Source organism: Rattus norvegicus, chromosome 2 (genome assembly GCF_036323735.1).
Source record: "Rattus norvegicus strain BN/NHsdMcwi chromosome 2, GRCr8, whole genome shotgun sequence".
Taxonomy (NCBI): domain Eukaryota; kingdom Metazoa; phylum Chordata; class Mammalia; order Rodentia; family Muridae; genus Rattus; species Rattus norvegicus.
The window spans coordinates 140442221-140730578 of record NC_086020.1 but is presented as its reverse complement, the minus strand read 5'-3'; the positions used below and the strand labels follow the sequence as shown (position 1 = coordinate 140730578).

At 40.7% G+C, this 288358-nt stretch overlaps 2 protein-coding genes and 1 long non-coding RNA gene across 11 annotated transcripts; 1 reads left to right on the top strand and 2 right to left on the bottom strand.

The window, feature by feature from the left end:
• Positions 1-21274: 21274 nt before the first annotated feature.
• On the bottom strand, positions 21275-52805 carry Postn (periostin). 4 transcript variants are annotated; one of them, XM_006232335.5, is made up of 23 exons: positions 52376-52805; positions 50924-51022; positions 47784-47848; positions 46288-46445; positions 43623-43787; positions 42597-42743; positions 41961-42102; positions 40557-40769; positions 39844-39978; positions 38895-39043; positions 37544-37680; positions 36039-36169; positions 35448-35578; positions 35256-35358; positions 35083-35150; positions 34708-34753; positions 31787-31867; positions 28773-28862; positions 27706-27795; positions 27000-27077; positions 26544-26627; positions 22886-22927; positions 21275-22039 (listed from the first exon to the last, which is right to left on the bottom strand). In XM_006232335.5, the coding sequence occupies exons 1-23, from the start codon at positions 52498-52500 to the stop codon at positions 22002-22004; spliced, it is 2517 nt and encodes an 838-aa protein (XP_006232397.1). In that variant the 5' UTR covers positions 52501-52805; the 3' UTR covers positions 21275-22001. The 4 variants fall into 4 exon arrangements, with proteins under 4 accessions (XP_006232397.1, XP_006232398.1, XP_006232399.1 ...); XM_006232336.5 differs by lacking the exon at positions 31787-31867 and having other exon boundaries at positions 52376-52554; NM_001108550.1 differs by lacking the exon at positions 26544-26627 and having other exon boundaries at positions 21276-22039; positions 52376-52518.
• A 48217-nt stretch (positions 52806-101022) lies between these two features.
• On the bottom strand, positions 101023-272738 carry Trpc4 (transient receptor potential cation channel, subfamily C, member 4). Of its 6 annotated transcripts, none has more exons than XM_039103271.2 (12): positions 272089-272738; positions 228903-229307; positions 197584-198102; positions 153650-153986; positions 140133-140272; positions 128966-129279; positions 121855-122050; positions 118647-118841; positions 106587-106628; positions 106390-106479; positions 104508-104646; positions 101023-104252 (listed from the first exon to the last, which is right to left on the bottom strand). In XM_039103271.2, the coding sequence occupies exons 2-12, from the start codon at positions 229278-229280 to the stop codon at positions 103924-103926; spliced, it is 2679 nt and encodes an 892-aa protein (XP_038959199.1). In that variant the 5' UTR covers positions 229281-229307; positions 272089-272738; the 3' UTR covers positions 101023-103923. The 6 variants fall into 6 exon arrangements, with proteins under 6 accessions (XP_038959199.1, XP_017446632.1, XP_006232418.1 ...); XM_017591143.3 differs by having other exon boundaries at positions 101023-104255; positions 272089-272737; XM_006232356.5 differs by having other exon boundaries at positions 101023-104646; positions 272089-272568.
• On the top strand, positions 185729-191253 carry LOC134485914 (uncharacterized). Its single transcript, XR_010064283.1, has 2 exons — positions 185729-186149; positions 187417-191253. It is a non-coding gene; the product is annotated as an uncharacterized LOC134485914 (long non-coding RNA).
• Positions 272739-288358: the final 15620 nt, after the last annotated feature.

The window sequence follows — 288358 nt, the reverse complement described above, 5'->3', positions numbered from 1 at the left end:
ACAGTTGTCTTTCGCCCAAATTGAAAAGTATCGGTTTTAAATTTAATTTAATACATAATCTATAACTAAATATACGAACATTTATAAATGCGTAGACAGCATAATTTCATAACAGGATTTTGGTATTTTTAGCAAAGGCATTTGCAGAAATCAGGGAACAAAGTCCATGTGCTCCTGTCTGGTGTGCTCATCCCCCCGGCCCTCCCAAGCAGGGAGCGATCTGCCTGTTTCACCACTGTTTGGAATTTCTATAAATAGACTAAAGCTATATAGTCCTTAAAGAACATCTGGTTTCTTCCTTGCAGCATACCATCTTGAGATGTATTTATGGACTTGCATAAATCCCTCAATCATTCCTTTTTATTGCTGACTTGTGCTCCTTGTGCAGATGTGCAGTGTTCCGTCCATCCAGCCACTAAGCTGTGGGCTCAGGTTCTCTGAGACTGTAATTACACTCATGAACTCTCGTGCTCCCTGTCCTCTGATCCTGGGAATCTTCCCATTTCCCCATCGCTTCTTACTTGTGTATTTTTAATTTGTTGCAACTTCAAGTTCAGCAGTCTTTCCCGCTTTTCTTTGTTTATTCCACGCAGGATTTTGCACAGCTGATATTTATTTTGCATTCTTCCATTCTAAGATAACTTACATTTCCTCACGATCGTTGCGTTATCCTTTCGACCGCGCACCTTTGTTTCTGATTCTATTGCTTGTTTTCCCTGCGATGCATTACCTGCCTTTTGGTACATCTGGCAGGTGTTTGATGTGGTGCCATGCTTTGCATGGCAAATGTGATTCCTTCAAAAGTCTTTATTTACCCACGAATTATCCTGGACTTAGATCTGGTGCAAAGATGAGATGGTTATAAAAACTGTGTTGTTCTGAGTCATGCTCTTAAGCTCTGGGAGGCAGATCTGTCGCCTCGTCATGATGACAGCGTACAGCTTTGGTTTTAGAATGTGCCAGGAGATCAGTGAGAATGCCCCTCCCCCAGAAACCCCTTTGGCCTCTGCTTCCTTGGGAAAGTTCTGCATTGTAGCTGTTTCCCGTTCCTTATGGAGTTTATGCGTGTCTTAGCTAGCATTAATGAGGGCTCAGAGAGACACTGCTACCCCCCGAAGCATTTTAATTTCTGGAATTCTGTCTCCCTTTCATAACCCTGCCAGTTCTGTTTGTAAGGTTACTCTACAACTGTTGGGGAATTACATTTACTTTGATTTATAAATTAAAATCACGTTCCTTTATGGTGCACAATGCAGTATTTTGAAACATATATGTGTTAGGCAGTAGAAAAACTGAGGTGATTGACATATATTTTCATTCTGTTTTATAATGCATTTTTCTTTTAAAATTAGAAAGATTGATCAGTGGTATATTACTATTTACGTTTTCAAATCATTTTAATTTTTAAATCTTAAGGGAATAAATTATTCTTTTTCATTTATCCATGTATTTTGTGTAGGCAACTGACCTTACCTTTGCTTATAAAAATAGCATTATGTATTTTTAATCATAATGAATGTATCTTAGTATTACTTATAAAGTAATAAATATATTAGTGATCCCCCACCCGTTTGTTTATCTGGATCTGTCTTCCTTGCTTCCTTTTTGAGAGGTATTTTAGCTTAGAGGATGGTTCTCCTCATCTACAGATTCAGACAACCTTTAAATAAAAGAAATCTAGGGGGAAATGTGTTTGGATATACTTCCAACTTCTGGCCACTCACTCTCTAAGCTATGCATATCAGTGGTGTTTACATGACTTTCACACTGTGCTAGTTACCCAAAGTCACGCAGAGATGACTCCAAGTATGGGGGAGTCTGTGTAGGTTGTACGTAAACACTCCAGCATCTGTATTTAAGGCTTGTATCCATGTGGATCCTGGAGCCAGTCTTCTGCCTCCAAAGGACGGCTGAATAAGAGTCTACGCCAAAGCTTTTATTTTGCTTGACCTTAAAGGAAAAAGATTACTTAATTGTCTCCTGCTGTCCTGATGAGAAATAAATGGTATTTATTCTCTGTATGAAATATGTGCTGATTTTTAAATCTTCTTTTAAGGTTACATATATTTTTTACATTACATCCTATCTTTAAGTGTAATATCCTTTTTAGTATTTTGCAAGGTTTAACTGAAATTCCAATATCTTTGATTAAATTAGAATTAACATTTCTTCTTGTATTTTCCCTTCCTCTCAAAACCCCCAGGTCATTTTTTTTCTTTTTCATCAATCACTGCTCTCTGCTATTTCAATTACTCTGTCTTCATATTTACAAATCATTTCTTCTGTAATAATTAGTCTTTCAAAATATCATCTGACATTTTTTTTACTGCAGAAGTGGCATTTCTAAGTTACAAAGTTTCCTTTTAGTGCCTAAAGCTGTTTTTGTAAGTCTCTAAACTATTTCCGTCTTTCTGTCCAGTGTTTCCACTTCATCTTGAGGCAGAGGATTGCTCTAGGATGGCGCACTTCTGCATCCTTCTATTCTGTGTTGCGAGAGTTGGGGCTGGAGAACACTTGTGAGCGGTAACCCTCTTCTCAGGCACCCAGCACATTGAGATGCACCAGCAAGTCAGATTAGACTGAAAATTCAGGTTCAACACTGGTAAGCCTGCCTCAAAGATGCCACTCGGGTCATTGGTAAAGGCTATGTATTGTGGCCCATTGTGCCCAGGCAGGACAATTACAGAGCTCCTGATGCTACCAAGGGCTAACCTGAGCCCTCAACTGAGCTTCCAACTGAGCACTCAAGGAGTTCCTTGGAGCACGAAGCATGCAGATGGGCACGGAGAGCATCCGTGTCTCCAACCTTGTATCTTCTCTTGCAGAAGAGCAAAGCCTTATGGAGATAGGAATGAGCGTCCCTAGGAAGTTTTACCACTCATTCATGGATTCATCACCTTGTCTTTAATTAGTATTGCATATATATGCATATGTATATGAGTATATCAATGTATATAGATACACGTCCTACTGGGTCTATTTAATGGTGCTTGTATGTGCATGTATTACTGATACTCGGGTTGGGTAACCAATAAGGAGGCTCTTTCCTAAAGACTGACTTTCCCCCTCTTAGAAGCCATGGCTTGCCCATCATTCTTCATCTAGGGGTGGGGCCTTGGGAAAATCTCATCCATACACTTTGGAACGTCTACTGGTGTGATTATTACTCAGGTCTTGTTTAAGTGGCGATAGTGTGAGATTTCATGGATTCAGCTGACATCCTGGGTTTTATTTTTCCTTCCTCTTTCTTGATGTTTCCTGAATGTGTGAGTTGTATAATAAATATCCCTATTGGAGCTGGACATGCCAAGCCACACTGGGTCTAGGCTAATCTGTGCACCTTGAGGTGGCCACGATAATGCCTATTTCATTCATTTCTATAATTTTCATCTTTTCAAACCTTAAGGTTTTATTCTTTGCAATTGTTTTAAAATAGCAGTGAGCTTTGGAGAATGCTTACGTTCAGATCTATGAGACAAGCTCCAGTGATTCGTCAATGTTTGGAAAAGAATGAACTATCCAATTCCTAGGTCCTCATCCAATTCAAAGGCCCCTCACCCAATCCGAAGGTCTCTCATCCAATCCCAAAAGACTCTCATCCAATTGAGAAGACTCTCATCCAATCCCGAGGCCTCTCATCCAATCCCAAGGCCTCACATCTAATCCCATGGTTGATGGTAAATCAGACCGAAACTGGCTTCCAGAGAAGGTAAAAGCAGCCATGTTTTTGATGTAGTTCTGTTGAAATGCCAATAAGGATGCAAAAATCTCAGAGGACAGTGTTAGCTTGCAGACCATTCTGCTAGGCGCCTCCCAGGGACCTAGCAATGGCTTGTGTCATCATACGTCACTTCCAGGTGTGGGTGGCATATGAAAGGACAGCTGTTCCCACAAGTTCCCAGCCTGTCTCTCTTTCCTCCTTTCTATCCTTCTCTGCCCTCCACCTACTCCCATTGCTCTGTTCTGTCTGTCTGCCTCTACCCCTTCTCCAGGCCCTCACTCTCTCCCATTGCCTTATAAAAACCACCTTTAGACCAGATCTGTCACATGGCATGAATTCTCTGGGGAACACTTTGGCATGGGCCTGCCAGGTACTCCCCTCTCCCCCCAATATACTTTACAACAGATGAAATATGTTCCATTTTCCTAGATGAAAAACTATGGGGAATTAATGACTGTTCAAAGAGAGAGAGAGAGAGAGTCAGTCTTTTCCAGAGGTAAGCCCTGTTATAGGTTATCCAAACCCAAGGGCTCAACCCTAAACACGTGTACACACAGAGAAGCACTGTTAAATGGACCCAGTATAGTGTGTGTGGCTTATGAATTTGAGAAAGAATGGAGGGATACAGAAGGATTTGGAGTTAACAAGAGAATAGGGAAATAATGCAATTTTTTTTAAATTAAGAGATTAAAATTTTTCTTCTAATTTTCAGGACATGCGTTACCATTATAATTGTTTTGTACTAAACCTTTTAATTGAAGTACAGTGACTATGTAAGGAAACCACTTGGCCATAAGTTAGTAGCCATTTGTAAACTCAACACAGCAATGAACATTATCCCCAAATTAAAAAAAAACACACACAGGTGTTTCCAACACCCCAAAAGCAACCCCAGCTCCCTGCAGATCACTACTTGATGGTAATTTCTTCAAGGTTTTAATGACAGTCACATGTAGAGGTCATATATGAACAATATGGTGTTATACTAAGTTACCAATCATTGAGTTATCTTTGAGAGTGTTCTCCTGTAGATGAAGTGCTTGAAGTTCCGGAAGTCTAATTGAATAAGTGTTTATAAATGTCCTTTGTAAATTAAAAACATACGTTGTGGAATGCAAGTGTTAGCAATTATTTTGAAATCTCTGACTTGGTGAGTAAGCCTGGTTCCCCCCTACCCTCCCCCTTTAGTCCACTTTCTGAATGCAAAACTAACCAGCACATTCTGTGCACACTCTCTCACAGTGGTGTTCTTGCAGCTCAGGACTCTAACAGACTGTAACTCAGAGTCCGTTGTATGGCGACCGTCCCTGTCCAGCACAGTGACTGGATTTCATCGGGCTTTTGTCCTAAGTGGATGCCCAGCCTGGGAGGTTGATAGTTTGCTTTGGATGCTCTTCCATTACAGAATCTATGCTTGTCTGCTTCCCAAGCTGGTCAAGTCAGAGAGCAAACCCTGCTGAGACAGTGCACATGTGGATGCTATGTGCAGAGGCTCTCACGGCTAATGGATGTGAAAACCACAGCAGACTCTCAGCTTGGGAGCTGCCCTCCACCAGGGATGTCAATTTCAATCCACTGATTGCTTCTCTGCATTTCTCTCCATTCCTCTGAAAGCCAAACATTTTCAGAACTGGAAAACAGCCATACACATTTTGAAATCATGATTCTCAAACTTCCACTTCGTAAAGGACAATCGGTGTAACTGTTCTAACTTTGAAAATATAGTTAATTATTATACTTTTGTGAGTTGAAAGAAAGATGTGATACTGATTACTAACAGCTAGATTTCTCCTTTAAAAGAGAGGCTTGTTTTACTTGGCAAGTCCTGGTCTATGGAGCTGTGTGAAGGAAGATGGCCTACATACGCATAACTAAGGAGGTTTAAAAAGAACATACTCACCTTGTACATACTGAAAGGGAAGACCTTCAAATGCCACAGATTTTAGAAGATCACCATGGGAATTACATTTAATGTGCTGTTTTTGATTGTATATACTAGTTTATGTGTATGAGTGTTTGCCTGTGTGCATACATGTAGTATATGTGTGCATATATGTAGTATATGTGTGCAGTGCCCTCCAGTCCAGAAGGAGGCTCTACCTCCTCTGTAACTGCAGTTGCAGGCGGTTGCAAGGCACCAGCTGGGTGCTGAGAACTAAGTCTTAGTTTTCTGCAAGAGCCGCAAGTCCTTATAACCCCTGTGCCATCTCTGTAGCCCCTTGCATATGTTATTTTTGATGGAAAAGATGGATCGATTGCTTATGCATACACAATGCACACATCCTCCATTTCTATGAATATACATTGTTTACATTTACTGTGTATGGCATACTGGCTTGGTACGTGTGAACGGCATGGGATGATTGGAGCAAAACTGTGAGCATCCGCATAGCCTTAGCCGTGTTTCACTGCTCCACATTGGAGACCCTTCAGACTCTGCTCTTTGAAAGAGGTCATAAACTACTTTAGACCGTGGTGACCCCAACTGTGCTGTGCTCTATAAGATAACGCAGGAATTTGTCTGGATGGGAAGCAGCCCCCTTGTTCTCTTTCTTTTGTGGCAGGGGTATATTCATTGCCACCATTAAAGCATGTTTTGTATGAAGAAGACAAAACACCCTGTTCTGTGTGACTTGGAGCTCTGAGGACAATCCTAAATCCCCTCCAGTGAAGTGTTTTGACACTTCCTGCTTCCTGCTCAGCTTCTCTTCTTTCCTCTTCACCCAGTTGGCTACCCCTTATCATTCACTGTTAGTCATTGCTCCCCCAACTTTTCCTGAATGTAAGTTAATGTCTCTCATGATGCCTTTCCTGCTGTAGGGCTGATAGAATCACGATGTTAGAAATGCAGTGGAGGGCTGGAGAAATGGCTCAGCCATTAAAGGCTAGGCTCACAACCAAAAATAAAAGAAATGCAGTGGAGAGGCCAGTGTTTGAACTCTGGTCTTTGTCTTGTCGCAAATGGTGTCAGAAGCCATGCACCATAGTCAGTGTATCAATCACAAGGTTTATCTTTCTCTATAGATATTCTATTGCACAATGAAATGGGTAGTATTTTTATGTTCCAGGGGCTCTGTTCTAGATTACTCTGGAGTGAATCTTCATTATTTTCGATGGTTGAAATTCTTTTTTTTAAAATAAGAAACAAACCTTCTTTTAGCAAACACTTTGTTTAACAGGTCTGACTTATTTATATATGATGAAGTATTTCCATGAAGGCTCTTTTGCCTGTAGAGTTGCCTCACTGGTTAAGAACACTGACTGCTCTCCAGAAGACCTGTTCAGTTCCCAGTGCCCATGGTGTAGCTCACAGTTCCAGATTTTATGCCTTTTCCTGGTCTTCTTGGCCACTAGAGATACAAGTGGTTACACAGACATGCATGACAGCAAAGCACTCATACATATAAAATAAAAATAAATAAGCCTTACAAAAGATAATTCACTAACCGAAAATGATGACATTATAGTTCACAGCCCCATCCTCTCACATGCGTGATATGGGTCTGAGTTTTCTCTCCTTACGGCCTCTTTTATCTGACTTCTTGCAGCTCTACAGAGCCCGCAATTTCGCTTTTCTAGGGTGATTGATTTTCAGGTTTCCACATTATCTCTTCTTCCTGATATCTTAGTCACTTACATGGAAATGTTAAATCTTGTCCTTCCTCTTGGCTGTCAATGAACTGATAAAAAGTACAGGCACCAGCTTGCTGCCAGTGTAAATAGATGGTCATTTGCAAAGTGTCAAAAACCTGCAGGGCTTTGGGGGACCCTCAAGAAGGGAAGGAGGGCCCAAAATGCTGTACTCCATTGCAGCCCTCATTGTGCGCAAATGGTTTTACAAGGGGTGAGTTAGCATGAACTAATAGTACAGAATAAGAGCTGTACCCGTTCCAATGCCTTCTCTCCTGGCACTCTCTGCCCCAGCTCTCAGAGACTTTTGCTGACTGTGCAGGCAAACTAATGACTGGGCTAAGGACAGACAAAGTTTCTGGGGGCAGAGGAAGCTAAAGTAGCAATTTTAGTGGTTGTGTTGGCCTAGAGCAGCAGATTGGAACCTTTAATCTGTTATTCAGGAGTATTTGCTGACTCTGGGCTTCTGTAGAAGACCAGAGAGTTGGAATTTCCCCTCTAGAAAGGGAGAGTGAAAACTCTGAAAATTTCATGTACTTTGAGAGGCCAACCCTACTAGTGGTAGGACACTATCTGAATTTTATTGATAATCTCCACATCAAGTCATTCGTCAGAATTTATAGCAAGAGAGCCATTCAGTTGGGGAGCTAAGCTGAGAACTATTAATGTCCCAAGCTCTATACACTGTGGTTTTGAATATTCATGAGCTAGAGACCTTTGCATTTTCTTTTTTTAATCTTTATTAACTTGAGTATTTCTTATTTACATTTCGATTTTTATCTTTTTTAACTTGAGTATTTCTTATTTACATTTCGATTGTCATTCCCTTTCCCGGTTTCTAGGCCAACATCCCCCTCCCCCTCCCCCTCTATATTGGTGTTCCCCTCCCCATCCTCCCCCCATTGCCGCCCTCCCCCCAACAGTCTAGTTCACTGGGGGTTCAGTCTTAGCAGGACCCAGGGCTTCCCCTTCCACTGGTGCTCTTACTAGGATATTCATTGCTACCTATGAGGTCAGAGTCCAGGGTCAGTCCATGTATAGTCTTTAGGTAGTGGCTTAGTCCCTGGAAGCTCTGCATTTTCTATCTAAAGCAAAATGGTGTGTCGAGAACAGCTGGAATGGTCTATCCAAACTATATCTCAAGGAGTTCAGAATCAGCTTTTCTTCAGGCTCAACTGATAAGAATGGAACTGAAAAAAATTAATGATACATTTAATAAACTTCCATACAAAGATGAGAAGGGATAGGATGAAATGATGCTGATGAGTTAAATGCCCAAATGCTCAAAGCTCTCAAGTAGGCAGAACGTAATGATAGTTGCACATCAGGGAACTTAATTACTGAACACTAGACTGAGAAAACCTTGAAGCTATCAGAGCAAAGCTAAACACACAGTAAAATCAAAGGAGTGAAAATGGCTAGCCTCATCAGGACTGCTGGGAGTTAGAAGAGAATGGAACAAATCCTTTAGTTTCCGAGAGACATTCCAAGTATTTCATATGATGTCAAGATATCATCGAAAGCTTAAGGCGAAATAAATCTTTTTTTTTTTTTTGGATAAAGACACATTGAAGCAATCCAGCAAATGAGAACATTTCATGATCAAGGCTGAACTAAATAAAATAACTGAAAGCTTTTGTTTATTTCATGTGGGCTGTAGAGAAAAAGGTTTAAAAAAAAGGGCAAGCATGAGAGGGTAGAGAATAAAATGAGAATTAATGTGCTGCAAAGTATAAATAAATAATGATATGAATAGTCACTCTTATTTAGAATTAAAGTATTAAATCTAAATTACATAGAGAATTAAAACTCAATTACAATGTAGAAATGAAATATGGAGAATAGAGGTTAAAGGTTAAAAAATTCATTCTCATTGAGACGTGGGTGGCTTTTTTTGTAATTATTTCTATGGTCCTTCCAAGTCTGTACAGTTAATTTCCATCACTTAGCCCATTGTAAGAGATGAACTTGGTCGGTATTAAAAGTGCTGTAGGTTTTTCACCTCTCGGTTACTCTGCCAAACAACAGACAGGGTGTCTGTTATTCCTCAGAAGTGGAAGAAGGAGGGGGAATTGCTCTCTGTGCTAAAGGCATTTACGAGGTGTCTCCTCAGAGAAACTCCCAGTATTATAGTCAGACCTGTGCATGATTGATGCTGGCACTCTCGGGGCAGCCTCCAGACTCTTTACTTCTTGTTTGTTTTACTTATCTGCATGTTACCACAACAGCAATGGTTGTTGATGTCAACTGTCATACGTTCTCAGGGTCTGGCTCGAGTGGGATGCTTCAGCCTGGGAGTAATTAATATGTGACCCTGCACACATGGCCTCAAATGTTTAGGTTGTTTCCATCCCAAAGGGAACACGTCAAATTTTCTGGTGATGGTTCGTGCAACTTAGTGGGAGTTCAAAAAGAAGATGTTTTGCTTTTTCCAGCTAACAGAAAACCTAGGGTCTAGATATTGCCCTTGAATACTAAAAGACAAATCTCAGTGTGCAGATATTTTACAGAGTCTGTCCTACAGTAATTAGTCATACAAGGCCACTCACAATTACCTCATGAGCTCTTGATTTCGCTTCTATCATCCCTCTTGGACTTTTCTTTTATATTTATTATTATTTTGTTGTGTAGGAGTATGTGTGCATGTGTGTGTTTATGTGTGAGGATGTATGAGTCTGCATACACATGCCATGGACATAGGTGGTGATCAGAACACAATGGGCAGGAGTCAATTTCTCTTTCTAATTCAGGTCATCCGGCTTGGTGGCAACCCTGTGAGCCTCAGGCCCTTCTCTTGTAGTCTTAATCTTAATTATTAAAAATTTAAACTTTTTTTGAGAATTTCATACATGACCACTATATTTTGATTCCTTCCTCTCACCTTCTAACTTATCCCATGTCCCTCCACTCCCTCACTCCCTCTCAAATTATTGACCGTGTCTGTGTGTGTGTGTGTGTGTGTGCTATCTATCTATCTATCTATCTATCTATCTATCTATCTATCTATCTATCTATCATATCTCCCTCTCTCTCTCTCTATATATATATATATATATATCTCATTAATATATATATGTCAATAACAATCATCATGTATATGTCAGAGGACTCATCTCTGGAGAAGACTGATTTTCTCTCAGCAGCCATTGGTTGTCTGTAAACCTTCATGTATGAGATGGGGCCCTCATGGGATTTCCCCACCTACTTTGGCACACTGACTGGTGTTGTTATAGCCCAGGTCATGTTGAGCAGGCCATACTGTTTCAGAGGACCAGGCCAAAATCTCATCTTCGATACAAGACAGGGAAGTTCTAGTACATTCTATAGCACTGAGACAGGGACAGGTCCAATTTGAGTTTGTAATATAATCACTCCAGGAATCAAGTTTGCTTCACTTCATTTATCTAGTGATGGGCTTTAATTTTGATGAGAAAAACAGTATTTATAAGAAATCAGGATGTTTGGATAGCACAGTTTAAAAATTCTATGTTTGAGCCAGGCATGGCCACTCATGCCTGTAATCCCAGGGGATTTAGAGTTCTGATTCTGTTTGGGATATAGAGTGAGATTCCGTCTCAAGCAAATAAAGGAAAAAAGATATTTGTTTGGATTGTCAAATGAGGATCTTGTTTGGCTCAGATGATTCTGAACATAAATAAAAATGATTTTAATTTTATAAACAATATTGCTAAAACAAGAATTACAAAATAATTCCTATATGAACAGAGGAAATGCTATTAGGAAAATCATCTTAATGACTTAACATTCTTATTTTTAATTCTACTCTGATAATAAGAGAACCACTTTCCACACATCTATTTTATCTCTATGAATACAAATTGCATTCTTCACTGATGTTTATAACATACGCATCTCACCGTGGTGCCAGCTGGGTCTATATCTTGGATTTAACAAATGGTACCCAATGCTTTCAGTGTCATCCGTTCTGAGGTCCTTCTCAGTGAGCTGAGTCTGGCTTAACCGTAAGTGGCAGGGCTGAGTTTGTGACCCGAGGTTGGGGAAGATCTAAGAAGGCCTCTCTATCATTCAGAGAGGGAGCAAAGAAGAGAGGTCTGAACAGATGAGTTTGGTGGTCTCAAGGGGGCCCAGTTTCAAATTTATCAAGACATTTTCAAAATAAGAAGTCTGGAAAAAAATCAAAATCCACTGATTTCACTTAGAAATAGTAGCTTCAGGATTATATTGTTAGATTTTTAAGACAGGATCTTACTACCTAGCCAGGGCTGGCTGGGAACTGGTTGGGTTCAAACTCACAGAGATCTGCTCATTTCTGCCTCTAGAATGCTGGGATTAAAGGCCAAGTGTCCTAGATGCCTGTTGGGAACTAGCCATTCCATGACTATATGGCCGTGGTGCATGATTCTAGCAAAGATGAGATTTACAAACTCATGAACAACCAGAAATAGTAGAACAAGAGGTAGCTAGTACCTCTGCTTCTCCTCTGCTTATGTGGCATTTGGGTGAATCTGCACAGGCAGATGTGACTTGTTTGTCTGAAGAAAAGCACAGAAGGTCTAGAGATGAAAATAGCAAAGCACGCTGTTACACCGGGGTTGACAGGTTGTGGGTTCTACCAGGGCTTAATCGATCCAAAAGTAGGCATGTAAGACCATGCCAAAGGAGTTCTGATTTTTATTCTTATTTAATGGAAAGTCTTTTGTCCCTTGTTCCTTTTAGTTTTAGTAAGGAAATCAATCATGAGGGAGCCATATGGAGGTAGCTGTTCTCTTAAAAAAAACAAAAAACAAAAAAAACAACTGCAACTTGTTTTGAAGAAAACATGGTTAGCATTAATGCTAGTTTTTGTCTCCCTCCAATGTTCTATCTGGTTCAAGTAGTGAATATAAATTTTTTTGTTTGGTAAGTTTATTTCAGCTGTGCCAAAACCTGACATCTGCAGTTCTAAGTATATGCTAAGCTAAGAAAAACAAAGTGTTCTTTTAACTAAGGGTGACTTCAGACCTATAAACACAGCAGTGAAGTCAGTTTTCCCATGCGTCCCAGGAATGAATGGATGCTCACTCGAGCCAGTAGTCCACGAGGTAGCCTGTGCTGGCTGCAATCTCCTGGGGACCTTCTATAATTTCTAAATCTCCTTTTCCTCCCCTTGTATTCTGCCTCACCCCCTCCAGATATTTTATGCTAAGCACTCTAGGAAGGCGTGACCCTCTATTCAGATCAATAATGGTCATTAACCTTTTCCTAAAAAAGATCTCCCAGCAATGATATTAAAATAGGTGAGAAGATGGGGAATATGTACGATTAGATTGAGAAAACGAAATACATCGCTAGCTGATGAAAACCTACTGGAGAAAGAGGCTGACACAGAAAAGAGAAGCTAGTCGGGCATACAGGGGGCAGTTCTCCGTAAGGCGTGTTAATAGGGTGGGTGTGAGGTTGGAAACTGTTTAACAGCACTGCCTAAGTGAGTGTTTATTCTAAGCATAATATAGAAAAGCATGGGGCAAAACAGTCGGTAGAGCATTTCATTGTAGCTTGGGACACACCGACCCAATTATTGGAATGGAAAAAAAAAAGTTAAAGAGGTAGGGCTGATGAGGAAGAGCTAAAATAAGAGGTTGGCTTGGAAATTGTGGGGTGACTTTAATAACATAGGAAACTTTTAAAAGATATTGATGACATGGAACAAAAGCCAGAGATATGGGATACATGTAGTAATTCATGTAAGAAATTGGAGTGGAAAAAATATGAGGTAATGAACCACTGATAGAACAAAATATTAAATATGCGTTGATCCTAACTAGTTACCCGGAAGATTTTAGTATGACATTTTGCATGTATGTTTATGCCACTTGCCTCCCAGAACACTTTCACTGACAGCTGGTGACATGAAATACATTGTTTCATGTACTAGGTTCACCCAAGCATCCCAGCAAACAAACTCAGTCCTCACACTCTTCATTTAACCCAGCATCTGTTCTTAGTGTCTGTTCTTTGTGTTCCCACTCCCCTCGACCTCCATGCTGGAGCCCTCAGTGAATGTCCCTCTGCCACCACTGCTATTCCTACCTCAGCAACCAACCTCTCTGCTGCCCTCAAGCACACGCACACCTCACAGCCATCATCTCTAGCTATGGTCTCTCCACCTCTGTCCCATTTCATCCATTTTTAGCCACTCTCCAGCCTCCTAAGTTCACCCTTCATTTGTCTAATTTACCTAAGTTGGTTCATCTTATCATTTTATAAAGTATTCTTGTGTCAATATGCATGTGAAGGACATTTTATTCTCTAATTGAAATACCTTCTTATATCCTCCTGGGTCCAAAGGTAGATCTGACAGGTCTATTCACACGATGATAAATATTCAAGAGTTGGTAATAGCTTGAGTTCTCCTGATGATGACACAGTTCTTACAAGCTAACTGCCTTCTCAGGGTCCTTAATGTTACCCCACTGGAGATTGGGATTATATATGAATTTGGGACAAAAACATTCAAAGAAACAATAGTGTCCTAGGTAGGTATATGCTTGTGTACATTCCAACTTATGACGATATAGGTTTAATAGTTTGGAAAGGTACATTTGGTTGAGAATTAAAACTTTCTAGTGTTGGTGATGTTTTCTTCTTTGTGTTATAGATACATATCACTAGTGAAATACATATGTGTATATCTATAAAACAAAGAAGGAAACATCACCAACAACAGGGAATTTTAATTCTCAATCAAATGTACCTTTCAAAATGAAATACACACACACACACACACACACACACACACACACACGTATTCCATTAGTGCTTTATATTTGAAAAATAAATTAAGATGATAAGGGTGTTTTTACTTCACCTAGGAATAGGTAAAGATCCCTAGAAGTGAAAATCAATCCATAAGATTTTGGTTACTTTTTCATATTTTGTATATATCTTTATATAGTTCAATATCTATGAGACTTGAGTTCTAGGAGATTAAGTTGTTAGAATAAACAGTGTCGTGACTCAGATAAAGATGAGACCCTACCTCGGTCAGGGATATCTGCTTACAATTAAAGAAATGGGAGGATGAAAGAGGGATGGTTATCTAGTGAGTCAGTAGCCGCTTTGTAGAACTGTGGGACTACAGAAGTTCCAGCTGGTTTCTTCTCCTGATTTGAGAAAATGTCTGAATTTTTAACCAAGTGAAGAGCTAGTGACTTTACAACACTATCTATATTGACATAGTATCATTCTAGTGTTAAGCCTGCTTGTGGTTCCTCCAAACCTCCCGACTCCCTGTCTCCATGAAGTGTGGACTGTCTTGGCTAAGCTTCCATATTGCCTTGCTTACTCTCTAAGAGTCCTCAAAAGTTTCAGAGCTACTGCGTAGCAGAAACACTGCTTCAGAAGGTCTGACTCCAAGTCATCTCCCCTCCACACTGTTCTGCCCACAGTGATTGGTTCAAAGAACATACACGTGACTCACAGACAGCAAATTTTTCTCCTAGCGTTCTGTTTCTGGTTTCCTTCTGCTTGGGTTTATAGATTTTCAAGAGTCATCATCCATACTATGTAAACATCCAGAAACATGAATAACAACCTTCCCCTGAATTCCAAAGCAACAATTGCACAACCGATTCAGTTGAAAAGAGCTATTTACTTAGTCCTGAGCCATACACCCCCAAATTTCTGGTTGTGGTTAATTCTTGAAATGTACAAGTTACTTGATATATATGCTAGTATGTAAACAAAATGATTAAATTATTCTTTTCCTCAGCTTAATAAGATTTAGTTTTGTGTTGTTTGCAGGCTAATGGAGTCTGGCTAGTAAACAGGTGAATGGGAAAACGTGGCTAAAAATAATGAGTCACAGTCAATCATTTGATGTGAGCATGGGGCATTTTAAATGAGTGCTTTTTCTATCCTATTCCCAGTTACTCATTAAGTTGGGAGAAATGGCATCCTGAGTAGCATTCTACATTCTGTGTCTGTACCCTGCATGGATCTTGCAAACATTTATTCCTCTGATTAAGGAGAAATGACAGTTGCCATTTTGGGATAATAAAACTCAGCACGTTTATGAGTTACCAGTGGCCTGTCTTTGTAAGTGAAACTGGTTTAGCGAAGTCAGCTACACAATAAGGCAATCCTTTTGCCAAGCACGCTCGTTCCTTCGGAACACGCCACAAAGAGCCAAAGACCCCACTGGAATGACAGAGTGGAGGAAAATCCTGTAGTGATTTCTACTCAACATTCTTGTGGGAGAGAAGGTCAAGTGGAATACTCAGAACCACCCTAGTGGATGTCATTATGGGAGGAAGCAGAGTCTGTATTGTTTACCTTTATTATCTTTTTGTTTTGTTTTGTTTTTTTACCAAAATGCTGGCAAATGCAACTTCCTTCAGGGAGCAAGGATTCAGTGTGGCTAGTTCTTACCCAGTGCCATGGTTGGTCATAGTGGGAGGGTGGGACAACGTAGCTCCATTCCAATGTTGGCGCATGTGGGCATGGCTGTCGCATCCTGGTAGACTCAGAGCCAGGCGTAGCCTCAAAAGTCCCCGACTTTAGTCACATCCTAAAGATTTCATAGCCTTTAAAGTAGCAGCAAACCCAGGGAAAGGATTTTTAAACTTGAGTCTATGGAAGACACTTGGTGTTGAGACCACGGCCGTGCTAGTGTAGCCAGGATCTAAAAATGTTTGGCCAACATGGAGAAACTCTGAGGAAGAACTTAAGCAAAACCTGTTAACTCTCCGGCATTTTCCTGTGACTAAAAACCACCAACAGATGTGTACAGATGAACAGCAGCCTGGGAGGTTTCTCAAGCCATCTTTCTCCCAAACTGTGTTGTTTACAGCTTTATTGTTGGAAATGACTACTGAAGATGGCGAGAAACATTACCGCCAAACAACAGGAAGTGGCTATTTTGATTCTGGGGAAAATATTTCAAGGCTTTTAACAAGCTTTTTGGAGAAACAAATAAACCTGTTTTAACCATCTTTTGTTAAGTACAATTTAGCTGAGATATATTTTGTATGGCTACAGCGTGTTGTGAGATGGCTGCCTCCAAAATACTTTGTCAAATAAGATGAGTGTGAGATAGAAAGTGTAAATGCGAACCATAAGGTAACAGCGGGAGGATAACAGTAGGAAAGAAACATGGTAACCGTCGCCTTGGGGTACATCCAGGAGATCCTGAGTGATTTAGGTTTGTGTCGAATGGATCTCTGGAGACTTAAAGTGAGGTTAGTTTAAAAATCACAAATATCCAAAACACTGCAATTAATGAGAGCGAAGGGCAGCTTCTGAGGAAGGAGATTAAGCAGGCTGCAGGTGTTGGGAAGACAGAGCCAAGCCCGTTTCAGAGGCCCCACTGAAAGTACAAAGGAGCCTAGTTAGTTCTGTGTCCTCCCCTAGGAGCAGATTTAGCAAGGCCAGTCTGGGGCTGAGGCCAAGACTTCAAAGGAATTGAGTTCCTCAGAACTTAGCTTTTCCTCTGTGGAGAGGCTGAGGTTATCAGTCCCAAGGCTGCTGTGTGCTTGGTTGGTAATGCTCTGGACATACCCTGTGTTCCCTTAGTGCAAGATTGCTTAAGTGGCCTACTCTGTCCCACTTCTCCCCTGGACACAGTACATGGGATGCTGTACTTCTTACAAAGTTTGCTTGGCAGAAGACAGCTCACGCAGGACCTCCTGATCCTAAACTTTTCTACCTCCTTACCTTCCTACCCAGTATTCTCTCTCAAGACCTGTCCTTAAAGAATGGCCTGCTTGCCCAAGTCCTGGAGTGTAAGAAGCCTTTGACGTTAATGGCACCCACAAGTTCATCACCATGCCAGACTTGTCAGCCGTGTTTCTCCCAGAAAGAAGTAACATTAGGTAAAACACATTAATAGTGAATGTGTAAGCCAACATTCATCTACCAGAATGAGATGAATTAAAATATATATTTCTTTCTTTCCTATTGTTGTCTCATCAAATGTCTGCATGTGTTACATGGACCATAAAGATCCATGAAAATAGATGTATAGGGTATCATAAAAATCACTAATCAAGACTCGCACTTTAAAATGTTATTTTTTTGTAAGGTCAAACTAAACAGCTGTGATTGGTGTGATGAAATTCTTCAAGAGTGTAACTGAGTGAAACTTTTGGGTTTGCTTTTCTTCTCCACTGCAGTTAATTTATTTCCACATCTTCAGCAGCTGATCTCATTTGCACAGAACAGAGACGAGTTTGAGTTTTACAGAACTGCGTCCTGCTTCCCGATACCCCCAAGACTGTTTCCCATTAGCCAGTCTGCCCTGGCTCACAGGACAATATTTGCATTTGATGTAAGTCGGTGATGCTCCACGGGGCACATCAATGCTGGAGCAAAGTCTCCAATGTATCTGAGAAAGTCACATAAATATGGAAATCTTTGTAATGTGCTTTCATTTTCAAAGTAGCACATGAAGAAATACGTAATCCAGTAGAGTGTCTTTCCTGTCCAGATTCTGTTCTTTCCTAAGCTGTGACCTATCCTCGCCTGTGAGGATACCTCTCCCACCCACCGGATAACTTTGGTTGTCATAATCTGGTCCCCGTTGCTCAAAGCATCAGTTTTCGGTGCTAGCATGTCAATAAAGAGCTCAAACTTTGAAGCCATACTACGGGTATTCAAATTCTGATTCTTTCTCTTTCAAATCTAGAAAAAAATGCCTCCTATAATTTTCTCTTTTCACAAATGCAGATTGAAATTGTGCACACACCTTTAAACTCTGCACACAAGAAGCAAGGGCAGGCAAATCTCTGTGAGTTCATGGCAGCCTGGTCTACACAGCAAATTTCTGGACAGTGCTGCACAGAGAAGCCCTTTCTCAAAAAGACAAACCAAGCCAAGGCAAACAACATGGCCTCTGTCCAATAGTTGTGTTTCTTCAGTGTTGGGACATCTGTCAGTGTTGGGATGTCTGTCTGGGTTGCACCGCAAGTGTGAGATGGATTGAGTGAAGAGGATGGTGTGGGACAAGGAGTCACACAGTCAAACCTTCCAGCAATGTGCCAGGAGGCTGCAGATCCTAGGTGACAAAATAGGAAGACCACAGTGAGTGAATGACCAGAGAAATCAGAAGAATGAAACTGATCTTTCTTTCCTGTGGCAAATAATGTGTAGGGCCTTTGGGACAAGAAATCCAGGAGTTATAGGCAGAGTTGAAGTAGTCCCCTTTCTCAACTTCCAGTGAGCAAAGGCATGGTAGCCTTCTTTTTTATTTTTACTGAAAATAGAGTCTCCTCTCATACAAGGCATCCTGGTCAGCTTCTCCTCCCAGCTCCACCCCTGCCTCTCCTCTCCCTCAAAATTACTCCCCCTACATTTCCTCTTCAGAAAAGAGCAGGCCTCCAAAAATGACAGCCAGACGGGATGAAACAAGATACAACAACACAAGGCAAAGCTCTCAGGTCGAGGCTGGACAAGGCAACCCAACAGGAGAAAAGGAGTTTCTTGAAGTTCTGCTATTTTGGATATTGGACGCTTATTAGATATAGAGCTAGCAAAAATATTTTCCCATCCTGTAGGCTCTGCAGTACAACGTGAAATCAGGGACGGTAATAACTTCAACAGTTGATTTATTGTTCAGTATTGCTTTATCTATCCTGATTTTTGTTTTCCACCATGTGAGTCCTGGCGTGTGGATCCAAGTCCTCAGAGTTGGGGACATGAATGGTTGTTGCGTGTATGGCTATGTACAGTGTGCAAGCCCTTATAATGGAGGCCAGAAGAGGATGTGAAATCTTGAACTAGAGTCACTGGTTGTGGGCGAACATGTGGGTGCTAGGAACTGAACCCAGGCCCTCTTTGAGGGCTCTTAACCATTGAACCATCTCTCCAGTTTTTTTTTAAGTAAAACAAAACAAAACAAAACAAAACAAAACAAATAACAGCTCTAAAAGTTAAAACAATTTAAAATGACACTATTTTCAGGAATAATTAAATCAGAAAGCACTTTCCTGTGAGCTGATCATCAAAATATATACTGGTGATAGATTCTTTGTCCTCTCCAGTACTGGTTTGTTTTGGGTTTTCCTTTTGGGCTATTTTTTTTACTCTCAAGTCTTCTGTGGATGCCCAGACTCTCAGCACCTGAATGTTGTGATGTGGAATCGTCCCCTTTTCATGAAGTTGTGATGTGGAATCGTCCCCTTTTCATGAAGTTGTGATGTGGAATCGTCCCCTTTTCATGAAGTTGTGATGTGGAATCATCCCCTTTTCATGAAGTTGTGATGTGGAATCGTCCCCTTTTCATGAAGTTTCTTGGCTCTTTCAGAAATTTCTGTTTTCACAACTCTGTGACACTTCATAAAAGCATAGGCTATGAGGTAGTTAATTGCTTCATTGTTCAATGTAAAGCCACCTAGCAGCCTGCCTCACATATGGTCTAGTTTTCCAAGTGTTGTTTTTGGAATTTAGGTTGGCAAAAAAAAAAAAATCACCAGACTTTTCTTACCAATCGGAGGCCACCCCACCAATGAAGGTCATTGTGCATTGTACATTGGCTCAGACCTTATAGATGCCCAACAGCAATGGTCCTATTTCTAAGAAAAAGAATAACCCGTTAAGGAGAAATACCGATTTCAGGAGCTTTATTCCAGTATTTATGAAGGAGATGTGCTAAGTCTTCCAATGGTCATACAAGGGTCTGGAGAGGATGAAGGATGGTAGTAAATCCCTCCTTCTTCTTCACCACTTTCTCACATGGGGGAGGGGTCTTGGGTACACACTCTGTAGCACTGACTGTAGGAAGGGTGCTGGGTAGTGTGTGTGTGTGTGTGTGTGTGTGGTGTACACACACACACACACACACACACACGGTTAAAAAATTCAGCATTTTTTTTCAATACTGGTAACAGGTAATGGATGGCAATGGCGCCCCAAATCTGGGGACACAAAAGTGGCATGAACGTGAGACTTCATGTCCCGTCCTGTGTGAGTCTCAGATTGGAGTGCGAGAAGAATCCAGGTGAGATCTAGCAGAAGTGAGTTGGAGCTGAGCATCAAAGGTGACCAAGAAGGCTCAAGTTTGTAGATCAGAGCACCACAGAGGAGAGAACAGTCACAAAGACCGCCAGGATCTGCCACTGGAAAGGGTTAGGCCCTGATACTGTGCAGAGCCTCCCTACCTGCTGTGACTCTCTCTGAAGATTCTGGGCTACTGGGCATTTCCACTCCTATCTGGGAGTCTAAATGAATGGTAGAGGTAACCTTGCCACTCTCCGATGTTCCACAGTGTCTTAGAAACCCAAACCCACTGAGGACTTCTTCAGTAGACAGAAACCTTGATTTTTCTAGCCAGGCTTCCTCAACCCTGTCATTTCTCACGTGAAGAACTATTGCACAAGATACATCCTAGCCCCCACAGTGGTACCTTAGGGCTAAGTTCAGTTTCCTGAGCCACACCGGTCATTTAGAATGAAGTATGGGTCTTCACTCTGTACTCCCTCAGTTTCTCATCTCTCGTGCCCGGTATAGGACAGTGTTTGATTCCAGCACTATTCCCACTTTGTTTCTATTACATTGCTGATTGAACTTGTTTTCTCAGCCAGTCCAACCTGCAGATGATACTCGTTAGTGTCTGAGGGTAAAGGCCAATCTAACAGTCTGGATAAACCAGTCGATTTCTTTTCTTTGACACACAGTAAGGACTCTGGCTACTTTAAGTCTTATTGAAGGGCATCTGTGACTCTCATTACCCTGAGCACAAGAATAGTTAATGAATTGATGTCTTGTGTACTATGACCTGTTTATTTCATGAAGTATGGTACATTATGAATAACTGTCTGGCCTTAGTCTTCCAAGCAGAGTAACTTTCTATATGGATGCCTTAACACAGTTCCATGGTTAAATTAGACACATTATTGATAATTCTGATTATCCCATTATGAAATGATCGTTCATATTACATAATAGTTTGAAAAACTTGAGCAACACTTATGTTATTCAGATTCCTTTATTGAGTACTTGTTAACAATAAAAAAAGGTATGAAGTCCTATTCCAAAGTCTAAACTCACTTTTAACTTAAACCTTGAGTTTTCTGAATTACCAAGTCTGAAGTAATTCTCTTTATACCTGAAGAATGTTTTTATTGAAATGTTTGAGAGAAACATTTGTACTGCAAAAAGCATATGACAATCATCTCGAGGATATAAATCAAGTGTAAAAACAACAAAATTTAGCAGGAAACCCACATTGCACGAGAAATATGTAACACCACTGTTTGTAATTTGGTGGCTTGGCTTGCTTGTTGTATAACTGAACACCGCTTTTGATAGCTTAGCCTCCCATGGAAAGGTAACTGTGTGCTTTGGGTTTTTCCAGCCTCTTCTTGACCATGTTCACTGAGCAAAGACTTAGCTGTGTGGATCCAGTCACAATGATGGTCTTTGGTGGATTCCTAATATAATCAGAACTTCTCTCATTGAGATAAAATCCCTGCATGGTCCTATATTTCCTTCAGTTCCTACCCCACAGGAGACTATCATTTTCCTATGTTTCTCATTCAGAAACAAATTAACTCTGCGTTCAGATTTGCTTGACAATTAGCTTCTGTTTGTTGCCATTTCAGATTCCGAAGTCAATGGGGCTCTTATAATTTCCCTTAAAAATCAGATTGTTGATTTAGGATTATATAAACTCTGTTGTCTGGCCTTTGAATTTTCACTGAGAACGGCCTTCTCTTGATCGCCTTCTAGACCCTGAGGAGAAGGAAGTGAGTGCAGTTAGAAGTGAATAGGACAAAATATCACAGGTAAGAACAGGGCGCCGGTGCACAACATATCTGTCAAAAGTGAATACTATCTTCACTTTAGGGTGAGAAAGACTGATTGCTGTAATTAAAGGTGTATTAAAATGTAAATTTAGATGATTTTGAGTCTCTAGAAATTTGAAGAAGTTTTGTGTGCCCATAAAAATTGCTGATAAATCTTTTAATTAAAAACATATGCAACTGGTCACTTAATGTCAACATTCTACATACCAGGTTAGCTTAAGGCTAGATCTTCATATATAGTATTTGAGAGTCTTTGGAGTTCTTTTCATTATTAGTCTGCAATAACTCAAGAATTAGAAACTTTCAATTCAAGGTTTGTAAGTCCTACAAAGAAACTCTTTGCTCTTTCAATACGTTGATATGTTTACTTACTTAAGATATTAGAAAATTGGCATAAATTTAAGAAATTACATTGTAAATGTCAAGTATGCAATAGAGAATTAAATTAGATAAGTACTTATTTGAATACTAATTGATTTCTGTCTCAATTGTAACCCCAGCATTTGTTTCTGACTTAACTCAGTGGGTGAATAGATGTAACCATTTATACAAGTCTATCTGCCATCCTTTTAAGGCTTGTTCAACTTAAATCAAGTAATAAAGGAGAACATATACAGTTTACTTGACACTTATCAAAGCAAACTTTGCATCAAAGTCACTAAATATTGTCTGTCCAAACCCAAAACTCAACAAACTGCATTAAACACCCCTCTCTGCCACTTACACCATAGAGAATATGTCAAACACGCATCAATGTAGTCGATTCACCTACCTTGAACCCTTTTGTTGGCTTGTATCTTCTTTGCAGGTGTGTCTAAAATTAAAGATGTGTAGTTAGAAATGCTTTGTGATTCCAGGTAAAATCCAGAGGCCATTTCCAAGCACAAAAGTCTAAGTGTATGTAAGCATTGATTCAATGTGTAGCTGTGTGAGTAGTAAACTTACTGGTCCTTAGAATTTCACTTACTGACAGGCCATCTGCTCCCCACACACCATAGTGAATGTTCAACAAAATACTGTGTTTTATTGTGTCTTTTGGAGTCCCTTAATTTGTGCTATTTTTGCATGGAATAAATGGTTATACTGTTGCTGACATTTTGGTAAAATGTGACACTACTTTCCAAGACAGCTACCCATATTTCAGTCATTGTATGTGTTATTTGTGCCTCTGTAAAATTGTAGACCATGAGCAATTTAGAAGTGTGCTTATGTCCATTCCCCTTGATTCCACTGTTTAGCTTATAAAATCAGAGAAATTAACAAGATATATAAATGATAAAACCTTTCACTTTTCTTTACACTTTCTTTTATGTTTAGGGATTTTTATATGCATGTATGTCTGTGCACCACATGTATGCCTAATGTCTGCAGAGCACAGCAGTGTAGATCTGAAGTTACAGACAGATGTGAGCTGCCATGTGGGGGCTTAGACTCAAACTTAGATCCTTTGGAACAGCATTCCGTGCTCTTAACCATTGAGCCATCTCTCCAGCTCCAATGTTCTCCATAGTTTTACAAGGTTCATATGATTTGTGTTTTTATAGTTAGAAAATAATGCTCTCATCCCTTTAATCTAACTCCTGATGTGACCACCTAATAAGCCTAAGATCGTGTTTTATCTTCATTTTGAGGGTGTTTGGGATTAAAAACTGATTGGTTCCTATGGTGGTTTCATTTTTTTGGATTTCCTTCACTTTATTTTCCTTTAAAACTTTACTTGGTTTTTGTGTATCATCAATATTCAACAATAAAACCAATTTTCTTCACTGGTACTTTTTTCGATTTTATACATTTGAAAAATGCTCGCACTAAGCATAGTGCAAGATGAACAAAAGAAAGCAAGTGAAAAAACCCACTCCATTTTAAGGAATTTATGAGCTATGCTCCAGTGTTAACACGTTTCCAACATGTCAATTCTCCCCAAGGCAGGTAACCATTTGCCAAATCATGTTAGGACTATAGTTGGACACAGAACCATAGCAGCCCCCTTGAAATTGGCTAATAAGAGGAAAATGTCCTTGAATTAGAGAATCTAGGTTAAAACATATCAAACAAACATTTTCTTTAACTACAAGTTTATTTGATAATAAAATAATGGGTTATAAAGTTCATCACAATGAGATAGATGATGTAACCTTAAATGTTGAGTAAGGGTGTGGTTTATAGTGAGCTTATTAAATTCTATTTGATTGAAAAAATTGATATCAGGTTCAAAAAGAATCTTCTAGATTCCCCTTTCAAATGGACAACTGCTTTCAGATTTCCTAACATAAATTTGGTAGAGTCTGACAATGAGGTTTTGCCGATTACTCTGCTATGAAAGGATCCAAATTAGAAATGTCCAGTGAAGCTCAGAAGCATCTTGGAATGAAATTCTAATAAAACACGGAGTCCGAGTGTACTCTCCTGGCTCTCAGATATCTCTCAATGAGAGAGTATTAGGAAGTGACTCTCTGGTGGATGTGGGTGAAGAAACATTCAGAAAACTAGAGAAAGCTAACTTGTCTAGCTCATGCCCAGGTGCTAGTAACTACATTGCACACACTGGTACCTATAGTGCATCTTTTAAAAGACTTCTTATTTATTATTTGTGTGTGTGTGTGTGTGTGTGTGTGTGTGTGTGTGTGTGTGTGAGAGAGAGAGAGAGAGAGAGAGAGAGAGAGAGAGAGTTTATATGCATCACATGTGTGCAGTGCCTATAAAGACTAGAAAAGGGTGTCAGAGACCCTGCAACTGGAGTCACAGGCAGTCAAGGCTGCTCTGTGGGAGCTGAGAAACAAAGCCCATTACTCTGAGCGAACAGTGTTCTTAACCTCAGAGCCATCTCTCCAGGACCACATCCTCCTTTTATTTTTCTTTTTTTCGGAGCTGGGGACCGAACCCAGGGCCTTGTGCTCGCTAGGCAAGCGCTCTACCGCTGAGCTAAATCCCCAACCCCACATCCTCCTTTTTAAGAAAAGAAAAATCCTTAGAAATAATTTGCTAAGCCTTCTAAAGTGGCTCTTGGAACCCATTCCTCATAGATCTGTGGACAAGTCACATCCAGAGAAGTAAAGGAAACAGAGAACAACAGAAATAAAAAGAACCCCATTAAGTAGAGAGAAAACACCTTTTTGTGTGTGCTTATTATTATTATTATTATTTTAAATTTCATCTTTTCCTTTTCTTTTTTTCTTTTATTGGCTATTTTTCTTTACATCTTAAATGTTATCCCCCTTTCCTAGTTTCCCCTCCAGGAACCCGCTATCCCATTCCCCTCCCCCTGCTTCTATGAGGGTGCTCCCTCACCCACCCACCCACTCCCTCCCACTGAAAACACCATTTTTAAAAAAATGTACATATATTCTGGGAGGGGGGATCAGTTCTTTAATATTTAAGTGCCATTTCAAGGAAGACTTTCGGAGTCTTATTAATTAAAGGGAAGAGATATACTTACCCATAGTTTAAGCCTATAGGGATGAAACAGTGTAAACAGGGACAAACTCTAATTAATTCTCTAAAAAGCACCGCCATTCCACAAAGCTGCTGACTATGGCAAGGGTTAAAAAGGAAAACCAAGGATTCAAATTAAATTCCGCAATGCATTTGCTCTCCCTTTAAGGTCTGCTATGTTTTTATGACAGGGAGGCGCATACTGGGTTCTTCAGTCTCACTATGGCTGTGGATGTGAAGAACATATTTGCTGTAGATATCTATTTGCTTTGAATAATTTCTAGTCTGATGTTTCATTGTTAGTAAATTGAACGAAATATGTATTTAGTTAGCTGTCAATGATCCAAATGATTTTTTAAAAAAATTCCCATTTTTTGAATAGCTATCACTGCGAGTTTGTATAGTTTGAATCCTTTTTTTCTTTTGAAAGTAAGTCAATTTAATGCCACAGAGAACATTCCAAACTTCATAGGTTAATTTTATATGCTAGGGATTTTGCAATCCCGAGTATAGATTGTCACTCAAACAGTAAGCAGGAATACATAGTCACTTGTCAGAATGTAGTTTTGGAAATGCAAGTTGCTAAAAGCACTTTTCTTTAATGCTTAACTATGCACCTACAAACTCCAAAACATGCCTGTCTTTGTTATGGGGACAGTGAATACGTTTTTTGGAAATAAGGAAAGCTTTCTCAAATTTAAACTTATGTGCCAGGTAGCAAAATCATTTCTCTTTCACATAGTCAAAATATCTGCTCCGTTTTCTGTGTCAAGTCAAAAAAGTATTCACTGGTTCCCAGTTTTACATCATAAAACTTTTTAAAGACTGTTTAAGCAGTAATGGCTTTCTGGACTGACCACTCACACACACCAGTCAATTTGCCGGAGACAGCAGACGGTGCCGTCTTTTTAATCTAAATAAAGGAACAGCCTACACGTCCAGTCTTTAAAAAGCTCCACCACACCTGTTAAGGGGGTTAGTGTTCAATGTGTACTAACCTCCCTGAAGCAGTCTTTTAATCGCCTCATCTTCAAATAAGTGACCATCGCCACCTTCAATGAACTTTGTGACCTTGGAGACCTCTGAGAGGACACACGTTCACAGCAGAAATTGGGTCACACAATAAAAAGGAATTTGACACAGTGCATACTGCCACCTGCTCAGTAAAGAATTCCAGACACTTTGCAGCTCCTCCTAAGTTCTAGTGTTGGTGTCTGGTATCCTGTTTTCATCAGCTGTCAATCAGTATACAGGCAATGTAAGGCAGCTGCCATTACATTACAGCTATGCCAGCCAACAATCTGTACAGGTACCACATCTGGTCTCGTCCCCTTTTTTTGGACGAGCCCTTATGCTGGTGTGGAATGGGAATACTGGAGCACGGTGGCATAAGACATGTACTCAGCCTTCAAGCTGACCTTAGATATAGGACAGGTGGCTCTAGGCATACTGACCTTTTTGCAAGAATTTCTGCAGGGTCTCTTCTGTTTCCCCACCTCCTGTGGAAATCCTAGTGTATTTTATCTCAGGACCTAAAGGAAAGAGGGTTTTAGACTACGTGGGCCACAGGTCTGTGCTGTGACCGTTCAGCTCCTCAGAGTGAGTGCAGCCATAGGCACCATAGCAACGATGGGTACGTCTGTGCCCCACAAAAGCTGACTGCAAAATATGAGGCACAGGCTGTATTTGCGGATTTCTTTAAATAAAATATACAGAATATTGAATTTAGAATTTTAGGGTAATTCATAGATGTAAACCTCATCTAAAGTTTACTAAATTTGTCAGCTGTTTTAGACAGACTCATATATACTTTGCTTTGTAGATGTACAGACTTTAACACTAATAGAACCCCAAAGGAAGTTTCTCTTAGTATTCAGAAACTCAACAGGCTTTAAACTAGAAGCAGAATATCAGAAGGCTTGTGTGTGCACACAGAGTTTCATGGACATGATTACAGACGTGTCTATGGAAAAGTCTTAGAGTAAGACGGGGTGACATTTTGTACATTATCTTCTCTGTAAAAGCAAAACGGGAAAGGGAGCAACTTTAGTACTCGCCGTGACAGAGGCTGGGTTGGTGTAGTGCACATGTCTTAGGGGTGTTATAACTTACAACGTGTGTATAATCTGAGTACCGCTCAGAAACGGAATCAAAAATCACCTGTGATGATGCGTTCTTCCCGGGTCTCTTTTTCAGTTATTTCAACAGGAACCCCGTCTATGATTTTGGTGTACTTTTTAATGACTGGTTCTGAAAGAAGAGAAAGAATACCACACGTGATTCATCCTCTTACAATGTCTATATCTCCAGAGCTGGAGATTTTACTCAAGGATGTGTTTCTCATAGCCCCTTTGTTTAAGAGACAGTCCTAGCCATTGCTGGAATAGACTGAATAAATTCCAGCCAGTCTGAGGAACTCTGTGTCTCAGGTGAGCAGGAGGGTTAACTGGCAAGCTGAGCTGTGATTGGAAAGGAAACCTTCCTAAAAAACCCAACTGGTTTGTTAATACAGTCTCTAAAAGGTTGATTGCAATTTTATTTTACTAAGGTGTGTATGTGTGCGCGTGTGTGTTTGTGTTTGTGTGTATGTATATGTGAGTATGTGTGAGTGTGAATGTGTGTGAATGTATGCATGTTTGTGTGTGTATGTGTATATATGAGTGTGTGCATGTGTGTTCATATGTGTATATGTGTATATGTATATGTATACGTATGTAAATTGTGTCCATGTGTATGTATGTGTGTGTGTGTGTCTGTCTGTCTGTCTGAGCTATGGTGTACCTGTGGAGGTCAGAAGACAACTTAATCCTTTCAGCATTTGTGACCCAGGAATCTAACACAGGCTTGGAAGAAGGTGTTTTTTCTATCTCACTAGCCCGTATTACTAGAGTCTTAAACAAAAAACACCAACCCCTTCTCTTCTGAGAACAGTATGGCTGTGTGTGTTGACATCATTGTGATCATTGTACATCAAGACTGTCACTTTGCATATTCATAAGAACTGATCTAGGAGCTTAATCCTTTATTATTGAACACGCTTAAAGACAAGCTACACTATCTTCCTGATTATAGCAAAACTCATACCTAGTAACCAAAAATCTCTCAACTTGTATAAAATTAAAATCAAGATAAAATTTGCTGTTTAATAATCCTAAATCAACACCATTTTAAAACGTTACAGGGATGCTGCTACCCCGGCATACGCAAAGGCCTAAGGCTTAAAGTACCTCCGTGGATCACTTCTGTCACTGTTTCACCTTCTTTAATCAGCCTGAAGTCAGGCTCGCCTTCAATGTGGATCTTCGTCATTGCAGGTCCTGAGACATCGTGTTAGGAGACAGATTAGTGCACTGAGGCAAACCTTTAATTTTCCCAAACAAGAAATTTACTTCCACGTTTCTTGTTATTCAGACTTCAGTGTTTCAGGTTTTGTGAAACCAGTTTTAAACATTTCCTGCTATTCTTAGGTTAGACGATATTTGGGAACACAAAGGACTCAGTTATGCTGCGTCTTCCCCAACCCCTGCTTTAGCATTTACAGTGATGCTCAAGCCAGTTGTGTTCACCATCACCCCTCGTTAGTGGTTGTGAGGTATGATTACAGACAGTATCTTACGTGGGTTTCTCTGGGAATCAACATTTACAGATTGGAGATGCTCAGTTGGCAAATGGTTCAGTCACACTTTGCCAGAGGACATAACCTGCCAATCTTTGCTCACATATTTTATTTAATGCTTTTTATCATTCATGATCTTACATTCTCTTTGATGAGTATAGCGTTGGACATAAAGAAATCTAATCTACTTACCTTGAAGATGCTATGTCTTAGGCCTTAGAGGAAGATTGACTTACCTGGACTAGTGGGAGGATATAGATAGATATCAGCATCAACTCACTAACAGTTACGCAACCCTTCAAATGCACAGTGGGTTGCACTTGACTTGCAAAGTGATTTTGTTCCCAGAGAAAATCAGTTTGAATGTTAGAAAGCTTACTACTACATTAGTTGATCAGGAATATTTTATGGAGGAGTAAGAATCATTCAGTTCAGTACATTTAACTTGCACTTTTCAATAAGCTGGAGTTATAATGGATTATCTTGAGAGGATTGATTTGTTTATTGAGAAATCATCAAAGTACACCATTACCCAGAGCTAGGAAATAAATAATAAATGACATAAGGCAGAGATCTGTTCTTCAACCGGTAAGTATTTCAGGCCATAATGTTTTCTATGTGGCCCAACAGTGATTGTTCACATAAAGGTCTGAGTAGGTTTTAACATGTGATAGCCCCAAATGCAAGTATGACCAATGACTTAAGACAAGGGAATGAGTTAGCGCTCTGACTAGCTGTTATCTCTTTAGAAAAGTCAAGTCGAAATTCTGGAAGCACCTTTCATTGTCAAATATTATAAAAGAAATTTTACTAAACATTTCATATACATATACATGAAATATATATTCATTTTCTGACTTGTTCTTAATTCTGAATTTTGATTTAGTGTCTTTTTGATAAAAAATTTGTATCTTTTTGACAAAAAATAATTGTAAACTTATGTCTTGGACTCTGACACATTTAGTAAGAACCCAAAGAGCATCAGTGGATTCACAAAGTTCAAACACTGAAAGGGGAATGAGAGTCGTAAGTGGGATCTGTGGGCGGGTACCTCCCTCTTTTGATATGCAACAGCACGGAGGTGATGCTTTCTGCCCTACACTGAAGAATATTTACAGATGAGATGACCCCATCACCCTCCCTCCGAACCATTATGAGGAAGAACCCCAGGTAGACTCAAGGGTGCTCCCAACTGAAGAGTGACATCAGACCCCTGTTGACAGACTGGGAGGACACACACATTGAATGAAGAATCATGGAAGGAGAAAAGACTGAAAATGGGAACAGGGCACTTGTGGATGACTTCAGTTTTGGAAGCTGTGCATCAGGAATAGCAAATTTTATTGACTATAATTTAAAAACATCCAATATTTGTTTGCCTAAAATTGGTTGATCTTTTTTTTTACTAACATAATCAAATATATATTGTCAGCCAACACACTTTTTAAACTTAATTTCTACTTGAAATCCCCAATTTTTATTCATCAATAAATAAAAAACAATAAATGATTGAAATTCTTTTTTAAAGCTAAGCATGGATTTTAAAGGCTAACTCAACTGTAGACTCAAGAATGAACGATATCCACAGCTAGCCAGGCAGGAAATCCACCTTACGTTCTCAGTGAGTTTGCGCTGTGTTGGTCTAAAAGGAAGAGACACATGTATTTTGAATTGGCATCTCATGCCACAGAATGAAAAGCAAATGCAAACCCAGGTACAAGGACAGCTAGAACAGTGCTCCTAGGATTCAATAGAGCACAAGCTGTCCCTCTCTTAAAGGCTGTGCTATAACTGGGACACAGTGTGAATTTAAGAAAATAGAGACAGAAAAAAGAAAGACTGCTTGCATCTATCTCAAGGAAGATGACAACAGATGTGTTCTCTGTGACAAATTATCCCTGCCACAAGCACGAACGTGGGCATTGTTGCTAAAGTTTGATCTTTGAGATAATAAAAATGCATGAAGTCAAGGTAATATCCAAGAGGTTGACATCAGTGAACATAGTAAGTATAGAAAGAAAAGTGGCATTCGCAAGATGAGAAGTCTATACAGTATGTTCAGAGAAGAAATGTAGGACTCAGAGTTTGACCTGCTAAACACCACTATCTTCTGTTTTTTCATCTAAGTTTTAAAGTATTCATTAATTGTAATTTTTAAAGCTTTCATTAATGTATATACTTTCTATATCCTTTTAGAATGCTCACTGGAAAAGATGGCTGTGTATTTTTAAACAACATTCTTTCAGTGGCATAAAGAGAGTATGTGATGGTGATGGGGGGTATGTGTGAAGATAGAGCTACAGAAAGAGTATATTTTCTGAAGGAATCTGCAGCAAAAATGTTCATGATTGATTTGTAAAGTGATCATCTGGGTACCAGTGTTGATACAACCTCAATTAGATTCAAATAAATACAAGCAAATGTACTGAAAATATTAGGGGTACACCATCTACTTTGCCAAAAATATATTTCACTCCACACACTGCAGTTACACAAGCATGCCATTTGTAAAGAAACATTTAGCATGTTAGTTTCAAAAAGAAGGTAGGTGTACTTGGAGAGATGAGTTGATTACATGATATGTTTTTCCAGAATGTAAGGAACCATGGGAAACGTTGGTTTTACCTTCTGTTTTGATAATAGGCTGAAGACTGCCTTGAATGACTTTAATTTTTGGTTCCACGAGTTTGGTTATAATTTTAGTTGCTGAAAGTAGAGAAAGTGGAGCATGAACGAAGTTTAACTAGAAACAACTCAGATGAAGTTGTCCCTTTTGGGCTCTATAGGGTCTGAGTTTACGGTGCTAGGGTCAGGCAGTCACAGGAAATAGTCACAGCAAATTAATGTCTTCTCGTGTCCAGATGCTGAATCCTGCAGGCCAGTGACTTGGCTATGTTCCAGAGGGGAAGAGCTGCTAACCAAATGCCGCATCCCATCTAGAAATCTACCACTCTCTACCAAATCACTAAGGCTCTGACTTCCCTTTGTGCTTCTTGAGAACACTGGCTGCGTAGCAACAGGAGACAAATAAACATGATTAATTTCATGCAGTTCGTAATATCTTAAATTGCTCTGTCAACTTCTTTCAATGTCAACTTTTCAATGAAAAGCAGGATATGGGAAGAAAAAGACCTCTGGAATACTCCCATGCATTTGATACAGAAAAGAATATATGGAAACAAATTCACAGTTGGAGAGGCGGATAAATTTCAGCCAGGAAGTCATGAGCTTTTGGCAATAGATGTGAGGTGGTCAACATTTAATTTTCAGCTTTATAATAACTTTAAGTTAGTTTTCCATGTAAAGGTTTTCTGGTGAATGTATATCACTTCCCAAGTGAGGTTATTGTGGGTTTAGGTTGGGCAGATTTTATTGTTGTTGTTTTGTTGTATTTATTTATTTATTTATTGATTGATTGATTGAAAGAGCCAGGTCTCCAGCTCTACTTAGGCCTCCTTACTCCTAAGTAGAAGCATTAAAAGATGATTCCAGTAGAAGAGGTGTCAACTTCGGTCACACCTGTGACAGTCAGTAGCACACTAGCTTTCTGCCTGTCTCAGCCCCTGCTCTTACAAGCTAAGCTACATCAACCCTTTGAATGGGTGTGGACTACACCTCTGTGGGGACTGCTTTTCAACCACAGGTCATCTCTTGGAAAGTCAGATTATAAAGGTCTAAAATGTGTCAACTCCGCACTTTCAATGCTTGGTCTCACAAGTGCTTCTACCACAGACAACTGTGCCCCCAGAGCAACACAAAGGCCTGTTGCTAATGTTCAAGTGGAATGATTAATCCCTTTAAGGTTTTCCATGCTGGGGGATTTGAACTTCTGGGGGGGTCTTGATTGGCAGTTTTGATTCTGTGAAGGCTTAAGTCATTGGGACAGCTCTAAAGATTTCCTGATCCCTTGTCCTCTATGTAAAATACTTTGTATTTTATAATTTATAACAAAGTGTGCTCCCAATAAAAATTTAAGATGTATGGTATTTTGTAGGGGGGACAAGGAAAATAAGCACCAACAAAACAGAAGAAATGTTAGAGACAATTTAACAAATGATTCTGAAAATGGAACTCTGCTCTATTTGGCCTGCAGCTCTATTTAAAACAGCCAGCATAAGGATGTAAACCCCAGAGCACACTAAGGTCCCTGAGTGGGCTGGCAAGTTACGAGATTTGCATAATTTTGCAAACATAATTTATGAAAAATACTATAATAGTATTTTGGTTCTTTATAAGCAGTGTTGCCATGTACAGCCAATAGTCGAACTGATGTAGATAAAATGAGAAAGATAAATAATATTTTCATAAAGATTATGGCACAGGGGAGAAGGATGGTGTTATACGTTATCTGATGAACGGAGGTCATGAGGACTCCTTTATTTATTGTACGATGTTTTTCCATGGCTGGAATTTAGAAAATGCTAAATCATCATGATTCCAGTGGAATCCCTAAGTCAGCTCTGAAGGCCTGGCCCCCGGATTGCACAGGTTATGTCAAGTAGAGAAGCAGACATTTTGTTTTGCTCCATACATGGACTTTTCTCTTTTTCATGTCCAGAATTAACTTGAAGGAAAATGCTCATAATTAGATAACTGGATGTTCCTGATATTGAAAGGAATAATTTTCTAGTCAGAATAAAAGGGAGTAATGGAATGTTTTAGCATATTGGACTTTTGTGGTAGAGACAAAACAAAATGAGAAGAACTTCAGTTTTAAAAGCTACAGGAAAAGAAGCGAGGTGGGGGGAGAGGTAGGAATGAAAAAACGTAAGGAGGAAGCTATTTGATGATTGACAGCAGCATTTACGATGACAGAGAAATGTTGTTTGCCATGGTTAAGTAGTCGAACTTTGATCTTGATAATCTGGTAACGTGGGGGCTTAAAAGAATCACTTAGCAGATTTGGGGTTCTTTTGCCCAGTTTTGGAAGTGGTAATTTTTGAACCAGCATCTCATAAGAATTAGGAGGGGATGTGCCTAGTCCTGCAGTAGATTAAGGTGTCAGGGTGGGTTGGTTCCCCAGGAGAGATCTCCCAGGTCTCAGAGGTGAAGGGGAGAGGGGCCGCGTGAGGCAGGGACTGGGAGGAGTTGGTGGGCTGCAATGGGGATGTAGAGTAAATAAAGTAATTAATGGAAAAAAAAGAATTAGGACTCTTCTGCCCATCTGACATGCACAGCTCAGATCCAGGGCAGGATGAGTGACAGCCCTCTGCTGTGCTGCTGTCCTGTGCCCACTCATTAACATTTCTAGAAAGCTCTGGGGGGTCTTCTAGTGTCCTGACCTTTTGTATGCCCTGCTATGTGATTTCCACTCACGCTAGTGCATTACTCTCTGATAATGTGTCACTCTTGTTTCCAATGAGAAGAGAAGTGGTTCAGTGGACTTGGAAGGTGTGGCTAAGCCTTCCAGATCTCAGTCCCTGTTTGGAGGACAATGAGCTTCAGAGAATTTGGAATTCTAAATACCAGATTATCAGCAGACTTCTTCAATGCAAAGAGAAGTTACTTGCATCTTTATATCTAGCCAAAACTCTTCATATACTTACTATAGACAGTCATGGGGATTTCTTTGAAGGTGCTGCCACGAACGAACTGAAAATAAATGTTTATGTTTAGTAATGCAAAGGGTATTATACACCAAGAACACTGTAATTCTAACTAAAATAATAATAGTTAAGGTGACTCAATAGAAATGCAGTCAGATCAGGGTTCATAAAAACCACCAGGTCTATTGCTAAGAGTTTTAAGATTATAAAATAATTAACCCACTTTTATGTATATATAATATCCTATATTTTTCCAATTTTCAACATTATACCAATGGTATGCTAGTAATACACTATACTAATTTCTAGTCTTTTATATTAACTGTACAATACCTTCTGGACATACTAGTAGTAAAATCTGATAGCATTTCGTACCTTAATTTGGATGTATTTTATCAGTTTGTTCAGTAATTCCAAGAGCTGATCATTTCCAACCGGAATGTCTATGGAGATAAATATTCAGTGAATATGGTAAGAAAAGGAGTGATTAAAAAAAACAAGCTCATTTTGAGCAGTCTTAGTACATCATGTGTTTAATCGTTACAGACCTGCTGGATAGAGGAGTTTGTCCACAACGTGAATGACGCCGTTTGTTGTCATGATGTCAGATTCTTTGGACTTCAACTCATTCACCAAAAGCGTCTCATTGACCTTTCAAAATAAGGGTGATGGTCAGGAGAGACTGTATGAAGGCCATTTATCAACCATAAGTACTTTATAAATTCCTTCTATCAACTTACTCCTTTCACATAGATTTTGCTTCCCTGTGTGGTCTTCAGGATGTTGGTGACTCCGGGTTCAAATCCCTTTCCAATATAAACCCCTGGGGTCAGGTGGTAAAGAATGATGTTTTGGAGAGCATTTTTATCCCCTGCAGGAAAGACAGATATTGGTTTAATAATACGTTGCTTCTCTGATATTTTGATACAAGATCTAAGGAATAAAACATTACACCACCTCGTTTTCCTCTTCTGCTTTTTCATAAGGTCAACAATTTCTCACCGATGCCAATGCTTTATCAAACAACAGTCATTTCAATCAGTTCAAACTATGCCAATTAGTCTTGAAATTATGACAGTCCCCCTTTTATGCCATACAATTGTGTGTTTTCAATAAGTTAGTATGACCGTGAGCAGTTTGTGAATAAATATTAACGAACGGCTCTCCTCACATCTCAAGTAAGATAAAGGAAACCAGAGCCTGTTAAGGAAACCACTTTGTCATTCACTGTCCCTCACTAATCAGAATCTGCCATTCACTGTCACACACCAATCAGAATCTGCCATTCACTGTCATGCACCAATCAGAATCTGCCATTCACTGTCACTCACCAATCAGAATCTCCCTTTCTTCATTAGTCATTCCCTTGAAGGCATCATTGGTTGGTGCAAACAAGGTCCAATCTCCGGGCTGTGTCAGAAGATCTTTCAGATCTGCAGCTTCGAGGAGGCTGAGGAAGATGCTAAGCACAGAGAATAGGCATTGAGCTGGACATGAGAGTTAGATCTAGATTCACTTAACCACGCACAGAGCAGGGTGGAATCCATGTATTATTGAAACAGTGAGAAATCACCTGACACATTTTTATGTAAGTGCAATTTCCCTGTTAAGAAAGATTTATAATGGGAACGCCTGAAATATATAATTTATAGACTTCTCCACCTTTGTTTTTCTTATAAAAACATCAAAGTCATATTTTTTTTATTAACTTGAGTATTTCTTATATACATTTCAAGTGTTATTCCCTTTCCCGGTTTCCGGACAAACATCACCCTCCCCCCTCCCCTTCCTTATGGGTGTTCCCCTCCCAAACCTCCCCCCATTGCCACCCTCCCCGCATAGTCTAGTTCACTGGGGGTTCAGTCTTAGCAGGACCCAGGGCTTCCCCTTCCACTGGTGCTCTTACTAGGATATTCATTGCTACCTATGGGGACAGAGTCCAGGGTCAGTCCATGTATAGTCTCAAAGTCATATTTTAATGTGACACAAACCCTTTGTTTCATTTTATATTTCAGTGACAAGTCTTTTTTATATTACCATTCACACAATTATAAGAAAATTCTCAAAGAGTAAATCAGATTATTAAGTTCTTTTTCCATCTACCAAATCATACTATAGTACCCCATGAACAAATAACATAATACTGGAAATGTGTTAATTTAAAAATATTTGTATGATTTTTTTCAATTTAATTTTTTAATATTTATTTGGAATTACATTAATAACTACTGTACTTACATAATTTTCAACCCTCCATTACTCCTCTAACTCTTCCTGTGTTGCCATCCCCACTCTTAAAATTCATGACCTCCTGTTCTTTGATTACTGTGAAAGACACACACACACACACACACACACACACACACACACAGCTTGATGAGTGCAATTTGCTGTTGCTGATGTGTGCGTGCGTTTAGGACTGGCATTGACTTAGGTATCCTTTTAGAGGCTCCTCACTGGAGGGATCTGATTCTTCCTCTCTCAACGGCCATTAATTGCCTGTAGTTCCCAATCTAAGAATGCTGCCTTGGGAATTCTTTCTCATTCACACTGACTTGTGGCCCATTGTTATCACTGTGACGGCCTTATTTAGGGGACCACATTGATATGATGAATGTGCTTCCCTATCATATATAGGAGGCATTGTTTCACAGTCAACATCCTGGTCTGCCTCTCACAGTCTTTCCTTCATCCTTCCATAATGTGTCTTAGGCATCAGGGTTGTGTTGTGGGTGTATCATTGGAGTTAGCAGTACTAACTCCTGAATACTTTCCTGGGATAGGATATCTCCCGGTGGTGCTCCTTCTCTTGTGCAGGCACAGGTGGTCGACTTACCTGAAGCGCTTATCTTGGCGCAGTTTTTCGTGCAGGGACTTCTCCGCCGGTTGGATGATCTCTCGGAATATGTGAATGGCACCGTTCCTCCCCTGCTTGCTTCCTCTCACCATGCATGAGTTTTCTATGCAGATAGCCTAGCAGTGGGAGGGAAGACCCATGATGCCCCTTGTATGTTTGATGGGTGGTAGCCCTTCCAGGAGGTCACTAGAGTGATGGGGCCTGAGAAGGCAGCTTCTTTCTTTGTAAAATCGTGTACATTTGACCGTGCATTTCTCATCCGGTCCTGCCACTGGTCTGGCCATGTCATGCATCAGGCTTCTGCATTCTGTCAGCAGACTGCAGGCTTTGCATAGAATTCTAGTTCTGTTTCCCCCTTATCATCCTTTTTCATGCTTAGCTATTCTTCGTGTTAATATTAGCTATAAATATTCCAGAATTCAGTGAATCATGTAATATTCACATTGATTAAACTTTCTTGACGGTAAGACCAGTCTTTTACATGTCAAATCCTTAATTTAATTCTACTTTAAAAATTTATATATGATATGCTTTATTTAATATGTGCACATGAATAATTTAATGGATTCAGATGTATAATAAAATGTGTAATAAACTGCATGTATACATTACTGTATTCATATGTATAATTCAATGTGTGTACATGTGTGGTTTAATATATATGCATGTATAATTTAATGTATGTACATGTGTAACTGAGCGTGAAGCTAACTTTCTGATTTATTTGAAATGTGTGCTGTGCCATCATGGAGCCTTAGTATAGAGCCCCACACGCCACTTCCATTTGTAGGAAATGCTTCCTCCACACGAAACCTTATAGCTGCATGGGAATTAAGACAATGTTTCTAGGAAATTTCCTGTAGGAAATACTTTAGGTTCATTTCACAGGATCCAGAAATCTGTATGGGCCTTCACAAATTTATCTTGAAAATCACTCAAAAGAAATTCCATTGCAGAATGTGAATTCCACAATAAAAAAAAAAATCCCTGCATGTTTGACTCAACATAAAATCTACCCTGTATTCAACTGTATTCTACAAGGCAAATGCTTACATTATGGGGAATCTTCTGGAGTGTAAATGAGTATTTCAAAACATAGTTACTTGTTAACCGGAACAAATGCCAGTTATGTGTGATCCACAGCACATTGGTACCCTCTCCTAAGTCTTTCGCCAAGCTGTCTTTATCTCTGATTATATGGACAGTTAATTTTACAATTGCATTTGCATATGTGTGAGGAACATTCACAGTGACAATTCTTTGGCCATCATATGCCGTGTGACATTCAGGCCAGGTAGATAGGTGCTGGATTCCAGTCTGATTCACCTACCGTCCGATACACGAAGACACGGAGTTGTTTGCCTCCAATGGTCTCCAGAATCTGTCCATTGTAGAGATCACTAAGGCCGACTTTTACTTTCAATATGTGATTTTGCAGAATTAGCTTAAGAAGGCGCTGGTCCATGCTCAGAGTGTCATCTGCGAATAAGTTGATTAGGGGGGAACATTATCGCTTACGAACACAAAAGCCTGGATGTCTCTAAGGCCATTCAAGTGTACCCCTCACTCACATCATAAAAGAGTCAGTTAAATGCCAAGGCCAGCAAGGCCATCTGCCAATTCAAACTGACCTATCACCCCAAGCTATGCCCATGAAGTTCTTATTGGGCAAATAATATCTTCATCTACATAGAGACTTTCGTACTTTCATGATAGTCCTTGGCAAAATCTAAACCTTTATAGTAGAGCAATTTTTTTTTCTGACAATTAGGTGTCCATTAGTCACATGGATGAGTCATTTGTAAGTTCATGCTTACTACTGGTTAAGGGATCAAAGCACACAGACTCCAAGATGTGGCATAGTGCCAGAGTATATGCTCAATATTGTTCTGAAGGAGATACTGTATTTCTAGAAGTTCTAATTTCTCTAATCAACAATTTTATATATTACAACTTCGTATTTAAAAACAGTAAAAAGTTTGAGTTTTGTTCACCAACCTTTTCCAACCTCACCATTTACATATCTTCCTGTGAGATAGGTTTTTAGAGCTAGATCTCAGTATATATATCCTAACTATTGTCAGTGAGGAGATGATACAGACACATTTCATGTCATGATCTGATTGATCCTCTCTTGATTTAATACACTTATGACTTGACACCGATATCTTATGGATTGCCAAATCTAATCAATATTTTCTAAAATATCTATTATGTCTTATTGAGAATGATCACAGGGAAGAAGGGAGAAGGGAGTGGAAACAGGACCCAGCACGTACCAGAGAACGCATTGTTCACAGGCGCTAACAGCGTGTACTCTCCATCCGGCTTCAGAGAAGACGCCAACCCTAACTGGGCTACCAGGTCCGTGAAAGTGGTTTGCTGTTTTCCAGCCAGCTCAATAACTTGTTTAGCTGTAAAATAAATCATTTCCATCTCAACAATGTCCTCATTGTTATGATCCCTATCCCAGGGTTCGAAATCAGTGCCTGTCTCCTATCTACTCTTGTAAGCTCTTTACTTGAGTCAACCCGATAAAACATCCCACCACCCTTCCTTAGTATGAAAGTTCTAGTTTGCACATGAGGGGTTTGATTAGTATAAATCATTTCAGAGGGAATATCTCTCTCTCTCTCTCTCTCTCTCTCTCTCTCTCTCTCTCTCTCTCTCTCTTGTCCTAGTGTAGTTTTCTTGAACATTACTCAACTTTCAGCCTGTTCTACACTATGAGTGACAAACCCTTTCTTTTACTGCATATTGACCATCAGTATGTATCTTTGTGTTGCCAAGTAACACACTAGCACATGAAAACCCTTCATAAGTACCAGATGCCGAACCAAGGGCCTACATGGGCTGTGCACGGGCTTTGGAGTCAACACTCAGTGAGCACACAGCAGTTTGCTGTTTGTTCTTCTTTGTGCTACACATTAGCTGTTCATGGACTTGCTCTCCAGGCACCTTAACTGGTAAGGGAAATGGTGGTGGGGCTCACCAGAATCAGGAATGAGGACTTCATCAATCAGGTGGATGACACCATTCTTCGTCACAATGTCTTTCTTGTTCACCATCTTGATTCCGTTAATGGAGATGCTGTCTCCCTCACACCCTATTTCAATAGTGTTTCCTTCCATGGTCTCAAACACCGCTCCTCCTGTGATAGCCTCAGAGCACTGGAGGGTATTCAGGATGTGGTACTTCATGAGAGCTGAGGAAAGACATGGGTAGGAAATCAAACTTCAGTTCAAGGGAAATCACCTAAATTATGCATTTCACTGTAGAACTAAACTCACCAAGGAACTATGACACAGACGTAAGCATTGAGATATTAAAACCTTAATATACATGATCTAGGAAAGTGGGTGTTTTAAATCAATATTTCAATAGAAACAGTTTAGGTTCGTAGAAAAAAAAGGAAAGAGAATATTAACTCTCCAAATTACTCTTTTTGCAACACCAGGAGAAAAAAAAAGAATGAAAAGAGAAAAAGAAAAAGGCTTTAGGCAGTTTATGAAATTACCTGTTAGCTATGACTGTTATAAAATATTCAAACAGAATGTCCATTAACCACTTCCAAAAGACTGTTCATGATTGGTAATATAGTTCTAGAACCTGAGGGCAAGGCAAGCATTTTCCCCAGACAACTCTTAGAAAATGCAGAGAGTTTCATGAAGCATCTGGGGATCTATCTGACCCTTAATGTTATATCGAGACTTACATCTTCAACGTTTGTCAGCTTAATTAGAGCTGAGGGTATAAAATTTGTTAGCACAAGGAAAAGACTATTTGGCTGTTGAAAGGGAGGCTGGAAAGGATCCAAGTACATTTGAGAATCAAAATGATGTCGTGGCTAAAAGAACCATATAGCTTTCTCCGTTTTCTCTAAATTTAGAGTTGGAAGTATTGTATAATATGCATTCCATAGTGAAATCATTCCTAAAATTACTCTCCCACACTACATATTTATTTATTTTGTTTTATAAGTGTGAGCATTTGCTTGAATTATGCTCATGCACCACATGCATGCCTGGTGCCTACAGAAGCTAGAAGAGGTAATCATATTTCCTGGAATTCTGTGGCGTGCTGGGAATTGATTGCAGGTCCTCTGCAGGAGCAGCCCACACTCTTAACTGCTGAGCCAGCCCTCTGGCTTCTTATCAGTCTTTCCTAACATCTGTTACTTATTTCCTTGGAAACAACACAACTGGCTGCAACCTCACAGCTGTTTTAATTAACAGTGATACTCGCCTATTCCTTCATGAAGTTTTCTAGAGCGTCTCACATTAAATGATTTTGGTCTTTCCTACCACAGCTCTCATCATTGACAATGATTGATCTTTTTCCATTGCCTTCAGTCTAGGTCTCAGAAGAATTCCAGGAGAGGAAGACATTTTCTTACCTTCAGAAGCCACTTTGTCTCCCATGATCCTTTCTAGGACTCCTCGTGGGAGTTTCTCGAAAGCCTCATTGGTGGGAGCAAAGAGTGTGAAGTGACCGTCTCTTCCAAGGGACTCCAAAAGGTCAGAAGTGATGGCAGCCGCCTGAAACACAAAGGACTTTCAGAGGGTGCAATGACAAATCCTGAGGAAACTTGTAACACACTTGGGCTAGTGTGTCGGGAGGGAGTTCACAGCTCCACCAGAGACATCTGTTCATGTTAGATGGTTAAAATAATACTTTTTGGCACAACTAATTCAGTTTTTCCAAATTTTCCTCAAACCATTGGTTTAGAGTGGGAAGTCTGCCGGCATTTACGAGTACAGCAAAATCCAACGTGTACAGTCAGTGAGTCAACATGTTCTAAAGATCCCAATCATAGTATAGTCACACAAAAAGTCTTCCTTTACAAATCATGTTCAAATATGTGTCACTATATATGGGATGGTCTCTTCTTTGTGAAATAGAAATGACCGTTTAATTGAATCTATCCGTGTAGTTTGCCAGATTTGTTGAATAGCATTTTTTGACAGTCTACAAATCTCATCAGGGGAGAGAAGGGTTTCAGTGACTCAGAGTATTCTGCCTAGGTTCTTACTCTGAATGATGAAAGCTCATCTTCTGCTTCAATGAAGTCTTGGATGGAGGTGCCAATTTGTGTCAGGACACGGTCGATGACATGGACAACACCATTTGTGGCAATCTGGTTCCCGTGGATTACTCGAGCACAGTTCACAGTGACAACCTGCAGTCATTTGAAAGAAGTCACATCTAGTCATTGACTGCTAAGGCAGTCAGGTCATTTCCACCTTCCCATTTGTACTATTAGGTATGATGTAAGGCACTACATGCCGAGTGCCTATGCTGGTGATCTACTAGGTATAATGTAAGAAATCTGTGTGCTGAGTGCTGATGCTGTGGATTAAGGCTTGAATATTGTCAAAGAGAAGACAGAACTGTCTAGAAGCCCAGTCAATCCAAAGCATGTCTGGAGATCCAAGGCAAATAACCCTCCTCATTTGAGTTATTTATTTTTACTTTTATTCTTCAATATAAACAGATACAAACTATTTCGGATGTAGATCAGAGTATTGTGTAAAGAATTCAAATTAGCTTTGAAATGAATTCTGAGCGAGGAATAAAAATCACCATTGCAAAACAGTCATGAGGTCTATTGAACAATAAATAGTACTGCCTCCTCTCCGGAAGGCTTTCTCCATCTCTGGAAATTTTAATGTTAAAAAAAAACCCTGAAGCCCTGCTGGCAACTTGCCATAGTCTAACTGATATGACAACTCAAAAGAGTGACTAGAGGGCAGTCATCACCCTCTTGATTGTGCCCTTCACTGTCGATAAGAAACTGCTCGATACACATTGCCTCTAACTGCCAATCAGTGTGCCTTTAAGAGGAATCAGTTGGATTGAAATTTTACATGGCCAGGTTTTTTTTTCCTTCTTAATCATAATACAAGCATTGACATCACACTGACATTTAATCCTTGCTGTGAACATCCTATCAAGGGAACAGATAAAAATTAAAAAAAAACCAAACATGACTTAGAAATACAAGTGTTATAAATGAATGAATGAATAAATAAATAAGTCTTCACTAAATTAAACTTACCCCATTGGGATAATGATTGATAAAAAGCCCCAGATTGTTGTACATTGAAGGAATAACCATGCCGTGTTTCAGGTCCTTGGTTAGCATTCTCTTATTAACCATGTGGCTGTGTAAAGCGTTCAGTAACTCAACATTGACATTGTTCTCTAGTCCTCTGCGGATGTCCTAGGAAGAATTAAACAAAAGTCAATTTGATGTGGTCTTATGCACCCTGTTTGTTCTCTCTCCAACCCTTTGAAAATATCTATTTTCATTTGTGTGTGTGTGTGTGTGTGTGTATGTGTGCATGTGCATGAGCACATGTAAGCGTGTACAGGTCTGTGTGCCCCACGTGTATGAGAGTGCCTGGAGATGTTGGTATCTGTTACAAGTGGTCGTGAGCTGCGGATGTGGGTGCTGGGAACCAAACTTGACTCTTTTGCAAACATTCCTAACTGTGGAGTCATCTCTGCAAACCCATCTCTACCCTTTTGTGACCTTCTTTATCAACATTATCAATTGATCATAGAAAACTGACAGAAATAAGAGAATTATATTATTTCACCTGATTGAGGAATTTTGGAATTCCAAGTTGTTAGTGAAGGGTTCCAAATCTGATAGAATGCTTAGAAACTTTTGGGGCCAAATACATTTTAAATATATTTATGAAGAGACAATCTTTATGTAGGTCCCTAACCAGGCTTGTGACATCATCAGACACACTATGACAAGTAAGTTGTGATGTCAGGTACTCAATATGCTATTATATTTGCATACAACACACGAGAGTTTTTGTGTTTTCTATGCTGGTTTTTCTGGAGGCAGTGTCTCATCGTGTAGCCCAGCCTGGTCTTAAACTCACAGCAATGTTCCTGACTCAGCTTCATGAATGCTAGAATTAATTACCAACACCCTTGGCTAACACTTGAGATTTATCAAGGATTTTATACTTATTCCTAAACTAGTCTAAGCGTTGGTCATCCTATACCTTCCTGGGGGCTGTGTTTCACGTCTTTCTGTACTCGGTGCTACAGTGTATACAAAGACAAACAAGGAGAACGTCACGGTGCTGGCATGCCTCAGTAGATAAAGTCCAGAGAGGAGGAGGACGGAAGGACGTACGCTTTAAAGGGTCCAATGAGGAATGCAGCTATTTTTACTAGAGTGGTTTGGAGGTACATGTAAGGGAGCAGATAAGACTAAAATGGGTAGGACTAGTGTGATGTCGTTCTGGATCCTAATACAGAGTGGCTGGCTGTTGGGTGAGCGACTCATATCCGTTCCATTACTGTGTGTTTTTCTGTTTCTCAGTAATGTATTATGAAAGGTCCAATGCTGTGAAAATGAAGTTAAACCAGCAATAACACTGAAGAGTGTGTGGGGCTGGGACTCTGTGATAGGGCATGGCTTTAGAAAGTTATTTAGAAAATTATTCAGAAATGATAGCACAAGGAGGATTTCCACAGATGAACATGGTAGTAGACTGACTAGCTAATTTTTAAGAAACTGAGATGGGGGAGCCAGGGCCACTCACTGTGTTTAAGTCTGAATGTTGGTATGGATTCTTCCTATTATGGGGGAATGGGTTGAAGGAAAGCAATTATTTATAGATATAAGAAATGCTTTATATTTCCAGTATCCCTCATTTATGTAGCCATATCATATGTGGAAGAAATATTACTGGGAAGATTAGAATCACAGGGCTTTCTCGGGAAATCCCACAGTTTTCAAATCCCACAGATTTCATAGCTGCACACACTAAGGCAAGAGCCAAAGTTGTCAAGGAGTAGGCAAAGGGCAGGCTGCAGTTCAGGGAGGAAACATCTAACTTTTATCACTGGTGTAAGGATGCTCAGGTGTGATCTGAAGGAGCCCCAAGGGGCTGAGATGCAGAAAAGACAGGGGTCTACGAATCAGCATTAACACAGCAGAGCTACAGGACACTGCTTGTGAAGCTGCATTGAGCCACCCTAGAAATTGTGAGTTCATCTCCACATGAGCAGAATGTAGAAACCCACTTCTCTACTAGTTATATAAAACTGGAAATTAAGGAATCTTTTATGACTTAGTCTGTCATGAATTAGACTGTTCATAAAATCAAATATTGTTTATAAACACCTGGTTTAAATATCCATGCACATTTACTATTCTGACAATCTTGGAACAGCAATCTATGTGGCATGCAGTCAGTGCCACATAAATAAGTATAAACTATTTATGACAGCTTCTCATCCGATGCAACTGTAGCTATGCTATTTATAAACAATAATAAAATACAACTATGTAATATAGCTCCTAATAGATTTTTAAATATAGATGGGCACTTTAACTTACCTTTCTAATAGATAGGTTATCTGAAATTGCTTGTGTTTTCTTACATCAAAGAAGAAGACAAGAGGACAGGAATAAAATACACTACTGTTACTATTACTGCTGCTACTACTACTACTAAATATTCTTTCAGCTCATTCACCTTCCCATTAAGGAGATTGGAGATTGTTTCCTGGGAAGTTACACTATGACAAGGTGAAAACATGTCACTGTCCCAATGGCTCATTTTTAAATACTTTGAAGTGTACAATAGAGGATTATTAAATGTTCTTAGGTTATATATAAGTTGGTCAATTAAAATGAAAATGGCAGTGTCACACAGTCAGTATATCAGGAAATGAAAAGGCTGAATTACGGAATCCAGGTTGTCCCAAGCTTCGTTACTCGGCGCGAAGTATGTGTAGGACCCTTTTCCTTCAATCTCTTCCCTGAGCTTCGAGACATCAGAATAGTGTTGAGTGGTCGTGGCTCCCACGATGCCCAGCGTGCCATAAACATGGTCAATGGGCATCACTGAAATAGCCGGAAACAAGCAAGTGCTTAGAGGCTGCACAATCATTCAAACCTTACCTATTCCCCAAAGTATTGAACTGGTCAATTTAAGCTATAAAATCCCAGGAATCACCCGCTTTACACAAATGTGCATTTTGAGCATTAAGTCACGAAGTACCACTCACACCAGGATTTCTTGTGTTCTGATATTAAGAAAGTGAGTTTTAAAATTTCAAACGGAAGTAACATTTACTAAATCCTGCCACATCACTAATGGTTTAGTCAGGACTTTTTGAGAATATAACTATTTAAGGATATTTAAGGAAAATGTATCGACTATTTTTAGAAGATTCTTCTGGAACCTTCTGGTGCCAACCCGAAGAGATAGAGCTAGCACTCGGCAGGCAGCCTGATTTTCTGACCCCGTTGATTTGAAAATTAGTGTCATATGGAAATAGTCATAAAGTAAATGACTAGCTTAGTGAATTCCCTGAGACAACTATTAAACTAAATCATAAAGTCTCCCCCCCCAAAAAAAAACCCAGACCAATAAGGTTAAATTTAATAAGGTTTCATGGCAAAGTCCATGCCTAGATTGAACAAAACACATCCTAGAGCAAACAGAGCTCAACAGTTTCCATGGGAGAAAGCCTGTAAAACATCACCTCATCTCGACAGCATTGACCAAGCATTGGGTCTCAGCAGGTGAGGAACTCGATAGTCTCTCAGCTGTGTAGTGTGCCAGGGACTGTTTATGGTCTGGTGTTCATGATGGTCAGTGCTTTGGAGTTTATGTGCAATTCAAGGCCCGGGGGACCCTTCTATTGAGGAATGGGAGCCTGGGGAAGGGTGCCGATTGACATTTGATACCCAGAGGAATGAAAAGCAACTTCTCATATTGGCACAATTATGGGCAACCACATTTCAGAGTGAGGGCCATTACAAACTCATAGCTGGTCAGCTAGAGATGTTGCCTTTGTAAGTAGATGTCATGCTTCTAAACGAGCTCAAAAAGGGACTTTCAAGGAAGACGATCCGAGCTAATCCCAATTAGCTTCACGTTAGTGTCTAGCACCATTAGCTTCCAGTGCATGAGAAGAGTGGCCTAATGTCACCATGTGATTAACACAAAAACATGGGGAATTTGCTTAGGCTTATAAGTGTTCCAAGAATGTGTGTATGCGCGAACACACACACACACACACACACACACACACACACACACACACACGCACACACCTGTACGCTCATGCACATGCGCACACCCTCACATTCATGCACGCACACACTGTTGGCCTGTGGAATTCGTTCCTCACAGAGGAGAAGCTCCCACGTATAATCCAGAAATGTAGATTTTACCTGCTGGGCAGCCTTTCATCCCTTCCATTCTCATATAGCCGGGGCAGCATTCATATAGCACAGTGCTGCACAGAGAGGGGAAATCTCAGTATTAAAAGAGAGACCTGCAAACAATGTGCTCTTACGTAAAACGAACAGTGTTCATTATTCCTACGATGTGCTAAGACTGTGGAAGCCAGCTTTTGTCTCTGCCCTTCGGATACCAGGTATTTATGCAAGTTTGATTTTTCTCTGTAGCCTCCAGGGAGTGGAGGAAAAGTCCTGGATCTCGATACTGAAGGATGGAGTTCGTTGAACATTTTCTCTGGGCACTAGACATATGCTCTTAAACAAGGTACTTGATATGGCAGAATTCAGTCTTCCAAACAGGGTAATAAGGGAAGAGCTGTGACAATATCAAAATACAAATAGTTGTGAATACTAAAAGAATGTTTTTGGGATAACCATGTTAGCTCTAAGTACCAGCAAAATGCTCATTATTTTGTTAAGGTGTATGCTACCTTGAAACAATAGAAATACATTAACCACCCTACTGTATGAAATCCTATCTCATGTAAGATTGTTAGTATGAATTATACAAGAAAAAAAGATTTCTTCAGCATTTTCATGTGTATACATGTATACTTTGATCAATTTTACTCATTTTTACCCTCTTCTGCTTAATTTCATTTTCCCCCATGAGATAGTGTCTCCTGAGACCAGACTGGCCCTGAGCGCCATATGAAGTTGAGGATGACCTTGAACTTCTGACTCTCTACGCTGAAAGCCAGCATAGTGATTTTGTGTGGTGTTGGGGATCGAACCCAGGGTTTTGTGCAGTTGAGGAAAGAAGTTAACCAGGTAAGCTGCTTTTATAACTAAGATACACAGTTACTTTAAAAAATTACCAGTATTTATTATTGATTTATCAGTTATGACTATCAATTTAATTGTGCTATATGAATTTGAATTTTCCTATCTTATTTTAACTTTGTTTGTAGTTTTAAGAGTTGTCTGAACCTGAAACAAGGGAACTGTATGTGACCCTGATGCAAATCTTGATTTGCCCCCTTGTGACAATTATACTTCTACAGATCTCCACAGGAATAAGTAGACTATGTAGATGTTAATTGAATGTTCTTGTGAATTTGATTTATGCACATCATAAACAAAATGAGATATGTCTATAGTGAGAGGCAGATCGCTGGGATGAAAACAGGACACTGTCATTATGAGGCAAATGTCTAAACCAAACACTGATACAATCTGATAATGAGCTCTGAAGCGGAAAAGTCATACTGCAGAAGAGGAGCTTGTAGAACAGTGGCCTGAAATCTCATCTGCTAAGTGGACAATGTGTTTATCTGTGGAAAGGTTTCAAATACAACAAAACTGTTTTGGTTTTGTTCCCAGAAAGCATGGATGCTACACACAAATCCATTTTCCTATATGGCCAGGAAGTCAAATAGAGCAAGAAGAAGGCAGAATAATTGCTCTGCCTGCTTGGAGAATGGGGAATTTGTCCTCACTATCTGAGTAGTAAAAAATGTCATAGGAAGCCAACTGAAGATGTAACGTGCACCAACAGGGAGCCTGCACACTGCTCTGTGGAAGGTTTTCTACATACCGTAGACAGTACCTTAAAGCTTAAGCCTAGGGATACTAATGCTTTCTTGAGACCTGGCCTGTTTCTAGTAAACACCCAATGTAGAAGCCTATTTGAAAAACTGAATGACACAGAAGACGTTGTTGGCAACTTGGGCAGAAGGGAGTGGAAAGCGAGCCAGGCTTCCTCCCTGTCAGTGCCATTGGTTTCTTTGCTTAGTTGAGATTAGCATTTACACTTGTCTCAGCGAAGAGATGTAAATGTGATCTGACGTGGAAGCCACTGAAGGAAATTTTGCTAAGGGGACATTGTTAAAGTTTTGGTAAAATGTCTGGCTAGAAGCATAACTTTTGTTTAATGGAAGACAAGAGACTCGACTGGTTGTGTGACAACTTTGGCATCTCTAATATAATTATATTGTGAAGACAAGATGTCTTTAACTTCCAGAAAGAACAGGAAAATTCTTTCCTTAAATGCACAACATGGGAAGGTCACTGACTTCCCAAAGTTAAATAGCTCTTTGTTGAGTGTGTGTTCCAATAGCACATGGATTAAAAACTGTCTGTCTGTCTGTCTGTCTGTCTGTCCACCTGCCCACCCACCCGTCTGTCTGTCTATCTATCTATCTATCTATCTATCTATCTATCTATCTATCTATCTATCTATCTATGCATCTATCAATATATCTATGCATTTGTTTAATTTTGTTAGGGTGTTTCACTTTGGAGCTCAAGGTAACCTAGAGAAGTTGGGGCAGTCTCCTTACTTCAGCTTCTTTGGAGGGTACCTGAAGCTCACCATGGTGTATTAAGTGGATATTCAGATTCTTCGGTCCTCAAAGCTACCTTATAGAGGCTACAGTTCAGGTTGAGGGCAGCGAGGGGCCCTTCCATGATTTTCATTGCTGGGATGACATGGGAGCCCTTTCTGATTTACTGAGCTACCCTGTCTTTGAGACAGCCCCCTCATAAAATGATGGATTGGATAAGTCATTCTTAACCTTTATAAATTCAGGGTTTTTAACTTTCCTACCAATAACTATAGTATAATAAATTAATAAAATGTCTACTACATAGGCAATAATGTTTTCCAGCTTTGAGTTGATCAGTGAAATATACAGCAAAGCCATAGGGGTGAAGTGGAGTCTTTATCATGATGTCTAAATGACCAGAGAAGCATTGATTTGGGCCTTTACAAATGAATATTTCAGATCAATTTGTTCTCCTTGATTGTGTGTGTGTGTGTGTGTGTGTGTGTGTGTGTGTGTGTGTGTGTGTGTGTGAGAAGAGGGTCCAGTGAATAGAGACCACATTTTTCACATGGATTCAGGACGTACCACACCAGGCCTGCTTTGGCTTGTCCAGCTTATGGACTTAGAGAGAAATCGACTCTTCTAACTGGTGTTGAGAGGGAGCTTCTCTGCCTGTGTATGAACCTCTCTTTAAAAGCACAGGAGTTTGGACAGTCTCTTCAGACTGGGGCATGTGTCCAAGAAAAGGCGAGTACCGTCCTGTAGGATCTTCAAACCATCAACAGAGAAAAGGGTGAGACTCACGTTTTCTTCCCGCAGATAGCACCTTGATACCAGTTCTTACAGGAGCTGAAGTATTTCTTTTTGGTGCCCAGAATCTGCTGGAGGGCACAGACATTTGGGCTGGAGACAGAGGGGAGGGGAAAGAGTTAATTGCTGAGGTTCTTGCCTTTTCCCAGTTACAGGTCAGGTGGCTGAGAGAGATGTTTGGATGGAGTCCTGACATTCTAAGACGGGATTTTAACTTTGTACAAAGCCAACTCCTGCCCCAGTTCTACTGAGTTACTAGAAAAAGCAGAAGTCTAAGGGAGATAGCGAGAGGAGGGAGAAGAGGGGGAAAGGGAGGGGGTATAGGAGGAAGGAGAGGATGTAGGGAGAGGAGGGGTGAGGAGGAGGGAAAGGGAAGGGAGAAGAAGGGGATGTAGGAAAGGCCACTGTATGTTTGAGACTAATATCAGTATTTCAAAAAGTTAACCTAGCAGAAATATTTAAACAGAATTAGACTTAACAGACAAACTACTGTTAAAGTGGAAAAAAACCCATTGTTTTAAAACTAAGCATGTATTCATTTGGAGGATGGGCAGCTTTAGGATTTTTCTGAAGCCCGGGAGATTAATGGCAAAGGACACAGGTCTTACTTCACACTCTGCTGTGTGGTTCCCTAGGGGCTTGCAGAAGTAGATTAGTGTTCAAAGGAACTTTTGAACAATGCCTTTACACAAAGGAAATTTGATTCTTTAAAGAGAACAAATAAGAGTATCCTTCTCTATTGCAATTTTAAGCTTGCTTTCTCTTAAAAGGATGGAAATTCTACTCCACTGTTAAGAAGACTGCTCTGAGAACTCAGAAAATGAAAACCCCCCCAAGGCTTAGGGAGAAATGCCAAGAGTCCCATGCAAACAGTGCAGATGTTCGCTTGAGTTACTAAGATGCTTCTAATAACCTTTTAAAATCCTACATTTATCTGAAAAGATAAAAAAAAAAACATTTCAAGGAATCCAGAGAAGCAGCTATTCAGCCCAGAGTTTAATTTTCATATACAAAACAAAGGAAATTTGCACCGATATCCCGAGAGACATCTCAAAGCCTTTGACATGATACCATCAGAGAGCAGACACTTTGATTTTGAAAACCATACTCTGCAGTCATGGAGAGAAATAAAAACCCAAGTAAACAGAATTACTAAGGATTACCCAACTGTATTTTGTTAATTACATTAAAATTAATAATCCACATCAAGTAATAATACTTGCTATGTTGATAGCAATACTTATGAATTTAAGGCACATATATGCCATAGTAACTATCTATCTCTGTCTATATATGTCTATTTACAGAATATTCAGAATTGTTCCTTTTCCTATTACCTTGCAGTAAGAAGAACTACAGCTACCCTGTGCATTTACAAGGAACTTCTACATATTTCTAGAACAAGCTAAGTGGAATAAGCCAAAAGGAAACAAGCCAGGGACTTACCCCTGATCCCGACCCCTGATGCGGCTGTGAGCTAGGACCTTGTCATAGTAACTGTTGGCATTTGCGGGGTCAACGTCACACAGGAACAGCAGCAGCAGAGCAGATAAGGGCAGGAGAGGAACCATCTTCAGCCCTGAGCTCCGTCCAGGAAGAGATCTGGCCTGTGTTCTAGAGAGCTGAATTTATAGAGCTCTGGGCTGTGGGAGGGAGCATGGCTGTGGGAGGGGGCGCTGGGCCAACCTGAAACTTGCAACTGCCTTGCAGAAGCACCAGCAGCCCTGTGCTGTCTCCTGGGTTCTGAGCAGTCTGAACTCTTCCCTCTATTTGTTTTTAATCATAGTGTGGCCGTTTTTTCACTTCTATAGGTTTACCCTGTGAAAACAGCTGTATCTGAGTTCAGGGACCTCTCCCCCATGTGCCTCTGCCACTCTCTGTGTCTCCGAGCTCAGTGACTTTCTTAGTTTGATCTTATCACACTTAAATCGTCCCACAACAGAACACTGAGGTTATTTTTCGACAGAGAAGAAATCACAAAGGGAATTTAACACAAATCCTGGATAGATTTACAATGCATACAAAGTACAATTTCCACAGCTAATGTGGAGGCACATGTTTCTTGAAGTCCTGTGAAACTTGGGTCCTGACTTTCCAACTCTTAATGAGTATAGAGAGTTAAGTTACAAAGACCTGCTTTGGGAGAATTTCTCTAACTTTTCACACACACACACACACACACACACACACACACACACACACACACACACAATTTTCCTTTTTATTGCTTTTCATCTCCCACACACTGCATACTCTGATAAGACCTGGAAACAGGTATTACTAATCTAGAAGTAATGTGGCAATTAAATGCATATTAAGAAACAGGGCTGCTGCCAAGAATATTCTTCTGATTTTTAAAAGAACAACTGCACTCTCTCGGTGTTGAATTTCAGCATCCCCAGCTGAGGGAAGACACAGATTTTTTAGGTCTTCACACATGTGGAGAATCCTTTGGATGAAGAAACTTCAATGATTAGAAAGTTCAGAAGGCAGGGAATGGGAACAGCCATCTGTCTCTGAATGCACAGATTTTAAAGCATCCCTAGAGAGGGGGGAGGGTGTTTCTGTGCTGTGCCGTGAAGTCCCCCCTCTGTTTTGAGCATCCGTAGTGTTTTCTCACTGACAAGGCAAAGACACCATGGCTGGATTCTTTATGTTTTACAGTTGGAAAAGTTTAAGGGGGAGGCCAGAGAGAGTTCCTTATCTGGAGAGATGTGTGAGCTTTCTGTGGGAACTGCCTTTCAGTGTTAAAATAATCCTGCAGCCAACAGCTAATTTATTAAGTACACAGTTTGAAGATGAGTCAGAAGCCTCTGTCACTTCTGAAATTTTGGTATTAAAGGATTGAGAATATACCGAATTATCTCTGGGGAACGGGGAGAGAAGATATCATGGAAAGTAAACTATGTTCTTTCCAGGGTACTTGTGTGACAGAGACACTAATCTCTTATTTATATTTATCTAAATGAAGCCATTCTTACTTTAACTGTCTTTTCTCTTGTTTGCTTTATAAATAGCTTTTGCTACTCTTAGGTTGTACAAATGGTGGGCTGTCGGTAACTGCTCAATGAAAGGGCAGTCCTATCTTATGCATATAAGGTCTATCTGATATCAATCAACTGGCTGTTAGAATGTTCGGGGAACATCATTTATTGACGAGGTTACTGTGCTATTCTGACAAGCAACATGTATTTACCATTTTGCACAAGGCAAAGCGTATTCTCATATGACAGAAAGGCATTCTGAAGCCCCCTTTTATAGTTTCCAATAATAGAAATCTGAAATCTTTCTACTCCAAGCATCATGTTTGAGACTTACCAAACTCCCATGGAAGTCAACTCATGCCAAACCTTCAAAATTATTAACTAATGGGGGTCAATAATGACATCAGGGAGGGTCTTTCAAACAAGAGCCAGAGACACAGAGACCACCCGTAATCCAGAGAAGAGCAGAGATTTTAGGTAAAGATGGAGAAATCAGGATACTTGAAGAGACAGAGGCCAGGTGAGAAGAGAGATACTGCACGGTAATTGTTGGGAGAAAGTCCAAAGCTAGAGAGAGGCTCTGAGCCAGTTTGGGAACGGCTGAGAAAAGGAAGGCTAAGAAGGGAATCTTAGCCCAAGTTGTAGAAGAGAGTGGGAAAAAAATCCACAAAAGGGCACACTCTCTTCCGGGGCTCTCATCAAAAGTTGCTCTCCATACAGGGCCCTTTCTCTTCTGCTCTGTGAAACTATCCTGACCCTACTAACCCTTGCACTTTTTCTACCAGTTGGGAAGATGACGGAAATCATGAAAATTAAGTCCGACTTTCCAGGGCTGCAAAGTCTGACCCAGAGATGTAAGTCATTAAGGAAAAAGAAATGGTTCATTATGTAACTCAAAAGAGAGAGTGTGACTGGGAGACAGGGCCGTCTGTCTCTAGGCATGGGATGCTGATTTATAGGCAGTTCTCTGTTATCGAGCCCCCAGAGACCACGAGGTCACTGCACTGCCTGCCACACTTACTCACCACTGTGAAACCAACCTCAAACTCCCGCAGTCCCCGGGACTCCTCACGGACTATGTGCTTCGTAAGCCTGTGCACACAAGCCTTAAGCAGTATGCCCTTGGTCTTGATTGTGTCATGAATCTTAATACGCTTCTATGTTAATATGTGGTTCATGAGTTGTCATGGCACATGAGCTCAAAAGTCGTTTACATATAGATCACATAACACAAACCCACTCTTACAGCCCAGTCAAGCCTTGAGGGTAACCCTGTACCTTCTTAGGAAAAGTTCTCCTCCAAACCTCCACACCTGGTCCATGGAGACTACAAGCCTTCTCTAGTCCTGCAAATGGAAATTCTAGGCAAGACTCGGAGATCTTTAGTTTCTTTGACTGAGGCTGCTTTTTAAAAAAGATTATTAGATTGAAAGACTTTAAACCAAGAATCATGTATTGGTTTTCCATCTTTAAGACAATGTGTATAAATGAAATAAAACAGAGTATCATCAGCCAACCTTAAAGAGGTCAAGGAGGCAAGCTATAGGCTTAGAAATTCAGACTGACACATTATAAAGGTTACTTATGGGAAGTGGGGCTTCTGAAGCCTTCTGCTCAGTATGGTATTTTCTTGGCTTTTTCTGTGTCACCAACACAGTCTGTGGTGACACAGGAAAGACAATGGAGCAATACTCAGGGAAAGGTGGGGTTCACTGCACACCAGAGTAAGAACCATGATCTCTTAGCTGTTAACCATGACAGATGCAGGGCAGAAGCCTGTGGGGTAATGGAGGGTAGGGTGGTGCTTTCTCCCCCTCCTTGGACTCTGCCTTCAAAAGCCTTCTTTGCAGCGGATCAATTCCTCTATTGAATAGTCAGCCACCGAAGCTTCCCCCTCACTGAACTGAGTGCATTCGCACATTTAAAACAGAATGAATTTTGCATTAGTGCTATCTACTTTGTATTTCTCTGGAGACATCTAGTGGAGAAAGTACGGTATACAGAGGTGTTTAGAAACACTGGTAATGTCTCTTACATTTTGATTAAACTGGTGAATTGAAATTCATAGAAAACAATTTCAAAATGCCAACCAAGTAGGAATTAATAATCTCGTGCAAGAAATCTCTCCAGGCTCATGCAGAAGGGACTGATGAGTGATGTCAAATCTGGATGAAGAGTAACGGTGTGGGAAATGGCTGGAAATAGATCGACTTGCTTTCTGAGTGGGTTTTTTTTCCTCCACTGACTGACACATGAAAAGAAAGCATGACTATGTGATACACATGTGTGTGCCTATGCATGGAAGCCAAAGGCGGACACTGTACGTCTTCCTCTCTTTCCACCTTATTTTATTCTTTAAGAATTTCTCAAAATATCTGTGGTGCATTTTGGTCATATACCCTACTGTCTTCTAACTCTTCCCAGACTCCCCTATGCCTGCTCTCAACTTCATGTTCTACTGTTTATTCATCTATCTATCTATCTATCTATCTATCTATCTATCTATCTATCTTTCTATCTTTCTATCTATCTATCTATCTATCTATCTATCTATCTATCTATCTTTCTATCTATCTATCTATCTATCTATCTATCTATCTATCTATCTATCATCTATCTATCTATCTTTCTATCTATCTATCTATCTATCTATCTATCTATCTATCTTTCTATCTTTCTATCTTTCTGTCTGTCTATCTATCTATCTCTCTATCTATCTATCTATCTATCTTTCTTTCTTTCTTTCTTTCTTTCTTTCTTTCTTTCTATCTATCTTTCTGTCTGTCTATCTATCCATCTATCTATCTATCTATCTATCTATCTATCTATCTATCTATCTATCTAAAAACCATCGAGTCCCAAGTTAGTGCTAAGTGTACACGTGTGTGACCATCCCCTGGAGCATGGTCAGCAATTGCCCCCATGAGCACATCTTGCCAAGCCAGTCATTAGTGTAGCTCATAGGGTCCATCCCTGGGTAAACCTTTTGGTGGCTTCTCTCCCCCAGCAGCCTACATGAGGTTCCCATATGAGGTTCCAAAAGCCTATATTGTTCGGGGTGGGCGGAACCCCTGACCAGCAACTTGAAGGGATGTATCCCACATCTGCTGTTGGGCTTTTTGTTTGGTGAGCTGTGACTTCTGAGAGAAGCCTGCATGTTAACTGCACTCCTCCCCACCCTCTCTCTATGTATGTATGTGTGCATGTAAACATATATATGTGTGTATAATATTATGACGCTTACACAATAGTCTATACTATATACAGACAATAGTCTAACATACATGTATGTATACATATATGCACATGCACACACTTATACAATAGTAGGTGTCTATATGGTTTTTCAGACATCGTTTGTATTGTTTATTTTTTTCAAGCCCTTTTCTATTCCCCATCCTTTGAACCTATTTGCTCATTATTCTCTTTCCCCCTTTTAATATTTGCTTCTTTTTTTCTAGCATCCCCCAGCCATGGACCCTTTCTAGTTTCCTGACTTCTACAGGTATTTTCAGTTAAACACAAAGAAGCTAAAGAAGCAAAGCTAGGGTGCACACAGGAGAGAGAAATTCGGTGTTAGTCTTTCTGGCTCTGGGCTACTTTGTTCAGTATAATTATTTCTAGTTTCACCTATCTTAGTTTCCAGGGGTTGGGGATTTCTCCCTGAGCCCAGAGCACTTTGCTTAGCTATTCTGGACACCAGCAGGTTCTGTGAACGCTGTGCTAGCATTATAGATGTGTGCTACCATGCCAAGCTATTTACATTGTACTGGAGCTCAAAGTCAGGTTCTCACACTTAGAAGACAACTTACACTTTACCAACTGAACTTCTTTCCAGGCCCCACCTAGTGTTTTATTAAACAGACAATTCCGACATTGCTTGTTTCCCACTTTCACATTCCTTGCCCTCTTTGGCACTCTTGATATTGTCTACATCAAGCCTTCTGTATTCAAAGACAAGAGACTGATCATCTGCTCCCTTCCAGAGGCTTCTGGTATTTCTCCAGCCAGGTACTAAGATAGAGAAAGAAGGGTTGCTATAATAAAATGAAATTACTAGAACAGTGCTCTCTGGCACCCTTAGCCTGCTCAAATCTAGATCAGAATTAAGACAAACCCACAGTGGTTATCATTCCTCTTCCCTTGGGAGCTTTTTCTCTCACAAAGTTATGTTCTAGGGTCCCATCTCACACTTCTGTACACATGCTTTTTCTCTGTTTATCTGTTCAAAATTAATGCCAATCATATATTTGTGACACCTACCACACGTGTATATGTAACACATAGTTCCAAGATAGAAAAATGTGTGATTTTAAGCTGCCCGAATCTGGATTTTTGTGTTTAACACCACAATCTCCACTCCCATTCATTTTCCTATGAATTACATAATTTTGGTTTTCTTCATGCTTAAACTTTCACTTTTTATATTCCCAAGTCCCATGATTTATTTATCCGTCTTTATACTTATTTAAATACGATATCTCCTAGTACTAGGGACAATTTAACTTCTTTCTCTACCTCTTTTATTTCTTCCTCACAGACTATTGATCTAAGACAGAGCATTATATTGAGGCATGCTGTGATGAATGTAGATCTTGTTATAGATCTGTCAGAGGTCTCAGATCCATAGTTCATATTCTAAGCCTCTCCCCCTCCATATCCCCTCCATCTCCATCTCCATCTATCTCTATCTTTCTGATTAGTTCAGCTAGGGATTTGCTCACCCTGTTCTGTCTTTCACACACTCACCTTTGCCTCATTCCTCCTTCTGTTCCTCATTAGTTAGGCTGTAGTTCACTCATTTCTATCTTTTCTCTTGGAATCTTACCCTGTTGGCTGTTTCTGAGGTTGGTTTGCTCTGTTCTTCCTATGAATTTCAAGAGATATGTGAATTTAAATCATTTCACACCTTTTTGATTTTTTTTTTAACAAGCATTCAACACATATAGCTCGCAAGCTCAACACTGCCTTTGTTGGGTCCCAAGGGTTCGGGGAGGTTCCATTTATAGTCTCATTTGACTCCAAAACCATTTTTTCTCCTCCTTTGTTCCTTCAGTGACCCGCAGGTCAGTCAAGGGCACATTGTTCAGATCCATGGACTTATAGAGCATCTCATATTTCTTCAGTTATTTCTTTATGTTCATTCCACTTTCATCCGACAAACCGTAAGGTTTTTGTTTTGTTTTGCTTGTTACTAATGGCACAAAGTATTTTAGAGATGGCTCCATAGGTTTCCAAGAAGCCCATCTGTTTTTGGTGTTTGATGGGATACACTCTGGTCCAGTTTAACTCTGAAATTTCACTGTTGGTTTCTGTTGGGGGGATTTATATGCAGATGAGAGTGGATACTAAAGTCACACAAAACTATTATCGTCGACCTTTTTGCCCTTTTATGTCCTGTAGTAATTCTTTCGTGAAGCTGGGTGACCAATTTCAGAATGGGGAGGGATGTTCAGTGGGATCCTGTATCTTTTCTTTCTTGTCTTTTCAACTACTGTTGAAATAGAGCAGTGTACCATCAGGTCAAACGCAACCATCATTTCTGGGTCTTTCTTTCCTTTCATGCCAGCACCCTCTGCTGGCCACAATCGGCTCTGCAGTCTATGGGCTAGAATGGTTTCCTCCAGCTTCCCGAGACTTCCCATGTTTGAGAACCTTTTTTTCCCTTAAAAAAATTTATTTATTTATTTATTTATTTATTTATTTATTTATTTATTTATTTATTTATTTAAGAAGCTTTACTAAAGCTCAAAATACACATTGAACCCCACACAAGTATAGTGGGAGACTTCAACACCCCACTCTCACCAATTGACAGGTCATTGAAACAGAAACTAAACAGACACAGTGGAACTAATAGAGGTTTATTTGAATTTAACAGATATCTACAGAACATTTTATCCTAAAACAAAAGAATACTTTTTTAGCATCTCATGGTACCTTCTCCAAAATCGACCATATAATTGATCACAAAACAACCCTCAACCAATACAAGAAGATTGAGATAATCCATGCATCCTATCAGACCGCCATGGCCTAAAGCTGGTGTTTGATAACAGCAAAAGCAACAGAAAACCCACTTAGACGTGGAAACTGAACAACTCTCTACCCAATGATAATCTGGTCAGGGATGAAATAAAGAAAGAAATTAAGGAGTTCCTGGAATTTAATGAAAATGTTGACACATCATACCCAGACTTAGGGGACACAATGAAAGCAGTGCTAAGAGGAAAGTACATGGCACTAAGTGCCCTGGTTAAAAAAAAACTTCTGGAGAGATCATACACTAGTAACTTAACACCACACCCGAGAGCTCTAGAAAAGAGGAAGCAAACTCACCCAAGAAGAGTAGGAGGCAGGAAACAGTCAGGGCTGAAATCAACCAAATAGAAACAAAGAGAACAACACAGAGAAGCAGCAAAACCAAAGGCTGGTTGTTTGAGAGAATCAACAAGATAGATAAACCCCTAGCCAAACTAATTGAAAGTCCCAGAGGAAGTATCCATATTAACAAAATCAGAAATGAAAAGGGAGACATAACAGAAATGGAGGAAATTTTAAAAAATCATCACCTCCTACTACAAAAGCCTATACTCAACACAACTGGAAAATCTTGATGAAATGGATGGTTTTCTCGACAGATGCCACATACCAAAGTTAAATCAAGAGCAGGTAAACTTTCTAAACAGGCCATAAGGAAAATAAGGAAATAGAAGAAGCCATTAAAAACCTCCCAACCGAAAACTGTCAAGGGCCAAATGGACTTAGTCAAGAATTCTACCAGACCTTCAAAGAAGACCTGATACCCCTATTCCTCAAACTATTCCATAAAATAGAAACAGAAGGAACACTACCTAATTCATTCTATGAAACCACAATTACTCTGATACCTAAACCACACAAAGACCCTACCAATAAAAGAGTATGTCAGACCGTTCTTGCTTATGAATATCGAAGGAAAAATACTCAACAAAATTCTTATAAACTGAATCCAAGAACACAGCAAACTACCATTCACCACAATCAGGGAGGCTTCATGTAAGGTTGGTTCAATATACAAAAAATCCTTTAAGGTAATCCACCATATAAACAAACTCAAAGAAAAAAAATGACATGATCATCTCCTTAGATGCAGAAAAAGCATTTGATAAAATACAACACCACTTCATGTTAAAAGTGTTGGAGAGATCATGAATTCAAGATCCATACCTAAACATAATAAAAGCAATTTACTGCAAACCAACAGCCAATATCAAGTTAAATGGAGAGATACTTGAAGCAATCCCACTAAAATTGGGGACAAGACAAGGATGCCCAGTCTCTCCATATCTATTCAATATAGTACTCAAAGTGCCAACTAGAACAACAATAAGACAACAAAAAGAGATCAAGGGGATACAAATTGGCAAAGAAGAATTAAAGTTATCACTATTTGCAGATGATATGATAGTCAACAGAAGCGACCCCAAAAATTCTACCAAAGAACTTCTCCAGCAGATAAACAACTTCAGCAAAGTGGCCAGATATAAAATTAACTCAAATAAATCAGTAGCCTTCCTTTATACAAATGATAAACAGGCAGAGAAAGAAATTAGGGAAGCAACTGCCTTCACAATATCCACAGATAATATAAAATATCTTGGGGTAACTATCCAAACATGTGAATGATCTTTATGATAAGAACTTCAAGTCTCTTAAGAAAGAAATCGAAGATCTCAGAAAATGGAGAGATCTCTCATGCTCATGGATTGGCAGAATTAACATAGCAAAAATGGCCATCCTACCAAAGGCAATCTACAGATTCAATGTTATCCCCATCAAAATCCCAACACAATTCTTCAAAGACATGTAAAAACAACTCTCAAAATCATCTGGAAAGTCAAAAAACCCAGAATAGCAAAAACAATTCTTAACAATAAAAGAACGGCTGGGGGAATCACCATCCCCGACCTCAAGCTCTACTACAGAGCAATAATGATAAAAACTGCTGGTATTGGTACAGAGACAGACAGGTTGGTCAATGGAATGGAAGTGAAGACCCAGAAATAAAACCAAACACTTAAGTATATTTGATCTTTGACAAAGAAGCCAAAAATATACAATGGAAAAAAGAAAGCATCTTTAATAAATGGTGCTGGTCTAACTGGCTGTCTGTATGTAGAAAAATGAAAATAGACCCATCTTTGTCACCATGTACAAAGCTCAAGTTCAAGTGGATCAAGAATCTAATTGTAAAACCAGATACACTGAATCTAAGAGAAGAGAAAGTGGGAAAGAACCTTATAATCATTGGCACAGGGGAAAATTTCCTAAACAGAATTCCAATGGCTCAGGATCTGAGGCCAAGGATTGATTAATGGGACCTCATGAAACTAGAAAACCTCTGTAAGGCAAAGGACATAGTCAATAAGACAAATCAGCATCCTTCAGATTGGGAAAATATCTTCACTAACCCCACATCCAATAGAGGGCTAATATCCAAAATATATAAAGAACTCAAGAAGCTAACCACCAAAAACAAAACAAAACAAAACAAAACAAAGTGGTATCCAGCTTAAGGGGAGACCCCAAGACATGACACCATTACTGAAGCTATGGGTCATACACAAAAAGGGACCTATCATGAGTGCCCTCCAAAAGACCCAACAAGCAGCTGAAAGTGTCAGATGCAGATATGTGCACCCAACCATGAATAGAAGCTGCTGACCCCTCTGGTTGAATTAGGGAAAAACTGGAGGAAGCTGAGGAGGAGGGTGACCCTGTAGGAGGACCAGCAGTCTCAATTAACCTGGACCCCTGAGATCTCTCAGACACTGGATCACCAACCAGGCAGCATCCACCAGCTGAGATGAGGCCTCCAACACATATACAGTGGAGGACTCCTGGGTCTGGGTTCAGTCAGAGAAGATGCACCTAACCCTCAAGAGACTGGGGGCCCCACAAAGTTTAGAGGTCAGGTGGGGTGGGTGGGGTAGTATTACCCTTGTGGACATGCGGTTAGGGGAGGAGGTATGGGATGTGGAACAGTCAGGTGGTGGACTGAGAGGGGAATAAAATCTGGAACATAAAAATAAATAAAAATTTAAAAAATATTTATTCACCTTACATCACAATATCAGCTTCCCCTCTTCTCCTAGTGCCCCTCCCCAGCCACACACACATATACAGGTTCTCCCTCCATTCTCCCTCCCCTTGCTGAGTATCACCCTACTCTAGCAATTCAAGTCACTCAAGGATTAGGCGCATCCTCTATCATTGAGGCCAGACAAGGTGACCCAGTTAGGGAAAAGAGATCCACAGGCAGGCAACAGACTCAGGGATAGCCCCTGCTCTCTGCTACATATGTGTGTGTAGGGGGTGCATCTTGTTCCAGCCCATGGTTGCTCTTTGGTTAGTGGTTCAATCTCTGTGAGTCCCCAAGGGTCCAGATTGGTTGGCTAAGTTGGTCTTCCTATGCATTTCCTATCCTCTTTGGGTCCCTCAATTTTGGAGAACATAATAAGGCAAACATTCTAGACAAAAGGTGTCTTAGGTAAGGTAAGCAAACAGAGAGTGCTGTGAAGTTAAGCTGTTTAGGATCACGTTACAAAGGCTGAGTTGATGAAAGGAACAAGGTAAAGGAGTAGAAAAGGAGGCAGAGTTAAAGACAAGGTCTGAACAGGAGGGACAGTCTCCCTGCTTTCAAATCATATGCAGCATTAAACTCCACTCTGTAGAGACAAGGCTGCAGGAGTCGCTTACTCCGCCAGGGTCCCAGGGTTCCTAGTCCCTGTGGCAATGATTCCTGTGTCTCCAGAGGTTGGGCTTCCTACTGATCTCAGGCTCGGGTTAGCAGACACCAGTTTTTCTTGGAGATAAACTCATTTTCCAGTCATAGAAGATAAGGAAATCAACTACCCACTGGCAATTGACCCAGTCATCCTGCCATCGGAACATCAGTGCCCATGCCTGTACCGATTCTTCTACATGGCTGCCTTTTTTACGTCCTCATTCTGGAGCAATGACAAATTACCCACACTCTCTGGCTTACGATTATTCTGCATTTCGGGTTTCCAGAATGGCTCAGTCTTCAATAATAGGCTTCTTATCAGGAAGGTATCTAACCATAGACATCCCTCCTCCAAACAGGGAGAATAGCAAATTGTAGCTTAAGTGATAATTGCTCATGACCTAAAATCAGCTAGAAGAAAGGTCTTAATAGAGGAATTGTCTAGATCAGCCTGGCCTGTATGTCTGTGGGAGATGGTCTTGATTGTTGGTGATGAGGGAATAGCAAACCCACCGTGGGAGGCACCATTCCCTGGGCAGGTAGCCCTGGAATGAATAAGGAAAGCTAGCTGAGTATATGCAGCCTTGAAACTTGAGTACATGTGTTTCTCTTGGGTCCTGTCTGTAGGCCTTATGTGAATAAGCTGTCTGAGTCCCGCCTTGACGTTGATGCACTGTAACCTGGGATTGTAAGCCAAGGAAGCCCTGCCCTCCTCCAAGTTGCTTTTGATTACAACAGCCCCTTCTGCACAGTTGACACACCACCTAGGAAAAGTAACCATCTTACTCACAACACCTCAGTATTTGAGCCTTCTGAAAATGTGGAATTATTCTATTTTGTGGAAATGGACTGTCAGTCTCTATTTATCAGGGTTATCTGTCAAACCTTTGGTTACCAACTTTTTGATGACTGGACTTCTATTATGTAGAGCAATGGACATTTCACAGAGTATAGATTGTTCCCCACTGGCTGTTGTAGCACTAATGAGACACCTGTGAGAATGGATCTGATGGGATGTCTTTGGCCTCTCTTGTCTTTGGTTCCTGGCCATCAGATGAGTTGTCTGCGAGCTCATGTTTCCCAATGGTGCCCTCCGGCATACCTACTGGAGGGTTCTTAGGTTCAAGCTTGCCTCACCATGGGATGACATCTCTTAATCACTGAGCCAAAAGCAAACTGTTATTTATCTCCTGGCTTTGTTATAGTTATGGGAAGCTGGTTTAACACACGTGACCTTCTGGACTATCATGGGTAACACTTGAAACTTTTCCCATAGATTTTTTTTCTGTTTTCTTCCATGCTGATGAAGATTAAATCCAGGGCTTTGTAGAATTTCAAGGTGATCTTTTTTTTTATCCAGATCAGAGTCTGCTAGCACAGCTAAGGGTAAATCCTAAGAAAATCTTATCACAAAAAGATTAGCACTCCCTCTTTCCCCAAACAAGGATCAATTCTTTCTATCTCCCTTCTTTCCTACATAAGCATCACTTTAAGACTGAAGGAACTTTCTGAATACTAAATGGAAACTAAATGCTTTAGAACAAACAAATTGAAACTAAGAGCTTAGGGCCAAGAAAGACAGCACTGTTTACTTGAAAGAATCTGTGATTCTGGACATTGGTGACCTGGATTGACCCCTCAATTTTCCAGCCATTAGCTGCAAGCTCATTAGGACAATAACTTGTCTCTCTGGCTCAACTTCCTAAGCTAAATAATCAGCTAATAATATCTGCTCTTTCAACGCTTTAAAGACGCTTTGAGTTGTTTCTGAAGTCGGAGGCAGGGTTTGAGTAAATTTACGAATAATTCTTGTGTGTTGTTGAATCTGACAGAAGAAGTCATCGTTCTCAAACTGTCAACCATGAATCCCAGCAGGTGAACACTCAGGGGCAGCTGGACAGTGTCTGCTTTTCAGCTTTCTCAGGCATCATGGTTGGCCTGAAGCAGCCATCGCTCAAAAGCACCAAAATAAAATAAAATAAAATAAAAAATAATAGTCAAAATGTCTCTCGTTCTTTCTTGTTAAAGATGGAGTGAACCGTGAATAAAATGTTGGTCTTAAAATGGGAAGCAGGTAGGTAAAAGCAGATGGACAACGATTTAGCTGTTGGGGTAGAACAGCTATGTGGAGAGGAAAGCAGAGAGGTGCTGCTAAAGCTCTCCAAGAGTGCAGTTCTAGAGCAGTTCTGAAAACCCAGAGCTGTGGGGGAGAAAAGGCAGGTTGAATGGGAGAGGAGACAAAATGCACACTGAGTAATTTTGCTCAAAAAAAGATTGACACTATTTTAATGTATCTGATTTAAGAGAAAAAGACCTTGATGCTGATATGATTATTATGAAAGTGCGTCAAGATGCTGAGCAGGGATTTTTCCCAGTTGGTTTATAAATACATGGAAATTAAAATTTAGGGGCTAGAGAGATAGCTCAGTGGTTAAGAGCACTGGTTATTTCTTGCAGAGAATCTGAATCTGGATCCCAGTACACATATGAGGTATCTCACAACTGCAGATGGGGAATCTAATCCCCTTTATAGCTTCTGTGGGCATTCACACACACACACACACACACACACACACACACACACACACACACTGTACAATATTTAAAGTTCCTTTTTAGTATTTTCTCCATAAGGTATTAGAAATAGATGTTTTATTGCTTGTGTGTCTTTATTTAGCTAGTTAGTTTTGATATTTTTGTTTGACTGCCAAGGGAGTTAGATATATGCCTCTCACCTGAAAAGAAAAAGGACCCAACAGTCTGCTCTTCAGGGTGTCCCTAAAGCTAGCTGTTCCTTATCAGTGAATTGAACAGAGTCAAAGAGTAGAGTCATCTCTTTGCTTGGTGACTGTCCAGGTCAAGCTTCACGCAGCCTCATGATGCATTTGTGCTAAATTATAGTGAGGGTTTTTTTTTCTCTTAAAGTTTTTGCAGGTCTTGTCATATGCCATGTTGGCTTATCAAGAAAAAATCCTGGGTCAAAATCAGTGTTGCTATTTTGGCTGAGCATGTTGCCATAGTAATACATCCCTTGTGGTTTAGAAAAGCCTTCTTTTGCTCAAGTGCTATTTTTATTTATTTCAAAATGAAGCTGAGATTAAAAGTACAGTGTTTACAGATTCAATGACCGTGTCAGGCAGAAAGACTGAGGTAAGCAATGCATGTTGGCTTTTAGCCTTCCTTCTGTGCTCGGGCTCGTAGGGATCACAGTGTTGTTGGAATGGCCAAGGGAGCAAATGAGTATTTGTGTCTGTTTTTATTTCCCATCTGTGGTTATATGGGTGTGGGGGAGCAGAATAAACTCCACCCATCAATATTTGGTTTGATGTCAAATCATATGAAGCCACACATACACCTCAGGAAGGATAGACCTCTATGACAGACACACCATGGCTTCTTTGCGAAGCCAAGGAGGCTTCCAGGGAGCGTCAATAGAAGCTCAGGAGAGTGGGAAAATAAGGACTAACTAGGCTTTTATTGGAGAGTTCTGGGTCACAGCATATGCTCTCACAGGAGGTGTGAGTAGGCTTGGTTTGATGCCTATGAGCTTTCTGATTGGCAGGTCCAGATGTGAAGCAATAGGAGTCATGTAATGAGGCTTGCATCTGTTAGTGATATGTCAATGACAGGTCAAACTGTGTTAGTTGTGTTTTCTAATCATACTTTTCTCATGTAAGCAGAGACTATAAATATGTGAAATAAAATTATATCTAATTATTATTATTTGTGATAAATATGCTATATATGTATACCTCCATCAATCAAATATGACATTATTTTTGGCTGCTGATGACTGAATTACTGGGATGGTTACCATGCAGTGGCAGAACAATACTCTTCAGCCCACTGAAGAATAGAAAACCTGATTGAGAAGCATTTCCTCATTTTCTACCTTTTTTGTTTCCCTGTTCTGCTTTCCATTTTATATTTTCCCCCATGGGACTTGTGGACTAGAGGTAATGACACTCCTTAGCCTACAGGACAAGCAACAAAGGGAAGGTTAAAGTTCCTTCCTTGTCCTGTGCTGTTGTTAATTTCTATTACTAACACTCACCTAACATAACCATCCTCTTCTTCCCATGAAAACTCATTTGACTGTAAGTGGAATGTACGTAGCTGAAAGCATAGCATGCTTTCATGAGATTACACATGTAGCATTTTAGTATCAGTACACACACATGGTCAATATCAGTATTATCCAAGTAGCTATCAATCACTATCAATCACTTCTAAGCACTCATTATCAGTCAATTACAAGTGTACAGAATGTAAGAGGCTAGAGATTTCTTTTGGATCTACTTTCTTATCAGACATATTAGTCAGTGTTTTATAGAAGAGAATATCTATGATGAATATATCTTACTGGGGAGGTTAGATTGGCTTACAGCATAATATCTGGATAGTTCAACAATGACTGCCATCATAATGGAGAAGTTGAGAACCCAGTAACTGTTCAGTCCACAAGCCTGATTACTTGAGCAGAAGACCTGGAGGATTCCTGGTGAGACACTGGTCTTCAGTTCACAGTGGGAGGCTGAGGAAGCTGCAGTCTCACATCAATGGAGAATCTCTGGGATCAGCAGGATACCTAGGATGGAGAAGGCTCCCAGAAGTTTATGGGAGTGACCCTAGCTGAGACTCCTAGCAGCTGGAAATATGGAGACTAAAGTGGCCACTTCCTATAACCAGGAGGGACTTCCAGTGGAGGGAGGGGGACAATGTACTCACAAAACTTTCAACCCAAAAGTTATCCTGCATAAAAATTGATCAAGGATAAAGATGGGGTAATAGTTGAGGGAATGACCAACCAATGACTGTTCCAACTTGAGACCTATCCCATGGGAGAAAGCCAACCTTGGGGACTATTAATGATAGATACTCTGCTATACATGTCGACAAAAGCCTAGCATAACTGTCTCCTGAGAGCTTTCATCCAGCAGCTGATGAAAACAGATTTGGAGACCCACATCCAAACATTCAGTGTAGCTTGCAGAGTCTTATGGAAGGGTCAGGGGAAGGATTGAGGGAGCTGGAGCGGTCAAGGACACCACAAGAAGATCCACAGAGTTAACTAACTTGGACCCATAGTGGCTCACAGAGACTAAACCATGAACTGAAAAGCATGCAGGGGCTGGACCGAGGCCCCCTACACATTTGTAGCAAAGGTGCAGTTTGATCTTCATGTGAGTCCCTTAACAATTGGAGTGAGGGATTTCTCTGACTCTGTTGCCTCCCTTTGGATCCCCTTCCCCTAGGTGGACTGATGGCCTTGTCGGGTCTCAGTGGGAGAGGATGTACTACTGGGACTTGATGTGACAAGATGGTTTGGCACCCATGGGGGACTTCCCCTTCTCTGAGAAGAGGAGCGGTAATGGGGGAACGAGTTTGTGAGGGTGTTAGTGGAAAGAGAGGATGGAGGGTCTACAATCCAGATATAAAGTTTAATTAATTAATGGAGAAAAGGGAGATTGACAGTGATCATGGCAGCAGAAAGTAGGCAACTGCCTGGATGAGCTAGGCAGTGTTAGAGGAGGACAACACAAAGGCAATGAAGCAAACAGTGAAGTTCTCTCACTTGAGCCTGTGATTTGGTTGCCTCTAGAAGATTCAGTCCATAGCAAGGGCAGGATATCCCTCTATAAATAACTAGATTAAAAAAAAACACTTACTGGTACACCAGGGACTTATATGTTTGTTGATTTCAGATTCAAGTTGGCAATCAAGTTTGACCATCATAGATGTTCTGGGCTACCATTGTATTCCCAAATCCTTGAGTTAAGGTAAGGTGTTTCCTTTTCTGTATGTCTATGCCTACAACTATAAGTTAAAGACAGCTTATGGCATGTCTAGTCAACATATTATTTGCTTTTCAAAGTCCTTCTGAATACTAATTGCAGTCTAATCTCCCAATTCAGTGAGCCCAGATATGATTGCCTTCCTTATCTGACTTAGTGATTAAAATCTTGATAAAAGTACATTAGAATAAATCTCAACTAGTAGATTCTAGAATACTGGTTTTATGAATGTTTACACTAACCTGGATTAAAGTAAAGTTCTATCAAAAGTTGTGATAAATTAGCAAAGAACTGTGGCAGATTTAAGTGTAATTAGTGAAGCTTAGTACCCAGTGGCAGTTGGAGACAGAATCATCCATTGTTGCAGCGTAGACCTGAATTTGACTTGGTGCAAATACTGGCGCTGTCTGTCCACAAGTCTCCACATTTCAGTACAGCATGGATCAGGTCTGAGCAATCACAAGTAGATCACCTGTAAAATGATAGCAAATCTCAGAAATACAGCATTCATTATGATAGTTGCTTAAAACTGATCTAAGATGGGACTTGTGATGCCATGTAGAAATCAAGAAACTTCTATTCCTGTGTTCCTTCTGTTTTTAATTTGATGGATAACTTTACATATGTAACTTTATCTTACTAACTCAGAGTTGAATTTAAAGCATTGGAATAGATGATTTTGAGATTCCTTCCAATCTGAAATTCTCTAACTATAGCATGCTGGTAATTTGTATGGGATAATAACTTTCAAATAATTAAGATTTAAAATAGTCTGTATCTTCATTTGCATTGGTACAAGTCAGAAGTAGCAATGATTATTATCTATTTGGTACCTAATGCTTTGGTAAATAATGTTTATAAATATGCCTTTGTATTGATTTATAGCAATTAAGGTATCATTGTACAATCCGTATTAGCAATATGTATAGTACTAGGTAAGACTTCAGAGGTGATAGATTCCCTTCACCAGTTGAAACATTTTCCAGTGGTCGCTGAATGGCAAACACTGGTTAAGATGAGGAGAGTATGTGACATCAAATGTTCAACTTTTCGTGTGACTTCTTCATCATATCTGTTCCTCCCAAGGTTTGGGGATCATTGTGGAGGCGGGGTTGGAAAGACTAAGATCCAGGAGGGGTAGATGGAACTGTCCTTCAGACACAGCAGATCGCACATACTCATTTCGTACAGCATGAAAAGGCCGGTCAAATGCTCAGGCCACTTTCGATCCCAGCATGAAGACGCTCCCCAGCACAAAGGACCACCCCTAGGTGCTGGGAGAGGGAGAGTCAATTTCCTCTAACAGTATATACCCTGGTAAGCCAACCATACTCCAGTAGGAGACCGCACCTCTAAGAATATATGGGCAGCACAAGTAAACTTTGTGGTTTTTGTTTTAAGGACACAAAGTTGGGTGAAGAGGGAAGAGGGTTGGCTATGGAAGGAGCTGCGGGAAAGATGGACATGATCAAAACACAACATACAAAATTCTCAAAGAACTGATAAAAATTGCATGGGCAGTGACTATTTTGCATTATAAAAGACAGAATATAAGTAACTCTACTCCCTTATAAAAAAGTCTCCAGGGTAGAGAGGGTCGGGGATGATTAATACTGACTTTGCTGACAAATGTTGAGTGATATTCTTGAGTAAGTTTGAGGACCCAGGAAGGTCTCTTCTTACCGGCAAAGGAAGGGGAATCATGTACAAAGTCCTTTATGGATTGCAATTCATTGTGCTGGGATTATTGTCCTGTTTAAACTCAAGGTTCCTATGTGCAAACATGGAGAGCAGAGGGCAAGAATAAACATGAGAAAGCATGCAGTCTGGTAAGGAAGTGGCAGTGTTTATTATTCATGTATGAGGATGTGATGTTCCAGGTATTCAATAATCTATTTATTTTCTATGCTGTCCATTTTCTCATTATAACCAGCATGAGTTCCCTAAGGAAATCTCTGGTTGGGATAAACAGGAATCAGAGAAAATTCTTAATTCCACTATAATATCTTCACGTAATCAACTAAGTTTATCACCGTTAATGAGTTTTCTGCAGTGGGAAGAGCTACCTGGGAAGAATTAACGTGGACGTGACAGGTGTCTGTTTGAAGCAGACTGTGTTTTCTCCCAGCTCTGACATGCACATGCATGAACCTGTGCACAGACTCTGCGGAGAGACGTTTTCAAAGGTCAAAGTCAGTGTGAAGATGTCCCCAGGGCTCTCTGTTTCTGACTGAAGCTCATAACTGTCCCTCCCTTCCTCATAAGCAAAGGGCTTGAGAGGTTACTCTTGTCATATTTTCTTAAGGCTCCTGGTCTCATCTTAGGACAATTTCCACACAGATGCCAGTCGCCACTTCACAGAAAGTGAGAGATTGGAAGGCATGGCCAGGCACATAGTTTTTGCTGGAATTGTGAGTGTTGATGCAAGTTGCCATTATATTTCTGTTGGAGTTAAGTAATCAAACAGCCTTCTGGCAAGAAGAAAATGCTGCCATCACTTCATAGAACTGCTGACCTAAATGGGAAGGTAGGAAGAGGACATTAACAAAAGGGAAATTGTCAAAGAATTTGTGTGTCCTTCTTTTGTTTCTGCTCTGATTAACCAATTCTGTTCAATAACTGATATGACAAGAGCAAAACCATCAGTGTATATCAGACAGGGAAAAATTGTAGAGAAAAAAATTCACAACAGAAATTCTCTAAAATGTGATACTCTAAAAGGATTTATTCTCAGATTAAATATATTCAATTAACCTTTGTAAAATCTCAGGCTATAACAACAGAGAATGCCTTGGCTTTCTTCATTGCTGCAATCTTGCTCCCAACCCCCATGTTGTGTCCCTCTTTCTCACCTTCTCTCTCCAACTCTCTGTTTTCTCTCCTGCTCTCTCTGTCATTCTGCACAGAAAACTAACTTGGGCTGCTGTAGCTTTTGGCTTTTCATTTGCTCCAATTACATGCACCACTAACCCAATAATCAGATGATTGAAATCTTTATCCTTGTCTATAGTGATTACTGATGGTAGTGACAGGAATCAAGGGGGTCGCAGAACAGTTTCCATAGGCCCAGCCTGCTAAAATCATTTCTCTATAATTAAGTTAAAATACAAGAATTCAAATGAATCGCTAATGAAAACTGCATGCACTGTCATGCTGTACTTGTTTTCATGGCACACATTACTCTTGGGTTGTGCAGGGCGATTTTCTGTAGGGCTTAATGGTGATTCTACATTGAAGTGTTCCATGGAGATCAAAAAACAGAGGTCCAGAGAGTTCCTTTTAATTTGTGTTTATAGTGTGAACTTTTGACAGGCTCCCAGATGTGAGGGGAAATAGTTAACCGAAGTCGTATATTGTATGATGATAGCTTCATGCTCACAACTTCCTTACAATTGTATCTTATTGTGATAGCAGTATATAAATGAAAACAGCAACTCCTGCTTTCTTTTTCCTGCTGTTACCTTCCTCCCTTACCCCTTTGTCCCATTCTGCCCTTCCTTATGGTTCTTTGAAGTATGGTGCATGTTTTTTTTTTAATTTAGAGAATACTTTATTAGTTTTTTAATCAAACCCACGTATATAAGACCTTACATATTTAATACAGTGTGTTACCCCTGTACAAATGGAAAAAACTTAAGTTCAACATTTCTAGACCAATATGGCTGTTAATTTCTGTACAGTGCCAACTCAACACAGTAAACGGGGATACTTTTTTCGAAAGTTGACAGCACAGGTAAAGTTTCAAAAAATTCAAATTATATATCTGTATATATATATATTTATATTTATATAAAAAGACCAATAATAGCAGTGTGTTATGCATCAACAGCAGCAACAGCTTTTCCAGGTTCTGCAGTCATCTGATCAAAACTGTAGAGACATCCAGCACACTCCATTAAAAAAAAAAAGTAAAAAAACAAAACCCGAGAAAACAGCACAGTTCTGTTACTCTTGTGGTACCTGGCACCATTTTTTTTTAAATTAGCTTCTCAATCATCATCTGGAAAGAAAACATTCTGAGCAACATCATTAAAAACAGCTCTGATAAAGCACGGTCACTACTACGTATCATAAAGCAGGTACAAGCTATTTTACATCCACAGAGGTATGATACAGTACTGTCCTACATCTATAATACTAGAGGATACAATTTAAAAGGCATTATTTGAGACTTGATTCTACTTTTCCAGCAGAGGGCCCAAAGGATGGTGTGACACAGCTTTGTAAAGAAACATACTCTAGACAGGATTTCCTTTCACTAGTGGCACACTTCTAAGGATTCATTCTCTCCATGAATGTCAGCTAAAACCGTTATTAAAAAAATGAAATATCCCTAGAACAAAACCATATAACCACCGGATTCACATGAAGATGACCTAGTGGAGACAAGCTGGACCTCACCTTACCAACAAGGTATCAAATCTGTTATGTTTAAACAGTGAGACCTCCAAGGAAGGAGATGCCAAGTAGTGCTTCAAAGCTTCGGACCACAATCAAACACAGCATCCTTTTCAACAGAAGCAGAAGCTCATCTGAATATGCTCATGGGTGCTGACATCAACATTTAATCATCTCCTCACTCATCCAGGAAGAGGGGGAGATCAGTTACTACTGTACTTTATTGTGTTCAACCAAATCACCATGTTACAAAAATAGCAAGCTGCCATAATAAAAAATAAGGCTCCTCTATCCAGCACCAGATAGCATCATTTTACTTTCAAGCCTAGAAATTGCACACTTGTATATAAACCAATCGAAGATGAGGATTGAGAGTTCATCTTGGTGGATTTTTCCTTTGATGAATATGAAGTGTCCTTCCTTATCTTTTTTGATGACTTTTAATTGAAAATTGATTTTATTTGATATTAGAATGGCTACTCCAGCTTGCTTCTTCTGACCATTTGCTTGGAAAGTTGTTTTCCAGCCTTTCACTCTGAGGTAGTGTCTGTCTTTGTCTCTGAGGTGTGTTTCCTGTAGGCAGCAGAATGCAGGGTCCTCATTGTGTATCCAGTTTGTTAATCTATGTCTTTTTATTGGGGAGTTGAGGCCATTGATGTTGAGAGATATTAAGGAATAGTGATTATTGCTTCCTGTTATATTCATATTTGGATGTGAGGTTATGTTTGTGTGCTTTCATTCTCTTTGTTTTGTTGCCAAGACGATTAGTTTCTTGCTTCTTCTAGGGTATAGCTTGCCTCCTTATGTTGGGCTTTACCCTTTATTATCCTTTGTAGTGCTGGATTGGTAGAAAGATATTGTGTAAATTTGGTTTTGTCATGCAATATCTTGGTTTCTCCATCTATGTTAATTGAGAGTTTTGCAGGATACAGTAACCTGGGCTGGCATTTGTGTTCTCTTAGGGTCTGTATGACATCTGTCCAGGATCTTCTGGCCTTCATAGTTTCTGGCGAAAAGTCTGGTGTGATTCTGATAGGTCTGCCTTTATATGTTACTTGACCTTTTTCCCTTACTGCTTTTAATATTCTTTCTTTATTTTGTGCGTTTGGTGTTTTGACAATTATGTGACGGGAGGTGTTTCTTTTCTGGTCCAATCTATTTGGAGTTCTGTAGGCTTCTTGTATGCCTATGGGTATCTCTTTTTTTAGGTTAGGGAAGTTTTCTTCTATGATTTTGTTGAAGATATTTACTGGTCCTTTGAGCTGGGAGTCTTCACTCTCTTCTATACCTATTATCCTTAGGTTTGATCTTCTCATTGAGTCCTGGATTTCCTGTATGTTTTGGACCAGTAGCTTTTTCCGCTTTACATTATCTTTGACAGCTGAGTCAATGATTTCTATGGAATCTTCTGCTCCCGAGATTCTCTCTTCCATCTCTTGTATTCTGTTGGTGAAGCTTGTATCTACAGCTCCTTGTCTTTTCTTTTGATTTTCTATGTCCAGGGTTGTTTCCATGTGTTCTTTCTTGATTGCTTCTATTTCCATTTTTTAATTCCTTCAACTGTTTGATTGTGTTTTCCTGGAATTCTTTCAGGCATTTTTGCGATTCCTCTCTGTAGGCTTCTACTTGTTCTCTAAGGGAGTTCTTTATGTCTTTCTTGAAGTCCTCCAGCATCATGATCAAATATGATTTTGAAACTAGATCTTGCTTTTCTGGTGTGTTTGGATATTCCGTGTTTGCTTTGGTGGGAGAATTGGGCTCCGATGATGCCATGTAGTCTTGGTTTCTGTTGCTTGGGTTCCTGCGCTTGCCTCTCGCCATCAGATTATCTCTAGTGTTACTTTGTTCTGCTATTTCTGACCGTGGCTAGACTGTCCTATAAGCCTGTGTGTCAGGAGTGCTGTAGACCTGTTTTCCTGTTTTCTTTCAGCCAGTTATGGGGACAGAGTGTTCTGCTTTCGGGCGTGTAGTTTTTCCTCTCTACAGGTCTTCAGCTGTTCCTGTGGGCCTGTGTCTTGAGTTCACCAGGCAGGTTTCTTGCAGGGGAAAAGTTGGTCCTACCTGTGGTTCCAAGGCTCAAGTTTGCTCGTGGGGTACTGCCTAAGTCCTCTCCGCGGCGGCAGCAACTGGGAAGATCTGCGCCGCTCTTTCCGGGAGCCTCCGTGCACTAGAGTTCCAGATGACGTTTGGTGTTTTCCTCTGGCGTCTGGATGTGCGCAGAGTGCAGTCTCCTCTGGTTTCCCAGGCGTGTCCGCCTCTCTGAAGGTTTAGCTCTCCCTCCCACGGGATTTGGGTGCAGAGAACTGTTTATCCGGTCTGTTTCCTTCAGGTTCCGGCGGTGTCTCAGGCGCAGGGATCCTGCCGCTCCTGGGCCCTCCCCTACGGGAACCCAGAGGCCTTATACAGTTGCCTCTTGGGCCAGGGATGTGGGCAGGGGTGGGCAGTGTTGGTGGTCTCCTCCGCTCTGCAGCCTCAGGAGTGCCCACCTGATCAGGCGGTGAGGTCTCTCTCCCACGGGGTTTGGGAGCAGAGAGCTGCTGCGGGCCGGGATCCGAGGGTGTGGGACTTCCCTGGTGCATGTTTTAAAACATGCTTTATTCCATAAACACGCCAATGGACATTGAGTACACTGACACTTTCCTCAGCTCTGTCCCTCCCCACTGACCATGGATTACACTGAGTGAAATGCACGCGCTCTAGAAGCTGAGTCGTACTCATCCCACTGGTCCTGTTGTTTTGGTTTGTTTGAGGAGCTCTAATGAAGGCATGTGAGAGGTAGGATGAACATGCGTCTCCGGACAGTTATGATCTGTGGAAGCCATTCTAAAAATTGTGAGCTAATGAAATGAAATTAACTCATCCAAATGGCTATAAAAATTCAGCCTGGTCAGTTTTTCACTGCACATCATGAATTGTTGTGATGGCAGTGTTTATTCCTTTTGTTTTTAATTAAAAGTATTGTGTAATGGTGTCAGAGCCCAGTGCTTTGGCTGTGGCAGGCAAGGGGTCTGTTGCTATGTGATAACCCGAGCCTCTCTATCCCCTGATTAAACAAAATTGTAAGTATTTTAGTAATAAATGTTATTTATTCTCTCTTTCCTTATCCTCAGCAATAGTTCTCTAGAAACCATTGATTTCAGATTTCACTTCCATTTTAAAAGAAAAACTCCAATCTGCTGCAGTCTAGGGTGTCTCAGACTTAGAATGACACTCTGTAATTAACCTACACCATGCCTGCCCACCTGGGCAAGGATTCCCTCAGATACATGGTTAATTAAGAATGAGGCTGATTCTTTTTGTCAGACAGGAAAGTAAAACAAATGCTTCAGTGCCCAGAAAGGTCCACACGGAATTTGGGAAAGTAATTATCTTAGGAAGTCTTGTGCCATACCAGATCTAATCTGTTTTGTATCTTTGCTATATAACTACATCCAATGTTATTTTTGTAGTCATCTAGTGTGTGTGTGTGTGTGTGTGTGTGTGTGTGTGTGTGTGTATGTATGCATGTGGTGTGTGTGTGTATGTATGCATGTGGTGTGTGTGTGTATGTATGCATGTGGTGTGTGTGTGTATGTGTGTGTATGTATGCATGTGGTGTGTGTGTATGTATGCATGTGGTGTGTGTGTATGTATGCATGTGGTGTGTGTGTGTGTATGTGCGTGTGTATGTGTGTGTATATATGCATGTGGTGTGTGTGTATATGTGTATGTATGTGTGTACACATGCATGTGTGCTTACTCATAGGAATGCATGCCTGAGCAAGTACATGGAGAAGTCAAAGGATGGCCTAACGATGTCTTCCTTGATGACATCATCATCTTATTTTTTTGACCCAGGTTTGCAGTGAACCTGGAGGTTTTCAGATTTGGCTAAAGCAGCTGACTAGTGAGACCCTGACATCTGCCTGTCTCCATTTCCTACTCAGGTGGCCATGCTGGCATAGCAAGCACAGCCCTCAGCACCATCTCCCTACACCACAGTCCTGAGATTTTTTTCCCTGAGATTTCTTCCATAAATGCACTCATTTTGAAATCTCAGACAATTACTTTCTTGCTTTTTTTGGTAAACAATTCTTTTTTTGTTTAAAAAAACTAACCTTGGGTTCAGTCCTTAAGAGCATTGGCTGCTCTTTCAGAGGACCTGGGTTCAAGTCCCAGAGCTTGTATGATGGCTCCCAACCATCTGTAACTCCAGGGAATCTGGTGGCTTGGCTTCTCTAGGTACTGCATACATGTGCTATACATACATGTGGATAAAATGCTCATTCAGATAAGGTTAAAAAGGAAAACACTCTCCACTTCCAGAATAACACCAACAATTCTCCATTTTCATTTCTCTGTCCCTTGTTGTCTATTCTCCATGGGCACAGAACTCAAAAGCAGGGATTTCTAAAATTATTATTATTAAACATGGAACAGATGGTATTTTTATATCTCACTGTATTTTGTACTTTTCCCCCATTTTGTTGAAAATAGCCGTTTTTTACTCATATAACTTATCCTTATTACAGTTTCCTCTCTCTATACCTCCCAGTTCCTTCCCAGCTCTCAAGCCACCTAGATCCACACTCTTTCTGCCCCTCACTAGAAAACAAACAGGCTTCCAAGGGGTAGGAATCAAATAGGATAGAACAGAACAGAAAATAAGAGAATAAGATAAAAAAGAAACCTAGCACATTGGAATTGCCGAACAGAACGAAACATGCCCAGGAAAATGCACAAGTAACAAATGCAGATGCAGACACCCATCATTTGCACACTTGGGAGTCCTATAGAAAGCCTACGCTGGAAGCCATAATACCTATGCGGAGGGCCTGCTGTAGGCCTGTGCAGGCCCTGTGCATGCTGCCCAGTCTCTGAGAGTTTATATGAGCTTTGATCATGTTGGGCCTTGCTTGCTTGGTGTCCTCTATCCTCTCTGGCTCTTACACTTTTTCTCTGCCTCCTCTTCTTCAGAGTTCCCTGAACCTTGAGGGGAATGGTTTGAAGAAGACATCCTCTTTAGGGCAGAATGTTCCAAGGTCTCTCTCACTTTTTACATAATGTCTGCCTGTAGATCTCTGTGTTCATCCCCATCTGCTTCAGAAGGAAGCTTCTCTGATGATGGCTGAGCAGACCCCTGGTTTATGAGTATAGAAGAGAATCATTGGGAATTATTTTATTGCTACAGCATTTTTGTTTGTGTATTTTAGAACAGTAGATACCTGGTCACTCAAGGAGTGTCAGATATGGGTTTCCTCTCATGGAGACGGTGACAGTCAAATCAGAAGCTGATTGGTCACTCCCACAAGCTTTGTGCCCCCAATGCCCTAGCATAGTTTGCAGGGGGGACAACATTGTAGATCAAAGGATTTGTCCCTGGGTTGTCGTTTATGTTTCTCCTTTGGTGGTGTGCAGAGTACCTCCCTGTACCAAAAACACTAGTGAGGAAGGGTGAGGGTACTAGGTAGGCTCCAGCTCAACTTCTCTATATTCAATTAGTTCTGTATGTGTTGTTTTCATCCGTGGGGCCTTGCCATCAGTTTTCAGAGAGCTACCTATAATCTTGGTGAAAGCATGGGTTGGTTAGGGGTTTCTATGAGACCCTTGGCCAACAACTGGATTGGATGTAGCCCAATACTGATACAGGAAGCTTCATTTGGTGATAAGAGTTGTCCAGCTGGGGCTACGCCCCTCTGATTATTTGGTGATTTCATTTAGATGAACTTGGTGTGTGTGTATATATGTATGTATGTGTGCATGTGCATGTGTATGTGTGTGTAAGGAAATGTCTAATGTATTATGTTTTTATATTACCCTTCAAATGGACTGTAATTTTAGCTGTCCCTCCCTACATTCCTCTCTTCCCCTTGTCTTCCCTCTCCCTCTCTACTTAACCCTTCCATTCCAGTTGCCCTCCTATCCATTTATACTTATCTATATTCTATTTTCCTTTCCTAGGGAGATCTAGATGTCTCCACCTAATCCCTTACTCCATACCTATCTTCTGTGGTTCTTTGGATTGTAGTATGGGCATTGACTTAACAGTTAACATCCATAAATAAACAAATGCATATAATATTTGTCTTTCTGGGCCTGGATTACCTCACTTGAGATGATTTTTTTCAGTTCCATCTATTTACCTACAACTATCACAATTTTATTTTTTAAATGGCGGAGTAATCTTCCATTGTGTAGATGCATCACAATTTCTTTATTCATTCATCTTTTGGAGGAAATCTATGCTGTTTCCAGTTCCTGGCTATTATGAATAGAGCACCAATGAACAGGGTTCAAATGAGGCATCTTTGTGATGCACTCCCAAGAATAATCAAGTCAGATCTTGAGGTAGTTTGATTCCCTTCTTCCTGAGTAACCACCACTCTGATTTCCATAGAGGCTGTATGATTTACACCCCCACCAGCAATGGAGGAATTCTCCCCTTACTCCACATCCTTGCCTCTGGGAGCTACCACTTATTTTATTGATCTTAGCCATTCTGATTGGTATAAGACAAAATCTTAAAGTAGGTTTGACTTGCATTTCCTTAATGACCAAGGATGAAGGATGATGAACATTTTTAAGTGCTTTTCAGCCATTTGAGTTTCTTTTCTTTCTTTCTTTCTCTCTTTCTTTCTTTCTTTCTTTCTTTCTTTCTTTCTTTCTTTCTTTCTTTCTTTCTTTCTTTCTTTCTGTTTTTGAATTCTCTGTTTAGATCTGTAACTGATCTTGAAATTGAGTTATTTGTCTTTTTCTTGATATTCAGGTTTATTTTTTAGTTCTTTATATATTTTTGGATATTAGCCCTGGATCAGATCTGTATTTGATTTAAAAAAAATTCTCTTTTCCTATTTTTTAGGCTACCAAAGAGCAGGGATTTCTGAGGCGAATGTGTTCAATTTTCCTTGTAATTTTTGAAATACAGCTTTTCTACCCCACCTCCAGTGCACATATCCAGTCAGGATAGAGATCTAGGAATCCTTGAAGTCTCTTGTTATTCCCATCCACCTTCTTGAGTTGGTCTTTAACATTAACTTAAGTTTCACTAACATATATGCTGTTCTAATTCTCTAGATTTCAGGACTTAGCCTGAGACAAAGCAAATGGTATTTTGTGGCTTTTTTTGTGAGTTTAAGCAGGTGTGAGATTTGGTAGGGGCTGGAATTAACAGCCTTACTATTCTAGCAGAGGACACAAATGTGGCGTTCTGCACCCACACTGTGGCTCGAACTCCTGTACCAGGGTGTTCATTGTTCTCTTCTGACCACCAGGGGCGCTCCATTCATGTGGTGCACATAAACTTCACTCAGGCAAACACTGATTCACATGATCAAGAAAGAAATTATCTTTGAAAAATGTGGTTTGGCTACGACAACTGGCCTTTGGAAAGTAAAGATACTTGATGATGTGTGAGACCTTACGGGCTCCTTCTGCTGCCCTAAGGTGAATTACAGTTTCATTCTATTCAAGCTGTACACGAGAGGGCGCTCACATACCCCTTAGTCTTAATTCTTGGCTTTCTCTCATTCGTATCTTCAGTCTGGCCTTGCTTGGATAAATAAGTCTTAATGCAATGAAGATTCTGCGATGCAACCTTGTCTCCATGATCCTATCCTTGCACAGATCTCTTAGCCCAGTTTAAAAGTTTTGAATCCTCCATCAAGCTGCTTCCTTCCTCTTTTCACGCTCATGGCTGTCACACAAGCACCAGCCAGACTCAACACCCTGAGGACACCCCGGGCTTGATGAGTAAAATTGTGAGAGAAGTAACTAGACTTAGATAATGTTTAACACAGATGCACTTAGTTAATCTCCCTCCATTAGTTTATCCTCACAGGTAGGTCAGCTCCATCCATAGAAGCAAATGATCAAAAAGTCCAGGCAATAACAATTCTTCTTCCTCCAGGGAGAAAGAGAATGGTCTGTGTCAAAACCAGCCCTTTAAAGCCTTCCCTTTGTTCACTGACCTTTCTCCAGACTCTGGCTGTCACTTCACTCTGACAGACACCTTTTTTTCTCTCTAGATTAATACAGTATATCAGTTTGAGCCTGAGGCTCATTCTGTTTTCTTACGGTGAATTACAGTTTTTATTTGATTCAAGTTGTATGAGAGAGAACTTATTTAACACTTAATCCTTATTTCTGTCGGCTTTCTCATTTTTATCCTCAAATGACGGGAAAAAAGTGTCATGATACATGGTTCCTTACACTTGGGGAAAAAAATGCTCTGAATTGACTTTTCCACCTTTTTAGTCATGCTGACACTGAGTAACTTGGCCCAGAGTAGTGTAATAAATGAATCAGTAATGTACTAGTATATAACTATAAATTGAATTTTTTACTTCCAAGTCTGATAAAGAAGAAAGTTCTGACATAAATTTAAGTATGTAACCTTAGCTATTATCATCCATTAAACATGATTATCTCTGACTTTGTCTCTGTTTAGGAATCTCAAATTAGTAACATGAAATCAGGAATTCTGGTTTAGAGTGTGGCCATCACCACGGAAACAGGAAGTAAATATCTAGGCTAAGTACCAAGCTTCTGAACCTAGCTGGCTTGAGTCTTTGGTTGCAGAGGGACATGCTACAGAGACTGACAGAGTTAGGTTCCAGAATGTGTGTGCATCATTCATAATCAATTGGCCTGATGTCTCCAGTGACAATCGAAAACTGTTTTGTGTTGCAATAATTGTTATTTTGGGTGTTTTCACCCCACTATGACCATATAGTTTCCAGATAAAAGACACAAAGCTTGTAGATTTATAATTAGCCTTATAGCACTAGAGCTGGGCAGATATAACCCTCTGAACTATTCTGTTTGCTTCCCTGCCTTCATCCCAGCGGTCTTAACTACTCATCATATATTTTGCCTTGGTTGTTCCTGCCCCACCAGGCCAGTCCTCATGGCTATGTGTTCACGATCTACACGGTCCCATGGCAACCTCCACCTCCTTCCCCCTCCTGTCTGAAACCCCATCCCTGGAATCTCACTCTGCCCCTTCTCTTCTGCCCAGCCAGGCATCCTTATTAACAAGGGACAATTTGGGGAGGGGAGGAGAGGTTTTCACAACAAAGCCTGGTATATGTGAGGATCTCCTTGTCTCAAGCAGCACTGGACCAACCCTCTTCGATTTTTTTTCTTTGTTTGGATATAGCTCAGAAAAAGCAAATTAGTGAGACACTGTCAGTGGGCCTAATCCTTCTCCCTCTGAGAGATGTGTACAACTGCCTTGTTACTATTGCCCCCTTTAATGGTTTCTCTAATTTGTAGCATCTTTTTCATCTTCAGATGGCATGGACCTTGTGCTCTCATATGTTCCATGCCACCTTTCCATTTTAGTTTCACTTTTCAGCTCAAATAACCAATTAGTCTGATGATAACTTTTTCTAAAGAAGTAATTTGAACACTAATCCTCCAAAATGACAAGATTTATCCTCTTCTTGTCCAATATAATGAGCTGAAGTAATTTAATTCTAAAAGCTGGTAAATTCACAAATTACCCACAGGCATACTTTCCATATCAGTGAAAATCCCATTACTAAATAGAGTAGAATTTAAACTGTGAAAATCGCAATCACCATTTGAATCCACTTGTCTGTCCCTTGCTCCTCGCTAAGACTATAATTTGATGTGCATGTGAAGTACCATATGGAGGTTACATAATATATAATGACATTAAAAGGCTGTAGAGTATCCATAAAAAAGCACTAATTGAAAGTTTCTTCTTCAAAAGGAATCATGAGAGTTTCATGTTCAGAGATGGTGTGAGGTTGGTGGTGTTGGTTTTTCTTGTTAATGTCACTTTACAAACCACAGACTCAGAATCACAATTACAGATTGACAACATGCATAAAATACTATATATGTAAATTAACTTGAACCTATTAATTGGAAATCTAAAAGCGGGATGACTAGATGACTCAGGACATAAATCTGCTGTGGCCAACCCAGAGGTCTTCTCCAGAATTACACAGTGGAAGGAAACAACCAGCTCCTGATAATTGTTCTGCAGTGTTCACAAGTGCACATGACACATATGTGCCCACACATGCACACAATACACAATGGACTAATGTAAGATATCTAATCTTAACTGATACAATAATTCCATTGGTAAGTTGATCTATATGTATATATTTATATAATTTAGAATTTTGAGTGCTTTAAAAATATAATCAGTACTCTACTCACAATAGAATGTTAATACTAAAATTTACAAAGATCTATAAAACAGAAAATATCATGTTTGTAGATCAGAAGTTAGTGTACACTTTTTTAAAAAGGTTACTTTTTGTTTCATATGCATAAGTGTCTGCATGTATGCATGTGTACCGCATGGCAGTGCTCCTAGAGGCAGGAAGAGGGCATCATACCTCTTTGGAACTTCAGTTACAAATGATGGTGAGCTGTCATGTGGGTGCTGGGAAGAAAATTCCAGTCCTCTACAAGAGCATCCACATACATCCACCTATAATACATTTCCTTCTGGTCTGATGCTGTCTTCTGACCTCCATGGATACCTGCATATACATGTTACACATGATGTACTTGGGCATAAATACACAGAGACACCCAGAGACACAGACACATGCATACATGCACACAAACAAACACACACACACACACACAGATACACACACACACAGATACACACACACACACACACACACACTTAAAAACAAAGCCTTGTTCTTTTAAACGAATATATTCCCATTAAAATCATCATTCTGTTAGATTTCTTGAATTTATTCTTCCTGACTGATGCTTTGCACCATTTGACAGGATCCACTGAGTTTTGGGAAGCATGCCAAGACCATTCAATAGGTAAATAATAGTCTTTTATACAAATGGTTCTGAGTCAACTATAAAGCACACATAAAAGACTGAGCCTTATCCTTCCCATGCAGTGTACTGAAGGATTAACTGGCTACAGATGTAAATGTAAGAGCAAACAGTATAAAACCATAAAATGTTGAGAGGAAAATATTCAGTTAGATATGTTCATGACTTTTGTAGCACATGAGCAGCACTATTAAAATGGGAAAACTGGACACTGTTTTTAATGTTTCTGAGCTTCGCAGGTGTGGTGGCTTGAATGATGGGCCCTATAGGCTCCTTGGGAGTGGTACCATTAGCAGGTGTGACATTGTTAGAGGAAGTCTGTCACAGGAGATGGACTTCACAGAGTCAAATGCTCAAGTCATGCCAACTTCTCTCTTCCTGCTGCCTTCAGATCCAGATGTAGAATCTCATCTTCCTACCTAGCACCATGTCTGTCTGTGCGCTGCCATGCTTCCTATGATGACAACAATGGACTAAACTTCTGAACTGTAAGCCAAACCCAGTTAAATGTTTTGCTTTATAAGAGTTTTGCTGTGGTCATGATGTCTCTTCACAGCAATAACACATTGACTAAAACAACAGGACCTTTAAGAAACATCAAAGTCAGTATGTGTTCTACAGAATTCACCAATGATCTCTCAGAAGGTACTTGGCTCTGTAATATATAGGAAACTCTTAAAATTCAGTAATAAAAACAAAATAACTCATGATTAAGGTTATTTAACATAAGATCTGAAAATTTATTTTTATAGGAAAATTGTACAAGTGGCCACTGAAAAGATGATAGATTTTATTGACTATTACTAAAATGTCAATCAAAAGCAAATTAGCTGTCATTTCACACCCATTAGAACGGCTAGAGTCAAGTCTATGGGCAACCAGGAGCAATAGCAATAGCCTATATTGCTTTAGGAGGGAATCTGGGACATGCCTGATCAATATACTAATGGCAAGTTTGAAGGTTTAAGTAAGAATGACCCCCATAGGCTCATACATTTGAATGCATAGTAGCTAGGAAGTGGCACTATTTGAAAGGATTAGAAGGATTAAGAGGTATGACCTTGTTGGAAAAAGTATGTCATTGGAGGTGGGCTTTGAAGTTTCAAAAGCTCATGACAAGCTGGTGACATAGTCTCTCTTACCTATGGATGCAGCTCACAGCTGCTTCTTTAGCTACTATTCCAGTGTCACAACCACCACCACATTACTATTCATGATGAAAATAGACAAAACTTCTGAAACTGTAAGCTGCCAATTCAATGCTTTATTTTTATTTTATTTTTCATTTTTAATTGGATATTTTTCTTACCTACATTTCAAATAATATCCTTCTTCCCAGTTTCTCCTATGGAAAACAACTATCCCATCCCCCCGCCCCCCGACCCCCTGTCTCCATGAGGATGTTCCTCCAACCACCTACCCACTCCCTCTCACCTTCCTACCCTGTCATTACCCTACACTAGAGCATCAAGCCTTCTTTCATAGGACCAAGGGCCTCTCCTCCCATTGTTGCCCAACAAGGCCATCCTCTGATACATATGCAGCTGGAGACATCGGTCAATCCATGTGTACTCTTTGGTTGGTGGTTTAATCTCTGGGAGTTCTGGAGTGTCTGGTTGGTTGACATTGTTGTTCTTCCTTTGTGGTTGAAAACCTACTCAGCTACCTCAGTCCTTTCTTTAACTCCTCAATTGGAGACCCTGTTCTCAATTCAATGATTGGCTGTGAGCATCTGCCTCTGTATTTGTCATGCTCTGGCAGAGTCTCTCAGGAGACAGCTATATTAGGTTCCTGTCAGCATGCAATTTTTGGCATCAGCAATAGAGACTGGGTTTGGTGATTGCATGTGGGATGGATCCCCAAGTGGGGCAGTCTTTTAATGGCCTTTTCTTCAGCCTCTGCCCCACAATTTGTCTCTGTATTTCCTCCTGTGAGTATTTTATTTCCCCCTTCTAAGAAGTATTGAAGCATCGACACCTTGGTCTTTCTTCTTCTTGAGCTTCACGTGCTCTGTAAATTGTATTTTGGGTATTCTGATCTTTTGGACTAATATTGACTAATCAGTGCATGCATATCATGTGTGTTCTTTTGTGATGGGCTTACCTCACTCAGGATGGTATTTTCTAGTTCCATCCATTTGCCTATGAATTCCATGAAGTCATTGTTTTTAATAGCTGAGTAGTGTTCTGTTGTGTAACTGTATCACATTTTCTGTATCCATTCCTCTGTTGAAGGACATCTGGCTCCTTTACAGCATTTGGCTATTCTAGATAAGGCTGCTATGAACATAGTGGAGTATGTGTCCTTGTTATATATTGGAGCGTCGTTTGAGTATATGCCCAGGAGAGGTATAGCTGGGTCCTCAGGTAGTACAATGTCCAATTTTCTGAGGAACCTGAGACTGACTTTCAGAGTCGTTGTACGAGCTTGCAATCTCACCAACAATGGAGGAGTGTTCCTCTTTCTCCACATCCTCACCAGCATCTGCTGCCACCTGAGTTTTGATCTTAGCCATTCTGACTGGTGTGAGGTGGAATCTCAGAGTTGTTTTGATTTGCATTTCCCTGATGACTAAGGATGTTGAACATTTCTTTAGGTACTTCTTGGCCATTCAATATTTCTTAGTTGAGAATTCTTTGTTTAGCTCTGTACTCCACATTTGATAGGATTATTTGGTTCTATAGAGTCTTAACTTCTTGAGTTCTTTGTATATTTTGGATATTAGCCCTCTATCAGATGTAGTATTGGTAAAGATCTTTTCCCAAACTGTTGGTTGCTGTTTTGTCCTAATGACAGTGTCCTTTGCCATACAGAAGCTTTGTAATTTTCTGAGGTTCCATTTGTTGATTCTTGATCTTAGAGCATAAACCATTGGTTCTCTGTTCAGGAAACTTTTCCTTGTGCCCCTGTGTTCGAGGTTCTTACCCACTTTCTCTTCTATTAGTTTTAGTGTATCTGGTTTTGGACTTGAGCTTTGTATAAGGAGATAAGAATTGATCAATTTGCATTCTTCTCCATGCTGACCTCTAGTTGAACCAGCAGCATTTGTTGAAAATGCTGTTCTTTTACCACTGGAAGGTTTTAGCTCTTTTGTCAAAGATCAAGTAACCATAGCTGTGTGGGTTCATTTCTGGGTCTTCAATTCTATTCCATTGATCTACCTGCCTGTCTCTATACCAATACCATGCAGTTTTCATCACTATTTCTCTGTAATACAGCTTGAGGTTAGGGATGGTGATTCTCCCAGAATTTCTTTTATTGTTGAGAATAGTTTTCGATATCCTCGAATTTTTGTTACTACAAATGAATTTGCAAATTGCTCTTTCTAACTCTATGAAGAACTGAGTTGTAATTTTGATGGAGATTGCATTGAATCTGTAGATTGCTTCCAGCAATAATGCCATTTTTACAATATTAATCCTACCAATTCATGAGCATGGGAGATCTTTCCATCTTCTGAGATCTTCCTCAATTTCTTTCTTCAGAGACTTGAAGTTCTTGTGGTACAGATCTTTCACTTGCTTGGTTAGATTCACACCGAGGTATTTTATATTATTTGTGACTATTGTTAAGGGTGTCATTTCCCTAATTTCTTTCTCAGCCTGTTTATCCTTTGAGTAGAGGAAGGCCACTGATTTGATTGAGTTAATTTTATACCCAGCCACTTTGCTGAGTTATGTATCAGGTTTAGGAGTTCTCTGGTGAAAATTTTGAGGTCACTTAATTATGCTATCATATCATCTGCAAATAGTGATATTTTGACTTCTTCCTTTCCAATTTGTATCCCTTTCACCTCCTTTTGTTGTCTAATTGCTCTGGCGAGGAATTTGAGTACTATATTGAGTTGGTAGGGAGAGAGTGGATATACTTGTCTAGTCCCTGATTTTAGTGGGTTTGCTTCAAGCTTCTCTCCATTTAGTTTGATGTTGGCTATTGGTTTGCTGTGTATTGCTTTTACTATGATTAGGTATGGACCTTGAATTCTTTATTTTTCCAAGACTTTTATTGTGAAGGGGTGTTGAATTTTGTAAATGCGTTCTCAGCATCTAATGAGATGATCATGTGGTTCTTTTCTTCGAGTTTGTTTATATAATGATTACATTGATGGGTTTTTAATATCAAATAAAATTGACCTTCAACCAAAAGTTATAAAAAATATAAGGAAGATCACTTTATATTCATAAAAGGAAAAATCTACCAAGATGAACTCTCAATTTGGAACATCTATGCTCCAAAAGCAAGGGTGCCCACAGTCATAAAAGAAACTTTACTAATGCTCATAGCACACATTAAACCTTACACAATAATAGTGGGAGACTTCATATATCCCATTCTCATCAATGGACAGATCATGGAAGCAGAAACTAAAAAGAGACAGAGAAACCAACAGAAGTCATGAACCAAATGGTTTTAACAGATATCTCATTTCATCCTAAAACAAAAGAATATACCTTCTTTTCAGTACCTCATGGTACCTTCTCCAAAACTAACCATATAATTTTTCACAAAACAGGACCCAACATATACAAGAAGATTAAGATAATCCCATGCATCCTATCGGGTCACCACAGACTAAGGCTGGTCTTCAGTAACAAGAGAAAACAGAAAGCCCACATATACATGGAAGCTGAACCAATGCTCTACTTAATGATAACTTAGCCAAGGAAGAAATAAAGAAAATAGTTAAAGACATTTTAGAATTTAATGAAAATGAAGGCACAACATAGCAAAACTTATGGGACACAATGAAAGCAGCGCTAAGAGGAAAACTCATAGCTCTGAGTGCCTGCAGAAAGAAGCTGGAGAGAGTTTACACTAGCAGCTTGACAGCACACCTGAAAACTCTAGAACAAAAAGAAGCAAATACACCCCAGAGGAGTAGATGCAGGAAATAATCAAACTCAGGGCTGAAATCAACCAAATAGAAACAAAAAGAACTAGACAAAGAATCAACAAAACCAGGATCTGGTACTTTGAGAAAAACCAACAAAATAGATAAACCTTTAGCCAGACTAACCAGAGGGCACAGAGGCAGTATCTAAATTAACAAAAATCAGAAATGAAAAGGGAGACATAACAACAGAATCTGAGGAAATTAAAAAAATCATCAGATCCCATTACAAAAGGCTATTATAATCAACAGAACTTGGAAAATATGAATGAAATGGAATATTTTCTAGACAGATATCAGGTACAAAAGTTAAATTAGGATCAGATAAACCATCTAAACAACCCCATAATTCCTAAAGAAATGGAAGCAGTCATTAAAAGTCTCCTAATTAAAATTAAGCCCAGGACCAGATGTTTTTAGTGCAGAATTCTATCAGACCTTCAATGAAGACCTAATACCAACACTGTCCAAACTATTCCACAAAATAGAAACAGAAGAAACACTACACAATTCCTTCAATGAAGCCACAATTACTCTTATACCTAAACCACACAAAGACCCAACAAAGAAAGAGAACTTCAGACCATTTTCCCGTATGAATATCAATACAAAAATACTCAATAAAATTCTTCCAAACTGAATCCAAGAACACATCAAAATGGTCGTCCATCATGATCAAGTAGACTTCATCCTAGGGATGCAGGGATGATTGCATATATGGAAGTGCTTTCTTTTTAAAGAGTTGGCTTGGTCGTGGTGTCTCTTCATAGCAATAGAATAATGACTAAGACAGAGAGTGTCTTACAACTGACACTGGGCTTTTATTTGGCAACTTATTGGTTTAAGGTAGAGCATTATCTCCTGGATAGGATTACTATGATCCAGTGATACCAGTTGTTAATATATTCCCCGATGACTCTATTATACTGTAGATACACTTGCACATTTGTCTTCACTGCTGCTCTATAGGTGCCAAGTATCTCTCAACCAATAGATGGATAATAAAAACATGGTACTTACATACAATGGAATTTTATTGAACTCTTAAATAATAAAGTCATAAAAGTTGTAGGTAAATTGATGGAACTGGCAATATTATACCAGATGACATAGTGCAAATGCAGAAACAAAAGTGTCCATGTTTTCACGCATAAGGATGCTATACCTTTAGATTTGTGTGTTTAACTTGGAGCCTCTGTAGAAGCCAGGAAGTAGAAAGGGGCTATGGAAGTGAGAGAAAGAGAGAGGAGGGATATAGTGCAAAATGCTATGAAGGGGGATGAGGCAGTAATGATGATTGTGATATAGATTGAGAGGGGCAGATATAAATGGGAGGGCAGGAGAGGATAGGATTGCAGAGGGATAACTAACATCAAGGGTATTTGAAAAATAGAAGCTTACTTTATAAGCATCCTAAGCATTCATGCATCTGTGTATATGTTCATGTTAAATAATTATAGAATTGAAAGAATTTCTTTTTAATTTTATATACAAATGTGTTGACTGTTTCTCTGTCTCCTTTCTTCTGACCTTTAAGTGGGTTTCTCATGACAAACTCCTACATAAAATTCTTTAATGACATAGTTTATATGGGGGAATAGAGATCAACTACTGATTAACTGTTATGCATCATTAAAACTCACTAGGCAGGTCTTTAGCATCTCTTACCTAATCCTAGGCTATGTTGCCCTCATAATGTCTCCTCCCAGTGGACAACTTGCTCATGATGCATAAGTACAATTATTATGTCCAGCAGTCAGTAACCTCATCTTAGATCAATGACATTTTATTATTTAATTCTCAACTTTTATTACAATGCCTGTCAAAAATGCATGCAGGGGGTTGGTGAGGTGGCTAGGTGGTTAAGGCACTTGCCTGGAGGCTAGATCATCTGAGTCCCATCCATGGTGTTTATCTGGTGGGAAGAGAGAACTGACTCCACATAGCCTCTGAATTCTATACTTGTCCCTCCACAAACACAAAGTAAACAAATGTAATAAAAAATTGTAAGTACTTGCTTAATCAATGTTTGTGAATAAAACGTTGAGATAATGAAAAGGCAATACCCCATTTAACAAAATACCTTGTTTTTACAAAATTTAATACATAATGAAGAAAACAAAGGCATTCTTCATACTCTATTAAGCCCCGCCTGTATGAAGAATAATAGCACATCTATAATCTGCTACAGTACGCATGAGATTCTTTTCCCAGAGTTGACCTTGTGACCCCTCTTTAACTTTCTGTCTCTCCTGTCTACCTCACAGGTAATAGTTGAAGAGATGTTGCAGAACTTTCATTGGTGGCATGTGAAAAATGCCTGTTTGCCCCAGATAGTGGGACAAACGACCAAATCCGTTCTACACAAGTGGATTGGTGAGCCAATGAGTTTAGTGGACTGACGTACAGGGGCCTGTATCGCTGACTTACAGAATGGCTGTATCACTGGGAATCTTACTTCCGTGATGGATCATGATAATACAAAAGCTGCTCCGTGGGGTCCCACCTTCAGCCAACCTTCTGTCTGTTATCTACCATCTCACAAGAGCATGTGCGGCTCAGGGGAGGGTGACAGAAGAGTAGAAAAGCCTGGGATTTCAGGTGCCAGTCTTGTGACCCTTCCCTCCTTTCCTTCACATTGGATTTTTTTTAATAATCCCATAGCTCAAGCCATCACTATGGTGTTTCACTGTTTTGTTGCCATGACTACAGACCATAGTTATCTCCGCTCCAGGATGGCAAAGGGATTACATGGTCATGCTGTGCCCTGCAGAAAAGGTTATACTGCTACAGAGAAAGTACGGGGTGATACAAAGGGAAAGAAAAACTAAAGACGGAAAACAGTTTTACAGATTGACTTCTTACTTACAACTTTGAACTTTGTAACACTTAACACGTTTATTTTTAGAGAACGCATCCACATTCCTGGGGGTGATAAACTTTTGTAATACAATGCTTCTTAATGAACTGCCCCAAATTCTAGTCTATATTTTACAGATGTGAGATACAGTTCTCTAGTGACAGCTCAGAAATGGTCCAGACCAACACAAGAACTTTATACACTTTCATGGTGTGCTTATATTTTTACTCTGCATTGATGATTCTTGCATATTATGATTCTAATTTTATTATTCTCTTTTGAGCAAGGTTATACCAATGAACTATATTGTTTTTAATATTTTTTGTTATGTTTGTATACTGTCAAAGCCAAAGAGAAGTATTTTTTTCGATATTTTTTTTTATTAACTTGAGTATTTCTTATATACATTTCAAGTGTTATTCCCTTTCCTGGTATCCGGGCAAACATCCCCCTCCCCCCTCCCCTTCCTTATGGGTGTTCCCCTCCCAACCCTCCCCCCATTGCCGCCCTCCCCCCAACAATCTAGTTCACTGGGGGTTCAGTCTTAGCAGGACCCAGGGCTTCCCCTTCCACTGGTGCTCTTACTAGGATATTCATTGCTACCTATGGGGTCAGAGTCCAGGGTCAGTCCATGTATAGTCTTTGGGTAGGGGCTTAGTCCCTGGAAGCTCTGGTTGCTTGGCATTGTTGTACATATGGGGTCTCGAGCCCCTTCAAGCTCTTCCAGTTCTTTCTCTGATTCCTTCAACGGGGGTCCTATTCTCAGTTCAGTGGTTTGCTGCTGGCATTCGTCTCTGTATTGGTCACACACAAGCACCGGCTTCAAAGCCAGAATTTTTTTTGTGCTTAAAAATAGGCAGGGGCCTTGTAGTATTTCAGGAATTCTGGAACTTCTAAAATGCCAACTGTATTTTGTGGAGAGGGTTGCTGTCTTAGCTAGCTTCCCCTGGCTGTAACAAAATGCCTGAGACTGGCTTAGGAAAATGCCTTTCTGCGGTTGCTTTCAATCCATGTTGGTAGGGTTTGCTCTCTGTGGACCTTGGGGGAGCTAGAGTATAATGCAGTGGAATAGAGTTGAGGAGGCTGCTCACCTCACATGGCACAGAAAACAGAGACTTGGGTCCCACCCTCTCCTTCAGGAGCACGAACCAATTCTCCTCTAGCCCCTACTTTCTCAAGGTTCCAATCGCTACAAGTCAGCAAGCTATTCTGTAAGACCAGAGGCCTTTGGGTGACATGCAAAATTTATATTTTAAGAGTTGCATTTGGGGCCATAAATTTGTTTTAATCATTGGTTTTAAATCTCACAGAAGTGTTTTTTTTCCTCATCTTTATTTAGTTTCTGCTTTAGGAAGAAACAGAATGAAACCGACAAGCTCTTGAGGTTTTGCATTTCAAATTTTCAGGAAAATCTGACTCTGCTTGCTAATTGGTTTGGTTTTAGCTCATTAGAATGATTTCCCTTTTCTTCCCACTCAACATCACTACTGTCGTGTTTACCTGACAATACTCTTATTTCTCAGATGCCTGTGGTCCTTTCCCCGAAGCCAAGTTTTTGTCCATTAATCTGTTTATCTGCTACTTAAAGCAGTCAGAAGAAAAAAAAAAACCATAAAGCCCCAAAGTGAACCCTTACAGAAAATAACAACCACAGTGGAAACGCTTAAACTCGAGGCCCAGACAAAGAATTCTCAGGGTTTCCACACAAAGCATGATGGGAACCAGTGAGACAACCCAGCCGGTATAAGTGTTCGCTGCACAAGCCCCATGTCCTGAGTTTGACCTCCAGAAGTCACACAAAGGTGGAAGGAAAGAACCAGCTCCACAAAGTGTCCTTTGACGTCCACGAGCACACTGTGGTATGCACACACCATACCATACGAGCACACACAGAAGATAATGTTGCCCTGAAGAAATTGCTTAAAGACTTTTTTTGTGTGTGCTTGTGAGTGCAGGTGCTCTCAGGGGCCAGAGGAGGAAGTCAGATCCTCTGGAGCTGGACTCACACATGTTGTGAGTGGCCTGATGTGGCGACTGGGACCTTAACACTGGTTCTCGGACAGAGTAGCAAATGCTCTTAAGATAGTCATCTCTCCAGATCCAATAATAAATATTTGAAAGCAAGAGTAAAAAAAAACAAAACAAAACTAGACGTAAATAAAAATCAGCACTCTTATTTTGTGAAAGAGGGTGAAACGCCAAGTTATGAATTAGATGATGTCTGGAATCCACACACATAGCATGCTTGAATGATAACTCCCAAAAGTAGGTGTTATAAAGGAAATGCACCAGGATAGCTAAAGCTATCCTCAACAATAAAAGGACTTCAGGGGGAATCACTATCCCTGAACTCAAGCAGTATTACAGAGCAATAGTGATAAAAACTGCATGGTATTGGTACAGAGACAGACAGATAGACCAATGGAATAGAATTGAAGACCCAGAAATGAACCCACACACCTATGGTCACTTGATTTTTGACAAAGGAGCCAAAACCATCCAATGGAAAAAAGATAGCATTTTCAGCAAATGGTGCTGGTTCAACTGGAGGTCAACATGTAGAAGAATGCAGATCGATCCATGCTTATCACCCTGTACAAAGCTTAAGTCCAAGTGGATCAAGGACCTCCACATCAAAGCAGACACACTCAAACTAATAGAAGAAAAACTAGGGAAGCATCTGGAACACATGGGCACTGGAAAAAATTTCCTGAACAAAACACCAATGGCTTACGCCCTAAGATCAAGAATCGACAAATGGGATCTCATAAAACTGCAAAGCTTCTGTAAGGCAAAGGACACTGTGGTTAGGACAAAACGGCAACCAACAGATTGGGAAAAGATCTTTACCAATCCTACAACAGATAGAGGCCTTATTTCCAAAATATACAAAGAACTCAAGAAGTTAGACCACAGGGAAACAAATAACCCTATTAAAAAATGGGGTTCAGAGCTAAACAAAGAATTCACAGCTGAGGAATGCTGAATGGATGAGAAACACCTAAAGAAATGTTCAACATCTTTAGTCATAAGGGAAATGCAAATCAAAACAACCCTGAGATTTCACCTCACACCAGTGAGAATGGCTAAGATCAAAAACTCAGGTGACAGCAGATGCTGGCGAGGATGTGGAGAAAGAGGAACAGTCCTCCATTGTTGGTGGGATTGCAGACTGGTAAAACCATTCTGGAAATCAGTCTGGAGGTTCCTCAGAAAATTGGACATTGAACTGCCTGAGGATCCAGCTATACCTCTCTTGGGCATATACCCAAAAGATGCCTCAACATATAAAAGAGACACGTGCTCCACTATGTTCATCGCAGCCTTATTTATAATAGCCAGAAAATGGAAAGAACCCAGATGCCCTTCAACAGAGGAATGGATACAGAAAATGTGGTACATCTACACAATGGAATATTACTCAGCTATCAAAAACAACGAGTTTATGAAATTCGTAGGCAAATGGTTGGAACTGGAAAATATCATCCTGAGTGAGCTAATCCAATCACAGAAAAACACACATGGTATGCACTCATTGATAAGTGGCTATTAGCCCAAATGCTTGAATTACCCTAGATCCCTAGAACAAACGAAACTCAAGACGGATGATCAAAATGTGAATGCTTCACTCCTTCTTTAAATGAGGAAAAAGAATATCCTTGGCAGGGAAGGGAGAGGCAAAGATTAAAACAGAGACTGAAGGAACACCCATTCAGAGCCTGCCCCACATGTGGCCCATACATATACAGCCACCCAATTAGACAAGATGGATGAAGCAAAGAAGTGCAGACCGACAGGAGCCGGATGAGATCGCTCCTGAGAGACACAGCCAGAATACAGCAAATACAGAGGCGAATGCCAGCAGCAAACCACTGAACTGAGAATAGGTCCCCTGTTGAAGGAATCAGAGAAAGAACTGGAAGAGCTTGAAGGGGCTCGAGACCCCAAAAGTACAACAATGCCAAGCAACCAGAGCTTCCAGGGACTAAGCCACTACCTAAAGACTATACATGGACTGACCCTGGACTCTGACCCCATAGGTAGCAATGAATATCCTAGTAAGAGCACCAGTGGAAGGGGAAGCCCTGGGTCCTGCTAAGACTGAACCCCCAGTGAACTAGACTGGTGGGGGGAGGGCGGCAATGGGGGGAGGGTTGGGAGGGGAACACCCATAAGGAAGGGGAGGGGGGAGGGGGATGTTTGCCCGGAAACTGGGAAAGGGAATAACACTCGAAATGTATATAAGAAATACTCAAGTTAATAAAAAAAAAAAAGGAAAAAAAAAATAAAGGAAATGCACAAGAAGCCTAAGGAAAATAACAGAAATACATTTCCTAGCACATAGATCACAGGCAACCTCAGTACTGGTGTTTAAGTCATTATCCACCAGAAACACACAAATTAGACCCACAGTAGGGTGTCATTGTGTAACTGTCATAGTGGCTAAAATAACACCACAGATGGACAAACGGCGGGGAAACTGAGTCACTCATGTGTCCTGTGTAAAGTGGTAGAGCAAACCAGGATACGTATTTTCCCATCCCCCACAAAATTAAAAACATGTGGGTGTTCAACTAACATGCTAGCTGTTCTAGTTCTTGGCGTTTACCTCAGAAAAACGAATTGGACACTCACAGAGGAATCTGCTCAGTGTGGCTCTGTTAGCCATTGGTGTAGCCTGAGAAAGAAACAGTCGTTGATTGAGCTGGGCGTGCGATGACTTGGCTGATTCTCCAGAGAGTTTCCTGAAGTGAAAAACACTTATCTATAAAGGCTGTACATCAGAATTCCACTGACTCAATGTTGTGAATTATTTTGTTTCAAAATGACCAAATTATACAAACATAGAACAGGTTAGTGGTTAAGTGGGGGAGGGTTTGGGGATTAATTTTTTTTAAAAGATGTGACTATTACCAGGAAATCTTTTTTTTAAAGATTTATTTATTTATTTTACGAATATGAGTACCCTGTAGCTGTCCTCAGACACACCAGAAGAGGGCATCAGATCCCATTTCTGATGGTTATGAGCCACCATGTAGTTGCCGGGAATTGAACTCAGGACCTCTAGAAGAGCAGCCAGTGCTCTTAACTGCTGAGTCATCCCTCCAGCCCAAAATGTGTAGCCCACGCTGGCTTCGAACTCATGATCCTCCTGCCTCTGCCTCCTTCAGCAAATCCTACTGACGTGCGCCACCACAACCAGCAGGAAATCTTGATGAGAGAAATTTTCTGCCGCTCGCCTGTAGTTCTGGATTCACATGCATACATTTTTACCTGATGTGCGGAACCAAGTACCTTCCACTCTACACCCCAGCCTGAACAAAGATGTGGGAACCAAATAAGGCAGGGTCACTGCGAGCCTCTATTAACAAGCTATATCCATAAGGAGAAGTCGGAAAGTGCTACATAAACACTTCCCATTTCTTTTTGTTGCACGCATAGTGACGTCAAGGTTTAAAATGTTTAATTAAAGGAGGAAACAGCAGAAATCCCTTATGTTGTTTTTACCTCACTTACCTAGCCAGCGGGTCTGCCAACTTCAGGCTGTGGATTTGCTCTGGCTCCATGTTGAGGAGGTGGGTGGGACAGTTTCAGCCAGAAAAGGTAAATATCAGCAATTTAGGTCTAAAGACTCCTAGGGCCACACTCGCAGCTGTGCAGAGCTTCCCAGCTCCCCTAGGTCCTTAGGGCAGACTCGGGCAGAGTGCATTCCCAATGCTAAGTCAGCCCAGCACGTTACTTCCTGGGAGGAAATGAAATCTCCCAGAGTATACTGGTGCCCTCGAAGCACCTCCGTGTAGCATGACCCTGATTCCCAGGAAGTAGAGGAACTTTCATTATTGACGGGGAAAAAAAAGAATGTTCAAAACAATTGGGCCTAAAGGAGAATAAGGTAAGTCCATTGCTTAAATTACTACATTAAAGAAAATTTAAGCGTAACATTGGGAAAGTGCTTTTACTCAAGACTAGAGGAGCAGTTTGAAGAAGATGGGGGAGGGAGCAATATACAACTTAAAATAGCAAAAAAGAACTTGAGAATTGCCAGAGCGAGAGTGTGGGAGAAGGATGTCCCTACCATAATCAGGCCATGGGGACCCCAGGCTAGAGACTGAATCACCAACCAAACACCTAGGCTTCCCTGCACACCTGTAGCAGATGTGCAGCTTGGTCTTCATGTGGGTCCTGAACAACTCAAGTAAAGGCTGTCCCAAAAACTGTTGTCTGTGTGTGGGATATGTTCTTCTAGCTGGGCTGCCTTGTCTGGCCTCAGTGGGAGAGGGTGAGCCTCGCCTCCCAGAGTGCCAGGGTCCGGGGATTCCTAGGGGAGCCTACCCACTGAGAGGTGAAGGAGAGGGGTGGGGGAAGAATTGTGGGAGGCGGTGACGTCTCCAGGTCTTCACAATGGGTACATCTCATTGACACCAGAGTACATATAGGTGTATTATGGAAATCTACATCAGAAGTGAAACAAACTAGGGGGCAATGTGTGGGATAAAGTGAATAAGTTAAAAAAAAGTCACTGAGAAGGTGGTGGCCCCAGTGGGCTGGAAACAGGTCAGAAATGAATACATTTGACTTTCAGAAGTGTCTGGCATCTGTCCTCTCCTCACCATGAGAAGCTCCCCCATGGTGGTGTTAAAAACTGCATGGGGATTATGTTGCAGAAGGAAAACAATGAAGAAATGTGTGTGGATTGCATTCAATTCTCTGCAGGGGCAGAGCACTACAGAAGGCGGCTCTGGCGATACTGTGAGATGAAGGAAAGCGACAGGGTTGTGAGCGTAGACGAAACCCATTCTTAAAGCAACAGACACCCCAGCTTACGTGCAACACTAGAGACGTGTGTGTACGTCCCTGTACTCCTGAAAGCCAGAACGGAGACTTGGGAAACTAGGAAAATCTCTAATCGGTCTTCCCATGAGATTAGAAGTGTATGAGATGCCACAGATTTCAATTGACCACATTGTGTTTTGTTTTGTCTTATCTCGCTTAGTTGGTTTTTTCTGAGTTGTTCAAATATATAAATTTTACCCATGTAATGCAGATGATGGACCTGAGGTGAGTCCAATAAACAAATACAAGCATGTCAGTACGAATGCTTGCCATATATGTTCTTTCGGCTTTGTAGCAGCCACACTGAAAAGTAAAAATGACATAAAACTTATTAAGCTAATACTACCTTAAGTCACTTCAAGCAAAGTATTTTTTAACACGTCGCCAATGGTAATTTAAATCATTATCTCATTGAGAGTCTCTAACCTGGGCGCGTTTTAACACTTACTGCCTACCTTGATTCACAGCAACTTCAGCTCCTCCTAAGTCCTTGAAGTCCCACGCAGACTGCTTTTTTCAAAAGTGCACCCTGCGAGATTAAAGGTTTGAGCTGGTTCCACTGTGACACCCTCAGTTCCAGTCTAGCAGAGCTGCATGGTTGCATCCTACCCTGGTATCACAGCCTCATTTTGGCTCGGCTTCTCATACCCAGCCTTATCTTTTCCAGCAGAGAGGTCTTCATACTGGGTACAGCTTACTGACACCAAAATGCATATAGATGTATCACAGAGATCTACATTAGAAGTGAAACAAACTAGGTGCTTTTAGACACATTCAGAAAGGGGCATTTGAAACATTTTTGTGCGTAGGTGAACTATAAGCTGATTTAGCTTTGCTTTTGGTTGTAAAAAGCTAGGACACCAGCAGGTGTCTTCCTTCTACTGAAGGAACCATAAAGAAGTAACAGAATTCTACCCGCCAGAGGCACAAAGCATCCCAAGTCTCCATCCAAACATTCGGGAGAGTTGAAGGCTGAGCTGCTGCTTAGATCTTGGTTTAAACTTCAACTCAACTTGGCCACTGAACATCAAGACAAATACAGAGAGGCTCCATAAATCTCACCAGCCTTTTCTTGTTCAGTTGTCTGTGGAAAATGTACCTGAGACCCTTTAAATATTTAAGGGTAGAATTCGAATAAATAGCAGGCGTCAAACTGCCTGAACTAAGTGCAGCACAAGACACCAAGAAAAAAAATTACTAGAATTTGTAGAATTGTAAGGGAAATGTCAGAGAAGTGCATCGCAATCTTAAACTTACTAGTGTCTCTCTACTTAAAACATAAGGAAAGAATAGAAGAAGAACTTATTTTTAGAATGATGACCTATATTCGGTGATGTGATCTTTTGAAATTTGGGCCGCTGTAAATGCATTTATGGAGATTTCTCAAGTGGTTTTTGTCAGGCTGGTTTGGAGGGTAGAGGGCAGCCGTCCACCTCACTGATTACACAAAGCGCGGTGCCTAGGAATGACGTGGATCATGGGAATGGACAGCTACTGACTGGCTGAATTCCATGTCTATCAGGGACGAGTCCATGTAGGAGAATGCATTCCATGCCATCATTGCCAGACTACCTCTACACATGCCAGAGAACCGACTCTGCTTTTTGCTACCCTTGAATTTTCATTTATATATTTTATTACTCCCCTAATATTACTCATAGAATGTGGTGGCTTGCCTTCAAGTACTTGAACACTGAAGTGTGTCAGGTTGCTATTCATGTCTTGGCAAGAAATGACCTTTTTTTTTTGTTTTTTTCGTTTGCACTGTTTTAATCACCAGCCAGTAAATAAAATATAATTTAAGAAAATTTGATATACACATAGGCAGCTCATGAAACATACATTTTTTTTCAGGATGATAAGCACTTTGAAAAATAATTCATCACCTTACAAAAAAAATCCACTACCATTTTTTAAATAGCCAGTTTTCTTATGAAAACTAATACAGGTGTATTTCTACAGAAAATGTCAGGACGTCACTGCTGTCACACAAGGAGGTGACTTTATACCCTTTATACCACGCTTAGTTATAAATGAGATTAGAATAAATAAATGTTATTCAGCCTCAAAACTGTTAATCTTCATTTGGATTTTCCATAAAATTCTTCCCCAAAGTGTATATTGTATATTTTCTTTTAATACCATGAGGGACTAAAACAAAGGAAAGGCTATTACCACAGATGGAAGGCAATTTTAAACTTCTCTTGAGTATCGGGGATTTCTAGGCATAGGAACAAGCATAATAACAAAAAACCCAAGTTGCTCCCTTAAAGTACTTAGGGCAGGTTCCTTTGTCTGAAAACCCCATGTTGTTTCCAGTTTCTCTTTCTGTACTGGCCGTTCCTCCTAGTTAATGCTGCCTTGTAATCAGCGTATAAGATATGTTAAGGAGATTTGACACTAATGATGTTACTCCATTCCTAGTCACAAAGGCACCTATCGGTGGCATCAGAGCCGTGAGGAAATCACTTCCAGAACACTGAGAGCAGGTGCTCTCCAATCCACATAAACGCCTGTCAGTCACCAGCAGTCCAGTAAAATGCCAGCACTCTCCCAGGCCAGAACAACAATGAGAGGAGAAGAAAGGAAAAGGGAAAGGTGTTGGTTTTATTAACTTTGGTGTTGTTTGAAGGGCAGAGAGGATTTGAAATCAATTCTGAAAAGACATGTAGAATGAGGATATAAAGGGTCATTATTAAAAAAAAAAAACCACCTAAGAGGCAGGATCTATTGATTTAAAAAATAACCCCCAACATTAAAAGTAAGCCTGCAGGGTTTCCATTACTGAGTAATTGGAATGTTTTTGGCAGAATTCTGTGTGCTAAGACACTGGAAGTGAAGGTGTACTTGAAGAATTCCCCATGCCCACTAGGCTAGTGTTTCTCTAGACGCCTCCAGCCTGCTCTTAAATTCTCAGATTTAGGGGTAGATGTTCAAAGTCTTGGCTGCTCTAATACTTCAAGTCCATAGCTGAAATCCCACGCTGCATACTGCTTTCTCTGCTAATGCCTGCGATGCGATTGGCTTTAAAGACTTTACTTTTGTGTGTGGTTCTCTCTTTACAAGAATGGGCACGCATTTATGGAACTTTACCTAACTCACTGTCAAAATAAGTAGCACTTTGTTTTTCTGGTGTTTGTTTGGGGAGCGGTGGTGAAGGGAATGGTCTCCAAGGATATGTCAAAGCTCCATCACAAACCTCCAGTTATAGATTGACTCGGTTTCCTCGTCTGTACCTGAGTTGAACTAGCAGCAGCTTTTTAAATCCTTCTATTTGTACTGCACACATAGATGGTCCACACCTTTCCTGCCGCCATCTCTTACTTCTGGTCATATTAGACAGTTCTGATCCATGCTAAATTACCTTGCTTCTGTAGTCCACAGAGACAAAGTCTAAGGGAAAATAGACTCAACAGCCTTCATTGATTTGACGTAATGCCATAGCCCATAGTGAGGAATCTTTCTAGGATGGCTCGAAAGAGTTGCACTTAGTTCATCTGAACTGCAAGAGACCTCCAGCGTCATTTTTAGAACACATGCAAATATTTTCCTTTCAAAAGTCTGGGAAGTGAATGAAATCAAAGGGAAAGTGTCGCTTAGATGACAAAACAAACGGGAATTGAAAACTTTCTCTAAGGAAATATATGCACTGTATCAATATCACTGGTGAAGTTTCTGATGTATCAGTTTTAAGAACTATATTTCCATCATTTAGGGAAGCGGGGGCTCCTTGTTCCTTTGCTAAGCGACAATGAGTGGTCAGAGCATCAGAAAAATCACTTCCTTGTATGTAGATTCTGGGTGTGCATGCTACCTAAGTACTTGGGCAATCGGAACTTGTTATCATTTTATTCCTGAGAGCTTTGCAACAAGACAGATTGCCAGAATGTGGACGAAGGGCCACATTTACCTTGGTAAGTAGTTGAATCTGAGGCTCGCAAAGGGTGTGAATTTGATGACAAAATGCCAACACGAATCATCAGTCATGGAGACAAAACTTTCACTACCGGGAGTATAGCCTAAAAGATCTCCAAACTGTTTCAGACTTTCTCTGTAGTAGAGGGTTGGAACGGAGTCCTATGGGTAGGTGTTTTCTTGCTTTAATAACTGTGTCTGATAGTTATTTACATGTTCAGAAGAAGTAACTTGGTAACAGTTGCTTATTAAATTATTACGTCAAGATGGATGGAAGTCTTCAGTGAGCAGTCAGCTCTAACAATCCCCCCCTGCCCCAAAGTTACGAAAATGTCTAATGTTTATTATTTCAACATACACTGTTTTGCATATAAAAATATCTATTGTAGGAGCCACTTACCACATGAAATCAATTGCATTGGTTTTAATTGAAAAAGATAGCTAAAAATTTTCTGTGGGTTATTGTAACAGTACAAGGGTAGAAGGTGCGTTTATTCAACAGAAACACTTGTAAAATAAACCATGATAGCAAAAGCAGGCTACAAAAGAGGAGGGTTCACGTTGCCTCTGCTTTGTTCAAACATAAATACAGGCTAATACGCCACGACAGATAAACGTTAGAAAGTGTAAATTAGCATTTGATAATGTAATTTCATACATTTTGCCTGCCCAGAGCACTATGGAAAATATGTATAGGTATGGTAAACACTCCTTCTCCAAGTTGTCACAATCTCGTGGTCACATAATCTTCATGGGCAACTGTGTCCGTGGGGCTTAAATCATAATCTATGCTTGAGTCCTCCTCCTGGGCGTGTTTCTCCTTTGGTATAATAGGGACGGTGTCTTCCACCACCACCTTCTCCGACTTGAAGGAGGAGCACACTCTCTTGCCTACCTGTAAACCCAAAGTGTCCGTATTCCTTTCTCTATGGTCTACTAGCACACACTGTTCATTGAGACCAGGAATGCTGCGGTCACCCCGTGAAGCTAATCCTTGGGATTCCAGTTGGATATTTCTCTCAAGTGCTCCTGCCGCCTGTTGACGAGTAATTTCTTCTGAAACAGAGAAGATTTGGTTTGCGTTTTGCTCAGCAGCATTTTGCTTTGACCGTCTATGAAATAACCCGAAGTTTTTGATATCAGCCACAAAATTCACTTTCCTCTGCTTCTCCCTGGGCGGCTCCTGCACCACCAGGGCAGAACCATTGCTTAGGTTATGTCTCTCGGAGGCAATGACTGCCGACCGCGGGTGGATCAGAGTGGTTAAATCAAAGAGGCTGAGATTCTTTCTCTTGTCCTTGCCATTACCTTCGCTGTGGCTCTTCTCATCGGAGTCCGCGGAGCTGGCTGAACTCGCTGCGTTGGCTGACTGTATTGTTGAGAGCTTGCTTCCCCGGAGCAATCCCAGAACTTCGAAGCGGAAGCTAGAAATGTCTTGCTTTAGTTCCTGAATGAAATCCAAATGACATGTTAGGTGCTGACTTACGGAAATGTCATTTTCTAACTTCGCAGATCAGCCTGAAATGGTCCTGCACCCTTTGAAGACCCGGGGCTCTGACTCCTGGGATTCTCCTTAGAATTTCAGGCTCTTTCTCTGATACCCGGTGTCACTCATTTCCCCATGGCATTTTATATCCTAGAATGATGGTTATTCCTCACAGCTAGCATGATGGAGCCGAGAGATCCCTAAAATATGCTTCTGGGTGCATCCATGATGCTAGATAAAGACCCAAGGCCCACTCAATGGGCTAATTTTATTATAGATTCATAATATCATGGCATTCACAGGAAGGTAGGATCTACGGGAGAATGGAAACAATAGTGAACCTGTCCATGGGCCCTTTCTATTCCTGGCAGCCATGACAGGAACTGTTCTACCTTGCACTCTCTGACATGATGGACAAATGCTTCTCAAACCGTGAGGCAAAAGAAATAGTCTCTCTTTTGAGTTGCTTCTCTTTAGTGTTTCGTGACAATGATGAGAAAAGCAGCTGGGACACATAAGGAAATCCTCTAAGGGTGACATAGAAACAAAAGGGACTGTACTTTCTGTCACTGTTCAGTGGGCTATCTACTTTCTTGGAGACAGTGGATTCAAATATTTCCTCTCTGGAGTCTACTTCTAACTGTCAAGCCTCTTCGTGGTCCTGGGGTCACACATTTTAATGCAGTAATGTTTTCTATGAAAGGGCATGTGCAAAGTAAAATAACACAAAACTTAGCCTTCTGAGAAACTCCCTCTGTTCTCAGTACCTTCGGGCTTGGACCAACCATTGGGTCCCAAAGTTCTGATTCTGATTCAGTGAGGCTCCTAGATCCACCCATCCTTCCTTCCTTCCTTCCTTCCTTCCTTCCTTCCTTCCTTCCTTCCTTCCTTTATTTATCTTGTTGGGAAACCTCTTTCTCAGCCTTCCTCCTACCCCTAACCAAACTGTCTTCCAGGAAAAAGGAAGCATTTAGTTTCATAATTGAGATTTATAGTTGCAGAAAAGTACTTTGGAGTTTATTTAACTGACAATCTGTGCTGTTTGTTTGGCAGTTACTCTCCTTGCTTACCTCACTGACTGTTTAGCTGTTGTTTCTATAAAGATCTTTTGCGCTTTTATTGTTTTGAGTTTATCTATAAATATCACATTAACCTTAAAGCATTCCTCCAAAATTTATAAACAGTCATGTAAAATAAAAGAATTGATTTACATTTAATTTAAAACATACCATTTCTTCTCACAAAACTTTAAAAATAGGAAATCAAGTTCAAAGACTAAACATATAAGTTGCAATTGATGAAAACCTTACATCCCTGCCCCCAGGAGCTACAGAGACCCAGGAAGCTTGTGCCATTGGTAGCAGGTTGGTCGGTAAATGCTTCAGAAATCAGGCTGACATACAAATGAGACTTCACTTGGCACAGCAGGGATTTTGGGCAGGGATCAGAATGCTACCATGAGATCTTCCTTGCCACTAAGTTAAGCCCTCATGACAGTGTGGGTTAAGTATGTTTCAAAGCAACTTGGGAAATTTCTCTACTTTGCTGTTGTTTTTCTGTTTGTCCGTCTGCCCTCTCACTTACTTCCATGGAAGTTTAATTTAAAACACAGGCGGCATGGCATGGATGTGTGCTAGAACACATAAGGCCAGGTTTGTAAATCTGGCCTTAAAGGCTGCCTCGGTGATGAAGGTGAAGCATTACCTTAACATTCTCCTCTGTCAAGCCTTCTTCAGTTTTTGCCTCTCTGATCATGGCTGCCACGTACCGCTTCACCAGATTCCTCATCACCTCCTGAAGGACAGGATTGACATTCAGTGCATGGGTTCAGTTTCTGTCCCGAGTCAGATCTGCATTTTGTTTGAACAGTCATTTCAGGAACAAACACAAGCACTACTTACTTGGTATTGGTGATGCCTTCTCAAGTTATCAGCAGCACGCCGCTGAAAGGGAAAGGACATTCCTGCGTGGTTACATAGATACATTATGATCCTCAAAGTCACTGCTTTTGCAGAGAAAGCTGCTCTTGTCTTCTATCACCAAAGTGGGGGCAATGAGCCATAGTCACAGAGAGGCTTCCCACACATCCAAAGAATCAATAGATAAAATGTAAAAGCACAGGGCTATAACATATGGGACTCTCAAAGCAGAGTAAATTAACCATGCTCGAGGCGGGGATCTGAGATAGGCTGCAGGGCTGTGGGAGAATGGGCTAATCATAACTTGATACACATCTGGCATCCCTGGAAATACTGCAAGGCAGAGACAGGAAATAACTGGGGAAGGGAATAGCAAGTGGAATTAATGTCTTCTCATGAATATCAACGCAGAAAAATATAGAAATCAGTCATCATAAGTAACAATGCATAATCTGATATCTTGGAGGAGAGGAACTTGCAACAGGTACAATGATATAGCCACTGAAGGGGCTTTCTTTTTTAGAGAAGATTTAATAAAATCAGTGAATAAAGAGCTAATCAGCTACAATACTAGCTAAACTAATTGTTTTTAAGTTAGCGAATGTGACTTTCAGCTACCTTTCACCTTGTGGTTCGAAGATGGAACCCAGAGAAGCCAGGGTGTAACTGAGTCTTCACATTGATTCCACCCACCAAGCTCCCCACCGTATTACTTCCTGGAAGAGACTGAGACATTTCAGGAGCAAAGGCGGGTCTGCACACTATATCAGCTTTTTACAACAGAATGGAGAGAAGATGGTTGATGGCAGAAAAAGTCCATTAAGAATTGAGTTAAAACAACAGATGAGATTAAATTTTTATATTTTCGCCTTTCACGAGAAGTTTAAAAGCATTAGTAAGAACCTGTCTATGTGACCCCCACATAATGCATTTTAATAAGCAGCAGCATCTATTCTTAAGAAAGAACACTCAAAGAAGTCAATCTAAGCAAAAACATTTCTGTAATAAAGGAATTAATTTGGTATATTTTGAGAAGCAAAGGGAAGAATAGTTCTTGGTTTCTAATAAGGCTTTTGATCTTGTTACCTAGTAAATATTTAACCATAGGATGATAAAATAGAATTTTAGAAAGAGCAGTGCATGAATATAAAATGATATTTTGAAAATATATTTTAAAAGTCAAAATTCTATTCTATTGGACCTAAGCAGTGTCTGTGTATCAAGACAAGAGGTGCTTTACAAAGAAAGGAAGGTGGAGCTTTGATTCCTGAAGCCACTAATTACCAAAAACAGCGTTCACTACATGAGAACTGAATTCTCTCTATGATTAAGGCATTTGCCAAAAAAAAAAAACAAAACAAAAAAACAAAAACAGGAAATTAGACTATCTTGAAGAGTGGAGCATGGGTGTTTTATGGTCAGGCCACCAGATGGGGGTAGTGTCTGCCTCCTCATGAAATAAAACCCAAGATAAACTCCAAGAACAAAAGCATTTCCAGGAAAAAACAGTGGCCTTATCAGATCCTGTGGTGGCATTGCTTAAAATAAAAAGAAGTACTAAATGAATTGTATGTATGTATGTATGTATGTATGTATGTATGTATGTATGTATGCATGCATGTATCTTTAACACTCACTCAATATCAACAAATGACTTCCAAGATACTTTAAGTATACAGACCCTTAACTTAACATAGAACCAATTCAGTTGGTCCACCTTTCCTGGCTTTAGGATCTTCTTAAATTCAGAAAGATAATGTCAGAAGAAGTCTGAGGTCATGGCTGAGCTTTATTGAGCATTAAACTAAGATTAGGGTTGATGGACTCACAGCTATGAATGATGAACAAGGATATCATGGTGCATTTAAACATTAAAATGGGCACAGGTTTTTTCAAGTTCTAGAACCTTCCTTAACACCCATAGTCAACATTTTTTTAATTCAAATATGAAAGAGAATAAACAGCATGGTTTAAAGTAACCCATAATATATTTGGCTTGGGGAAAAAATTAACAAATATAAAAAACTTGTCAGAGAAAAGGCATAGGAAATGCTTACTTAGCTAACTGGGGGGTTACATTCCTCGGGTTAGGTTTAAGGCTTACTGAAGGCAGTTCACTTTGTGTCAACTGATTATGTTCTCCATCTCTTTGGTAATTACATAATACCTTTTAGTCTTGGGATGTTATATCAGCTGTTCAATGTTAATATCCCTGCTAGAAATGAGATAACCACTTCCCTATAAGAAGGGATGAATCTGGACCAACTTGCCTAGTGATAGGCATGAAGGCTGCACTACTCATCCCATCTATGCCCTTCCCTAGTGACTCGGCATAGATCCCTGTTTTAGTGTCTGCTTTTGCCAACCTGTCCCTATTGTCTGCATTTGAAGTGTGCAGTGCCGATGCAATAGTAAGAACAAGGAGATAAGGTTAAATGTGGATAAAGCTGATTATATCCCAGAGGGACATTAAAGTTGTGCAGTGAAAATAAACTCATTGGGTAGTTTGGGATATTAAGATATGATTCATAGCATCTGTCACTGGCATTAGCTTTCTTTATCTTTCCACTTCTTCACTTATTAATTAGTGATTGACACAAATTAAAAATATTCCTGAATCCTCAAACCTCATCAATTGACCGATCTCTGGATTACTTCCAAGGAAACATAATTTGAGTGCATTTGCCTCTCTTTGTGTGACTTTTATGTGATTCTTTGTGTGTGTGTGTGTGTGTGTGTGTGTGTGTACATGTGTGTATGTGCACTGGAGTACTTTGTTAAGCTAGATCATGAGATGCTGATACCCTGGAAGGGGAGAGAGGCTAGAATGGGAAATTGGCATTTAAGTGGTGCAGCTAGGGTCTGGCATCAGGCTGCATAGAGCTTTGCAGCTTCTGGTCATAGCCACAGATCCTTGGTCTGGAAGCTGAATTACTCTGTGTGCAGTTTTACATAGTGTGTCTACACATGGCTGGAATCTTAGAAAGCCCTTATGACCTCAGCCTACATACTATAGTAAGCTGCAGATTTTTTTGTTTCCTTAAAAATTCACGTATGTTATATGAATATGGTTTTTGTTTTAATCCCAGGTATGGAATAAGAGGTGGTTTCACAGCAGGTGATTATGATTTGCATCATGTACTAGGAAGGATGTGATTTTGCTAGCTGCAGATGGTTTAATTCTGAGGTCTCTGAAAAGGGAGAGCCCCTAGAGCCTGGGGGGGCTGCTGCTCCTCCTGCTGCTCCTGATTGTTGTTGAGGTTTGACAATGCTCTTGAGCAAAACAAGAAGAGGAGGAGGAGGAGGAGGAGGAGGAGGAGGAAGAGTAGAAGAAGAGGAAGAGGAGGAAGAGGAGGAAGAGGAGGAAGAGGAGGAAGAGGAGGAAGAGGAGGAGGAAGAGGAGGAGGAAGAGGAGGAGGAAGAGGAGGAGGAAGAGGAGGAGGAAGAGGAGGAGGAAGAGGAGGAGGAAGAGGAGGAGGAGGAGGAAGAGGAGGAGGAGGAAGAGGAGGAGAAGGAGGGGGAGGAGGAGAAAGAGGAGGAAGAAGAGGAGGAGAAGGAGGAGGAGAAAAGGAGGAGGAGGAAGAGGAGGAGAGGGAGGAGGAGGAGGAAGAGGAGGAAGAGGAAGCAGCAGGAGATATTCTTAGAACAAATATTGGTCTGGCCCCAAGAAACACAACATCCTTAATCAGCAGGACGTAGTCCATTTTGTTGCAGAAAGAGGTACACCTCCTTTCCCCCTCTAACCTTCCTCTCGTGTTTAGTGTTGTGGGGTTGGAAGGGCTTTGGGTAGAATAGTTAGAAGGGAAGGAGAGGTATAAGAGCCCAATAAAATAGCTTTAAAAAGTAACACCACCAACAAGCTCACATTTCAAGGTACTAGGGGCTTGGGATTTCTAACTTAACCATTGGAAGTAAGGAGAGGAAGACAGGTAAACTCACGTATATCCTTTACAACACACATAATAAGTTGTTGCCAATTAGTGATATCTTTAAATGTCATCTATCAGACCTACCTCCATGATACTTAGGATATTTGTCACCTTGCTATAGGGTTAAGATCTGCTGACTTTCAGGAGTTTTCTACTATTGTTGGCGTAGAGACTGCATCATTATTGCCACTGGAACAACCCAAAACTTGTACTGACTGAGGTGTGTTTATAAGAATAATGTAATCGGGGTATTAAATTTAAAAGCACTAAGTGAATGGGGATAATCAGATATCTGTGAAGCTTTTGCAGTGTTGAGAGTTGCATTCTGCAGCTTTTATTTTTAATTAGATTGGTCATCAACTCTGCCTGACATTAAAATGGACTTAGATCAAAGACTTAATTTAGTGTGAGTCTAGGGAGAGTATTTGGTTAGTCTAGGGAGAGAACATGGTGGCATTGTTCTCTTTGTTATACACATGTCAACCATTCACATGCAGCTGGACTGCATATGGAATGTTCCCTGGTAGGATGGTGTTGGAGAAGGGGAGTAGGGAGGATTTCAAGGTATAGTCATATGTCACATAATCATAAGCAGGTTCCACCTGATGTATTAGGCTTAACCATGGCATTTGAATTGTAGAACTAATGGGAAGAAAATGAAGTAGTGAGAAGGCTCAACTTTGCAAGGGAAGCTGAGGTTTGACCAGCTGCACCAGCTCTCTCAAGCAGAGAGCCAGGTCTGCAACAGGACAGGGGCTCCAGGGAAGGCACTGTGACATTTTCTGGCTTTGTAGCTTCTATTCTTTCCATATCTACCATGTGGAATGTCAGGCTTTCTGCAAAAGCAGATTCCCTGCAGTCAATGTTCAGGGTCATTTTCTTTCATTTCCACTCTGGTTTCTGTCTGTCACTAAGTTCCTGGCCCATGAATTATGCCTTTTAGTCTTTCCTCTGCTCAGTGAATCCTATTAAGGATACAACCTGCTGTGTTCTCCTTCAGAGCTGTAAAAAACCGGCAAGGGGCCAATGCTGGATGGAATCTTTACTCCAGAAATTGCAGTTTGACTCTGTTTGAGATGAATTTACTTAGTGTCCTTTAGAAGACACTTTCCCATCACTGCAGCACGCAGTTGTAAATTCCTCTTCACAAGCCCATGTTCTAAATGTATAAAATAAAGGTGTGGAACTCCCAGTACCATCTCGTCAGACCAAGAGTGGTCAGGGCCTCATTCCTGAAGTTCCAAGAGTACCAAGCACACCCTATGCTACCTCCCATTTGAGCAAGCAAATTGAAATGTATAAAAATAAAATCTGTCAAAAATGATAACCAACTGCACTCTTTTACAGAGTCCTCTTGGTTAGAAGAAGGAAAGAAGGGATGTTTCAGTTTCCAAGCTGCCTCTAGAAAGTCACAATACTTCAAGGAAGCCATAGAATCTCTATCACAAGTGCTAAAATACAGAGGATGAATTCAGATTACTCAAAACTCCCACACTTCCTTACAGAAATTCCCACCACTACGTGTCATAATTTTAGACTCCTTTTGCAATATAAGTATATTCAGCTGACATATACATATACACATCTATATCACACTCATATTAATATATGTATATATTAAGTTGTATATATATATTCATAAACTACCCTCTTCTAAACATCAGAGTCAATGTTTTTATAGCATGTGCCCTTGATAGTGTATGACAAGAATGACATGTGCCATGTATTTCTATGATGGTCTTACCTTGATTCTGTCAGATAAAAAAAATATTCTTAGTGTGAGGTCTCAACTCACTACATGTACATAGCCATTTAAAAAAAGAAGCAAGTTGAATAAAACTGTTTCCAGAAAATCTTACAGCAGGAACTCAGGGGAAGCAGGGTTTTCATGGACGGCTGCTGTCCTTTCTGGAAGATCATAGTCAAGCCCACTGAGAGTGGTGAAGCTTGAGTTGTACATTTTTGACAAATTACCACTAAGGATGAAGAGCAGGCGGGGACTGCATCTTCTTTTACAACTGCTGGGGAGTTGAGGGGCAGCGAATTCACAGGTTCTAATTCTCTTGTCACTGACTTAATTAATTGTATTTCTGCGGCAACTGCTAAGCCTTTAATTGCTCGTCTGCATCCGGAGGCTGGCTGACACTGAACGACCCTGAGACCATGCTTCATGTTCTACTATGCACAAAAGAGAAGATCACACAGTGGTAAATATAAAACTCAAGAAATGCTATGGTTTTATCAAAGATCTGGTAGTTTGGGGAGTTAGTATGTTGCCCTATTAACTTAAGCATCCCAGTTACAAACCCACCGTGTCTGCAACATGAAGAATCTTTCACTTTAATGACATGCTTTGGGAGAGGCATGACCTCGGCATTCTCGGACTCTAATTGAATGTATTCCAACAATAAGCACAGAGGATGAGGTTTAGCTTGTAAAGCTGAGATAGATCATTATGCGTTCTTTGGATAGGGATTTCTCATTAAGCTTTCAATCTGAAAAAGAATTCTAGATGATTCTGGTATAAACTGGAGCCTCGGGACTCAAGCTTCAGTACCATGGAAAGCATTGACAAACATTTGGTAAGGGACTATAGAGATGGCTCAGTGGTTAAGGGCACTGGCTGCTCTCTCAGAGGACCCAGGTTTGGTTCCTAGCACTCACATGGTAACTCAAAACCATCTGCACCTCTATTTCAGGCAATTCAACACATTCTTCTGAACTCTGAAAGGTCATAGACATACAATAAAAATAAAAAATTTCTCAGACTTGTGATTTTTGATGCTATTATTTGATTAGTATACTCTCAGTAATTGGCCTTTCAGTGGGATTTTCAAGATTGCCTAGGGAAAGAACATCTGTCAATAATGGGTGTACTTCCTTCATAAATGTTTTCCTCAACAATAAAACATATCTTCATCATTTGTTTTCCTGCATAAAGTAATCACGTGAACGGCTGATTTACCTGAAAATATCTATTATCCATCAGAGGAAGTCTGAGGTTAAGACAAACATGAGTTAATGAGTTTCCAGGACTACTGAATGACTGTTGCCAGGAAGCTTGAACAACAAGATGAGAACAGGAATAATGGCTCCTGGAGAGTGACCAGGGCAGTCACCCCCAAGAAGAGCTGTGGTTCTAGGCTCTTTCTGAGAATGTGCATTGAATGACCAGCAATGTGAATTCACACAACTTATGGGTGACAAGACTCTTTAAGTGAACCGCAGCAGGAAGGTTAGAGAAAATGCATCGAAGACCATAATCATCTCTGGCTGAATTTTGAATTCTTAAAAAGCATGGCATAAATTTACACATGTTATGGGTCAAAGCAGAATTCAAATCCGGTCTTTGAGATATATTCTTCCGAGATCTCCAAAGGCCTTGTAGAAAAATCAAAAGCTGAGTGTGAAACACAGAGACCTGCTGTGCACTCCTCAGACTTTTCAAGGAATAAGAGAGGGTGATGGGAAGCCAAGAGCACTGAGAAACAAAAGGATCTATTTATCTCCCACCCCCACCCCCCATTGCTTCTGTCCTCAAGAAGCTTTGTCCCTAAGGGATCATGAGAAACTGGATAAAGTAAAGAAGTTGTTTTCTAAAGAAAATGGTAGAGCTGGCTGATCTCTAAGTTCCCTTTGGGGAATGATAACATATTTTAAGACTTGATTTGATTTTGCAAAGTGCATGTCACTGGTCTTCTGCTAAGGACCCTGACACACACACTCTCTCTCTCTCTCTCTCTCTCTCTCTCTCTCTCTCTCTCTGTGTGTGTGTGTGTGTGTGTGTGTGGGTGTGCATGTGTGTAAACCTTTATCATCAAGTGCCCATGCAGCAAACTGTCACAGAGATTAGCCAAATGTGAGTGATATCACAGCTGAGTGACCTCACAGCAGTAGCAATAACTTTGCACGCTTTTACGTCAATAACTCTTCCACAGTCTCAGAACCATCTTTTTTTTAAAGAATGAAACTACATACATTTATTTTGTGTGTGTGGATGTATATATGTGTGTGGACACACATGCCATAGCATGTGTACAGAGGTCAGATGCTAACTTTGAGGAGTTGGTCCCTCCTTCTACCATGAGAGTGCAGCTCTTCAGGCTTATCAGAGAGTCCCTTCAGTTCATGTTCTTTTTGTTTTGTAGATAAAAGCAAACTATACAAATAATATCACACACACACACACACACACACACACAGAGAGAGAGAGAGAGAGAGAGAGAGAGAGAGAGAGAGAGGGAGAGAGAGAGAGAGAGACTCATACCATAACTAAGAGTTCACAAGCCAAACTATTACATCTTTAGAGTAGAAAAAGACCAAATTCTGAGTTTGGTTGGGGCAAAGCTTACCCAAGACCCTTAAGGGGAGAAAGAGTTGTTTGATGCTGCAAAGAAGGTGGGGGAGACAGGCATGACTCAGACTATTTGGTTTGACATAAATTCTCAAATCACTAAAGCATGTACAATAAATGGTTAGAAAAATGTATATTGCCAAGGAAAAATGAATAGTTTGTGGTCAATTAGCTTAAATTAGCCTGCTGTGCATCAGATTAGAGCCAACGATGTAATTTAAAAATAGAGACTCAGAAGGATTTTGTGTGTTTTGAGAACAGTAATCTATAGTCAAGAAAACTCTAGAACTCACATCTTTTAGATCTCATTCTGAAAAATGGGAATTGTTCCTTTAATAGAAAACTGAATGTCATCTATGGTCATGCATCTGTGACCATGCACCCTGAAAGAACAAAACATTTCTGACTTCAGAAGCAAATCAGGGTCTGTGCTCCTTGGTGCTTAGAAGGGAAGAAGTCCAAATGAATTTTAAGACCTTCCTTACATCTAAGAACAGGAGATTACATAGACTAAAGACTGACCACAAGGGACTTTGGAGACAGTTGAGAGGCAGTTATGAGAGTAGTTCTTCAGCCTTTGAGTGGGCAGAACAGGAGGATGTTGTATTAAGAGGAGAGTGTAGTAAATTGAAATAAGTTTCATGTGTTCATTAAAACCACAGGTTCTCCATGATTTGCCTAAAATTGAAATGTGAAAGACTCATTTCCATCAGTTGGCTTTCCTCTTTCAAAATCAAAAACTTGTATGTCAGGTAATGTATTGACTAAAGTGACATAATCATTGCTGTCTTTTTCCATTGAAGATCCATTTATAACAAGAAATGTAGTTAGGTGTGGTAGTACAACCTTTTAATCCCAGCACTGGGAATGCAAACTCAGGTGTATCTCTGAGAGTTCCAGGCTAACCTGGGCTACATAATTTGACCCTGCCTCAGAAAAAATTCTTACATTGAAATACAGTAAATAAAGTTTAATTCAGAAAGGAGTAAGTTGAATGTCCACACCCCAGAAACCATTTTGCCCATGTTTGATATACAATGCCAGTTAGTGCATGCATTTTGTATAGCATTTTGTATATTACCACATTAACACATTGATTAGTTTGTTAGCAACTATTGGTATAATGACTTGACTGCTGTGCTTTCCCCACAGATGCCTTCAGGAATGGGGTCCCACTTTTATACCTCATCTACTAGCTGAGTTACTGACCTGTGGAACACATGCTTTTTTTGCTTACTGATTCCTGAAAGACTTTTTATGTTCAATTCATTATTCTATAACATTTTAAAAATTACTTGAATTTGACACGGCTTAGTGGACAAATCAAACATTTAGAGTAAAAGAATTATATTCTTTCTTAAAATCACTGATAAAGACAGCAAATTAGAAACTAAGAGGTTTTCTCTGTTATTTTCCTAATCCAGCTGTGATTTGTAAGGCTGCATATATTATCCAGCCGTGATACCTCAAGTTCAGAGGTCATAGTATATAGAAGCAAAACCACCTCTCCTGAGCAGTGACTTTTCCATGTCAGTCAATTTCTCCTTGGTATTAGAACTGATACTGGGGGGCTGGAGAGATGGTTCAGCAGTTAAGAGCACTAACTGCTCTTCCAAAGGTACTGAGTTCAATTCCCACATAGTGGCTCACAACCATCTGTAATGGGATCTGATGCCCTCTTCTGGTGTGTCTGAAGACAGCGACAGTGTTCTCACATACGTAAAATAAATAGTAAAAAAAAAAAAAAAAAAAAAAAAAAAAGAACTGATACTGGGTTGAAGGAACAATCCACGGCACTCTTTGTAAAAGAAATCCTGTGAAAGCTAATCACTTGCCACACATGCAGTGTGGGTGGGTTTGTCAAGGACAAGAGGGAAGACCCTTACCTGCCAGTGCTGGTACCACAATCCATTCCCTACATCTAGTTTAACTACTTCTACACACTTTTCCGGGTGAGTTCCCTTTAGATTAATCCTACCCATGCCATCTCCACACTCCCAAGGCCACCTCAAGATAAGCAGTTGCCACACTGGGCCAACGTGACACAGGCAAGACTCTCAGACTAGCACATGCCTGCTCTCATAGCCAAACAAAAACAATAGGAAAGGTCAAGACATTATGTTCCAGCCACAAACCAAGCTTCTATAGAAATGGTCTCCAATGAGAATTACCTAGATGAACACCAGTACACAGATTTAAAATAGCACTCATAAACTTCAAAGAAATAAAGAAGTTTAAGATGACAAGAAGAAACACTCCAATGAACTTAAAGAGAATAGCAATAAATGCCTAAGTGATGTTCAAGAAAACATAGACTTACAGTTGAATGAAATGACAAAGTCAATTTAGTATTTGAAAACTGAATTCTGTAAATAGACAGAAATAGTAATAAGAACTCAAGCTGAAAGGAAGCTGGGACTGAAAAACCCAGCCCTAAGTCTTTACTAGTACAAGGGGCCAAATAGAAGCCACCAGGACCTATGGTGGTTTAAGTAATAATGGCCCCATACAGTCACATATTTGCATGTGTCGTCTTTAGGTATTAAGACAGAAATTAGTACCAGGAACTGGAGTACTGTTGTCACCATGCTTGCTGTTGGTGAAATGTGAACTTTGGGACTTTAGATTAGGAAAGCAGTTGAATGCTCTAAACAAGATTAATGTGCCATAGTAGTAGAAGCAGGGAAGACATTGGTGCTAAGAGCAGTGTAGACAATGATGGCCCTGTTCATGAGGTTTTTGAGAATATTAATAAATAGCCTAGAGATTGTTCTTGTGATATTTTGACAAAGAATGTAGCTCTATTTTGCCCCGTTTCAAATGTCTGCCTGAGGCTAAATTGAAGAGTTTTGGATTAATGGCCCTGCCAGAGGAAATTTCAAGACAGCCTAGTATGGACTGTGTCCCATGGTTATTAATGGGCAGTCTTATGGAAATCTATAATCTAACACCAGATAAGTAAGGCAGGTAGATAAAGACATAAGAAAGAAAATACAGACCAATGTCCTCAGTGAACACAGATGTAAAACATTTTCAAAAAAAACTTGTATACTAAATTTTGGCATCTATCTAAAAGATCACCCACCATGATAAAGTTGAATTTATCCTGGATAAATAGGGATAGCTGAGCATATGTAAGTCAATTAAAGAAAAAAATCAAGTAAATGTCTTAAAATTTTTCACATGATCATTCTAACAGATGCCAGATTGCCTTTGACAAAAGTCCTGGAGCCATAGGACTGAAGGGAGCAGACCTTTATAAAGACTTAATAAATGCTAGAGCTGATAAACCAACAGTCAACATCATCCTAAATAACAGATTCAGTGATAAGCACTAGGACTTGAAGACATTATAGCCTGTACCTTTCCTCATAGACTCTACAGTTCAGAGGGAGAAAGAGACAGGTGTTAGCTATGCCACAGAAAAATCACTGTTGTAATTGCAGAAAAGCTAGAAATCAGGGTGCAAAGAGAGAGGTTTGTGGCCCCAAGCCTAGGCTAACAGAATGGGGAGGCCTCTCTTTGAAGAGCGTGGATCCCACTGAGATGTGAGTGGTGTCTTTCATTCAGAAAGTGGGCTGGGGAAGAGTCCTAGCTCCTCTGTCAGGGAGTTGAACATGAGCTATGTACAGTTAAACATCACTGGGTAAAATAAATTAGGACAGAAAGTCATAAGATCTGCCTATATTCAGTCAAGAATCAACTCTATGTAAACACATGTTCGACGGTCTGTGTAACACTAATAGAACGTGTCCTTACCCCAATTGTCCCAAAGCTTTCTGGCTTTCTTCTCATCTTTTTCTTACATAAGTGCGTCCATATCCACTTGACCAGGTACCACAGGGACTTGGGGCTTGGGATGACATTGAAAGGTGTAGGCAGGGTACCCCCTTCTTCAAAGTAGCTCATCCAAAGCTTTGTTCGAGCAAATTTCCACTCTATATCTGCGTGGTCCTGAAGGAGAGAAAATGACAATGTCAGACAGACTTCATAATTCACAAGGTAATATAAACCTCACAGACAGAGCCTGAACCCGACACACAGTGGTTCTTGGAACATTAATTAGATGGCTTATAAAATCACTGCTAACACTCAGAGACAATGGTTTACCCAGTAGGGACATAAGTCACTGTCAGTCTATTCAACCTTCTTCAGGGAAACAGAGATCTACAGCTGTGTGTTAAAGAGACTGTGGTGATTAGTTATAACTGGGAGGCATTGCTCCAGTTCTAGCCCTGGAAATTGCTCGGTTCAGTCTCATTAGATACCAGCCAGAGGAGTGGCTTCATGTCTCAGCCCAGGCCTCGTACATGCTTATTCGAATGCCATGTGTGCAGATGCTCTCCGATGAGCATTTGGTGCTTCGGGGAATGTCTTAGCAGATATGTTTCCACATGGGTAACTCTCTCACCTTCTGACTACTGGTGCAAGTTTACAGAGAAATCCCACCCACACACAATGCAGCTTACTGTCTCCACCACAGCACTGAGTCTGGGTGCGATTATCAAGCTAGAGCTATTAATCAGGATATTTGTGTCCCAGGATGGTGGCCAATTATCATCTGCTAGTCCAGCACAATCACAAGACTATGTGCCTTCTACACCATTGCTCAGGTCAAGGTATGCACCCCAGGGAGACCTAGAACAGTGGAGCTGCATTCACAACAGGTTCTACTCTCTCCTCTCAACACTGAACTTATTTGCTAATTTCTTTTGTTCTGATTGTATGTTTTGAGACAAAGAACTTTTAAGAAACCAAGTATATGGGCTGGAGAGATGGCTCAGTGGTTAAGAGCACTGGCTGCTCTGAGTTCAATTCCCAGCAACCACATGGTGGCTCATGACCATCTCTTCTCATATACATAAAATAAATAATAATTAGTATTTAAAAAAGAAACCTAGTATATAACTGATATACAGTAGATGCATAAGAAATATATGATCAATGTAAAAGTAGAAGGCTTTTGTTATAGCTTGTCCTAGCCTCCCTACATTCTTCCATTTACCTTACGGCTCTGAAGTGTGGGTATCAGGAATGAAAAAGAGATCTCACAGAGTCTCTTGCTGTAATTCTGGGAGACCCAGACTTCAGTGCTTGACATGCAAACATCTCAAGGAGTTTCCCTCACATGACACTGAGGGCTCACTAACTCCATCCTGATGCTTGCCTGCCTGTCTTACAATAGTTTCAGAATTTGGGCTAAATAAAATGGAAGATTGAAGGATTGGTTTCCATCCATTGCCTAGAAAAACAAGATGCATTGAAAAAAAAAGGAGGCGGCAGTGTCACACTACTCTTCTGGACAAAGATGGAGCTTGTAATGTTCCATGGAACCCAAAATGTTGTCAGTGTCTATACCTAGTTTGGTAGTTGACGGGTTTCTGTTCTTTTCTGATGCTCTGGATATATGTGGTACCTATCTAAACAAAACAAAACAAATAAAAGAAACAAAAAAAAAAAACAAACCAACAACAAAACAAAACAAAACAAAACAAAAAACCAAAAACCCAAAAACAAAAACAAAAACAAAACTCCAGGCTCTGGGATGTTCCATGAGTTCTGTGTAGCCACAAATTCTGGTGTTCATCCCCAGGTTAGTAGAGCCAGAAGAATTTTGACATATAGCTTGTGAATCAAACACACAAATGTCTTCTCATGTTCTGCACATTTTTTCATCAGTGGGAGGTAGGAGAAAAATTTACTTCTGTGAAGAAAATTGAACTAAAATTCATAGTGCTGCTTAACAAAGATCATAGCAGCAGTTCAGACATTCTGCTCTAGATCCAAAGGCATACCATGACTGCTACTACTTGCTAAAAAAAAAAAAAAAAAGATAGCGTCTCGTTATGCTGTGCACGAAGGTGTGACTATGAAAGACTTCCGATGCATGTTTTGTGCCGTGGTGAGTTTTGGTTTGTAAATATAGCTGTTCTCTGTAGACTTAGACCCTGAGTTCGTAAGTTCAAAGTTTTACGTGGACAAAGTCTGCACCTCTGTCACTGTAGCATTTCCATAACAGTCTTTGGTAAAGAGCGTTTACACAGTCATGATCAGTCAGTTGGTAAGACATTTTTCTTATCGATTGTGTGCTTTGTGACATAGTAGCTCGTGTTTTAGCCTAAGCTGGTCTGGAACATACTATAGCTCAGGCTATCTTTGAATTCAAAATGGTCTATCCACCTCAGCCTTCCAACTTCTGGGAGTACAGACTTAAGCAACCTCGCCTAGGCAGAATTTGTAAGATTAAGAATAAATTACGCTATGTTTTTTGCAAGCCAGGGTTTTAAATAATACATTATCGTGTCACAAATTGGTCCAGAGAATTCGAGGTCATTTCTGTATCTGTTGTATGTACTAAGCTTTTAGAAATTTACTTTCATGGGTCCATGCACCACGTGTGTGCCTGGTGCCAGCTGAAGCCAGAAGAGGACACTGGATGCCCTGGTAGTGGAGTTACAAACTGTTGTACTGGGAATCGAACCTGGGACCTTTAAAGGGGCAGCTAGTGCTCTGAAATGCTAAGCCATCTCTCCAGCCTCTGCTTTTCCTAAGCTTTAAGGAAAAAGAATGTTCTATCTTTACCAGATTTATCTCCAGGATTTATTTTCATCTTTCCAACCTGGCATGGGTTTGTTTATGCTGAGTTAGCAGATCTCAGGAACAGAGATGATGTTGAACCTGGCGGGCTGCTGAGAGATGACTCACCTCATTCTAAATTGTTGGATGGTGGTGGCTCCCTGGCAATATAGGCTGATTTAATTTTCCCTGTTACTCTGTGTATAAAATAGATTAATACACAGCCATTTACACTGTACTATTACTGCTTATATACATCACCAATTAACCATTTACAATTCTGATCTCTCTCTCATCAATAGTAAATTAAGAGACTTTATTCTCCTGGTCATAAGGTGAGAATAACATTATGCAGAAAGGATATTGAGTTAAAAGCAAATTGTCAACTTACGGCAATTAGTTGGTAAGAATTATTCATCATAGCGATCAGCATGTTCAGGAGGACAACCAGAGAGATGACGTTATATGTGCCAAACATGGTGGCCCCAACAAATTCAGTGAACTCATGCTGGGCTTTGACATTGGTAACATAGAGATTGATGAGTCCAAATATTGACCAAAACAGGGACTGTAGAGTCTCAAATAACCTGGAATAAAATATGAAAGTAGTAATGCAATTTTATAATATCTATTATATGTGTAGGGGTGTGTGTGTGTGTGTGTGTGTGTGTGTGTGTGTGTGTGTATGCTATGAATTTAAAGCAAAAAGTACAAAACTAAGCTTAATAAAATAATTTAAAGTATTTTTATTAAACTGATACAAAAATTATTGTCTTTGTTCTATTCACTCTACTTTCCAAAAGGGCATTGGAACCTACATTTTGTTTGCTGAAGCAAATGGATAGAAGAGAATTCAGACCCTGGAATTATATGATTGCTGTGTTAATTTCTCGCATGATTGGAAGGAAAATACAGAGGTAATAGTATAATATTCATGACACGTGGATAAAGCTGTATCTTAACTTCTTTATGAACAGTCACCCTTGCTTATTTCTGTATTGCCTATGGTTTGCTTTGTGCTGGCCATGCTGGCAGAAATACACAACTGCATCCAAGAATAATTGACTCACGGTGTCCAAGATACTTTCTATTTGCTCCAATTTGTAGACAACTTGTTGAGTCTCATTCTCTGAAGGACAGTTAATGCTAACATCTACTATCTGATGAGAGCCAGTCATGCTTTTTCTGGATCATTCTTGGTTATGAAAAGATTAAAACAAATTACATTTGTTTTTCAGATATTTTTTACATTTATAATTGGACCTGCATGTAGTATCCTGCAGTGGACAACAGATAGTGTCAGAGTGCTTACACGTTATAATTTTTTTCTTTTAAATTTCAAGACATATTTTACTCACTCAGGTTAACAAGTGAATTCTGGTTGTTTTGTTAAAAGGGAAGTTTCCTTTATTTTAACATGAGAAAACATAATAATCTCAAAACCACTTGAACCCAGATTAAGAATTATTTGTCTTAATGTTTTGTATAACATATTAATACAGTGTAGTAAGACGATGGTAGAAAATTTAGACTCTTAGAAATATTTAAAATAAGACTATATTTACATTTTGTTAAGAAAATAAAGACAAAAACCTTGGGGTATCTGGAATGGAGAATGAGGGGGTGGAGTTTCAGTCTTTAGAAAAAACAGGCCTAGACTGGAATCCCATTCGGAGAACAAATCAACCACACTCAAGCTGCATAGTTCCCTCATCCCTTCCTGAGCTGCCCATCCAGTGAATACTAGGTTAGCTATGGTCAGGTGACCCAGGAAGACAGAATTCATGATGCTAATGACCTAAGGGGAGCATGACCAGACTTCCTCTCTGGAGGAAGATCATATAGTGCCCGAAGAGCCTGAGATCATTTGTGATTTGAGATCAGAGTTTACTACAATATGTACCAAGATGTGGACAACGAAGGATGCCTAAACCACAGGATAAGAGAGGAGACTACACAGGAGACACTGGTGCATACTGAGACTCATGAGGAGGGAACCGTCCCGGGCCAGCTGTGTTATCTCCCTCTTCCTAAAGCTGGGCTTATCCTCCTTGCTCAGAGGACCTGGGTACTCAGTGTCTTCTTAAAGCAGAATGCCTGTTCCTGACAAAATTCACTTCTGTCCCCCATGATCAACGAAGTTTAACTAAATATGTCTAAACTGCCACCTAGACCTTATTTCTACAAATCTATTGCTATTTTTTACAAATGAAAACTTCTTACTTCCTGTCAGTTGAAAGGCTGATTCTAGAAGATGAAATCTAATATTTCTTCACATTTGAGGAGCATTAAAGAGATAACTGCAAACGATAGCTGTAATAAAGATGCTGCTTTGGCTACATTTAGTCAGAAAGAAGGGTGCTGCATGAGAAGATGCTGTTCATACGGGAGAGCCCAGGTGGGTCCCCAAATTGTCATGGAGACTCAAGTGAACTCATTGACTCTAGAAAAGTTCATTGAAACAGCTTAATTTGGTGCAAGATTTTAATTCCTTAAGTTCCAGTAACTCTTAGGCATCCTTTGAATTTAATATGATTTACTGCATCCTTTGTTTCCCAATAGTGATGACTATTAATAGGAATATATAATGACAATTCAAACGCGCTTATCCGGAATGAGTGAGCATTTCAGGGAGCCTTACACGATGCGGCTGAGATTTGATTCAGTAGTGAAAGCCACTGCCTGGAGTGCAGATCGAGAACACCCACACAAAAGCTGGGCAGGTATGACTCCTGCCTATAAATCTCAGTCCTTAGGGACTGGAGACAGGGGATGCCTGGGGCTAGTGTCCAGGCTAGCTAAATCAGCACGCTTTGGGCTCAGTGAGAGACAGGCCTCCTCTGTGAAGCTGAGAATGATGAAGGGAGACACCAGTCTTCAACCTCTGTCCTCCAAATGCACACGCACACATGTGTGACCACATGTATACATACATACATACATGGACCACACAGGAAAGAAAAGACAAAGTGACACAGAAATCACATGATGAGTGCCTTTTCACTACGGCCGCCTCCTCAAGCACTCTCAGAAAAGCAACCACTCAGATTAAAGGGCCGTCATGGTTGAAAGTCCCCATTTGCTTCTGTTTAAAGGAACCAATGTTTTTCAGAGAATGTTCCTCAGTCATTTAGCAAATGTCTATGGGCGTTTAAAACATTAAGATTCAGCATGGGAAACACAAAAAGACATTTTGTGACCGACTATAGGATTTTCTTTTTTCCTTTCTCTTTGTTTGGTGCGCTGCAACAGTGGGGAGATTTATAGGATATTTTGCCTAGCTAGAATATATCTGCTTCTTGGGCGAGCTAAGCCCCTGGTATTAAGGTATCCCTGAATGAGTTGTTTCTTCGTTGGACTTTTATGTAGGTTAATATTTCAAAGCCACTGCTTCCAGGAATATTTTAATCATTACTGATTCTCAAGTCCACAGAGACCTACACCGTCCATAAATTCAGGAGTTGTTAGCCGAATCATGTCTCAGAGGGCCTTTATATGGTTGAGATTTTCCACATTGTGTTAGTGAAAAGAAGTGATGTTTAGGAAATGCTCAGTAATTTCCCAAGGTAATGCCATAGCCTAATTAACTGACATGCCACAAAATCCATAGTGATCTCTAAACTCAAGACTATTTTATATGCGTCAGGGTTTTGTTTTTATCAAAATAGCATTTTATTTATTCCCCTTTGAAGGTTTTTTTTCAGCGGCTATTTTCTTTTTTTAAATGACTGTGTTCCTCTCGCCTGAACATTGACAGCTAGAGAAACAAAATACATAAAAACGTATGGTGTTCTGAGCTGACATTTCTCTTGTCCTAGGAGACTGAAATGCCGAGCGAACAAACTCGAGTTGAGACCTAACTCAACATTTAATTTCTGTTATCTACCCCCAACGAGGTCATAGTAAAATACACAAAGCATGATCTTAACTTGCCAGCCTAAGATACTGGGAATTTGGCTCCAACTCCAAAATATACAAATGAGCTTTGCTTAAACAGAAGTGTGCTAAGGCTCATGACCCCCTCTCCACAGGAGAGTCCCTTTGTAGGGGACGGTTGGCCAAACTTCTGCATAGAATTACTTCAGACATTAGTTGGTGTCCTTTAGTGGCATGCAGTTTCTTCCGAGTCAGTGAGAAAACTGCAAAACACAAGAGGATTTGGGAATTGCATCCATTTGCTGATGACAAATGCAGACTCAAGTCACAGTCCACACTCACAGACAGTGTGGGGTTCGTGCATCTGGGATGTGTATTAGAAAACACACAACTGAGAAGAATGAAAATTTGAGAAATGGGAAGGCAAAAGAGAGGTAGTGGGATGGAAAAGGAAATAATACAGTGGGAATTCAGAACCAATTTGCCAGGAAAGAGTAAAATAATGTTAGGACCCTGGAAACAAAACTTAAAAGGGAGGCAAAGGCGAGCTCACTGAAGGATTGAGATGGTCCAGCAAAGGCCAACAGTGAATCTGGTAAGAGGCACGAAATCATTTGGGTATTTTGAATGTTAGAGCCTCTAATCTTGGTTTAGAAATACCTTTCCTGAGAAGAAATTAGAGAGGCAGACAAAAGACAGACAGGTCAGGACAGGACAGGACAGGACAGGACAGGACAGGACAGGACAAACTCAGTGGCCAGAGGATGTAGACTTAGGCCTGGACAGTGAACAAGGGAAGATATTGACAGGATAATGATGCATGTGGTTGGAGAGGGAGGGAGGCACCAGGCTAAACTCAGGTTTCTGGTTCACTTGCTCTCTGTGTGGGTGGATTTATGGGAACACCGACAAAGAGAACTGGGAATGCTGGGAATGAGGCAGGGACAGTTAGGAAAGAGATCAGTGAGCTGTCCCTGATTGGAATTTTTCTTCAGGAGTCACGGCGAGAATGAGGTAAGAAGGTAAACGTCCTAGAACCAGTGGTCAGAATGTCCTTCCTGTACTTTTGGTGAAGTCTTGGAAGCAGGAGCTAAATGAAGAATGACAGAGGTATAGAAACATGTTTATATGGAGTAACATGGATGAAAGGAAGGAGGAGGACAACTGTAGTCCGGGTGGGGGGAGGAGTAAGAAGTTAAGGAAACAAATGAGAAATGGCACTCTAACCAAGTAATACTGCTTCAGATTTGCTACTGTCTTTGGGGACCTCTGGTGATAGCACAGACATTGTGTTAGGCATTTTATATGAGCTAATTGTAATGCCATTTAGAATACAGGCTCTGAAACAATGGGTCATAAAAAGGTGAAAACTTTTCTTGTGGAAGAAAAACTGAATGTGAGAGGATGCAGAGATCAAGTGTGGACAGATGACAAGAGACACCAAGTATCACCATCTGTCACCATTACAGTGACAGACATCTGCTACAGAAAAGCAGAGTCGGCTAAGGATAGACTTAAGCCTAGCACAGCCTGTTTAATAATGTTTGGGGTTAGTTGCATTATTTAGCTTTTAATATCATTGAGAAAAACACAATTTTCATTTACAGGAAAAATAATGTAGGTGAAACATCTCTGGGGGAGGGTGTCAAATGATTTAGTCCAACCATGTCAGAGATATGCAATTACTGATTGCCTTTCAAGTCATGAAAGAAATCATGGGTACAAACAAACTAAAACCACACTTAGGTTAAAACAACCCAACATATTTATTTGGGGACAAAATTCATATCAGATAATTTACATTGGACACTTAAGCTTTAATGTTTTAGGTCTGATGTTCTATTCAATTATTTACTAATAAGACATATTTGGAACAAGAGGATGCCTTGAAATTTTAGGGGTCATGAAACAGGACAATGTTAGAGTAGCCCATCAGAGGAACCAGGCAAGTAAGAAGGGCTCAGCTGTGAATGAGGTCTTCCCCATTACATTACAATGGACGAGGGAGGGAGGTGACTCAGTTGTAGGTGCTGTGTAGAAGATTCTTCAGGAATACAGCATGTGGGAAGGATGCAGCAACCACACAGGAGGGCGGCTCAGCAAATAGCTTGTAATGGGATGTGCACTAAAAACCAGCAAAAGTTTTAAGAGAGGTGATGCTTGGGATAGTGCACTCTGTCAGAAAGCCACAGAGACAATCACCACAGACAATGTCCAGAAAGATTATGAAAGGCATAGAGAGAGGGTGGCGGTTCTGGTCCTCATGAACCTTCTTCTCTCATTGCCTTTGGCCAATTCACAAGAGAAAACAAAAAATAAAACACACACACCTCACATACATACACCATATACACACAAATACCACACACACACACACACACACCTCACATACACACACACCACACACACACACACCCCTCACATACATATACCACATATACACACCACACACCGCACACAATCACACACACACGGTTGTGAAATAATTCTAGTCATCTGAGCCAAGCTGCCGTGTAAGGTCCTAGCAAACAGAGATGTCACTAAAGAAGGTACCACCACGTCCCTGCAGCCCAAGGTCGGAGAGAGCCGATGAGGGCCAAGGAGTCAACAATTGAGATGAGGCACGGGGAATCAGGATTTCATGGTCTCTCATGACTGTTAGTTTGTAGGAAATCTAAAAGGATGAGATTAACTGCACAAACAAACAGACGTTGGTTAATTAAAATGGAGTTTTAAATATCAGGATAGAAACAAACAGATGCAGGATTAAACCAACTAGAGCATTTTAGCTACTGGTGATTTAGATTATGTGAAATGCCTGCTTTCCTTTCAGTTAGAAAATTACTCTCTTGCACGGTGTATAATTCTATGAGGACCCAGGAGGAAGGTTATTAAGGTGACAAGACAAGCATGTGTTCAACTGTGACTGTGGTGTACGGAAAAGTCACCCAGCTTCTTAACCTACTAGCCTTCTATTTTTCACAGTGGGAAGGAAATGGACCCAGGCAGAAAGTCTCTGAGATGCTGGCGCAGACACTCTCATGAGTATGGGCCGCCATCAATCCTGCTTATGAAAGTCACCAGACTTTGACAGTGGCTGTTGATAACTGCTCATCCTCATGCAAGCTTACAGGAAACCTTACCTAGGCAATAATAATGGGTGGATTTGAGTATTCATTTTGGATAATTTTTTACATGCTCATGTTTTTCATACTGCACTAAAAATCAAAAGAAACATATGAAGGGCCATGTGGAAATATAGAAAAGCATTTGAATTTCCAACAAGATTGAGTATGTACGCATATGTATAAGATAATACATAGGCTTCCTTTTTGAATTCCCACATTTTCCCTTTGTATGAATTCTATGTATACCCTTCCTCTTCCTGAGGTCATTCCAAAGAAAAGACCATTTACTAAAACTTGAAATAAATGTACCAAGTATTTTTTCTTTGTGTCAGAAGTCTACGTTTCTATTCAGAACCGTGTTAATTCCATTTCCTGCGTTATTCATAGCATTAATTCTCTGTTTCCTTTGCAATCCTTGTGGTGAATTTTTCACATTTGTGACATCATATACTCTTAGGTTTGCCCAACTTTGCCAAGAGCAATGGCTCTCCGACTTACGTGGAGAACGCGTTGTTCTGTTTTTCGCACCGTATGCCTTTGCAGCTTAACCCCTTCGTTTCTTCATAGTAGAAGTACAGTTGATTTAGGCCATTTGCAAAAGCTAGCAGCACGAGGCAGTATATGAATAAGAACTTTAGGATGTCCAGGAGCATTCTTCCCAGAGATATCTGCAGAGGCCCCAGGTGAGAATTGGCAGTGAACAGAGAGATCAGGCGGAGGGAACTGAAGATGTTTGCAATTGCGAATAAAGCCTCTGCCACCAGGGTGGGGTGCCACATGTCCCATGATTCCCGTGGGTTCAGAGCACTGTACTGAAGAAACAGAAATGAAGGCAAAGTAAACACACATGCTGACAGAATCAAATTCAATTCTGCAGGGCTTTCTAGGGTCCACCTCAGCCACTGTTTGGAGGTCTATGCTTTAAGATGGCGGCAGTTAGAGTGAGCCATACAAGGATAGAAATCCATTAACTTATAACACCTGAGCTTTAATCCACGTGACTACACAGGCCCATCCTTATTTGGTTAATGCCAGTGTGTTCACATTTTCACATGGCATCAACCAGTGCTCATCCGCTAGTGTCTTTGTGTAAAGAACACACCTTGTCAGCTTATTCAACTGGTTGGGGTTTAACTTTTAGACTCTTCCTTGAGTGACATTTAAAATAATCGAGTCTGAACAAGAACAGGTGAATATTTTTTAAAATCCTAGTCAATGTGCTTGGCTAACCCACCATATTCAGTATGAAAGGAGAAGTGTACTGATAACAACGTAAGCACTAAACTTCTCAAAATGTTCAATATGACATATTGTGTACCATGAATGCTTAAGGGACATTCGTACCCATAACATACTCCTAGACCAGGACACAGATAGACACATCTAACTAGAACAGAAACATTTAGGGGGATTAACCCAAATATCATGCACAATATTTCCACCAATATGCAGGAATAGAAGGCAAGAGGTGAGAAATGGGTCGGGTCTCCATGCTGTCAAAACTTTTAGTCTAGAGGAAAGGCTATGCACCCGTTGAAGGTAACCTGATGCAGAAGCCATCAGAATATTATACCAGAGTCAAGCCATTCTTAGTGAGCGATCTTGGCTGTGGGTGAAAGAATTATAATGGATAATCTTTGAAAGGACGAGGTTTGACTTTTGCCCTACTATAAGAATACACGTTGGATTCAGAGTCCAATATATCTGGTGGCTGTGATGGAGTGGCAATGTACAGACATCATCATGATTGCATAGCTACACACAGTGAGGGCTTTTTGAGCAATGTTACTGGGATCCAGGCTTAATGGTATTGGAATGGCAAACTCCCATTAAAGTTACAACAGCTCCTGGGAGACTCACAGATATCTCCCCAGGCACCATCCGCTCCCATTCTCTGGATAATAAACCCAGGGACCTTTTTCTCCAGAGAATATTTATTTTCTTAAGAAACTTAAAGTCTTTCTCTCCCCAGAGGGAAGACAGGCAGCTAGCTCAGCTGCATCCTGTAAATTCTGAGAATCATAATTTCCGATTTCCTTTCCTGTGGTATAATCCCCTTGGGCACTGGGCGCATCTGGCTCTCATCACATCCCCCATTGGGGAATTGGGACATGGGGACTGAAGCTAAGCTTGCAATGTAAATCAATAATTTGTCTGTTTGCTGATCCAGACACCCTGCTTCCTGTCAGGGAAGAAACAAAGACATAAACTGTAAGCAATTAGCGCTTGGGCTCATTCTTTTACGTTTTGCTTTAAAATCTCCTCCTGCTACACACATACACATTTTCTTGGGCTTCTGAATAAGCATGACAGTGCACACCTGTAATTCATGCCCAAGACTCAGGGAGAGGGCTGTGGGTTGGAGGGAGGTTAGCATTAGCTCTTTGATGAGTTCAAGGTTAGCCTGGGCTACATAATGAGACTGTCTAAAAACAGAAAGCAAACAGATAAACTGGGTAAATAGAGTAAATAAGCAATTGTATCAAAGCAATTTAAAAAGCTTTGCTAACCACAATTTCTTTAAATCTATAGAGAATAAAGTATTCAGCCAATGGGCATATTTTTAAACCTATTGTTAGGTTAATTTGAAAATTTAATTTTGGTTCCAGTTCCTCCTTCTAGCCCACCCCATCCCCTTGAGCCTCAGCTTCCTGGTGGTGTGGATACAGTGTCCCCTAGTTCTTCCATGACACCCCCCTCAGACACTCCTCTGAGCCCACCTCCTTTGTTTTGTAACTCTATAACATGGTACAGAAACCCCTCAGCTGCCACCTTTGGTTAGAAACCAAGTAGGCCACCAACGTTCCTCCTTCCCTCACCCACTCTGTTCTTTCTAGGGAACTCTTACTCTAGGCTCTTCCTAACCACTTCCATCCCTTTCAGATTGGCTGCCATTCATAACCAGCCAGCCCCAGAGTGTCTCTGTTCTGCTTCTGCCTCCCTTTGTGGAGGATGATCTGTGGTGGTCTGGAAGAAAATGGCCTTCACAAGCTCATAAATGTTTGGTCCCCAGTGAGTGACAGTATTCAAAAGGATTAGGATGTGTGGCCTTATTGGAGGAAATGTGTCACTTGGGGTAGACTCTGGGGTTTCAAAAGCCCAAGAGAGGCCCAGAGTCTCTCTCAACTAGCCAGCAGATTAGAAAGTGGCTCTCAGCTCCTTCTCCAGCACTATGTCTGCCTGTGTACTGCCATGCTTCTCGCCATGATGGTAAAGGGCTAAACCTCTGAAACTCAAAGTAATGCCTCAATGAATTGTCTTCTGTTCTAAGAGTTTCTATGATCACAGTGTCTCCTTACAGTAATACAGCACTAAGACAGGACTAATGTCACTTAAGAGACCTCCAGAGTCAGCCCCTTTCCCAACTCTAGTCTACTGTACACCCTATCTATTGTTTACATTGGATCCATCAGTATTGCTTGGAATCTGAAACCAGAATTCTATCTAGAACTTCAGATCTTATAACAATCAGAGTCTGATCCCCAAGATCCAGAGTGGTCCTAAGACTAAAAAATAAGCCATCATTCTATTACCCAACAACCTGAGTTGGGTAATAGAAACCAAAGAATTAAACACACACCCAGCTAAGGGGAGACCAGATGTCTACAGTGAGAATGCTACAAATGTCAGAACTGCAGATGACTGGATCCCAGCACAAAGTACAAGCACCAACACCCAGGACAGTACGCTTCCACCGCAGCCAGCCCTATGTTAACATGTCCCAAGAAGACCAGTTCAGCTCAGTTGTAAGACAAGAACTTCTAAATAGCAATTATCAGTATGCTCAAGGATCTGGAAGAGGATGTGAATAAATGCTTCCATGAACACTGTGAAAATGCAAACACTTGAATAAAATAATGAAGACAATTCAAGATATGAGAAGAGTTTAACAAAGACACAGAATCACTAAAGAAAAGACAAACTGAAATCTGAAACATTGATTTTTTTCTTTTGCTCAATTATCAAAAAAATTTCTAATGTCATTTTTTTTCATCAAAGAAATCTACAACTGGTAAAAGGTAGAGACAGTGTCTTCTATACATGACAGAGAAGCTGCACCCATGATATCTCATCCCATGGTCACCTAAATAAGTCCTGTACAGTGAAAACACCAGCTGACCTACCCTACCAATGTAGATGGGGAAAATCTCTCAACATCCCACCCTAGAAGAAGATCTACAAGCAGCAAATGGTTGCTGAGACAGGGAGAACCAGTCTTCTCCAGGGAGAAGCCCTGACAGGTTATCCAATTCCGAGTGGCAGGTCCTATGTACATGTGAGTAGCACTAAAGACTCAGCAGGGTGTTTATGTGAGTGTGTGAGTATGTGAGTGTGTGGGTATGTATATGTGTATGGTGTGTGTGCTCTGTGAGTGTGAGTGTGAGTGTGTGTGTGTATATGTGTGTGTGTGTGTGAGAGAGAGAGAGAGAGAGAGAGAGAGAGAGAGAGAGAGAGAGACTAAAGAAGAGGTCATGAGTTTAAAAGACAGTATGGTGGATACAGGAGGAGTTGAATAAAGAAAAGGAGGGCAGAAATAATATAAATGCAGTACTAATGTATTAAGTAAATTTATAAATTAAAAATTAAAAATAAAAGCAGTTATATTGTATCTTTAAAACTCAACCCCTGTGCTGGGTCGCACTAATACCCCTGTCTCACCTGCTCTTTAGTGATAAGCTTGCTTTCCCAACCTCTTCTCATTCACCAGTTCTCCCCAGATATCTCCCAAGCTCCCACCTCTCAGGGCTAACCCCAACTCAGACTTCAGGACTAGCCCAGACTTCCTGCTCTCTCGTCCCATTTCACACTCCGCTGACAGGATGATTTTTCCTGTTTCGAGACCTCATATTTACAGACAAAACCTGCCTTTACCATCATCTGATCCCTTCATTTAGATTCGAGAGCATGGCACACTCAGTTTCCCGGCGTCATCCAAGACCAAGCACCCCCTTCTAGCTCTCAATCTCATAACAATTTCCTCTCTTTCTTCCATTATCACAGTGACATAATGACATGTCCTAACTGCTTTTCCTCATATTCTATCTCATTTATTCATCGCTACACTATCTTTTAGAGGGGAAATCGGCCATGCCAGGCATTAACATTCTCCAAGGCTGCATTTTCTGGAGGCGATGCTTTCAGTTCTTCACAGCTGACAGATGAAGCCTGCGTCTTGCATCCATTTGTCAGTAGTCCGGTACTTTGTGCCCTGGACAAACATGCAGTGCTTGTGATTCTCCCAGATTTTCAGTTTTGCTACATTCCCACCAAATGCCATTTTGTAAATGCTCAGCCCTTTCCTGAGAATTAATGTAAATTCCAGTAATTCTGACTTTCCATCTGTTATGCATCTATGAAGCCTGTGATGGATACGGAAAGATGGTTACGTACTGTCTTTGAGGTACTCATTAATGATGAAAAGAGAAACCACCAAGCCACAGAGTTAGGCGGTTATGAGACAGACATTGATCAATGTCTATTGTTTCCTTAAAAGGAAATACATGAACAGCAGGATCCCAAAGGCCCAAGATGATAGACCAGAGTTGGAGAATAAAGACCCCCATTCGTCTAAGACAATCATGCACATTTCCCCACCCTTTCAAGTAACTACCTTTCACTCTACTCCTACTGTGATATCATTTTCCCTACAGCCTTCCTTTCTGAGGAGTATAATTTTTCTGAGAACTCCTCCTTTTTGTAGACATAGAATCAGCCATGTGCCTCGGAAGGTGCAGAATGTGAATCCTCTGTAGAAATGCGGGCTCTGGATGTAGCTGAGTGTTTGGGAACAGGGAGAACATAGTCAGGCTGTTGAGAGCCCATGATGGATTGAATCATAAGACTCCTAAGTTCCTAGACTACAGAAAAATATGCTAGTTCATCTCCATGCCCTTCCCAAGTGCATATTCATAAAAGCCAAACTGTCAATCAACTTTCAGGTGGATGGATATAGTATGAAGATGGCTGCGGCCATAGTGTGATCCAGAATGACCCCCTAAGGCTCATTTGCTAGACCATGACCTCCAGCTTGGTGTCAATGGGAGATGACAAACCTTTCAGAGGTGGCTGTGTCATTTAGGGAGATGCCCTTGAGTGGGATGAGGAGATCGTGGTCTCTTCCTTGTCCCTTTCTTTCCACTTAGTTTGCTTGGATAGTTTTCTCTATCCTGAATTCCCCAACATATTACAGAAGTGTCAAGTGCGCCTCAAACTGTGAACCAAGATCTTTCCTTTTTATAAGTTGATGTAGTAATGAACTCTGACTAGCACATTTGTCATAAGAGGTTACAGGAAAAAATGTGTATTAATTTTAATGAGTATTTTACAAGATGAAAAAATTTCCCTTTGTATACATATGCTAATAAAGTAGGAAAAAGGACAAGAGAAAGGCCTAAGGATTTCTTTCCTAACAGGTAATTCCAGAATAAACAACTAGAATTCAGCTGCCTGTAGAGCTCTGCTGCAAAACCGAAGAATGTCACAGACAGCACTATGTGAGGGGCTGACATCCTTCACAAGGCAGAAGCAGCCATCCTTGTCCCCTGTTAACTGATAGGGAATGCAGTCATTCAGCCAAAACTGTTTATTAAACTGATGTCTATTAAAACTCTACCATGGCTGTAAAAAGAATTGTTTGTATTTATAATAATTTTGATTGTTGGAAAATGTTTAAGTTACACAGTCAAGAGTTAGAGATTTAATGACTGGCGCTAAACATGAGAGACAAGCTTTGCATATGGAGATGGAGAGGGTTTTTAACCCTATTTTCAAGTAGGAACAAACCAGTGCCAATGAAGTAGAAATAAGATTTAAAATTGTGTCCTGGAGATCATGAAAGGAAGCACCATCGAACCTCATCAGCAAAGAGGACAGTGACGGGTGTTTTGTAATACTGTTACTTTGTGTTTTGTAATGCCATTACTCTGTGTTATACACTGGTTAGTTTATGTCAACTTGACACGGTGAAAGTCATCAGCAAATAGACAAACATCAGTTGATGGATTTCCTTCATTAGATTGGCCTGGGGGCTAGCCTGTGAAGGCATATTTTTCCTTCATGACTGATATGGGATGATGCAGTCCACTGTGGGTGCTGCCACCTCTGTGCTGGTGGTCCTGGGTTGTGTAAGGAACAATCTGAGCAAGCTATGGCGAGCCAGCCAGTAAGCAGCCACCTGCATGGTTTCTGTGTCTGTTCTTGCCTCCAGGTACCTGCCTGAACTTCCGTCCGTGGTGGGCTATAAGCCAAAAGAGGAAATAAACCCTTTATTCCACAAGTTGCTTTTGTTTTTGTTGTTGTTGTTGTTTTTGTTTTTGTTTATCACAGTGACAGGATCCAAACTAGGACATTAAATAAAGTCAAAGCAAGCATTTAATATTTCTATTAGCTCCTCACATCTTTAAAACATTCCATTAACTCTGATTATTATTACTGTTTTTCAGAAACCATATTAGAAATATTAAGTAGCTTGCTTCAAGCAGTACAAGTAGAAAGTAGCATATATACTAGCTGTAGTCATACTATGTGCAGGGCTGTACTGTCATCTGGATCTTCAATGTTCCTCAAAAGACCAACAGCTTATGGTAACTTTGGGGGTATACAAAAGTCTGTGTGAGATGAGGTTTACAAGGGATTATATTGGGAACATGTCCTCAAGGGGGATTAGTGTCCTCTCCTCCCTCCCTCTCTGTCTCCATCCCTCCCTCACCCCTCTCTTCTCATCCCTTTCTCCCATATAAAGTCTCAACTCATCTATATAAATGCACATAATAAATACTTGGGTTCTTACCTGCACTAGAAGTGGCAGCATAATAATGTGAGTGAAAATTATCTATCTTGCTTCAAGTACTTTTTATGGTAATTGTATTTTAAAACCTTTTGTTGGTTCAATTTTCAAAGTGTTTTCCTTCAAGTACAAAACTTAGCAACAAAAAAACAAGTAACTCAAAATTTCTAAAGTGGGCCAATGATCTGAATAGATACTTCTCAGAAAATGAAACCCACACGGCCAATGAGCACATGAAATGAAGTCCAGTGTCATGAGTTATCATGAAAATGTAAAAACCAAAACCGAAACAAGAAGTCATTTCTTCAAATCAGAAATAGGTCATTATATAGGTCATTAAATAGATCAAATACAGCAATCTGTGATAAATATACAGACAAAAGGAGACTTTTCAGACTGCTGGTGGGAGTGTAAACCAGTACTTCCATTGGCTAGAACAACATCTAAGGATCCTCACAAAACTCAAAACAGAGTACCGCTGTTTTTTAGAATAGGGAAGGGTATCAAGATATCATACCAATATATTCGTTAAACTGGCTCCTAATAAATTTCCATTACACCCATTAATTAATGTATACCTCAATTCTCATGAGAGAAGTCCTCTTTTGCAGTAGATAGAAATTAACAGAGAGATTCAGAAGGTATAGAGAGTGACTGGAATTCTTGGCCTTAGATGGGAACTCCTATATCACCCACCCCCGCAAAGGATCAAGAGTCATTGTGGAAGAGGACCCAGAATGATTGTGTGAGCAAGGGTGGCTGCGAGGAAGCAGAGTCTTCCAGACGCAGCAGAATGGACCTGGGAACTCACAGTGCTTATGGCAACACGCAGAAGACAAGCTCAAGCCAGACAAATCCCATCGTGGAGAGAGGAGGTGGGCATAAAGTTCCATTCCTGACTGAGGAGCTACTGGCCATTGATAGTGGCTAGGAGAGGGAGAGCCAGATGTGTTAGAGGTTGTAGTCTCTGATTGGTCAGTGATGTTACTGTGAAAGGTCATTCACCTAAAAGTGTATAGCAGCACACATTAGGAAAAAGAGAGAACACAAAGTTGTGTTGGGAGAGAAATAGGATAGATCTGGAAAGCACTAGGGGAAGTTATGAATAGGGTCAAAATACATTGTACAAAATTCTCAAATAACTAATGAAAATGAAAACAATGATATCGAAGAGAAACCTGCTTTCTTGTGGCAGCACTGTCTGCGACAGGCAATGGCAGAGCCAGGTAACTGACTGACTTACTGGAGAAGGAATAGGTAGGTAAAATGCAGCGCATGCAAAAGAGGATATTAATCACGAAGTGAAACCATCTCTTTAAAGAAGCACGATGGAATCAGAGATTTCTGCTAAGTGGAATAAGCCAGACACAGAGGCCTGCAACGCCCTATTCTCTCTTATGTGTAGAGGCCAAACATCAGCCTGGAAGGTCAAAGCAGGGGACCAGTGGTCATCAAAGGTGGCTAGAAAACAGTAGGGGGCAACGGATATATGTAACTATAGCAACTGAAGAAGAAGAAATCATGAATTTGCAAAGAGTGGGGAAGCACAGAACTATTGCAAGGAGAGAGAAGAGGCCGATATGACGTGAATACAGTAGGCATGCGTGAAATTCTAAAAGACAAACAAACAAACAAACAAACTCCCTTAAATTTAAAACTAAGAAAAGAGTGGAGGGAAGGAGACACCAACCCACCCATGAAACTTTCAACCCAACATCGGTCCTGCTTACAAGACGTGCAGGGATAAAGATGGAGCAGAGATTGAGGGGACAGCTAACCAATGGCTGGCCCAGCCTGAGACCCATCCCATGGGAGAGAGCCCACCCCTTACACTACTAATGATACTCTGCTATGCTTGTAGACAGAAGCCTAGCATAGCTGTCTCCTGAGAGGCTCCTACTAGCACCTGATGGAAACAGATGCAGAGACACACAGCCAAACATCAGGTGGAGCTCAGAGAGTCTTGTGGAAGAGTGGGGACAGGAGTGAGTGAGTGAGAAGGGTCAAGAATACCACAAGAAGACCCACAGAGTCAACTAACCTGAGCCCATGGGGGTTCACGAGACTGAAACACCAACCAAAGAGCATGCCAGGGCTGGACCTAGGCTCCCTACACATTTGTAGCAGATGTGCAGCCTGGTCTTCATGTGAGTAACCTAATAATTGGAGCGGGGATTGTCTTTCTGACTCTCTTGCCTGCCATTTTATCCCCTTCCCCTAGCTGGTCTGGCCTCAGTGAGAAAGGATGCACTTAGTCCTGTTGTGACTTGATGTCCCAGTACAGGGTAGTACCCTAGGGGTGCTTCTCCTTCTCTGAGGAGAAGGGGAGAGGAAAACTGAGGGAGGGTTTGTGGGTGGGACTTGAAGGAAGAGGGCTGCAACCTGCACATAAAATGGATAAATAAGTAAATTATTAAAAGGAGGAGGAGGAAGAGGAGGAGGAGGAGGAGGAAGAGGAGGAAGAGGAAGAGGAAGAAGAGGAGGAGGAGGAGGAGGAGGAGGAGAAAATAAAAGAGGAGCTTGGGGAGATCAATAATGGGCTCCAAAGTATACATCCTTTGATCATGTATTGAAAGCTCAACTCTTAGAACTACTAAAATACCAAATACACATGCACGCAAGCATGCATGCACACATGCAGGGATTTGGAGGCTCTAAACAGAAAGAAATGATAAAGATGTAAATGGTAATTACCCTGAAATAATCAGTACGTATTCTAGACATATTTTAAAATAATAAAATATAATACTGCATTCCACAGTATGTATAATTATGAAGTTAATAAAGTTTTTTTTTAACAATCCCAAGCAATAACAAAAAGATGCCAGGCTTGTTTTTCCTAAGACTGATATAAATTGTATTTCTTCAGTATCTGGTTGAATACTAGCAACATTTTAATTGAACAATAGCTGGAAACTGTAACTTCCCCAAATGTGGGCAGTTTTGTTTCTATGATAGGTGAATATTCACAGAGAACAAGAACTCGGTTTAGAGCTACTCTAAGTGCGTAAGAGCCCTCACGCATGCTCTTTATTTATAGTGTAGATGATAAATTGCATGCATTATTCATGTGGCACACAATCAGAATCTATTCTTTAGTTTTCCTAAACCAATTCGCTAATCATTTTGCAACAAATTATGTTTTAAAGGAGACAAAAAGGAAAAGACAAAATAAAAGCCGGCAAAGGGAAAATATCCTACTTTAGTTTGAAACACGTCTCTCAAAGTATAAAAACCTCAGCCCTCATTGCAGAACTAAAGGCTTTATGTAAATTATGGAGTTGTGCTGAGGCCTGGTGCTGACCCTGAGGGGTGTGTGGGATTTCAGGCAGACAGTATCACAGCGAACAGGACAAGGACAAAGAAATTCTATTCTATTCCAATCACACCAAACTGTTAGGTCAAATTAAATAAGGTTTTGAAGGGTAATATTTTGATTTGCCCATGGAAATGTATATATTTGTTACATCTCGTAAAAAGTAGATTTGGGTTGTTTAAATTTAAGTGGAATTTGAAGAAGAATTTCTTTAGAATAAGGTAGAACTAGAGTTAAGGAGCTATTTCATTTTGAGACAGCATTAATTAGCAGACAGACAACATGGTGGCAGCTTTGAAGTGTTTATTACAACAATTCCAGGACATGCATTGCTTCTGTACTTCAGGCCTATAAATAAAAGAAGCTGATAAGCAGCACATATAAGATTCTATTAATAAGGGAAAGGGAATAACAATCAAAATGTAAATAAGAAATGCCCAAATTAATAAAGATGGAAAAAAAGGGAAAAAAAGATTCTCTTAATAAAAGTCAATAGCAACTGAAGATGTGCCTGCAAGAATTAGATGTGTGCATGCATTATCAACTGAGGAAAGAGCAATTACCTTTACAAATGCGACAATCTTCAAGGAGATTGTCGCCAGATACAAGGAGTTCATCACAAAGTCCATTAGATTCCACCAGTCGTGGATGTAATCCTGAAGTCCGCCATCCCACATCTGTTTAATCTCTCCCCATATAAAACCTGCAATTACAGAGAAATTCACCATAAGTGTGGCTTTCAACCTAGTGACTTTCACTAACAAAAGATATATGCAACAAAGTGATCTCAGACAGTGAAGCCATAAGCTGTAAAAGTATGTTAGACCCAGTAACTCTTTTATAGGTAATAATATTGAGTCTTAAACATCTTTTAAGACAGAGGACACTAAGCTAATTCTAGATTTTGTTAGCTCATTATTTATTAGTTTAACACATTAATTTTCAAAGTTATGATGTTCTGGGCTGTAGAAGTAGGTCAGCAAGAGGATTCTTGCAAGAGACTCCACCTGGTGGCTCAAACAGTCCCCCTTTGCCCGCTGCCCTGTTTTTCTTCCCTATTTGAGATTGTAATACAATTACATAATTTATCCTTTCCCTTTTCTCTACCCAAACTCTTCTATATATCCTTCTTTGCTCTTTCAAATTCATAATCTCTTTATTCATTAATTATTGTTATACAAAATGTTATGCACATTTTCCTGAGTACAACCTGCTCAGCCTGTATAATGCAACCTGTATGTGCGTTTTCAAGACTGGTTACTTGGTATTGGACAATTGGTGTGCTCGTCCCTCGGGGAGATTTCTTCTCCCATTCCCAGCAGTTCTTAATCGCCTGTGGCTGTGTAGGGCCTCATGGACTTTCCCATCTGCTTTAGCAAGTCTACTGGTGTCATGATGGTTCATTTGCCCTTATACCCACAGGTAAGCATGGTCTTCACCCACCATCAAGGAGACTTCTCTTTGCAACACATGGAGCCCATTCCAGAAAGCCACAACCAGTCAAAATACAGAGTTATGGAGCCCAGTCCTAACGGATACAGCTACAAAACACCCAGCACCAAGGTTCAGGGAACACTGTAGAAGGGGGAGCAGAAAGATTCTAAGGTCCAAAGGATTAGGGGTTTTGCTGTGAGCCTTTGTCTGCTGGTGATGTCAGAAGCTACACCCCTAAATCCTCACATACATCTTTTCCTAGTTCCAGGGGATCCAACCTCCCGCTTCTGACTCAGAAGGCACCACAGGCACATGGCACAAGTGTAGACAAAATACACATCCAAATAAGATAAAATAATGATAAAGTCTTTAAGATGTTTAAGTTTTTAATTTCTGTATAAATATTTTTTCATGGAAAATGTCATGGAATGTTCTTATAAGCACGTTTTGGACTATATTTTTCTCTTAAGGCAAATGACTTTAAAATTGATGGAAAATAGTTTATTTGGAAAAAAGGAAAAACAAACCGAACACTTCCCTCTAGTCAAGTGATCAAAGAACCTTTGATTCTTTATGCAGTTGGGCTTTGAGAGGTCGACTATCAATCTGTGAGAATGGATGCTTACGGCAATTCTGCCAATTAACTAAGTACCACAGACAGGACAATGACCTCAGTCCCACATCCAGGATCAATATAAATCCCTGTGTATATATAACCAGCTTTTAAATATATAATTTATTATTACTTTATGTCCATTGTTTTGCCTGCGTGTATATCTCTGTGGAGGGGGGGGGTCAGAAGCTTTAGAGCTCGAGTTACAGACAGGCGTGGGCTGCCATGTGGGTCTCAGGAATTGAAACCTGGTCCTCTGGAAGAGCAGCCGGTGCTCTTAACCGCTGAGTCACCTTTCCAGCCCTTTCTCTTTCCTTTTCTAATAGAAAATATTACATTTTACAATTCTCTGGAATACTTATAAAGTATGTATATGGGTCATTATTTTATTCCCCTAATCTTATTAAAATAAGATTCTATTTTTAGAGCCTAATGAGAGCTTTCAAATGATCTAGCACTATGAAATATTAAAGAGATAAATTCATCTATTACAGCTGCATTCATCAAAATAAATGAGACTCATGGTAGCCTGAAATGCCACATGTAAAATACCACATTTGATAGCTGCTGAGAAACACAGGAAGTTGAAAAGATTATAATTTTTTTACTAAATGCAAGAAAGAGTCAGATTAACTATAAATATCATAACTTGTCACATCCTCATGAGAAATGTAAGAAACGAAGAGCTGTCAGACTCATAGAGAAGCATAACACCCTTCCAGTCTCCCGAGAGAACAAGAACACAGGGCCAGGGGGATGGCTCAGTGGGTAAAAGTGTTTGCCTCTCTAGGTAGGTGGTGAGCTCAATCCCTGTAATGTATGTAAATGCTGTGATGTGGTACAGGAGTCTGCAATCCCAGGGACCACAAGTCAAGCTCAGAGTCAGAGATCGGATTACTCGGAAGCTCGAAGGCCAGCTCATCTGAAGTGTGCAGCCCTGTGACAATAAAAAAGAGAGATTCTGCCTCAAAAATAAGGTGGAAGACAGGAACTGACACCCTCTGTGTTCTACTCCATGCCTCCCACTCATACTCAAGAGGGAGATTAGACTGGGAGCCTGGAACTGCAAGGGTTCTTTGTGTGGGCAAGGTATAGGGCCTGGTTCAGGTACCTCTCATATAAGGAGCAAACTGCTTACTTAACCCGAGGAAAGGCATTGTCCTGGGTGTCAGGTTTATAAGAACAGCCAGTGTCTTGGATTATGGCTGCAGGAGATCAGGAAACTAAATGCTCCGGCAAAGTTTGACTGCCATAGAGTGAGGGCAGCACCACAGACCTCAAACCATGAAGCTTATACAGAGGCCCCGTTGTGACCCTGGACTGGAATAACGATGCCCTCCTCCCCCAATGTTAGCATGCTAGCACTAACATCCTAACTAGACTACCCTCTGAGACTGTCTAAATAAAGTAATCCCTCGAACTTTCATGTCGGGGTGGGGCCATAGCTGACAGTTTCAAGAAAGGAAAAACACAGAACTGAATAAGATGAGCTGGATTTCATAGCTGGTAGGAAACTTAGAATTTACTTTGTATAATGAGGAAAACCCTTTGGTACACAGGACAACACTCTCCTCTTGCACACTGAAGGTATATTTTTCCCTGGTACAATGAATGGCAGGATCTTGAAATCCAGTCCATGGGCACAGTTTACATGAAAAGACAGCATAAAGAAGCAGTGTGACATTCTGCTGTGTTGCTAGTTAATGGAGACACTAGGATTGGGTTTGAATCTCCAAATGTGATGGCCAGAACAACAATTTCTTACTGGGCGGGTCCTTCAATACCCACTATTTATTTCATTGTATGTAAAATTGTGCCAATCCCCAGAGCTCAGAAGATATGCAAACAAAACCATTGATTGGCTTATGTGTTTTCTGTTAGCTTTCAGTAGAACACAGAGAGATGAGAAATGCTATGTAAGTCAGATGGGTACCAGGCAACATTGGGATTCTATGACTTTCAATTAAAAGATTCTATCACAGTTGTGAAAGACTTACAAGCATTGTTTCTTGCCACCAGTACAACTGCAATGTTTGATGGTTAAAATAGCTGACATTAGATTAAGATCTGTCATCTACAAGTAGACACAGACTTGATCCGGCCCTGCCTCAGAAAGGGTGAATCAGATCTTTGACAGGCAAAGCATGAAAAGATAGCTTCTGGCCAAATGCGAAGAGTTCTCTGGAAATTGTGTTGCTCTGAAATTGATGGAGACAGACATTCTACCCTCCAGTCTAGCATGGCTTTCAGTGTGCCCTCTCAGGAGAAATTTTGGCAGGTTATGGAAGCCTAGTCCATGTATCTCTCTAGAGGAGAGTTCAGTCTCTCTTCGTGCATTTGCAGTTCAGTCGTTTGAACTTCTATGTATCATCAGATGTAGCAGATCTTAAAGTACCTGCAAAGCCATCAGAACATTGATGTCAGAGGGCAGAGAAAGCCCCGTGGGGAGCAGTGAGAGAAGCAGTTGTAACCCCACTCCGTGGTTAGATTTCAGTTTAAGAGGTCTTTAAAAGGTAGGTCCAAGGAAATGAAACTTCACCTGGCCTATAGCCAAGGTTTCTTAAGGCTAACGATCCTGAAACCTGTAAGGCTTCTGTGGAGTCCCTAGGGATGGAGCTCATGTGACCCTCCTCATCACTCAGCATCTCACCTCACTACAGACACGAAACAAGGGGAAACAGATATGGATAAAACTGTTTTTTTTTTTTTTTCCGGAGCTGGGGACCGAACCCAGGGCCTTGCACTTGCTAGGCAAGCGCTCTACCACTGAGCTAAATCCCCAACTGGATAAAACTGTTAATTAGTGATGTGACTCTTCAAGAACTCATATCAAGACTCTAACTTTATAGATAGCATTATCAATTAATGCTTACTGATTAATGAGTGAAATAGTTTTAGAAGATTCATTCTTTAAAGAGGAATTTATTCGTTTATATTTGTATGAGTTTTTGAACTCTCTCTCTCTCTCTCTCTCTCTCTCTCTCTGTGTGTGTGTGTGTGTGTGTGTGTGTGTTTATATGTGTGTGAAGGACTTGGATCCCCTGGAACCAGAGTTACAGTTGATTTTGAGTCTGTTCCGGGAACTGAACCTGTGACCTCTGCAAGACCACCTAGTGTTCCTAAGTGTTCCTAACTGCTGAGCATCTCTTCTGCCTTGAACGCTTTTTATTTTTCAAGCCCCAAGTTGGAGTATCATCTTATAAATGCCCTTCTTGCCATACACCTGCTTGATGGCTGTTGCCTTTTAGTCTGCTGTAATCACGTTAGTGAAATGCCAAGTTCTATCTGTTCTGGCAACAGCCACCACATTTTTGAACAAACAAGCCATTCAAAAACAAGAGGGTGCTAGTACAAACCAAGATGCATCCAAAGAGTTAACTATTCGTGGAAACGGAAAAAAAGTGGGAGAGAACAAAGCTTCAGGGAACTTCTGTCACAATGTGTTTGTCCTGTTCCCACAATGGAACATTTCAACATTGTGTTCTCTCTCTCTGTCTGTCTGTGTGTATTTATATACAGATGACACAATTTCTCAGTCCTGTGGTAGAAGTCTTGTTACAGGCCTTGAAGTCAAGAGTATGGACTCAGGATGGAAACAGCACAAGGAGAATGGGTCCTGGAAGTCCCATTCAGACATGCTCTGGGGGTTTGGATGTTTGTCCTTCTTGTTTGTTTCTTTTTTAACCTCTCCAGCTGCTTGCTGTTCACGCAGAAATACTTGAGGGGTTTATCCTGAACATGGTTGTGAGGATGCAAGGGAATAGGCCACCTCTGACTTCACACTCATCAGTCAGTTCAGATTTCAAGCTTTGGGGTATAACCATGTCACTGGGAGGGCTCTTTGGTCTTACCCTCTCTTGCTGTGGCTGTGTACACAGCCCTAAACAAACAGCAAGGCATCTTTTCACCAGAGTTATCCCCAAGGGCTTACTGTTCAAGGCCCAGAGCTGTTGAGGCTGACATCTATAGCCCCTTTCCTGAAGACAGAGGTGCACCGTGAGACTTCAAATCAGCAAAGATAGAAAGAACACAAAGAATTCCTCATGGCTGGAAGTTTCCTTTGCTTTTTGAATCAGGGAATTGAACTGTGTCTTTGGGCTCAGAAGGCTGTCTCTGTCCGAGATGATAATTGTATTACTAGAAGTTATTTTCCTTAATGGAGAGTGACATATACCAGATCCCCCAAGAGACATTAAGTTAAGGGCAGCTTCTAGGGTCCTGAAAACCTCGATGGAAGATGAAAGCCCACAAAACTCCCTTTCTGAAGGCAGCTCAAAGGAAGCTATAGATGACCTCCTGTTGGCAGGTTACTGTACTCTCTGAGGATACTTTCTGCTATCCCACACTTGCCCCCTCCCTTGTCATACCCCACAAAGAGAAAGCACTGGGAAGGGAGATAAGTAAGCCACATTGTTCTGACTGTGCATTCTTTGGTGGGGGAGTAAATATTAGAGACGTACGAGAGTGACTACCCCTTAACATTTCCTTAATTCAGTGAGGGGAATGCCAAGAAAACCCCCGAAGCCTGAGGATTATACAGCAAGAAGAAACGAATACTCCACACTCCCTGATGAACCATCTTCGTGACAATTAACTGGTATATTTCTTTCTTGGTCTGGTTCAACACGGGAAAGGGAAAACCAGGCAGTTTGTATAAGTGGGGCAGCTAGTGGCAGCCTGAACGCTTACTGTTCTGTGTCTGGGTTTGCAGTACTTTTTTTTTTTTTTTGCTAAGTCCATGTAGGATGCAGGAAAAGCTGTGTGTGGCTCTTCTTGCCAAACTCAAGAGAGACTTGTAAGGAGCACAGAAGACTACACAGACTAAGTAACTGCAGGGTATACAGTGGTTGAGGGACTATGAGGTGTCAGACAGAGTTGAATCTGATGCTGAGGCCCCTCCAGTACTCAGGCACAATAGGGCCATCTACAGAGTGCACATCCCTGGAATGTCGACATGTCCATTCCTGGCACAGGTATTCAGTGATTCCCAGAAAGCCGGACATCCAGGAAGAGCTATGGCCTGAGTGCTGGTTGGTTAGTAAAGACCTATCTCCTGCTGTCAGCTGTCTTGTCTAAGGCAGCAGGAATGGAGAAAAGCAGAGATCTGTGTACCGTGGGACTGGAGTCAAAGCATGGGATATATGTAGATGAACACATCCAGGTCCTTCAGGACATGGGCCAGTCTTTCATTAAGAAGATAAAATCTTTAAAGTATTTATAAGTTTAAAGCTTTTAGAATAGATCCAGTTCTTTGCTGGTTGGATTTAAGGCCTACTCTACAGGAGGAAACACTAACTGTACTGTAAAGCAGGCTTGGGAGTTCACAGGCCCTGAGAGTAGACTTACTATTGTTTTTCTGATAAATGGGCGCAATATCAAACTGACCTCCAAATCCATACCTCTGTACCCACACACTGGTGAAGCTCTCAGACCTCATCAGAGAAGCACCGTTGTGTAGTGGCTTACCCAGAAACTCACAGTTGCTCTAAGTGCAGAGAATACCAGTGGAGTTAGCCATAAATGGGGCATCTATACCACTCCTTTTCCTAGGGTTCAGGGGCCATTAATAGGAAGGGGGAGGAAAGACCTACGAACCAGAGAAACCGGTGTCTTCTGGGCATGGCAGGACTTCTGTGCTCACAAACTCATGGCAGCTGTGGTTGCCTGCACAAGACTCGCACAAGACCAATCCCGTCAGCATTCTAGAATAAGGAGGAAAGAGCAAGAGCTCTGTCCCCTAACTAGAGAGCTATAAATAGCTGATGGCTTTGGGAGAGGCAAAGTCATTTTTTATGAAGGTTGTGGCTCCTGATAGGTTGACCACGTCCTGGTGGAGAGACCCACGCCAGGAGGAGCACATGGCCCGCACAAATCAGACTTGAAGGGTGATTACAAGAAGAAGATACAAAGTTATAAGTTAGGGAGGTGAGGATGGACCTGGGGGGAAATGGGGGAGATTCTGGGAGGAGCTATGCAAGGAGTTGAAGAGAATCTGAAGAAAACACACTATGAGATTCTCAAACATTTAGGAAAATGTTAACAATAAAAGAAGCTGGTCTTACATCTTAATAACTCAATGTTTCAGGAAGTCTGTGTCTAAGAGGGATCTCATTCAAAAATAGAGACAGGCTCTGTAATTTAGGTGGGCCGAGTGGAGTGGCTGGAAAAACTAAGACTACTTTGCATCTAGATTCTGGGGAGTAGAGTGTTTCATAATTGTCATATGAGAACTAAGTCTGGAATGAAGTCTTTTTCCATAATTGTTTCTCGTCCTTGAGTGTGTTTAAGTACCTCTGCAATTTCTGAATCAACTAAGCAAGAGGACAGCTTAAAGTCTCAACTTACTGAAAATAATTCCCAGTGCTTCTGACTGTCGTCAGCAGACCGTCAAGAATGGCTGATGAGATACTAATGGGAATAATTAATCTGTGTTTGAAGACATCTGAAAACCCTACGTCTCTGTGGTCTTGTCCACTATTTTAGCAGTGGAAATAAAAATTTAAGAAAACAAAATGAAGGAAGCCCATAGTTTCAGTTTAGTAAAAAGAGGTGCCATGACAGTCTCAGGCGGAAGTGAGAATATATGACTTGGTTCTGATAGTTAACACCTAAACGTAAGTGTTTAATAATTAATTAGGAAGTCTGGCTGATGTAATAGCATTTTCATAGTATCTTCTTTAATTTCAATGCTTCCATGAAAAAATCACAGCAGAATATTTAAATTGATGGGAAAACAACAATGTTTCTTTGCTCCGGTTGCCTTGTCAGTGATTAGCAGAAGCTGTATGAGGTACATCTTTAAAATGTGTGCATTTTCACTGTGAAGATTACCACATTCCACTTAAGATGAATTCTCTTTAAAAAACGATTAACCGAACAAGACACCTTTCACATGTGTGTATCTCTCAACCAAAGTTTAAATGTTAAGAATGTTCTTACAATCAAGGGAACTTAACTTTATGCTCCAGAAACTGAATCTTCGAAACTAGAAAGCAAACAGGTACACTTACAGTGTACCTCTCTTCCGCTTCCTCTCTCCCTCTCCTCCTCCTCTCCTTGCCCTCCTTTTCTTTTCTCCCTTTCATCTCTCTTCCTCCTCAATCCCCCCTCCCTTCCCTTCCTCCAAGACATTGCTTATTTTGGCACTAGAGAGCCACAGTGTTTTAACCCAGTGGGAGCGATGAAGGAGAAGACAGCAGCAGAGCTATGGGGTGGCACAAAGGATTCAGTGTGCAAAATGTGATGCTTGCTACTGGAGTGGCCAGTGTGCCTCCTGGAGCGTTACACCTCTAATGAAGTGTATGCTCTACTCAGTCACATTGTACCTGTGTAAAGGCACAAAGAGGCGGGGGATGGTGCACATGTGTGCAGAGTTGGTGTTCTAGAAAATTCCTGCTTCCTGTAATCCTGTCTCTCCCATTCCCAGCACAGTGTCTCACAGAGAGACAAGGTTCTTTCTTTGGAGGCCCTGGGATTTGTTGTATTAACAGGCACCTGCTGGCCCTTTGATTCTAGACAAGGAATGACTTTTGAAGCCTGTCTCCTCTCTGGAAAATCAGCTATTCCCATCATTTAATATAGCCAGATGGAGCAGAGTTGCTGTGACATCCACAGCAGAATGTGCATTCAAAATTTTCAGCATCAATGTGGTTGTGCAACTATACTCATTATTATAATTTCTAACTAAGGAAAACCAATTCAAGTGCCATCCAACCCTTTGACCTTTTTATTTTGGTATCTAGCTTGCTTTTCGTTATTTTGTCTTTTTTTTTTTTTTTCAGAGCTGAGGACCAAACCCAGGGCCTTGCGCTTGCTAGGCAAGTGCTCTACCACTGAGCTAAATCCCCAACCCCTAGCTTGCTTTTCAATATGCATCCCCTTCCTATCTATACGAGGTACCAATATTCTAAGAAGCTCTGTAGGTTTCAGTTTTGGGGTGTTAAATTTGACACGTGCTGTCATAACCTGACAGAGGTCATTTTCCCCAGTTACTGTAAATCAGTAGGTGAACAGACAACAATTTAAATATTTCTAAATATTGTATATCTTGATAGTTTACTGCACATAACTGTATACAAGCAGTGCTGTCCCACCAGCACAGACAGATAAGCAGGAAGATAGGAAAAATGTGTCATGCTGTAATGGTTGACTGGGTTTTGTTTGTCTGTTTGCTTGTGTGATATTACAATAGTCCTTCAAAATACCAAGGGGCTGCTCTGCCATTGTGTTCGGATCTGTAGCTGACTGCAGCTCAAATGTTGAGCGTTGTGCCACGGGGGAGGAGTGGAAGAGATCTATGTGCTAGTTTCTTATAATTGTAACACCATTTTGAGCCGATTCAGAGACTAGATGCTTTAGAAGTAAGGCTGAAATTATGAGTCATTGAAGACATATGATCTTAGTGACAATTTGTAAAACAGGGATCACTGATGTATGACTCAGTGGCAGAATGCATGTTTAACATGCAGGAGACCCTGGGTTTACTCTGTAGCACCAAAAAAGGGGAGGAAACAAAAAATGATCACAAGATTAAAATTATACATATATGTGTCACAATAAAAATTATACATACATACATATATGTATAATAATGTATATATGTATGTAAAAGGGTCACAGAAAGATGATTGTTGGTTTTTACGAGTGTCAAGAGGAGAATAAGATCAACATTATTAAATCCATGTCACCTGTTTGGCAGACTTAGTTGAAAATTTTCAGACTTCTTAACTTCAATGTTTTAAGTTATATAATATACAGTAAATGAGGGAAATGAGAAGCCAATGTTGCTAAAGAAAAATTGCTAAAGCAGCCTGCGACCCAGGCAAGCTGGGTAATGTGGATATTATGGGCACGTCTTGCTTTGTGGCTAGCAATTCTCCAGGCCCTATTTTTAACAGAGCCGAGATTCTGTTCTCTGCTCCATCATCTCCTCACTTCACCCTTCTCGTTGTGCTCGCAGAGCACAGATTTGCATGCTGTCTGACTGTGGCATATTCTTAGGCATGACTTAACGCCAATCACTTCAGCAGCCATTTTACTTTCTGCTGGGAGCAAAGCATTATTTAATATATGACAACCCTCACCGAAGTGCTACTTTTATGGAAAAAATGCTATCAATTTTGCAAGTTTTTGCTAAGTTAATTATATAAGTGTATATATACATATGTCTATGTACATGTGTGTGTACATGTGCATGTGTGTGTGTATTTACTTTTGTGTTATACAGAAAACTATGGAACATTTTTTTACCTGTTACATTTAGTTATTATGGACCTTGAGTAAAAACTCAAACTGGTTTTTGGGAAGGTCTGAAAACTAGTATCACTAGTAGTAATTTTTTCTTTAATTTTATTTATGTGTATTAAGTGTTTTCCTACATGTGTTTATATACACTATATAGAACACACAGACACACACACAAATATAAGTGTCTTGCAGAAGAGCCAACCCTCCCTTGGAACTGGAGTTACAGATGGTTGTGAGCTGAGCTTCTAGGTTGGTGTTGGGAACAGAACCATGATCCTCTGCAAAAGTAGCCAGTGCTCCTAATCATGGAGTCACCTCTCCAGCCCCAAGTCATTCTATTTTATTGTTATAAATTTAGAACCATACAGGAAATGAAACTAAAGATGTCTTACTTCATCAGCTATCAGCCTTGGGCAAAACGTATGGATGTTTCACTAATGCAGCCATCAAATCAGACTACATATCTTTAATCTAGATCCCGTGTTAGTAGAAAGACCTCAGTACTCCTGCCCCAGTGCCATCTTCTGCTCCCTTTTGAGAGCAGTAATTCCCTCTCCCTAATGACAGCAGCTCAGTAGACTTGGTGGAACATCAAATGCCATCCAATGAAAGTCCTTTCCCTTTCTTGATGAAGGTACCAAAAACCCCGAGGGCTTGTGACTTCTTATCATTTAAGTCCGCAGAGGCAGTATCTCCATAGCATCCCAGTAATGGCTCACAGCCCTTATAATTCTGGGTCCTCTAAAGCACTGTACACCCAGCCTTAGCAAGGAGGCTCTCAAGACTCAGCAGTATCTCTCTCTCTCTCTCTCTCTCTCTCTCTCTCTCTCTCTCTCTCTCTCTCTCTCTCTCTCTCTCTCTCTCTCTCGATCTTCCTGATCCATAAACACGTATCACAGGCCCTGCTGCTGAAGAGAGATAATCATTCACATACTTTTTAATTTTTTTTAAAAAAATTATCTTTTCACTCTAAAAGCTTTCAGATCAATTTGCTCCCCCTAGTCATATTATCCTGAAAAGGCTGCCTCTAGCAGATACTTCAGCTCTTTGGAGTGATAATACATGTAAGACTATACATTAATCACCGAGTGTCTCTGATAGCATTTCTTTCATCCACCTGCCGAGGAATACGCTGCTACAGATTTAATACACAGCAGGAGATCAAAGGTGGTTTTAACTTCAAAGTTAGGTGTTTTTATTTTTTTATAATATTTATCATTTTCTGCAATTCTGATCATTAATTCCTTACTGATTCTCTCCAGTGAAATTTAAGCTCCATCAGGCCAAGTGCCTTTCGCTTGCTATGTAGCTGTCCCAGCCATTACACTCTTTTAGGTATCCAACGTATAGTCATTGATTTCATGAAGACTAGCAATGAATAATACACACACACACACACACACACACACACACACACACACACACACACACACACACATATATATATATATATATATATATATATATATATATATATATATAATACTATATATGCTCACAACAGGCTGCACCTGTAAGGTTTTCCTCTAAAAGTTGTATATTCCATTTGGGGAGTCAGGATTTTTAGACATCTAGTGTGAGTTATGAATACATAAGATATGACCTCTTAAGTGCTTTAGTAAGAAGTACCCTAGAAAGTTTCTCTTTGAAGAAAATTAACATAAATTATGTCCCTTATGGGAGATAATTTGATTGACAGTGGTAATTTCGTCTTACTATCAACTTCATTGCTATAATGATGTTCTGAGGAATTACAGATCTAAACTTTTCTTTTACTTTAAATAAGCACATCAGATAAGTCAGGACTGACTCTAAAGCTCACTTGAGACGGTATTTACAAAGAAGTAGTAACATGTAAAACAATTTCACATCACATACTGATCTTCACTACCACTTATACTAAGGTTTAGGACTGAAGGTGGGTCACCTTCTTTCCCCCAGCTAGTCCTCATATTAGAGTCCTTGCAGTTTTGAGGTTAACCCAAGCAGATCTCCTGGTATTATGAATCATGAAATGTACCATGCTGGGTCTGAGACCAAGGGAAACTGAGAAAATATGCTTTCTCAGCAAACCACAGTAGGGTGCAGAAGAGGATAGTTAAAACGCAAATTCTAAGCATTGACTACAGTAATGGAAAGGAACCAAGCACAGTTTTTTAATAAGTAATTTACTCTGATTGTAGCAATTCTAAAATAATTAGCTATCTCTGGTACCGTGGAGATTTAATTTTTTTCTATTGTTTAATTTCCTATTTCTCTAACTATAGAATTTACTGAGAAAAACAATAGATGAAATATATAACCACACATAGATTCAGTAGCTCTTTAGAGACACATACTTATCTAGTGGAAGGCATATAAGAAAACTAGGGGTTGCAGGTCTAGTTCAGTCAGTGGCAGGCCACCTGCTTGCCCCTGTAAAGGCCCTGGAATCAGATGACAGCACCGGAAAGAAGAGATTATGGTTGGCCAATGGGACACATCAAAAAGATGCGGGGGGGGGGGGGGAGCAAGGCACAAACCCTGAGACACTTGTGTGATAAAGAGTCATCAACCCCTGTAATCCTGCAATCTAAGATCACCTTTCCTGCATTGCATCTGAGAGCCAGCACAACACTTGGCCAAACATTTGTTTGATTTGGGAGATGAGGTCTTAGAGCTCCCCTGGGCAGAACCTGTGCGAAATCTCTCCCTCCGCCCCAAACATTAGTGACTATTCTTTCTAAGCAACAAAATTCCACGGCAGAGACACGTTCGTTATGATATTTTCTATAGTAACACATTTACCCAGGACCCACGGTAATATCATCCACTCCACGATGGTTGGTGGTGGACCTTGCCTGTTCAAGTCTGACCTGTCGATGTGCTGAGAGGCTAGCAGCAGCAGAAACAAAAAGGTCAGATAGGAGGCTGTGTGGCAGATAAACTTGATAAATGGCTTTCTGATGAACAGTCCAAGTGGGCTTTTGGGAGCTATCAGGTAGCACACGGAGAAGACGGGGAAGAGTAGTCCTATTATGAAACATGTCACCATCTTCACCGCCCAGTGTCTTCTCCTCCAGCCTGGGAACTCATCGTACCAGCGGGAAGCGAGCAGCTGCTGGCAGTTGGGCTGAGCAACAAACTAGGAGGAAAGGAGAAGGAAAATTAGGTCCCCGTTGTATGTAATGACCTCAGTTCATCAGGAAGAACTCAGAGACGTCCTTACCCTTTACCAAGTAGTTTTAGTAAAAGATAATGATGTCCTCAAATATTTTCCCTAATTTCATTTTAAAATCAAATTTTAACAAACCATGTATTTTTTTGGGTAAAGCAATAGTAGAATTTAAAGACACAAGCTGTGGTTCACCTGATCTTAGAGTAAAATAACCAAACATAACCAAACAAGTGAAGCCATTCTAACAAAGACCATGCAATGGGCATTTATTGAACTCACGGTACAGTGCTGTGTGCTAGGCTTAAATGAAGTCAAAATGGCGACCTTGTACTGGAAAGGGAGGCAGAAGGAAGGGATAGGAATGCACACAGTGTTCTAGTCTTATTCTCTGTTGTTGTGATCAAACACTCAAAAGCAATTTGGGGAGGAAATGATTTATTTAGCTTGCAGGTTACTGTCTATTATGCAAGAAGCAGAGGTAGGACTTGGGGTGGTAACTCAGGGAGAGACATGGGGGAATGCTGTTCATTGACTTCTTATCTGTCTTTCTTACAAAGCCCAAGCCCCCAGGCACAGAGTTCCTGTTCCTAGCAGGCTGGGCTGAATTAGCAATTTAGAAAATGCCCCACAGACATTCCTACAAACCGACATAATGGAGGCTGCACTTCATCTGACATTCCCCTTTCCTAGGTTTGCCTGTGTCCCTGTCAAGTTGACAAAAACTACTCAACACACAAAGGATATCCTACCTACAAAACACGGCCAAAATAGTTAAGAAAACTTACACAGATGGGATATGAAATAAAAGTGTTTGTGTCACAGTTTCCTGCTTTAGTTATTTATCATGACATTACATGCAATTTTCATTTCAGTTTTTCACTTTACATTATCTATCATATGCACACATGGATTTCGTTCTCATAGAAACAAATGTATTTTCAACTGGGTCTGGTTAATAGAAAAATAAGCATATAATAGTATGAACAAGCTAATGAACATTGTCACAGCTGAGTTTAGTAGAAAGATCACTAAGCATATTATCATATATACTAATCAATTATTATATACAAACGATTTTGCAAACATTTTACCCAGTAACACACTTAAGGTGTAATATATATATATATATATATATATATATATATATATATATATATGCATCTTTTTCCTCTTAAATGAGGAGAGAAGAAGAGTTATAAGAAATCACTATTATTATTCAATATTTCAGATCAAAATGGAGTGTTTAAATATTCTGTCCAGGTTTCTTACACACAAGTTTCTTCTTCACAGTAGCTGGCACCCTGGCATCATATGAACGGAGTTGCAAATGATCAGGGATGCCTTTCAGAGAGAAGAAAGCCATTCAAGACAAAACCCGGCAGGGGAGTACCAGCCTACACTGGTGGTGAAGTGTGCAGTGGGTGTGAGGAATGGTGGTGTAATTCTGCATGAGGCCAATACTTAATACGACCCTTGAGAAGAACTGTTGACATCAGAAAATAGCTTTCTCTGCATGCAAACTAGATGCCTGTCCTTTCACGGTTCTCTTTGCCTTTCTCCACATTCCCCACTCTTCCTCAGTCATATGGACCTGGTAAGACATGTCTCTGCCTCCTTTCAGATGGTGCGCAAACAAAAAATCCCTGGGTGATGAGAAAGGACGCTTCCTAGGGAAGAAAGAGAGGCAATGGAATGAAGGACTGAGAAATCCAGTATCCGAGGTGTTCCGCCATGTTGGTTAGATGAATGGTAGTTGGTCTTGTTCTGGACAATTACTAACCCAAGCATGTAAGAGTGTGCAGAGAGACATGAAATAAAGAGAAATTTTATGATACTGACTTAAGTAAATACTGATAAATCAAAGCATTTCCTCCAAGTAAGGGTCAGGAGGGCGATTTGCTTTTTTATTGTTACTATTTAAGTGTCTTTAAGACTCTGTAGAGAGGAAAGTTTGAATTTATATCAAAGAATCTAGACTCTCACTTGTTTTTTGGCCAAAGTCAGAAGTGAAAACAGAGTCCTGATGCATTGACAGAGTTCTCCCCAAATGCCCAACAGCCCCTAACAAGCTCTGTTGCTTCTAGAGCTCCACCTGCTACACAATAGTCTTCTCAACAGCCCTTCCCATACAATCTAACATTTCATTTCCCATGACAAAATAGTCTTCAGGAATTCGAATGCAGCAGAGGTTAAAATTTTTTTTTGTTGAAAATTTTTTAAATATTCATTCATTTTATTTGTGTTTATGTTTGCCTGCATGAATGTCTGTATACCACGTCTGTGCTTGGTGGCCATGGAGGACAGAAGATGGGGTCTGATTCCCTAGAACTGGAGGAGTTACTGATGGCTTGGAACCACCATGCGGATGTTGGGCTCTCTGCAGGCTCAACAGTACTCTCCACCTCTGAGTCAACTCTACAGCACGGTTAAAAAATTCTTAATAGAATAGAACTGAAGCCACTGAAGATAGAAAAATATGACTGTAAAGGGCTATGATCTCATCAGATTTCATGCATAAACAGATCAATCAAGAGATTGCACAGAGAATAACACATTTCATATCCTCTGGGAAAATGGAAGAAAGGTTTAGAGGTGTGTCAGCATGGTCTAAATGAAGTTAGGCTCACAACTCTACCCCTCCTGAGCCAAGTTGTATCAGACAGGGAGAACCCACCTTTATTTTGGCTACAAATTTAGAGTTTTTAGGCCATTACCGACTGGCCACCTTCCCTTGGACTGACAGCAATGTCATATCTAATGGTGGAAGAGGGTGAATGTTTTGTCAGCTGCTTTGGTATCCAAGGTATCACAGACACCCGAGGATCCCTTTCCGACGGAAACAAGCTGAGGGCCAACCCTTAGACACATGTGCCCTTAGTCAAGCTGCAAGGTTTACTTAAGATGTACTTTTTTAGTTCATGTGTATGCCTACATGTATGTAAGTGAACCACATGTCTACCTGATATGTACAGAGGCCAGAAGAGGGTGTTGGATCTCCTATAGCTGGTGTCACAGACAGTTGTGAGTTGCCATGATGTGGGTGCTGGGATTAGATAAGATGTAACCCAAATCTGGCAGTGGAGGTTTTACTTGGCAGCCTATGATGTCTAGCTGGGGCCCTGTCTCTCCTATTTTGGGAGACTCTGCTTATATTCCTTCTGCATGTGTATATAATTCAGAAAGGTTCTGCAGTAGTAGGTTTCCACATGGCTTTTCAAAGGGCTTCCTGTACCCTGCCCTCATCCTTTTTATCCCTCCGAGTTTTATCCATCGAGTTTTCTCTTCATCTTTCCATGGCACTCAATTGTATTTCTCCTTTCAGGGCGAACCTCTACTACCTCAACCCCTTGCTAAGTACCTAATGTCTGTGGTCATTTGGATTGTAGCACACAAATCAAAAGCTGGAAGTTGACATCCATACATAAGAGAAAACAAAATATTTGTCTTTTGGAGGTTCAGGGCTCTATGTCTTATCACAGAGAATTTGCTCATGTTTGCTCATTGCTGCTCTATTCGTAATGGGCAGAAGCACAGTTTCCATGGGCTTTCTGTTCTTTTTGTTGTTATTGAAGGCTAGCCTTAGTCGGTGGTGATCTGATTAGAATGCATGGGATTATTTCAATCTTCTTGTATCTGTTGAGACCTTTTTTGTGTCTGTTATATGGTCAGTTTTGGAGAAGGTTCCATGAGGTACTGAGAAGATATACTCTCTAGTTTTGGGGTGAAATATTTTATAATCTGTTAAACCCATTTGGTTCATAACTTCTGTCAGTTTTACCATGCTTCTGTTTAGTTTCTGCTTCCATGACCTGTCCATTGGTGAGAGTTGGATGTTGAAGTCTCCCACTATTATTTTGTGAGGTTCAATGCAATTTTTGAAAGTTTCTTTTATAAATGTGGGTGCCCTTGCATTTGGGGCATAGATGTTCAGAAATGGGGCATTGATGACTATGAAGTGTCCTTCTCCATCTCTTTTGGTTGAAAGTCTATTTTATTGGATACTAGAATGGCTACTCAAGAAGTTAGACTCCCAGAGACCCAAAATAACCTAATTTTAAAATGGGGTTCAGAGCTAAACAGAGAATTTTTAACAGAGGAACTTTTGAATGACCGAGAAACACTTAAAGAAATGTTGAGTATCCTTAGTTGTCAGGGAAATGCAAATCAAAATGACTCTGGGATTCCACCTTACACCCATCAGAATAACTAAGATCAAAAACTAAAGTGGCAGCACTTGGCGAAGTTGTGGAGAAAAGGGAACTCTCCTCCATTGCTGGTGGGATTGCAAACTTGTAGAATTACTCTGGAAATCTTCTGGTGATTTCTCAGAAAATTGAAGATAGTCCTACCTGAAGACCCATCTATATAACTAAAAGATGTTCCACCATACCAGAAGGACACATGTTCATAGCAGCCTTATTTTTAATAGCCAGAAACTGAAAACAACCCAGATGTCCCTCAACTGAAGAATGGATACAGAAAATATGGTTCATTTAAATGATGAAATAGTATTCAGCTACTAAGAATAAAGACATCATGAATTTTGCGGGCAAATGGACGGAACTGGAAAATATCATCCTAAGTGAGGTAACCCAGACCCAAAGGGACATGCATGGTTTGTACTCACTGATAAGTGGATATTAGCCAAGTTCAGAATATCCATGACACATCCCACAGACCCAAAGAGGTTAAACAAGAAGGAAGGCCCAGTGAGGATGCTTGAGTCCCACTTTAAAAAGGGAACAAAATAAACATGGGAAGCAGAGGGAAGGGGATGGAAATATGGGGGAAAGATCAGGCATAGGGCGAGACAGGAGAGAGCTCCAGAGGGCCAGGGGAATGAAGGGAAATATGCAGCTCCTGGGGTACAGGGTGGAGGTTGGGAGAATCTCTAAGAGGTCTGGAGAGACCTGGAATGAGGAAGGCTCCCAGCACTCAATGTAGGTGACTTTAGCCAGTGGGGATATGGAACTTGAAGAGATTACCTCCAGTAGCCAGACAGAACACTTGGTGGGGGGATGGGATGTCATCTTACCTATAAAACTTTTGACCCAAAATTGTTCCTGTCTAAAAGAAATTAAGGGACAAAAATGGAGCAGAGACTGAAAGAATAGCTGACCAGTTACCAGCCCAAGTTGGGATTCATCCTACAGGAGGGCACCAATCCCTAACACTGATGCTATGTTGTAACTGTGGACAGGAGTCTCACATGGCTGTCCTCTGAGAGGCTCTATCAGCAGCTGACTGAGACAGATGTAGATACTCACAGCCAAGCATGGGACAGAGGTCAGGGACCCCTATGGAAGAGTTCGGGCAAGGTTCACAGGAACTGAAGTGGATGGCAACTCCACAGGAAGACCAATGGTGTCAACTAACCTGGACCCCTGGTAGCTCTCAGAGACTAAGCCACCAACAAACGAGTGGGCTGGTCTGAGGCCCCTGGCACATATGTAGCAGAGGACTGCCTTGTCTGGCCTCAGTGAGAGAGGATGTGTCTAATCCTGTAGAGACTTGATGTACCAGGGTCGGGGGATACCCAGAAGAGGCACTGTCTCAGAGGCAAAGGGAAGGAGGGATGGGGGAACCAGGAGGTTGGGCAGCATGTGGGATGTAAATAAATAAAACAATTAATTAATAAAAATGCTTAAATCAACTTAATAAACTCCCACTGCATAGACAGGAACTGAAACATTAACTACAGATAGAGCAAACTGAACGGAACAGACAACAAACGCCACAACGGTTCTGTCCGGATGTGGTTGATTTAGAGTTTACTCTTCCTCCATATTTTCATCCAAACCTCATACCCCAAGTTTCCACTACAAAGTATGTATATTCTAGAGGCCACCATTCTGCCTGGTTTGGGAACTTCTACCCAAGTTTTTGTTTTGTTTGCTTTTTTCAAAAAATGTGTTTTTTAATGTTGATAACAAGGTTTCAGGGCTCTCTGAACACAGAGAGTTCCCCCAAATTATGTTAGCTCTAGATGAAAAAACTTTTCTGCTTTATCAGCCATTTATATCCCTTCAAAGCTGCTAGTGACCTTCAACTCTAGTTGTCTGTTTCCCAGAGAGAGCTACAGTCATGCCCATAACAAAGACAATTTCTCCTGCCTCCCTGCCTGTGTTCAGATCATGTTACTGATTATATCTCTTTACTTCATTAATCAAAGCAGCATTTCCCTGTGCTGTTTCCTAATTAAAGCCAGCACTGTCTGTCAGACCCTAGCTATGTAAAAGGGAGAAAGGGAAGGAGGGAGGGAGGAAGGGAGGGAGGAAGGGAGGAAGAGAGAGAGAGAGAGAGAGAGAGAGAGAGAGAGAGAGAGAGAGATCACAGTCTCTTGGAACTAGTAAGTCCATTTCTGGGAACTCAACCTGTATCGAAGATGGGCCATGTTAGAGATAACTTAATATGACCTTCTGAAACACAGAGGTCCAGAAAGCAGTGGGGACGACACTCAATGTAAAATGATCATCAGAAATTCAAGGCAGCGAGTTAAGCCTGAAGGCAGGCTTTTGACAGAAACACACTGACTCGTGCATGTTCCTTGGCTTCTGTTTAGGAAAGACCATACTGATATTGAGGAGAAATCCCTGGACTAGTCTGTAATTTACTGTGGACTTAACAGAGATACAGAGGAAAGGAAGCTGTCACCATCTCTTAGCATCTAAGTGAAAAATTTCTTCAGGGAACTCCTGAGTCCATGTCCTTGCTATTTGCAGCCCTGGCTGAGGCCATTGACGTTGTCATTAACTAGAAGCTTGTTGGTGATGAAATGTATCAGACCTAACGATATAGCTTGTGAGGAACACTAAGGATTGTGTGACTCTTGTGAATGCTAACACTGACTTAATATAATTGATGCCTAATGAAGCTATTCATGGTTCTAGTTTATGGAATAAACATTTTAAGACTAGTTAGAATTTAATGTAAATATACATTCTAGTGATTATTTAAAAAAATCCAGTCTTAATCTTTGAGCAAGAGAGAGAATTTTATAACTCAGTTGTAATTAATATGTCATAAAAATAATTAGTAGAGAAAGATTTCCATGATAAATATCTCATCTATAACAATAGTAATAGCCCAAGAATAAGAACCATAGAATAACTAGTATGCATGTAACTAATTTGCAAATTGATTTTAGGAGCTTTCTTGAAATTAAAAAAAAGATCCTATGAATTCTTTATCATATCTGAGAAAACAATGCAAAAAGTCTTAAGAATGACCAGGAAAACTAACCGAGACCCTTGAGTGTCTCTACATGTGTTGAACAACTCAGGACAGCACTAGGTTGAAATAGAGTGAGGTGTAGTCCACAGTCAGGTGTTAAGGACTGACTCCAGTCCCCAGTCATGGGTGAGCAAACAGGAGTCGCACACAGAGGTGAGCCATATCCAGAAAGGGTGTTCCAATCTCCACAGACGTCACAGACTGAATTTTGCTTCTATGTGCTGTCAGGGTGAGGACCATGGGCAAATGGGCGTCCGTGCAGGCTAAGCATGTACTAATTCCTATTACATAAAGGGTCTAATCAGTGTTCTACTCATTCTGTTTCCTGTCCTGCATATTTCCACATAACAGTCGGGCTTCCTAATTCTTTACCAAAAAAAACCAAACAAAACCCTTTATTATGAAAAATGTGGAAATAGAAATAGCATATGCTAACATCAATCGGACCAAGGTCTATACATCTCAATGAACTTGTATGTAGTTAGAATGGCCAATCAGAATGGGAAGTATGTAGCTTCTCATTATCTAATACATTTTTTGCATTTATCCACCTCCCAAAATGAGAAATACAGGACAGGGTTAGACACAGACAAACAATTAGCTTTCCATTCTTTTTTATAATTCATGTGCACCCCTCCATCCCATCCTTTCCTGCTACTTAGCCTTTCTTGCTCTCTTTCTACATAATATGCTGGACTCATGTCCCATTTGTTCTCATATATATATATTATTGGCAGATTCTGCAGTGAGGGAGAATATGAAGGGTTCTTTCTTCCTGAGAATCTGTGACCACACTTAATATTATACATTCTAAGTCCATGTACTTTTTTGAAGACTGTGATCACATTTTTCTTTAGAATTAACAATATTCATATATATATATATATCTGTGTGTGTGTGTGCTGTGTATAATATATATGTTTACATGTATACATATATACAACACACATAGGTGTGTATGTTCTGTGTATATGTACACACACACACACACACACACACACACAGATACACACACATCAGTTTCCTTATCCATTCATCTATTGATCGATGACTAGGTTGATTCCAATTCCTTATTATAGTGATGGAAACAGCAAAAAACATAGGGATTGCAAAAATGTCTATGTTAAGATATTGAGTTGTCTGGGTATATGTCCAGAGTGAAAAATCCAGGTTATATGGTACACTTCTGAGGCCTGCGAAGATCAAGTTATGTAAGTCTTCGGAATCAGAGTACCAACTCCACTCTTTTCTTCCCCAATTAAAGTCTAGTTCACAGGGTAGAAGTCATTTTCTGCCAATCTAAACATGTCAGTAAAGTATATAATGGGCTATGAGTATTTAAAATGTGTGGACATAAACTTACAAACAGACTTTTGAGATGGGGTGCCTCTATGTATCCCGAACTGGTTCAGATCTTGATATGTAGACCAGGATGGTCTCGAACTCACACATTATCTACCTGCCTCTATCTCCTAACTGCTAAGATTAAAGGCATGCACCACACTGTGCCTGGCCTAAACAGACACTAACTTTCATCTTAGCATCAAACTCCTGGTGACCTTTAGTTTTAACTTTTAGCTAAACAAAACCTAGAATCTCTTGCGAGCGAGCCTCAAAGAGCCTCTGTTTATATATCAGGTTGGCCCTGCAGGCAAAGCTCTGGGTGTATCTCAATTGTCTTATTCTATGTGGGAAGAACACCCCAAATATGGCCAGCATCTTTTACTAGGGGCCCATATCAAAGGACATAGCAAAAGGCACACTATTTGCTGATGCCCAGGCTTGGCTTTCACTCACACTAGAGATTCTATTTCCTCTGTTGCTGTCAGTGCTGATTCCTTCCCAGATATTAGAAACAGCTTTTTCAGCCTAGCCCTGGTGGCAAACGCCATTAATCCCAGTGCTCAGAAGGAGCTCTGAATTCGTGGCCAGCCTGGTCTACAGAGTAAGTCTGAGTAACACTGAGAACCCTTCTCAAAACAACCAAAACTAACAAACCAACCAAACAAAACCATAGACTTCTAACATAGACTGAAGACTAGGAATCTTCCAGGGTTTTTGATACCAAATTGGGTCTATCAAAGCACACCACCACCTGGATTGAGCAACTACTGAGCTCTTGGCCTCTTCAGTGTGAGACAGCTATCGTCGGACCACTTCGATTGGGTAAGGCTTTGAATATATACTCAGGGCCCCTCTTCTGTTCCTCTAGAGAACCCCCAGTGAACGTGATTGTTGGGGGGAGGGCGGCAATGGGGGGAGGATGGGGAGGGGAACACCCATAAAGAAGGGGAGGGGGAGAGGCTAGGGGGATGTTTGCCCGGAAACCGGGAAAGGGAATAACACTCGAAATGTAAATAAGAAATACTCAAGTTAATAAAAAAAATAAATAAAGAAGCAGAAAGACCTCAAAAAAAACATACATTCTAGGATGTCTCTCCCTTCACTCAAGTTCTGTCTGTTGACAATGCAGAGCTTTGAAAACTACCTTGGCTATCCTGGGGAAAAGAGTCACTCATCAGTACACGACTCAGTTGTCTGCTCACTGAAGTTGGAATGAAGCCACCTCGTCTCCAACACACAAGAACTGACATGTTTTGGAGACAGCAGGGTTCAGGTAGTGACTGGCACCTAGAGAGGTCTGTCTGCTCTCACTAGAACAGACACAAAAGGGACACGTGAACAAAACTGTACATGGTGACCAGGACAGCCACTCTTGATATCACTTCCAGAAAGCAGAGAATGAAGGCAAGGTGCCTTTGAAGAGGATAAGGCTTTTTTGTCACTGCTCAGTCATTTCCTCCTAACTGTTCCCAGCGTCTGCAGTCTAAGCAGCCACAGTATACCTCGGTCCTGGTCAGCACATCTCTTCAGATCCCTGCTGGAGCTAGATGCCAGTTTCTCACTAGGATTATTGACTACAATCTCACCAATCTCTTTTATTCTTTTTTTATTTCTTTATGATGATCCGGATCGTATTCCTAAAATGACAGAGACATAATTTCCCCTCACTTAATCAGTTCAGGACCTCCATGTGTAAGGATGTTAGTTATTGGCAGCTTATGTCTGAGGCTGTCAGTAAAGCTTTGTCAAGGGCCCTGGACCAGAGGATTGCCAGTACAGAAAGGAACTTTACTGATAGCTCTCTGACGTCAGGTACTGGTAAATTCATTTTTTATAAAAATTTTCATAGTCTGCATCACTGTGTTCTCTGTGTTAGTTTGTTAACGTGTACTTTTTTATTTTCTTAAATAAATAGAGAAATAAAGAAAATAACATGTTATTTTCTTAAATGCTGTCCTGTAAGTCCATTGAATGGGCAGCTGAAATGACTCCTAACTCTTTGCCCTGGCTCTAGAGGCTCACAGTCTGACATCAGATTCCAGTGATAGCGACCTTCCCCTTGCCTCCTCCTGCCGTCTGCTACATGGCTGTCTACTCTTGGCATTCCTTGGCATTCAGGGACCTCATTCCAGTCTCTGCCTGTGTCATCAACACACAGTCTCTCGGGTGCCTCACTTCGCACCAACTAACCTCTCAGGAGCGAGGAGCCCACTGACCTCACCTTCCAACGTCTCATGCACGCCAGTCCTATTTCCAAATAAGGACGTGTTCTTTAGCACTAGAGCCGAGCTGCTAAAATACCAAGCTGTAGCGTTCATAATTATACATTTTCTGATCGTTGCCTAATACACAGCTTTGACATTATAGTTTAGATCGCAGCTGCTATTTCATGTCCTCGCAATATATATCAACTCCATGAATCATTTTTGAAACCCCAATAACTCTAGAAAAACTGTGAATTAGCTGTGAATACTAACTTCAATCCATATTCTCTTAAAACAAGGATCTTCCTCCTCCTCCTTTTCCTCTTCCTCCTCCTCCTCTTCTTCTTCGTGTTTGCATATGAATGTTTCACCTTTGTGCATGTGCATCACATGTGGGCAGTGCCAAGTAGATCAGAAGAGGGCATCAGAGCCCCAGGAATTGAAGTTACAGATGGCTGTGAGCCACGATGTGGGTTCTGGGAACTGTTTTTTATTTTAATTTTTTTCAAGAGCAGCCAGTGCTTTTAACCACTGGGCCATCTCTCCAGCTTCTAATCACTCATGTTTGATAACTGAGGTGTTTCCACAGATGCAAACTGTAGCGTCTGATCTTTCTCTTCTACTAAATGTTGAATTTTTTGTCTCCCCCTCCCTTGAATCCCCCTGCCCTGTCTTTCCTAGCTCTATTATTTTCTGTTTTATTATTCCACCACAATATACAATTATAAATGTTAAGGCTAAAAGAGTCACAAACCCAAAGCTACCTCATAACACTCAGCGGCTATAGTTAAATCATTTTAAGGACTTTTGGGAGATTTACCTATTATAGCTGGCATAAAATATTCCACTGCTTACACAGGTGAGATAGCTAGCAAAGAGTTCCCTGTTTTGCGGTAGAATTAGGGCTATCATAAAACTTAATTTTGGTGGTTTGCAGTGACAGGTGTGGAAGTTAATTTGGTCCAGAGCTGTACCTTTAAGCATATACTACTTATTTACATGTGCACGATATGTTGATTACTAGCAAAGTACAAAGATGAGCCATGAGCCATGAACTCACACTACGTCAACAAAGCACCGCTGTGAAGCTGAACTTCCCCTCAGCTATATACTACTCAACCGAAACACAATAGCAAGAGAGCAGGAAGCACCCAGATCGGAATCCATGTTGGCTTGGGTATTATCAGAAGACACATGGAGGACAAATGATGCTCAGTCTCAGGAGCCACCAGCAGCTTGCAAAGCTAAAGCACATGAAATGGACTGTAGTGGTGAGTGATAAATGTCACCATAGGCTCTGGTGTTGGGACACTAGGTCTCCAGTTGGTGGTGCTGTTCGCAGAGGCCCTTGCAGTGCTACTGGGGCAGGCACTGGAGTTTCAAAAACCTGGTGCCATTACATATCCCTCCCTCCCTCCCTCCCTCCCTCCCTCCCTCCCTCCCTCTCTTCTCACTCTGTTTCATGCTCCTGTTTGAGATGTGAGCTCCCAGCTGCCAGCTCCAGCTGCCGTGCCTATTGCTTGCTGCCTGCTGCGTGCTGCCATGCTGTTCCCATCATTGTGGACTCTAACCCTCTGGCACCATAAGCCAAGATATACTCTGGCAGAAGAGTTCATTATGGAAATAAGTTTCCCTGACCATTGGTGCTTTGTCATAGAAACCAAGAAGCACCCGATACACAGACCAACCTTATGAGGGAGATTTGATGGAAGCAGAGCTTTCACGTATTACTCACCAGACGGATGTGAACCGGTAACAACCTTGGAAAATAGTGGAGAGCCTTAATTTTTAATTAAATATATACTATAGATATTGAAGTCATTCTAACTTTCACTGCAGAGTCACAGAAAAATGAATCCTGTATCCATGCAAACATTGACTTAAAGATAAGGTGATTGTTTCGTTTATAAGAGCACCAAGTAAAACAATAGGGGCCCATTGATCCAAGAAAGCAAAATATGTTATGTCCACAAATGCTAATTACTCTTCAATAGAAGAAACAAGTGTTCTAATTGAATATATATGTAATATATATTATACATATATGCCAATTTTACTATTAAAAATAAGGCTGTCCTTATCTTCTGGGACCATATGTACCCTGCTAGTTAGGTTTTTGTTGGTTGAACACAAGCTAGTATTCTCGAAAGAGGTTAATTAATAGATAATTTTTACACACACACACACACACACACAGACACACACACAGACACACAGACACACACAGACACACAGACACACACACACACACACACACACACACACACACAATATGACTGGTTTTCAAATGTGGCTATGTTGGTTGTGTGTGCTGACCCAAATCTTTAATGTCAACACTAAGTTGGTAGGGGAAGGTGGAGCTCTGTGAGTTGAAGGGTAACTTGCTCTACATAGCAAGCTTTAGGTCACCGAGGACTACACAGTGAGACTGCTCAAAACAAAGTTATGCTGAATGAAAGAGTAAAGAGGATAAAAACAGCTCATGCTGTTACAATCCTATTTATAAAAGCTCTAGAAAATGCAAAGTAATCTGTAACAACAGAAACAGATCTGCAGGTGCCTGAGTGGTGGAGGGATTACTAAACACAAAGAAGATTCTGAGAATAGTGGGTATGCTCACATTTAACCCTGACGATGTTCTTGCGATCTATGCACACACTGAAAAACTTACCAAATGTTCAACTCAGGCATGTACAGTTCATCAATTTTACTATAATAATATGCTATTTAAAATAAGCATGTTATCTAGCATGTAATGCTGGCTAAGTTTTTGTCAATTGGACACAAGTGAGGGTCATCTGTAATGAGGTGACTTAATTGGTAAATGCCCCATAAGATTGGCCTGTGGGGCATTTTCTCGGCTAATGATTAATGTGAGAGGGCCCGGCCCACTGGGCAGGTGGCTCTAGGTTGTATAAAATGAAAGCCAAGCAAGCCAGGATGAGCAAGCCAGTAAGCAGCATTCTCTATGGCCTCTGCTTCATTTCCTGAGTCCAGGTTCCCATCTTCAGCTCCTCCCAGACTTATTTCAGCTCTAAGCTGAAATGAAACCCTTCCTCCCCATGTGCTTTTGGTCATTGGGTTTATCATGGCAACAGAAAGCAAACAAGGCACTCGGCAAAGCAACCTCCTGACTCTCTCCCATTCTCATCTCCTTGTTTCCTTTTGATGCACACTGGAGTTCATCTTATCTCGAGATAACATCATAATTTGACACCAGGATTACTTGAGATCTAAGCCCAGAAAATTGGTTATTTCGCATCTAAACCTATTAGCTTCTAAATTCTTCTTTAACCCTCCTGAAGTTGCTTTAGAAGATCATACTAATAGAATTCATTCCTCTCTCCTCTTGCTTTACGTACACAGAACTATGTGTAGATAATGAAAAATATAATTAGAAAGACAAACCAGAAATAAATAATCTTTTTCTTTTAATATAAAGGTATTAACTATGTTAATGCACTGTAAAGAAAGGAGCGATATTGGATTTTTATGCAAAACCACATTGGTATTTAATGCATATATAAGGCACGAAATTATTTTTATAATTTTTCATCTAGAGAGGTTGGGTAATTCTCATATAAAATCCAAACACTTTAAATATAGCAACAGTGTTTTGTCCTTTCGTGTTCTCATGATTAAGTACCACAGAATATATGCAGACAGCTTTAAGCATATTGCTTTCTATTTTATAGAGTAGTCAATATTCAGTACACAGGCATTCAAATTTAATCACTACTTCAGAAGAATGTAACACATTTATACTGGTTACCTTTAAATAACACACACACACACACACACAAACAAACAAACAAACAAACACAAACAACAACAAAAAAACATGATGTGCTACTCTATAATCCTAGCCCTTGGGAGGCAGGAGAATCAAAAGCTCAAGGTTAGCTTAGGATATGTAGTGAGTTCATGTCTATCATGGGCTACATCTTGAGACCCTGGCTCATGAAACCAAGGGCAGGGCATAACACTAAGTGGTAGAGTGCTTATCTAGCACACATGGGCTCTTAGTTCAACTCTCAACACTACAATAAATTAAATAAACAAATATCACAAAAAATTAGGCAGAATGCATAGAAATTAGACATAAAACCTGATCCCAAAGCTCAAGCCAAATCTAAATCAAGACTAATGTCCAGAAAGTTTACTTTCTGCTGGTTTCCCCGAGTGAGGAGCCTGTCCGCTCTATCTCTTCTCTTCTCACCGGGGCCTCCCATCACCTGTTAATCAACATGGTGGGGAGCAGTCCAAAGGCTGTGCATCCCTCAGAGCTCAAAGCTACCACCCAAAAGCTGGTTAACCTAGCTTGGAGGGGCCTGGTTATTAGGTGAAAGAACTCATACGGATTACAGCTGATTCTTCGTAATTGCTAATTTGCTTATCAGAAATGATAAGAAGTCTGTTTCTTTCGATCCCATTGCTTGCCTGTATGCTTATTGTTGTTCTTTGTGTCTTATAGAGTGTGCAGAATTTTTTCCTACTCTGTGTTTTGCTTTCCTTCTTGGATGATGACATACCTTATATACACAAGGATTTTAGTTTCGTGAGGTCTCAATTGTTAATTGTTGATTTTAATGCCTGTGGCATTGAGGTCATATTCAGAGTGGGTTTTCCCCTCATCTATCAGGTTCAGGGTATCAGGTCCTATGCTGATGTCCTTGAACCTTTTGGAGCTGCGTTTTGTTCTTGGTGAGAGAAGAAGTTAGTTCATTTTCTACCTGCCATGGTTCAGCCTGGCCAGCACCAGTTGTTAGAGATGCTGTCTTTTCTCTTATGTGTATTTTGGCCTCTTGGTAAAGCAGAATCAGGCAGTTGTGTGTGTGTGTGTGTGTGTGTGTGTGTGTGTGTGTGTGTGTGTGTATGAGCTTATATGTAGAGTCTTAGTTCTAGTTCATCCATCAATGAGTCGTCTGTGAATACAAAAAAATTAAAAAGAAAAAGGAATCACACCCATGCATAAGTGTCTCTGAACTAGGTTTCAGAGTGGAAGAAATTGTGATTCTACAAGCTAAGCTTTCCTGGCTTGCTATCTCAGACTCCTGACCCCTGGATCTATTGCTAATGGGAAAGAGGAAGTGAGAGCAGATGTCCTGTCCTTATAATCTATGCCAGCATCCACTCCTCTCCAGCACACAACTCTGTTTCTTAAAACAATAAAAAAGAAAGAAAAAAGAAAAAGGGATTTTATATTGAGCAGTAAGTGTAATCTTAGCAGCATTGGAGGTGACTTCAACTGCACAGACGCCTTCTCTGGACATTCAGTGAAAGAAGAGGAAAATCCTGAGGGGGTTCAGAAATGCCCAACATTTCTTGTCACAGTCTCTGGCAGTGAAAAGTTCACTTGATAGCAAGCAGAACCTCCCTGCTTCCTATCACACAGACATAGTATTGCCAACTATTAGTGACTATCTCACCCCTCCAAACATTTACAACGTAGGTTTTGGTGTATCATACGTATGCAGTCAAAATATTTGCCTATGTTTCTGTTGGGATAAGTTTACTTTATCTCCTCCCCTCCCAAAGAAAACTGTTTAAAGCCGATGATAGAACATTCCCTTCTCCTCAATGCAGTAACACTATGACATAGAGCCCTGACATCTTGTGGGCACCTCATTACTTGATCCTAAGGTGATTCAAACATCAGGGCAACTATTTTTATACCTAGTTCTAGAAGTTAAGAATACTATATTACACACACCATTTAAATTAAAAGTCTGAACTCCCAGAAACCGTGTATTCATTAGTTGAAAGTGAAAATGACATCAATCCCTCAAGAGGCAAAAGAACTCTTCTTTTTCTTCTATACAAGTAAACAACAATTCAAGAACAGCTCCCTGAGCAGACTGAAGGAGGATCGTTTGCATAGCACACAGCACAAACATCCTTTGTGGCTTCCCGGTGGCTGACAGAGTCTCATTATTTTTACCACAGCAATCTCCTACCGTGTCTATGCAAGCTAATCTTCTTGAAGAATGGAGTGTCCTCTGGTACCTGGAGAAATGTTTCCAGTCTAGGGTGGTTTGAAGGCAACAAAACACCAGAGGAATGTGGTGGGAGGGGGATCACAGTTGAGGTGGTTCCTCACAGTGCAGGGCGGGATTGACCTCAAAAGGCTGGGTGTTAAGACAGAATCATTTTAGAGTTGAGGATTTGAAATACCCATCAGCTAAGAGGTGATGAGCTTCTGGTGCCATATCTTGTCAGAGTGTAGCCTGGTGCTCATAGTGATGTTAATCTCCCTAAAGGAACATACTGTAAGTATTAACTAGCAATAATATTGCCCTCTCAGGTGTATGGAATTAAGACTAAGTAATCAGATTATAGGCAACCAGTTTTGATGGTACAATTACTATTTAAATGGAGAAATGCAATTTTAGTATAGTAAATATAAAAGGATGGGAAATTATATGCCTTCACCATCTTTCCTCTTTCTTCATGCACACACTCAGAGCTCAGCTTGGGGAGGGGGTGGCTGGGAACTCAGTTCAGACAGGTACATGGGGCACAGGGTCCAAGCCTCAGCACCTTAAGAACACCAAGCATTTATGGTATTTGTCCCAATCCTTCCTCCTCCCCAGCCAGCCTCCTGATCATGCTTTCTTCTCTGGCCACCTTTCTTTCTTTGGAATACCCTCCCTCCTTCTGTTCTCACAGCAGTGGGTGCTCTTCTATCCATTAACTAAAATGCTCATGAGCCAGAGCTTTAAGTCTCATGTCATGTGATAGAGATGACCCTTCTATCTTTTTCTGTGTGGTTCAAGGTGTGAGTATCTCTGTTAAATGTGAAAACACATGCTTAAGAGACTAATGTCCTGCTTTTCTTTCCATGTATTTAAGCTTAAAATGTTAGCATTATTACTTTTCCTAATAAAATACTTATATTTGATTGCCTCGGCACAAATATATATTACATATTGTGGACCATTTACATTATTCTTATTTTCAGACAGTTAATTACCTCACTAATTTACTGAGTTCAAGACTCAGGCTCACAATACAGCATAGGATGGCCTTGAACTCACAACCCTTCATCCTCTGCTTCTGGTGCTAGAATTATGAGACTATCAGCACTATAGCACATTTAAACACCAATATTTCAAAGGAAAACATGATTGATAGAATTAAACAGTGAATTTTATTTAATTAGGCATTTCCAAAATTTTATTTTAGGGTATAAATATTTGACCTTTCCCCCTTTTCTCTCTTCTCCTTTTTGTTCTGAGATTTTGACATTATGTGTGTATTTTATGAATTTAGAGCACTCCTCAGGATGGACAGACCGTCCATCAAGTACACAACCACAGGAACTAGTAGCTCCTTCATTTTACAGCACAATGCAAGTGACTAACAGTTCAGAGGACGACGACTGTCTTGTGGAATTTCAGAATGGGTGTGTGTTTAGGCAGCTTAGTTCTGAACACCGAGAAAGTTTAGTGTTGATTCCAAAAGATAGTGAGTGTGCCCATTTTCCTGGCTGGCCTTCCTTCCTTCTAAGGAAGGACAGAGTAGGCACTTTCTTTTAACAGCCCGTATATCTTTTCCTCCACCCCTAGGGCTGCATGCAGCATGAACCTAACTCCTTCTTTATTGATCTGTGAGATTGGGTGACTAGGTTCTCTAAATATAAGAATGGAGTGTCTGGTCACTGCCTTCTGTGTTAGGAAGCCCTTTAGAGACAGCTTACCCTAAGAAACAAAGCCAGCCCACACACATTTACATTGCCATTCATCCAATAAACACCCAGGCAACAGTTCCTGTTGTTAATGAGTGATTCTGTCTCTGTTGAAGGGCCGGGACTCAGTCTGTTTCCTTTGATGCAGCTGCTAGCTGTAGGAAGAAAGACTATCTGCTCTGTTTCAGTGCATGTGTCAATGGTTGAGTCTAAAAGAGGTTCTGCTAAATGGGTCTTGTATCTTGGAAGAGGCACCTCAAGATGAGTTAGAGCCTGAGTCAGGTGAGAAGCCAAAAGATGTGACCATATTAGCAAATATCCCCCCAAATCCAGGCTCTCAGATTTATAAACACCTCACAGATTCTTCATCCACTTTCATTTCCTGGAAGAGAAAGGAACCCATGAGGTCTGTTTCTAATCCTGAAGCTACCTGAGCTGGCTGTTCCAAGCACAGGGATGTCTTCAAATGAAAATCCAGGAGAGATTCACCAAATGTTCTCTTCCTGTTACTGTTTTTATATGTTCAGCCCAGAGAGTGGCACTATCAGAAGCTGTGGCCCTGTTGGGGTAGGCGTGGCCTTGCTGGATTAAGTTTGTCACTGTGAGTATTGGCTTTAAGACCCATCCTAGCTTCCTGAAAGCCAGTATTCAGATAGCAGCCTTCAGATGAAAATGTAGAACTCTCAGCTCGTCCTGCACCATGTCTGCCTGGATGCTGCCATGTTCCTACCTTGAGGATAATGGACTGAACCTCTGAACCTGTTAGCCAGCCCCAATTAAATGTTGCCCTTATAAGTGTTGCCTTGGTCATAGTGTCTGTTCACAGTAGCAAAATCCTAACTAAGACACTTCCCTTAGAAGTTTCAGGTGGAAGGTACTTTAGAACTTGTCATGCCTTAGAATTTACAGCCAGGAAAATGATGCCCACTGAGCCTAGTAGGGCTTTCTACACAAAACTAAAGCATCAGACGTTGTATCCTTATGGGATGTACTGCTCATGAGGACGTCGTGATATGCTATAGGAAGTTAGAACTGAAGTTGACCCCCAAATGAGGTCAGAGTCACACAGACATAGTCTCAATTCAGCAAGAGTTAGCTGCCCGCGTCACATGACTCATAGATAATAAAAGGTCTAAGACAAATACTACTGATTTCACAAGCTCCGAGGAAGGAAATAAAAGCTAGGTATTCAGTTGCAAAACACGGGCATTTTACCAACAGCATTTTTCTTTTATTTCTCTTATTTTATGAGTCTCTGAAATCACTGTCAAACACCTCGTGTTCTCATCAGCCAGCACAGTTCCTCCAAAGAAAGAAAAGAACATGTTTTATTTGCCACCAGCCCTCTGAGGTTTATGTGATATTTTGTAAAGAAAATGAAAGTAATGTATGAACCAGGTCCAGTGACTCCTAGCCATTTGCAATGCTGAGGGATCTCAAGTTCAAGGTCTGTCTGGGCATAGAATGAGTTCAGAGCCAGCATGGGCAACTTGGTGAGACCCTGTCTTCAAATAAAATGTGAAAGGCATTCCATGCAGTGTCCCTGGGTCTCCCTTTCTCCCACACTGCCAGGTAAGCCTGTTCCCTCCTTCCAACCACATAGGTCCCAGTTCAGTAAAAGCCAATGAGAAATTTTTAAAAAAGGAACAGAACCGAAAGAGCTTTGGGATGCTGAAAAGAAGACCTAATTTTTTAAATTTTGAACATGGAAGGATAAAATGTCATAGTGGAGGTACAGAGAATATTGATTTCTCTGTGAAATGTGATTTCATAGAAGAAAACTTCTTAAACGTGGAGATACCTGTATAGATAAATGGACAGGACCAGAGAAGAAAGTCCCCGCAATATATGACGGTTAAAGCACCGAATGGAGAAAGTGTTCTGAAAAACTTCAGGAGAGAAAGCTCATGTCCCTTATGAAGTTACTTCTCAGGATAATACCTGGTTATGTGACAGAAACTCAAAGCCAGTAAGACCTGGGAAAAGATCAAGAAGAAACATTTAACACAGCTAGGACTGAATAAAAAAGGAAACACAGTATAGCCAACTCCATGGGACTTGGTGAAGGCAGTCCTATGAGGGAAGCTTACATGAGAACAGAAGACCCAGGACAATCAAACAACCATGGACTATAAAATCACTGCCAGAAGTAGCACCGTCCCTGACTGCAAGTTCTACAACAGGGCTCTTGTAATAAAAACGGTGTGGTCCTGGCATGGATATAAACATTCTAATTAAAATAATAGAACAGAGTACATAGAGAAAAGCCCACACTACTACAGACACCTAATTTTTGACAGAGGTCAAAGTACCCATTAGAGAAGATAGCATCTCTCGCCCTGCATTAAATCACTTCCAAGTCTATCAGGGACCTCGGTATAAAGCCTGATGCCCCTAACCTATTAGAGGAGAAAGTAGGGATAACCTCCAGCTTAAAGGCACAGGAAAGGACTTTCTGAAGAGGGCTCCAGGTAGCACAGGCATTAAGATCAACGAATAACAAACGGAGCCTCCTGAAATTAAAAAACCTTCTGTAGAGTGAAGGACACCACCATTCAAGGAAAGAGGCAGCCAGCAGAATTGGAAACTAAGCTTTACCAGTTGCATATCTGACAGATGCTTGGGGTCTAAAATAAAAAAAAATCCCTCATAGGAATATCATAAACAAAACAACCCAATTAAAAATAAGCCCAGGAACTGAACAGAAAGGTCTCAAAAGAATAAATACAAATGGCTGAGAAATACTTTTTAGAAATGCTCAACACCTGTAGCTATCAGGAAATAAAAACTAAAACTACTTTGAGAATTCATCTTACCCAAGTGAACATGGCTAAGACCACACACCCCTCAAAAAGAAAACACATGCTAGTGTGGGTTTAAGGAAGGGAATAGTTATTCACTACTGGTGGGTGTGCAAACTGCTGCAGCCACTGGGAAATTCAAGTATAAGCTCCTAGAAGAGCTAGAAATAAATTTACCACAGGATCCAGCTATACTACAACTGGGCATTCGCCCAAAAGCCTACATCTCTAACAGAGATGTTTGCTCATTCCTGCTCATGTCTGCTTGATCCTCAACAGCCAGGAGACAGAGTAGATGCCCATCACTGATGAATGGGCAACAAAAATGTCACACACATGTAGACTATTCAGTTGTAAAAGCAAATGAGATGACAGATAAATGGATGGGGGCAGACATAGTCGTCCTGAGTGACGTCATCCAGACCCAAAAAAGAAAGGTTACACGATGTCTCTCATGTGAGGATGCTGTTTGTGAATCTTTATCCAAACTGACGTTCCTGTAGGAGCCAGGACGCTAATAAGGTTCAATGGGAATGGATTACCAGGGAAGGGGAGAGTACAAAAATGGTATAAGGAGGGTGTTAGAATAATGGAACAGGAAGTATTAGGTTGTATAAGGGTCAAGGTGGAAGAAGGGAGCAGGGGGAGGGATAAGTAATACTACAGACCTTTGAAAAGAACATATGGGAACCTATAATTGTGAAAGAAGATATATATATATATAATATCATATATGTATATTCATACATAAAAAGACTGTACATACAAGTACCCTACAATGTGGGGATAATACTTACTTCAGGCAACATAGGCTATTAAATGAAAATCTTACTGGCAGGTATGGAGTCCCTATTTTGGTAAATTAGTAAGTAGGGTCCATTAGATAACCTCAAACTTTACAGGCTATTGAGATTGCTCTTGGTACCCTTTATGACTTGATAATAAAACCCCATTATTGAAGACACCACATACTTAGTCATAGGATGTGAAAAACAACAACAACAACACGCTGGTTTAGGCCTAGAAGCTTCCTCTTTTTAGTTAGCTGTCATGTTGGAAGTTTCTAAGCACGCTACTTAGGAAGAAGTGTAATTAACAGTCTTACTCAACTGTGCGCCATGAAGGATAAAATAACCAGTATCCAACAAGGCACAGATGCCTCTGGTGAAATAGTGGCACAGGTGCTTTGGCAGTAACCAACCACTTCATGATTGAAGTTAGAACCCACTTCATGGAATGGAAAACCCACTTCATGACTGAGCCCAAACCTCATTGTTGACCAGGTCATAGGGGAGAACCTGGTGCCACTGTCCTCTAAATAGACATGGTGATTGTCTAACTGCCCCTAATGCCTCATCTTCATACAGTAGATTAGTGGACCATCAGGGATCATTACAGACTCTTCTTTCTGCAAGAGATGGCTATTAGAACAAGGGCCCAGAACGGTCCACAGCGCACAGAATAAGAGACTCAGCTCTCTGTGGTTCATCTGTATTGTCTCCTTTACCCCAAGGTTTGGCAGTCATCATGGAAGAGTGCTAGAAGGACTGTAAGAACCAGAAGTAATAAATGTTTTCAGTAAACCAGGGTTTGCTTGATAAGGCCATTACACACAGGAGATTACAGTAGCTGTGGCTGTGTATACAAGGACAGACACAATTACAGCATGAAGGGGAGGGATTTTGAAGCTCCACCCTTGGCTGAAGAGCTATTGCCACCTGATGGTTGCTAGGGAAGAGGAGACAGTTTTCTTCAGAGATGTGGCAATCTTAAGCATCTTTAGGACTCATTTAGATAAGGTTCTGCACTCTAAACCAGTAAAATGGTGAATCTGGGAAGGGAGCTATGCTAGGAGAGCATAGAAGATTGTCCCAATTTGACTTCCAGCCTATGGGGAAAGAGAGCAGGGATTTCTTATAACTAGGGACTATAACACCAATACGCATGCCAAATACACCACATCAGCCATTTTGCCTTTGCTCCAGGCTGGTGTCCCTTTCTGAAAGACAGTGTATTAATGTTCTCTCTTGAATATGACTGTGAATGCAGGTCTTGTTTCTTACACTTATTTCTATTTCAGTTTCCCCTCACCCCATACACAACTTTTCTTCTGTTCAGATGATCAAACACATGCAACATTTCATGCAGTATGGCTTTCCCTAGAGTTTGCATCCCTTTGCTTTCCTGTTTCTCAGCTTCTACACCACATTTAGCATCCTCACTCTTCTAAACAAAGCATCAAAACTAATCTTTCAAGACACACACTGCAGCCTGAAATTCCCTCTGTTGAACATTTTCGTGCCTTGTGTAGGGGGTGGAGCGATGTCTCAGCAATTAAGAGCACTGGCTGCTCTTGCAGATGTCCCGGGTTCAGTTTCCAGACTCACAACTGTCTGTAACTCTAGTTACAAGGGATCCAGCGACCTCTTCTGGCATTTGCAGGCACTGCACACATGTGGTGTGCAGACACATGCAGGCAAATACTCATACACCTACATTAAAATATATAAAACTTTAAAAAGTTAAAACGTGCTTTATTGCTTCTAGAGTGAAGGCTGAAACACTCTAGAAGGCCATTGCCTGACCTAGCCCTGCCTGTTGCTCTCCAGTGCCAGTGTTTACACTGGTCCTGGAGCCTGAGCTTCATGGCCCCTGGTTTACTCACTCCACATGACGACGCTATTACCACAAATGCTTCTCTAGCCCCTAGCTCTTCCTTCCTTCTCTAGCTCGATTTCCTTGGTTGGCCATCAGTTACGCTGATGTGCTCTGGCACTGTTATATAGCTCCCTATTTTTATCTCATAATGCAATTTTTAAAATTGATTCTCCCTGCTGGATTTGGGCACAAAACCAGAAACTCTTTAGTGTATCAATGTCTAATATTAACTGGAGTAAATGGCCACAAATAGTATTTTTTTTCAGGGAGAGATAAACAAGTAAAGACATGTAAAATGAATAAATGAATACCTGTGGTATGAGTCTTGGTTTTCTTCTCCAAAAATACATCAGTTCTTAGGATAGTTAATATCCATGGTCAACTTGACAGTATCTAGAATCAAAGTTTCTGGGCATGGAGATTTTAATTGGGTTAATTGGTTGGAGTGAGGTGGTCAATCTGAATGTGGTAGCATCATTCTGTGGTAGCAAGTTGAGTACCAACTTTCGATTTCCTCTGCTTCCTGATTAAAGAGGCAGAGGGGCTAGCAGATTCCTACTCCTGCAATCCGCCTTCCCCAAGAAGACAGATTACAAACTCAAACGGTGAGCCAAAGCAAAACCATCCTTTCCTAAATTGTTCTCCTCATGCATTCTGTCATAGCAGAGAGGAGTGAGGAAGACAAGTCCTGAAAGAATCTGAAAATGTTTTGTGGTGTAGGCCGGAAGTACTTGTCTAGGCTTAACCCTGGGGCATGTTGACTTTTTTTTTTCCGGGCACCTTAGCCTGTATATAACAGTCCAGTATGAGCCCACAGCGCCAACGCTGTGACTAACACTTTATCTCCAGTTAGACAGGTAACATCTCTTGTCAACATGCAGACCTATAAGAAAACTCGTAAGGTAACACGTATTAATTTGGGCTGTAACCCCCAGCACTTCCTTCTCTAGCTCCATTTTCTCAGTTGTCCATCCGATGCTAGAAAATAAGTTAGCGTCACTGATTTACAGCAAAAATAACGAGGTGCCATGCTGAAGAATGCAGGCTCCGGAACTGGAAAGGCTGCTCTTTGAAATGCACATTTCAAATCTAGCTTACTTTAATTTTTTATTAATCAAATAACATTCTAAGCACTTATCAAAGTACTAGACGCAAAGTGACCACCTCCTTCCCTCTGTCATCAGGCCGCGCATGCCCACCGGGACATTACATTTGCAGAACAACTGGCAAATTGTTTTGTATTAGCTCACGACCTTGTAGAAAAGTTGGCTCACTAAGTTCAGTCAGATATTGCTTCCTCTTGGCACTGTCTAGACTGCTAGGACATTGCTAGACACTGGATTGTGACAACACAGGCCGCTTGTCAGCTCAGATAAAGAGAACTCTGCCTGTTGCAAAATCATCTAGTTTTCACACAGACTGGCATCTCCTAGAAGCTGTCCTCTTCTCCTCGCCTGTAAATGTGTATGAAAGTTTGAGTTCCTGGCTAGGAAGAAAGAAACCTTCCCACCTGTATCATATAGAAAAGTTTGACAAACCAAGGGCATGTGTTAGGAATCCTAATACAAGAGCCCATGTCATGTTTAGGGTCATTTATGAATAGTATAAAATTTGCAAATGATGGTACTTTGACTTCTTCCCTTCTAAGCTATACCCCTTGATTTCCTTTAGCTGTCTGTATTTCATTTGCTTATTTACTAGTCCTCTTTCTCCTTCTCCCTCTCCCTCTCCCTCTCCCTCCCTCTCTCCCCCTCTTCCTTACCCCTGTCTGTCTCTATCTGTCTCTGTCTCTGTCTGTCTCTCTCTGTGTCTGTCTGTCTCTCTCTCTCTCTCTCTCTCTCTCTCTCTGTGTGTGTGTGTGTGTGTGTGTGTGTGTGTTTCAAATTTTCTTGTAGCTATATATTAAAGGGAGAGTTTAGTGGTTGCCCTGATTTCTGCACAGTCTTACATAGATTAATGCTTGGGCTACACTTCAGCCTCCAAGGACATGAAGGGTTCTAAAGACCCAAGCATAGGAGGATTCCAAGTGTGAAAATGAACTTATTCATTCAAGATCAGCCACCTTAGGAGTGAGGAAGAAAAGAAAGTGCCCAGGGTGCATTAAAGAGATACTAGAAAGCTTTCGTGGTCTTGTCCATTGCACTACTAAAATTTCAAGTCTTGTTATTTATAGAAGTTAATTATAACTGTAACTTTGGGTGTGATCTTATTCATGCATCAACTTTAGAAGCACCCATTTGCATTTCCCCTTGTTTCGTACCAGAGCAGCACAGGAAAGACCAGGGGCGACTCCACGTCATGAAAAGATTTTAAGTATTTGAGTTATTGCATTTCAAAATGAAATACCTCTTGAGTCACATAATAGTCTTCAGGAAGTGGGTGACACACAGGGAGGAGGGTCACTCTGAGGGTGGTTGAGACATGGCTGCTGAAGTATGAATGCGGATTCTTAAAGATTTTTGACATAAAATGTCTGATAAACAGATCTTAGGAAAACACAACCTCTCTCCTTATGGGCTATTTTTAATCATTACAAGTCTCAACAAGGGTGGTATTTTTAAACTAGGAAGCTGGAAAAAACATCTTTATTTTTAAATTGCCCTTTGTGAGTTTATTTTCCTCTCAGCTGCTTCTCTTGGGTACATCTAAGTTTTGTATATATTTATTTTTTTTCTAGGTTGATACAGAAGACTTAGTCTCAGGTCGGAGAACAAAGAAAGGTCGGACTGAATAAGAGCCCATACATAGTCCTGGAGACACCGAGATGGTATGATACTGTCTCTAGACAACAAACTTGGGGTTTAATATCTGGGACTATGTGACTTGTTTCCTTGTAATCTTGCATATTCGTAAGACAGAGAAATAGACTCAAAACTATTTTCAGAAGTCAATAGTAACTTATCAGAAAGTTACCTGAGTTTAGGAATTTAAAAGGTTCGAGGTTTTTACCCAGAAAAGTGAACACCACTAAATGGAGATGTCATAAAATACTCTAAGGTTAAACAGGACATGTACATTAGATGCAAAGTTAATGGCTGTTTTATAAGCTCATGGTATCCCAATATGCATCTCAAATACCATTCCTCCCCTAATGCTAAAGTATATCGAAGATTTCCAAATAGTTTTAGTCTAAAATCTTGTTTGTCACAACAAAACCCAAATGGCATCATTAATATAAAGAACTGTATGTGTTTGAAAAGATATCTCTATGCACACAATTTGCTATCTGTGAAAGAATGAGTCCTGCCTTGGTGTTTGTTGAGATATATTTCTGAGTTCTTCCTTTTTAACAAAATTGTTTTATTCCAGGAAGGACAAGAAGAGAATCCTGGTCACTTGCTTTGATTAATTCAACAAATATGTGTTACTCATCTACCAGATCCAGCTATGTGCTAGACACAGCTTGTAATGAACAAAACGGGAAAAATATCTCAGGGTACTTGGCATTGTAATGGGCAGCAAAACAAAACAGCAGGTAACATGTCGGTATGTTAGATGTGTAGGGAATGAAAGCTATGGAGACATTGGGAAGGGTATGGCTATTCTCAGAGTGAAACCGAGAGCCAGTAAACCCTGGCAGGGACCCCAGTGCATGACAGGCCCCAGAGATGAAACAAAGATAAACACAGCAGAAGCAGTCAGCAGTCATTGAGGATAAAGCAGGTATTTCCAAAGAGATGCCCATATTTGTGGGGTTGGTATTTTCTTTCAAGGTAGAAGGCCCATGGGGAGTATGGAATTAGCATTGCAACTGATACTGCAGGTGTGATAGTTCAGTGGGGTGGGAACACACTTGTCTTACATGCTAATGTGAATTCATTAGCAATGGGGGCCCAGAATATATAGTGAACAGGACCCCTAGAGACTCATCTGGAAGCAGAGGAAAATTTCATTCTGGCCAAGGTCTTTGTTTGTAGTGATATCCTAAAGAACCACCTTGTGGGTCCTCCTGGCTTCAGAAGTGTGAGTTCTGAATTCCTGAAACTCAAGGTAGTCAGACGGGGCCTCTATAGAAGCAACGATGTGAAAAGAAGCATAGTGCTAAGAGTGGGAACCTCAGGGGAGGGACTGCCTGTCAGCAACGAAGAGCATCTCAGGGGGAATAAAAGACAAATAAGAAACAAAAATACCTACACTGTGATCTCGCACTTCTGACTTCTCTTCAAGAAAATAATTATTGTCCTTTAAAACACCCAGTATGCATTACCATGTCACGGAAACCCCAGCACTAGAATATGAGAAGGTCTTTTGCTCCTGAAAAGTGAGAACTGAACTTCTGTACAAAATAAAATAAAAAAAAATCACAACTTTGCAAATTAATAAAAATAAGTTAGCAAAATGACTAGAACAACGTGTTTCCTTTCTTCAGTTCATTTTGTCATTGATGATGACATTTGAAATGGCTGTCAGCCTGAGAACAGGCCATGGGTGTTCTACAGCATAGAGGAAGAAAGTCTGAAGTCCAGAATAATTCTGATCCATAGAAATAGAGGCCAGGATCCAGGCAGATGAATGTGCTAGGAAATGAGAGAAGAAGCGAGAGCCTTGTTTGTACAGGATCCTGAACTGCATGTGTGCAGAGCAGAATCTGCAAACACAGAGGCTAAGTGGGCCTGCAGAACTGAACTGAGGTTTTTAAGAACTGCCTTTGAAATTGAGAAGCAAAACCCATATTTCTTCAGATGGTTGTAAAAGGCCAAGAGAAAGTTCAAGAGCAATCTGAGTGACCAGGTCCTGGGGACCTCTAGGAATGAACTTACCAAATGAGGATTCTAAATAAATGGAATAATAGTGTCTTAACAAGGCTCAAGAAAGCAAGGTGTAAAAATTATCATAATCAATAAAGTTCATCAGACAAAAGAGACATGAAGGAGCTTTGGAACTGAAAACTAAAATATCTAACTTTTAAGAACATTACTGGGTGAGCTTAACAGCACAATGGGTGTTCCAGGGAAGAATAAATCAATGTGAACACAGGTGAACTGATAGTATCCAATCCAAGAAGAGAGAAAAAGTACTAGACAAACGGTAGACCCTCTGCTGTGTGCGGACAATGTCAGAAGACTCAGACAAAGAAAGAGCTGGGTATGATGGGGCACAGCTGTGATCCCATCATTCCCGGTAGAGGCAGGAGGTTAGTGAATTCCAGGACAGTTTTGGCTAGATCACAAAACCTTTGCTCAAAACCAAAATCAATGGCAAAGAACAAAAGGAGAGAGAGAGAGAGAGAGAGAGAGAGAGAGAGAGAGAGAGAGAGAGAGAGAGAGAGAGAGGTGTCAGGAGAAGAAAGGAAAGGAGAGAGGTGGGAAGGAGGGAGAAGGGGAGGGGAGAGAAATAAGAAAAATAATACTTGAATAATGTCTTAAATTCTTCCAAAATGGTGCTACATACAAAATTAACATTTTTCATCTTTATTAACTTGGGTATTTCTTATTTACATTTCGATTGTTATTCCCTTTCCTGGTTTCCGGGCCAACATCCCCCAACCCCTCCCCCTCCCCTTCTATATGGGTGTTCCCCTCCCCATTCTCCCCCCCCATTACCGCCCTCCCTCCAACAATCACGTTCACTGGGGGTTCAGTCTTGGCAGGACCAAGGGCTTCCCCTTCCACTGGTACTTTTTTGTTCTTTTTTTTTTCCGGAGCTGGGGACCGTACCCAGGGCCTTGTGCTTCCTAGGCAAGCGCTCTACCACTGAGCTAAATCCCCAACCCTCCACTGGTACTCTTACTAGGCTATTCATTGGTACCTATGAGGTTGGAGCCCAAAATTAACATTTTAGGAAAATCAAAAGATCCTTAAAACAGAATGAAGTTGAAGAAAATCACACCAGGCTACTTGACAGTCAAATTTCTGAAGACCGAAGAATGAGGAGAAAACATTGACACTAGCCTGAGAGGAATGACTTTTCAGAATGGTTTCTCTCTATTCATCAGACTACTGCGGCCAGAAGGGAATGTCTCCAAATATCTACAGAAGTCTAAAAATTTAACAAATGCAATTGATCCTATCTTTCTGTGCCCTTCACACAAATAAATACTTCCACTCATTCCGCAACCTCGGGCATATGTCACGTGGTAAACGAGAATGGCACTTGCCAGACATCTGACCTGAAAATGGGATTGTCCTGGGTTCTTTGTAAGTTCAGTGTTGTCAAGAGGGAGGGAGAAAGAAGAGGAGGCCTTGTGGTGCTGCTGGTCACCCAGCCTTTCAGCATTGTTTACAGATGGAGAAGAGGGGGCATGGACATGGGAGGATGGGAAACATGAAAGCCAATGGCCAAACCAAGGACGGAAGTTCCCTAACCATCTCTATTTTCGCTTAGTGAAACCATGTCAGATTTTGGTGCTTAAACATAAATTAAAGAACCACTTGGTGTTGATTCACTGTGTAAGATAAATGTCGTGACTTCCCCCCAGCGCGGGGAGCAAACCACACCGTGGTTTGTGCTATCACATCGAGCTTCACTCCCATCCCCACGTGCTGGAATTCTCACACTGGAGCCATCCACCAGAGCAAGTTGCTCTGTGGGGAGCGGGTGTAGGGGCAATCCCAAGAGGGCGCCTGGGACTGCTGCCTAGTCTTATGACTAACACCTGAAAGTAAGCCACGCCCCATCGTGAGAGCTGCACAGGCGCACCATGATGATAGATCAGGCCATGTGACATGGACCTATGAACGGAGGTTACGCAGACTGGATAGTTGAGGCGGAGCTGGGGGCTGGAGAGAGATTGTTGCTGCTTACATGCTAAAAGGTTCCTGAATAAACTGCTTTGAGAAGAACATCATGGTGTCGCTCCTTTCCTGCTGGTCCGGGTTGGAAGCGACAATGCTCAAAGGTAAGCTGCATCACGCAGGAAGACTTATACGAAGGAAGAGAAAGCAAACACCTTCTCCTCCATGGTCAGAATCTACAACTGCTCTCTAGCAGCTGGGGAACTTTCTCCCATAGAAGTGCAGTTTTTTTCTGTACAGAAATAACTTTCTGAGGCGTTTAGTGAGCACTTACATAAATGCTGTTGTCTATGAAACGGCTTTGTAAGAAATCTTGCCTGAGTAGTCTAAAGTTTGAAAAATTTTAAAATAAGAATAGCTGGTATTTAAGAAATTGTGCTATTAAATGTCATTATGTCAACACCCCAGATAGTATAAGATTTGTTGGACTATTGAAATTAATGCTGGGTTAACACATTTAATCCAGATGTGGATTTCTTCCCAAATTTTATTTGAATGCACATACCAAATTACTGAAGAAAGTTTTACTCAGGGCAATTCTTAATATATTTTGTTTTCAATCTGTTAGTGTTAGGGTTTTTGTTGTTGTTGTTGTTGTTGTTGTTGTTTTGTTAGATTTATTTTATCTGCACGTGAGTTTTTGCCTGCATTCCTGTATGTGCCCCAGGTGAGTATCTGATGTCTGTGTGCGTCAGAAAAGGGCATCTGATCCCCAAGAAGTGGAGTTACAGATGGTTGTAAACTACTATGTGGGTGCTGGGAATCAAACCTAGGTCCTCTGTAAGACCAGAAAGTACTTTTAACCCATGAGCCATCTCTCCAGCCCTCAGGATTAGGTATTTCACACTAAACCCAGACAGGAATCAGCTCAATCATTGATGGAGCCTAATCTTTTAAACACATGGTCTTGTCGGTGATTTACACAGATACACAGGATAGTTTAAAAAAAACCTGCTGGCCACTGCCTGGCAAAATATTTATTGTAAGTATGTGGGAGATTTTGAAGAATAGCCCATTAGAAGAGTCTTCCAAACAAAGGACCGTCTTTCTACACTTGACAGACTAAACATGACGCTTGCCAAGAGCCAGAGGAAGAATAGACTCACACGACTGAAAACACAGACTACATATTCCTCGTCTTCACCATGCCAATATGATGAGACAATTTCTTATGGCCGAAGAAGACTGGAGGCCATCTCCAAGATTGCCACATTTGTTACCACTGTGCTACTCTGTCCACTGTGGCAAAATAACAAGAAATGAAGGCCGGCTTACTTGAGACAATTATTTCATTATTCCACAGTCAGTCTCTGCTGCCTTGGGGCCTGAAATGAGGTGGGACGTTCTAGTGGCCTTCTAAAAGTGAAGGACATGCCTCCGTGTTCCCTTAAAGGCACACTCCAAGGCACCTCCAAATCTCTCCACAGACCGTCCCTGCGAAAATTCCCAGAAACACAATAACGACACAGGTTAGTGACCAAACCTTTGGGGGACCATTTATAGTCTAAACTACAGTGTTCTCTGAAACCTTAAAAAGGTTTGAATTGCAAATGCTGTAGGGCTCACATTTTTAATGTTCAAAGAAATGTAACCGGCTGTTAAATCGCATGTCTCTGGTCGGTGCTGGAGAGTGGCATTCGAAGCCCTCCCCAGTACTTTTTTCTGAAAGCAAGGGATGTCATAGACAAATGTTTAGTGTTCGAACTATATTTTTTTTTATACCCACTTATATACTTATTTTGTGTGGTTAACTCTTCAAGCATAAGTGTGGCAGTCTGTGCTGATTTTGACTATCAGATGTGGAAGTAAATGCTCAGATTGTTCAATTTTATTATCCACACAGTAATCTGTAAGTAACTCGGAATGAAGAGTTTTCCAATTAATTTCATTTGAGCATATTTAATTCTATCATTCCTTACTTCCATCTCCCTGTGTGATATAGTTTGCAGGCATTCTAATAAAGCATTCTAATTTATAATCAGAAGTCCTTTGAAAACAAAGGACTTTTTTTTTTCCTTTCTTAAGTACGCACTGCATATGGTGATGTGTGGTCACCTTACTGAGCACAGCTGTATGTTACAAGTGTTCTTTTGCTATGTGTCAGTTATCACGGAGTGCTGCCTTGTTAAAGGTCTGAATAAAGCCTCTTACTCAATTTTATTTATAATTGTTATCTTCCAAACTTTGACCACAGACTTCCCATTCATTACTTTGCTGATAACTTCCAGTTAAATAAATGATTGTTTACATTAACAAACATTACTAAAAATTTCTTTTAAAGTCTTCAGAAGAATCCATATTGTTCAGTTTTTAAAAATATGTACTTATATTATATGGGTGCTTCACCTGCATGTATATCCGTGCACCATGCATATGCAGTGACGGTGGAGACCAGAGGAGGCCATCGGATCCTCTGGAACTGGATATACAGGAAGCTCTTAGTTGCCATGGAGGCACTGGGAACCAAACTGGGTCCTCTGGGAGAGCAGCCAGTGGTCTTAATCACTGAGCCTTCTCTCCATCCCCTGTTGTTTAGATTGACAAGAAGCTAACCCTTTCTCTTACATGGTACTTTAACCACTGCTACACACAGAGATCCACTTTAAATAAAGGTAATATATCTGTGAACTTAATTATTTCTAATGCCAAAGAAAGGCATGTCTAAGATGTTAAAATACATTGTTCTCATAAATGAGTCTTCAGGTTCTAGAGGGTTTATTTATTTATTTATTTTAGTTTCCCATCCTTCGGTCTGCAGTAATTATTGAACACTTTAATCCAAACCCGATGAGAAAAAGCACATGGCTACAAAGGCAGACAGACATACCTATGGCAACTGGCACCTGGGCAAGCAAGATCAAGGATCTGGCATTTTTCAGGTCAGATTTTACCAACACTTTGTCATTTTGATAAACCAAATCAATATAAATGTGACAGTAGAAGGAATTGTGGAGGGCAAAGGTTTCTGTCCATTTTAAAATCTGGAGTTAGCAAAGAAAGGTTATCAATGCTATAAACATTTTTTATACAGTATTATAGTACATTCTGACTATATTCAAACTCATTGAGATGTACAGACTTGGAGTCTGAACAGGTATGTGCTTGTTTGAGAGGTTAATTTAACTGCAAATTATTTGCAAAAAAATTTGATTTTTACTTCAAAAGTATTTTCCTCACTTTGTCTTAAGTGAAAGAAAACTATTTGAGGGTTAAAAGGCAGTAATATACATTTTAAGACTTTCAGACCCAAATGAATATCCTTTAAAATATTACATTATAAACACTCAAGTCAGCATGCAGAATTCAGTTATTTGGAGAATGGTTGGTGGCTGTCTTCCATCGCCTCCTTCTCCGGGGGCTATGGACAACAGGCCTATTTCTCATCATATCCACTCTACATGCTCCAAAGTAGCCGGCCCTCAGTCCACAGAGCCGTACACTGAAGCTAGGAAAGTGGTCTTGCTTCAAAGGCTGATGCTCTAAACAATCTTCATTATCAGAAGAAGCAATGGAGATGAGAATGCTGCCAAGAGTGTCTCAGTGTAAGGCAGCGATATACAGTCCAAAGAGAGTAAGTAAAATCCAAATCGTAAAGCTAGGCAAGGCATAGGCGGGTACAACCGATGAGGCTTATTCTAACATCTGTTATATTTAAATAGTTCTCAAAGATGTCTAACTCCTAAATTTTAATTACAGTATGGATGCTCCAACAATAACACCCTCAACTGTATTTGTCTAAACAGACAAGAGCCAAACTATCTCATGAATAAAGCTAGGTGCCAACCAATATGGTTTAAAGTACTTTGCTAAACTTTATATCCAGTAACTACTTGATTTGTTCATTAAAAACATTTACACTAACATATAAAATAACATTTTCATATACCAGCCTAATCAGTGTTTAAATATTGCTTGACCCCAATCCCAGGGAACAACTCTTGTGGCCTATCCAGAGATTTACTAGTGTTGAAGACAGGGAACAGTCAAGAAAATGATACATAAAACTTTGTTGTTTTCTCCTAAGTGGTCTAGTGATAAAATACCCACATTGAGTGTCATCAGGCATTATAAAAATAGATCTTTTTTAAAAAGATTTTTATTTATTTTATGTATGTGAATACACTGTAGAGTGAGTACACTGTAGCTGTCTTCAGACCCAACAGAAGAAGGTTTCGGATATCATTACAGATGGTTGTGAGCCACCATGTGATTGCTGGGAATTGAACTCAGGACCTCTGGAAGAGCAGTTAGAGCTCATAACCACTGAGCTATCTCTAATAGATCTTGAAGCATAGTGGCTATGAATCCCAGGAGACTAAGGCAAGGAGATCTATGAGTTCAAGGTCCTCTGAGACAAAGCAAGTCCCAGATCAGGCGTGGTGGTACACACCTTTAATCTGGGACACCCCTTTTGCTGGAGACCTACATAAAGACATTGGAAGAAGGAAGATTCTCTCTTCTTTACCTGTTTGCCTTGTGGGACCGAGCAAATTCTAGATCCTTTGACTTCCATTCACAGCTGCAGGTGACCATTGTTGGGGAACTGGACTAGAGACTGTAAGTCATCAACAAATTCCCTTAATATATAAAGACTATCCAAAAGATCTGTGACTCTAGAGAACCCTGACTAATGCAGATGTCACCTATATAAAATAAGTTCCTTCAACAATTTTCAGTCAACCAATTGTACAAGGAGGATGTAGAGATGAAGCATCGAGAAGATGGTAGAAGTCTTGAAGACCATCACAGCACACATGCTCTTAGCATATCAAAGAAAATCCTGAAGACCATAACAGCATTAGAGTGTCAAAAAACCCTTAAAGACCATCACAGACTGTTTCCGCTCCCAGGGACTTTCACAGAAATGATTAAGTAACAACCCCAAAGTAAAGGCACAGGGCATATGGGGCTGCGGAGAGCTGGGAAGAAGGGTGGAGAGATGGGTGATGTCACATAGACGCTCTGACTTTCAGCTGGGGCAAAAGAGCAAGCCCAAGAGATGGATGCTGGAGAATGGATCCGCAACCTTGGGAATGGACTGGATCAAAGGACAGTCCACTGAGGAGTTGTTGAGAAGTCATGAGGTGAAAGTGAGAATGGATTGGATAATCTTGAAGGTGTCCCTACACAGCTTAAATGTGCTTCCTCTTCACAGTCTTCCTTTCAAATGTCTTTTCCACTGAACTGTGATACAGGCTTCTTCTGGAAGCATCCCATAAAAGCCATAGGCAAAGTTAGGAACTATTTTCCTGGGCTCCAAGGAGGTATCTTCAGGAGACTTCATCACACTATATATTTAGTGAAAATAAGGCTCAAGAGTCTAAGAAAGTTCTGGAAGAAATTCAAATTTGGTCCCATGCTTACTGTCTTGTTTTCCTGCTCCTGGACTTTGGCATAGGACAGATACTTCAAACATCATGAAAACACACAGAAAAGAGGAACCATTCCTCGACTATCCATCAGTTCCGTGCTCAGAGTTCTGGCTGCTTCCTGTGCTCTTTGTCTTAGCAGCTACCAGCAAGCTTCCCAGCTTCACTCCAGGGGGACCTGGAAGAGGAGGGTAAAGGAGGATCCATGCTAGGTGCCCCCTGGAGCTAACTGGAAAAGTCACTTTGAGAAAGCCATGGAGAATGACAATGGTCTTCAGCACTTAACAGGGCACTGAGGCTGCAGACATGAACAGCAGGCTTTCCTCAGCACACAGGAGCTGCCACCTGAGCTGAGGCGGAAGATAGAGCGGATGGGAGAGTGTAATACCAACAAGGAAAGCCTGTCACCCAGCTGTGTCCCCTGGGGCCACCTGTGGGTAGCAGGTTTGGCTGTAATGTCAGAATGACAAGTCACTAAACTATCATAAGGGCATTGTCAGTCCTAGGGCCGTTTACTGAGGAGATGTGCTCCGATAACTAAAAGATGAAATACCTCTATTTAGGGTGAACTCTCCTAGTGTGGTCAAAGCAACCCAAGGAGGAGGAGGAATAAGTTGGAAACATTCTTGCTTGCAGGATCTGGGAAGACACTCAGTGTTCAAACCACAGAGGATTTATTGGGAACTATATTTGTGTTTTATAATTTTCCAGAGGTAACTCCTATTTTCTTCTTTTCCCAGGGACACAGAATGGGGTAAATTCACTGTGAAAAAAGGCAAGTCCTTAATTTCCCTTAGTGATGAGAGATAATGAAAATACAGGTCACTAAACATGGACTGTAGAGAAAATAAAACTGAAATTCCAGTGTGCACGCATGTGCAGAAGGAAGAGACACCATGGTTTGCCTTCGCTGACAGATGAAGCAACTGTATCTGGACAATGGAAACCACCTGCTAGCCCTTGCTTGTCAGTCATCGAGAAGTCAGAAGTACCAGGCCACACAGAAAAGCAATTCATCCTAGGCTCAAAAAAAGAAAAAGGCATCTGGTACACAGTTTTCAGTGTCATTGTCGTCATCCTAGTGTTATTGGCCATGGAAAACTTTTTCTTCTGCACGTATACCTCTTTGGAAACAAACTCCTTAATTATTTTTCTACTTATTTAAAACAAAATTAAATACAAACTAACTACTGTGTCTAAGTTACAGATAGTAATTGCTACTTTATTTTTCTTTAGGATGTGGAACTGTGATTTCTTAATCAGTGCCCTTGAAAAGGCTAACTAAACATTCATGTAATATAGAGATACACAATCACACATTTAACCGTGGAAGGGATAAAAAAATGCAATTACATTCAGATAAGAATTAGGAGGAAGTAGTTATGTGTCATTTAATTAGCTGCAAAGAATCCCACAGGGACTGAGTTCCAAGCTCTTAAAACCTAGTGTTAAATTAAATGCCTAATGACCTGTCACAGTTCTGTCGGCTGACTGACAAGTCCCGAACGGGCATTCGAGTCCTCCATTACTCAGTGGCAGGCACAGAAATGCGAGAATGTTGCTCAGAAAGAAACTGAGGAGATGCATCTGGGGATTTGAGATTCGTAGCAACAGCAGGAGTGTGCGAGCATATGGAGCACAGAAGCAGGCCCGAGCATTCAGTTTGTGAGTGTCTACTACAGAGCAGCAGCAGAGAGCAAGCATCTACAGGAAGGCTGATCCCTCCCATAAATTTTATGTCACTTGGTGTGGTTTCACCAACTGACATCCTAGCACCTGCCTGGCTTGTTTGTTCACTCTCACAGGGAAGAAGGTCATGGTTCAGCAAGCCACCAACAGTTCTTATAAAACTGCTGGGAAGTGAGGTGATCATCAGTTCGTCTGTGATTTTATTTTAGAGGTGACTTTAGGTAAAAACACATCCTTAAAGCAAAATATATAGTAGATAGATAGATAGATAGATAGATAGATAGATAGATAGATAGATAGATAGATACATACATACATACATACATACATACATACATACATACATACATACATACATAGATGATAGATAGGAAGAGAGAAACACAGACAGACTGAGAGGTGGTAACATCCCCCACTGCCTATTAAAAGCACATGGCCTTCCAGGGACTCCAGTAAGGCCAATCTTTGTTACAGAACACTAGTGGCATTTGGGAGTTTATTTTTATTCAGTTCATTTATTTCCATTATAGGAAGCTTGGGTTGAGCTATCATTAGCTGTAGATAGCTTATAAACGAATCGACGGCCTTGCGTTTAACTTGGGGTGTTTTAGGCATGTGTGTGCTTGTCACCTACCTGCCTGCTGACACATTCCTCTTGGGAGGTCTTAGAGCTATGGCCTTTGTGTCCCCAGTCCCTTGTGCCTCTTTTGATACCAATATTGTTTCTTGACCATTAAAGTTTGGAAAAATTCAGAAATATAAAACTGTAACTCTTGGATGGTGCTGAGGTGCTCTAGAGAGCCGGAATCAGTTCAGTTCCCATACAGTGGGAGGGCCAAACTGACAGGGACCTTGCCGTTTTCTCATTCCGTTCAATCAAGGCCAGATTAAAGGGAAATAAGAAGGGCTTATCAGGGGGCTGATCTAATGTTGACTCTCTCCTCCCTTTACTAACTCTATTAACTCACAAGACCAGAACCCAGATTAGCGACAAAGGTTCTCTCAACCCCACAATGCTGCTGACCAACTTCTGTTAAAGGAAGAGGTAAATTAAGAATAGGCATTTTCCAGCTGATTTGCAAAGTCATGAAGAGGTGGATTGGCAATGTTTCACTGGACAGGATGTATTAATCTGTTTTTTTGTTATACAATATCTAGGCTACTCTGCTGCTGGATTAGTTTTTCACAATGTTCTCAGTGATGTGTGACTGAACCTAGGTAAGATTTTGGCTATACAAATACTTAGGGAATCTGTCAAGCTCTCCACACATATCCAGTGGTGCTACAAATATGAGGAATGACAGCATGGAAATAATTTTGACCTTTACAAATTCTACATCCTCGACGATTATGCCAGAGACCAAGTGACAAACTTCCTAAGACATGTCCCCAGCCATACCTCTCTCCTACCTAATGCAAGGAGTTCCAGCCTAGCTAGGGGGCACATGGTTCTGACATTTCCCCAGTATTTCATGACTGTTCATTCTGAATGACTCTGAGTTTCTATCACAGCTCTGAGTGAGACCAAAAGGATTATTGACACAACAATAAGTAAAAAGAAGAAATATGTTTTGCCATTAGGATTTAAACTTGCACTCTGAGCTCAACATTTAATAGGATAACATTTAGCACCTTTTAGTTCTCTGTGACTGGGGATCCATACAGTAAACAAAACAGAAACCGATAGTATATAGAGCATGTCTGTTTCCAAGATTTTGTGCACAGCAACCACAGAATTTAACACAGTCGTTGTTCGGCACTGCTTGGATTGGTGCATGGTAACATGTGCTTTACAAAAGCATGGTTCCTGTAACTATGGCATCTTTAGTTTAATTCATAGAAATGGGTAGATTCCTGGCAGGTGAGATGCTGGCATTTCTTTTGGGAAAAACATTTGAACAAATCTTCAGTCCGGTTCTAGTATGAGGGCTATTAATGTATATGTTGGTTGTTTTTGTCAAGCTGACACTGGCTGGAGTCATCAGGGAAGAGAGACTCTTGAAAAAGCAAAAGGAAAAATGGAAAGAAAATACCTCCATGGGTGGCCTACAGCCATGTCTGATTCAACTTTTCTTGAATAATGATTGGCATGGGAGATCCAAGACCACTGTGAGAGGTGCCCCCACAGGGCAGTGGACGTGGGTGGCATGTATATATGTGTATATGTGAATGTGTGTATACATACACATACACTAAAAACAAAACAGACAAAAGAATATGGAGCTGGGGGATCAAGCCAGTAAGCAGCAGGGTTCCTCTACATTATGTTCCTCAGTCCAGCCACCAGCTCCTACCTTGAGCTCCTACCCTGACTTCCTGCAGTGATGGAGTGAGACTTGGTAGTGTGAGAAGAACATTAGTTCTCATCTATGGTACTTTTGGTCAATGTTTTACCAGAGCAATAGTAAGTAAACCAAGACAGTGCATAGATTCATGGAGTAACTATTTTTGAGATTTCTGTAAATACTGCCATTTAATAAGGAAAACCAAGCAAACAAAAACATGCACAGAACTGAGGGGTTCTCCACTCCACTCAGATGTACGCATGACTGAGCAGCTACTGACACAGTAAGACTGGCGAGCAAGATGGGAACGCTCCTAGCACAGCATAGTGTAGGATGTATATAATGAGGGACTTCTTAGGGAAGCGAGATCCTTTTTAATAGTAATATATTCCCTACACAGTCAATGGCACATTAGCTCCCTGAAAGGCTTTAAGCTGATATTAGGTTAATGGTCAATGTGATGACTATTGTAACCAAACTCATGACTTTGTATACAATTAGGATCTTATTTCCAACAGGGATGAGTTGCAGGGCAAGTGGGCTGTGAGGTGAGCACTCAAGAATAAGAAAGGAGTTAGCTCACCTCAAGGTGAATGGGAAGGAAAGAGAGACAGACCTGAGGCAAACCTCAAACCTGTTTAGACTAAACTAAGGAAAACCTGTAATAAAACCTTGGAAGGCAAGGCATTCCACTAAAGCAGAGTTCTATTTAATACATGTGGTCTTGCTCAAAGTTTTAGAATCAAATATATTTGAGGTCAATACTTTTTGGATAATCTAGAAATATGTTTCATAAAACCCAATTTCCGATTTTAAAGGGTATGCACAGGAGTAAAATTTTATTATGGATATTTTTATGCTGCTATCAGTCAAAAGTTTCATGTTGCCTCATGAAAACTGTCAGCCCCAGAAAAAAAAAAAACTGCTCTTTGATACCAAATGAAGAATTTCATGAGCAACCATAGGAGAATTATTGTCATTTTTCTTCTCCACTGACACCTCTAAGACTGAAAGGAGAAAATGCAAATTGTGTTTGCATTTGAAGGTGAGCTCACTTTGTAAATAGACAAAGAACGGAGATAAAGAAACAGGTATTAAAGGGATAAATATTTTTAATAGTTTGATGTGTTCACTGTCTAGTTGACGAGTTCTAATTGACTAGAAGGTGTAAAGAGGGCTAGGCTGGGTCATCAAGCAGGAACAGGTGCCCTGAGCTCTGCCTGGAGTTTGTCACGTGACATAGTCAAAAGCCTTAATGATGGAGAAATGAAAGAATGATTCAGCTGCATGAAGCTCTTTTGTAAGCCAACACGCACGGGCATATGTGTATGTAAGAGAGTCACACTAAAATAATTGTGTTTGATTTAAAGCAAAACGAAACAAAATAAAAATTCAGTAGCTTGGAGGATTTAGTCTCACTAAAGGCATTCTGTCATGAGGATACTAACAGTGATTATCAGAAGCTTGTGGGGGGCGTTCAAAAAGTTTCTGTGACTGAAAGTGAAGTTAAAACTGAAAGAGCAAGAACAGTGTAAAATATAATAATAAATAAAAAAAAAAATAAAGCCACTTGATTCCTGGCTGCTATGATGAACACTTGAACCTGGCATCCTGCCTCTTTGTTTTTTTTTGTTTTGTGGTTTGAACATCTGGGTGATTTTATTACAATCACGGTATAAAGGAAAAATACCAACACTGCACAGGCGACCTGGACAGTCATTAGCCAGTTCTGTAAATGCCCCAACCCTGAAGAGAACAAAAGAAAGACAGTCTTGATGCCGTGCTAACAAGAGATCTTTTAAACCCGCCCCCAAATCTAAGTCCTACCTATTAGCAATCAGGCACTTCCACGGCCAGCCCAAGGGGCCTGGCGACAGCAGGACAAACCATCACTAGCTGCAGAGAGGGGACACATTCCTACTGCTGTTGGTGTTGCATGTCCTGCTCCTGCGCATGCGCTACCAATAAGAGGTCCCATTCCTCCCCTCTTTTTTTTTTTTTTTTAATTTCTTCACCCAGAGGCAGCCTCTGTATCCCCTCCTCCTTTTCTGAATAAACCTCCCATGTGAGACCTGTAGCATGGTGTGACTTCTTAGATCCCACTGCCTAGATCCAACACTGTCTGTCTCCTGAAGTCCCATCATGCCATAAGCTACAATGTTCACAGTGGATTTTTCACTCTGGTCTTTAGAACTTTCAAAATCATGTTCATTCTTCATCACTTCATCTGTCTGCTGCATATTAAAATGGTTTTAGTTTCTTTTTGACAATAGGTCCTTGGTTCTTAAACATGAAGACCCCAAGGCCCAAGTCAGCGCAAACTCAGTAGCTCCGGAGTCGGAGGGCGTGAACAGAACCCTTGTTCCCATCCCCCTCCGGGGGAGACTTCAGTCAGTCTCAGCTGCCATGAGAACCACACAATAGTCAAAAGCGAAGAAAGCGAGTTCAGGTATTCAGAACCTGAAACATTTAGTAAATATCAATAGGAAAGCAGCAGGGCTGATACGGAACAGGCGATGCCCAGTATAAAACCAGTGGGACATTTTAAAACAGAGTCTAGGGAGATTGCTCAGCAGTAAAGAGCACTGGCTCTGTAGAGCCCTCGGTTCTCAGCGTCTGCATGGCCACTCACAACCATCTGAGACTCCAGCCCTGAGGGACCGCGTTTCCCCTTCTGGATTCTGCAGGCTCTGCATGTATGTGGCACACATACGTTCAGGCAAACACGTCAAATAAAAATAAATTTTCATAAAGACAAAGTACAATTGATTAGTCTCTTCTCTATACCCATCCTTTCCGTATCATGTAGTTTTCTTCATAATACGGAAAAGGTTATGAATAGGTAATTATTTTGTGAGGGGCCTAGGTACAGACGTGAGGGGACTAGGTACAGACGTGAGGGGCCTAGGTTTCTTCACTGAAAACATCAAAATCCACCCAAATTTCATTGAAAAGCTATTTCACACAGCTAATTCTTTAGCCCCTATTCCTGACAGATCAAGAAGGCGAGCAAACATAAGAAAAGCTCTAATAGATTCATTACTCTTGAACAGAAGACTCTTCTTATGTTGGTTCTTAATAATGCATTCAAGGATAATAGTTTATAATTAAGTAATAGTCCTTATGCCCACCCACATGTGTTACTCTTCCTATGAATTTGTAAGGAATATGTACATTATAAAATCAGTTTTATTAAGTAAATGAGAAAACGCAGCAAGCTCTGTATGGGACCCTCTAGAATTTAGCGCCTACACTGACAAGGGTTATAAATGGTAGAGTCAAAATTCTCCACCTAGTCTAGGGAATCCAAATTTATTGGTCTTCCATTTCATGACAAATTGAATGTATGTGCTTTCACGCAGATGCCAAAAGGAACTTCAAATTATTGAGCCACTTATCACTATTCAGTGCAGAGATAATTATGAATCCAGCCAGCATTAAATGCCACCTCCTTACAAGAGAATAAAAGTGCTGTTAAATGTAACACTAATTCTGAGTAGCACCGGCTTGTCAGTGATGCGATTCTATCTCATTGATGGATTGTGTCTGGCAGCACTCACCTCTTTTTGACGGTACTTAATGGCTAATTTTAGCCTCGCAAGATCATTTCCACTCTGTTCTTCGATCAGGCTATTGTCATCACGGTAATTAAGAATGATTTCCAGCTCTCTGGAACTCCGTGTCTGATCTAGGAGGTCCTTAGCAAACTGTTTGCACTGTCTAGACAGCTCCTCATACTCCGACTTGAATTCATTCTCCACCTTACTCAGTTCTTGCAGCTCCCAGCTTAACTGAAAGGCGGTGAGGAAAGGGTCTTCACTTGACAGCGCAATGAGCGAGGGGCTGGCCAAAGCCTTGTAGATGTTGAGCCTGGACCGTGAGTGCCTGAGGCTGTCCACGTCTGAGCTGGAGACACACTCAACACAGTTACAGCGGACCTCGTGGGGTCTGGGCACCGAGACACCCTTCTGGACCAAGAGTTTGATTATCTCATAATTATTTGTATGTGCAGCCAAGATGATAGGCGTGATGTCTGGGGTGAATTCAGAGAACTGTTTGTCAAGGAGGATGGGAGGCACCTGCAAAGGGAAGAAAGCAGAAGCGTGGGTGCACATTCATTTCTTGAAGCCTTTGAATTACAAATGCACAGGGCAGCGGTGCTGAGCGAGGATCATAAATCATTTGTCATGGTTCCTTGCAGGAGAGACTCCTCCCCCTAAAAAAAAATGACAAAAAAATTTCAAGGAAATTCAACTCCAATATAATAAAATATCCTCCTTGAAAAATGAATTGTGACTTTTTCCCTGACATTTTAAAATGGATGGTCATGTGTACTAGATGAAGAGCCTTCCTTACGCCTCCTTCCTTACTTCTCAACAGATAATCATTTCTTTTCCACAGATACCAGCTTGATAATCAAGGAACAAGCTTCTTACAAAAGTGTTTAAAACCAAGATCCTGGAGCTAGAAAGGTTGCCCAGTAGTTAGAGCACTGGCTGATCTTGCAGAGGACTTGGCTTCAGTTTCCAACACCCACATGGTGGCTCACAGCTGTCTATAACTCCAGTTCCAGGGCACCGTGAACATGAAACACACATGGTACACATTCATACCTGCAGGCAAACGCTCATGATGACTTTGAGTGTTTTCCTAAGTCTTACTGTAAAGATAACGAGGTTCCTAATGGAGTCATTTTAACATCAGATCGCCCTGTAGTTATCTGCACACACAGAGACTCTGTTTCCTCATGTCACTGCCATTTTCAGACGACATCTGTGTACTTCACGGTGAAGCCACTTGGCTCCAATCTGAGGCACACAATGTTAAAAGTCCACGGTGTGATACTTTGCCCAAATTTAGAAATGTCTGTTATTAGAATATGTATTTTTTATATGAACAATGAAATAAACAATTTTAGGAGTGAAATTTATCATAGCCTGACAGCTATCTAATCTAAGAGTCTTTGTTCCTTTCTATTCAGAATTGCTTAGAATATATTACACTGACAGAAAAAATGTGCACATAGTATTATTTTGTGTATTGGAGCTGTTTAAAATAGTATACATTTTATTCATTTCTTTGTTTGTTTTCAAGACATGATCTCACTATTTAGCTCTGGCTGTCCTTTAATTAACTGTGTAAAACAGGCTGGCCTGTTCACCTGCCTCAGCCTCCAGAGTGCTGGGATTAATGGCATGTACTACTAAGCCCAACTAGCGTTCATATTCTAGTATGGTTGTTTTCTTAGTTGGGCACTGAACGGATTTCTAACTCTCTTTCATGTAGACTAGTTTGCCTAATTACAGAATGTTTCCATGACTCAGGGATCTTCTGCATGCTCAGAATACCATACAAAGAACAGAAACCATATAAAACAGACACTTTTTCCAAGTAGCTTAATCAAAACTGGCTAAGTTGCTATTTCATTTGTTTGAGGGTGTAAAGTTTCAGTGTATTGTAATAACAGAGTTTAAACTTGGTTTATAAATATCTTTCTCCCTCATACATCATTTAAAGATTATTTTAAAATCCAATTAATGGAAGCTATTTAGAATTTGAAAACTCATAATGCACACCATCACGCAAAGGTATATTTCTATATGAGCTACTTAATCAAGAACAAGCGGCATTTATATGAACAGATAGATGGATGAATGGTGGATGGATGGAAAGAGGGATCGTTTAGGTTGCACTCTAATCCAATCAAATTCCACTATACCATCTCAGGGCTAACTCACTGCTCCAAAGGAATAAGTAGTATGTGGATGGCCAACATTCCGCAGCACAGCTCTCTGGTTTCAGGGTAAGGTGAAGGATTTACCAGCATGCCCATGGTTAGCCCATGAAGCAAAGATGGTCGGGCCTTCTACTGTGGTTGCATGGCTGCAACCTTACATGTGCTACTGGTTTGTTCTGACATGATGGAGCAGCTGAGAGTGAACGGACCGCCTTTACCTGCCTACAGCTCTAAAGGCGCAGATCTTTGACCTCTGTATGGCAGGAACTCACAAAATCTTAGGCTGCCTGTGAAGCCTAAGGCAGAGAACACTACTCTGGAGAAGGCATGTTGCACTTGTAGGGAACGTATTTAAATATATTTACAACATGTCATATGTGCATGCATACACAGGTACATACACTTCTCCATGAATGTTCACAGTGGACATAATGAGAGGTAATTAAACTGATTGTGGATTAGTGATCAGCCTATGAGAAACATGGTATAATAATGATATGATCAAAAACTTGATATTTTTTAACCTATAGGTATAATTTAAAGGAACCACATATGTCATTTAGGAGTTAGAAAAATTAAATATATCTCCTCTTAGTTCATACATGCATATTATTTTTTATCTATCATATCCTAAGTTAAACTATTTACACATGGCTAGCAAGCACTCAGTGGGTTTAAAGCAGAACACATGAAATTGGGAGATACAAGCACTTGGGGTGGGAGTAATTAGGTGGGGAGAGCGGGAGTGGATGTGGATTTCATCAAAACAAAAAAAAATGCTATTGAAAAGTCCCATTGAATTGAATCAGAAGCATCAATAGAATGTTTTTATTGCAATGTACTGATCAAAGAGTAAATGATCATTGGTCATTTAGAGAAGAAACTAAGAAATTGGACCTTCAGGAAAGGCACGTATCATATTTAAGTTTTGAAACCATGAGGTTATAACTAGTGAAAGAGAGAATGGTTTACCTTTGTCATTACTAGAGATTACCAAGTGTAAAAAGGAGACTGTAACATATACGACACACATGTACAGAGTGCATACACGGAGACCATAGCATATATGACACACGTGCACAGGGTGCAAACACGCATGCCCGTTTTCTTCATGAAGGGAACTATCTGGCAAGTGTATCACATAAGTAAAAGAAACGTAAAGAGAAATCAAAGTTAAATAAAACATAAATAGCAAGGAAGGTCTCTGTTCTAAGAAATGATTGGTCTACGGACAATGGCCCAGACCTCTGGTGTGCAAGAACCATCACACCAGCTTAGGTGCCTGCTAAGATCCAAGGCATAAAAACCAGTGCATCACAGTCACCAGTGTTGCAAGAAACATGAGGAAAGAAGGGACAATTCTGAGTATTCTCACTACAAGGAAATCACAAATGACCCAGGCGTGGGACCTGCTTAATACGTTAACTGAAGCTTTGCTCAGTGTGCACTGCTCCCAAAACTTGAATAATTATATATGCCCAAACTACATTTTAAGGAGGAAATGAGAAAATCTGCCTTGGACAGCTTACATGATGGCACTGTGCTTGGAAAAGTTACCATAAACTGTATTAGACATGCAAGGTTCCACGCAACATTCATATGTCAAAAGTCAGTATGTAAAACAACATATTACACAAAGACCTTTTAAAATGGAAATGACACTAATGATAAAATATTTAACAATGATGAATGAGCTAAAGAAAATTAAAAACCCAGTAGAAAAAGTATAATCGTACTATCTGGAATAGCATCCAAATATGGGGAAAATCTATTGTCAGTAGATTTTGGCTAAACAGAGAAATCAATGACTCGCCATTGCAGAAAAAACCAGACAGAGCAGAATGCTCAGCCTTAAATGGGACATATATATTGCATCACCTCCCGCCCAGGGTCAGGGATCACTGAGGAAGAGGAGGTAGAGAGACTGAAGAGGCAAAGTCGGCACGTGAATCCATGAACCAGTGTCTGCATGTCCCAGCGAGGCAGCTGCACAAATGATCTCAAGGCGACCGTGACAGCATACACGTGTCATGCAAGCCCAAACCAAACCAGATCTCAGCGTGAAGTGGGAACCAACTCCCACCCCTAGCTAAGGAGCTATTAGCAGTTGTTAAGTGTTGGAAGGAGACTTGGTTGTCTTAGGAGTCCGCCTCTGGTAAGCAGACCGCAACCCAGCGGAAGGCTCCGTGCATACAGACAGGAACACCTGGGCAGCACAAGTTTATCTGGTTAGGTTTTAAGGCACAGAGCTGTATGGATGGCAAAGTAGGAGTGGGGAAAGCCAGGAGAGAGGGTTAAATAGGATCAAAGCACATTGCAAAAAATCCTCAAAAAGTAATGAAAAATTAATGAGTGTGATGGTTTGTGTATGCTTGGCCCAGGGAGTGGCAGTATTAGGAGGTGTGGCCCTGTTGGAGTAGGTGTTGCTTTGTTGGAGGTGTGTCACTATGGGTGTGATTGGAGTAGGTGTGGTCTTGTTGGAGGAGGTGTGTCACTGTGGGTGTGGGCTTTACAAGCCCCATCCTAGCTGCCTGGAAGCGAGTCTTCTGCTAGTAGCCTTCAGATGAAGATGTAGACCTCTCAGCTCCTCCTGCACCATGCCTGTCTAGCTGCTGCCATGCTCCCACCTTGATGATAGTGGACTGAACCTCTGAACCTGTGAGCCAGCCCCAATTAAATGTCCTTATAAGAGTTGCCTTGGTCACGTGGTCTGTTCACAGCAGTAAAACCCTAACTAGCACAATGAGTTTAAACAATAGAACTGAAGAAATTATAAACATTGCTAACCTATAAAATATGGGGGAAATCATAAAATCATCATTATGTCAAGTTCTATTTATATATATATATTTCTAGCATTTTGTTGGAATCTTTTAATATTGAGGTTGATGAAATAATAATCATTAATTAATATGGAAGAATTATATAAGAGTAACTATAAATTATTGTACAGACTGTGCTTCAAGAATATAGCAAAAATATCAATTGTCTGAACAGCTATTTTTCCTAAATGATCCCTGAGGATTATATGTTACACCTCTGCATGTGAGTGGTGGAGTCTGTAATCCTGTGGACAAGCAGAACATTTATTAAATGACACTTAAGCAATTTTCCACCCAAACAAAATTATTCCTCTCACTCAGTTTATAACAGTAAATTTAATATGAAGTAAATATTTAAATATTAAAAACAAAAGGCAACATTATTATAGAGAAAAATAAATAGTTATGTGGCCCTGGGGTTAAGGAGAACTCTCTCAGCAAAAATGTAAACACGGAATTGAAACCTGAATATTTTATTATTCAGTCCTTGCATGCAATGTTGAAAAATACCAAGTATGAAGTCAGAGAAAGAACTAATAAACCACAGTAAGGGACACATGGATCATAGGGAAGACTCTTACTGTTCCCACTACTCAGAACAGCAAGGATTTGAAGAGAAATTTCTGTGCCAGGGAAGAGACACATCAACGCCTCTAAACATCTTCCTTACAGGAGAAAAATCAAAGCATTAAAAACAAAATGCCAGGATATTTCTCATTGACAGTCACACAAAGGAAAATTAAAACAATAGCAAAATGTACCATGCTCCTACCGTGTTGCCCAATTTGAAACACCACAGAGACAAGTTACAACAGTGATGGAATGGTAGTTCCTGTAGCCTTGTAGGAGGGAGGGTACCTGCTGCTTTTGTGAATTCTGAGACCCATACTTTTTACTTCCAAAAACACTTCACACAAGCAGGCATGGCGACAATATGTCTCCATACTTCTCCACACAATGACCTGACTTAACTCCAGGTTCTACATCCACATTCAACAAAGCACACATCAAAAGTTCTTTAAATAATGTTTCTACTGGGAATAAAGAGATGACTCAGAGGTTAAGAGTACTTACTGTTCTTGCAGAGGACCCAGGGTTTGACTCTCCACATCCACGTAGTAGCCCAAAGCCATCTGTAACCCCAGTCCTAGGGATCCTGACACCCTCTTCTAGCCTGTGTGTGCCCTGAATGTACATGAGTGCAGGCATATACAGACAAAACATTTATACACATAAAAATTGTAAATAAAATGTATCTGCACTAGGTATGTATAAAATTTTATTTGTTATCCTTCCTCCCTATGTAAAAAAAACTAATTATGGACAAAACCATCTCGGTTAGTTGACTGACATCATGTAGATGTGCCTGGAGCCTGGTGATAGTGCTATAATAGCTAACATTATGAAACACCATGCTCTATAGCCTGTGCTGAGAACTTGGGATTAATTAACCTTGGCCAAGTTTCAGGATTATTACTATTTCTTAGGTAAGTGTTCTGTTTTATATGAATGAGAATGGCAAGTCTTAGTGAAATTATTTAGGTACCATGTCCATGGTCATAAATCCATTCACCCTGACTTTAGATTATTCAATAGACTATACACTTATGTTTGAACCTTTATTATTTTACTAAAGGGTGAAACACACACACACACACACACACACACACACACACACACACACACACACACCTGTGCTAGGCATTGATGCTGAGAACCAAACTCAGATCTCTTGGAAACACTCTTAACCTGTGAGCCATCTCTCTAGCCTTGAGAGTATGTTATCTTCTGGCTAAGGCAACCATGTTGGTCTGAGAATTGCTCAGGCACCAAGATAGGATGATCCCCATTAAATTCTGCCTCAATCACTTTTAGCTACATGAAAATGGCAAGGCCAATTAATACCTTTCTATTTCTGCTCTCCCATTCTCTAATGTATTTCAGATCTTTCTCACTATAGATCAAGATTCAGAGAAACATGTATCAAAGTTTATTCCCACAGGATTGTGGAAGAGTTGAAAGGTGAAACTCAGTTGATCTCTATAAATCACCAAACAGAGGGCGGTGTGTATGACAACCCTGGGGCTGTTTGGAGAAAGAGCAGAGAACTGTCTTGTTCAGTTTCCTCCAGATTCATTTGCTTCTCCTCACATAAACACAGTCCCAATTATAGTACTTGATTCATCTGCAAGGTAGAGCAGCCATTTCCTGGCGGGCAGTTTCATAAGCACGCGTGTCAGGGTTTAGAAGGATTTCTGTTACTAGAACTTTAAGCTATTGACCCAGTGAGTGAAGATCTTTGCTGTGAACTGCTATGTACATGTTCCAATTGGGGATCACTGAATATTCTCTATATTTGTAGATACTCTAAGTTACAGTGAAGAAAAACCTATTAAATCACCTTTAGAAGATGTTAACCAGCAGAGTTTAAATATAATTTCCTAGGAATTATATCAGTCATACGCTAACTCTGGCACATTATTTGAGTTTCCATTTATCTTGACCATGTTTTGCCATCTCCCTTTTGGAACTCCCTGGTACTTGGGCATTCATGACAGTTTTCTTGGGATACCCAGGTGTGAGCATAGGTATTGTTCCTGTAATTGCAGTATTCAGGATGCTACTGAAGGATACAACCTATTCTTCAGTTTTTCTCACCAGAAAAATAAAGATGAATATAATCTTGACTTGAGATTCTCTTAAGGAGTCAATCAAAGTTAGACATAAAGGCATTCTATATGTGACATGTCACAAAGCATAATCTGGTATAATAACTGTGATTGATATCTTCCCCACCACTGTCATCTATTTGGTAGCCCTCTCTTAGTCTCCCCAGGTGGCATGCATCCATTCCACTCTTTAGCTGTGTTCCTGCTGAGAATCAATAAACTCAATGTCCCCTCTGTTCTCTGCACAGTGCTAGCTGTTCTGCTGGCATGAATTGTGGGTAGTAAACATGAAAATCTATGTTTCCAGCATTCAATAGCTTCTTGGTGCAGCTGGAGCTCCTGCCACTCATCCTGCCAACTTCCAGGAATACAGCAGTGTGCACAGCAGATAATGTCTTTGTCTTCATTCAGAGAAATAATAAAGACACGGTCCCTGAGTAAACAAGATAATGGATACATTAAAAATGGAAGAACTATAGAGTTCTCCAAGAAAACCACAGTGGAGTAAGAAGAAAGGAAGCACGGAGCAGAGATTGGATTAAAGCTCTCTGTGGGCAAAGGAAAATGAGGCTAGAACAGTGAATTTTGTGAGGGTTGAGTGACACCTGTGTGACTCATGGGCATAAAGACTACACTGGGCATGCCTGGAGCTAAGGGCAATTGACGAGCAGGACAGTTGGTTGTGGAAGAGTGTAGATGGCAATATAGATAAAAGTAGGAGATGATACCAATGCAATTTGATTCATTTTCACTGTGGCTGTTATGTTATAGAGAAATGAAGGATATTGGGACATTTTGAGTGGAGGGACAACATGTGGAACCACACTGGCACGTGCATTGAGGACGAACTAATTGGACGAAGGCTATACTAAGGAGAAAATGGCAGTCATCCAGGTAGATAATACTGGGTAGGTATTGAAGCCATTGGGATTTGTTAGTGGAATATTATAGACCTAGGATGAAATCCTACACAGAGAGGTCAAAGGTGACTGAACACTGAGACCTGAGCAGAGCAAGGGGCAACTTCTTGAGAACATGCTCAGACACGAGAGGGTTCAAGATATACTCTTTTAAGGTTGAACTTGAAATAACATTAGGAACGTGGACCTCAATATTTGACAGTTATCAGCATACAAGCAGTATTTAAAGCCATGAGCCTGAATGTCATTTTATAAGTGAGAAGTGAGTGCAGGAAGAAAATAGTAGTTAGAGATTTGAACTCTCTGACATTTCAAATTTTAGAGTTTGAGAAGATGAGCCAGAAGCTATAAAGGGTACAGGGAACACAGACAGTGAAGAGGGTGAATGCACAGTGTGGAATGCAGGATCCTGAGAGAGGTACTGCAGGATGAACCTGTGGACTTTCCCTTATGATCAAATCTATTAGTACAAGAAAAAAAGGTACTACTTCAGGGATTGGGAAACATGTCCTGTGGACATGTCTGGGGAAAGAAGGAAGAGTTAAGCATGAAGAGTGGGAGTCACATGTCGAAATGAATCAGCATACCTTCAAAACGAAACTAGTCCAGATGGCTGCATGCCTTTCTTCAGCCTCTCTGGATTTCTGGTTATAAGACAGAGGAGGCAGAGACTGGAACTTTTCCAGATAATATTACAAAGGAGTGTTAGTCAACCATCCGTTACTGTATCAAGTACTTGTGATAAGCAGCTTAAAAAGACAAACGGTTGATTTGGGCTCAAGACGAGAGGATTTGGTCCGAGGCAGATTTCCTGGATGATTGGCTCTGTGGGGCACATCATGGTGGTCATGGAGGCTTGTTAATCTTATGATGTACTACCCATGACATGGCACCTTGCACTGGCCCCACCTGCTAAGGGCCTACCATTCCTTTTAGCACCATGAAAAAGGTGACATACAACTACAGCAAGGCATGATGGGGATATCCATTAGAGGCATCTTTCTTAAACTGACTAGGAATTCAAGGGAAGCACATGACCACAAAACATCATGCTGAAAAGACTTGAATATAATACACAGAGGATAGTAAAAGAGTGCCAATCACAAGAGCACAGGAAAGAAAAATCTAGAACAAATGAGAGGAGAACAAAGAAGTGATCCATAGCTCTAACAAGCCAAGTCTCGTAGTAACAGGAAAGAAAGGGAAGAACGGTAGTCTAAGCCACACCCCCAAAACCAACAAGAATTGATAAATATGTGTCAATAATGAACTTAAGTGCCTCAACCTGCAAGAAATGTACCCACTGGTAAAGACATTCTTAGATTGAAAGTCAAAGAACAGATGCCAGTCTTTGAAATGAACAGAAACCAAATGTATTCCACTCCAGCTAGTCTAATAGTTGGTTCTGTAAACTTAAAGCCAAAGTTACTCTCAGGAGACAGCAGAGGCCACTATGTAGTAGTAAGAGGAGTACTTCACCAGGAAGATATAGCAATTGTAAAAATATAAGCACCAAGCATCAATCTTTCAGATTTCATAAAACAAACAAAAACGGACATAAAATTTTGAATACATCCTCATACAAGAGGAATGCATGATTTCAGTACTCTGCCCTCTTCTTTCAATAGACAATCTAAAAGAAAACATAAACCAACAAATGTCAGAGTTACACAACACTATAGATCAAATGAATTCAACAGATATCTATAGAATATCGTATCCAACCAAAAGAAGATATATTCTTCTCTGGAGTCAGTGGAAAATTTAGGCAATAGGGCGGTACTTTCACAGACACATGTGAGCTAAGAACATTAAATCAGGAAATACAAATGACATAAACAGTGAGGAAGACTAAAGCAGTGGTAAATGTCTTTCCTATGAAGAAACACTTGAGACCAGACAGATTCGATATTGAATTATTTCACACATGTAAAGAGCTAACAACAGTGCTCCTCATGCTGTCCCATAAAACAGAAAGTGTCCCAAGTCCACTCTACAAAGCTGGCATCACCCTGAGGCCACGAATGGAAAATGCCAAACAAAGAAAACTACAGGTGAATTTTCTTGGTGAATATAGATGTAAATTTTCACAACAGAATTTTTCAAAACTTGAACACATTGAGGAGATCACACACCATCACCAACCTTAACTAACTTGTATTCAGGAACACAAAATTCGCTCACTGTAGCCAAATCAACAAGTCTAATTCAAGACAAAAAACAGAGTTAAGGACAGCAGTCAACAATCATTTTTATCAGTCCAGAAAAGACACAACAAAATTCAATGCCCCTAAATGATAAAAATTCCAAAAAAAAACAAGAAAAAAAAAACTAGGAATAGAAAACAAAAACAAAAATCTAAACATAATAAAAGCTATTGATGCCAAAACTACTGCCAATCATTATTCTAAACTGTTAAAAAATGAAAAGTGTGGCCTCTAGATCCTGGTATGAGAAAAGAGCAGCAACTCTCTACATTCTTATTCAGTACAGTGTCCACATCCTTAGCTATGGCAACAATAGAATAGAACAAAGTGAATTAGACAGGGGAAAGGAGGAAGTCAATTTCTTATTTGTAGATGACATGACTCTGTACACTCATGAACCTAAAGATTCTACCAGAACACTCTCACACCCAATCAACCGCTCGATAGAGTAGGAGGATGCAAGATCAGCTTATAAAATCAGTGGCTTTTCCATGTGGGAATAATAAATTCAAATAATAAAAATAATGAAATAAATGAAAAGGAAACTTCCATTCAGAGTTTTTTTTAAAAGAACCCAGGAATAGACATATAAGACAAAAAAAATTAAAGAAGGTACTAGAATATATGAAGGACAATCAAAGTCATGGATTGACCGAGTAGATACTGTGAAAATGGCTCTATTCAGGAAGTTAATCTACAGACAATATAACGGTCATCAAAATCCTGATTTTATTCCTCACAGAACAGAATCAACAATTACAGTTACTATGAAAGCAGCACAAACACCAGATAGTGGAAGCGACATCTGCATGAGTGCAATGCTGGGGATATCACAGTACTCAGTAGGAACTTACATCACAGTGCCAGGGAAACAGCACAATATGGCACAAAACACACACAGGCCAAGCAGGGAGCACACAGAAATCAAGCTAGATGGTTAGACCTCCCTAATTTTTGACAAATTTGTCAAAAGCATAAATGGTTCTGGAGTCAAGAACCTCAGCATGAGATCTGAAACTAAGAAACTTCTAAGGGGAAGCAATGTGAGATACAAGCGCACGCCAGGGTGTTGGATGCAGACGCCAACAGCACAGACCATAATCCCATCCCAAGAACTGACTTCTTTCTTTCTCTTTTTTTTCTTTTTTCTTTTTTTTCGGAGCTGGGGACCGAACCCAGGGCCTTGCGCTTGCTAGGCAAGTGGTCTACCGCTGAGCTAAATCCCCAACCCCAACTGACTTTCTCTCTCTCTCTCTCTCTCTCTCTCTCTCTCTCTCTCTCTCTCTCTCTCTCTCTCTCTCTCCCCCTCCCTCCCTCTCTCTCCCTCCCTCCTCCCCTCCCTCCCTTCCTTCCTTCCTTCCTTCCTCTTAATCTCTCTCTCTTCCTTTCTTTCTTTTTAGTAAACAATGGTTTCAGTTGTTTCTATGTTCCATTAATATCTTTATTTTGCTGTTCCTTGAGGCTGCATGCAAGTCTATAATATATGATAATATATATGTATTTATAATCTATAACTTATGTATGTCATAATGTGCTCACAACAAATTAAAAATCTTGTCAGCAAAGGACACAATTATTTCAGTGGAAAGTGAATGCAGAACTACAAAAATCATCTTTATCAACTACATATCAGACAGGGGATTCATACCTAGGGTATACAAAGAACTGTAAAAGTTAAATGGAAAAAATCAAATCATCCAGTCAACTAATGCACCAATGAATGTACTGGCAGTTTTCGAGTACAAGAAATATAAATGGGCAATAAATAAATAAACGAACAAACAAATACTTGAAGATGTGCTCAACACACTTAGCCATTGGGTAAATTCAAAGACTGCTCTGAGCTTCAGTCTCATCAATGAAAAAAATGATTAAAAATGCTGATGAAGGCGTTAGGAATGAGGAACACGAATTACCTACTGGTGGAAATAAAAATATGCAGCAACTAAGGAATTCAGTGTGTAAGTTCATACAATGATTAAAAACTCCCATATGACTCACTATACCATTCTTGGTTATATACGAGAAGACCACAAGTCAACACACTATAAAAAATATCTCTGTGTGCACATGCATAAAGGATGTTTCTTTCCCCGTGTTCATGGAGTGTTTTCTGATGAAAAGTGTGTAATTAGCCAATGTATTCTGATACTTGCCACTCGGTGCTAAACAAGATCACTTTAGTCAATTTTGTCAAATGCTCTGTAAATTTTCTGTTTCAAATATTTTCTATCTTATGATTTTATTCTAAATAAGTCAAGATGTTCATCTCATGGAACTCTAGAAACAGAGTAACGATAAAGGGTTAGTGTATCTGTAGTAATGTAACCTCCTTCCAACTCCCTAAGGATTGCATCAGCTGTCAACACAGCCATGGGCTGAGGACCAAGCTGTCCACACGTTGCCCCTGGAGTTTGCTTATGAGCCAAACCACAGCCTCACTCAGAACATTCAGCACCTTTCCTGATTACTGCTCCGCCTTTAACTGTTTCCTGCCCTGTTGGTCAGCTGTGGCTTAGACTAAGGGGCAAATGGGGAAAATCTGGAGTCACATACACACCGCATCAACTCGTAGGATCTTTTGCCAACCCCTAAACCATCTGCGGTCTTCAGGGAAGTATGGTCGTTCCTGTTTGTATTATGAAGGTGCATGTGAGGACTATGGGAAATCGACACAGTGGCTCATGCTTTTATCAACACGCTTGAAGTACATACAGAAAAGGACAGTGAGAAAGGGAGGGCAGGTTCCTTTAACTCCATCTCAAACACAAATGAGGAGAAAGTCCTGTGTAGGACGTAGAGTAATCTCCTGCAGCAAGATGGCAGTGCCCATCCCTGCAGAGTCAGAGCTTCATGGATCAGCTCAGAACAAACTCCTGGCAGATCCCACCTACCACCGGATTGCTGATGTATGCTTGGCCTGACATTCATCTCCCACACTCCTGCTAATGTGCTGTTCTCACCTCCCTCTTCCCAGAAATTTCTCAATGTGCCAGCAGCGTCTCCCTTATTACCGCCAATCTCTTCCTGAAACCATCCAGGAGGAAATCAGGCAAGTTCTGTGCACCCAGTGTGTTATTAGGACCAGGAGCCTCTGGCTGAACAGACTTCAGGACAGTTCTTCAGAGCCACAGGCTACAGATTTTATTTCCAGACTGTGGCCTGCTCTTGATTGCTGGTGCAGCTTCTAAGATGACCAAAGAAGGAGTTTAGTAAAACCCATGAAAGCAATCAATGCTGCATCTGGCTCTTCAGGATAGCTAGTCACTCTGTGAGCTTCAAGGTATGTATCCCTAACCTTAAATACTGACCTCCAGCCCAGAGTTCCTCCCTTAAGTCCCATTACACCTGCATTTGTCCCTAGTTGGTTCAACTCTATTACTGAATAGGGACTACCCATAGATAAATGTTCCATGAAATCTGCAAGGCTCCCAGAAAAGCCGGTAAAATGAACCTTTAATTCAATGCTGCCATTAAGGAAGTTGGAAAGGGGGCCAGTTAAATTCCGCTGGCCTCTGCGTCAGTAGATTTAGCGAACTGCCGTGGATTGAAAACAGTTACAAAAATTAAAAATGACCTCTGAACTAATATAGCTTTTTCCTTGATTTTCTCCAGACAATACAAGAATGTATTAGACATTACCATTAGAGTAAGCATTGTGTTGGCTTTCAGTTACTGTAATACTTACTTGCCTGACATATCAAACTGTAAAGAAATGCGTTTCTTTCGGCTTGTCAGTTGGAAGTGGCAGTGGCTGCAGTCATTTGGATCTGTGAGGTGGCACATCATGGCATCATGCTAGGAATGTGCATGTGACTGGAGTTAGCCATTCATCTCCCATTGAGCTGGAGAGAGTGGGGAAGGGGAAGGGCATGTTCCTAAAAATCTGAAGACCTCTTACTGGGCTTCAACTCTCACAGTTCCCACCACATCCTGATAGTTCTACAGGCAGAAGACCAAATCTTTAACATATGGGCCTTTGGGAAATCACAATAGGCATTGTGATTCCCTTCATAGAGTTTCCATGTAAATACAAACCTATGTCTACAAGGAACTTGAATACCCACAATAATCCCCATTCACATAACTGTAGCTAACTATTCCAGTTAGTCTCTCTTTAGCAAATGGCAGAAACAAAACTGTCCACACAACTTGCTCTGAGATTTTCATAAGGTAACAAGCTCACAGGGTCACATATCTGCTATGAGGCTTCAGTATAATTTTAAAACGTGTTATAAGCTCAAGGGATGCATAACAGTTGAAAGTACATCTTGTTTCTGAAGAGGATCCGAGTTCAATTCCTAGCACCCACATGGGGGCTCACAATCATCCAGAATTCCAGTTCTAGGGGAATCTGACACCCTCTTCTGACCTCCACGGACACCAGGTACACATGGATATATATGAGAAGAAAAATCATACACAGAAAGTAAAATTCAGAATTTAAAGTCTAAATACAGTTTCTTCTATTTTATTTCCTTATTCTTGATGCCACTATGCTCAACTATGGTTTACTAGTGCATTGTGTAAGTTGCCTATGGATAAAAATCACCCATCAAATAAGTCCATCGTACATTACCTCAGAGATTCCAGAAACCAAGAAAAAATGTTGGTACTTGGTTATACATGAGACAGGATGAGGATGGGCAAAGGAAAAGCTACTCAACCGCCTTCACCTCATTAAGTGAGAAAAGACTGCACATCAAGCAATATGTTTGCTACCCCCAACCTTTCTCAGCCTCCAGGATCCGTGTCCTCCTCTTGTGAGGATGAACCTTAAGCTCTTCCATGCTCAGAGCTTGTGATCAGATATATTTGTCCAGCCTTTCTAATAAATGATTCAAATAATATTGGTGTGGGATGCAAACATCAAGACATTAACTGATGTATAAATTGAATCCACAAAAGACAAATGGCAACGAATCTGAGGACAGTTCCTGCAATCTTAGGAAAGTGAGCCCAAGTCTAATTCCTCTCTGCCCATGGTTCTAATATGAAAGCAGTAACATACATTTTGCCCATGAAGAGGGAAGGGCCTCGAGGCAAGTTGGAAGGGACTGTTCAAGTGAGCGGCTGCTCATTCTGGACACAGTATAGACTTTTCTCCTTCCTACCTCTGCTTGTGTTGAATGTACTCAGTTACATCCAATGGCTCATTTTCAATGCTATAATTAGTGAAGAAATTCAAGGAGCAAATTCTCACAGAAATACATTTGTATATTTTAATTATGACTTTTAGAATGATTTTATTTTTGTGCATTCCTATGTGTATCTGCATGCATGCTTGTCCATGTACATGCTGATGCCTGGGACAGCTAGAAGACTGTGTTGGAACACATGAGCTAGAGGGGTCAGCCACCAGGTATGCTTGTTGGGAGTGGAACTTGAGTGCTGATAAGAGTAGCCAGCTCTCGGGCTGGAGAGATGGCTCAGCAGTTAAGAGCACCCGACTGCTCTTCCAGAGGTCATGAGTTCAATTCCCAGCAACCACATGGTGGCTCACAACCATCTGTAAAGAGAGCCGATGCCCTCTTCTGGTGTATCTGAAGACAGCTACAGTGTACTCACATATAATAAATAAATCTTTTAAAAAAAAAAAAGAGTAGCCAGCTCTCTTAATCACTGGGTCATCACTTCAGCCCCAATCACAACACTTGTAATAGGTTGGAGAACTTTAATAATACATGACCTCACCCAAAGCCATTCATCAGAGGCCGTGTTTGATACACTATGTTCTGAGGAACAATTAGCATCTTTTGATGGACATTTTAATTAAATTAAGTATAGTGAGTCTAAAGTGCTTTGAGTGTGAGTAAATGGCAAATGGCATCTAAGTGAAGGGGCTCCCATTGTCTGCGTGCATTCTTGTAAAGCACTGCACACATTCACGTTCAAATCTCCTCAGTGATTTGATCAGTAGGACTGTCAAGCTCTTCGTTGTTGTGAGAAAGTTAAGGCTCAAATAACTATGTGATTTTTCTGACACTGAAGACAGGAATTCTATCCAGGCTTTTCTTCCCTTCTAAATGCTTAGACATGCTTGTTTGTTCGTTTTGCTCTTCTGCACTTCTAATGGAACAAGGAACACAACACACATACCAGTTTTCTAGAAAGAAATATGCCAATGCCAAGAACATCCAGGCAATGACCATGGTAAAACCCAAATAATTATTTGGGAGTGAACAAATTCTATTGAATACTCATTGATGCGTGAATAAATGAACCAACAGAGAAAGTGCTTTCGAAAGGTTCAAACACAGTTTAATGTTTCTAGAAATGAGCATCTGTCAATGCAACGTAAACTATACTCTGTGAACAAAGTGGAATCCAGGACTGAAGGAATACAGTATGCAAGGTAACAGATATAAGCTGGGTCCTCATCACAGAACTTGAAACGTGGGATGCAGGAAGTGATGGATCTGGGATAGCCTGCCTGCTCCATCACCGAAGCCCTGTGTGCTGTGACTCTGGTTTACATGCACAGTTAGGCATGGTCATCAGTGTCGCAGTAACCCACACCTAACCCAGCAGCTTACTACATAGGATACTTTCTATCTCAAAAGGTTTCTTATATTTAGCAACCCATGTATGTTGGGACATGGTCTTAACGCCCTCCATCGGAAGGATAACTTGGTTTCTGTGTCAAGAAATGGACACTGTGTCCCTAGGAGATCCCCTAGGGAAGAGGAGTGCCTCTCCACTTGTAGAGTTTTTCTTTCTGGAACACGTATTTGCTTTTCACCTGATGTTTTTCAAAAGGGGGTCAAATGCTTCACTCTGTGGGCTCCTGACATATCTGATGCGTTTTGCTTTAGTGCCAGTTGGATCTCGGTGTGCTAGCAGGATGGGGCAAGAAAGCATATCCCTGAGGGATCACGTGCAACTGCTGGCCTTCACATGACCACGTACCCACATGGGAGTAAGAACAGCTAGCAGGCTAAAGCAACCTTGTCATATTAACAGTGTTTCAAGGGGCCATGCTTTCATACGATTTCACCTGAGGCTGCTCACGTCTCTCATGGGTGCCACCTACCAGCTGACTAAACAATCTGTGCCTGTGCGGTGACAGCTCTAAAATTCCCTGCTGTGGAATAATAAAATTCAATTTCTCTTCAGATCTTTACAGTACTTGCTAATATTGACTGCATTGCACTATAAAACAAAAAAAAATCAAATTTGGAGAAGAGTATTAGCTATTTAACTCTAGAGGCACATTAAGAAAATATTGTTCAGCATTTTTATTGATCACTTTAAATCAGAGTTTAAATAAAGTAGAATCGTTGACTGTTGTTACCACTAGATCTCAAAGTGAGAGAAACATTTTGAAGTGGCAAGAAAGGGCACTGTCTTGTATATTTTTCGATACAGGGTCTCTCTTGCTCTATAGCCCAGGCTAGCCCCGAACCCACAGTGATCCTCCTGCCTTGGCATCTCAAGTGCCAGGATTATCTCCGCACGCCACTACAATGCCTGGCTTGGGAAATGATATCTGTACTCCTCATAACCTATTTTTCTTGTTTCTCTATTCTCTTACCCACTGTGAACTTTAATGGTAGCTGATGATGGTTTCATGGGCCTTTGGGCTCATTTACTTTACTGATAGCAGGCAGATTCACACTGTGTGTGTACTGTTGATATCCCAGACTTGACCTAGGGCAGAATTTCAAGAGAACAAACAGGGGAAGCCACCATCATCAGGTGAACAATGGAGGACAGCCACAGAGTTTTCATTATACCAATGAATCTGTGCTCTAACTAAACTGCTAGACTGGTTATATCGTGGTCTACTTATTACTTAATAATCCCTGCATTAAAATCATGACCGTGGAAGGCAAATGGCTGTTGCTAAAGCCTGGTCAAGGAAACCCAGTTAAAACTTTTCAGAGCTTCTGATTCTTGAAACAGAAAGCAAATGGAGGCAACATAAAATATTGTATCAGTTTAAAGATCAGGTCTACATCCAGTACCCAAGGATATATTTATTAAATATCCACAGACAGTGAAAAGGGTTATATAGTTCTAGTTATTGGTATTTTTTTCTGAGACATCATATTTTTGAATTAACATGCTAATGCCAGAATTCCATTTCACGCTCTTTGATTTTTCTGATTCCATAATAGTTAATGTTTCTAAAGCCACAGAATTGCATTATAAAGACTACTGACCCGCGGATCCCGGCCCGCAGCAGCTCTCTGCTCCCAGACCCGGTGAGAGAGAGACCCAACCGCCTGGTCAGGTGGGCACTCCTGAGGCTGCAGAGCGGAAGAGACCACCAACACTGCTCACCCCTGCCCACATCCCTGGCCCAAGAGGAAACTGTATAAGGCCTCTGGGCTCCCGTGGGGGAGGGCCCAGGAGCGGCAGGACCCCTGCCACAGACACCGCCGGACCCTGAAGGAAACAGACCGGATAAACAGTTCTCTGCACCCAAATCCCGTGGGAGGGAGAGCTAAACCTTCAGAGAGGCAGACAAGCCTGGGAAACCAGAAGAGACTGCTCCCTGCACACACATCTCGGACGCCAGAGGAAAAAGCCAAAGACCATCTGGAACCCTGGTGCACTGAAGCTCCCGGAAGGGGCGGCACAGGTCTTCCTGGTTGCTGCCGCTGCAGAGAGCCCCTGGGCAGCACCCCACGAGCGAACTTGAGCCTCGGGACCACAGGTAAGACCAAATTTTCTGCTGCAAGAAAGCTGCCTGGTGAGCTTGGGACACACGGAAACAGAATTTCTCTAGAACCGGGCACGTTCTGTGTTTACCGGAAGTCCCACACCCGCGGATCCCGGCCCGCAGCAGCTCTCTGCTCCCAGACCCGGTGAGAGAGAGACCCAACCGCCTGGTCAGGTGGGCACTCCTGAGGCTGCAGAGCGGAAGAGACCACCAACACTGCTCACCCCTGCCCACATCCCTGGCCCAAGAGGAAACTGTATAAGGCCTCTGGGCTCCCGTGGGGGAGGGCCCAGGAGCGGCAGGACCCCAGCCAGAGACACCGCCGGACCCTGAAGGAAACAGACCGGATAAACAGTTCTCTGCACCCAAATCCCGTGGGAGGGAGAGCTAAACCTTCAGAGAGGCAGACAGGCCTGGGAAACCAGAAGAGACTGCTCCCTGCACACACATCTCGGACGCCAGAGGAAAAAGCCAAAGACCATCTGGAACCCTGGTGCACTGAAGCTCCCGGAAGGGGCGGCACAGGTCTTCCTGGTTGCTGCCGCTGCAGAGAGCCCCTGGACAGCACCCCACGAGCAAACCTGAGCCTCGGGACCACAGGTAAGACCAAATTTTCTGCTGCAAGAAAGCTGCCTGGTGAACTCAAGACACAGGCCCACAGGAACAGCTGAAGACCTGTAGAGAGGAAAAACTACACGCCCGAAAGCAGAACACTCTGTCCCCATAACTGACTGAAAGAGAGGAAAACAGGTCTACAGCACTCCTGACACACAGGCTTATAGGACAGTCTAGCCACTGTCAGAAATAGCAGAACAAAGTAACACTAGAGATAATCTGATGGCGAGAGGCAAGCGCAGGAACCCAAGCAACAGAAACCAAGACTACATGCCATCATCGGAGCCCAATTCTCCCACCAAAACAAACATGGAATATCCAAACACACCAGAAAAGCAAGATCTAGTTTCAAAATCATATTTGATCATGATGCTGGAGGACTTCAGGAAAGACCTGAACACACTTAGGGAAGCACAGGAAAACATTAATAAACAAGTAAAAGCCTACAGAGAGGAATCGCAAAAATCCCTGAAAGAATTCCAGGAAAACACAATCAAACAGTTGAAGGAATTAAAAATGGAAATAGAAGCAATCAAGAAAGAACACATGGAAACAACCCTGGATATAGAAAACCAAAAGAAGAGACAAGGAGCTGTAGATACAAGCTTCACCAACAGAATACAAGAGATGGAAGAGAGAATCTCAGGAGCAGAAGATTCCATAGAAATCATTGACTCAACTGTCAAAGATAATGTAAAGCGGAAAAAGCTACTGGTCCAAAACATACAGGAAATCCAGGACTCAATGAGAAGATCAAACCTAAGGATAATAGGTATAGAAGAGAGTGAAGACTCCCAGCTCAAAGGACCAGTAAATATCTTCAACAAAATCATAGAAGAAAACTTCCCTAACCTAAAAAAAGAGATACCCATAGACATACAGGAAGCCTACAGAACTCCAAATAGATTGGACCAGAAAAGAAACACCTCCCGTCACATAATTGTCAAAACACCAAACGCACAAAATAAAGAAAGAATATTAAAAGCAGTAAGGGAAAAAGGTCAAGTAACATATAAAGGGAGACCTATCAGAATCACACCAGACTTCTCGCCAGAAACTATGAAGGCCAGAAGATCCTGGACTGATGTTATACAGACCCTAAGAGAACACAAATGCCAGCCCAGATTACTGTATCCAGCAAAACTCTCAATTAACATCGATGGAGAAACCAAGATATTCCATGACAAAACCAAATTTACACAATATCTTTCTACAAATCCAGCACTACAAAGGATAATAAATGGTAAAGCCCAACATAAGGAGGCAAGCTATACCCTAGAAGAAGCAAGAAACTAATCGTCTTGGCAACAAAACAAAGAGAATGAAAGCACACAAACATAACCTCACATCAAATATGAATATAACGGGAAGCAATAATCACTATTCCTTAATATCTCTCAATATCAATGGCCTCAACTCCCCAATAAAAAGACATAGATTAACAAACTGGATACGCAACGAGGACCCTGCATTCTGCTGCCTACAGGAAACACACCTCAGAGACAAAGACAGACACTATCTCAGAGTGAAAGGCTGGAAAACAACTTTCCAAGCAAATGGTCAGAAGAAGCAAGCTGGAGTAGCCATTCTAATATCAAATAAAATCAATTTCCAACTAAAAGTCATCAAAAAAGATAAGGAAGGACACTTCATATTCATCAAAGGAAAAATCCACCAAGATGAACTCTCAATCCTAAATATCTATGCCCCAAATACAAGGGCACCTACATATGTAAAAGAAACCTTACTAAAGCTCAAAACACACATTGCACCTCACACAATAATAGTGGGAGATTTCAACACCCCACTCTCATCAATGGACAGATCATGGAAACAGAAATTAAACAGTGATGTAGACAGACTAAGAGAAGTCATGAGCCAAATGGACTTAACGGATATTTATAGAACATTCTATCCTAAAGCAAAAGGATATACCTTCTTCTCAGCTCCTCATGGTACTTTCTCCAAAATTGACCATATAATTGGTCAAAAAACGGGCCTCAACAGGTACAGAAAGATAGAAATAATCCCATGCGTGCTATCGGACCACCAGGGCCTAAAACTGGTCTTCAATAACAATAAGGGAAGAATGCCCACATATACGTGGAAATTGAACAATGCTCTACTCAATGATAACCTGGTCAAGGAAGAAATAAAGAAAGAAATTAAAAACTTTTTAGAATTTAATGAAAATGAAGATACAACATACTCAAACTTATGGGACACAATGAAAGCTGTGCTAAGAGGAAAACTCATAGCGCTGAGTGCCTGCAGAAAGAAACAGGAAAGAGCATATGTCAGCAGCTTGACAGCACACCTAAAAGCTCTAGAACAAAAAGAAGCAAATACACCCAGGAGGAGTAGAAGGCAGGAAATAATCAAACTCAGAGCTGAAATCAACCAAGTAGAAACAAAAAGGACCATAGAAAGAATCAACAGAACCAAAAGTTGGTTCTTTGAGAAAATCAACAAGATAGATAAACCCTTAGCCAGACTAACGAGAGGACACAGAGAGTGTGTCCAAATTAACAAAATCAGAAATGAAAAGGGAGACATAACTACAGATTCGGAGGAAATTCAAAAAATCATCAGATCTTACTATAAAAACCTATATTCAACAAAATTTGAAAATCTTCAGGAAATGGACAATTTCCTAGACAGATACCAGGTATCGAAGTTAAATCAGGAACAGATAAACCAGTTAAACAACCCCATAACTCCTAAGGAAATAGAAGCAGTCATTAAAGGTCTCCCAACCAAAAAGAGCCCAGGTCCAGACGGGTTTAGTGCAGAATTCTATCAAACCTTCATAGAAGACCTCATACCAATATTATCCAAACTATTCCACAAAATTGAAACAGATGGAGCCCTACCGAATTCCTTCTATGAAGCCACAATTACTCTTATACCTAAACCACACAAAGACACAACAAAGAAAGAGAACTTCAGACCAATTTCCCTTATGAATATCGACGCAAAAATACTCAATAAAATTCTGGCAAACCGAATTCAAGAGCACATCAAAACAATCATCCACCATGATCAAGTAGGCTTCATCCCAGGCATGCAGGGATGGTTTAATATACAGAAAACCATCAACGTGATCCATTATATAAACAAACTGAAAGAACAGAACCACATGATCATTTCATTAGATGCTGAGAAAGCATTTGACAAAATTCAACACTCCTTCATGATAAAAGTCCTGGAAAGAATAGGAATTCAAGGCCCATACCTGAACATAGTAAAAGCCATATACAGCAAACCAGTTGCTAACATTAAACTAAATGGAGAGAAACTTGAAGCAATCCCACCAAAATCAGGGACTAGACAAGGCTGCCCACTCTCTCCCTACTTATTCAATATAGTTCTTGAAGTTCTAGCCAGAGCAATCAGACAACAAAAGGAGATCAAGGGGATACAGATCGGAAAAGAAGAGGTCAAAATATCACTATTTGCAGATGACATGATAGTATATTTAAGTGATCCCAAAAGTTCCACCAGAGAACTACTAAAGCTGATAAACAACTTCAGCAAAGTGGCTGGGTATAAAATTAACTCAAATAAATCAGTTGCCTTCCTCTATACAAAAGAGAAACAAGCCGAGAAAGAAATTAGGGAAACGACACCCTTCATAATAGACCCAAATAATATAAAGTACCTCGGTGTGACTTTAACCAAGCAAGTAAAAGATCTGTACAATAAGAACTTCAAGACACTGAGGAAAGAAATTGAAGAAGACCTCAGAAGATGGAAAGATCTCCCATGCTCATGGATTGGCAGGATTAATATGGTAAAAATGGCCATTTTACCAAAAGCAATCTACAGATTCAATGCAATCCCCATCAAAATACCAATCCAATTCTTCAAAGAGTTAGACAGAACAATTTGCAAATTCATCTGGAATAACAAAAAACCCAGGATAGCTAAAGCTATCCTCACCAATAAAAGGACTTCAGGGGGAATCACTATCCCTGAACTCAAGCAGTATTACAGAGCAATAGTGATAAAAACTGCATGGTATTGGTACAGAGACAGACAGATAGACCAATGGAATAGAATTGAAGACCCAGAAATGAACCCACACACCTATGGTCACTTGATTTTTGACAAAGGAGCCAAAACCATCCAATGGAAAAAAGATAGCATTTTCAGCAAATGGTGCTGGTTCAACTGGAGGGCAACATGTAGAAGAATGCAGATCGATCCATGCTTATCACCCTGTACAAAGCTTAAGTCCAAGTGGATCAAGGACCTCCACATCAAACCAGACACACTCAAACTAATAGAAGAAAAACTAGGGAAGCATCTGGAACACATGGGCACTGGAAAAAATTTCCTGAACAAAACACCAATGGCTTATGCTCTAAGATCAAGAATCGACAAATGGGATCTCATAAAACTGCAAAGCTTCTGTAAGGCAAAGGACACTGTGGTTAGGACAAAACGGCAACCAACAGATTGGGAAAAGATCTTTACCAATCCTACAACAGATAGAGGCCTTATTTCCAAAATATACAAAGAACTCAAGAAGTTAGACCGCAGGGAAACAAATAACCCTATTAAAAAATGGGGTTCAGAGCTAAACAAAGAATTCACAGCTGAGGAATACCGAATGGCTGAGAAACACCTAAAGAAATGTTCAACATCTTTAGTCATAAGGGAAATGCAAATCAAAACAACCCTGAGATTTCACCTCACACCAGTGAGAATGGCTAAGATCAAAAACTCAGGTGACAGCAGATGCTGGCGAGGATGTGGAGAAAGAGGAACACTCCTCCATTGTTGGTGGGATTGCAGACTGGTAAAACCATTCTGGAAATCAGTCTGGAGGTTCCTCAGAAAATTGGACATTGAACTGCCTGAGGATCCAGCTATACCTCTCTTGGGCATATACCCAAAAGATGCCTCAACATATAAAAGAGACACGTGCTCCACTATGTTCATCGCAGCCTTATTTATAATAGCCAGAAAATGGAAAGAACCCAGATGCCCTTCAACAGAGGAATGGATACAGAAAATGTGGTACATCTACACAATGGAATATTACTCAGCTATCAAAAACAACGAGTTTATGAAATTCGTAGGCAAATGGTTGGAACTGGAAAATATCATCCTGAGTGAGCTAACCCAATCACAGAAAGACATACATGGTATGCACTCATTGATAAGTGGCTATTAGCCCAAATGCTTGAATTACCCTAGATCCCTAGAACAAACGAAACTCAAGACGGATGATCAAAATGTGAATGCTTCACTCCTTCTTTAAATGAGGAAAAAGAATACCCTTGGCAGGGAAGGGAGAGGCAAAGATTAAAACAGAGACTGAAGGAACACCCATTCAGAGCCTGCCCCACATGTGGCCCATACATATACAGCCACCCAATTAGACAAGATGGATGAAGCAAAGAAGTGCAGACCGACAGGAGCCGGATGTAGATCGCTCCTGAGAGACACAGCCAGAATACAGCAAATATAGAGGCGAATGCCAGCAGCAAACCACTGAACTGAGAATAGGTCCCCTGTTGAAGGAATCAGAGAAAGAACTGGAAGAGCTTGAAGGGGCTCGAGACCCCAAAAGTACAACAATGCCAAGCAACCAGAGCTTCCAGGGACTAAGCCACTACCTAAAGACTATACATGGACTGACCCTGGACTCTGACCCCATAGGTAGCAATGAATATCCTAGTAAGAGCACCAGTGGAAGGGGAAGCCCTGGGTCCTGCTAAGACTGAACCCCCAGTGAACTAGTCTATGGGGGGAGGGCGGCAATGGGGGGAGGGTTGGGAGGGGAACACCCATAAGGAAGGGGAGGGGGGAGGGGTATGTTTGCCCGGAAACCGGGAAAGGGAATAACACCCGAAATGTATATAAGAAATACTCAAGTAAATAAAAAAAAAAAAAAAAAGACTACTGAGACTGTAAACCCATCCCCATATGCGCTGGCATGGAAAGAAAAGAGAAAACTTTGCTCACCCTGAGCTGGTTCCCTATTTTCAAATATGAACAGAGAAGTCATATGTATTCGGGGGTGCACTGTAAGACAGCCTGGGCTATGGATCTATATGCATCTGCAAGAAGGCAGAGATAATGGTCTGGTATGGCGATGTTAGCATTATTCTGTTGGTATCACGTGTAAATTTATAAAAATGAAAAATCTAAGTACCACTGGACTTCAAAAAGCTGATGGGGTTAAGATAACATGGTTGCAGAACCACAGCTCAGAGAGATGCAGAATTCTCAATTCAAAAGCAGAGAAGACAGCCAGAGGACAATCCTCTGTCAGTCCCTTCTTGCCCTTTCCCAGAACTCCACAGCCTCTAGTGACCATTGTCCAGATGCTATGGCTGTGGCAAGGAGTACAGAGGCCATGGTTAATATTTACTGAGCAACCAGACATACAATGGGACTGTAATGTTTAGGACAAATACACAGAATACATAGGATCAGAACATTTTTTAAAATATACCTCTGTTCTGTACTATAAATTAGGACCATTAACAGTTCTGATGACTCCTATCCAAATTAAGTTTTGGATAACTAGAGCCAGGCCAGCTAGGTGAGCAGTTGATATCAAGGAGTCAGAAGTTTCAAGACTGATGATTCCTGGCTTTGTTACTGAAGATGAAGATTTTCATTTCCTCACCTATTGGGAGGAACACAAGTGTCCACCTTCACAGAATGGAGTAGTATTCCCAAGAGGTAACAAATAAACTCCTTAACCACTGTAGCTAATACCAGCGACAGCATCGTCCTTGTCAGCACTGTGACTACATCAAAGTTGGTAGGTAGCTCTGCACTACAAATGCTTCAGTCGGGCCAAATCCAAGGCACTGTATGAACCCCCTTCTCTCTTCTTCTTTTTGAAGTAAAGTACTGGATTAGATGCCTTCATGATCTGCCATAAGTCCTTGAACTGTTTGTAGTTAAGTTTTAGAATCAATGTGTCTTCAACCAAAATACTCTAGGATCTCACTGCTGAACTAATTAATAAGAGCGTTCTGAGGATTTTATGGGATTAATGGGAATCTCCTAAAAACCAGGTTAGCACCGTATACTTTAACACCTGACACAGACAAATGCATGTATTCTATGAATTTTAGCCTCCCCTAAGTCACAGCTTCTCAGTTGTTGTGTCCAGACCAACACCAGCCTCTTCTGGGAACTTGCTTATTTCTATAAAAATTGCAGGGTGTCATTTCAAAGCTGCTGTGTCAGGAGCCGCAGGTAGAGACTGGCAGCCTGTCAGGTCCATCCTGAGTCTGAGGAGGCCAGAAGTGCAGCAGCATCGGTGCAAATGAAGACCTGGAAAGCCTGTTCTGCCCCTGGAGAAACACTTAGTGGGGCAAATGCAGCTGTAATCGATCTGGCCTCTAAAGACATCTAGGAGGCATGTCATCTAGAAATAGCTCAAATTCAAGTAACCAATCAACTGACTAAAAAGTGAGCCTGAGAACTCATCCTTGGCTACTGTCTCTAGGGAGGAGAGATACCATGAAGCCTAGAGAGAGTTTAGGAAAAACAAACATAACAGAGGATACCAGTGTAGGAGCCATCCCTGTGAGGATACGTAATACCTCACCTTCATACAAGTGTCAAGGATCATGGGTTGTCTGTGTCCTCTTTACACCAAAGACATGACCTATTGCTCTTTTCATCATTATAGAAATATTTTCAGAAACATTGACATGATGAAACCTGATTTATGAAGACCTACATTAAATACAGAAGGAGTTTTATGATATTTTACTTAACTAGAGAAGAGTCACTTGATGTGCTAAAAACCCATAAATACTTCAAGACGATGAAGGCCTAGCTATGAGAAGCTGTTAGGAACTATCTGGGTGCTTGCTTCCTTTGATTTCCTTACTTTCATGTATCTACTCATCCTGACCCCATTAGACCTACATTTCTAATTAACTCTGAAGTATCAATAGCCATTCTCAACTAAATATAGCCAATCTGGTCCCTTAGGCCTTCTCTCAGAGTCTATTTTAGCCAGTGCTCTTGTAATTTCCCAAGGTATTAAACCAAGAATCACTATCTGTTCCTTTTACACGTCTCCTGCTCTCTTATGTCCTTTACTCTGTAACAGAGTGTGTTGTATGAAACACAATTATTTTAACTTTATAAAGATAACAATATGTTTTTCCTTTCGTCTTTTCTATTGTGACCATGGTGGATTTTTTTTTCCATTCTTTCTTCATAACTAGAGCTTAACACCTTTGAGAATAGGAATTGCTGTCTCTCTTCAGGCTCCAGCACAAGGCCTACCAGGCTAAACCAGCAGAAATTACTCCCTGGTGAGTGTAATTAAGAAGTACACCAATTCATTTCAAGTCTCTCAGTGCTCATAATTGGAGTATGTCACCAAACACTGGATCTTTTCCAGAGGAAAAAAATATGTAGCCTGCGACAAATTTGCAAAACAACAATATGTCAATAATACACATATCTCAGGATCTTAGTAATTTGATAATAGTTTTTAATAGTTTTATACCGGAACCTCTTGCTTGGTCTTCATTTTACATTATATTTATCAAACCTAGTAGATTATTACTGTTTGCATACCTTGCTCCAATGACCTCAGCATTTGTATTGATGTGTTTTACAGTATTTGGGGATAAATATGTATCTGTACATCTGTAATTCTGTTATGCCAGAACACAAAATTATTTCGATAATTGCCAAATATTGCCTAAAAACTTATACTTTATTTGAGGAGGATAAAAGGTCCAGTTAAAAGTATAATTGTTCCCAGCATGTATGAAAAGTGACATTCCAACTGATAGTATCTGCATCTAAAAGATGTGCTGCCTAATGAAATCACACAGAGAGAGCCAAACTCGAATGGGGTTTAACACAGCTCTCAACACATCCTTTATAGACTTTTATGGACGGAACTGTATGTGTTCATGCTATCAAAGCCTCATTTTTATTCTGCAGCAGACCAGGAACTCTAAGATAGCCCAGATTGTTCTTTAAAAATGATCAAGTTCGAATCAAAGAGAACAGTTTTCCCTTAATACCCTTCGCCAAAGTAGAATTCTAAAATGCACAAATAGAAAGGGGATTCTTGGCCAGCAGCCTCATGCGAGAGACATCTTCCAGAAGCACATGGCCTGGGAAATTTCAGAGTCTTGGCAGACCGCAAACCTTTACTACTTTCTATTAATAATCAGGGTCCAAGTGCCTGTAAGGAGCCAGGACCTACTTGTGAGATGAGGATTTAGCTCAGAAGTTGAACATTTTTCAACAAACACTCTCATAATAACAGGTACCTTCTCCAGACACCAGATTTCTGCAGTTTGGGAAGTGTCTGAAGAGACAATGAAGAACTCTCTAGAAGGCCAAACCGATGAGTCTCTTTAGTAATACATGAAAAATTCATTAAATGCCAATTTTGTCCTATAGACTTTTGGACAACTGTGGTGATCTACCTGGAAGACTTAACACCTGACCTATGGCCACTTAAGCAAAACTATGAGAGAGCATACAATATAGTGTGTTGGTAGTAAAACATGTAAATGCTTTTGGGCTAAAATAACTGGCACAAAGGTGTATAAGGGTAGCTTGTTGGGTCTTCAGTTTTCTCTAGAAGCTCTGGTCATGAAGCATTGGCCCCAGGGTATCAGTGTTCGAAGGTCAGTCTTTTGGGGACCTGGTTTTCTCCACATGAATGCATTATTTTAGTTTTGGATGCCTGGATTTGTGCCTACAAGGAAATGACAAAAATTCTTGCAAGTAGGGCCCAGTTGGAGGAAGAATACTGGAGAAACCATCTCTTGACGGGTCCTTTCTCTTTGCTTCTTTGCCCTTGTGTGTTGGTGAGCATTCTCTCTGTCTTATCTTCCCCACGGTGCTGCTCTGCTCACCACAGGCCCCATGACAGAAAGCCAAACAGCCACAGGCTGTAATCTCTGAACCTCGAGAATCTACCTTTACTCCCCTAAGCTAATTACTCTTCAAGGCTATGACATAGTGACGGAACTCAACCACTAAGAAAGCAAGAACCTCAGATTGCACCCATTAATCCAGACTCTTCCTTTCTCCATTGGGGTGATGGAAGCCTCTTAGTGGTGGAACATTGGGGTTAAACAGTTAAGTGTCTTTAGGTGCTACTATAACTTTATGCCCCAGTCTAGGTTTTCTCAAGTTTCCAAGTGTCAATGTAAACTTGATCCTACCAGCGAAGTTTAGCAATGTAAGAAGATAGTCCACAACTGTATATGAAGCACAACGAAGCTGGAAAAGCAATCAGCAGAGAAGTACAGTTGTTTCAGAGCTTTAGTTTATCAACGTTTTGATTCAGGGAAGAAGGAGTGAGTGAGGTTGAGATTTGAGAATGAATCACCAGATACAGCATCTCAGAACTGGAAGAGATACTCAGCCACGGTGTTCAACCTACTAACTGTGAAGACCTTGATAAAAGTTCTTCAGAGAAACCAAGGCAATGGGGTGTCCATATCACAATGTGGATATGTGATTCCTCATATGTTGTCATTTTTAGACACAGAAAACTGTCTATTACAAAACAGGCAGAATTTGCTAGAAGCGGAATGGACAAACCTTCCATAATTCCAGTTTGAAAGATGGATTTTGGAGCCACGGTAGCATCTGCAGCGTCTTTGTCATTAATCTGCCATTACTCTTGATGCAAGAAAGGAAAGGGGCCAATGTCTGGGAAACAGGATCAAGCAGGCTATTCCAACATAGGGAAGGTCAGTGTCAAAGCAAAAGATCCAGACAGACGAAAGGATGCCTTGCTTCTTCCCACTGAAAGTTGCTCCATTGCTGTGGAGGTAAACACGCAGAGAGAAAGCAAGACACACTGCCCTGAACTTCTATTTTTTCATAGCAATCAAGTGTTGCCACACTTCTACCATTGGTAATTAAGTTGCAGTCCTGCTAAGGGAAGAGTTGAGCTTCTTTCTAGCAGACATTTATGCTTCTTTAAGTATGAATTTGCAAGAAGCCCTGAGAGTGTGTTAACAGACAATATCAAAATTAGATGGTGGCGTTTGCTCTTATGGGAAGATGGAGCAACACACAATGTGCAAGAAGGATAAATCGAAAAATAATCCAACAAAGTATAGTTTGACAGTTCAGAATATTGAAATGAAATGAAAAATCGAAGGAGAATCACACACACACACACACACACACACACACACACACACACACACTCTCAGGGTGTTTACAACTAGGCAAAATAAACCAAAACAACACACTCGCACCCACCTGCTTCTCTCCGCTGGGCTTTTTGTGGTTCAGCAGTAGCTCCACGGCTCCAACCACCTCTTTCCTGATGGCGTGAAGTAGCGCATCGCCAACATAGACATTGAAACTCAACAACAGTTCAATCAGCTCCAGGTTCTCATTTTCAATGGCAATGAGAAGAGCAGTCCTCCCAAGGGGGTCAATGCAGTTAATGTTGATTTTAAAATAAATCTCGGCTTCCTCCAGAGATTTCTTGACGCTTGCATAGTCCCCCTTTTCCACGGCATTCAAGTAGGCTTTCTCTGATGGTGAGAGTTCAGATTCTGCCCTGACGATCCTCAGTGGGATGCGGTCTCGGTAGGGGGCGTTGACATTTCGTTTGTAATAGAACTGAGCCATGCTTCAGGCCATGCTAGTCCATCATCTCTAGAAGCACACACAGAGAGGGCAAAGTGTGAGCACCAGCATGCCTACTAAATTAGGCATCGCACATGCTAGCAAACGCACAATCATCATTGACAACCATAGTGTCTGTATTGATGAGTAAAAGATGCTTTTCCTTAGGTGGCAAAAGTAAATATCTACTCAGCTGCTTAGAAAACAGAAGTTAATATTTCTTTTTTAAAATATTTATTATATGCATGTATGTGTGCACCTGGGACAGTTTGTGTACACCACACATGCGCAGGTACTCACAGAGATCAGAAGAGAGCATTGGATTCACTGGAACTGGAGTTACGCACTGTTCTGAGGTACCAAGTGGGTGCTGGGAACTAAACTCAGGCTCTTTGCAAGAGCGGTCAATGCTCTTAGCCACTGAGCCATCTATCTCTCCAGACCCAACAACATCTAATCTAAGAGTAGAAAATTATCTTAAAATTTTAAAGTAACATTTAGCTGAGACTTCAGCTGGAGACTTTGAGAAATTATTTGCAAAATACATATTTATACACATGTACAAATATATTTGTATATATAAATGCATTCATACACATATGTGTGTATACACACACACACATGTGGAAAGCATGTTAAAAACTAGAAGTCATGCCTTTACAGTCCCATCAGGAATGTTCAAATACACCATTCACTGTAAGTTTTGCTGATTATGAAGCTGATGCTACAGTTGTAGAGTCCTGTCATGCTAGAAAAAATATCTTCTCATTTGTATATAGTCTGTCCTTAATATTAACAAGTATTCACATTAAAATTAGTGTCAATTAATGGAACTACTGTCAATGAAATAACAAATTGAGTTTAATGAATATAACTTTAGTTTTTCTGTTTGTAAGTGAGCTCAATGAGGGAGAAATACTGTATACTAATGGTATTAATTATCATGAGAATATACAACTCAACCTAGAAAAAATAAAACAGAAACAATGTTCTATGAAAATATATTTCCCACTTCTTCCAACTCTATGAGATGACCATCCTACAATGTAGGGAAGGTTTCCTTGGAAAATTTATTTTAATTTGGAAGTCACGGTAAAGATTAGCTGAAGCTGAAAAAATAAATTTAAAATAATCCCACATGAAATAAGTCACTGCAAGCAGTAAAGTTTCAGCAAAAATATTAGTGTGGTAAAGTCTCAGGAAAACTAATATTTCACATAAAAATTCTGTACTGAGATTTCCTGCAGCTCATGCCTGTTATTTCAACGGTTCTCTGAAAACATGTGAGTCAATGTCTATAGATTAAATCAAAATAAATAGGTCATATAAACCACTTAAATATTTCTGTTAATTGGTATTTGTAAGCCTAATGGACGTATGCATAAATTAGCGTGATATGTATAGTGCTTTAACTGTAGATTAAACAGACTTTGCACTAACAAATATGACCATATTTTAAAAGATTTATATTTTAGTTTTTAATTTTATGTATATGTGCATGTCTCTATGTGGTTATGCTCACAAGAGTATATATGCCTACAGAGTCAAAAGAGGACATTGGATCCCTTGGAACTAGAGTTATGGGTGTTTGTGTCACACACATGGGCCCTGGGAACTGAATTCAGGTCCTCTGGAAGAGTAGGAAGCGATTGTAGCTGCTGAGCCATCTCTCCACTCCCAAATACAACCATGTTCTCCAGCTTCTAGTTTGAGAAACTGAATTGTTCATCTATAGCTTCTTTCTATTGGTGAGTTCAATGATCATATAATTAAGTTTCAACCTTTTGCCTCCAGATTATTCATCATGAATTCTCCAATGTCTAGGTAAATGAGTTAATAATTAAGACCATTATTTCACAACCTGTCACTGTTCAGTATGTCATCATTGAAATTTTCTTCGGGTATATTCATAGACTAGTTAGACTTGATTATGTCACATCTATTAATATTAGTCCCACAAATTAGTTAGGTAAAGTCTGAGTATAATTTAAGTATTCTGAGGATGATTTGACTCATTCTGGAATAAGATATGCTACGTAATGGCAAGGATGCTTCAATATTCTTTGAGTATAATGAAAACATTGACAAATCAAAGTTCTTATGACACTATCTTTTAAGGATCTGACCTTGAATCCTTATTTAAGGACTATTACTACAAGTTACTATCAGTAACTATGAGCATGAGTTAATATGAAAATCATTATCTTTAAAGGGGGAGGTGAGCCATGCGTGCAGGGCTTGAAGTTAGCATCCGAAACACCTGGGATCGATGCCACAGACCTCACATGCTAATTCCGCATGGACCACAGCATACATGTTTCCTACTGGTGACACCCAGAAATTCTGCTCTATTTACAGTATATAAATTTCTGTTATCTCATTTTGTCCTTATATACAATATTTAGGAAAATATACATTTTCTTTATGTTCTAGAGTTTAATGTTTCTTACCAAATCATTCATATATATTTTTATTTCTGAGAAAGTAAACACAGGTAAAACTAAGATATCCATAAATTACACACATATATTATATAAAGATTTTATAGAAATAATAATTCATCCAGATTTGGAATTAGTAAAAAAAATAGAAAATAATTTCATACCATTTCTTTTTCTTAATAATACTAACAATGCCAACAAGTAAAGAATTAGGTTCTACATTTAATTCTCATTTACAAAATATAAATGAGATGACAAATGGAAAGGGAATTAGGTGTTAGTGAACTGGGAAGAGACAGAGGAAGGAAAATTTGTCTTGATTAAAATTTATTTCTTTGGATCCAGTTAACACCCATAAACAGAATGCATTCAGGTGCATTTTAAAGTGATCCTATCCTGAATGATACTGTATTTCAGAGCTAGAGTGAGTGCTGGATTCCTAAGAAAATCTATTTGCATATCCATAGAAGGAGGAAATCAACCCAGATCGAAGAATGAGTGAGAAGATGAGACTCAAACTGAGGGCTTAGAAAGGTCTTTCCTCTTTCAAGCTCTTGGGTTTAAAAGAAAGAGATAAAATACATGAAAAAATGCTGGGCATGCTTGAAATACAATTAAACTTTGTATAGACTTGATAAAGTTCAAATACTGCAAGTGGGACTCTGACACGCTGAAACACACGCAGAAGTGGAGCACAGTTCTGTTGCTAAAGCCTTAAAGAACAAGGGGATTGCGTAAGTTTGCAGCCCAGAAGTGTGGCCTTGTTGTTACTTGAGATGCAGTGTGTGGAGATGGGAGCAGTGGAAGAAGCAGATAAGGCTGATGGGGCTCCTAGGCAGACACACTTATCAGCAACTGCAGACCTGCCACTCAACGATGGGAAGTTGCTCAAAGAACAGAGCATTGAGAGCAGCAAATACCTTAACCAAAAACGTTGAATAAAAGCCCGGTACAGAATCGCATCTCCAACGTGAGGTTTTTGGAGCAAAAGAAAATTCTCTCCACCAAGAGTACAGAAATTCGAGTCCCCCAATCCTCCCAACCCCTCTCTCTCTCCCTCCCTCCTTCCCTCCTTCCCTCTCTCCCTTTCTTTCTGATTCTTTTTAAATGAAACAATTCAGTACATCAGGTTTCAAAGAATTAGCAGATGAAGACTAGTAGTTAAAAACCTAAATCTTGCAATATGATTTTTGACATTCATTTTTCTTAAGTTTGTTGGGAGAGTTAAGAAGAAAACAGAGTTGTGGTTGGACATCAACCTTTATAGTCATAGGTAAGCAGCAGCTTCTAGCTATTTATGGTTCTGAATTCATATTCCCTGAAGGATCTGCTTTGCTCTACAGTAGAATTATCAGTGAATGTGAGTTTCAAATAAGACTAAGGAAATGAATAGATCTCTTCATTTTCAGTAAGTTCCGCGAACGGTACCATGAACATTCACCGTTGACATGCATGTTTACATATGCGATCCCGTGTTTCAGGGAGAAAGCCAGCCCCTCGAGTCCGCAGGCATGGGACGCTACCTCACATACTTGGGAATTTGTTATGAAATAGCAGCAGCAATAAAAAAAATACACTTTACTAACTAAAATATTATGACATCTGGGGATTTTAAAGAGAGAAATAAAGATTATACTTATTTTCAAACTTGAAGACTCTTAGGGTTTAATAGGGACCAAACCTGAAGCCAAAAATTGAATGCAATTTTATTCCATGCGTGGAAGAATACAGTGGGGAAGTTATAGTTACTTAGCTGCCTTTTCACCTCAGCAGTCCTAGGAATACATCCCTAATTGGAAATAGATGTAGCAAAGGCTAGAATCCACCCTGAGAGTCAAAGCATATCCATCAGCTTCCTTTTCCCTCAAGCTGCAAAGAGTTTGTCTACTGTCTTGCTCCAGTTATAAATCCCACTGTTTCCATCCATTTTTGTTTTCCTAAATCCTTACCGTCATCTCACTCTGCTGCACTGGCTTCTAGCGCAAGCTTCTCTAATGCTTCTCCTTCCTCCTCATCAACATGACCTCTTCCACTGGGCCCTCCTTTGTATAATGTTTGAATGTTGACATGGCCACCACTATTCTTCCCTCTCTTGATACCCTTATTCTTGTCCCATATTATTCATTTCAAAATTCCCATTAGATGCAACTTATACTATAAAATACACCATAAAATCAACATAGATAGATGATACTGTCCACTAATTTCAGGATCTGTGTCGTGCAGTGGGTAGCAAGTAGTCAACTATGTATAACCATCTGCTTATAAATTCCTTCCAGTAGTGCTTCCTCTCTGTAACATCAGCTTACTTCATTAGTTTATCTCTTTGCCTCCTACTTTTTAGATAGACGTTGCTAATAATGCCACTGATACCCAGGATACCATGGGCATGTCCTGTCTATAAAATGCCTGCCTGGTTACATCACTGTGCCACTGATAATCCCTGGACAGTCAAGTTCATTAGCAGAAAACTCTTCATTTATTAAGGTCTCCCCCTCGAACCAGTTTTGAAAATTGCCCATAGCAAACCCTGTTGTTGCACTGATAGGAATGCCACATTACGTGGCTACCCTGGCCCATGCTTCTTTTCCCTACATGACTACCATTCTTCCCTTTGAGCCCACTGCAACTCCTGCCAAGTTAGCAAACATTAACCCGAATACCTCAACCTCTGAGAATTCTCCTTCTTTGTCTCTTACAGCAGGGCAATATGCCCCTTTCTCTGAATATGTGCTGCACAAACTGTGGATTCCTGAGATTTAGGATTGTCTAAAATGGGTATACAGATCACCACCCGTAGCCCTGCATCAGGGCCCTGCATTTGTTGAATCAAAGAATGGCCCTGTAGGTCTTTAAAGCTATACCTCTGCCATTTTAATAGTGAAATGCAATTAAGTGGTCAAATGCCTTTAACCATTGGCTTAGTACTGTCAGTCAGCAACTAGGAAGCAGTCTGCACAATGTACTTCCTTTTCAATTGTTCCTCTCTGCATGGTTTCTCCTCGAGCTCTTGTTAGGTGCATTCAGAAGCATAATCGTGATACATAAGTGCAGATGTATGTAATTCCTAACTCTGGAAGATGCCTCTTATCTCCATGGCCTAAACATATAACTGTGTAGGGAATATGATTTTTCGCCACTTGTTGGTCCTTGGAGAGGAATATGGGGACAGAAAGAGAAAGATAAAATACTATAGGAAGCAATGTGAATATTGTATTGAAAAGTAGAATTAATGCAGCAAATAACAGAAAACTAGGATGTGTGAGTTCATCTCTAAAAAAGAAAAATACAAGAGGAGGAAAACTTTGAGAATAATAAATTGTTAAGGAAGGATTAATTGTACCCTGGAGAGAGAAGACTCGAGCAAAGCAGTGATTGGGTTTCAGAAGTTTGGAAGTCTTATCTTCAGCTAAGAGATGGACGTTAACAGGGAGTGAGATTAGAGATCAAGTGACAGTGCGTACAGAAGGGGATGCAGAAAGGAGAGCTGAAGTAATGGAGACCAACACTTTCATAGTTATTACAGAAGTTAGCCCTGTCCAGACAAGACCTCAGCAGGCCAGAATCTATACACGGTCCTTACAGACAGCTTCCTGTAGATGGAGCAGTTAAAAGGGGAGCCGGGTCTCTGTGAGATCTACAGCAACCTGCTTGATGAGGAACAGACATGTTCATACTAATTAGCTCTTTGTTCAGAGAAACACTGCCCAGGAAATGAAGACTATAAAATAATAAATAATATCAGCGTTTCATTCCTCATGCAAATAAATTCTTGCATATCTGTGTATCTGAGATAGAATTGTCCTTACCCACACAAACAGCTTCCCTGCTAAATAACTATTGGCTTTCATTTTTTTCAACATTTTCCCCTTGTTAAATTCTCAACCCTAAATCATTACGCCACAAAACTTCGCAAAAATTCGCTTGTCCTTGGTCAATTTTTGGTTTTGTTTGCTTATTTTTAATCAATTTGACATAAATTGGAGTTAACTGAGAAGAACAAACACAGTTGAGAAAAATACCTCAATAAAACTAGCCTGTAGGCAAGATTGTAGGGCATTTTCTTGATTAATGATCGATGTGAGAGAGCTCAGGGATGGTACCAGCCCTGGGAAGGTGGCCCTCAGTTGTTTAAGAAAGCAGATTGAGGGTTGGGGATTTAGCTCAGTGGTTGAGCGCTTGCCTAGGAAGCGCAAGGCCCTGGGTTCGGTCCCCAGCTCTGAAAAAAAAGAACCAAAAAAAAAAAAAAAAGAAAGAAAGAAAGCAGATTAAGCAAGCCCTGAAGAGCACACAGTGTTCTTCCACAGTCTCTGCTTCTGTGCCTGCCACCAGGTTCCTGCTTTGGCTTCCCTCAATCAACCATGACCCATAATACAAAATAAACCAAATAAATCCTTTCTTCTTCATGTTGCTTTAGACCAGTGTTTTCTCACAATAATATAAACCCTAACTAAAGGCATTTCCCCCATATTTTCAAAGTTCTACCTTACACAGTCAGCACCCAGACAAGAACTGTTGTACATACTTTGTTCTGACAACTGCCTTGGTTATTATAAATTTTCAAGTCACACTCTTCCTTACTTCCCTGAGTTCTAATTAGGAGTTTCGTTTTATTTGGAGATTAGATGTCAGTGTTCTGTGGAATCCCAAGCATGAAATGACTGAACATTCAGCTTGATATTCGAACTCTTAACAGCAACTTTTGGAAGCAAAGCTATAATTTGATTTTCTATAAAAATGAAGAGGAAAAAGCTGGTTCTTTTAAAATACAATTTTCCATTTTATTAAAATGTGGGAAGATAAAATTATTCTCATGCATATGGAGATTGGTCAACTCTTCTCTTGAAGACCACAGAATGGAGCTCATTTCAAGGGAAGGGTGGATGAGGAAGGTAGGATATTTTCCTATCATTTAAACAGTCAGGACATTTTTTGTGTAATTTAATGACAGATACTATCATAATGGTAAGAAAATAATGTCTGCTGTGAGATAGCATCTTCTATATATGTCAGGGAAGATGCGTCTACAAAATCACAGTAGTTTGGTCAACTCCACAAGACCTGCACGATGACAATAGCATTCAACATGCCAACATGGATTGGAGAACATCTCACAAGGCCCCACCTCTAGATACAGAGCTCCAGACAAACCATGGCTTCTGAGGCAGGGAATCAGTCTCTCTGGGATGAGTGCCTAAAAGGTTATCCAGCCCCAAGTGCTGAGCCCTCAATGCACACAAACAACTCTAAATGGGCTTAGTGGGCTCTCTCTCTCTCTCTCTCTCTCTCTCTCTCTCTCTCTTTCTCTCTCTCTCTGTAACTAGAAGATGGTCATCAATTTGGAAGTGGGAGGGCACAGAAGGGGGGGCATGTAAATGATATCCATGTAGTACTCATGTGTGAAATTCTCAAGAAAATAAAAATTAAATAAAAAACACTGTTCAATAAATACTTGCTGAAAGGGTGAAATATATATTGACTATCTATATCTAAAGATTTGTACTTTAGACAGTGACAGTCTGCAGTGAACCAGAGCAAACTTACATTCCTAGGGTTTATGACTCTTGGGAGGAGCTCACAGAAAGGCTAAGCACAGACATTATAAACTTTGGCATGCGTTTTAGTGGAAACAAATGGTGAGATGACATAGAAAACTATGGTAGAAAGACAGCATCAGAGAGCTGTGATAGGTGAGGCAGGTGGGGGTAGCCTGTGTGAAGAAGGCATAGCAGGCATAAGCCATGTAAACAGACCATAGACAACCATTACACTGAAGGGCATGCTAGCAAGGAAACTGAGGCAGAAGGAAGATAGGAAGTTCTAAGATATGGCCAGGGTACAGATGAGAATGAAACTAGACAGTGGTCTGAGGCTCAGGGGGATGATAGAACTTATTCCAAGCCTCATGAGAAGCTCAGTCTTCAGATGGAGGAAGGATATGGTCCAAAGTCTGATTCTGAAGATCACTCGCATCACTGATTGGTCAAGAATTGTGCAGAATGGAGGCGTATCCACCATGCCCCTACTGTGTGCTGCTATGGGTCTCAGGAATGTGGAAACATGTGCCCCTAAGTGCAGAATGCAAAGCTCACAGACCTCAGTACGACAGTCATAGGAATGTGAAAGCCTGCGTCTGCTTTATGAGTTTATTGGTGTTTTGTCAGTGCTCTCACTATGAATATTTATGAATTTTTATGGCTTCAACTTTTTTCCCTATCTCCAAGTTTTCATAATTTTGAAGAATACAAAAAATTTCAGGAATTTATCTATATAGTTTTAAAAAACAAAACATATAATTACTTACATTTCATAAAAATTTTAGTGTTCTAGAAAGTGATTCATAGCCTCGTAAGTGGCCACCTGCTAGCTGCTAGTGATTTTTTTTCTTAAAGACCTCCTTACTTATAGTTACAAAGCACAGAAAACTTTAGGAAAACATTCTGAGTGCAGGCAGTAGCACATTCTGTAAGTACAAGATCATCAAACAAACATAAAATAACCTCTCCCAGGAATAACATGTGATGACACAATATATCCAAAGTGAATCACTTCACTCAGATCTGTAGACAAGAGCTGACCCCCCTCCCTCCCTTCCTCTCTCCCTCTCTCCCTCTCCCTCCTCCCTCCCTGCCTCCCTCCCTTCCTCTGTCGTGTGTGTGTGTGTGTGTGTGTGTGTGTGTGTGTGTGTGTGTGTGTGTTTTCATGGCTATAACTCCTGATGACTCTTTTGTTCAAAATAGAAAAAAAATCTTTATAGCAAGAGAAAAGTAACCTAAAATGCTTGAATTTGGAGGCACACATGCACGATTTGTATGAATATATATTTCTAAAAAAACTGCAACACTTGTGCCAGTTCGGATACTCTTTGAGAGGTGAGGTGAAGATGCCATGCAGCTTAACTCTCACAGGCAGCAGCAGTGGTGTGCAACTAAGTAAAAGTCCGACACAAGGAGAGGAAAGCATCAGTCCAACAATGGAAACCCAAAAATGATGTTGGAGTCACTGGTTAGCAGCTCCACATAAATTGTGTTCTAAGTCAGCTTGAAGCTAAATGCTAGAAGAAACCAAGCAATAGGCTAGGCAAAGGGCAGTCTCTCCTATTGATATGGGAGGGCGTTCTACAGAACAACAGAAATGTCTCCTATTGATATGGAAGGGCATTCTTGAGAAACTCATGACAGGCATACATGCCACTAAAAAATTCTTAATTTTATATTATAGTTGAACATGTAAAGTTAAATTTTAAAAATAAGGAATGATTCAAAGTGCATTTGACAGACAATTCTAATCAATAGAAAAGAAAAATTACCAAGACTCAAATAGCAAACTTAACAACTCCCTCCAAGAAAAGGTAATGCAAATAGCAAATATCATTTCAAAAGTCTTTCGGCTTCACTGATCTCCCACATCTGAGATGTTTATCAATAAGATAAAATGCACTGCACTAGAAGTATGCTCAGATTATAGACAAAAGAACACCAAGTGCCAGAAAGAATATAGAAGCCACACTCCTCTTGTAAGCTGCTGGCAGGACTTGATACTGAAAAGGAATTAGAAATATGTGTATTGGTCTTTTGAAAGGTTCACGTTGTTTACCAAGAGTACTTCTCTTCTACAAACCTGCTTTAGAGTTACATTTTACAAGGCAAGCAGTAGATGCACTAAAATAAATAGGAATGTTATTCACTGTTGGAAAAAAACAGAGACTCAAAAGTACTAAATCACCAGCTAGTCAAACCATGTAGTGAATACACATTTAATGAAATGTCTTCAACTAGGGTCTGGAGAGACACTCGGTTGTTAAAGAATGTGTACTGTTCTTGCAGAGGACCCAGGTTAAATTCTGAGCACCCAGATCTGATGGTTCATAACTGCCAGTCCTCAAGAGAACGGATGCTCTTTGACAAAGGCACCTGTATGTGTGTGCGTATACCTGAAGACACATGCCCATGCAAGCAGTTAAACATAAATAAATATTGGAAAAATACCTTCAGATATTAAAATAATGTAGTATATATTTACTGTCACTGGAAAACAGCTCTACCATGTTAAATTGTAATTGTGGATCAAATTTTAAACACATCAATGACAACAGAAAACCCCATGTTAAGAAGGCTGTACCTGTGGTTGAATAAGGGAAAAGCTAGGAGAAACTGAGGAGGAGGGTGACCCCATAGGAAAACCATCAGTCTGGACCCCTGGGATCTCTCAGACACTGAGCCACCAACCAGGCAGCATACACCAGTTGCTATGAGGTCGCCAATGCATATACAGCAGAGGATTGCCAGGTCTTAACTCAGTCGAAGAAGATGCACCTAACTCTGGAGAGATTGGAGGCCCAGAGAGTGGGGAGGTCTGGTGAGGTGGGGGCTGGGGACATCCTCTTGGAGATGGGGAAGAGGGGATATGGGAGGTGAAACAGTCGGAGGGTGAACCAGGAGAGGGATAAAGTCTGGATTATAAAAAATGATTAAAGAATAAATTTTTTAAAAGAAGGTTGAAACTACATTAATAATTAAAAATGATAACTCATCTGTGGGTAGTAAGTGATATTGGTTTTCATATTTAAATATTATAATAAGAATACAATAAATTTCAGTGAAAACAAACACTGTTTAGCCCACCAAAGTCTGCTCGTTAAACGAAACTCTCATCTTTGCTTCATATTTAGTAGCAAGCTTGGGTTGAGATGAGATTTTGACTTGTTTTTCATGATATTAAAAGCTACAAACCAGACAAATCCATCACAATTGTACAACCTTTCCAACAAAACAGAGTGATGCAGCAAAAGATGAGAAAAGGAGAAACAGCTCGCTTAAAAGGAAAGCCCATCAGAATTACAGCTGGCTATCCTACCGAAACATATAACACATTAAGGAAAGCATAACACATTAACAAAAAATTAGAAATGACTGAATGATATTTACCAAACTATGAAATACCATAACTGTCTATCCACACTATGATACTCAGCAAAACTATCTATTAAAATTGAAGTAGAAATAATTTTTTCCAAGTTATCAACAGCAATGGAAACCACAGAGAGTGCAAAAACTCATGGAGGCTAAACAACACCCCACCGAGTGGACAAAAGAAGCAATCAAGGAGGAGATTAAACACTCCTAGAATTGAGTAAAAATAGAAACTCAGCATACGCAAGTCAATGTGGCACAACGAAGGCATTCTGAACAAGAACGCTTACAGCCATAAGTGCCTACACTGGAAATTAGGAGAGACTGAAAGGCATAATCAGAATCAGTGCTGGAACCAATGGATCAGAAATAAAAAAATTTCAAGAATTTATGAACTAAATACTAGGTTCTTTGAAAAGATGATTGACAAACTTTTACCCAAATTAGTCAAAAGAAAGAAAGAACACTCTAATAAAATTAGAATTGAAAAAGTAGAGATGACCACAGATAACAATGAAATTCGGAACATTTTAAGAATACATTTTTAAAACTTCTATTTGGCTAACCTGGGAAATCTTACAGAAACTAATTTCTAAATGCCTAAATTACACAGAAGGTACTCCTAGATAAATTAATATTTTAAACAGATCAAAAACCAGCAATATGATTGAAGTTGTACTAAATGTTACTCAGCCTGAAAAAGCCCAGGACCAGATGTATTCACTGCAGAATTATACCAAAGCGTCAAAGAATTCGCACTATTTAAGTTATTCTAAAAAATTAAAAAGGCTTTCAGTTATTTTTATGAAGCCAACATTACTCTGACTCTCGATCCAGAGAAAGACTCAACAGAAAAAAAGAAATTACATATTACATTACACATTACATTCATCATGGCCAAATTGTCTTCATTCTAGAGATCTGGGGTAGTTCAGCATAAATAAATCAGTAAATGTTATCCACCTCATAAACTGGCTCGATGACACAAATTACATGATGATATCATTACATGTAAAAAGGAAAATAATCCTTGGACAAAAAACCCTGGAGAGGCAAAGGATGAGGAATGTAATCCAACGTAGTAAAGCTGTAGCTACATTGCCACATGTGACAAGCCTACAGCCAACAAAGGGCCAGAGGAAGAAAATTTCAAAGGCTTCCTACTAAGACTGGGAAGAAGTCAAGGGTGTCCAGTCCTACTCAACGTAACCTCTTAAAGTCTTAGCCAAGTCAAAAACAGGAAATGGAAATCGGAAAAGAAGTCAAAGTATTTATAGATGATGTCATTCTACATGTAAGAGACACTAAAGACTCCACCAAAAAAACAAAAACAAAAACAAACAAAAAAAACCCCACTTCTCTTAAAGCCAAAAAATAATTTCAGCAAAGTCTCCATACAAAATAATATATCCAAAGAATAATTGTCTTATGTGTCAACAATAAACAGACTGAAAAAGAAACCAGAGGAAACAATTCCATTTACCATAGCCCCTTCCAATGTGGAAGAATGAAACTGAGGAAGACCACAGATACCACTTCCATGCTTGTGGATCAGCGGAATCAATAACGTGAAACAGTAAAAAAGAGTCAATACAATCCCAATCAAGATACCAGAACCTTTCTTCATAGGCATAGAAAAAAAATCCAAAAATAAAGATGAAACACAGAAGTCCAAAGCAGTAAACTTAATTTGAAAAAAAGGAACACCGTAAACACTATCACTATACTTAAATTACTATTCTACCACAGAGCAACAGTAATTAACACAGCATGTAGATTAAATGGAGCATACAGAACCCAGATATATTTCATTCAATCGCATCTCTCTGATCTTTGACCGAGGTACCCAAAAGACACGTTGGATAAAAGGTAGTATCTTCCACAAATGGTGCAGGGAAACCTGGATTTCAACATGCAGAAAATTAAAGCAGAGTTTTATCTCCCACCATACAACAAACTTGACTCCAGGTGGATTTAGGACACCAGCATAAGGCCTGAAACACTGAAACTTCTAGAGAGAAAATTAGGGAGAAAATTTCAATCTGTAAGCACGGGTGAGTGCTCGATGAATGAGACTTTGGTGCTCACGAAAGAAGATCAACAATTCACAAACAAGAACTCGGGAAATAAAACAACTTCTGTACAGTGAAGGACACCATCAATGGAATGAAATGCAGGCTGTGGAAGGCAGCCATACATCTGACAAAGGATGTACGTCGAGAAGCATACAGGGGCGCGCGCACACACACACACACACACACACACACACACACACACACACACACACACAGAGAGAGAGAGAGAGAGAGAGAGAGAGATCAAAAACGCATACAAATGCCCACACCCGCGGATCCCGGCCCGCAGCAGCTCTCTGCTCCCAGACCCGGTGAGAGAGAGACCCAACCGCCTGGTCAGGTGGGCACTCCTGAGGCTGCAGAGCGGAAGAGACCACCAACACTGCTCACCCCTGCCCACATCCCTGGCCCAAGAGGAAACTGTATAAGGCCTCTGGGCTCCCGTGGGGGAGGGCCCAGGAGCGGCAGGACTTCTGCGCCTGAGACACCGCCGGAACCTGAAAGAAACAGACCGGATAAACAGTTCTCTGCACCCAAATCACGTGGGAGGGAGAGCTAAACCTTCAGAGAGGCAGACAAGCCTGGGAAACCAGAAGAGACTGCTCCCTGCACACACATCTCGGACGCCAGAGGAAAAAGCCAAAGACCATCTGGAACCCTGGTGCACTGAAGCTCCCGGAAGGGGCGGCACAGGTCTTCCTGGTTGCTGCCGCTGCAGAGAGCCCCTGGGCAGCACCCCACGAGCGAACCTGAGCCTCGGGACCACAGGTAAGACCAAATTTTCTGCTGCAAGAAAGCTGCCTGGTGAACTCAAGACACAGGCCCACAGGAACAGCTGAAGACCTGTAGAGAGGAAAAACTACACGCCCGAAAGCAGAACACTCTGTCCCCATAACTGACTGAAAGAGAGGAAAACAGGTCTACAGCACTCCTGACACACAGGCTTATAGGTCAGTCTAGCCACTGTCAGAAATAGCAGAACAAAGTAACACTAGAGATAATCTGATGGCGAGAGGCAAGCGCAGGAACCCAAGCAACAGAAACCAAGACTGCATGCCATCATCGGAGCCCAATTCTCCCACCAAAACAAACATGGAATATCCAAACACACCAGAAAAGCAAGATCTAGTTTCAAAATCATATTTGATCATGATGCTGGAGGACTTCAAGAAAGACATGAACACACTTAGGGAAACACAGGAAATCATTAATAAACAAGTAGAAGCCTACAGAGAGGAATGGCAAAAATCCCTGAAAGAATTCCAGGAAAACACAATCAAACAGATGAAGGAATTAAAAATGGAAATAGAAGCAATCAAGAAAGAACACATGGAAACAACCCTGGATATAGAAAACCAAAAGAAGAGACAAGGAGCTGTAGATACAAGCTTCACCAACAGAATACAAGAGATGGAAGAGAGAATCTCAGGAGCAGAAGATTCCATAGAAATCATTGACTCAACTGTCAAAGATAATGTAAAGCGGAAAAAGCTACTGGTCCAAAACATACAGGAAATCCAGGACTCAATGAGAAGATCAAACCTAAGGATAATAGGTATAGAAGAGAGTGAAGACTCCCAGCTCAAAGGACCAGTAAATATCTTCAACAAAATCATAGAAGAAAACTTCCCTAACCTAAAAAAAGAGATACCCATAGGCATACAAGAAGCCTACAGAACTCCAAATAGATTGGACCAGAAAAGAAACACCTCCCGTCACATAATTGTCAAAACACCAAACGCACAAAATAAAGAAAGAATATTAAAAGCAGTAAGGGAAAAAGGTCAAGTAACATATAAAGGGAGACCTATCAGAATCACACCAGACTTCTCGCCAGAAACTATGAAGGCCAGAAGATCCTGGACTGATGTCATACAGACCCTAAGAGAACACAAATGCCAGCCCAGGTTACTGTATCCAGCAAAACTCTCAATTAACATTGATGGAGAAACCAAGATATTCCATGACAAAACCAAATTTACACAATATCTTTCTACAAATCCAGCACTACAAAGGATAATAAATGGTAAAGCCCAACATAAGGAGGCAAGCTATACCCTAGAAGAAGCAAGAAACTAATCGTCTTGGCAACAAAACAAAGAGAATGAAAGCACACAAACATAACCTCACATCCAAATATGAATATAAAGGGAAACAATAATCACTATTCCTTAATATCTCTCAATATCAATGGCCTCAACTCCCCAATAAAAAGACATAGATTAACAAACTGGATACGCAACGAGGACCCTGCATTCTGCTGCCTACAGGAAACACACCTCAGAGACAAAGACAGACACTACCTCAGAGTGAAAGGCTGGAAAACAACTTTCCAAGCAAATGGTCAGAAGAAGCAAGCTGGAGTAGCCATTCTAATATCAAATAAAATCAATTTCCAACTAAAAGTCATCAAAAAAGATAAGGAAGGACACTTCATATTCATCAAAGGAAAAATCCACCAAGATGAACTCTCAATCCTAAATATCTATGCCCCAAATACAAGGGCACCTACATACGTAAAAGAAACCTTACTAAAGCTCAAAACACACATTGCACCTCACACAATAATAGTGGGAGATTTCAACACCCCACTCTCATCAATGGACAGATCATGGAAACAGAAATTAAACAGTGATGTCGACAGACTAAGAGAAGTCATGAGCCAAATGGACTTAACGGATATTTATAGAACATTCTATCCTAAAGCAAAAGGATATACCTTCTTCTCAGCTCCTCATGGTACTTTCTCCAAAATTGACCATATAATTGGTCAAAAAACGGGCCTCAACAGGTACAGAAAGATAGAAATAATCCCATGCGTGCTATCGGACCACCACGGCCTAAAACTGGTCTTCAATAACAATAAGGGAAGAATGCCCACATATACGTGGAAATTGAACAATGCTCTACTCAATGATAACCTGGTCAAGGAAGAAATAAAGAAAGAAATTAAAAACTTTTTAGAATTTAATGAAAATGAAGATACAACATACTCAAACTTATGGGACACAATGAAAGCTGTGCTAAGAGGAAAACTCATAGCACTGAGTGCCTGCAGAAAGAAACAGGAAAGAGCATATGTCAGCAGCTTGACAGCACACCTAAAAGCTCTAGAACAAAAAGAAGCAAATACACCCAGGAGGAGTAGAAGGCAGGAAATAATCAAACTCAGAGCTGAAATCAACCAAGTAGAAACAAAAAGGACCATAGAAAGAATCAACAGGACCAAAAGTTGGTTCTTTGAGAAAATCAACAAGATAGATAAACCCTTAGCCAGACTAACGAGAGGACACAGAGAGTGTGTCCAAATTAACAAAATCAGAAATGAAAAGGGAGACATAACTACAGATTCAGAGGAAATTCAAAAAATCATCAGATCTTACTATAAAAACCTATATTCAACAAAATTTGAAAATCTTCAGGAAATGGACAATTTCCTAGACAGATACCAGGTATCAAAGTTAAATCAGGAACAGATAAACCAGTTAAACAACCCCATAACTCCTAAGGAAATAGAAGCAGTCATTAAAGGTCTCCCAATCAAAAAGAGCCCAGGTCCAGATGGGTTTAGTGCAGAATTCTATCAAACCTTCATAGAAGACCTCATACCAATATTATCCAAACTATTCCACAAAATTGAAACAGATGGAGCCCTACCGAATTCCTTCTAAGAATCTACAATTACTCTTATACCTAAACCACACAAAGACACAACAAAGAAAGAGAACTTCAGACCAATTTCCCTTATGAATATCGATGCAAAAATACTCAATAAAATTCTGGCAAACCGAATTCAAGAGCACATCAAAACAATCATCCACCATGATCAAGTAGGCTTCATCCCAGGCATGCAGGGATGGTTTAATATACGGAAAACCATCAACGTGATCCATTATATAAACAAACTGAAAGAACAGAACCACATGATCATTTCATTAGATGCTGAGAAAGCATTTGACAAAATTCAACACCCCTTCATGATAAAAGTCCTGGAAAGAATAGGAATTCAAGGCCCATACCTAAACATAGTAAAAGCCATATACAGCAAACCAGTTGCTAACATTAAACTAAATGGAGAGAAACTTGAAGCAATCCCACTAAAATCAGGGACTAGACAAGGCTGCCCACTCTCTCCCTACTTATTCAATATAGTTCTTGAAGTTCTAGCCAGAGCAATCAGACAACAAAAGGAGATCAAAGGGATACAGATCGGAAAAGAAGAGGTCAAAATATCACTATTTGCAGATGATATGATAGTATATTTAAGTGATCCCAAAAGTTCCACCAGAGAACTACTAAAGCTGATAAACAACTTCAGCAAAGTGGCTGGGTATAAAATTAACTCAAATAAATCAGTTGCCTTCCTCTATACAAAAGAGAAACAAGCCGAGAAAGAAATTAGGGAAACGACACCCTTCATAATAGACCCAAATAATATAAAGTACCTCGGTGTGACTTTAACCAAGCAAGTAAAAGATCTGTACAATAAGAACTTCAAGACACTGAAGAAAGAAATTGAAGAAGACCTCAGAAGATGGAAAGATCTCCCATGCTCATGGATTGGCAGGATTAATATAGTAAAAATGGCCATTTTACCAAAAGCAATCTACAGATTCAATGCAATCCCCATCAAAATACCAATCCAATTCTTCAAAGAGTTAGACAGAACAATTTGCAAATTCATCTGGAATAACAAAAAACCCAGGATAGCTAAAGCTATCCTCAACAATAAAAGGACTTCAGGGGGAATCACTATCCCTGAACTCAAGCAGTATTACAGAGCAATAGTGATAAAAACTGCATGGTATTGGTACAGAGACAGACAGATAGACCAATGGAATAGAATTGAAGACCCAGAAATGAACCCACACACCTATGGTCACTTGATTTTTGACAAAGGAGCCAAAACCATCCAATGGAAAAAAGATAGCATTTTCAGCAAATGGTGCTGGTTCAACTGGAGGGCAACATGTAGAAGAATGCAGATCGATCCATGCTTATCACCCTGTACAAAGCTTAAGTCCAAGTGGATCAAGGACCTCCACATCAAACCAGACACACTCAAACTAATAGAAGAAAAACTAGGGAAGCATCTGGAACACATGGGCACTGGAAAAAATTTCCTGAACAAAACACCAATGGCTTATGCTCTAAGATCAAGAATCGACAAATGGGATCTCATAAAACTGCAAAGCTTCTGTAAGGCAAAGGACACTGTGGTTAGGACAAAACGGCAACCAACAGATTGGGAAAAGATCTTTACCAACCCTACAACAGATAGAGGCCTTATTTCCAAAATATACAAAGAACTCAAGAAGTTAGACCGCAGGGAAACAAATAACCCTATTAAAAAATGGGGTTCAGAGCTAAACAAAGAATTCACAGCTGAGGAATACCGAATGGCTGAGAAACACCTAAAGAAATGTTCAACATCTTTAGTCATAAGGGAAATGCAAATCAAAACAACCCTGAGATTTCACCTCACACCAGTGAGAATGGCTAAGATCAAAAACTCAGGTGACAGCAGATGCTGGCGAGGATGTGGAGAAAGAGGAACACTCCTCCATTGTTGGTGGGATTGCAGACTGGTAAAACCATTCTGGAAATCAGTCTGGAGGTTCCTCAGAAAATTGGACATTGAACTGCCTGAGGATCCAGCTATACCTCTCTTGGGCATATACCCAAAAGATGCCTCAACATATAAAAGAGACACGTGCTCCACTATGTTCATCGCAGCCTTATTTATAATAGCCAGAAAATGGAAAGAACCCAGATGCCCTTCAACAGAGGAATGGATACAGAAAATGTGGTACATCTACACAATGGAATACTACTCAGCTATCAAAAACAACGAGTTTATGAAATTCGTAGGCAAATGGTTGGAACTGGAAAATATCATCCTGAGTGAGCTAACCCAATCACAGAAAGACATACATGGTATGCACTCATTGATAAGTGGCTATTAGCCCAAATGCTTGAATTACCCTAGATCCCTAGAACAAACGAAACTCAAGACGGATGATCAAAATGTGAATGCTTCACTCCTTCTTTAAATGAGGAAAAAGAATACCCTTGGCAGGGAAGGGAGAGGCAAAGATTAAAACAGAGACTGAAGGAACACCCATTCAGAGCCTGCCCCACATGTGGCCCATACATATACAGCCACCCAATTAGACAAGATGGATGAAGCAAAGAAGTGCAGACCGACAGGAGCCGGATGTAGATCGCTCCTGAGAGACACAGCCAGAATACAGCAAATACAGAGGCGAATGCCAGCAGCAAACCACTGAACTGAGAATAGGTCCCCTGTTGAAGGAATCAGAGAAAGAACTGGAAGAGCTTGAAGGGGCTCGAGACCCCAAAAGTACAACAATGCCAAGCAACCAGAGCTTCCAGGGACTAAGCCACTACCTAAAGACTATACATGGACTGACCCTGGACTCTGACCCCATAGGTAGCAATGAATATCCTAGTAAGAGCACCAGTGGAAGGGGAAGCCCTGGGTCCTGCTAAGACTGAACCCCCAGTGAACTAGTCTATGGGGGGAGGGCGGCAATGGGGGGAGGGTTGGGAGGGGAACACCCATAAGGAAGGGGAGGGGGGAGGGGTATGTTTGCCCGGAAACCGGGAAAGGGAATAACACTCGAAATGTATATAAGAAATACTCAAGTTAATAAAAAATAAATAAATAAATAAAAAAAACGCATACAAATAAAAAAATGAAATGAATAAATTCCTCTTTAAGGAATGAGTCTTCTAAAAATATTTCACTTATCAATCAATAAGCATTAATTGATAATGTTATTTTTAAAGTTAAGTTAGAGTTATGATGTGCATTTTTGAAACGTCACATCAAAAGCATTCTAGTAAGAAAGACTGCCATAGTGAATTTAAATGACAACAAATGCTGTCATGGATGTGGAGAAAAAGGAACACTTACGCACTGTTGTTGGATATCATTCTGGACTTTTCATTAAAAACCAGAAGTGTACTATGTAACCCAGCTAACCACTCCTGTGGAGTAACACACACTCTCCACCCTGACTAGCTTTCCTAGTGTTGACAAATGCTATCTAGATTGTCAAAAGGCATAGTCTTCTCTAGCCCTGGGCCCCTTCATGCTACAATACCAACCTGCCAAGGCAAGACGTGTCACATAATAGAATGTTATCATCACTAATAATAGGAAGATCGCTTAAGGTAGTAATCAATTAATCCTTTGGTTGGATTCGAGAGCTGCTCCACAAGAGAGAATCCCTGCTTGGTACTTTAAACATGGTCAAAAACTATGACCAATAGTCCTAAACATTGACACCAGACCCCCAGTGTGCAGGCAGCACCGATAGGACACAGCTGGTTGAAGATAAATACATTAAAATCGAGGACATGAAGTTTGGAGGAGGAGGAGGAGATGGGGGCATCCTGAGGGAAGTTGAAGGAAGAGAATGAGAGGTAGGTATGATCAAGATACATTGTATACACTATTGATATTCAAGTGATAAACAAAAATAAAATATTAAAGGTATAAAATGACTTAATAAAATAAAGCATTTTTCCTTTTTTTCTTGATCTTTCAATCTAGTAGTCATTTTTATGCCATAAGAATTACTGAACTTACATTTCAAAGGTTAATAATCTTTGAAATGTAAGTAAAGAAATATATAATAAAAATTTTAAAAAGAAATATATACTACAAAAAAGAATTACTGAACTTAAAGAACAATTATGAAATCAAATGTAATTTTTAAACCAGAATGTTCTAAAAATATACATATTTTAGATAGTGTGTCACATATCCCAGGCTGGACTCAAAGTCACTATGTAGGCCAGGTTGTCCTTGAATTTCTAACCCTCCATCTTCTCCTCAAAGTGCTAGGATTACAGGTATATGCCACCATACCTCGTCTCTGCCATGCTGGAACCCAGGGCTTCATGTACTTTATCAACCAAATTCCATTCCCAGCAGGAGAAATTCTCTTATAATGTTTTATTGTGCACAAGGAATATACTATTTCCTAAAACTGCAAAAGCTTACATTCCCTTAGCTAAGTGGATTTCACATGCTACTGTGAAGTTTAGAAGCAGATGCTGGGTTTGATGTTCAATGGGTGTGTTGTGCTATAGTCATTGACCCTGCGTGATCACTTTACATGACAAGAAGTTGTCAAATGATTCTCGGATACAAGCTCCTAGTTTATTTCTTTAGTCGGTTAAGCTAATCAAGACTGAAAGGAAAACATTTCTTATCAGTCTGTGTGATGTCGTTCACGTTTAAATATAAGAGCTCTGATGCCCTGGGTCTTAAAGATAGGATTGTCCACTCAAGTACATGTTTTATTTTCTGTCAAATCCTCATTTACATTTTAACCAAATCAAAGGAATTGCCAAAAATCCAAGGTCCCCTACATTTCTATAAGTAGACACATTGTTCAGGTGTTAAATCACGGTGTAAGGAAGTTCCAAGTCCTACGTTATGATCAGGCCCCCCAACGTCAGCTGTCCAGGAGTGTCTAACTTAAACTATTTCATGATCCTTCTTGAGGACTAAGTAGGAAAAACTGAAGCATTAAACCACCAAAATCTACTAAAATAAATAAATAAGGTACCACACCATTCACCACAGCTGGTGGAGACTGGTTTGTGCCGCTTGCATTAAAGACGTCCAAACAAGGAGGTGACCATTCCAAGCAGACTGCACGAGATAATATAATGAATGAAAAATCTTTGATAAATAGATTCTCAAAAAGAGAACCCAGAATTTCTCAGAAGTTCTGCCTTGCCATCCTTACTTGATAAAGACCTTTGTGAGAAAACCACACCTTGCAGGAGTGTGGAAGAGAAACCACTTTTTCCCATAAGGTTGAGTAACTGCCAAGTAGGAAAAGGTGAAAGCTATAAATACATAGATGGCATTCAACCTTTTATTAGAAGTTATTCAGTCAGCGAATGCACGCCTGAGTAGTCAGCAGGTGTCTGGCCTTATAAAATTCTGACACACCACATTAAGAGATTAAACAGACATGTCAACTGCTTTGAGGAAACCTGTGCCTAAGGGGGGTCAGTAACAAGAAGCCTAACATGGGACCCCAGTGAATCCCCCTGCTATGTAGCAGTGGGGAAGAACTAACGGGACTGTCATATAGAAATATAAGTTGAGCCTTCAAAGGATCACAGCTCATGCATGGCAGCAAGTGAAACTAAAGCTCCAGGGCCAACGGGTGGCAGAAGCACCTTGAAATGTGAGCAAAGGATTCCAACATCCTCTGGCCTAGTGTCCCTCCCAAGGATGAAAGCTAAAACCCAAAACTGTCACAACTATGTGGAAAGGTAAATCCAGACAGAGACATTGTGATGGTTCTGGTGTTTTAGATATGCTTGACACATTTTGGTATACGACAGTCTTTTATTTTTTTCTTTTACGTGTGTGAGTTTTTTGCCTGCAAAAAACATATGTTCATCCCACATATGTGGTACCATCAGATTCTCTTGGAGTTACAGATGGTTGTGAGCCACCAGGTGGGTTCTGGGCAATGAACCCAGGACCTATGGAAGAGCAACCAGTGCTCTGAACCATTGAGCTATCTTTCTAGTGTCTAACAGGATTAGTTCTTGGTGGAGTGTATGAGAAACGCAGTGGTGAGTGTGAATACTCTGAGCATGTGCTGGGCACACTGACAGGTGCTTCACATAGATCATGTCCTGGAACTCACGCCACACATGGCAGAAGTGTTTAAGTACCATGCAGATGTAGATGCACACACTGTTAAATCCAAGTGTTTCCATGAAGCCATGCAAATGGTAAGACAGAACTGGCTTGGAACCAAGGTAGTGAGGCTCCATCCAGACCCTGTGTGCTCCATTCCTGCTCTCTCTGCAGTGTTTGAGAGAGCTTGCGGCTGCCATAGGGAATATACTTCATACAGTGTGATTCTCAACTGGTCACTTCAAGGTCAGTAATAAACCACAAAATAGCTTCTGACATTAAACAAGGTAGCCGCTGCATCGCAGATAAAGGAAAAGATGTATGTTTTGTTGTTTGTTACTGTTTCCCAGAGGTCCTTCCAGGCTTCAAGTCATCATCATCAATAAGTCAAATAAGCTGGATGAGGCAGCTCAGGGCTTTAACCCAAGTGGTCAGGAGGAACAAGAAGGTGGGTCTCTGTAAGTTCAAGGCCAGTCTGATCTACACAGCAAGTTCTAACCTAGTCACGGATTCTCAGTGAGAGCCCACCTGAAAAGTAACAGAAAGGGTAAAGAGAAAAACTCAAATATATACAACGGCAAACAAACAGTAATTATTAACTCCCTGGATAACTGTATGACACTGAATTATCTGTGCGAGGTTTCAGCACTGTTGAAAAATACACAGGGGTGGGGGAAGACTGAGGAATGAAATGTTTATCTAACTCTTGATTTCATAGCTTTTGGACCACAGTAGATGGGCTCAGCTGCTCTGGGCTGTCTAGAGAGATACAGGGCCATGAAGGCAGAGGGCAGAGAAACCATATCACCTAGGGCAGCCAGGGAAAGAGCCAGAGATGGAAAGTGAGACTGAAGGTCCACATATACATCCCAAAGGCACACTTCAAGTCACCTCAAATTGCCACCCATGGCCAAACCTCCTAAAAGTTCTGTTTCATTAACAATTCTGTGTGTGGATGTGCAAAGCAGTCAGTTTTGGATAGCTGTCTTCAAATCGGTGGTGAAAGGAGACTTGTAATCACTGTTTTCCTCAACACAACCTGAAGAATGAAGAGAGAGAACTCTTCCTGAGTACCAAGTATAAGAGGGTCCTGCCTCTCTTCTCCACACACTGCTCTAGGGGTTCTGCCCCTTCTCTGTTACCTTCTTGGGCTCTGAGGCACTGGGTGTGACAAATTAACACCCCATTCTTTAAAAGGGGCTGAGATTTAAAGCTCTAGTCTTAGAGAATCATCCAAGAAATACTTAAAATAATATCCATTAAAACTACAGCAGACTGCTTCAAGAACAGCACAGAAAATGACTTCCGGGGCACTGACCTACTTTGCTTCTCTGTTGCTGTGATAAGACACTGAGCAAACATGACTTTTCGAGGGAAGGGTTTCCTTGGCTTACAAGACACATCCATCACCAAATTAGCAAAGCTGAGGCAGGAGCTGAAGACAGGAAGCTGGAGGCAGGAATTGAAGCTGAGACCCTGGCGAAATGCTGCTTATTGACTTGTTCACCAGGACTTTCACAGAGTGCTTTCTTATAGCACCCACAGCCACCTGTCTGCCATTTACTGCCGCATCTCCACAGCTGATGAAAACTTCGTAATCTAAACCCCCATCTTGCCCTTCCCCTCAGCCAAGCTAATAGGATACGTAATTCTGCTTGGGCTTCAAGATCCTTTCAGAGCGCCGACGACACTCAGAACTAAAGATATATCTATAGAGGAATTACTGACTACTACTCAAACTTCCCAGATTTCTTTCAAATAAAAATTTTTGGAACACTAAAGTACAGAAGTTTAAAAGTATCACATCTGGGACAACAGAGACGGCTCCATGGTTAAGAGCACTTCTTTCACAGATATGAGGATCTGAGGTTGGATGCCAACACCCACCTGGTCCCCTATGCCTATTCCTTAGCATTATGGAGAGTATGGTGGAGGCAGGAGGATTGCTGGGTTTGATGGCTAGCAATCTAGCTATACACATCAAACTCCAAGTTCAGGGACTGAACTTGCCTCAAAGAAATAAGGTAGAGAGAATAGTAGTTAGGATACACAATGCCCTTATCTGGTTTACACACACATGCAGATGTTCACATACTCAAATACATACATACATACACACATGCAGATGTATACACACATGTGGATGTACATTCACATATACACACTCAAATATACAATACATACACACATACATACACACACACAAACACACACACACATACTCCAACACACTGTCACACTCATTTTTCAGCATCAATAAAATAATAACAATGAGCCAGATTAGGTCATTGAGAACTCAGATTGCTATCATACCCAAATCATAATCATAAACTTTAATACCCTGTTTAGCAAAAATATCAGCACTATGAACCCTAACAAACCACCTTGTTCTCCCTCTGCCACCAACATTTCACTATGGCAAGGGCTCTGGTTCTAATGCACAAAGGGAGTTGGTTCCCTTGAGCATGCTCGGTGCACTGCCGTGTCAAGAGGGAAATGAGTGGATGTCAGCCTTTTTCTTCCATCCTGGAGAGACCACAAGTCCCCATCACTTTTGTTTGTGTAAACTATGTCTCTGAAATAAATGGGAGATTGTTTTACAGGAGAAAAAGTGCCCAGCCCAAGGTGGTTAATGAAAAGTTTTCAAAGCTCAAACATTATAGAAGAGAGGCAAGCATTAACAGATGTGTCTCAGAAACACACAGGTAGATGCTGTGTGAATGGTTAGGAATGGGAAGTATGGGTCTATTGCAGTCGTCAATGCCCAAAGGTGTTCAGTGTGTTAACAAAGCGATATGTATGCTGAGCTCAGGATAACATTAGTTGAGGGTTTGGGGAAGACATCTTGGTGGGCCTCTGATGCACATAGATCTTGTTCAACGAGAGCTTTGCTGCTTTATTTTTAGGAGTGTGGCTAGAGACGGCCATTAGCTGTCAGCTCCTTCAGCTGATGCCTCTGCTACATGGAACCATATAAAACAGTGACCCCATAGCATGGAGGCCAGTTATCATGTTCTGAGTCAAGAGAACTTGATGGCTTACACTGAAATCAGTTCCAAGGCTCATCTATTTCTTTCTGCCAATCTGCTTCCAGACTTCCTTCTCTTCACAGGTAGACATCAGAGGCACCCCCCTAAACAATACCTCCCTCTAGCCACCTTCTCCGTCCCTCACAGAGAACTCTGCCTTCAAGCACCATCCTGGTGATGTAAGACTCAGAGTTCCACGTGGACATTTTTAACCAGTTGACTTACATTTTGCAATTTATATAATTTCCTGTTACCACAAAATAGGTTTGGGGAAAACCTAAGCATCTGTACTCTTGCCAGAATGAAAAGCCATAATAATCCATTGGGTTGGAAGATCCTGGTGTGGGAGTAGCATGTAGTTGGCCGGCTCCTAAGTGATATGTCAGTTTCATCAAATCAATCAAGATGCACTGAGAGCTAGTTTGTTCCTTATAATTTAACTCTGTTGAAGAACAAAATTCGAAATCAATTGCAAGGGCATAAGGACATAAGGACGTGGAGCATCTGACAAAATAAAATTTACAATGATTATCATCTAATCAAATTACAATAACAAAGAGATATCAAAATTGTTCCAGCTCTATCCCAGACAATGCGAATGAATGGGCAGGTGAGGAGAATCCTAGAAGAACTCAGAAAGGACTAGGCTGAAATCCTGGGAATAGAAACTACATATGTGAGAAGCAACACACATGTATGATGTCCCATCCCCAGATGGGATTTCTAGCACATGGATGATGAATTTATGCCAATCAAGGAGTGGGAGAGATCACTCTGCATTTAGAGCACACACTGACTTAACAGAAGACTCAAGTTCATCACCCACATCAGGCCCATAAACGTCTGCAACTCCAGTTTCAGGAGGTCCAATGCCTCTGGCCTCTAGGGCCTGACTCCCCCTTACCCCCACCACACACAATTACACAAGTGTACTTAAAAGAAATTACATAAATTGGCAGAGAGAAACATAATTTTAAAATAAAGAAAAACAGTAATGAATAAGGGGACACATCCAATTATCCAGAATATTCAGAGGCTTAAGGGAAGCCTCTGAAAAGGGAAGATGGACGGAAACATTTTTTAAAAAGAAATGTTGTCTTATTTGATGGGATATTTTCTGAGGGAGTGGGGTTCAGCTACACCACGACAATTTCATAGGTGTGTATAATGCACTCTGAATACTTTCCCTATACTCTTCTGTCCCTCCCTAAATTTTTAGACTCAATATTTAATTGTAGTGTATGTATGTGTAGGAGTGTTTTGTCTGCATGTATATCTGTATGCCACATACCTGGGGTGCTTCCAGGGTCCAGCTGAGGACATTGGACTGGAGCTATGGTCCATCATGAGGGGAGGCACGGCAGAGATCAAAGTGAAGGCGCATACAGCTGCATCTTCTCACATCTCAAAGAGCCAGTAGACAGAGAGCTAGCATTCCCCGGCTCTCTCCTTTAAATGTAATCTGGAATCCCAGCCCATGGACCAATACCAACTACACTCAAAATGGATCTTACTTCCTCAGGTAACCCTGATGGAATCTTTCTCACAGTCATACCTAGAAGTGTGTTAACCAGGTAGTTCTAAGTTCAGTCAAGTTAACCGTGAAGAGCAACCCCCAAGATATATGGTGTCACTACCACATCTCTCAGACGTTTTTAACCATCAAATTCTGCCAATCAGGCTCAAATTCTTTCGTGAAATTTTACTACAAACCAGTCATATTTGAGCCTGGAAAATGGCGATCTTATTTGTTAGGTCTAAAGGATGACTTTTTAGACAGACATTTTACCTGACACAGAATTTCTGCAACCAGAAAATGAAATTCACCTTCCTGTGTTTTGATGTTTGTGTTTTCTTTTGCAACTCTGCTGATGGGGTATGTCAGTAGAAACACCGGAATGATAAAAAATTGAATAAAATGCAGGCTGTTTCTAGAAGAAATCCATCAATTATTAAATCCTGCTTCTTCATCATTACCGTCAGGTACCTGGTGTGTGTGTGCGTGCTTGTATGTGTATGTAAATTGTATGTATATATAGTAAATATATATAATACTTAACACTAGAAGAATATAGGTATACATATATATTAGAAATATATTGTAAAATAAAGTATGGATGTGTATTATTTTATGACAAATATTATTATATCAACAGCAGTAAATCTGACTAAGAGGTGAGGTGCTTGCTTCATCTAGTGAATTGAAGTTCAATCCCAAGCACTGCCAAAAAGGAAGAATGGGGATAGGAAATAAAAAGAAAAGATGATATCGGTGGGAAAAATGGCAAACTGGATTTCACCAAAACTAACACATTTCCTAAGATCAATATGAAAATTCTACATAATCAAACATATTTGCCAACCAATGACTGGCAAACATCCAGTCCATGGGATATATGAAGAGCTCGGAGAATGGACAAAAGACAAAAGGAGACCCTGCGCTGAACATGGAATCCATATAGCAAGGGGTATGGAGGAAAGTGTTTAGGACCGCTAGACACTGGGGAAATTCAAATTAATACCATTTGGATCGCTAATACCATGTTTCAAGTAAAAAACAATTTATAAGTTGGTAAGAGGTGAGAGTCCCAGATCCTTCGGGCACAGCTGGTGGAACTCCACAGAAGAGAGACACTCCGAGAAACAGCTCTTTATTAAAGACATAAACAGGATGAATCAACATTTACACACTGGGCAGGTAGCCCAGATAAATGAAGATATCCCCCACACAGATGGTTACACCAACTTTATTGGCGACAGGAAAAAAAAAACCACCTGGAGGTTAGCCAATGTCCTCCAGTGGTTGAGTGGTTAAATATAAGCTGGTGCATCAGTACTGAATACAAAACAGACACAAACCTTTGATACCCATCACGCCCTGAGATGTCTCTCAGAGGCACTGTGTGGAGGGAGGGAAATAGGCCTCAAAAGATCACAGATATATGATTTCCTTCGTATGATAGTCACTGACAACATATAAAACATGAAGAACTGATTTTTTTCACTGTTAGGCAGGGTGCCCAGGCAAAATTTAAACCAGGAAGCAAACTTTATATGAATCAAGTTTAAAACAGCTGAAAATAAAAGGAGAGAATGATTTGATGATTGCTCTCACAAAAGTAGATGATGGTAAGCAACAGAAATGTGGTCCTTTTGTTTCTTATGTGTACTTAGTAGGGTCTGGGAAAGCTCTGAAGGCTGAGGTGAAGGTGTCTGCTAATTTTTGTGCATAGTGAAGAATAGCTTCCTAGATCCTAGGAGGCACTCCACCACCTGTGGGGAAGTGTGTTTATCTTCCTCTAAATATACCAGGAAGCTGGCTAAGACGTTACCATAGACCATCTCCAGAACCTAGATGAAACATGTGAAGTCCCTGGATGATGTGCTTTTAGCCATGGAGGCTTGGGGTGCTAATAGGAGAGAAACTTGGGAGTAAAATGAAATTATGAGTTAATGTGGCTTCCACCTAGCCCGTGTTGCTATCCCAACTGATCTGGAAACTATGGTTTTCTCACACCATGGAATGCATACTACTGAATAATAATAATCTGTTGGAGACCAGACTGAACCCAGGCTCCCTCAAAGGTACTGATGAAAGGACAAGGAGAATGTTAGTTTTGTGTCCTTGCCCAGGAGCAGACTTGCCAGGGTCCAGTCTGAAGCTGGGGCCACAGACTCAAAGGAGTTCAGCTCATGGCAACCTGATTTCCCCTTCACCCCTTCAGAAGAGACTGGAGTTATCAGTCCAAGGCCACTGAATTTAGATCTTTAAGGCACTTGAGATATCCTGTGCTCCTCTGGTATTGTTTGACTATCTCAGTTCTGACTTTGTCCCATCATAGTATAGCTTTCTGCTGATTCTGACCCATTTTCCCTTGCAAACTGCATATAAGATGCCATTGCCCTTAGTATATTTGTTTGTGTTAACCATCAGCTTGACTTTATGATCCCAAACTTTCCTATCTTCTTTATTTTCTCACTTTTCTTTGCAGGTCCAGGTCAATAAGCAATGGCTGCACACAGCTCAGATGAATCTCAGAGCTGATAGCCAGGATGTCCCTCTGGAAAGAAAGCTGCATCTGTCTTGGGTTATGTGAGCTTTGTGCTGTTGCCCATGCAAGGAACTCCTTTGTGTGGTGATACACATGGTTTCAAATGGTTAAGGACTATCTTTAGTCAAGACATCAACTGTGGGCTGATGATAAGAACATTATAGACATGACCAACCAGCAGAGTCTAATCTGTAGTTCTACATTGTCTTCTGGGAAGACCATCTAGAGGCGTTTCATTGAGTTTGACATATACTAAATTAGAAGGAGCATGGATGAAGATCACTTAGTGTACTCAGGTCAAGAATATTGGAACTCCCACACTCACTACAGCTATACAGAGCTGAAGCCATGCAGTATAAACCTTAATACATCAGCACTGAGCTGAGGCCGTGCACTGTAAACCTTAGTTCATCAGGATTGAGCTGAGTCCATGCAATATAAGATGCAGTTGTGGCCAAGGGTGGTTTAGGAAGACAGTATCCCCTTTGAATGATATTACATTCCTTGGTCACAGATCACAACTATAGTTTATATTTAAAACCAATCAGCCAAGGAACAAACATGTCAATGACAATCCACATTTCACATGGCATAAACAGGATCTGATTCATTCAGTTCACATTAAATATCCAGAGGACATATAGTGATCAAATGTTTTAATAGTGACAGTGTTGATAGAAATGATGAATGGGTGGTAGACAGGTCTGCAAAGTCTCTTTTAATTGGCACTCAATATAGTGTTGGGTCTATCTGTGGAAACTCAGCAAATACATTGCATCAACTTATCACAAAGACGAGTGATTCCTAGCACTTTCCCATTATTTTTTTGTTTATTTCAAAAGAAGTTTACTCATAGCAACAGGCCTTATATTTCAACTCAACAAGAGGTCAAATTACTACTGCTTTTATATTGCTTCTACTTTCTGCATAGTTAATGATGTGCCTGTTTTCCACAAGAGAGCTACTTACTCAGAACTTACAACTTATTTGTGATAGGTGGACCTATCACATGGAACTTATTTCACACACATAGAACTTATTTAATGCAAAGTAGTTTCCAAGGGTTTTAAGTTCTGTGTCAAAAGGTTGGTGACTTTTTAAACAGGGCATTATTTTTGGTAGCAATTACAAAAGAAATAGTAGATTAATGACCTTAAGCGTATCTATATTGTTGCTGTAGTCATCTCTATGGGTTGAATTATGAATTATTATTTTATCATATGAATGTTTTTCTTGTAAACATCTTAGCTTAACATTTTGAAATAAGTATCAAATTTTGTGAAAATACCACCCTTTTGACTGTGCTGTGGTGATGGAATAATTTCTTCTGAAAACATTAGGAAAAGCAACAGAACTGAAAACATGATGGTTTCCGATTTACCTGGATCTTGAAGGTCTAACATCTTAGATGGAGAAACCCTCACAAAGAGAAGGACCATCTACAGAAGTCCTCCATGTCTTGGTGAGATGCTAGACAAACAGGAGTGAGTGTTACACTCTGTGGGGTTTTGCTTAAAATACTTATTAAAAATTTGAGGCTTCTCAGTGAAGGAAAGAAGAAATAAAATTGCAAAAGCTTAGTTTTTGACCGATTTCAGAATGAGGATACCAAATTTATCATTCAGTTCTCTCGAAGGGGCCCAAGTGTTAAAAGCTTGGTCCTCCATCTCAGGTATTATTGGTTAGGAGTAAAATCTTTAAGAGATGACACCTAAGGAGAGCCCTTTAAGTAATTGGGGACATACCCTTGAGGTCTGTGAGGAGCTGGTCTCCTCCTGTTTCTCTTTGTTTCTCTTTTGGGACATGAGTTAAACAGTTGACACTGCCACCTGACTCTGCTGTGGTACTGTGACACAGTCCAAAAGGCTATGACAATCAATGGATTGGAACCACTAAAACTGTGGCCTGGATAAAGATTTGTTTATTTTATATAAATGAGTACACTGTCGCTGTCTTCAGACACACCAGAAGAGGGCATCATAGCCCATTAAAGATGGTTGTGAGTCACCGTGTGGTTGCTGGGAATTGAACTCAGGACCTCAGGAAGAGCAGTCAGTGCTCTTAACCACTAGGCCATCTCTCCAGCTTTACTTCTGCATTTATTTCCCCCATTTGCTACACTAAGAGAAAGCCACTTACACAAACCTGCACTGAAGAACTGGCTTCATTAAACTATCCCAAATGCTCAGAAAACCTACATTCTAGAGAATGGAGTCAAATCAGGATGCAAAGTCCAAACATATGCCTCTAGTCACCCAAATTCATGGGCTACAATGACTCGCTCTCACGGAAGGTTCATTGTAGAAGACGAACCGCCCTCCCTGGAGGAAGGTGGCAAAGCTTTGCAATTTTTCTGATACTCAGTGTCTTGCTTATTGTTTCTATTGCTGAGATGAAACGCCATGACCAACAGTAACATGGAGAGGAAAGGGTTTGTCTCATCTTAAGGCTCACAGCCTATCATCCAAGGAAGTCAGGACAGGAACTCAAGGCAGGAACTAAGGCAGAGGCCATAGAGGAATTCCGCTTATTGGCTTGTTCCCATGGCTTTCTTAATCTGGTTTCTTGTAACACCTAGGCCCACTAACCCAGGGATGGCATCACCTACACTGAACTAGGCCTCTTATATCTATGGGCAATCAAGAAAACACACCATAGGCTTGTACACAAGCTAAGCTAGTGGGTTCCTTCAGCTGAGGTTCCCACTTTCAAAATGACTATAGTTTGTATCAAGTTGACATAAAACTAGCCAGCACAGTACGTCTATGTTCCATGTACATGGAATGCTCATGGAGGCCAAAAGAAATCATTAGATACCCTGGAACTAGAATTATAGATGGTGTGAATCTCTATGTGCATTCTGGGAACTGAACCCAAGTCCTCTACCAAGTGCTTGTGAGCACTGAATCATCTCTCCAGCCTCCTACCATATCCATTCTACCTTCAAATAAAAAAGAAACATTCCATGACAATATACCTATATAAAACTTTCTTACTGGAGTTATCAATGTCCATTTTAAAAAGCACTTAAGACTCAAGAATGGTCATAAGATAAGGAGAAATTTAAGAAGGCTGCAAAAATATGAGTACCAGTAATAAAATACCCAAGAAACTAGTTGAACAGAAGGTAGAACAGAATGTGAGGGAAATGTCATTTGGGAAAACGGAATGATAAAAAATGCCCAGATAAAAATGCAAAGACCATAACATTAGAAGAAGAATTGAAAGATGTTGATAACGTGCTGTGGAGTATAATATCTAGACATGAGCATTTGTGACTGTAATGGAGAAATAAAATGCTAGAGGCTGGAGAGAATGCTTAGCAATTACAAACATTAGCTATTTTCTCAAGGACCTGGGTTCAGTTCTAGCCCCCACATGATGCATTGCTCACAGTTATCTGTAACTCTAGTTCCAGAAGAACTTGATGCTCCTTTCTGGCCTCCTGGTCTACACAGTAAGTTCCTAAACAGCCAGAGGCATAGAGAGAGGACCTGCTTCAGAAAAACAGACAGACAAAAACACTAAATAAAATATTAAGAGAACATTTATAACAATTAAGTAAAAGATAAATACAACGAAAAATAAATAATTCAACATTACAGCTGTCTTCTCAACAGAGACGATTGGATCACGTATGAATTGAAATCCACAAAAGTGTAGAAAGAAAATGAGTTTCCAGAATAGGACACTCTGACCAATTAAAATAACTTTTAACATGACAGGAAAAAATGTTTTAAAAGACCAGAAAATTCACTGTCAGCATATACTAGTAGATACACAAAATAGAACTCAACCCCTGAGCAAGGCCAGACAAGCACAAAGAATGATAGAGAGAGGGAATGTCTGGAAGGAATGTAGGAAGAGATTAAAGCAACCATAAAAGTAGAAGGAGAAACAAATATATTAATAGTTGCTTTTCCTTTCAACTGTGTTGAGAGAGAGAGAGAGAGAGAGAGAGAGAGAGAGAGAGAGAGAGAGAGAGAGAGAGTATGCTTGCATTTCTATCTATACAAAACATGCATGCAGGAGCCCACAGAGGTCAGAAGAGGGCAGCAGAGCCCCTGAATCTGGAGTTACTGGCAATTTTCAGCTGCCTAGATGGGTGCTGGGAACTGAACCTGGGTCTACTGTAAGAGCACCCAGCAATTTTAACCACCAAGCCATCTCTTCAGCTCCAATAATCGTTTTTCAAGAACCAAAACTAATCTATGCAGCCCAGACTTCTTTCACCATACAAAATGCACGTGGATGTATTTTTTCAAAAGCTAAGCATTTATTTTACGATAAAGAGAAAAGAGCTCACTAAGCAGATATATATTCTATGTTGGTTAATTGTGTATATACATTTCAAATAATTGTCAATGCTCAAAGTATTGCTGAGGGTATCAAGGAAATAAATTGAATGTACTTATTGTGTAAGTAGGACTTACATTTTTAGACTTGTAAAAGACTGTATCAATAACATCAATCTCAGTAATATATCAACATCAGTGGTCTATCAGGATGATCGTCCAATGGTTTCCTAAGGGTTCATAAATATAAAGCTTATCCCATCCCTATATAGGGAGAGGCCTGGCCTGGCTGAGGTAGCAGAGAATCTGCAGTTTTGCTTGGCGACTCTGTGGTTTTCTCTAAGCATAATGAGTCCCAGGACTAACTAGAAAATAAAAACAAAACTCCCATCATGCAATAGACGCTATCCAGTGTTTGAGATGAGCCAAAAGTACATGCGACCCTGAGGTCAGACGCTGCCTCAGGTTCAGTCGTTTACTTACTTCGCTCTGATTAAAGTGATCCAGCTAAGTTCTGCAAGTCCCAGAGCACTTTCAAAAGGAGCAGAATGCAATCTGAGTTGTGAATGAAAGAACTCGTTTATCAGTTTCAGTATTTGACTCATGATCCTATCGTGTCCATAAGGTGGGAGGATCTTAGTTCATTTCTATGTCACCCAAACACAAGATTTGTTTAGATTTTTCTCAGTGGGCTGCATGTTTTCTTTGCAGATATTATTATTTTATCTGACTGTTAATTTGAAATAGGCCTTTTTGTGTTTTGTGAATAATTATGATCATTATGCTAAAAGGGAGTGACTTTTGGCACACAATTGTACACAATTTTCAAGGACGGCAATGGAAAACCCTGAAGGAACGTAGTTGGGTATTTATTTTGTCCAGTTCGTGTTTAAGTTCTGGTTTAGCGATTCACTGCGAAATATAGACAGATTCAAGGCAGCTCTTGCTTCTCAGGTCGAAGCTATTGATGTTTTCAGTTGATGGAAAGATGTTTATTGTAAGTACCGTTATAATGAAATACTTTTTCATTAAAGCATCTTTTATTCATGAAGGGAGAAAATCATCTTTGGCTCTCTTTGTTCCAGGAACATTCTGGAGAGCTACACGAAAACGCAGCTCAGCTCTCCAAGCGCCCGTGCAGTACAAATCAAAACATTGAGCCTCGAGGTTAAAATGAACCAGACAGACAAGTAAGCCCATCCCCTCTGCCAGCATTTCCAATTTACATGGAACATACAGAGAGGTCTAACTGTAAACGTGCCTTCTCCTTAATTTTGAAGGCCATTGGAGCCGTCCTTACAGGTGGGCACTCTGAAGTCTCAGGGAGGAAAAATTCTGTCAAGGTATACGCAGGATCCTATTCTTCACTCCATTAAAAAACCCCGTTCACTATAGGATTTTAATGTTTTTTTAGTTAAATTTATTTAGTGTGTGTGTGTGTGTGTGTGTGTGTGTGTGTGTGTTAGCTCACACTACAACATGTATGCAGAGAACAACTATGGGAGTCAACTCTCTCTTGTTACATATAGGTCCTAGGGAAACCATACAGGTCATCAGGCTTGGTAGCAAGTGCCTTTATTTGCTGAGCCTATCTCCCAGCATTACTTAATGTGTGTGTGTGTGTGTGTGTGTGTGTGTGTGTGTGTGTGTGTGTGTGTGTTTGTGTGTGTGTGTTCAAATATATAAACATATGGATGTGTATATGTATACGCATTCCTGTGTATATCGGGTCTTGTATGTAGGAGGAATTCAGCATGAGCAGAATGCTTGCCCAACTACTGCAGCTACAGAAGAACACTGGTTCTGTGGCTTTCAGTGTGGTCACCAAGGAATCGTCTTCCCTTCCTTTCAGCATGAACTAATAAGTTCATGCCTTTGCCTAACCAGATGCCCAGAGGTATGACAGGATGAGTTCTCCAGCCTGTGACAAACGTGCACACACTAAGCCTCTGTGCTCACCATTCCATCGTATTTTGAGGATTCATACTGGTAGGTGACCCGTTACTAAAGTCAAATATATTAGAAGGATACATTTTCATATTTAATTCAAATATTAAAATTTAATCTTCGTATTAAATAATTAATAGAAATACGTTTAACACTCTTAACCTGTTGCATAAAGCATCAGAGAAAGGGCAAAAATCAGTCCTTACACAGTGATTTATTTGACTCATTCAAAAACCATGAATATTGAGTAGACCAACCCGCTGGTTCTGAAGGGAATAAATGTTGGTTTGTAACGTCCAAAGCTCAGTGATACACATGCAAAAGACCAAAAATAAAACAAAACTCACACCACCTACAATGGTTCTTCATGTTCTGGCGAATTGAGGACATGAACTTTCAACTTAATTTGCTAAATATACTCACGGACAGAGGCTATGACTTCTTTTGGTTCAAGCATGCATTCCTGAGAAATAGCTGTGTCTGGGCTCTTTCATTTCTAACTTCCCCCTCATAGCCCAGTGGAGTGGAAAACTTCAGGAATTCTGGCACAGCGACATGCAAATTAAAGCACATTGGTGATCAGTTGTAGGAATCCTGTGATGAGCTCCCCAGAGCAACTCGGTGACTGAAAGCTTTACCCGTTGAATGATGACTGGAAGATCATGTTTTTAATGTAAGAAACTGTGTGGCATCCATCACACACATACATAAGGGAAATATTATTATTGTAGGTAGGCTTCATTAAATAGCTATGCTAAAAGTCATCTGTCACAAGTACGACGTTATGAAAATATGACAAAAAAGAGAGTCCTGCTCACTTAATTACAAAAGCGAAACACCTGTAGAAATCCCTGTTGCAAATTCACATACTTTCAAACGTCATCTTCGTTTCTTCCAGGTGTTTATTGTCTAGTTCTGAAGCAGGACTTGACACACCCGTGAGGACTTTGCCTGTGTGTATACTTGAGCCATCAGGACAAAACTTCCAGAGTCATAATACAGGCTCTGGGCATGAACAAGAGGAAAGTTATTCCAAACATCAAAAACTCTACCAGAAAACTCACGATCCTACATGCTACCCGCCTGCCTATCCAATTATTTGTTTATTAATAGGCACATAATATGTAAGGGGCAGTAGTTCCATATTAATATTGCATACATTCAAAGGCGTTATCTTTTAGTGCATGTCAATAGATTTCGTATATAATCTTTCCATCCCAAAAGCATGAAACACCACTTAGAAACACCACATCAAAGTACTAAGAATGTCTTACCAACTTTTAAGTATCTTCTAGAGTATCAAATACCAAAGGTCATGAAGTAATTAGTTAAAATTTCAGAAGAAGATAATGACGACAAAGCCACTTGTCTTGACACTCTATACAGCATTGGTAAATGGCATATGTCTCTAGTATGTTTTAACCTGACTGTGTTTTCCATGAAGGTTTTATAAGGTGAACAGTTAAGACATGCTGAGGATTGAGAGAAAACTCATCTCAGAGCTCTCTTCTCCCTGACATTTCATAAAACAGTGTAATCTTGGACTTTATTCACAGAAATAAACTCTCTTTCCATGTGTATTATATTGAAGAACAAGAATGGAAATGGGGTGCCTGGGTGAGGTCTGGGGTCCTGCTGGAGTGTGTGTACAGCACCTGCAAAGCCCTGGGTTCAATTCCCAGCCCAAGGAAAACAGACAGGGCAGCCTGAAAGAGCTGAGCAGTTCAGCTCCTGTTCGGCTTCAGGGATGTTGTTCTAATGCTACCCTGGTAAAAGGAACAGGGGTTTTATTCCCATGTTATAGTATTTGAAAAAGCAAAGAAATAAATTGTTGGAAAATATAATTAGTTTTGAGGAAAGAATTAAAAATGTAATTGTTATTTTTAAGGGTTTTTTGCTGTTGTTGTTCTTGTTCTTTGTTTATTTGGTTTTTGGTTTCTTTGGTTTGTTTTAATTTTTGTTCTGTTGTTGTTTGGGGCGTGTATGCATGTGTATGTGTGTATATAGGCTCTTGTGTATATGTATGTGTGTATGTGTATGTTATATGTGTATATGCATGTGTATGTGTGTGAGTGTGTGTGTGTATTTGTGTGTGTATATGCATATGTGTGTATAGATGGCTATATTGTGCATGCGTGTGTGTATGTGTTGTTGTTTTGTCACAAGTTATCACACTCTATAGCCTCTGCTTCTTTTGAACTCAAGATCCTTCTGCCTCAGTCTCCCGAGTGCTTAGACTACAGGTTTGCACAGGATAGTTTTGTAAAATCATTGATTCACCATAGAGTTAAACTATGATGTCTGGGAAGTTCTTGTTTTCTACATTGCTAAGAAATGATCACAGTCCAAAAATCAAAGCAGAAAGGAAGATAATGAACTTCTGGCATAAGTGTCAGAAATAAAGGCCCCCTTTCGTCTCTGCTGTCCTCTGTCTTACATACACTACAACTCTCTCTGTTACTGGCTCAAAGCATAACTTAGGGTAACTTCTTCAAAATACTTTAGAGGGGTAAGAGCAGGTTTCAGGCAGCACTTAATTAATGCCTATCGTTAATTTTACTTCAGGTACTACTTCTCAGAGAGAATGCTTTGTTCTAGATAAAGGCATACTTTTATATTTGTTTCTAAATTAACTTTAAGTGTATTTTAGCTTGGGGCATAAAGCTGTGCCCATATATATTCTGTTGTATCTTAGGAAGCCATCCAGTGACACCAGTGCGCTATGTAGAAGCTAATGTTGGAAGGAATACTGTGTAACGCTTGACTACAATAATAGACTGACTGCCATCCTTCCTACCCTACTTAAACTGACCTTTCAGAACTATCACAGAGCTATTCAAAAGGTATAATACTTACCAAATAATTCCTGGAAGAAGATAATTTTAAATCAATATATTTTTCAATGAAAGTATCTTTACCTTTGTGTTTTCTAGATGTCATGGCTGTTATATGAAAATTCTCCACGATCAGCTCTAAATTTGTGCTCATTTTGAAAACACAGTTGTGTCTGTCTGCGGTTTAAAAAATATATACTCTCAACTCTCTTAAAACGGTGAAGCTGTGCATAGGAAAGGGTAAGAAATGGAAAACTTGGGGAGAATAAAGCGAACCCTAAAGCCAATCATGCCATACGAGATGGGAATAAATGCCCAAGTGCAATTGGGTTAAACTGAAGGTTTATGGGGACGAGGAAGGACAGAGCACAGCCACAGGTTTCACCGTGTGTCCCCTCCACTTCAGTTTTAGTAAAAGTTATCAGAATGAAAGCTCATGGTACTTGATGGGTATTAAATAAGTCAGTGAGGCCAGTTTCTAATTAGCCCAGACAACAGAATTTAGGAAGTCAAGATGCACATTGTAATCTGATCTCATCACTGTCTGGCACTGATGATTTTAGAAGAAAATGTAACACAGCCTGCTACTCTCGGTTCATCCAGCTTGTTTAAAAAAAAAAAAAAAGAAAATCAAACAATGACTTTTTTTTTTATAAAGAAAATATTCAGCCCTGTTTTGTGGTCCTGGTGATTGCTTTGTCATTATCGTATGTCTATTTTCATATGTGAAACCTCTGATTTCTCTGTTGTTCATGAGCTTTCTTATTGGACACATGCACACTTATCTTTGTCGTTGCCAAGGTACAGTTACTATGTAGAAAAGGGACCTCACTTTAATCTTCCATTGATAAATAGAATGTTAGTTGATTGAACTGACATGTTATTCTGGAGATTAAGCATGTAGGAATATAAGCAGAGTATACCCAAAAGCATACTTCGAGGTTTTTCCTCTAACGCAGAGAGATAACAAGCAGAGACTCCTATGGAGACTGCAGCTCTTCATTGGCTGGGGTTTAAAATACAGCAAGGTGATGCTGGGGTGATCAGAAAGGCTTCTTAATTATTATTTTGTATCATAAAAATAATGACTGTATTAAATACAATGTGTATATAGTTTCTGCTTATCATCTTCGGTTCAGAACCAGCGATGTTTAAGGCTGATTACTGCAACTAAAATTTTAATGCCATGTATTTTGTGCAAATACCAGTAGATAGGACCACTGAGCAACGAAAAACCAACCCATCAGCCTTATCTATCCACTATAGCCCGAAATGACACAATAGTTTATAAACCGTGTTGTGTTTCTGTTCTCTGGATGTGGGTGCTGGACCAGGCAGGGTTTTAGCTCTTTAGATGGCTGCAGTTCTTCAGGTTTGAAGTATATACACTAAACAAGAATGACCTTCAGAGGTCCACTAAACAAAGGACAAGCCGACAGCTTCCATGGATCCAAGTCTATAAACTAGGAACTGGTTCAGCTGCTACTCTGTGAAAAACTATCTGGCCTGTGACTATTTCTTCATTGAAACAGCCACTTCATACATTCCATCGGCCGTTTTGATCTTGGCTGACTAGAGGTAAATGCAACACAAATACAAATAAAAGATTTTTTTTTTAAAAATTGAAGCTTGTAAATCTAGTCCCTCTCAAATCTCCGAGAATGACTGTAAAGAGGAAAACTAAAACGTACTTCATTTCTTAAGATCCGAGGTTCTCGTAAAGGCCATCCGGGCTTGGCAGGTTTAGCTAAGGCAGGTTTGTCTCCCGTCCAGCTTTGATAATACATGCTTCGCTTGAATGTGCACGCTCCTTCCAGATTAAACGGATTAACTTCTCTAAGTTCACACTTGCAAATCTTGTCATCATATATCCGTTCAAAGGACTATGAGGCAACTCTGATCATACCCCTTTCACCAACCTGTTAGGTTTTGGTCTCTTTGCCTTTCTTGGCATGTCTATCTCTCCTCCTCCCACCGATCCATGTAAAGATTCAGATCGGAAGTTCAGGCAGGGCAAAGCTGCTCACTACAGTCTTACTCAGAAACCATGCCGGCGCACTCTCCCTCTCTCTCTGTGCTACCCCTTAATCCAAGATACTCACGTATCATTTGATGCCCATTTGCCTTGCCCTGGTGGACTGATTTTTCCCCATAAACCACTGCATCGATTCGCAGAGACTGTAAAGACTCATTCACTATAACCATGTTAAACCCAATTTTGATACTAATTCTGAATTTCGGACAGAATTATCCCGATATCTTACTACTTTGTTTCTCTTAAGAACTTGATGTTTCCTGGTTTACTGTCCAGATGAACAGAAGTAGGCGTTACAAATATAACTTTAAATAGCAAATCGTAGCACCGTTAACATAACCGCCAACTCCCACTCTCAGTGTCTGAGTCTTTAAAAAAAATCCTCTGCTAAATCTTTTATTCTTCTTAAGGAATATTTAAGTACTTTGCATTGTGATAACCACGGTAGAAAAGCCAGCAAGCCTATGAGTCTCGGTGGTTTATTTTATCACAGTTTTACAAATCTGTTAGAAGATTTCATTTTAAAGGCACAGTGAAAGCTTTTTCTCTCTCTCTTCCCACTCCTTTGGCTTGGTAGCTTACTCCCTTCCCTCCGTAAGGAACTTGATAACATTTTATAGCAGCCAGCGGTATTTAACGATAATGCTCCCCTGGGGAAAATCCCTGTCAACAGGGACACACCACAGTGGCTGGAGAACACTGGACACAGCGACAAGGTCTTTGGTCCCTCTGCCCACTCACCCCTGCCCGCCCCCATCTCTCTATCTCTCTCTCTGTCTCTCTCTGGAGTCACAAAAGGCAGTTCGCAGCTGGAAACAACAAGTTGCGCCACGGATCCAAGCGATCTACTCAAGTAGCAAGCAGAGTCCCTGGCTCAGCAGGAATCTCGGTTGCCAGGAGAGTTAGGAACCTCCAAACCTGGTCCAACAACACGCTTAAAAGTGCTTTTGCTGCTTGACAGAAGGAAAATGACGCAGAGGGGAATGGACCCACTGAACAGCGGTCCCTTTCCTCCCTTGGTGCCCTCAGTCTGTTGGAGAGTCTTGGGCTCACTGTATGTGCCCAAGGACCGTCTCGTTTCCATCCTCTCCAAACGCAAGGGAGGTTGGACACAAGCACCGAGCTCCCCAGCACCGCGGGCATAAAGGGCTGATCCTTTGTTTACCATGTAAATCACACCGGGGGTTCGCTCTTAGCCCTCACTCCTGTCTCACAACGCGATGCGGAGAGAGCCTGGGAGGACCCCCCCAACTCCCCCCCATCCCAGGTCATCTAAAGAAAGCTTCGAGAACACCTTTCCCCGTACCTTAAAAAAGCAACCTTAAAAAAAGAACATTAAAAAGGTGCTGCACCCCGGTGACTCGCGTAACCCCCCAGGGATACCCGCCTCCTAGGAGGGGGCCTGTTTCCTAGTAGGCTTTGGAAACTTAATCAGTATCTCAGATGTGAGGCCAGCGTCTGGAGCGCGGAGACTGCACCCTCTCTTACCCGCAAAGTTGCAATCTGGTGGCTGAAGTGACCGCGGTGGGCTCGGCGGGCGCGTGGCACCAGTGCTGTGCCTGGTGCTAGCGCAGCTGGTCAGTTCCGATGGGGTTTCCGTAGTCACTGCCGAGTTTTTTGGAGCATTCCAAGGGGGAAAAAAACCCGCACGAAACCAGAGCCCACGCAGCTGGCACAGAACTGGGCGGAGTGAGGATGCTGGAGAGCCAGAGCAGGGGCGCGGGGGAGGGGCGGCCCAGGAGGGGGCGGGGTGCCCAGGACGACAGCCTCTCCCACCCAGCACTGATGCTCTCCCCACCCACACCCCCGGAAAAGTTGCGTTCCCAAGGTGGCCAAAGAGCAGTCTGGAGGACCGCCCCCACCCATCCTGGGTCTGCGCATCCCACGCATCTCCCCAAGAGCGGGTATAAAGGACCACAAGCACCTCAGTGCGCCACCCGGGGAGCATCTCTGCAGGTCAGTCAGCAAGCAGGGTGGCTCGCCACATGTCCCCTTGTCACTCAGCTAAGTCGGTGGTCAGGACAGACCCCGAGGTCTTGGATGCTTGGCATACACAGATCCAGGCTTTGGTAGAGCACAGTAGGGGTGCAAAACTTCACTTGTCAACCGGACCCAACCCTGGAAAGCCCTGCTTCTACCGTAGTAAGGGAACACCGGTGCAGCTGGTCAAGGAATTGGGACAAATTGTCTCTCCCCCTACCCAGCCTTGGCAACTCCTGTAGCCAGCCGCCCTGGACTCCTGGCACCCCCTCTCCTGTCCTCAAGGTGTCACACTTCCCTTACTAGTGCAGGGATGTGCTTGCCACTACTGTCAACAATTCAGACAGTGGCAATAAATAAATGATAAGCCCAACATCCCATCCATCCTATTCGGCTCCCTCTAAACAACTGGCACTGGAAATCAAGTTCCCCGCACATTTAATCCCAAATCATGGGCCAGTCTAGGAGCTGGAGGTCCTGGTCACTGCAGGTGGGCGTGCTGGTGAGCCAGTGTCTGCCACCAGACTCAGCATATCTAACTCTGATCTTGAGATTCCAGATACAACTTATCTCTTGGTCAGTCCCTGGAGTATTCATACACAAAAATAAGATCAAAGTACAGAGGAGGAAAATTATATGTAGCTTGCCACACTCGTCGGGAACCCTTTATCGGTCATGATCTCAAGACCAAGGAAAAAATTTGGCAGTGTGTTTGCCAAAAGGCTTCAGCCCCCTACTGCTGTCACTTCTCAGGTTTCTTTCTTCTCAAAGCACAGGCCGGCAGCGGTGGTGAGAGCCCCCTTTCCTGTAGCATCCCAGGCACCAGATTTAGTTGACTCCCCCTCTGCTCCATGTTTCTGAACATCTTCAGATGAGTCAAGGTGGTTTTTTTTTTGTTTTGTTTCGGTTTTGTTTTTTTTTTTTTTTTTTTTTTTTGTTTCTTAAGAGTAATTGCAGAGTGAGGAGGATTTGTTGACTTTGAAGTGTACTCTTTGGAGTGAAGGGCTGGGTGTTTTGTTGTTCTTTTCAAAATACTGTTTGTAACTGTCAAGTTTTCTTTCTCCCTAGCTAACTGTTCCTCTCATAGGTCAGCACGACCCCCGTTAGGATTTTGAGGGAACACAGCCCACAGTCCATCACACAAAATACTCAGGCCTTTACAGCACACCAAACAAACCTGTACCAGAAAACCAGATAAACAACAGAATAACTCCCTTCCTTCCCTGAATCCCTTTTACAGATCTCCACGAACGTGTGTCAACATTTTTCAAAAGTGGTTTTCTTGCCTTAACATTAAACACTGGGTTTTATAAAATATGCAAAACAAGTCTCTCTATAGACATGGCAATGAACTTTACAATAAGTCTAAAGCTACTTTTTACTGAATAAGAAAAGAGGAAAAACACACATAGACATCTGTTCGACATGGTGCAACTGAAACTACTGTGGTTTTTTTTTTCCCCATAAAACCTGTTTTTCTTAATGATCAGAAAATGTATAAAAACCAAACCTGGGGCTGACATTGATTGGAGGAATGTTTCAGCTAAAACACAGGCTGCCATGAGTGTGGGTCCTTAGGACACCTTTAAGGATGCTTGAAAACAAATGCCAACACTTGAGATCATCCAGACACCCCTCTTAGAACCCTTTCCTCTTCATAACAGATACAATTTTTATCATGATGCCAGAGACAGATGTATTTCTAGTCTTCTCCAATTTGTTATTTTTCCCGGAAAAAAAGGTGGTTGTAAGTCCACAATAAAAAAAATTAGAAAAAAAAAAAAAAGAAGAAAGAAAGCAAACGCCTTGAGGACCACAAAACGCACACTGGCATCAGTGCTTGCTCTTATCAGACTGTTCCCTTGGAGGGAAGAGCTGTGCACCGCTAACCTCAGCGGCAGCACGTGTGATTATGGACTGGGAGAGCTGTGCTTGTGGTACTCGGAATGAGCAGAGAAAATGATCAGTGATCATACAAAAAAGAAAAGGTGAAGTCTGTTTAAACAGTCTAGTGAGATGAGTATCAGTAGAGGTCCAAAGACTCTTTCAGTTGCAAACAGGGTAACATTGTTTAAGAAACCTATTAGTCCTTTACCACACAGGTCGGTGAGGCTGAGGCAATCTACACCCAACAGGATTTGTTTATTTGGAGTTGGGGTTTAGTGCCTGATTCAAGGAAAGAAGAAAGTACTACTGCTTTGAAATTAGCCACAGAAAATAAACCAAGGGATAATAGCGTTAAGACAGTCATGTCTAGTGCCTATTCACAGTTAAAATAGATCATGAAATTGGGATCACCCATTGTTGGCGGAAAGAAATTTTTAACCTCTAAAACTTCTGTTCTCTCTTTAAGAGCTACAGTGGGAGCTGTCGTTTCTTTCAAAACTGTGGAAGAAAGAGGCAAAGTTACAGGCACGGAGTTTCAGAAAATTTACTTCTGCCGAGGACCCCTGTCATGATTTTCTGTGGTAGTGAGGCATCCATGAAGAATGCCATTATCATACATGTATAGTCGACTTCTCTCTCTCCATATATATATATATATGTATATATATGTATATGTGTGTACATATATATGTATACCATTATCATACATGTATAGTTGACTTCTCTCTTTCTCTCTCATATATATATGTATATGAGTGTACATATATATGTATACCATTATCATACATGTATAGTTGACTTCTATATATAAATACCATTGTCATGCATGTTTAGTTGTCTTCTCTCTATATATGTGTATAATATATATGTATATATATGTGTATAATATATATGTAAATATGTGTATATATATGTATATATGTGTATATATGTATATATATATACATTCCAAAACTGGTTTTCTAAATCATTACACAATTCTATGAAGTAATTTTTTAAAGTCATGGAAATGCAAATTGTTCTGATATTTTATTCCTTATGAGAAAACACTGTTAAAATATTTGACAATATACTTATTTAAATTTATTAACTTTAAATTGATGTTTGCCTGTGTATATGTATGTACAACCTCGTGAGTCTCAAGAACTTCCTGAGAAGGTCGCAGGAGAGCGTGGATTATCCTGGAACTGGAATTACAAAGAGTTGTGAGCCACCACATAGGTGCTGGGAACAAACCCTGGATCCTCTGGAAGAGCAGCCAGTGATCTTAGCCATTGCCTCATCTTTGCAGCTCTGACAATGCATGTGCACGTGCGGGCGTGCCTGTGTATGAGTGTGTGTGTGTGTGTGTGTGTGTGTGTGTGTGTGTGCATCTGAGTGTGTTCTTCAGGTGCATTTCTACTAAGGGAACCATGGGTCAATATGCAGGAATATCATACAGAATGCTTGTCTGGGGGAACTTAAGGAACCGACACCATAGAACATGTACTTACTGTTGGGCTCCCTGTTGATTTTTTTTTATTTATTTCATAGACTTCTTATTGGGGGGGGGATGCATTTCTATTTGGTGCATTGATTATCAAAAAGGGAGAGTTATATCTTAATATTTTATTCTTTGTTTATGTTGTGAATTTATACTCATTTTAAACACTTAATGAGGTTCTGTGCTCTTCCTCTGCTCCATGCGATAGCTCTTAAGGCGATAACATATTAATGCTTTCTATATGTATTTATTTGAACGAGGCTCTGGAGACCTTCTATGGAAACAGTTGTTTACCATCCCACCCCAGCCTATGGCTCCTCCCCTGTGGTATAAGCACCAGTCTCCACTCCACCCTGGAGATACTTGGTGACCTACCGTTCACATTTATATCTCTTCTTCCCACATCTATGCTCATCTACGGGCTAGAGATTATAATATCTGCCAAGACATAGAATGGCAGTGTGTGGTAGACTACAGAAGGACCAGAGGGAGATATTTCTGAGGATGTTGGGTGTATACCAATGGAGATAGATGCACTGTTTTTAATAAGGAATCTGGACTTTTCCACTAAGGGCAGGATCACTCACCTCCACAGTCTGTAGAGATGCACTGGTCTGGGTTAGCTTTGTTGTGGAAACTGTCTTGCAACACTGACATCTGCAGATGCTAATTAATTAAATAAATGGTAATATTTAAGAAACCCTTCTCTGAGGTTGATTTGTAGAAATTGAAGAGAAACTTTAAAAATGCTATTAAGATATAATTTAGGTTGGGACACTTTACCTGAATTAATTATGAAACCATAATTGAATTTTTTAGAGAACAAATATTATCATTTAAAGAAAATTATTTCCCTTATCGACTGCATGCCACAGTTTAATTGATCTGTACTCAAGTCTTTATTGGTAAAGTACCAGGAATAAAAATCATGGTTTCTTGCACACTAGCTAACCATGTAACAACCAAGTTTATATCCCTATCGATTAGTTTAAATGTTTTAAATAAGATGAGAGTTAATTGTTTTGGGGGGTGAAAAGTTAATTTTAGTTCATGATATAAGAGCGCACTTCACCATGGAGGAGAGCATGGTATCAGGGTTAGCTTTCTGACGTGAGGTGGATGGTCACAGTGTGCCCGTTATCAGAAAGCAGAGAGAATAATTCCGGCATACAGCTCCCATTCTTCCCACTTAAAAATTGATTCATTCTTTGATTTTTTTCATCTGTGTATGGATTTCAGCTTGTCTTCTATAGCAATAAACTGGTGTGATAGACACAGCAACTAAAAGAAACTTGGGAAACAAAGAGACTGTTTGGCCTACTCATTCTGACTAAGGTCTGTCACTGAGGGAGGACAGAGCAGGAACTCAGGGCAGGAACCTGGAGGCAGGGACTGAAGCAGAAGCCATGGAAGAGTTCTGCTTACTAGATTGCTCTCCATGGCTTCCTTGGGCTCTTTTCTTATAAAAGCTAGAACCACCTGCCCAGAGGTTATACACACTACACACACACACACACACACACACACACACACAAAATGAGTTGAGCCTTCCAAGATTAATCATTCATCAAGAAAATGCACACACACACATGCCTACATGCAAATCTGATAAAGTTTCTCCACTGGGATTGCTGCTCCCAGACACCAGCCAGGGTGGTCTGTAATATTTAATACATACAGATCATATTCTCCCCATTACCCTCTCTTATCCCTCCTCTCACTTCGGATCAATCTTATCATAATCTCCATGTTGTTCCTTTATGATCTATCAAGTTTCATGAGGGTCGCTTACATGAGCATGGGTGAGAGGTTATTTATTAGAACATTGGCAGCAAACCAGTAGCTACTGGTTAAATAAAATTATCCTCTCTGCCCTTGCAACCATTGACCATCAATCACTTTCCAGAGGGTGCTAGGACAATCTGGGCAACTCCCATCCTTATAGAAGATATATAATGGATCCAATCCACAGGTCATTTGCAGATAACCACAACTACTGGGGGCTCATTGTACAATAGCTGTGTCAGGTCCAGAAGGCAGCATTCCACAGCTCTCCTCTACATTGCCTGGCTCTTATATGCATTTTGCCCCCTCTTATCTGATGTTCCCTGAGGCCAAGTGGTGGTGCTGGTGGTGCTGGTGCTGGTGCTGATGATGATATCATTGCTGTAATTTCCAACCCCAATGAGCCAACATAAAAACATGCAATCCCATTATTATAATTATAAGGTATATGCCTAGATTTGGCAGATCTAACACTATACTAACTTATTTGCCAGCTATAAGACCCCTTGCTACTTGAAGTTTCTCCTGGCCATGTAGTTCTGGACCATCTTGGCTTTGTTCTCCTCTTCCTCTGTCCACATTTCTCTTCTCTTCTCTTCTCACCGTTTTCTCCTCTCAACCTGCCCCAGTCTCAAACCTTTAGTCCCAACTTTCCCCTCCACTGCTCAATTACAGGCTCTAGCCTTTATTGACCAGTTAAAATGGGAGAAAGTACACATGAGATGGCCTGAGTCCGTGATGGACTGCAATCCCTCCTGAGGAAGCAGAATTAACATCAGAATACAGACAGCATCAGGCCAACCCACAACCTGATAAGGACGTTTTGGGGTGGAGCTCTCAACAGTCAACAGTTACTAATTTTCAGCACTGACCAGTCATGAGCTTCTGCATTAACCACTGCATAGAGAAGCTTCTCTGGCCCAGGTTGGGAGCACGACATACCTGTGGGTATAAACATATTTAGGCTGAATCCCGACATTGTTCTAAAGCCTCTGAGCTCCACAATCATGCAGGATATACGTTTCCGAGGAAATAGATTACTGATAATAGACATGGTACTTTGTGTTAAACAGTACTAACAAGCTGATATTTCAAGCCATAAAAACAGTAGGTTGATAAGTACCACGTAACAGACTTTCAAGTAATGCTGAGTGGTGACTGTTTCATTTTTAATGTTTTCAACATTTATTTTTATTATTTTTAAGTACAAGTATCTGTTTGTGGGTATGTGCACATACATGTAGCTTCCAGAAGAGGCCCTTAGAGTCCAGATGGGCCTAAGAGGCCTGGAGTTGGCATTATGAGCTACCTGTGCGTGCTGAGAATCAAACTTGGGTCCTCCGGAAGAGCAGTGTGAGCTTTTGTCTATTGAGCCATCTCTCTAACCCACCGCAAATGACTTTTAAAGTTGGTGAATAGGCTGTTGAGTACATTGGTCTGTAGGTGAGCTGTCCTGGAATTATATCCTTGCAACTGGCTGGGGTATAAGTGTTTGGATGTAATACATAAGCATTCTACTTCAGTATGTTCATTTCTGATTCTAAAATGTGAGAACATCTCTTTGATGCTATAGGATGACACCAATAATTACGAGTTGGTGAGTGTACCTTGCTGTACTCGCTGCCAGCCGGAGTATTGCATGTGCCTTTTGAAGCTTTCACATCAGTATCTATCTAGTTTCTGGTTTTTCAGAGGGTGAAGATGTTTCCTAAGAAAATGTTACCACAAGATGTGGCCTCTTCAAAAAAAAAGTAAGACTTATTTTGATTGAGCCTTTGCAAAGTGTCAGCACAGGACAGTAGAGTGGGGGTTTCCATTTTCTCCTATGAATTTAAGCTGAGAGATGTTGCGGTAAAAATAAAAAAAAAGTGGTGGAACCGGTTCCCACGCTTTCTCACTCCGTGTATGCTCTGGCTGTTTCTCTGCCAGCTGCTTTCATACACTGTCCCCTTGGCAGGTCGTTACCACACCTGACACACACATCGAGTTTTGCTGGCCATTCTAGTGTGGCAGCACACCACGCTAGCCCCAGGCATTCTATAGCCTAGCACGGCTTCCAGAACTGAGACAGGTTGTCTCTGCCCTTGGGGAAATTGGCTCACACCCCCTGTAGCCGAGTAAACTCAAAGCTCTAGAAACTTGTAGTTTAACAATTAGATTTATATGTTAAATTCTCAATCTACAATACGTCCATAGAATAAATTCACTGTCAATGAATAAAGATGGAGACCATCCACCGAGACAAGATAAAACTGACCTAGTCCACCTGGATCTGGATCATCTTACTCCTGTGTCTCCATCTTGTTTCTCCCACTTCTCCTCCTCCTCCTCCCTCCCTCATAGAATTTTCCCCTGCTTACCCTTCCTTCTCATCCAATGATGGACCTGCCTTGCTGCATAATGACATCATCCTACAGAGAGATGAACAAATTCAAAGAGCAGTCCAGCCCTGCACCTCATCTCTCCTGTGTGGAAAGCATGGCTCCTGAGGTACTGCGCGTCAGCAGTGTGAAATCAGGGGAGGTCCTGGAAAGATAGAGGATAAATTCCTAATTCTTAATTCACTTGAAAGTAGCACTGGGGTTTCAACATTCACACACAATTCGTCCCGAGAATAAAGAAGCCTGGGTCTTGTCTTTCCTGAGTTCTCAGTCCTGTAAGGATTTTTCCTCTTCCTTTTGGGCCTTCTGATATACCTCAGTGTCCCCGGGCACATGCTATAGAATTAGAAGGTCCAAAGTTTGACTTTACTCCCTTCTATGGAAGGGACCCTGGACTGTTAACTGTTCCGTGACTTGGAGGTTTCATTTTTTTGCAAATAGCAATGTAAACTTGTCTGGAAAAATCCAGGAGAAGAGCACGACATTGGCCATCGTCATTGATACACCCAGACGCTACAGTTTGCATGGGAGTAGAGTTAATCTTCTATTGACAAAGACAATGAAAACTAATCTATTTACAAAAGGTGGTGTGTGTACATATGTTTGCATGGTTTAAGGTGAATATACAGAGAGATCTGTTGATGGTGTCACTGAAATCCCGCCTGGTGAAACATGTGCCTGAAAGTGTGGGGCAAACCTGTTCACCATAGTGGAAGCCATTTATTTCTGATCCAAAAGCAGTACAACTTCTCCTTGACAATTAGGCATGCTTTCAAAGGAGGGCTTCTTCCCAATACCCTGAGTATGCCCACACCTCTGGGCATTTTACCTCAAAAGAACTTCAGCTCCAGGGCATGCAACACCTTCTCTAGGCCTTTGCAAGCATTCACACAGGAAACTCCTTGGTCCTGAGCAAATGTGGATAGCTGAGCTCCTTGCTTCTTTGTTAAGAACCCTATCCTAAATGTTCCCTTTTAGCTTCTTTTTCATTTCTTTTAAGATACCTTTAATAGCAGAAGCTTGAGAATCTCTAAACTTCCAGTTGCAAAAGGACAGAATACCAGGTGCAATTCTCACTCTACAACTCCCAATTAAGAATATTTCATGGCAAAAATACTATAATTTTAAAAACAAATACACATGGCAACTCTACCTACAATATAAAAACCCAACTTTTCTTCATATTAAATCGGAAAAAAAAATCCTGCATTGATCAACTAGAATATGAAACATGTAGATTTGGCAGGCAAGATGGATCAGTGGGTAAAAGTACTTCTTGCTCAAACTTGACAACTTGGGTTCGATCCCAGAATCCCATGGTAAAGAAAAGAACAGATTCAATAATGTTTCCCCTTGCCTTGCATATGTGAGCCATGGACCTTGTGCGTGCGCGCTCTCTCTCTCTCTCTCTCTCTCTCTCTCTCTCTCTCTCTCTCTCTCTCTCTCTCCCCCCTCCCGCTCTCTCTGTGTGTGTGTATGTATGTGTGTGTACATACACTATACACACAGTAATATTTTTAAAGTCAAAAATAAGTTTTGTGTTATTTCAGACTTATTTAAAAGCTATCTTCTTGAAATATTTAACTTATGCGCTTCCCTAGCAGCAATATGTTTATAAATAATATAATGTATTTAGAAATATGGGCTTTCTGCTCTCTTATCTCATGGAGCAATTTAACTCATGTTCCTCATCTACAATTTCAAAATCCATTCCTTACCATCATTAGAATTCTTACTTGAGTCACATAACCAAGCTTTGACTTACAAAGAAACTTATTTTCATTCCCGATAATATGAAGTTATCCCATAATGCTATGGCACACTTATTTCGGGAGTGCATTATTAATGATAACTACTCATTTCTGTTGAGTTCATCTGCCTGGATCTTATCTGATTACCCTTCTGAAGGTGGTCTGTGGTGCATTCCTCACTTGTACCAGCTCAGATTATTTTAGGTGGCTTCACAGTCTCTAGCTACTACCTTTACTAATTAGTCCAAATGGGGTCCTTGAAAGAGTTCTGCACCTGAGTTCTTAGTCTTGGGCTGCAATGACAGATCACCCAGACTTAAATACTTCTCACGGTTTGGGAGGGTGGGACATCCACATTCAAGGTATTTGCTTATCAGGGTTAAATCCCTCTGCTTTCAAGAAGACACCTCAAATGCTGTGTCTTCCAGAGGGGTGGGCAGCCATGCCCTGCTGTGGCAGAAGCGAAGACAAAGAGAGACACTATTTCACAAGCTCTTTTCCATGGCGACATCATCCATTCCTAACAGCCATCCATTCACAAGACTCTAATGCCCCCTCCACTCCCCACAAACAGTAGGATCTACATCTTAACTTGCACAGGACTGCTGACTCTCTGACCCATGACATCAGACCACTGCACCACCACTGAAAAACAGAAAAAATATACGTATGGCTTGATTGAAAGGAGCTAGCATATCTTTTACAAGTTACAATTTAAGGATAGTATTTTAAATACAAAATTTATTGTGATTCTGTATATTTATTTGGGTGGAAATGCATCAGTAACAATTGGTCATAAGTAGAAGAAAATGCTGAGGAAGAGGAAGAGGGATAAGGAGGAGGGAGCAAGGAGAGGCAGAAGAGGGAAATAGAGTAGGAGATAGAGAGACTTATAGAATCCTAGAATTAGCTTGCTCCAAACTCCCACCCCCAACCCTATGAACTTTTGGAATCCCCCAAATTCTTCAAAAATATAAATATCTCTTCTCACTTTTCACTAAATCCATGAATTTTCCATTCTTTGTAAAAGTTGTTACTGTAGGGGCAGGTGGGGTGGGGTGGGTGGAGGTAGGGGGTGTGTGGACAGTCAAGCTGTGTTGGAGAGGAGGCCTCAGCCACTTGGGGTCTCAACCTGCTGCCAGCCAAGATCCAAGAGTCAAGTTATCTGCATCAGAGAAAGAAGAATGCTACATCAGTTTGCTTCTGCTTTGCTTTGGAACACAGTTTCCTTTAATGAGAAGAACAGAAACTTGGTTCTGATCAAAAGTGTATGTGTCTGGTTTGATCTGAAGAGGCTGGGGTAGACATGTTAACATACAAACAGTTTGTCTTCTCAGAAAGAGAATTTTAGCCTTTATCAAGAAGAATTCAGTCTATCCACAGATTCTGCCTGGGGCATTATGACAAGGTCTGTTGCTGAAATATTCTGAATTTCAAAGGAAACTTCTAGTGTGTGCTCAAATCTGCAGGTAAATTATGAAATCCTTTTTCGTAGTAGCACGATTTCATTCCTACGCTGCTGACACAGTCAAACCCTGGTAAACCTGTGTTCTAAGCTTGCTTGCTTAGAAGCCATCAGATTTCTCGACTCCAAAGCTGTAACATGATACAGTCATACGTTTTTGTGTGTGTAAGTGATATGGTCTTATGACAAACAGAGAAAAATCTCATACTTTATTTCTTATCAATCTATGTTACATTGAAATAAAATGACATTTCAATTTCAATTAAATGTGAACTTCCTTTCACATGTTTAATGTGAAATTTGTAATGTAAAAAGTGTCAATTTTTTTAAAGAATTATTTATGTATATGAGTATATCGTAGCTATCTCCAGACACGCCAGAAAACAGCATCAGATCTTATTACAGACGGTTGTGGGCCACCATGTGGTTGCTGGGATTTGAACTCAGGACCTTTGGAAGAGCAGTCAGTGCTCTTAACCGCTGAGCTTTCTCTCCTGCCCAAAAGTGTCAATTTTTACTTTGATGTTTTTTCACTATGTATTTTTGCTTCAAAACCCTTCTAACACAATGTCCATATGTAATAAAACACTTGCTTTTTAGATGGGGAACCTTATATCTTATTGTGACTTAATTCTTATTTGTGGAGGAGAAGGGAAGCATATGATTTGTTTTCAAGAATCTATAGTAGTAAAGACTTGTAAATATTTAAAGGAATTCCCAGTAAAGATAGTGGTGGGCTTTATAACTGTTCAAGGATCCGGAGCTGGGAGATGAAAGGAATCCAGGTTAAAGCTGTTTTATAGAAGGAACCTTCTAAACTATAGCATACAGTGAAAGAGAGAAGAGTGTGGAGAGGAAGAGAGAGAGAGGAAGGAAGGAAGAAGGACACAAGGAAGCAAGGAAGCAAGCAGAGAGGAAGACAGGGCTAAATTTGCAACCTGGTAGATTAAAAACAGCATTGCTCAGCAGCCTGCACTAAAGCCATGTGGTGTAAACGAGACTTCATTAGTATCTAGTCCCATAAAACAATGGGATCTCATGTTGTTAACAATGTCATGCAGAGTTTGTCACTTCTATCTTGCCAAGTCCCAGAATCCCTTTCCTTTGGCTCTTAGGACCTCTTCCCACTGGACCTGACTGAACCTTTCCTTCTCAGCTCTGAGCTCATAGAGGAAAACCAAGTTGTGGAACAAGTATATCAAAGTGCACTTCATACACAGGGCACAGACATACATGTGGGCCAACACTCATGCACATAAAATAAAAACAAATCTCCGTAAAACAGGATTTGTCATATTTATTTAAGAATTTGTTTTTAAAATTGGCACTGCTAATAAAGGGGCACTCTGTTTTTATACTTGGCCTACTATTGGGAAGCAATGGGGGATGTCGTGGAAAGGCTCATGGAAAGGGAGGGAGCGAGGGAGGGGGGGAGGGAGGGAGAGAGAGAGAGAGAGAGAGAGAGAGAGAGAGAGAGAGAGAGAGAGAGAGAGAGAGAGAGAGATATCACTGACAAAATAATTTAGTAGGTAGGAAAAGCCTGAGTCTATGTACTCCTTCATCTAGATTTTCCAGAGGACAAACCGAAAAGAAGCAGCTCACCCAGGATCATTGGCTCAGATGCCAGCCTTTCAGAATGAAGAAAGGGAGAGTAAAAGCTGGTGATTCAGAATTGGAATACACAGGACATATGTGACAATCTAAGTTGCTTAGTGACTGGGGGAAAACCAGATCATAAACTAGGTGGAAACTTTGTGATATTCAGAACCATTCTATAGGCAAGGTGGATTTTCGGGGCTTTGTAAAGAAGAATTTGTTTTAAATTAGAATGAGAAAAACACTCAGCAGGCTCGCTGCCGAGCTGCCTCTACCTCCCTGCTCAACCTCTGTCTCCTGCATTCCTCCAATTGACTTTTAGAATGGATTTGGGAGAACAGTGGACTCCATGGAATAAAAGAACTACAATTCCCAGCATTCCAAAATGTTACCTGGTCCTTGGGGAGGTAGGAGTTAGAGGTTTATTTCTGGTATTATATACAGAAGCCCAATGTGCCAGAAAAAGTTTTAGGTTGTAATCAGCATCCAAATGGAAGAGAAAAGAAGAAAAACAGGAACAGAAAGGTACAGACACAACCAACCTCCTGGCGACCTAATGGGCAGCACGGAACAGGAATTCTGGGAAGGAGAAGGATACAGTACCCCATTAAAGGAAGAATTAGTCTATCTACCTCTTCATCATATCTTAAGGTGAGCCCACCTTAAGGAGACGTCCCTCCTTCCTAACTGTGATTGACCTGCCCACCTGGAAATTAAGTCTCTACTCAGGTCAGACTGACTAAAATGACTTTTTCTTAAGAATATTTTGTTCTAGGGCTTTTCCCCAAAATTTATTTATTTGTTTTATGCATATGCATGTTCTATCTGCACAGTCAGCTACATGCCGGTAAAGGGCATTAGATCACATTTTAGATGGTTGTGAGCCACCATGTGGTTACTGGGGACAGAACTCAGGATCTGTGGAAGAGCAGCCAATGCTCTCAACTGCTAAGCCATCTCTCCATTCCTCTGCTAAGGCTTCTATCTCCAGCAAAGTCCACTGAATATCTTAGTGCTGAGTGTGTACCCAGGCATCTTGTCTCCTTTAACTCATGAGCACAGGAGACCCACATTTAACCTTAAGGTGGCTTGGCTTTTTCATTCATTCTCTTTTGTACCTGATCCTCACAAACTATTGACATTCAGTATAGAACAGAAATCATTTCACGAATTCAACTTTTAATTATTTATGCATTGTTTGAAATTTTATTGATTTTTTAATGCTTTCTATTAGCTTCAGTATTGAAAGTGGATGTGTTTGTCATATATCTCCATGGATGTATGCAATAATTCAAATATTAATCTATTTTATGAGCCTACAGCACATAGCAGCTGGGACATTTAGGAATGAAATTTTACCTGCCATGTTGATGGCGCTGTTAATGGTTTAATAACTGCAATAAGGCAGTCTGCAGGTGGTCACACGCTTTCTCTGTGTAGCCTCTGGCCTGGCTTAGGTAGCCTATTTATCTGTCCTAACCCTTTGGAGAATAGGAGATTGTTTTGCTTTGTAATTTCATTCTCTTGAAAAGACAAATGTGTGGGTGGACAACAGACTCAGAGAAGGGTCCTAATAGACCTAACCCAGGGCTCATCACGTATTTCAAATTCACCTGTTTTCTTCTGTGTAGTGCTCCCTTATGCTTATCATGAATCTTAAGGATTCGATATCCACAGGAATGAGGTGGCCGGTGTAGGGTGTGGGGAGGGGATGTGGTTAACAAAGTCTGCTCCCAAGACCCTGAAAGTAAGTGTTTCAGAGGAGTTCTCAGATGCTCTTTGTCAACCGAGAAAGCAGGAAACCATTCAAAGCTAGAGGGGTGGAGTTTTGGTAAATAAGAAAATGTCTACATTGAGTAATAAATAGCAAATGCATTTCTACAGTCTGCTATTGAGTTCCTGTTACCATGGCCAAGGGCCAGAGATCTGGGTTTGCTGTTCAGAATGAGTAATTTAGGTACCTACCCACATGTAAGTGAGGGCGCAGTAAAGAAAGCATGAGATGGCCCCTCCATAATTTGGGGAAGGGTTTCTATGGCAGGGAAGAGACAGAGAGATAATAGCCAGAGCCATCCAGAAGAGGCAGAGCAGAGAGTAAAAGAAGCAGACTGAAAATGGCCAGAGCTACCTGTGAGAGAAGCAAGAATATTGTGTGTCGGGGGTGGGTGGGTGTATGTGTGTGGGAGGGTGAGGTGGGGAGACTTTGCCATCATATAGAGAATGAACAGATATCCAAGAGGAGGGGAACAGGTGAGCTGAGACAGCCTGGGATCCAGCAGAATGGAGGAACAATGGGAGAGACGAGAGAGGTCAGGGTCAGGGAGGATGGTTGAATAGACTCTGAAACAGAAAACAGGTGCATACGAACAGGGAAGAGAGGAGCCTGGAGACTGCTTTAATGTGCAACCACGGACGTATGCCAAGGGACACAGTCTTTTCTGGCAGGCAGAAACCCATTCAGCAAGTTCCTGAGAAATTTAGTTGCTAGACTTTGAGCGATTCTTCTCTATTCTAGCTTCAGCTGAGCCAAGACTGTCATTTCTGGACATAGACACTGATTTTTGGAATTTGGGGAGCTCGAGTTTCCTTTGGACTCCACACTACACATATCAAGAGCAAAGAGGAAACAATAAACTGTGTATGAAACAGAGAATTGGTTTGCTTACAGAGAAGGGAAAATGAAGGGCAAAACGTTAGGTTTCAGATGGAGCCGGTGCTCAAGGGGACAGTGCTATGGATCGCTGGGAACCAGGTTGTTTTATGTCAGGGACAGAGAAAGGGGCAGCAGTGCTGTGGAGGCTGGGAAGGGAGTTCATGCCTATCAGAAACAGGCAGCATGGAGGGGGGTCTATGAAAAAAAAATCAGACCTGTGTGGCAAAGGTAGGAGCCTCTTCTTCAAAGTATGGGAAAGTTTAAAGCGAGAGTCTGCCACTCCGCTCTCTGATTCTCAAGCAGGAGGCAGGGGATGATGATGTAAAGTTAGCACTGTATGTGTGGCACCAATACCTTGACAGCAATGCTGGTGGATGGCAACACCCTGTAACTTCTGGGTGAGAAATCTTACCTTCAATCCCCAGGAGGGGCACCCATCAGCATCTGTGAAAGGGAGCTAGCTAGAGCAAAGTAGCAGTCAGATTGTAACATTACTTCTCCCAAGAAGAAAGCCATTCCCTCTCTGCCCCGCCCCACTGCGCCCTGCCCCACACCACCATCACAGCAGCTTCACAATTTCTGGAAGGAAGAGAGCAGCCTGATTTGAAGATGATTCCAGTTGCCACCCCAGACTGCAATGGTGGAATAGCCTAATGCTCAGGTTAGCAGAAAAGAACAATTTTGAAATTTTAAAATTCTTGATTTTTGACACCTCCCCCCACCCAATTATATTATTTTACCACTCTGTTGTGGAAGGGTGGTTTTGCCAGGCAATAA

Excerpts from the sequence above, each read along its gene's own strand:
- Trpc4 (XM_006232356.5), bottom strand. The coding sequence starts at position 229,280 with ATGGCTCAGTTCTATTACAAACGAAATGTCAACGCCCCCTACCGAGAC. Across the intron at positions 198,103-228,902 it reads AGCCCAGCGGAGAGAAGCAG|GTGCCTCCCATCCTCCTTGA; the intron begins GTGGGTGCGAGT and ends TTCCCTTTGCAG. Across the intron at positions 118,842-121,854 it reads ATTCTTACCAACTAATTGCC|GACCACGCAGATATAGAGTG; the intron begins GTAAGTTGACAA and ends TCTCTCCTTCAG.
- Postn (XM_006232335.5), bottom strand. The coding sequence starts at position 52,500 with ATGGTTCCTCTCCTGCCCTTATCTGCTCTGCTGCTGCTGTTCCTGTGT. Across the intron at positions 40,770-41,960 it reads AGACAAAGTGGCTTCTGAAG|CTCTCATGAAGTACCACATC; the intron begins GTAAGAAAATGT and ends GTCTTTCCTCAG. Across the intron at positions 35,579-36,038 it reads AGAAAGGGAGATTCTGATTG|GGGATAAAAATGCTCTCCAA; the intron begins GTGAGTGACAGT and ends TCTTTCCTGCAG.